This window comes from Choloepus didactylus, chromosome Y (assembly GCF_015220235.1).
Source record: "Choloepus didactylus isolate mChoDid1 chromosome Y, mChoDid1.pri, whole genome shotgun sequence".
In the NCBI taxonomy this organism is placed as follows: Eukaryota; Metazoa; Chordata; class Mammalia; order Pilosa; family Megalonychidae; genus Choloepus; species Choloepus didactylus.
In genome coordinates this window covers 27,415,251-27,703,608 of record NC_051335.1, presented here as the reverse complement: position 1 = coordinate 27,703,608, position 288,358 = coordinate 27,415,251, and the positions used below count along the sequence as shown (strand labels likewise).

Here is a 288,358-nt window from a genome sequence, read left to right as displayed (position 1 = left end):
CTTCTCCTTCCCGGAGCTGACAGCCCCTCCTCCCACAGGACTGAGCCTGGCAGGGAGGGGCGCTGGTCCCCTGGCTGCAAAAACTTACAGATTTTGCTGATCTCAGCAGTTCCACATTTTCATGAGTGTTGTATGAAGTATGCCCAAAGTCAGATTGCTCTGTGATGTCCAGTCCACGCAGTTCCTGGCTTTCTACCTACTTTCCTGGTGGAGTAAGTAAAACATACAGCTTACCAGTCCACCATCTTGCCCCGCCTCCTGTTAATTTCTGATGGATATTGTAGGAACAAGTTCACAGTAATGTTGCTGCATTAGGTAACTTTCTTGGGGTAAAGTAGGAACATGTTGGAAGTTAAGCAGTTATCTTAGGTTAGTTGTCTTTTTCTTACTCCCTTGTTATGGTCTCTTTGAAATGTTCTTTTATTGTATGTTTGTTTTCTTTTTGTTTTTTCATACAGTTGATTTAAAAAAGAAGGGAAAGTCAAAAAAAGAGAGAAAAACAAGGAAAAAAGATGTATTGCCCCCTTGAGGAGCCTGTGGAGAATGCAGGGGTATACGCCTACCCCACCTCAATGGTTGCTAACATGACCACAGACATAGGGGACAGGTGGTTTGATGGTTTGAGTCCTCTACCATAGGTTTTACCCTTGGGAAGATGGTTGCTGCAAAGGAGAGGCTAGTCCTCCCTATGGTTGTGCCTAAGAGTCTCCTCCCGAATGCCTCTTTGTTGCTCAGATGTGGCCCTCTCTCTACCTAAGCCAACTTGAAAGGTGAAATCACTACCCCACCCCCACGTGGGATCAGACACCCAGGGGAGTGAATCTCCCTGGCCACATGGAATATGACTCCCGGGGAGGAATGTAGACCCAGCATTGTGGGATGGAGAACATCTTCTTGACCAAAAGGGGGATGTGAAAGGAAATGAAATAAGCTTTAGTAGCAGAGAGATTCCAAAAGGAGCTGAGAGGTCACTCTGATGGGCACTCTTATGCACACTTTAGACAACCCTTTTTAGGTTCTAAAGAATTGGGGTAGCTGGTGGTAGATACCTGAAACTATCAAACTACAACCCAGAACCCATGAATCTCAAAGACAGTTGTATAGAAATGTAGCTTATGAGGGGTGACAGTGGGATTGGGAAAGCCATAAGGACCACACTCCACTTTGTCTAGTTTATGGACGGATGAGTAGAAAAATAGGGGAAGGAAACAAACAGACAAATGTACCCAGCGTTCTTTTTTACTTCAATTGCTCTTTTTCACTCTAATTATTATTCTTGTTATTTTTGTGTGTGTGCTAATGAAGGTGTCACGGATTGATTTAGGTGATGAATGTACAACTATGTAATGGTACTGTGAACAATCAAAAGTATGATTTGTTTTGTATGACTGCGTGGTATGTGAATATATCTCAATAAAATGAAGATAAAAAAAACTAAATGAAAAATAGAATGGGATGGGGTGTGATTTAGATGTTCCTTTTAACTTTTAGTTTTTATTATTATTTTTATTCTTTCTGGCATAAGAAAAATGTTCAAAAATAGATCAGGGTTTTGAATCCACAACTATATGATGATACTGTGAACAGTTGATTGTACAGCATGGATGCTTGTATGGTATGTGAATGTATCTCAATAAAACTGAATTTAAAAAAAGATGGTGGTGGGATAATTGGTTATCCATATTCAAAAGAATTAAAAAGGCCTGCTATTTCACACCATATACAAAAATTAACTCAGAATGTATCAAAAACCAAAATATAAGAACCAGGATTATAGAACTCCTATAAGAAAATATAGGGAAGCATCTTCAGGATCTTATGTTCAACAATGTTTTCTTAGCCTTTCACCCAAAGCACAAACAGCAAAAGAGTAAATAGATAAATGTGATTTCCACTAAATTAAAATATTTGCCCATGAAAAGAATTTGTCAAGAAAATGAAAAGACAACCTAAACAATGGGAGAAAGTATTTCAAACCACATATCCAATAAAGGTTTCATATCTGCAATACATAAAGAAATCGTACAACTCAACAGTAAAAGGACAAGTAACCCAAGTTTAAAATAGGCAAAAGACATGAACAGATATTTCTCCAATGAGTATACACAAATGACTGAAAAGCACGTGAAAAAGTGCTCAACATCACAATTTGTTAAAGAAATGCTAATGAAAATCCCAATGCTATACCATTTCACACTCTTTAGAATGACTACTATTAAACAACAGAAAATAACAAGTGTTGGAGAAGATGTGGCAAAATAGGAACACTCACCCTTTGCTAGTAAAAGTAACACAGTGTGGCTGCTGTGTAAGTCAGTTTGGCAGTTCCTCCATGTGCTTGTTCAAGATTTCTGTGTACCTCAGGAAAGACTATGTTCTCTTGATCCAATCTGGTGGGTGCAGAATTACTCTGAGTGAGATCTTTGGATTCTTTCCATGGAGGTGTGACCCAACTCACTCAATGTGGGTCTTAATTAGTTCACTAGTGTCCCCTATGAGAGAATAAAATGAAGATATGTTTTGAAGATAGCTCAGAGATACATTTAGAGAGAAAACATGCAGAGACATTTTGGAGACAGTTGTTGAAACCAGATGTTTGGAGATGCTAAGCTAAGAGATGAAGCCCAGATTTTGCCCTGGAGAAGCTAGGTAAGAACCTACAGTTGTCTAAGGAGAAAGCCACTAGAATCAGAAGCTGAAAGGTACAAACCTCGTAGCAAAGGACTAGCAGATGTCAGCCATGTGCCTTCCCAGCTGACAGGGTTCCAGATACCATTGACCTTTTCCTAAGAAAAGGTATTTATCCCTTAATGCATTAATTTGGACATTTTCATGGCCTTAGAACTGTAAATTTGTGAACTAATAAACCAAATGCATTTCTGGTATATTGCATTAACAACACCTTTAGCAAACCAGAACAGATTTTGGACCAGAAGTGGGGTGCTGCTGAGTTTGCAAATACCAAACATGTTGGAATGGCTTTTTAAATGAGTAAGGAGAAGATTCTGGTAGAATCATGAAGTGTTTCATAGAAAAGGCCTAGATTGCTTTGAAGAGACTGTTGGTAGACATATGAACTCTAAAGATACTTCCAATGAAGACTTAGAAATGATGAATGTGCCACTGCAAACTGGAAGAAAGGTGATCCTTGTTTTAAAGTGGCAGAGAATTTGTAAAAAATTGAGTTGTGGTGTCTGATGGAAAGCAGAATTTGAAAAGGATAAACTGGGATACTTAGCTGAAGAGATTTCCAAACTAAATGTGGAAAATGCAGCCTGGCTTCTTGCATATTATAATACAACATGAGAGGAAAAAGACTAGCTGAGAACTGAACTTTTGGGTACAAAGAAAAAAGAAACTGTTGGTCTGGAAAATTCTGGGCTTCCAGAAAGTGAGACCCCAGGGGATACTTACCCATGTGAGGATTTAACCAAATGTGGAACCAGTCAGCCATTTCTGTACCAGTCAGGATTGGTGATGGAGTTATCCAGAAAGAGTTTTTGGGAAGTCCTATTGTCTGATGGTGTTGACCCCTGCAGATTCATAACAAGCCCACATATTTTTAGTGAGATCTGTATAAACAGAACCACTGTCAGTCTGGAATAAAAGGGACAGAAAAGGGACAGATTGGGGAGAGTCTGGCCACCACCCCAACTGTTCAAAGATGAGGGAGTCTGGGCCCTGGAGATGGCATAGAGTCCAGGTGCTGCCCTGATGCTTGAGGAGGGTGTGGCCAAGAATAATGTGGTCTCCCCAGTGCATGGATATGTTGGAGCAATCTTCCCAGCATTTGAAGAGAATAAGGCTGCTGCATAGGTGGTGGGACTTATGCCATGTTAGGACTGCCACTCTCTCAAGTCTTGAGGATAAAACATCATTCTATAAATGACTATCAGACATTGAAATCTAATGGAGTTTGTCCTGCATGTTTTAGGAAATGTTTCAGTCTGGTGACTCCTGTTTTCCTTCCAATTTCTCCCTATTGCAATGGGAATGCTTATTGCATGACTGCTTCTCCTTTGTATATTGGAAGCAGATACTTGTTCTAAATTTCACAGGTTTAAAGCCAGAGGAGAATTTTGCCTTGGGAGAAAACATACCCATAAATGATTTTGATAAGACTTTGCAGTTATCCATTGTTACTGAAATTATTTAAGCTTTTGTGATATTGTGATGGAATGAATGTAGTTTGCATTTGGAAAGAACATGTCTTTCTGGGGTCCAGAGGGTGGAATGCATTGGTTTGAGACTGTTGTGAACCCCAGGAAACACTATGTCCTTTTGATCCACTCTAGTAGGTTCAGACTTACTGTGGGTGAGATCTTTCAATTAGGTTTTTCCCATGGAGATGTGATGCACCCAATTGTGGATGAAACCTTTGATTAGTTATTTCCATTCAGGTGCAACCCCACCCATTCAAGGTGAGTCTTAATTAGTTCACTGGCACCCTCTATGAGAGGATAAAAGACAGAGCCATTTTGAAGAGAGCTCAGAGAAACACTTAGAAAGTGCACAGAGACATTTTGGAGATAGCCATTGAAACCATACATTTGGAGATGCTAAGCTAAGAGATGAAGTGCAGAGTTTGCCCTGGAGAAGCTAAGTGAGAACCAATAGATGCTTAAGGAGAAAGATACTGGAATCAGAACCTGAAAGCACTGAACCCCAAAGCAAAGATCAGCAGATGCCAGCCACATATCTTCCTAGTTGACAGAGGTGTTCCAGGCACTATTGGTGTTTCCCTCAGAGAAGGTATCTGCCTCTTGATGCCTTAATTTCAACACTTGTATGGCCTTAGAGCTGTAAATTTGTGAGCTAATAAACCCCCATTGTAAAAGCCAACCCATTTCTGGTATATTGAATTAACAACAGCTTTAGCAAACCAGAACACTCAAGAACCTAACTATAGAAATACAACATGACCCAGCAATCACGCTACTAGTCATATACCCAGAAGAGTTAAAAGCAGTGACTTGAAAAGATATTTTCAAACTGATATTCACAGTGGCATTATTCACAATTGTCAGAAAATGGAAGCAAACCAAGTGTCCATCAAATGAAGAATGGATAAACAAAATGTGTTATATACATATAATGGAATATTATTTAGCCACAAAAAGTAATGAAGTCCTGGGGGGGAAATGGTGGCATAGGGATGTGTGGAATTTAGTTAATCCTCTAGAAAATCTAGTAAATAGTCAGGAACAACTAGTAAATAGTCTGGAACAACTGTTTAGGGGACATCCATGACCAGACACATATCATACACCAGTCTGAAATGGGTGGAATGGCTGAGATTGCAGTATAGAACTGTAAGTAAATCTCCCCCACAGGCACAGCAAGCTGAGTTGGAACACATCCCTGTAGGAAGAAAGTTATCTCTGCTGGGAGAAAGAAAGGTACTCAATCACACACCAATTGTGGTTTTAATTAACAAATTTGGACTACTGGATACAAGCTATGAGTATACATAAACGCAGAGCAAGCAAGAAAGGAAACCTGAGGTGTCTTCCAGCAGTGAGGAGACAGGGCTGAAAGAAAAAAATAATAAATAAATAAAAGCAAAGTCTTTAGGAGTCAGCTGAGCTCAGAGAACTACTGGAAAAAAGGCTGTGTCCCAAGAAAAGTGGCACATAGGACCAGGTACAAACTCCAGCTCTTGACTGGCAAAATAGAGAGTCTGGGAACTGGATCTGAAGGGAGGATTTCTTTCTTTTTTCTTTCTTTCTCTCTATTTAAGTAGCTAATTAGAGAAAGCCTCAGGAGTTTTCAACTGTCAGTGCTGACCCAGGCTAGGGTGGAGTTGGGATGGTCAGGGAGACAAAGGAGGAAGTTGGGTGAAGGAGATGATTCCCTAAGGGTCTTATCTTCCCCAAGAGGGGTGCAGGGCCCAGCTCAGGTGGCTGCCCTCCATTGAAGAATTCAGGCCCCAGGGTCTGGGGATATAAAAGAAAAACAGGGGCAGCTTGGGCTTGGCTTCAGACTCACTCTTGGTCCCTGGCAGGAATGGGGTCTGCTGAGGGTTGAAGGAACTGCACCTCTTTATGCTGTTGGGGAGCTGCAGGCTGAAGGGTGAAGCATGATGTGGTGAGCAATCACAACACTGGCAGCCTCAAAGGAGGGTTTGGTGGTCTACTGGGTCTCATCCTCAGGGAGGCTTGATTCTGATTCCACCCTCCTCCTGAGACCTGGGACCATCTGATCTGGGGAAATCTGATCAGGGTGATCATAGCCAGATGCCTAGAAAACAAAAAATATGAGTCACACTGGGAAGAAGGAAGATGTGGCCCAGTTGGAGGAACAAAGTCAAACTTCAAGTGAGATACAGGAGTTGAAACAACTATTAAACATGTTCAAACAAACACACTAAATGAATTCAAAAATCAAGCCTGCAAGTTGAGGGAAGATGTGGCAAGAGATAAAGGATATAAAGAAGACATTGGGTGAACCTGGGGCAAAAATGAAAGTCTGGAAAAACAATTGGCAGAAACTATGAAAATGAAAGGCTCAATAGAATAGATGAAGAGTACAGTGGAGATGTGAGACAGTAAATTTGAGGAGATAGACAAAAGGATTCATAAGCTAGGGGGTGGGACATCTGAAATCCTACACACAGAACAACAGATGGGGAAGAAGAGAAAAATATGAGCAGGGTCTTAGAGAATTGAATGACAACATGAAGTGCAAAAATATCCATACCATGGGTGTCCCAGAAGGAGGGAGGGAAAGGGGGCAGAGAGAATAATAGAGGAAATAATCACAGAAAATTTCCAACCTCTTACAAAAGACATAATATTACAGATCCAAGAAGTGCAGCATGCCCCAAACAGAATAGACTGAATAGACCTGCTCCAAGACACTTAATAATCAGATTGTTAAGTGTCAAAGACAAAGAGACAATTCTGAAAGCAGCAAGAGAAAAGTGATCCATCACATTCAAGGGAAGCTTGGTAAGATTTGTGCAGATTTCTCAGGAGAAACCATGAATGTGTGAAGGCAGTGGTATGATATATTTAAGATACTGAAAAGTAGTTATTTTAGGTTATTTGTTTTCTTAATCCTTTGATTTGTTTTGTTTGAAATATGTTTTTGTTTGTTTGTTTTAATTTTCAAAGTTAAAAAATTTTTAAAAAGATACTGAAAGAAAAAAACTGCCAACCAAGAATTCTATATCTGGCAAAACTGTCCTTCAAAGTTAGGGAGAGTTTAAAATATTTTCAGGCACACAAACAGTGAGATAGATGGTGAACAAGAGACCTGCTCTATAAGAAATACTAAAGGAAGCACTACAGGCAGATAGGAAAAGACAGGAGAGAGGAGTTCGGAGAAGACTGTAGACGTGAAGACTAGCAGTAAAGGTAAAAAAGAGAGAGAAAAAAATAAAAATAAAATATACTATGACATATGAAATAAAAAAGCCAAATGGTAGACAGTAAACATTACATTGAGTGAAATCAGCCAGAAACAAAAGGACAAATGCTGTATGGTCTTACTAATATGAACTAACATGGATAAGTGAATTTTGAGAGTTAAAGTTGAGAACACAGATTATCAGGAGATAGAAAGAGGCTAGAGATCAGAGGTTTGATGCTGAAGGAGTACAAAAGGTAACAGGATTGATTTTATAAGCCCAGAAATTGATAGCAAAATACCATGTGATGGTAGCACCATATTGTAAGTATTCTGAATAAAGATGAGTGTGAGTATGATTGAAAGAGGAAGCTAGGGTCATGTATGTCACAAGAAGGAAAGAAAGAAGAAAAGAAAAGAGTATATAACTTAGCAAATCCTAGAATGATAAATGATGGTGATTAAATATACAAGTAGAATGTTTTTACATAAGGGAAAGCAAATGCATATCAACATTGCAAGGTGGGGAAAATTGGATGGTACAGGGGAAAAATACAATCAATCCATACTAGAGTTTATAGCTAACAGTAACATTGTAAGATACTTCCATTAATTGTAACAAAGGCAATAGAGCAAAGCTAAATGTCTAAAGAGGAGACTCTAAGGGGGTGATATGCTATTCCTGGTGTTGTTGTTTTCTGACTCTGTCATTGTTTTTATTTTACTTTTATCTTCTATCTTTTATTTTTTATTCTTTTTTTCTCCTTTACCTCTTTCTTTATGGAAGAGATGGAAATGTCCCATTTAGATTGTGGTTGTGAATGCATAACTATGTGATTATACCAGGAATCTCTGTTTACTTAGGATGGATTGAATGGTGTGTGAATAAAGCTGTTTTAAAAATCAACAGAGAGAAGAACCTAAGATGACAGCTAGGTGAGACAGGGCAAAAAACACCTCTGTGAAAAATACTAGATAAAAGACAGAAGGTGACCTGGAACACCAGTTCCAGTGACGCACCAGCTGGACAAGGTCTGCTAAATCCACAGGGACCATGCACTTGGTGAAACCAGGGGTCTGCATTTGGAAACAACTGAATGAGCTGCTGAATGTCCGGTGGCTGTTCTTCAGTGTGGGGAAACAATGGGTTGGTGTTTGAAGGCATACAAGTTCTTTTTTTAAAAAACCCAAAAGCAGCTGCAGATATGGCAGCGAGAACCACACAGTGAAGCATGGCAGGAAAGGGCTGTGCAAACACCTCATTATCTGGCATGGAAGATAGCCTTCTGTACACCCACTTCTAAGTATCTTGGAGCAAAGAAGATAGAGGTTAGACAAAAGGGGAAAAAACATGCCTCTTGCAGCCATCTTCACAGTGGGCTGGGAACATTCCTGCCTGGTGCAGGCACCACAGGCCAGAGATGCACCAAGGGACCCAGTGTGACAGAAAGTGTTTCCACAAAAGCACATGCCACAATATTGGGCATGGACAATAGCCTTTAGTGCACCCACAGCTAATTGTCCTGGACCTGGGAAGGTGGAGCTGTGCGAAAAGGGGGAAATTAACACGCCCCATTCAGCCACCCATGGAGCAAGCTCAGAATGCCCCTGCATGGCCTGGTGGCCCAGAACTTCCCTTGAGGGATGGCATGCATGATATGTCTGCTAAGTTTCTCTATCTCTCTCTCTTTTCTGTTTTCTTTGTTTCTTTGTTTCTTTGTTTCTTCTGCATGGCCTGGTGGCCCAGAACTTCCCTTGAGGGAGTCAGAAAGGCATGACTGGGAAGAGGGACCCACTCAGGAATCCCAAGGACCATATGCCAATAACAAGAAATTGAGGGTCAGAGACAGAGACAATCTGTGGTGAGACTGAAATGAAGGTGTAGATTCTAGAAAAAGCCTTAAATCTCCAGGAACACCTGGGAGGTTGTATTATTAAAGCTGCTCTGCCTCCCTAACCACTCAGACATGTGCCCCACATTCAGGGTGGACAGCACCAACAACACACCCAAACTTGGTGCACCAATTGAACCCCACAAGAATCAGAACCCACACACCACAAAGACAAAGTTGGGGAGAATGGACTTGAGGGGAATAGGTGATTCACAGATGCCATCTGCTAGTTAGTTAGGGAAAGTGTACACCACCAAGCTGTAGATCTGACAACTAGAGACTGGTGTTTGAATAATCCTTCATATCCTAAAAGAACCCTATCAAGTAAAGCAGATGCCAAGAGGCCAAAAACAATAGAAAATTTTAAAGCATATGATAAAACCAGATGATATGGATAACTCAAACCCAAACACCCAAATCAAAAGATCAGAGGAGACACAGTACTCGGAGCAATTAAGCAAAGAACTAAAGACAAACAATGAGAGTATGGCACAGGATATAAAGGACATGAAGAAGAGCATGGCACAGGATATAAAGGACATGAAAAAGACCCTAGAAGAGCATGAAGAAGAAATTGCAAGAGTAAATTGAAAAATAGAAGAACTTATAGAAATAAAAGAAACTGTTGACCAAATTAAAAAGAGTCTGGATACTCACAGTACAAGACTACAGGAAACTGAACAATGACTCAGCAACCTCGAGAAACACAGAATGGAAAATGAAAGAAAAGAAAGAATGGAGAAAAAATTGAAAAAATCAGAATGGATCTCAGGGATATGATAGATAAAATAAAATGTCCAACTTTAAGACTCATTGGTGTCCCAGAAGGGGAAGATAGGGGTAAAGGTCTAGAAAGACTATTCAAAGAAATTGTTGGGGAAAACTTCCCAAACTTTCTACACAATATAAATACACAAAGCATAAATGCCCAGCGAACTCCAAATAGAATAAATCCAAATAAACTCACTCCAAGACATAGTCTAATCAGACTGTCAATTACTGAGGAGAAGGAGCAAATTCTGAAAGCAGAAAGAGAATGACAATTCACCACATACAAAGGAAACAACATAAGACTAAGCGGTGACTACTCAGTGGCCACCATGGAGGTGAGAAGGCAGTGACATGACATATTTAAAATTCTGAGAGAAAAATTTCCAACCAAGAATACTTTATCCAGCAAAACTCTCCTTCAAATTTGAGGGAGAGCTTAAATTTTTCACAGACAAACAAATGCTGAGAGATTTTGCTAATAAAAGACCTGCCCTACTTCAGATACTGAAGGGAGCCCAACTGACAGAGAAACAAAGAAAACAGAAAAGAGAGAGAGATAGAGAAACTTAGCAGACATATAAAGAACATTACATCCCAAATCACCAGGATACACATTCTTCTCTAGTGATCACAGAATTTTCTCCAGAATAGACCATAGGCTGGGGTGTAAAACAAGCCTCAAATAAATTGAATTTACGCAAAGCACATTCTCTGACTACAATGGAATACAAATAGAAGTCAGTAACCATCAGAGACTTAGAAAATTCACAAACACCTGGAGGTTAAAAATGAGGGGGAGATGAAAACATTCCCAGATAATCAAAAGCTGAGGGACTTCTTCACCAGTAGATCAGTCCTATAAGAAATGCTAAAGGGAATTCTGTAGGCTGAAAGGAAAGGACATTTAACAATTGACTGAAACCACATGAAGAAATAAAGATTTCCAGTAAAGATCACATGGTAAATATAAATACCAACACTATTTTATTTTTGATTTGTAACTCCACTATTTACTTCCTACATGATCTAAAACACACAAAGTGCAATGATAAATCAGTGGTTTTGGATTCAATAAAAAATATGTAATTTTTGACAAGAGCTATGTAATGGTGGGGGAATGGAGGAGTATAGGAACATAGTTTATGTGTCCTACTGAAGTTAAGTTGGTATCAAAGAAAAGAAGATTGTTGTAGATTTAAGATGTTAAATTTAATCCCCATGGTAAACACAAAGTAAGTATGAGGGACTAAGATCATAAAGATGAAAAGTAGATTATGGGTTATGAGAAGTGCAGGAAGGGGCATTGGGGAGTTAATAAGAAATGAATGTAGGGTTTCCATTTGGGGTGAAGGGAAATTTCTAGTAATGGATGGTGGGACGGTGATGGCATTGCAACATTGTGAATGTGATTAATCCCATTAACGGAATGCTTGGGAGGGGTTGGAATGGGAAGATTTATGCTGTATATATGGTTCCACAATAGAAAAAAAGATAGTCTAAATAGATAATGATAATTAAATGTCAAGGATGATCCTGGATGGGATCTGAGAATGGAGGCGAGGAGGCTCAAAGGGACACAGTTGGGATATAAGAAAAAAATGAAATATAGAATGTAAGCTTTATATCAATGTTAAATTTCTTGAACTTCTTAACTACACTTAATGTGATTACATAAATGAATATTCTTGTTCATGGGAAATGTATATGTGAATTATATTGTTTGTTCAAGGATGTGTGCAGCTTGCTGTCATGTGTTCAGGAGACAGAGCAATAGATGATGGATGATAGGGAGGGAGGGAGGGAAAGAAATAAATGGTAGTGACAGGATGTTAAAGTTGGTAGATCTGGGGTATTGGTGAAGGGGGTTGGGGTATGCTGGAGTTCTGTCTATGGGGTTTGCATTGTTCTTGCAACTGTTCCTGTAAGTTTGAACTTATGTCAAAATAAAATTCAACAACAAAAAAATAAACAGACGGATGTAGGTGCTACAGAATATGTGGAGAAAGGTATGTACATATTCCCTGTTGGTGGGGAAGTAGAATGGTCCAGCTAACACAAGAAGGAATGAAGTTGTGAGGTGAATGAACACTGAGGACAGTATGTTGAGTGAAATAAACCAGAATTGAAAAGACAAACTTTATAATGCCTTACTAGTGTGGACTAACTATAATGTGCAAACTTTGAGAATTGAATCTGAGAGCATAGGCTATCAGGGGAAGGTTATTGAAAAGGTTCCTAGATTGTAAGCTCTTACAGTAGTCACATCTACTCATTAGTTGTTGCAGTTATTTCTAAATTCTGAGATACTGAACTGTTTCTGTATAACCTGCTTGGTTCCTGGACCTTCAGGTAGCCGTGTGACACCTAGACAGCCAGAATTTGGCAGTTATGATATCAGCACTACCCCATAAAGCAACTGCTAATGAAACTGAAAAAGTGATCAGGCTTCAATTAGAGACATGTACAAAAAATACTTGGTTATAACTAAGGTAAATCAGACTAAACGGTAAAGGATGATATTGACTGTGTTTTAATATTTATACTTCTATGTGAGACCAAAGGAAGAGATGCTTATTTAGCACAAAATCTGTTTTCTGAAGCACACTATATAATTTCACTTTTGTGGTTAGTTTATTCAAACATAATTACATGGAACCTTGAATAGAGGATGAGATCCAGTTGGTTTTTACAGGATAGTGTGAAGCCCTAATTCATTCCAGAGTAATATGGGCAAAGAATAAAAGTATTTGCAAAGCTCCCTTGAAGAACTAGGGAAAAATGTGGAAATATTAAACTTCCCCATCTGGGGAATTCCTGATATTCTCGCAGGCCTTGTGGACTGCCAGTTCATTAGGCCAAGCCCTCAATCTTGGGGACTGCCCTTGTGAAGCTTGTTACTGCAAATGAGAGGCTAAGCCTACCTATAATTTTGCTTGAGAATCACCCACAGAGAACATCTTTTGTTGCTCAGATGTGGTCTTTCTCTCTAAAACAACTCTGCATTTTAACTCACTGCCCTCCCCCTTGCATGGGACATGACTCCCAGGAATATGGATCTCCCTGGCAACATGGGGCATGGCTCCCAGTGATGAGCCTGGACCAGGCTTCATGGGCTTGAGGAAGTTTTCTGGACCAAAAGGGGGAAGAGAAATTAAACAAACTAAAATTTCAGTGGCTGAGAGATTTCAAATGGAGTTGAGAGGTCATTCTGGAGGTTATTCTTATGCATTTTATAGAAATCTCTTTTTAGTTTTTAGTGTATTAGAAAAGCCAGAAGGAAATCCTGAAACTGTTTAACTGCCATCCAGTATCCTTGATTCTCGAAGATGACTGAATGTCTGTGTGACTTGTGCAGTGTGGCCATGTGATTATGGAGCTTGTGGCTCATGTTCCCTTTGTCCAGTTTGCGGGTGGGTGAATTGAGGGATAGGGACAAAAAGCGAGTGAGTGATAGGTGGAGGAGGGGTGTGGGATTTTTTTGGTGTTCTTTTTTACTGTTATTTTAATTTTTATTCTTGCTTTTGTTATTATTTTATTGGAGTGGTGAAAGTGTTCAAGGGATGATTGTTGTGATGAATGCACAACTATGTGATGACACTGTGGATGATCATACACTTTGGAGGACTGTGTGGTGTGTGGCTGTGTCTCAATAGAATTACATTTAAAATATTCAATTCCATCACTTACCAACTGTGTGACTTAAACCCTCTTTGCCTTATTTCTTCTTCTGCAAAATGGAGATAAAATGGGCATACCTCAAAATAAGGTAATGAAGTCTTGATAAATGTTACAAAATGGGTGACCCTTGAAGACATTATGCTGAGTGAAATAAGCCAGATGCAAAGGAGAAATAATGTATGATCTCACTGATATGAATTAATTTGAATAAGCAAACTTGTAGCATTAGAATCTAGAACATTAGTGACCAGCGGATGTGGCTGGGTTGTGAGTAGACCATAAGGAGACAATGCTTAATTTGTAATGAATTTCTATTTATGTTGATTGTGAAGTTTTGCATATGGATGGTAGTCATGGTAGTACATTCCTGTGAGTGTAATTAACAGCACTGAATTATATACGGGAATGAGGTTAAAGAGTAAATGTTAGGTTGTAATACAGTACTAGAATAAAAATGAAAAGATAAAACATAGGACTCTGTGCAACACAGTGAACCTTATTGTAAATAATGGACTCTAGTTAATAGTACAATTATAAAATTATAACAAATGTATGACACTAATACAATGTGTTTATATAGGATGGTACATAGGAAAAAATACACCTAATATAAACTGTGAACTACAGTTAATAGAACAATTTTAATATTCTTTCATCAATTGTAACAAAGGTATCACACTAATGAAAAGTGTCAATAATAGGTGGTATATGGGAACACTGCAATTTTTACATAATTTTTCTGTAAATATACAACTTTTTAATAAAAATAAGGTCAAAAATAAATAAATAGATGATTAACATAAATGCACCTAACAAGAGAGCAACAAAATGTATGAGGGTATAAATGACAAAATTGTAGGAAAATAATTCTACAAAATGTTAAAGACTTCAATAGCCCATTTTCGATAAGATGGAAATTAATTAAGGAAATAGAGGACTAGAAAAAACCATAAATCAATAAGACATAACATATACTGAACCCTCCACTAACAAAAGTGGAATACTCTTTCTTACCAAGTGCATTTACCTGGAACACATTTATCTACACTTATTTATCCAGAATATGTCATGTGATAGGCTACAAACCAAGTCTTAATAAATTTTAATAGATTGAAATCATACAAAATAATTTTTCTAATTTCATTTGAATGAAACTAGAAATCAAAAAAGAAAACTCACAAATATGTGGAAATAAAACAAAATCTGTTAAACAACCAGTGAGTCAAAGAAGAAATGACAATGGAAATTAGAAAATACTTTTGAGATGAATGAAAACTGAAACACAAAATAACAAAATTTATGGATGAAGTGAAAACAGTGCTTAAGGAGAAATTTATAGCTGTAAATGCCTACATTACAAAAGAAGAAAGATCTCAAATCAGTAACTTAGCTGTGCACATTAAGGAACTAGTAAAAGAAGAACAATTTAAACACAAAGCTTGCAGGAGAGTGAACCTAGCATTAAAGCAAAAATAAATGTAATAGGAAATAGAAAAAACAATAGAGGAAATCAATGAAACTAAAAGATAATTCTAGGTAAAGTTCAACAAAATTGACAAAACTTTAGCTAGGCTAAAAAGGGAAAAAGGAAGAATCAAATTACTAAAATAAAAATTGTGTAGGCATTACTACTGGCTTTACAGAAATAAAAAGAATTATAAGAGAATAATATGACAACCGTATGCCAACACTTTGGATAATTGAACTGAAATGTACAAATTTCCAAGTGCAATAAGAAGTAGAAAATTTAAATAGACATAACAAGATGGGAGATTGTATCAGTAATAAAAAAAAAAACTTCCAACAAAAAAAAAATCCCAGGGCCAAATGATTTCACTTATGAATTCTAACAAACATTTAAAGAAGAGTTAATGTCAATTTTTCTCAAACTCTTCCAAAATATTAAAGAGTACAGAATATTACTTAACTCACTCTATATGGCCAGTTTTATCCCAATACTGAAACCAAGCAAGCAATTACAGGAAAAGAAAGTTACAGACCACAATCTTCCATAAATATCAAAGTGAAAATCTTTTAAAAAGCAGCCAGTTGGGAATCCTATATTTTATGCATGATTATTTTGTAAACCACAACTTCCCTAATACAGAAAAAAAATAAAGTAAAGTAAAAATTACTTGAGATAATTCTTAAAAAAAAAAAAAAAGGAAACCAAAATTAGCAGCATATTAAAAGGATTATACACCATGAGCAAGTGTGATTCATCCCAGGAATGCAAAGGTGATTTAACATAAGAAAATCAATCAAAGTAACACAGCACATTGATAAAAAGAAGGGAAATGCTGTGATCACATTAATTGATACAGAAAAAGCATTTGACAAAATACAACACAATTTCATAATAGAAACATGGAATAGACAATAAACTAAGAATAGAAGGGAACTTCTTCAAAATGATAAACCCATATATGAAAACCACACCTTGAACATTATTGTCAATGGTGAAAGACTGAAGGCTCTTCCCCTAAGATTAGGGGCAAGACAAGAAGCCTTGGGCCCCCTCCACTCCATAGTGATTTCATGTAGCCGCCTACTTGACCAGGGCAAACATTAAAATCATCAGACCTTCCCAGTGGAGGAAAAAATGTTAACAAAGCATTGAAACTCCCTCCCATGATAACTGTTGATAACAGAGCTCCACAACCTTGTGTCACAAGACCCTGCCAAACTCTGTTCTCACATCCCCTTTTTCCTAACCCTTATATATATACCACTCACTGGCATCCCCTGCTTGCTTTTCCATAGTGCTAACTTTCCATTTTTCCTGGCCTACTGCCACTGTGGAACTGTCCGGCGCTTTCTCCGCCTCGCCTCGAGTCCTCGGTCGGCTGGCGATGGGGACCAGAGAGATAAGGGGAGAGAGGGTGCGGACAATGTCTTACCCGACGCACTCGTGATCACTCTGGACTCGCAGCAGTGAAGCATGTAGGCTTTTAATGGAACTAGGCAATCATCCTCTTTACAGGTTCCGCCCGGGGCAAGACGCCTCGGGGGAGAACAACCTCGATGCGGCCGTCAGGCGCGGCTCCTTGTGGGCTGTCTCCCCGAGGCTAGCCCGGGTAATCTCTTATATACAATAGTCACAACCAATAAGCTGGCACTACGTAAGCGTGTACAATAGGCTAGCAGCAACCGCTGCCTCATGCGTCATATGCGGAAGCAGGATGTGAGCGCCATCTTGGCTCACTCGATGGGAGGGGTGTACTCTAGAGCAGGCTGCAGCGTGTCCACTAGGCCTTAACCCGGAAAGCGGCTCTCCACATGGAACCATATCTCCTGTAAGTAAGTCTTATTAAACTCATGTCTGACTCCATGCCTGGTGTGTTCTTGGTCCTAGGTCTAAGCTAGATTATAACAATTGCAGGGATCAAAGGTTTGCTGGCCATAGCAGGCATGGGTTTTATAGGAAAGGAGAATCCACTGAGGGGATTCCCAAATTGTCCCATATACACAGAGAGGGGTGGCTGTCTTCCAGGATGAATGGGGACCACAGAGAGTGTGGGGATGCCTTGAAAACTCTGGCAGAGTTGCTAAGTGTTTTGCAACAGATAACATGCCATTTAGAAGAGAAAGTAAAACTAGGGAGAGATATGAACCTTGTCCAGGCTGAAATGAAGGACTCTCCAAATGCTTGCTTGCTCCAAGTGGACAATCAGCTAGAGACTCTGGCATGCAGATATGCATGAGTCAAAGGCCATAAGTTGCCTCAGGTTCAAGTCCAGAGAATTTTATCTATTCCAGGATAGGACCCCAAACTGTGGGACCCCATAGACTCCTCCTCCTCTGAAGAGGAAGGGGAGGAAGAATGGGAACATTTTAACTGAAATTTTAAAATATTAGAAAGATTTAATTATGAGCCTATGAGAAAAATGCTTATTTCCAGAACACAATCTGGCCTTGATATGGCTTAAAATAAGGAGAGAAATGTCTCTTTGGAAAGAATACAGTATTATAATTAGAATTGTTCTGAAAAATGGTAGAAATGGGATGAAATGATGTATATTCAATCTTATATTTGCCACACTCAAAAGTATTTCTGTGTTTCTGTTTCTTGTGACTAACTTTCTATTTGGGTCTTGTCTGCCTGTTCAATGTATTGTTGTCTTGCTCTGCTTGTTTAATGTTTATTCTCATACTTACAGATGGTAATATAAGAAAGGGTTAAGTTTAGCTTTCACATAAACATAACATGGTATAGGGAAATTGGAGGCTCAGTGACAGAACTGGCTTAAACAGGCTCTGTGGTAAAGGGAAGGAGAGAGAGAAAGCCATGACATAAGCCTAGAATCAGTGTCAGCTCCTTATATGGGAAAATTAACCAGGTTTACTGGAATGCAAAGGGATATGGGGTATAATCAAAGGCAGGAACTCTTGGCAGGAAATTTAAACTAGTTAACTCTCTCTGATAGGCTGTACAATTCAAAATCTCAAAGGTGGGCTAGTTAGCTCTCTCAGGTAGGTTGTAACCTCTGGAGTACCCAGCCAATGGGGAAACAGGGAGGGATATGTGTATTAGGTGTAGGATATAACTATTTCCATGTCCTTTTCTTTGGTGTACCTGTCTTGTTTCTTTGGTGGTACAGCTGCTCTTGCAGGATTGTGAATAAATTCTTTTCTCCTCCACAACTGAGTGAGCATTTATTCTCTTTCAGGTACCAATTCATTTCCAACAACCTGGGGGTTTGTCCAGGATCTGAAGCATGGAGGGGGGACCCCTGGGTTGGAATAAGGGAAAGTGAGCCCCACCATTTGAGTTGTTGCAGAGTCTGTCATTGGGGGTCCACCTCTGACTGTTGGTGAGACCTGAGACCAGACATGTGGATCTACCAGTTGTGGATGAGAAAAGTGGAAAAGGGAAAGCCTGCCTCCTGTCAACCAGGAAACCTCTGTGCATGGACTAGGGTAAGAAAAGAGGACTACTAAGTATTACCTTGGTGTAAAGGGGTAAAGGGATTCAATGGGGTGATGTTCCCTTACTCTCTTTCCTTCAAGAGTTTTTGGAAATGGAAAATTCTGTGTATCCATTTTGTAATGTGCCAATTCTTTCCACAAAAATTCATGGCTGGTCAGGAATTCTTATGAGTCCGAGGCTGATTTTGTATTATTGAAGAGCAACATACTGTGTGAAATGAGTGCGGGGTCCCAATTTGTGGTTCCCTTCTCCTGCAAGGGAAAGGACCAGAGACAGATGAGGCAAAATGAACTGAGAGAAAGGAGCCCAGACAAGACCCAGAATGGGGAATAGAGGCAGTGGGCCAGCTGAGGAGGAAGGAAATGAAGTACCTTTAGGGTCCCTTGGGGATATCCCTCCAGATAGTCTGTTAGGTAGAATGTTAAAACATTGGACCAATAGTGATTAGAACAAGGGAAAGGATGAAAAGAAAATGATTAAATACTGTTGTTACATTTGGACCAAAGGAAGCATTTTGCTGTCCAATGTATTCTGGCCAAAATACAGGGTAGATGAGGATTACCTCTGTGCTGACCTTGTACTTTATGTTAATGAGAAGAAACCCTTTTCTAAGGAGAAGTCTATGCCATGTGCTGGCTAAAGAACAAAAAAACTTCCATATGCCCTATGAAACATAAAACTCCAGATTTGGAAGCTGAGTCAGTGGAATCTAAACCCTGGGACACCTTATTAAGCCTTCCTCCTCCCTGCATTTCCCTCCTCTCCCAGGGCAGGAATTGTTAAGCTCTGAGGGTCCAATGAAGTCCACACAGCTTTTAGGGGAACCAGAAGGCCCATCAGCACTAACTGCCCCACCAGATACAACCCATCAATTTTGTGGAAAGAATTGGCACATTGCAAAAAGAATAAACAGAATTTTCCATTTCCAAAAACTCTTGAAGGAAAGAGAGTAAGGGAACATCATCCCATTGAGTCCCTTTACCCCTTGAAGGAGGTGGCTATGGGGCCAAAATAAGTTGGGTATGTAAATGCCCCATTAATGAGTACAGGAATAAGGAATTTTAAAAAGGAGATGAAATCATTAATGGGGGACCTAATGAGTCTTGCTGAGCAACTAGATCAATTCCTAGGCCCTAGCCTATATACCTGGTCCAAACTTATATCTACATTATACATCCTCTTTTACAAGAGAGGAGAGAGGAATGGTGAGAGGGGTGGCTATGAAAGAATGGGAAAGACAACAACTGCCAGGACAAAGGGTGATGGCAGTAGAGCAAAAATTTACAAGTACTGACCCTAATTGAGATAATAACAATCAGGAGGATAGGGAACAAATGAAGGATCTCAGAGATCTCATTATGCAGGGGATAAAATTGGCTGTACTCATGTCTCAAAACTTGACTAAGGCTTTTGAGGTGAATCAGGAGAAAGATGAATCTCCCTCTGTTTATCTGCAAACATTGAGAAATCAACTGAGGAACTATTCACGTATTGACCCCCATGACCCTGTGGCACAGGGAATGTTAAAAATCATCTATGTGAAGGGGTCTTGGCCTGATATTCAGACAAAGATCCAGAAAATGGATGGATGGATAAGCCACTGGGGGAGTTATTAAGAGATTCTTAGAAAGTATTTGTAAGAAGGGAGGAAGAAAAGCAAAAACAATAAGCTAAAGTCATGGTGAGTGCTGTCGGCCACATAGGCAAGAAAAGATTAGAAGCAGGGAATGGAGGAAGCAGAGAGAGTTGAGATAAGGGAGCAGGCCAAGCTAACTTAAATAAATGAGAAAGGAGAATGCAGAGCTCCACAGGGTGTTATCACTGTGGAAAACCTGGCCATTTTAAAAGAGAGTGCCCAAACTTACAGAAGGAGGGTCCAGTCATATCCCTAATGAATTTTGAGGATCAGAGGTGTCAAATGCTCCTCATCTCAGAAGACCACTGAGAACCTTTAGCAAATTTAAAGGTGTGCCATATCAAGAGGAAATTACATTCATGGAAGATATCAGAGCATCTCAATCCTCTGTAAATCATATTCCAAAGGGGGCCAGGCCCTCTGGCAGTTCCTTCACCATCTCAGGGGCAAAAGGGGAGGGAATTAAATTTCCCATCCTTTAGCCTACAAACATTTGTTGGGAAGATAATCAAATTAAGTCTCCCAGAAGCTGGGAGTAATTTATTGGGAAGAGACCTAATAATACCTATGGGGCTGGATTTGGAAGTGAGGAATGGACAAATTGAAGTTGTTCTAGCCCTGATCACTGAATAAGATGAAAAGAATATTAAGGAGGAAGTATGTGTAAAAGAAGTAAATGGGGATTGTAAGCTCCCCCAATTAAAATTAAATTAAAGAAGGAAGAGGAGGTCATGTGCTGAAAACAATATCCTATTCCCCTTAAAGGAAGAGAAGGACTCCAAACCATCATTGAGGGTCTCCTTAGAGATGGACTCTTACAGACCTGTATGTCTCCTTTTAACACTCCCATTCTTCCCATCCAGAAACTGGATGGTAGCTGGAGAATGGGCAGGACCTAAGGGCCATCAATCAAATTGTCCAGGTTTGACACACTGTTGTTCCTAATCCTTAAACTCTCCTGAGTAAAATCCCCTACCATCATAAGTGGTTTAGTGTAGTATATTTAAAAGATGCCTTGGGTGTGATTGTAAAGAACTTGTGGATCACACCCCCTTTATCTAGTGTATGGATGAGTAGAAAAATGGGGATAAAAACTAAAGGACAAATGGGACAGGATGGGGGGATGATTTGGGTGTGCTTTTTTCACTTTTATTTTTTATTCTTGTTCTGGTTCTTTCTGATGTAAGGAAAATGTTCAGAGGTAGATTGTGGTGATGAACGCATAACTATTTTATCATATTGTGGACAGTGGATTGTATACCATGGATGATTGTATGGTGTGTGAATGTATTTCAATGAAACTGAATTTAATTAAAAAAAAAAGAAGCCAATAGGGAAATGACTGAAAATAAATAAATAAATAAATAAATAGCCCAAGCCTGCCTTATTAAAAAAAAAAAAAATGCCTTGGGGCCTGCCGTCTTCATCCAGAAAGTAGAGACCTGAACACCTTTGTGTGGGAAGATCCCTTCAATGAGCAAAAGCAGAAATACAGATGGGCAGTCTTGCCTCAGGGTTTTACAGAGTCCCCCAATCTCTTTGGCCTACCCACCTCGATGGTTGCTAACATGACCACAGACATAGGAGACTGGTTGTTTGATGGGTTGAGCCCTCTACCACAGGATTTACCCTTGGAAAGACTGTTGCTGCAAAGGAGAGACTAGGCCTCCCTATGGTTGTGCCTAAGAGCCTCCTCCTGAATGCCTCTTTGTTGCTCAGATGTGGCCCTCTCTCTCTGTCTAAGCCAACTTGAAAGGTGAAATCACTGCCCTCCCCACTACATGGGATCAGACACCCAGGGGAGTGAATCTCCCTGGCAACGTGGTATATGTCTCCCGGGGAGGAATGTAGACCCAGCATCATGGGATGGAAAACATCTTCTTGACCAAAAGGGGGATGTGAAAGGAAATGCAATAAGCTTCAGTGGCAGATTGATTCCAAAAGGAGCTGAGAGGTCACTCTGGTGGGCGCTCTTATGCACAATTTAAACAACTCTTTTTAGGTTCTAATGAATTGGGGTAGCTGGTGGTAGATACCTGAAACTATCAAACTACAACCCAGAACCCATGAATCTCAAAGACAATTGTATAAAAATGTAGCTTATGAGGGGTGACAATGGGATTGGGAAAGCCATAAGGACCACACTCTCCTTTGTCTAGTTTATGGATGCATGAGTAGAAAAATAGGGGAAGGAAACAAAGAAACGAACAGACAAGGGTGTCCAGTGTTCATTTTCACTTTAATTGCTCTTTTTCACTTTGATTATTATTCTTGTTTTGTGTGTGTGTGTGCTAATGAAGGTGTCAGGGATTGATTTAGGTGACAAATGTACAACTATGTAATGGTACTATGAACAATTGAATGTACAATTTGTTTTGTATGACTGCATGGTATATGAATATATCTCAATAAAATGAAGATTAAAAAAAAGGAAGAGTACTGGAGAAATTTCCAATCCTGTCTGAGATCACCGTTCTGCAATATGTAGATGATCTATTAATATTGGGTAAAGAAAGGCAAGCTGTGGTTCTAGCTACAAAGAATCTACTGAACTTTTTAGGGGATCAAGGATTAAGGTTACTGAAAAGTAAACTGCAATTTGTAGTGAGGAAAATTAAGTACCTAGGCCACCTCATCAGTGAAAGAAAATGAAAAATTCATCCAGAAAGGATTCAGACCATAGTCAAGTTGCCTCTGCCTTGAAAAAAAAAAGGGAACTAAGGAAATTCCAGGGATTGGTAGGGTACTATAGATTGTGGATAGATTCTTTTGCATCTTGAACTAAAGGGCTATACCAAAAATTACTAGAGGGAGAGCCTGACAATTTAGAATGGGAGGAAGTGGAAATGGAGGCTTTAAAGGAGCTCAAGCAGGCACTGTTGCAAGCTCCTGTTCTAGCACTTCATTCCATCAAGAACCCATTTCATCTGTTTGTTACAGGAGATAAGGGAATGGCTTTAGGGTCCTAACCCAAATCTGGGAGGCCAAAGAAGGTCCGTAGCTTTCCTTTCAATAATTTTACACCCAGTCTGTAGGGGTGGCAAGAGTATGTTCAAGCCATTGCAGCAACAGCCCTTTTCATAGAAGAAAGCAGGAAGGTGACATTTGGAGGGGCATTAGTAGTTAGCACCCCTCATCAAGTTAGAACTATTCTGTCTCAAAGGGCAGGGAGATGGCTGACTGATTTCTGAATCATGAAATAGGAGGCAATCCAAATGGAAAAAGATGATTTGGTCTTGATAACACATCATAGACTAAACCCGGCCTCCTTCTTATGGAAGGGGCCTGAACAAGTGGAGATCCCTAAGCATGACTGTTTAGAAATAATTGAATATCAGACCTGAGTCAGGTCTGACCTAAGGAACCTTCCCCTGCAGTTGGGGGAAAGATTGTTTTATAGACAGATCCTCTAGGGTGCTAGAAGGAATAAGGCACAATGGCTATGCAGTTGTAGTTGTGAAGTGCAAGAAGCTAACCAAATGCCCAATACATGGCCAGCTCAAACTTTTGAGTTATATGCACTAAATCAAGCCCTCAATTTATTAGAGGGAAAGGATGGTACAGTCTACAATGACTCTAAGTATACCTTTGGAGTAGTCCACACCTTTGGAAAGATCTGGGAAGAAAGATTAATTAACAGCAAAGGAAAAGAACTGGTTCATGGGGAATTGGTGAAACAAGTATTAACCAATCTACTCTTACCTAGAGAAATATCAGTGGTGCATATAAACAAACACCAGAAGAGCCATACTTTTGAGGTAAGTATTAACCAATCTACTCTTACCTAGAGAAATATCAGTGGTGCATATAAACAAACACCAGAAGAGCCATACTTTTATAAGGCAATAGCTTAGCTGACAAGAAGGCTTAGGAGACCTCTCTCTGTTTCCCTTTAAAATTAATGGTTCTGATATCCTCTATCCCCAAAGAGTCTGAGGTCCCTACATTCTCTGCAAAAGAAGTAAAGGATCTGGAACAGTTAGGAGTGACATTAAATGATCAAGGGAAATGGTTCTCCCAGATGGCAGACAAATGTTAAATAAACAAGTAATGAGGGAGGTATCAGCAGTCTTACACCAGGGGAGTCATTGGGGGATACAAGCCATTTGTGATTTAGTACTTAGGCAATTTGGATGTGTAGGATTTTATACAGTTTCTAAACAAATATGTGAATGTGCATAATTTGTCAAAAGATTAATAAGAAGATCTTGAGAAATCAGGTAAAAAGGGGAAGATAGCCAGGCCTCAGACCATTCCAGAGCATTCAGGTTGATTACACTGAAATGCCCCCAATAGGTCATTTAAAGTATATTTTGGTGATTGTAGACCATCTCACTGGATGGGTGGAAGCCTACTGTCTATCCTCATCCACAGAACTGAGAACCTCTAAAGTTATCCTTGTACAAATCATTCCCCATTATGGGTTAGTGGAAAATATAGACTCTGATAATGGTAGCCACTTTAACTCTCATGTGTTTCAGAACATTCTGGGAAGCCTGGGTGTCAGTTGGGACTTCCACATTCCCTGGCATCTCCCATCCTCTGGGAGGGTGGAAAAAATGAATCAAACCTTAAAGAAACATCTTTCTAAATTAGTTTTGTAAATAAATTTACCCTGGATGAAGTGCCTACCTTTAGCCATGCTAAGAATCAGGACCACCCCTAGAAAAGAACTGGGAATTTCCCCTTATGAAATGCTTTTTGGTTTGCCTTTTCCCAAGAGAACTGGGGAACTCACCTCCTTAGTCATGAAGGATCTTTTCCTTAAAAATTATATACTGGCCTTGTCTTCTATTTTATCATCTCTCAGCCACCAAGGATTGCTGGCCCAGATCCCACCTCTTGAATTTCCTGTCTATCAACATCAGCCCAGCAGCTGGATCCTAATCAAGTTGTGGAGAGAATCCAATCTTCAACCAATCTGAGAGGGACACAATCAAGTCTTGCTGATGACTGAGATGGCAGTCTGAACAGCAGAAAGAGGCTGGCCTCATTACACATGAGTAAAGGAACCAGTGCCTGAGCTAATAATAAGTAACCAGCAACTCAACCTGAATCCTTGAGACTGACTCCCACCTCAGATTCCCTAAGGATCACTCTAAAAAGACAATAGTTGAAAGAGCATACTAAGAAAGGAGGAGTGGCTGGATTGAATCCCGTGTTTCCATTGTGCTCTGTGTATACCTTCATGATGAAATTGCTTGTATTGATCAAAATATTCCATATTCAAGGTGTAACAGGTTCCACTAAACTAGTTATAAGCACGGTCAAAGACTTTGAGTCCCAAACTGTACAGTTTGATGCTTGTCAAGTAATTGTGGAAATCTAGAACATCAGTGACAACTGAGGGAGGAACATAAGTATTTATGTGGGCAGATTGTCCAGATAGAGAGCAGTACTTTTGGGCAGTGAACATTTGGGAATATAACTTAAGAGTCACCTGACCCCTGTTACCAACAAGTTAACTGACAGTATGGGATGGGGGTCAATGCCATGGATATAGACCCCCTAGGATTGTCTTGTATCAAAGTCCTCCCCTCCCCACCCAACACATTTCCAACAACACCCTCTCCAACTAACTTGTCAGTAATACCTAAGGAAACTTGGCTGGAGTCCAACTCTCCAGTTCAAAATGACCCCAAGGTCATTAGAGTACTTGAGGCCAGAGACTTAAAGCAGACCATAGAAATAGACAGGTTATGGAAATACAAATGCCTGGGTAGAATGGGTCAAATATACTGTCCAGGGTATAAACAAAAGTGACAGTTATGCCTGTGCAACAGGCCAAACCACTGCTCAGATTGTGCCCTTCCCCTTGGGTATGAAAAGCATGAAAAGGAGTTTAAGTGTATGATATTCCTCTTTCAAAAAGCTACTCCTGGTGAAAGTTGTAGTATGTTGTCCTCCCTTTTCCCTCCAGTTCAGAAGAAAGTGTCAAGGCCACACCAGCTCCTCAACTTGGTCCTGGAAACCACTCGGCTTCTCTCTCCAGATGGGATGAAGGGCTCCAGGATCTTGTAACCATGACCTTGTGTACACGAGTGTGGAATATGAGTAAGGATGGGACTGGCAACCTCTCCCACTTAGCTATACCCCAAGCAGACCTCTGAAGGTACTGCCCATTCTACCCAGAACATTTGTATTTCTGGCCAACACTACCTGAAAAGTAGGGAAGAACCTGCATTCTGGTTCAATTGGCTATCCCATTCACCCTGGAATTTGAAAGTAAAGAGAAAGTACCTACCCAAGGCAAAAGACATAAAAGAAATGCACCTTTGATAAGTGAATTCATTTAGATAATATAGGGGTTGCTCGCACAGTCCCAGATTATAATCAGCAAAGATTTATCAACTATACTAGGGATGCCATTAAGGGAAGAGCAGGACAGTCAGATACCACTAATCAAATGGCATGGGAAAATAGAATGGCCCTAGATATGATGTTAGCTGAAAAGGGAGGTGTTCTAGTTTGCTAATGCTGGCAGAATACAAAACACCAGAGATGGATTGTGTTTTATAAAAGGGGTTTATTTGGTTACACAGTTACAGTCTTAAGGCCATAAAATGTCCAAGGTAACACATAGGCAATCAGGTACCTTTGCTGGAGGATAGCCAATGGTGTCCGGAAAACCTCTGTTAGCTGGGAAGACACGTGGCTGGCATCTGCTCTGGAGTTCTGGTTTCAAAATGGCTTTCTCCCAGGACGTTCCTCTCTAGGCTGCCGTTCCTCAAAACTGTCACTCTTAGTTGCACTTGGGGTATTTGTCCTCTGTTAGCTTCTCCAGAACAAGAGTCTGCTTTCAATGGCTGTCTTCAGCCTCTCCTTCATCTGCAGCTACTCTCTCTTCTCAGCTCCTGTGCATCCTTCAAAGTGTCCCTCTTGGCTGTAGCTCCTCTTCAAAATGTTACTCACAGCTGCAGTGAGTTCCTTCTGTTTGTCAGCCCATTTATATGGCTCCACTGATCAAGACCCACCCCAAATGGGTGGAGCAACACCTCCATGGAAATTATCCAATCAGAGTCATCACCCACAGCTGGATTGGGTGCATCTCCACAAAAACATTCAAAGAATTACAATGTAGTCAACACTGATAATGTCTGCCCACACAAGATTACATCAAAGATAATGGTGTTTGGGGGACGCAATACATTCAAACTGACACAGGAGGTATCTGTGTTATGATTGGGGTAAGTTGTTGCATGTTCATCCCCAATAATACAGTGCCTGATGGAACTATCACCAAGGCTTTACAAGGCTCAACAGCTTTATCTCAGAAACTAGCAAAAAATTCTGGCAGTAACAACCCACTCATGGGGAGGTTGGAAAATTAGTTCAGGAAATGGAAAGGAATTGCAACATCTGTTTTAACTTCCCTTATCATTTCAGCTGGAGTGCTCACAGCAGTTGGTTGTTACATCATCCTGTGAGCCCAGGGGTTAGTTCAGAGACTCATTGAAACCACCCTACCTAAGAATATCAGCCAATCTATAGCACCCTCAAAGAGAAAGATCCCTATGATGAGGAAAGTGAAAAAGCTCTTACCAGATTTTAGAAACTAGAATGTGAAAACTAAAAAGAGTTAAAAAGAAAGAAGAGGGACTCTGTAAGAAAGGGTTAAGTTTAGCTTTCACATAAAGGCAATATGGAATAGGGAAAATGGAGACTTGGTGGCAGAACTGACTTAAACATGCTCTGTGGTAAAGGGAAGGAGAGAGAGAAAGCCATGATGTAAGCCTAGAATCAGTGCCACCTCCTTAAATAGGAAAAATAACCAGAGTTACTGGAATGTAAAGGAATATGGGTTATAATCAAAGGCAGGAACTCTTGGCAGGAAATTTAAACTAGTTAACTCTCTCTGATAGGCTGTACTATTCTAAATCTCAAAGGCAGGCTAGTTAGGTCTCTTGGATAGGCTGTAGCCTCTGGACTACCTAGCCACTGGGGAAACAGGGGAGGGATGTGTGTATTAGGTGTAGAATATAATTATTGCCATGTTCTTTTGTTGGGCATGCCATGTTTCTTTGGTGGTGTGCACACTGTTGCAAGATCGTGAATAAATTCTTTTCTCCTCCACAACTGAGTGAGCATTTATTCTCTTTCAGGTACCACTTCATTTCCAACAGTAATAACAAATTAGCAAAAATTCTTAAAGAGCTTTATTTAAATTGCTTAAAAATAAATAAGTGCCTATATATATATATTAGTACCCCTGGAATGCAAAAAGAAAAAAAAGAAAAGAAAAGCACCCTCTTTGCAGCAGGGTTCAAAGCTTTAGTTCTGTAATTACTGTAAGCAAACCTGGGCTCTGAAAAGAAACTGCACCTGGAGTTTCCCTAAGGCAGCAGAAGGCTGACAGAGGGCTGCCTCTGGAAAGGGTAAAGACTTTTCCCAATTGTCCAAATCATAGCTTTAAGTGAAATAGATCTAATAATTGGAAATAATTAAAAGTAGGACAGAGAAATTCTCAAATCCAACCACCCTGATTTAAAACTTTTATATTCAAGTTCAACAAGATAAGCCTCTTTTTTTCTGTGTCACCTATCCTTGCCCCCAAGGCCTAAGCACCTAAGGCAGTTATGGGGGAAGGGCTGGGTGCAGAAAATGGGAGAGGTGTAGTTTAAACAAGGTAACAGCATTGTATGCCACAGTCCCAAACATTGCCGGTTTATTACAAAATTATTACCCTATTTTGTCAATATTATTTTGTATTGTAGCTTGCTAACTTTTTTTTAGTATCTCCCTAGGAAAATCAAGCCAGGCTGCATAAGCCTTCTCCTGAGGAGGCCAACAATGGACTTGTACTGTACTCCCCCAAGGCTATGTTCATAGCCTGACTATGTGCCATGTTCTCATGGCAAAGGACTTGGCTAAGTGGAAAAGTCCCACAAGTGTAACTCTATCTCACTAACCAGTAACTCTCTTTTAGCTGAAATGTTTCCCTGACCCACAAATGCCAAAAAAACTAATGGCTTTCTTGGGGTGGTTGGGGTATTGGATACCTTCAGCCCAAATGTTAAAACCTTTGTATGTTTTGCCTAGGAAAGTCTATCTCTGGGAATGGAACACCTCCCAGTAGGCTTCATTTAAGAAGGCAAAAAAGATAATAACAGGCACAAGCACTGGGGGTGTAGATCCAGACCTGCCCTGTGAATTGGAGGTAGCCAGCAATAATATTGGCTTGGGTGGGGTCTGTGGCAGAGGCACCATTCTAAACAATTGCCTCTTGGCTTTGATCACCATTATGGAAATGGGCAGAACTGAGATGCAACCCCTTTAAAAAAAACAATTGTGTGCTGTATAGAATGCCTTTTAGTAAGTGGAGTGACTGATGCAAAGATGCCCAGTCACCTTAAAAATGGCCCTCCCTATTCAGGAGTGGATTACTGACACAGATTCTAAGCCATTGTCATGGCCAAAGTGGCTTTTGCAGCAGAAGGACTAAAAAAAGCACTGGACATGTTCTGAGACATGAGCTTTTGTTTGGGGGCTTAACTACAGGGTGGGAAGTCAAGTTACACTGCCCTGAATTCAGGAGCTGTTCTGAGTGATGGCATGTTTGAGCTCAATGTGAAGATACTCCACAAAAGCAGGGGGTACCAGGGAATGGTTTATAAGGGTTAAGATAAAGAAGCATGGGAGTGGGGGTCTTGTGAACATAGGGAAGGATTGATTGTAGTCAACAGGGAAGAGAGGAGGATTATAGGTTACCTTGCAGATAATAGTATCTCAGGGAGTTTCAGGGAGGAGGTAAACTATACATTATATTCAATGCCAGAAGCATGATCCTCCAAGGTGAGTAAGTGTGGGAACCCTGGGCCCCCAAGTGTCTTGAAGACAGCACACAGCAGTTTGCTTGACCTGGGACAGTGAATGTTTGAACTATTCTTGTAAAATCAGGACTCCATGCTAAATGTAATCTATAACTACCTCCTCCCTGAGACTCCCTGAGATACTTTTATTTACAAGGTATTCTATAATCATCCCCTCCTCCCTGTTGATTACAATCAACCCCTCACTACATTGCAAGCCCACCTTATGCTCTCATACCCATTGAAATGTTAAGCCCTTATAACCAGTTTATCCAGCCCCTACAAAGTGCAGAGTATTTTCATGTTGAGCTCTGAACTCACCACCATTCAGAGCAGCTCCTGAATCCACTCAGAAAAGCTCCTGAATTGTCCTAATCAAGAATATCAGCAGAATAATCTATACCCCCTTAAGGAGAAAGATCCCTCTGATGAGGAATGTGAAAAAGCTCTTAGCAGATTTGAGAAACTAGAATGTGAAAACTAAAAAGAGTTTAAAAAGAAAGAGGAGAGAATCTGTAAGAAAGGGTTAAGTTTAGCTTTCACATAAAGGCAACATGGAATAGGGAAAATGGTGGCAGGACTGGCTTAAACAGGCTCTATGGTAAAGGGAAGGTGAGAGAAAAAGCCATGATGTAAGCCTAGAATCAGTGCCAGCTCCTTATATGGGAAAAATAACCAAGGTTACTGGACTGTAAAGGGTTGTGGGGTATAATCAAAGGTGGGAACTCTCAGCAGGAAATTTAAACTAGTTAACTCTCTCTGATAGGCTGTACAATTCAAAATCTCAAAGGCAGGCTAGTTAGCTCTCTCTCATAGGCTGTAACCTCTGGAATACCCAGCCAATGGGGAAACAGGGAGGGACCTGTGTATTAGGAGTACTATATAACTATCGCCATGTTCTTTTTCTGGCATGCCTGCCTTGTGTCTGGCTATGTATCCATTCTTGCAAGATTATGAATAAATTCTTTTCTCCTCCATCACCAAGTGAGCATTTATTCTCTTACAAGTATCATTTTGTTTCCAATAGGAAGATGTAAATATATAGGAAAACCTCTTGTGTTTATGGATTGCAAGATACATTGTTAAAATAACAATACTACTGAAGTGATAGTAAATTCAATTCAATACCCATCAAACACCAATGGTCTTGAAGATTGTGGAAGACAGAAGAATAGAATGCTCCAGAAATCAATCCCTGCAACATAACAAATATTGAACTGTCAGGAATTGTCTGAGTCAACTATTTTGAAAGTCTGGAGACTTAGTGGAGTACTGTGTAGCAATCAAAGAAGAACTATAAGAAGAGGCTGGTAAATTGTGGTAAATACTGGTGAATTTCATCCTCCCCCAATTCTGCAGCTACCATCCACCATACCCCTGCCTCATGGCAGGCAGCAGTGGGGCTGCATCCCAGGCTCTTCCCTGCAGCTTGCTGGTGTCACGGTGGAATATAAATATGTAGCCATCCAAACTCTATAGATGTGAAGTCTGACTACTTATCACCACTTTTGAAGGGCTACTTCAGATTGCTGAGGGCCATCCCTGAGTGCTGCCATTGTTCCAAAACCCTACAGGCAAAAGCACCAGAGTACTCACAAAGACCGCACTCCTCCTCTTATCTACTGAAAACAAAGGGTTGCAGTAATGGAGCAAGAGTTGAATCAAGAAAATACAGCCTTAAAAGCAATAGGAACTTCAGGAGACCTTGCTGCCCCTTCTGCCACCCCTCCAAAGTATGGTAAAAGCCAGCCTTTGAACCCATTATGGGTCCCTGAACCTATTCCAGGGGGAGCAGAATAACTGCTATGCTTACATGTGGTGCCTGTATGTTAATCTAACTGGAAGAAGTCTGAAAGACTGAATCGGGAAATGTATGGGGATCACCCTCCCAGAATTGGTCTTGGAAGCAGAGAAGCACCTTGCAGTCTGCTAAAGTAATGTAAGAAACAATTAAGTTAAAGAAGCCTGGGGCAAAGGACTACCTGTATCAAGCCATTCAATAGAGCACCCAGCAGGTATTGAAAATCTATTTCAAATGGAGTAGAGGGGGCATTCTAATTCCTATAAAGCATAAACAAGAGAATTCCTAAGGCCAAGAACAAGACCAAGCCAAGGAAATGGAGGCTTAATGTTTACATCCAGGCTAGGATAAGACAGACAGTATCCTGACCTTTGCATTTGCCTCAGGCTAATATTATTGACAAGAGGGCTAAACTCTGAAGGAGCCCACCAGCCAAAGCTGAGTCAATTTGCAAAGATAGTGAAAGACACTTTTTCCTTTCGTTTGTTTTTTTTTTGTGTGTGTGAGCTCAGGCACTCAAGGAAACTTCTGTCATATCATTAGCTTAAGAAGCAGACAAGGCAGGGACTAAATCACTGAGGCAATACCTTAAAATATTCAAGTGTAAAATGTGCAAATAAAAAATATCAAATGACAAAGAAACAGGAAATAATGGCCTATCCAAAGGAACAAGATAAAAATTCAGAAACCATCAATGAACAAGACCAGACATTGGACATACTAGACAAAGACTTTGAAAAATGGCCCTCAATATGTTCAAGGAGAGAAAGGAAAACATGGTGAAAAAATAAAGGATATGAAGAAAACAAGTGAATGAACAGCATGAAAATCTCAATAAATGGAGAAATTTTAAAAAGAAACCAAATAGAATCACTAGAGTTGAAAAACACAATAAAAGAAATGAAAAAATCCATACAGGGTTTCAACAGCAAATTGGAGCTGGCAAAAGAAAGAATCAGTGATCTCAAAGACAAGACAGTTTAAATGATTTTGCTAGGGAGCAGAAAGAAAAGAAAAATAAGAAAATGAACAAAGCCTAAGAGACTTATGGGACACCATCAAGCATATCAATATACAAATTATTGGAGTCACAGAAGGAGAAGAAAAATAGAAATAGGTAGAAGGAATATTCAAAGAGATTATGGTGGAAAACCACAAATTTAATGAAAGACATGAATATGTATATTCAGAAAGCCCAACAAACCCCCAAGGAGAATAAACTCAATGAAAACCATGCCCACACATGTCCAATGCCAAGGATAGGAGAGATTTCTGAAAGCTGCAAAAGGAAAAGAAATAGTTACAAACAAGTTAGTCCCAATAAGAGTAAGTGTTGATTTCTCATCAGAAATCATGGAACAAGGAGGCAGTAATACAAAATATTTAAAGTTCTAAAAGAAAGCAATTGTGAAGCAATAATTTCACATTCAACGAGAATTTCATTTAAAAATGAAACAGAGATTAAAATGTTCCCAGAAAGAGAAAGCTGAGGGAGTTCATCACAACTTTTCTCCACCTGCCCTACAAGCAATACTAAAGTATGTTTTCTGGAACAAAGCAGCATGAAGGAATAAAGAACTCTGGTAAAAGTGAACATGTGGGTAACCATAAATGCTAGTATTATTGTATTATACTTTATCATATGTAACTCCACTTCTTATCTCTTACAGGTTCTGAAATGCAAAGACAAAAGTTACGAAAAATCAATGATTCTGGACATAGAATGTATAAAATATAACTTGTAAAATTACAATAAAAAGGCAGAGGGAAGGAGAAGTACAGGAATGGTGTATGTGTATGCTATTGAAGTGAATTTGGAATCAAATAAAATATGATTGTTACAGATTTAAGATATCAAATTTTAACCCCATGGTAACCACAAAGAAAATATATGAAAACACATATTCAGGAAGAAATGATTTATAGATTCAACCCAATCCCAACCAAACTTCTAACAGCCTACTTTGCAGAAATGGAAAAGCAAATTATCAAATTTATTTGGAATGATAAGGGGCCCAAAACAGCCAAAAAAATATTTTGAAAAAGAAGAATGAAGTTGGGGGACTCACACTTCCTGATTTTAAAGCATATTACAAAGTTACAATGGTCAAAACAGCATGGTATTTCTATAAGGATAGATATATTAACCAATGTAATTGAATTGAGAGTTCTGAAATAGACCCTTATATCTATGGTCAATTGATTTTTGACAAGGCCGCCAAGCCCACTCAACAGGGAAAGAATAATGTCTGCAACAAATGGTGCTGGGAGAATTGGATATCCATAAACAAAAGAATGAAAAAGGACCACATATCTCATACTATATACAAAAACTAAGCCAAAATGGATCAAAGACCTAAGTATAAGAACCAAGAACATAAAACTCCTGGAAGAAAATGTATGGAAGCAGATTCAGGATATTGTGTTAGGCAATGGTTTCTTAGACTTTACACCCAAAACTCAAGCAAGAAAAGAGAAAAATAGATAAATGAGACCTCCTCAAATTAAGAACTTTTGCTCAAAAGTGCATCCAGGCTTTGTCATGAAAGTGAAGAGTCAACCCATTTAATGGGAGAAAATATTTGGAAACCACATATCTGATAAGGTTTTCATATCTAGAATATATAAAGAAATCCTACAACTTAACATTAAAAAGACAAACTCAAACAACCCAATTTAAAAGTGAACAAAAGACTTGAGTAGACCTTTTTCCAAAGAGGATATACAAATGACTAAAAAGCACATGAAAAGATGCTCAACAACACTAGCTATTAGGGAAATGCAAACCAAATCACAATAAGATACCATTTCACACCCACAAGAATGGTCACTATTAAAAAACAGAAAAATACAAGTGTTGGAGAGAATGTGGAGAAATAAGAACATGTATACATTGATGGTAGGAATGTAAAATGGTGCAGCCACTGTGGGACACAGTTTGATGGTTCCTCAGGAACCTAAGTATAGAATTACAATATGATCTAGAAACCCCACTACGAGTTTTATACCCAGAAGAGTTAAAAGCAGGGACTTGAATAGATATTTGCCCAGTGATGTTCATAGCGGCATTATTCACATTTTCCAAAAGATGGAAGCAACCCAAGTGTTCAGCAAGCATTGAATGGATAAACAAAATATGGTATATACATACAATGGTATATCATTCAACCATAAAAAGGAGTGAAGTACTGACACGTATGACATGGATGAACCTTGAGGACATTATGCTGAGTAAAAAGAGGCAGATACCAAAGGACAAATATTGTATTATCTCACTGATAAGAACTAATTTTAATGAGCAAACTCACAGAATTAGAATCTAGAGTCTAGAATATAAGTTATTAGGGGATAGATTGGGGTTAGAGAATGGGAAGTTGATGCATAATCTATACAGAATTTCTATTTAGGTTTGTTCTAGTTTGCTAATGCTGGCAGAATGCAAAACACTAGAGATGGATTAGCTTTTATAAAAGGAGGTTTATTTGGTTACAGAGTTACAGTCTTAAGGCCACAAAGTGTCCAAGGTAACACATCAGCAACTGGTTGTCTTCACTGGAGGATGGCCAATGGTGTCCAGAAAACCTCTGTTAGCTGGGAAGACACATGGCTGGCGTATGCTCCAAAGTTCTGGTTTCCAAATGGCTTTCTCCCAGGATGTTCCTTTCTAGGCTGTAGTTTCTCAAAAATGTCACTCTTAGTTGCACTTGGGGTATTTGTCCTCTCTTAGCTTCTCTGGAGCTAAAGTCTGCTTTCAATGGCCATCTTCAAACTCTCTCTCATCTGCAGCTCCTGTGCTTTCTTCAAACTGTCCCTCTTGGCTGTAGCAGCTTGCTCCTTCTGTGTGATCTTATATAGTGCCCCAGTAATTTAATTCAGACCCACCCTGAATGGGTGAGCTAACACCTCCATGGAAATTGTCCAATCAGAGTTATCACCCACAGTTGGGTGGGGTGCATCTCCATGGAAACACTCAAAGAATTACAATCTAATTAACGCTGATAAGTCTGCCTGCATAAGATTACATCAAAGATAATGGCATTTGGGGGACATAATACATTCAAACTGGCACAAGGTTGATTGTAAACGTTTGGAAATGAGTTGTGATGATGGTAGCACATTATTGTGACTGTAATTAACAGCACTGAATTATATAGGTGAATGTGGTTAAATGGGGAAACTTTAAGTCATATATGCTACTAGAATAAAAATTAAAAGATAAAACAGGACTGTGACACAGTGAACACTATTGTAAATGAAGGACTTTAGTAGTTAATGGTACAAGTATAATAATGTTCTTTCCTGAATTATAACAAATATATGACACTGACACAAGGTGTTAATAATAGCATTGTTTTTGGTTTGCTGAAGCTGCTGGAATGCAATATACAAGAAATGGATTGACTCATAAAGGGGATTTATTAGGTTACAAATTTACAGTTCTAAGGCCATAAAGTGTCCAAACTAAGGCATCAACAAAGAGGATACCTTCACTGAAGAAAAGCTTATGGTGTCTGGAACACCTCTGCAAACTGGGAATGCACATGTCTGGCATTGCTGGTCCTTTGCTCCTGGGATGCATTACTTTCAGCTTCTGATTCCAGTGGCTTTCTCCTTAAGCATCTGTGGGTTCTCACATAGCTTCTCTGGGACAAACTCATTTGTTAGCTTAGCATCTGCAAACATCTTGCTGTGTCTCCAAGCTTTCTGGGTTTGTGTCAGCTCTGAGCTCTGTCTTTCTCCCTGAGCTCTCTTAAGGACTCCAGTAAACTAATTAAGACTCACCTTGAATGAGCAGGCTCATATGTCCGTGGAAATAATCTAATCAAAAGGTCCCACCCACAATTGGGTGGGTCACATCTCCATGGAAACAGCCTAATAAAAATATCCCACCCAAAAGAGTGGATTAAAAGAACACAGTCTTTTATGGGATACATAACAGATTCAAACCAGCATAATGGTAGTATATGAGAAGAAAAAATACCTAATGTAAACTATGAATGATAGTTAATAGTACTAGTTTAATAATCTTTCAATTGTAACAAAGGTAACTGCTGTTTAAAATAGCACAATTACAAACAGTTCTATCATGAATTTAACAAATGCTCCACACCAAGGCAAGATGTCAGTGGTGCAGTGGTATATGGGAATCTTGTGTTTTATGTATGATTGTTCTGTAAACACAAAACTTCTCTAATAAAAATACTTTTAAAAACCAACCACTATATCTATAATATCTAAAAGAGGATCTGAAAATACTTTGGAACAGATGATCTTTCTGGGGTATCACTTAATCACATTACCAAGAGGCTATCAGGGCAGTCTTTTGCCCTCAATTTTAACCAAGTAAGGTTCTGCTAACATTTGTGTAATAAACCTGGACTGAATGTCTACTTGATCCAATTTCTGAAATCAAGGAGGGTATAGTTTAGTTAAGGGACTCCAAGATAATATTTCTTATCACCTGCTATTCACTGTTATTATCCTTAGCACCAGGAACAGAGGGTTCTCAAAAAATATTAATTGAATGAATAGCAAGAAATTCTTTTTGTGAGAAGAAAACCAGTGATTGGATAGCTTTTATTCAGATGGCTGGTCAAGGTATTTTTGCATAGACTGGCCAGAATCCTATCATTCCATCTTTGTTTTAGGTAGAAATTCAGCAGGTCTTCCCAAAGTTACTTCTTATGCACCTTGATTGTGAGGCCATATTTCAACTTGCCCCATATAGAGCAAATGAGGTAGAATGTTGAAGGAGACAGACCTGTATTATACAGGTGCATGTATTTTAGGACTTCATTTTGGGTATTCCTGCCTCACCATATTATATGAAGTATGGCTTATAGAGGACAATGAGGAAATTACTGAAGAAGTTGGAAGTACCAACAGTGAAAATCCAAATTAACTGTCACTTGAAAGTTTCAATAAAATCCTCAATAAACTTTGATATGAAGAAAAAAAAAGAAGAGGAAAAGAAAAAAACACAACAAAGAAAAATCCAGGACCACATGGCTTCACAGTGGAATGCTCCCAGACAATTCAATAAGACAACTCAAATTATGCTCGAATCTTAGAAAAATTTGAATAGGAGGGAACACTCCCTAATTCATTCTACAAGGCCAACATCACACTCATACCAAAGACAGTTAAAGATACCACAAGAAAAGAATACTACAGTGCAAAATCTCTCATGCAAATAGATGCAAAAGTCGTCAACAAAACACTAACAAACAAAATTCAATAGCATATTAAAAGAATCATAAACCATGATCAACTGGGTTTTATCCCTGGTATACAAGATTGGATCAACATTTAAAAATCAATAATAATACATCACATTAACAAAATGGAGAAAAACATGTGATCATCTCAATTGATGCATAAAAGGCATTTGGAAAAAATCCATCACCCCTTCTTCATAAAAACACTTGGATCCCTAGAAAGAGAAGGGGAATTCCTTATCATGATTAAAGTATGCAAAGCCCTCAGCTAACATCCTACTTAAAAATGAAAGACTGAAAGCTTTCCTTCTAAGATCAGGAACAAGGCAAGGATGTCACTGTTACCACTGTTATTTATCACTGTACTGGAAGTTCTTGCCAGATCAATTAGACAAGAAAAAGAAATAAAGGGTATCCAAATTGGAAAGAAAGAAGTAAAACTTTCCCTATTTGCTGATGAGAAAACCCTATATACAGAAAACACTGAATGAACCACAACAAAGCTTCTACACCTAATAAATGAATTCAATAAAGTGGCAGAGTATGAAATCAACACCCGCAAATCTGTAGTGTCTCTATACACAAGCAACAAGCAATCAGAAGAAATCAGGAAAATATAATTCCATTCAGAATAGCAACTAAAAGAATCAAATATCTAGGAATAAATCTAATCAAGGATGTAAAGGATTTGTACACAGAAAAATTAAAAAATATTGCTAAAAGAATTCCAAAGGACCTAAATACAAGAATGGCATTGCAAGTTCATGGACTGGAAGACTAAATATTGTTAAGATGGCAATCATACCCAAAACAAATCATAGATTCAATGCAATTCCAAACAAACATCCAACAGCATTGTGGGGACCCAAGCCCAAGGCCACCTCCCCTCCATAGTGATTTCATGTAGCCATCTACTTTACCAGGACAACGGTTAAAAGTCATGGGACAGGGAAGTCTCATGACTTTTAACAGGGGAGGAAAAAATGTAAACAAAGCACTGAAACTCTCCTCCCCTGATCACTGTTGATAACAAGTTCCCATACCCTAGTGTCACAAGACCATGCCAAAACTCTTCTCTCACCTCTCTTGTCCTAATCCTTATAAACTATCCCCTGGCATCCCCTGCTCTTGTGAAACCCTAACTTCCATCTTTCCCAGCTATTGCTGCTGTGGAACAAATCTCCTATAAATAAGTCCTACTAAACTCATGTCTAAATCCATGCCTGGCTTGTTCTTCAGTCTGGGGGCTAAACTGAGTTATAACAATTGGTGGCCCAGCCAGGACTGAAAAGCCAACAGCCATAGTGTGCATGAATTCTAGGAAGGTATAATTCATGGGGAGAACCTCAAATTGACCTGTGTCATCCATGTAGGGAGGGGTGGCTGTCCTCCTGGATGAATGGGGATTGCCATGAGACTATAGGGACACCCTGAAAACTCTGGTGGGGTTGCTAAGTGTTTTGCAACAGATAGCAGGACAAATAGATTTGAGTAAGAAGAAAAGGGACCATCAAATAGTGGCAGCCATGGCATGGCCTCTGTTTGGAGCCTTGTGGATGGTGCCAAGGCAGAACAAGTGGCAAACACTGCTGCACATTGTTTAAAAGAGAAAGTAAAATTAGAAAGAGAAATGTGCCTTGTCCAGGTGGAAATGAAGGACTCTGTCTGATTGCCTGCTCCAAGTGGACAATCAGGTAGAGACTGGCATACAGATATGCCTAAAGGCCATAAGTTGCCTTGGGCTTGAGTCCAGAGAATTTTAGCTACTCCAGGATAGGACCCAAAGTGTGGGACCCCATACAGTCTGCCTCAGAAGAGGAAGAATGGGAACATTTTGGCTGAATTAAAAAAAAATTGGAAAGATTTTAGTTATGAGCTTATGAGAAGAAAGTTTATCTCTATTAACACAATCTGGCCTCAATATGATTTAAAATCAGGAGAGAAATGGCTCTATGGAAAGAACACTGTGTTATAATTAGAATTGTTCGGAGAAAGGGTAGAAATGGGATGAAATGGTGTATATACAATCCTGTATTTGCCCCTCTCAAAAGTATTTCTGGGTTTCTGTTTCTTGTGACTAACTTTCTATTTGTGTCCTGTCTGCCTGTTCAATGTATATTCTTATACCTCTGAATAGTAATAACAAATTAACAAAAATTCTTAAAGGGCTCTATTTGAATTGCTTTAAAATAAATGTGTGTGTACACACACACACACACACACACACACACACACACACACACACACTCCTGGAGTTCCCCCCCCCAAAAAAAAAGAAAAAGATAAAGAAAAAGAAACCTCTTTGCAGCAGCGTACAAAGCCTTTGTTCTGTAATTACTGCAAACAAACCTGAACATTAAAAGGAAACCACCCCTGGAATTTCCCTAAGGCAGCAGAGGCTGACAGAAGACTGCCTCTGGAAAAGGCAAAGACCTTTCCAATTGTCCAGATCATAGCTTTAAGTGAAATAGATTTAATAATTGGAAATAATTAAAAGAATAGCATAGAAACTTCCAAATCCCACCTCTCTGATTTAAAACTTTTAAATTCAAGTCCAACAAGATAAGGCTTTTTCTTTCTGTTTTGCCTATCCCTGCCCCCAAGGCCTAAGAACCTAAGGCAACTATGAGGGAAGGGCTTGGTGCAGAAAGATGAGGGAGGTGTAGTTTAAACAAGGTAACACCACCATTGTATGCTGCAGTCCAAAATCTTGCTAGTTTATTACAAGAAATTAGTAATCAATTGTGTCAGTATCATTTTGTATTGGATATTGCTAATGCTTTTTCTTTAGTATCTCCCTAGGAAAATCAAGCCAGGCTGCATAAGCCTTCTTTGGGGAGGGAAACAAGGGACTTTTACTGTGCTTCCCCAAAGCTATGTATGTAGCTTGACTATCTACCATGTTCTCTTGGCAAAGGACTTGGCTAAGTGGAAAAGTTCAAGTGTAACTTTATTTAACTAACCAGTAACTCTCTTTAGGTGTAATGTTTCCCTACCCTGCAAATGCCAAACCAACTAATGGCTTTCTTGGGATTGTTGGAGTATTGGTGAACTTTGTTCCTCAGCCCAAATGTTAAAATCCCTGTATGTCTTGATTAGAAAAAGCTATTGTCATGGTCCAGGAGCATTTTTGTAGCCAAAGGACTAAAGAAAGCACCAGACACATTCTGAGACATGAGCTTTTATTATAGGGCTTACCTACTGGGTGAGGAAGGCAAGCCAAGTTGCCCTGAAATCAGGAGCATCTCTGAATGGATTCAGGAACTGCTCTGAATGGCAGCCAGTTCAGAGCAAAACTTGGAAATAGTCTGCCCTTTGGGGGGCTGAATAAGCTGCTTATAAGGGCTTGACATTCCAATGGGTATGAGAGCATAAGGCAGGAAGCAGGGGATGTGCAATGTAGAGAGGGGTTGATTGTAATCAACAGGGAGGAGGGGAGGATTATAGAGGTAATAGTATCTCAGGGAATTTCAGGGAGGAGCTAGTTTCAGGTATAGATTACAGTTAGCATCTGATATTACAAGGAGAATAGGTCAAACCTCAACTGTCCTAGGTCACGCAAGCTGCTATGTGCAATGTTCAAGGCCCTTGGTGAATGCCCTGTGCCTGGGGTTCCCACATTCCACCCCCATGCAGCAATTTGCATTGACCATAGGACAGACATTGCATCCATAATCCACAATACAGTGAACAGCAGAGTACATATAAACCACTACATGTGGACAGTAATCCTATTAACAAATGGCACCATGGCCAAGTTGAAGAATTGAACCATTTGGACAAAGGATTATCAGGCAAATGTTACTTAAATTACCAGAATAATTTTGGAAACCATTTTCAAGCATTCTACAGCATACAATCACCACTAAAATTAAAACTTGTTAGAATAATGCTAAATACAACACTTTAGTGAATGCATTATTGAAGCAGTAATACACAATTTTTTAACAAGAATTAATAGCACATGTATGAACAACACATAAGCTGAGTTTTCAGCAGTGGATAGAAGAGTTCCAGGTGGGGGTTTTTTTTTTTTTTTAATGTCCTACTTTCTGTCCCTGCGGGAAGCCCTTTGGGGTCAGATCTACAGTTAGTTTGGGGTTGCAAAGTTATACATACAGTGCCCTGGGGAATGGGGGCCCCAGATGGTGAATACAAATACTCTTTGACACATTACCCCATGGGCTTAGGATTCTCAACCAGCTTGGCTGCATGGGCCAGAACCAGAGCCAATTAACCTTATTTTACCCACTTTCTAGTGTTTGTGGCACAAGCAAGAGCAGATTATTTTCCCCACCTTGCTGTGGTTTGAAGGCAGCTGGCCTCTCTTATTTTAATTTGCAAGGCTTGCATGGGCTCCACATTGCCATTTCCACAGGAGTGGGAGCCGCTACTTTGGGTCCGGAGTTAATGCTGGTACAGTCATTGAATCCATTGTTTTAAGGAGTTTCTATTATCCTTTAAGTGTTCCTTTAAAAGGTCATTCATTCTTTCAATTAACCCAGTTGCTGTGGGATTATAGGGCGAGTGAAAAGTCCAAAGGACATTATGTTCTGTAGCCCATGACTGAGTTAACTGCCAGGTGAAGGCAACCCCCATCACTGTCCATGTGTGTGGGGACCCCAGAAAAGGCACTTAATTTTTTTTTAAGCTGTGTATTGTAGCTCGCTAGTTGACCTTGACCCCTGGAAAGACCAGCAGCTGTCCTGTAGCTGTATCTACAGTGGTGAAGGTATATTTTGCCCCTTTGGACAGAGGAAGGGGGCCAATATAGTCTACTTGCCACAAGGTGAGAGGAATCTGGTCTCAGCCATTGGGTCCAAATAGGTGAGAAAGTATTCTGGGCCATCGCAGAGAGCAGGACAGGCTAGCATCCTCTACTCCTTTTAACTCTTGTTGAGCGACAGGCAGCTGAAGCTGCTGGACCAGCTTCCATGGGGTCTGGTACCCTTGGTGCTTGGTTTTCTGATGCAGCCATTCAGTTGCCTCATGCATCATTGCTGTTAGGTTGTGGAATTTCACTAGGGCATCCGCTTCCGCATTACCTGGCAATGAGTTAACATTATGGGCAGAAATAGGGAAAGCAGTTATCTTACATTTCTGGCAGGCCATCCAGATGTCCTCCCACAGTTCCTTCCCCCATAGGGGGCAGTCAACCACCATCCATTGCTCCTGCTTCTATCTGGCCATCCATACTGTTAGGACTCGATATATGGCCCAATTATCTGGGCAGTCAAGGTGTCTCCTGGTTCATGGACAATTACCATCCATACCACCTGCAGCTCAGCACACTGGCTGCTTTGAGAAGTTCCAGTCTCCCACCAGATGATGTCAGTACTTGGCTAGACAGTCATGGCCATCCAGGTAGCATATCTCCAATGTGCCAATCCATCAGTATACCATGCAGAGTCAGGTATACTCCTTTGTCCATCAGTGATGGGCATGGGAGGAGCCACCTCAGGAGGATAAACAGGAGGCAGGGCATGCTGCTCTTCCACATGGCAGACCGGTCCTAAAATTTCATGCATCTCTGCACTCACAGGGCTATTGTTAAAATTTTGGCACTGTAGGACACAGGTTTTCCATTTTGTCAGTGTGCTTAGCTGAGAACTCCCCCAATGGGGCTTATTTATAATCACCTGTGTACACCCCTGTATGAGCATGGCCACTGGGCACCTTTGAGTTAAACCTTCCATTTATAACAGAGAATTATAAGCTGCAGACAATTGTTTTTCCAATGGGCTATATCTGAGTTCTGTGCCCTTCCAAAGTTGGGACCAGAATCTAACAGTTACACATTTTGCCTATTGCCTTTGACACAAATCCCACCCAAAGCCAATATTGGCACTGGCCACATCCAATTCACAGGATATATCAGTGTCCACCCCCCCTTAAAGCCCATGCTTGTGCTTTTAGAAACACAGCCTGCCATGGAAAATCCCATTCCCATGCTTTTATTTATCTAATTAGGGTGTACAAGTTTTAAAATTTTTAAATAGAATATAAACAGTTTCCAATAACCTAATAAACCAAAAAAAAAAAAAAAAGCTATTAATTGTTTAGGAGTTAGCAGTATAGAATAACTTTGTATTTTAACAACAGCTAAAGGAATAACTTTAGTTTTACCCAACCAGACAATAACCAAGAACTTGATAGAATGTCCAGGCTCTTGTAATTCGCTTTGGTTTATTGCCCATCCTCGATTTTCAAGGTGGGTCACCACTGTGCTAGTGGCAATTTCTAGTTCTGGAAAAGAATTGCTGGTTAGCATGGTACCATCATTATAGTGAAACATAGTGGTGTCCTTTTCTTTAAATCTTGTGCTACCAGTCCATGGCAGATGGTGGGACTGTGAAGGTGTCCTTGTGGAAGCACAGGAAATGTCCATTGTTGGTTTTCCCACATGAAGTTGGATGCAGTCTGGCTGGAGGGATCTAAAATACTAAAATAAGCTTCAACAAGGTTTAACACAAAGTGAAACTGGCTTAATTGAGTACTCATATCCTGCAACAAGATAGCTATATTTGACACAGCTGCAAACAAAGAAGTTATTAAATTAAGTTCAATATAATTAATAGTCATTTGCCAGGTACTATTAGTTTCTTCCATTGGCCAGACAGGAATATTAAATGACCCTGGTAATTTATACTGATATATTGCCACAGCACATCTAGGGAAAGGCAACTTTTGTTGGACCAGAGAATGCACATGCTTACTTTCCTCAGTTTTAATTTCCCAGTCAGACAGGAGCTCACCATCTTTCGATGAGAAATCAACAGGGTCCCATACTTAAGGGTATGCCTAACTTGCCCTTTGGGCAGCTTATGCCCTTTTACTCTAGCTTACTGGCATGCCAGTATTTCTAAACTTTTATCCAGAGCATCTTTCAATTTGGCTTGGGTCAATTGCATATCCCTTTCTAACGTCAATTCTTCTTCTAAGTGGCAGACTGCTACATCAGCTGTTAAACCCTTTTTTGTAGCTGCACACACAGCCTCCAAGAATGGCCAGACTACTGCTGCAGCAGTCTGGCAGCTTTCCTTGTTCTCAGAAAATCCTCCCAGTCCTGTGGCCTGTAGCAGGAGGGCTATTAGTCCAGCTGAGGAGTCATACACATCTCCATACTCCCTCAGCAGACCCCATTCATCTAGGAGGGTAGCCACCTCTTCCCACATAAGTGTTGCAAGTCACCCTGGTGTCCCACCCAGGGCTTCCCCTTTCCCGTCCCCAAGTTCTTATCAGTGGCTGCGATTTCTCTAGTCTCCAGGCTGGCACACCATTTGTCATGTCCCAAGAGGGCTTTTATAGCCAAAGGACTAAAGAAAGCACCAGACACATTCTGAGACATGAGCTTTTATTATAGGGCTTACCTACAAGGTGGGGGATTTGAGCCACATTGCCCTGAAACCAGGAGCTTCTCTGAATGTGTTGGGGACGATTAAGGTAGCATGTATAAAATCCACCCTCAGCGATGCCGGAGATATGCAACATGACAGCTAGGGCTGATGCAATAGCGGCTTAAGTTGCCCTCAGCCTTCTACGGAAGTGATAGCCATTCGCGCCTAAGATTTGCGCCTAGAGTGCTAGCTTTACTACCTGCCTTCTACCCCAGCAACAGTAGCCACCAATCCTGTGCTAGCCTTACATCTGCCATCCGCCCTAGCAACAGCAGCAGCCAATCCTAGACTGCCACCCGCCTTTGCAGCCACCAATCCTAGGCCGCCACCCGTTCGTACTAGCCACTCCCTCTACCTTAGAGTATATATACCCTGCCTCTTCAATAAAGTTTTGCAGCTTGATCAGAAACCTGTCTTGCTGTCGTTCCTCGCGTCTCTTGTCCCATACCATTCCTCCCTCACAGGATTTGGAGCTTCCGTTGAACGTCCCGCCGGCCGGGACATGAATGGATTCAGGAACTGCTCTGAATGGCAGGCACTTCAGAACACAACATGGAAATAGTCTGCCATGTGGGGGGCTGAATAAGCTGCTTATAAGGGCTTCACATTCCAATGGGTATGAGAGCATAAGGCAGGGAGCAGGGGATGTGCAATGTAGGGAGGGGTTGATTGTAATTAACAGGGAGGAGGGGAGGATTATAGAGGTAATAGTATCTCAGGGAATTTCAGGGAGGAGCTAGTTTCAGGTATAGATTACAGTTAGCATCTGATATTACAAGGAGAATAGGTCAAACCTCAACTGTCCTAGGTCATGCAAGCTGCTGTGTGCAATCTTCAAGGCCCTTGGTGAATGCTCTGTGCCTAGGGTTCTCACAGCTATCCTCACTTCCAATAAGCTGTGTTTAAGAAGGCAAAAATGGCAATAACAGAAGCACAAGCACTGTGGGGCATAGATCCAGACTTGCCCTGTGAATTGGATAGAGCCAGCAAAATGACTTTGGGTTGGATCTGTGGCAGAGGCAACATTCTAAATGAATCCCCTTTGGCTTTGATCACACTTATGGAAAGGGGAAGATACAGCTCCCTAAAAAAGGTAATTGTGTGCTGCATATAATGCCTTATTGCAAGTGGAGGGACTGATGCAAAGATGCCGAGTTACCTTAAAAACGGCCATCCCTATTCAGGGGTGGATTACTGGCACAGCTTCTAAGCAATGTTCTGGCAGTGCCCAGCTGAGCACACTGGCCAGGTGGAGAGTCTACCTGCTACAGCACAGCATTTTCAATACCAGCCCTCTGAATGCAGAATTGCATGAGATTCTTGGACCAGTGTTCTATATAGAGGATTCAACAGCTAAAGTTGCTGCACCAGATGTTGCTGTGGAAATGACAAGTATTGTGCAAAGACATTGGATGCCTGCCAATGACAAAAAGTAACTGTTACCAGCAGTTAGTGGACATCACTAAAGGGTGCCTTTCATGCTCCCTGTGTCAACCACATAGGCTACCACACCAGATGGCACACATGGACTACATCAGTGCCCTTCTATTGAGGTAGGCTTTTACTGCCTTGGACATGGCTACAGGACTTTTCTTAGCTTTCTCAGTGGGGAAGGCAAACCAGCAGGGCACCATCAGCTGTTTGGAAACATGGCGTGCACTCAGTATGGCATACTTACACAAATAGGCAGTGAACAGGGGACCCCTTTCACTGAACAAATGACCCAAGCTTGGGCTCTGGACTATAAAATCTCTACAACAAAAAGGTTTTATCAGGGACCAACCTGCCTGAACTCCTCAGGGAGAGCTGCAGTCTCAGCTCCTATTGAAGTGCTAATGGTGGGACAAATGCAAGCATTGAGAATCCAAGTTAAAGGGCCAGCCACTTTATAGCCTAAGTGGGAAGCAGTAATAGTTTGTTGTTGCCTGTGCCTCAGACCATACAAAATGGGGAAAACAAGGTCAATTCGCCTTGCTGCTGGCCTAGGCAGCTGCATTGGTTAGGAATCTTAAGTCCCTGGGAAATAGGAGTTACCCCAAATATTGTAATAAGCTGGGGCCTCCAATTCCCATGGGAGCTTTATGCATGACAATGTGTCTGTCTGGTAACTTGTTATCAACCAATATATCTCTAGCATGTAATTACCACTTATTGTTCCCCACAAACATCTTTTCTTTTCAACTAGCAAACACCTTCCTACAGTGGCCTTCAGTAACTCATGCCCATAATCAAACCCAATGTTGGGTTTGCATAGACTTGCCACCTTTAGGTGCTAGTGGTCTTTCTTGCATTTTGACCCCTGTGAATTGGACGGCATGGAATATCCTGCTGGCCTGGCAGAATTCAGCAATTATCAGTAAGCCCCTTGTCTAAATGTTTCATTCCCTTTCTTGGCTATGGTGGCATCTCTTTGTGAATTTATCTCTGTGGGGAGGGGATTCCTAGTGTTCTGTTGTCTATGGATGCAATGTCTTTCCTATGGTCAATGTGATCTGCCATGTGGGGGTGGATTGTGGGGACCCAGGGCCCAGGCCCCCTCCCCTCCATAGTGATATCATGTAGCTGCCTACTTGACCAGGACAGATGTTAAAAATCATCAGATCTCCCCAGGGGAGGAAAAATGTATTGTAAATAAAGCATTGAAACTCCCTGTCCCTGATCACTGTTGATAACAAATATCCACACCCCTGTGCCACAAGACCCTGCTGAAACTCGGTTCTCACACCCTCGTTGTCCTAACTCTTAAAAACCACCCCCTGGCACTCCCTGCTTTTGCAGACCACTAACTTCCCTCTTTCCCAGCCTGCCACTACTGTGGAACAAATCATCTCCTGTAAGTAAGTCCTATTATATTCCTAACTCTGTGCCTGGCATGTTCTTCAGTCTGGGTGCTAAGCTGGGTTGTAACAAGTATTCTTTGCCTAAATGGAAAAGTAAAAATCAAATTTATGTGGAAGGGTAAGGGGCTCTTAAAAGCAATAGCCAACTTGAAAAAGGAGAATAAATTTGGAGAACTCATATTTCCTGATATTAAAACTTACTACAAAGCCACAGTAACCAAAACACCTGGTGCTGGCACAAGGACAGACATATAGACCAATGGAATAGAATTGAGAGTTCAGAAGTCAACCCTCACATTTATGGCCAACTGATTTTTTACAAGGGGACAAAGAATACTCAATTGGAAAAGAACAGTCTTTTCAAAAAATGGTGCTGGGAAAACTGGATTTCCATTTGCAACAAAAAGAAGGAATAACCCTACCTTACACCTTATATAAAAATCAACTCGCAACTGATCAAAGAACTAAATATAAGAGCCAGAACAATAAAACTGCTAGATGAAAACATAGGGAAGCATCTTCAGGACCTTATTTTAGGCAATGGTTCTTGAATTTTACAAAGCACAATCAATAAAAGAAAAAGTAGACAAATGAGATCACATCAAAATTAAAATCTTTTTCACAACAGAGGACTTTATCATGAAAATAAAATGACAACCTACACAATAGAAGAAAATTTTTAGGAACCACATATCTGATAAAGGTTTAATGTCCAGAATATAAAGAAATCTCTCAACATAACAAAAATGCAAACAACCCAATTAAAAAATGGGCAAAAGACTTGAATAGACCTCTTTCCAAAGAAGATATACAAATGGACAGAAATCACATGAAAAGATGCTCAACATCATTAGCCATCAGAGAAATGCATTTCAAAACCAAAATGGGAAACTATCTCACATCCATTAGAGTAGCTATTATTTTAAAAATGGAAAATAAGTGTTGGAGAGGATGTGGAGAAACAGGAGTACTCTTTCTTTGTTTCTGACAATGTAAAATGGTGCAGCCACTGTGGAAGACAGTTGGGTGGTTCTTCAGAAATCAAAGTATAGTACTACCATATGATCTGTCAATCCCACTACTAAGTATATGCTCAAAAGAACTGAAAGCATGACTCAAATAGTTATTTACACACTGTGATGGTTGGGTTTATGTGTCAACTTTAGCCAGGTGATTGTGGCCAGTTTTCTGGTCAAGCAAACACTGGCCTGTCTGCAAGGATATTTCATAGCTGGTTAATAATTTAGAAGGCTGGTTTATTAAATCATCAGTCAATTGATTGCATCGGTGGCTGATTACATCTAAGATCAACTAAGGGAGTGACATACAAAGAAAGAATACTATCAGTTGGAATTAATCCAATCAGTTGAAGACTTTTAAGAGAGAAGAGAGAGAACTTTTACTTCTTCTTCAGCCAGCAAGCCTCTCCTGGGGAGTTCATTGAAGACCTTCATCAGAGTTGCCATCTCATGGCCTGCCTTACAGAATTTGGACTCATGCATCTCCACAGTTGTGTGAGTCACTTTTGTAAATCTCATATTTATAGATATCTCCTGTTGGTTCTGTTTCCATAGAGAACCCTGACTAATACACACACCAATGTTCATAGAAGCATTATTCACAATTGCCAGAACAAAAGGAACCCAATTGTCCATCAACCAATGAATGCATAAATAAAATGTGGTATATACATAAAATGGAATAGCATTAAGCTTTAAAGAGGAATGAAGTCCTGATACATGCAACAACAATGATGAACCTTGAAGACATCAGGTTGAGTGAAATAGGCCAGATACAGAAGGACAAATATTATATGACCTCACTGATTTGAAATATTTAGAATAACTGAACTTATACATTAAGAATCTAGAAAATAGGTTACCACAGGATGGGGTGGAGATAGGCAATGGGTATTAAGGCTTAAAATGCACAGGGTTCAACAGAATCAACTAATAAAAGGACAAATCCCACTTGCTTGGATCTCTGGAGGATGATAGAGACTGAAGGACTCCACAAACACTGATTTGAAGAAAAAGAAAAGTAATCACAAAAATCAGGTAGGAGATTGTCATCTCGGGCACACAATCCAGACCCCCCTCACTCCATCCCATGTAATTAAGGGTTGCACAGAGGCAGTACAGCCCAGGTCCCTACTGCCACAGATGCAGACTATAGAGCCACTAACAGCAGCTAGGTAGAACTCCACACATATCCAGGTACAGGGACCCAAGTCTTCAGAGACCCAAGAAGGAACACAAGCAGTTGATGACTGCCATGTATAATAGAGTATCCAGGGGAGTGAAACAGAGAGAAAGACTATGGCATAATTGTTGGCAAGAGTGCACACACTCAATCCAGTTTCTGTTTACTGGATGACCTAAATGCAAAAAGGAACTTCCTAGATTGATCCACCTTTCTTGATTGACTACATGTGGGTTCCAGGGCTGGATACCCTAACAGGAAATAAAACAGGTAAAAAATCCTCAAAGGAAAAAAAAGGGGGAGAAGGTGAATTGCTGTAAGACAGGACAGGCCTCAGAACTGAAGAGTGTAAGGAAATGGGGGCAGTGAGTGAGGAAGAGAATTCAAACAAATAACAGGATCCGGGGAGAAATTTCCACAAAAAACCCAAACAGAACAGATCAAGATTCCCAGAGAAGGAACAGAGGAAAGAGGTGGAAGTGAAACAATTGCACAAAAAATACAATCCTAAAAATTGCACCACATATCCAGGGCAAGAATCAAATGAAGAAGAGCTGAGAAAATCTGAACAGTGAAAACACACGCTTCTCTAAAAGTCCAGAATAAGTTGGACCAAGCATCAAAGAAGAGCCTTACACAAAGCCAATCAACAATAAAACCCTAGATAAGAAGGAGAAACAGACCTTTAGCGTTAACTCAGCAAGATAGGCAAATGCCTAGACATCAGCAAACACTTACAAGCCACACTGAGAAACAAGAAGATATTGCTCAGTCAAGGGAAGAAATTAAAACTTCAGAGGAGACTCAGAAATTGGAACAACTTATCAAAAACATTCAAGCAAATCTCCTAAATTAATTCAAGGAGATGATGGAAAATATGAATAAATAAATAAAGGATATTAAGAAGACAATGTGTGAGCATAAAGAAGAATTTGAAAGTATAAAAAGAAAAATAGAAATTATAGCAATGAAAGGCACAATAGTAGAGATTAAAAATACACTACAGGCATTCAACAGCAGATTTGAATAGGCAGAAGAAAGAAGCAGTGAACTAGAAGACAAGACAAGTAAAATCTGTATAGCCAGATGAACAAATAGAGAAGAGAACAGAAAAAAATTGAACTGTGTCTTAGAGATTTGAGGGACTGCATGAAATACACTAACATATGTGTCATGGGTGTCCCAGAAGGAGAAAAGAAGGGAAAGGGCACAAAGAATATTTGAGGAAATGGCTGAAATTTTCCCAATTCTTATGAAAGACATAAATGTACATGTTCAAGAAACACAACATACTCTAAACAAACTAAACCCTAATGGATCTACTCAGAGACACATACTGATCAGAATGTCAAATGCCAAAGACAAAGAGAGAATTCTTAGAGCAGCAAGAGAAAAGCGATTTGCCACATACAAGGGATCCTCAATAAGACTTAATGTCTATTTCTCATCAGAAACCATAGAGGCAAGATGGCAGTGGTATGATATAATTAAGGTACTGAAAGAGAAAAACTGCCAGCCCCAAATTCTTTAATTGGCAAAACTTTCCTTCAACAATGAGGGACAGTTTGAATATTCACAGGTAAACAGACACTGAGAGAGTTGTGAACAAAAGACTTGCCCTAGAAGAAGAATTAAAGGGAGTTCTGCAGTTTCAAAGCAAAAATGTGAGAGAGCGTCTTGGAGTAGTGTGAATAAATGAAGATCACTGTTAAGGGTAACTGATAGCAGATGTTCAAAATATAAAGTTGCAAAGTGGGACAAAAGCAACATAAAGAGGGGAAACAGAAGGATATGGGAGCAGAGATAATGTATACTACTGAAACTAAGTTGGTATCTTTTCAAATTAGTAGGTTATAGAGTAGGTTGTGTAATACAAACCTCAGGGTAACTACAAAGAATGTATTTTGAAAATATATAGAAATAGAAATGAAGAACAGATTGGTCAGATACATCACAAGGTGTTAATAATAGAATGATACATGGGAACTCTGTTTTATGTATTTTTGCCAGATATTTCTGTAAACCTACAACTTCTCTCATAAAAATCATTAATTAAAAAATTGTTTGCATTTCCATGTACTAACAATGTGCAATCCAAAATAAATTAACGAACCCCATTCCATTCACAACAATATCAGAAAGTATTAAACACTCAAATAAATTTAACAAAAGAATTGCAAATATTGTACACTGAAAACTACAAAATGTTGTTGAAAGAAATTAAAGAAGATCTAAATAAAGGGAGAGATGTCCCATGTTCATGGATCCAAAGAAACATTGTTATAATGGCAATAGTTCCCAAATTGATCGAAAAAGCAATGCCAATCAAATTTTCAGCTAGGTTTTTTGAGGAAATTAATGAGATGATACTAAAATTTATATGTATATAAAGACTCAGAATAGCCAAAATTATATTTTAAAAGAACAAATTTAGTGGATTTACATTTCCTGAATTCAAAACCTTCTACAAGCTACAGTATTGAAGACAGTTTGCAACTGGAATGAGGATAGACATGGAATAGAATTTAAAGTCCAGAAATAAACCCATACATTTATGGTCATCTGACTTTCAACAAAGGTACGAATGCAATTCAATGCAGAAAGAACAAATCAAATCATGCTGGGACAATTTGATAGCCACATGCAAAAATATGAATTTAGACCCTTACTTCATACCATACACAATAATTAACTTATATGGATAACAGACTTAAGTGGAAGAGTTAAAATTATAAAACTCTTAGAAGAATACATAAGGACAAGTTTAACACATCAGACAGAATGATACACCTCCTGCTTTCTTCATTCACTACTTACTTTACTATTCTCAATGATTGCTTCAGGATCATTTGGAAATCATGGTGTTTCCTGTGTTTGCTGACACTGGATAAACAAAACATGTTTTTCTCAACTTTCCCAACACCACATTCCCCTATAGTTCAGTAAAACAAATTACCGTTGGAATCAAGTATGACTTTTCAGCATGATGCATATGCAGGGAAACAGATGTGCGGATTTGATTATACCATGAGTTTCTTTATGTGCAGCACTTCGGTGAGCTGTTTTTTCCTTTTGACATCTGACTCTCAGGGACCTCCTCCAATTTTTTAGAATTTCCCTTTCCCCCTCCATCCTTGCCATCCCTAATAGGCATCATTTCTTCACTCTTACCATGGTTCCAACACCTCATTTGCACTTGTCACAAGTCTACCCCCTACTCCTTTCCCTCTTTCTTTCAAATAAACTAGACTAGACTAACCTGAAGACTAGACTAATCCTGACTGGTGAAAAGGAGAAGCCATCATTTAATTATTAATCAGTGAAATACTTCCCTCTAACATTGACCTTGGTGATATATGTAGATAATTTGTTTGGAAATTTTTAATGTTGTCTATGCTTTTTTTGCTTCTTGACAGAGAACTTGTGCAGAATGTTGAATTTGACCTTATGTCTAAGATTTTTCACTCCCTTAATTGGCATACGACAAATTATTTACTGACACTTAAGTAAAGCCAAGTTACATCACATGTCTTGCCAGAAGGCTGCTGTGAAATATTTTGATTCCCATCTTTTATTACGTCTGGCTAGCAGATAAAAGTTCTCTATACTACAGAAAGCTAGGTTTTGTTACTTATTGCTAGTGTTACAACTTACTTTCAAAGTTCCTGAAAAATCAAGCTTTTAAATACAATGGGAATTTTTCACTTTAATAACCCAAACTCCTTGATAATGGTGATGACTTGAACAGTGCATCTTAAGGAACTGATTTCTTCCTCCCTCTTATAACCTAACTATACTGTTTATATTGCTATACTTATACCATAATCCTCATCCTAAATTAAAGTTTGACTATGTCTATCTCACCAGTCTCACCATCTAATTGGAATGCAGCTGTAGCACAGAAGAAAGATCAGTGAAGCTGGCACTAGAATAACTGGATTGCAGTATTTGTTCTGTTACTTAGTAACTGTGTGACTTTGCTGTCTCAATGATTCCTGAATTATGACATGGATTTTTCCACTGCTGTCAAGTATGCAACATTTAGGGACATTGTATGGAAACCCAAAATATGTGATTGCTACAACATTTTAGTGAGTGTGCAGCAAATAGAATATTTGAATTGGAAAGTTTTGGACAAAAGTCACCATAAACCTGAATGAATTACTTAAACTTCCTAAGACTCGGTTTTCTCATGTGTAAAATAGATATATACTTACCTCACAGGACTGTTTAAGGGTTAACTGAAATACTGTATGTGAAAGAGTCTAGCTCCGTGCCAGGAAAATGGATATTAATTGACGTTTCCTTGGGTTGGAATGCTTACTCCACCACCTCCATTCTTCCCTCTCAAAAAAACTCCAAAACACAAACATGCATATTCTGCTTCATCTATCAAGAAACAGCCCAAAACGCACTACTCTACAAAGCTTTTCCTAACAAATTTAGGCAGTACAGCCCTTTGGTTAAGAGTACTAGGCTTTTGAAATCAGAAGAGACTCCCAAGTTTAAAACCACGTCTGCCACTTATTAGCTCCATGACCTTAGGCAAGTTATTAAATCTCTCTGCATCTAGATTTCCCACCTGTAAAAAGAGGTCACCACGGCACATACCACACACGGTTGTGGAGGATTAAATGAGATACACACATAAAGCACTTAGTACAGTCCTTGCGATTTGGTAAATCCTCCATGAATGTTACATGGTAGGAGTGGAAGTAGTAATAGAAAGTTTCCTCTTTGGTAAAATGTTAACAAAAATGCTTACCCTGTCTCCCAGGACTGTGGCAAAGTTCTGATACAAAAGTCTTTCAAACTGTAATGCTTAACAATTGTGAGATATTTCGGGCAAAATTCTAATCTCACTTTTATAAAATATGCATTAATTAATAGGGAAAAAAACACAAATTACGTCCCCCAGATACAAGTACTAGAAGCCCAGAGTGCACTATTAAGATCAGCACCCGCAGACCGGACCTCGGTAATTCCCTGGAGTCCACCTCTAACGCCCCCCTCCCCTTGGAGCCGCGCAACCGTACGCTGAATTTGCTCCTCTCTCCCACGTTCCCTCGACTCCAACTCCCCCACCTTCGACTCCAACTCCCCCCTTCCCCCGGTCTCCCCCAGCACGCAGGCGCGTCTTCTCAAATCCTGTCCCTAACCCCTTCCTCTTTGTCGTCTTTTTGTTCCCTCTCCTCTTCCAGCGACTAAGCAGGTTCAAATTCTCTGGAGGGTGGCAGCGATCGCAAGGTCACGTGATGAGCATGCTGCTGCCCAACATGGCGGAGTTCGACACTATCTCGGAACTGGAAGAAGAGGAGGAGGAGGAAGAAGAAGCGGCAACGTCGTCGTCTTCGTCGCCGTTGTCGTCAGTTTCGGGGCCCGACCACGACGATGAAGATGATGAGGAGGAGGAGGAAGAGGAGGAGGAGGAGGAAGAACGGGCGCCGCCCCGCCTCGGGTAGTGAGCGAGGGTCATCTGCGTCGATATGCCCCCGACCCTGTATTGGTTCGGGGCGCCGGCCACATCACTGTGTAAGTGAGAGGGGGCCGTGGGGGTTGAAAAGGCTGAGATTTTGCGACAGAGGAATGAGAAGGTTATTGAGAGGCCTGTGGAGTGGGGGAGGGTAGACTCAGGCTACAGTTAGAAAAGGACACCTGGTCTAAATGGAGAATCCTAAGGGATAGGTGGAACGGAAGTGAGGCGAATATTAAGTTTGACACACAACGCCGGGTAAAGGTGCAGAGAGAGTGTAGGACAGGGAAGTTAGGGGTTGGGAGCCAGTGGGATTGGAGTAAGGGTGAGTCTCCTTTCTTCTGTGTATTCTGGCAAGAGAATTGTCTTTAAACTGCAGGATGTACCAGTGATTCTGTGCTGCTGAGATTGGTGTATAGTGGAACAGTGTTGTGGCATGTGACAAGACCTAGGCTTGGATTCTTTAACACAGAAAACATGATATATGTTCTGAATAAGATGATAGTATATCCATCCACCCACATATTCATCCATCCATTCTTCCTATCTGTTCCTTGCCTGAATGAATGCAATAATCCTTTCTCTCCTTGATCACTCCTCATTCTGACATTATTTAAATATTAGAGGTTCACTTTGAGAGGCAGCTATGGAAAGCAGAGTCAGGGCTCTTGGATACAGGTCCCAGCTTTGCTTCTTGTTGGCTCTGTGACCTTGTTCAGGCTACTTCTCCATCTGTAAAATGAGGGTTTTGGAACAGATGGTTTCTAAGGCCCTTCCAGCACTGAGATAATTCTAAGGTATCTCCAGGGGATTTTGCAGGCACAAATATCAAGTAAGCAAACATTTAATAGTTATGAAAATTAGTCCTTCAGGAGCTGAGGATGAGTTCTTGAAAACATATCCAGAGTCATTTTTTGAAAAATTCAAATTTTAAATCACATTTGAGAAAATAAAAGGAGAGACTTCATAACAGTAATTGCAAAGCAAAAGAAAATATTTTAAGGGTTCTCTGAGCTTTAAAGGGTGCTTCCTCATTTATATGTGCTTGTACTTGGAAATTTGAGTATTCTACCATATTCATCCTCTCAATTATGCTGTCTTTTACTGCATTTTCAAAATAGACCTTTTTTCTATCAAGTCATGCTGCCTCTGATTTTAATAATGGTTCACCTAGTCCCTTTGACTTTCAATTGAGTTCATATTATATGAAATTATAATATGCCCCACCTCCCCCCACCATGTTAACTTTTAACATGTGGAGGATTTTGATTGTAATATACTTTTGTGATTTTTGCACAAAATGTATTCATGAAAATTTTGGAATTGTGGAAGAAAGCATTTTTAGGCCAACTCTTTGATTAGGCAATTTAAACAGTTTTTCTTGGTCCAAAAATTTTGCAAATAGTCTACACTGTTCATATGCCAGCTTACTGTTCTGATGCCATTACTTTCTGTCACTAGGGAGACAGTTTATTACTTGATCTAATGATTCTGGCACTAGAAGTTACTTTCATTGCAGATTATTCCACAAGACTAAACAGAAAAGTTTCCTTATTACAGTCCGTAATTTTATACTCTAACATTTCACACACCCCCTTCATTATTTTCTAAAATTGAGACAACAGAGGAGGAGCAAGAAAACAGAATTTAAGTTCCCTGAAAGTTAATTGTAGTTCCATTCTACTCTCCATACAGCCATGGTGAAGTATTTAATCAATCTGTTTTCTTCATTAAAGAAAGTACTGACATTTACCATGCCTAGGCCCCTGTGATAGGCATAAGGTCCTTCTCAGCTTAAAAATTCTGGAATTGAGAGAGTGAGTAGTAGTGCTGGTTTTAACTGTTGGTATTGACTTTGAAGCCAAAAGATGAAAAGCAGCAAACCAGTACTGGGACTGCTGACCAGTGTATATAGTTTGGAAACTTACTTAGTTGTATTGTACACATTCTCTCACCTAGAAAGCACATTTGATATGCAGTGTCTGGGATTTGAAAAAAGATCAAGTGTTTAGAAGAAAGTTTTACTGGATCTGAGAAAATGGTCTTCCTTTGGTAAAGCCTTCCTTGGATCAGGTGAAATAAGATTCTTAGGAAAAGTGTAATCTTATTCTGTGACATCTAAAATTTCATCTTGTATTTAATTTTTTTCTGGCATGGTAGTTGTTAAGAGTTGCTCTAAACAGTATGCCTTATCTGAATGAAATATTTCTTATTCTCACCCAACACTTAAATTTTTTTTTATTCTCTGTGCAGTCTTCTATCCTATAGAGGTCTTTGTTTCTTCCAAAGTTTAAAATTAGAGTGCCATCCTCTCAAACTTGGTGTATGTTAAGCCCAATATTTTTCCCTCCCCACATTGGCTATGCTTTCCAATTGCCTGTGCTTTCTAATTGCATCATTTCTGACCCCGGTACCATCATTCTAATCACCCAGGGTAATATTTAGTATCCTTGAGTCATTTGAACTCTTCCTTCTTTTTTTTTATTAAGTTCAGTTTTATTGAAATACATTCACACACCATACAATCATCCATAGTATACAATCCACTGTCCACAGTATGATAACATAGTTATGCGTTCATCACCACAATCTGTCTCTGAACATTTTCCTTACATCAGAAAGAACCAGAACAAGAATAAAAAATAAAAGTGAAAAAAGAACACCCAAATTTGGGTGTTCTTTTTTATGGTTCATATTTTTTTTATCCATTCTGCCAATCTGTGTCTTTTAATTGGGGAGTTTAATCCATTTACATTCAGCATTATTACTTTGAAGGCATTTCTTGAATCAGCCATCCTATCCTTTGGTTTATGTTTTTCAGATATATTTTTCCCCTTCTCTCTTAATGCCCTTAAATGTACCCATACTATATCTCTTTTGTACTGAACCTTTCTCCGCATCTCTCTCTCCTTTCTTTGTTTCTCTGTTGGTAGGGCTCCCTTTACTACCTCAAGTAGGGCAAGACTCTTGTTAGCAAATTCTCTCAGCATTTGTTTGACTGTGAAAAATGTAACCTCTCCCTCGAATTTGAAGGAGAGCTTTGCTGAGTAAAGAATTCTTGGTTGGAAATGTTCGTCTCTCAGAATTTTAAAAATGTCATGCTGCTGCCTTCTCGCCTCCATGGTGGCTGTTGAATAGTCACTACTTCATCTTATTCTGTTTCCTTTATAAATGGTAAATTGCTTTTCTCCTGCTGCTTTCAGAACTTGCTCCTTCCCTTCAGTATTTGACAGTCTGATCAGAATATGTCTCAGAGTGGGTTTATTTGGATTTATTCTATTTGGAGTTCGCTGGGCATTTATAATGTGTGTAATTATGTTGTTTAGAAAGTTTGGGAAGTTTTCCTCAACAATTTCTTTGAATACTCTTCCGAGACCTCTAACCTTCTCTTCCCCTCCTGGAACACCAATGATTCTTATATTTAGACATTTTATATTGATCTGTCATATCCCTGAGTTCCATTTCAATTTCTTCAATTTTTTCCCCATTCTTTCTTTTCTTCTTTCATTTTCTATTCTGTCATCCTTGAGGTCACTGATTGGCTGTTCAGCTTCCTCTAGTCTTGTACTATAAGTATCCAGAATTGCTTTAATTTGGTCAACAGTTTATTTTATTTCCATAAAATCGTCTCTTTTTGTAATTTACTCTTGCAGTTTCTTCTTTATGCTCTTCTACGTTCTTCTTTATGTCCTTTATATCCTGTGCCATGCTCTCATTGTTTGTCTATAGTTCTTTGATGAATTGCTCCAAGTACTGTGTCTCGTCTGATCTTTTGGTTTGGGTGTTTGGGTTTGGGGTATCCATATTGTCTGGTTTTTTCATATGCTTTAAATTTTTCCCTTGTTTTTGGCCTGTTGGCATTTGCTTCACTTGTTAGGGTTCTTTTAGGATATGTAGACTGATTCAAACTCTTATCTCTAATTTGTCAGATCTACAGCTTGGTGGAGTACACTTTCTCTAACCAGCAGGTATCATCTGTGAGCCACCTATTCCCCTCAAGCCAGTTCTCCCCAACTTTGTCTTATTGGTGAGTGGGGGCCTGAGTCTTTTGGAGGTCAATTGTTGCACCAAGTTTGTGTGTGTAGTTGGTCCTGCCCACCCTGAATGTGGGGCGTGTCTCTCAGCGGTTAGGGAGGGAGGGCGGCTTTAATAATCAGATCTCCCAGATTTTCTTGGAGATTTAAAGTTGTTACATTAGTCTAATCCTTCAGTTCAGTCTCACCACAGTTTGTCTCTGCTGTTGACCCACAAGTCCTTGATATTGGCATATGGTGCCTGTAACTTGGTCCCTCTTCCAAGCTGTGCCCTTCTATGGCCTCTGCTGGAGGAACACTTTGCTACATCACAGGTGAGCGCCATCCCCCAAGGGAAGTTCTGGGCTGCAGTGCCGTGTACGGGCTTCCCAGCTTGCTGAAAGGATGACTGAATGGGGGATGTTAATTTCCCCCTTTTCATAGAGCTCTGCCTTCCCAGCTCCAGAACAGTTAGCTGCTTGTGCATGAAAGGCTATCGTCTATGCCGGATACTGTTCCATGTGCACGTGTTGCTGGAAACACTTCCCATCACACTGGATTGTTTGGGGCAACTCTGGGCTGAGGCGCTGTCTATGGGTGGGAGCGTTTGCAGCCTGCGGGAAGATGGCTGTAAGGGGATGCCCCCCTTTTATTGGGAAGTTATGGTGTTTGGTGAATTTCCTCAGCCACTAGACTTATTGCTTTGTCCCTCAGAGCTATCTTAGCTCTGCTCTTGCCTGGGCTCAAATTGCAAGTCTTTGAGGCTTTTTATAAAGGGCTTCTTAGAATAATTGTTTTAGAAAAAGAGAAAAAGATTTAAAAAATAGAAAAAGAAGGGCCCTCCTTGCAGATCTAATGTGCTATTGAAATGCCAAGAGACAAGGAGTTTAGGGCCATTAAGGAACAATCAAGAAAATAGAGAAATGGGCTCTTCAGACAAGGGACCTTGACCTCTGGATTTGCATATGCACCTGATTCCGTTTGAGCTCTGCCCTTTTCCCTTTTATGTTCGCTGGGAATCCAAAAAGTCTCTGTTTTTCTTTTTGGGTTTTTTTGCTGTTTTTGCTAGCCCTATCTCTTCTCCACCAGGCTGACTGCTCCCAGATTCTCTGGTTTTTTGTCTGAGTCTATCTATGTTTGGAATTTTTGATCAGCAGTCTGAGTTTTCAATCAGAGCTGCAACTGTAGTTCTCCCTCCTGGTTCCCAGCACTGATGGCCCCTCCTCCCACCGGACTGAGCCTGGCATGGAGGGGCACGGGTCCCCAGGCCATGAGAACTTACAGATTTTGCTGATCTCAGCTGCTCCACATGTTTTTGAGTGTTGTATGAAGTACGTCCAAAGTCAAATTGCTGTGTGGTGTCTGGTCCATGCAGTTCCCAGCTTTCTACCTACTGCCCTGGAGGAGTAACTGAAACCTACACTTCATCACTCTGCCATCTTTCCTGCCCTCACACCCTTTACTTTTAATTTTTTTCATCTGTACATGTACTCACTTTGTTGTTGTTGTTTTCTTTTTAATTTTTATTGGGATTGTTCAGATAGCATACAATTATCCAAAGATCCAGAGTGTACAATCACTTGCCCCTGGGTACCCTCATACAGCTGTGCATCCATCACCACACTTAATTTTTGTTCAATTTTTAGAAACTTTTTGTTACTCCAGACAAGAAATAAAGTGAAAGATGAAAAAAGAAAAGGAAACTCGCATCCTCCCGTATCCCTAAACAATCCCCCTCAATTGTTGACTCGTAGTGTTGGTATAGTACATTTGTTACTGTTTATGAAAAAATGGTGAAATACTACTAACTGTAGTGTATAGTTTGCAATAGGTATATATTTCTTCCCTATATGCCCCTCTATTGTTAACTTCTAGTTGTGTTGTCATACATTTGTTCTGGTTCATGGAAGAGATTTCTAGTATTTGTACAGTTGATCATGGACATTGCCCACCATAGGATTCAGTTTTATACGTTCCCATCTTTTGACCTCCAACTTTCCTTCTGGTGACACATATGTCTGAGCTTCCCCTTTCCACCTCATTCACACACCATTCAGCACTGTTAGTTATTCTCACATCTTGCTACCAACATGTCTGTTCATTTCCAAACATTTAAGTTCATCCTAGTTAAACATTCTGCTCACACTAAGCAACTGCTCCCCATTCTTAAGCCTCGTCCTGTATCTTGGTACCTTATATTTCATGTCTATGAGTTTACATATTATAATTAGTTCCTATCAGTGAGACCCTGCACTAATTGTCCTTATGTGTCTGGCTTATTTCACTCAGTATATTACCCTCGAGGTTTTGTCATCAACCCATTTTTTTTTAATATGGGTTTGTTCACTCACCATACATTCCATCCTAAGTAAATAATGGATGGTTCTCTGTATGGTCATATATTTATGTGCTCACCACCTTCACCACTATCTATATAAGGGCATCTGCATTTCTTCCGCAAGGCAGGAGAGAGAGTCAAAAAAGGTAGAGTGGCAAAAAAAAAAAAAGGAAAAAAAATGACAGCTAGGAAGAAGCAAAAGGAAAAATAACCTTAAATCAAAGTAAAGAATCAGACAATACCACCAATGTCAAGTGTCTAACATGCCTCCCCTATCCCCCCCTTATCTGCATTTACCTTGGTATATCACCTTTGTTACATTAAAGGAAGCATAATACAATGATTCTATTAGTTACAGTATCTAGTTTATGTTGATTGCATCCCTCCCCCAATGCCTCCCCATTTTTAACCCCTTGCAAGGTTGACATTTGCTTGTTCTCTCTCGTAAAAGAACATATTTGTACATTTTATCACATTTGTTGAATACTCTAGATTTCACCAAGTTATACAGTTCCAGTCTTTATCTTTCCTCCTTTCTTCTGGTGTCTCACATGCTCCCCACCTGCCTCTCTCAACCATATTCATAGTTATCTTTGTTCAGTGTACTTACGTTGTTGTGCTACCATCTCCCAAAATTGTGTTCCAAACCACACACTCCTGTCTTCTATCAGTCTGTAGTGCTCCCTTTAGTATTTCGTGTAGGGTGGGTGTCTTGTTCACAAAGTCTCTCATTGTCTGTTTGTCAGAGAATATTTTGAGCTCTCCCTCATATTTTAAGGACAGCTTTGGTGGATATAGGATTCTTGGTTGGTGGTTTTTCTCTTCCAGTATCTTAAATATATCACACCACTTCCTTCTTGCCTCCATGGTTTCTGCTGAGAGATCCGCACATAGTCTTATTAAGCTTCCTTTGTATGTAATGGATCGATTTTTTCTTGCTGCTTTCAGGATTCTCCCTTTGTCTTTGACATTTGATAATCTGATTATTAAGTGTCTTGGCGTAGGCCTATTCAGATCTCTTCTGTTTGGCGTATGCTGTGCTTCTTGTATCTGTAATTTTATGTCTTTCATAAGAGATGGGAAACTTTCATTAATTATTTCCTCTATTATTGCTTCTGCACCTTTTCCCTTCTCTTCTCCTTCTGGGACACCAATGATACGTACATTATTGTACTTTGTTTCATCTTTAAGTTCCCGGAGACGTTGCTCATATTTTTTCATTCTTTTCTCCATCTGCTCCTTTACATGTAGGCTTAAAGGTGTTTTGTTTTCCAGTTCCTGAGTATTTTCTTCTGCCTCTTGACATCTGCTGTTGTATGTTTCCATTGTGTCTTTCATCTCTTGTGTTGTGCCTTTCATTTCCCTAGATTCTACTGGTGGTTTTTTTGAACTTTCGATTTCTGCCTTACATATGCCCAGTGTTTTCTTTACAGCTTCTATCTCTTTTGCAATATCTTCTTTAAACTTTTTGAATTGATTTAGCATTAGTTGTTTAAATTCCTGTATCTCAGTTGAAGTGTGCCATAACTTTGACTGGGCCATAACTTTGTTTTTCTTAGTGTAGGTTGTAATTTTCTGTTGTCTAGGCATGGTTTCCTTGGTTATCCAAATTAGGTTTCCCCAGACGAGAACAGGCTCAGGTCCCAGAGGGAAGAAATATTCAGTATCTGGTTTCTCTGCAGGTGTGTCTTAGAAAATTGCTCCACCCTGTGATGCCTCAGGTCACTGTGCTTTTCTGCCCAGCAGGTGATGCTTGTTAGCCTATAATTCTTGACTGGTATGAGGAGGTATGGCAGTGTTCCCCCAGGCTCTGGGGTCTGGTTGTGAATGGAAAGGGCCCCACCCCTTTCCTCTTAGAGAAGATAGACCCCCTAGGGGGAGGTCATTAGCATTTCAGTGGTCTCTCTTTCTCTGCTTGTGCTGTCTCCACCCTTCTCTGAGTCAAGCCCTGGAAACTGAAAATGACTGGGGCTTTCTCCACTGAGCCAAAAAAGAAACAGATAGTCCCCTTCAGACCTAGTCCAAGGCGACCCTCTGGCTTGCCAGGGTCAGTTGTCACCCAAAGCCTCAGTTGGGGATTCGTACCTGTAGTGAGCAGTCCACACTCGCTGCTTAAAACCCCAGTTGGAGCTCAGCTGAGCTATATTCGCTTTCTGGGAGAAAGCTTCTCTCTGGCACCACAAGGCTTTGTAGCTCGGGCTGTGGGGAAGGGGTCTCCCGATTTGGATCCGCAGTTCTTACTTACAGATTTTATGCTGTGATCTCGGGCATTCCTCCCAATTCAGGTTGGTGTATGATGAGTGGACAGTCTTGTTTGTCCCCCCGCAGTTATTCTGGATTATTTACTAGTTGTTTCTGTTTTTTTTTTTTCAGTTGTTCCAGTGGGACTACTTAGCTTCCACTTCTCTCTATACCACCATCTTGCCCAGACTCGTGTACTCACTTTTAAATAAAAATTTAGATTGTAATTATAGCCAATTAAAGTTCTTAAAAGGATGGATTTAATGGTTTTATAATTTGCATGACTTTAATTGTTTCAAAATTTGTTGTGTTTAAAGATGCTTCAGTGATTCTGTATGCACAACATATAGAGAATTGATACTAATTTTACACTACAGATTAAAGGTTAATGTATAAATATATTTTACCTTATTTTAACTTTCATTTGGTTTATCTATGTTTTACTAGGGTAAAAGAAGTTGAATATTCCTATTTTGAGAAGTAGCCTGGTAGTTCTTTTCTTTTACACAATTTTATTGAGATATATTCACATATCATACGATCATCCAAAGTGTACAGTCAGTTCACAGTATCATCCTACAGTTGTACATTCATCACCACAATCAGTTTTTTTCCACAGAGTTCATATTAATGGTATGTACATTCTCTCTCTTTTTGTGTCTGGCTTATTTCACTCAGCATTATGTCTTCAAGGTCCATTAATTTTGTCATATGTTTCATGACCTCATTCCTTCTTACTGCCACATAGTATTCTGTCACGTGTATATACCACATTCGGTTTATCCACTCATCTGTTGAAGGACATTTGGCTTGTTTCCATTTCTTGGCAATTGTGAATAATGCAGCTGTGGGCATGGGTGTGCAAATATCTGTTTGTGTCACTGCTTTCATATCTTTTGGGTATATATTGAAAAGTGAAATTGCTGGATCGAAGGGTAACTCGATATCTAGTTTTCTCAGGAACCACCAGATTGTCCTCCAAAGTGGCTGTACCATCATACAGTCCCACCAACAATGAATAAGAGTTCCAATTTCTTCACATTCTCTCCAACATTTGTAATTTCCTATTTGTTTAATGGCGGCCATTCTAGTTGGTGTGAGATGATAATCTCATTGTGGTCTTAATTTTCACCTCCCTAATAACTAGAGAAGATGAAAATTTTTTTCATGTGTTTTTTAGCCATTTGTATTTCCTCTTCAGTGAAAGGTCCCTTCATATCTTTTGTCCATTTTGTAATTGTCCTTCACAGACATCCCAGAAAGGGGCTGCAGTGCTGCAGCTTCCCCTTTCAGGTGGTACCTGCATAGCATGCAGAACAATCTGTAAACCAGGCCTGAGTTCTCTCTTCCTCAGTCGGCTGATTGTAAGGAACACCCAAAGAGGCCAGAGCTCTGCGTTGGGAAAGAGAAGGTAATCAGGCTGAAGTGTGGGCCATAGGGATTTGGGCTACTTCCTCATGTAGCTTACTTGTGCCTTTAGTACCTGCTCAAGCCCTATCTCCTATATGCCATTTCCATTTTATGATGGACTGCTGCTGTGCATGCCCAAACTTATGACTCAGTGGGTCAGACAACACCCAGTTCATGATAGGTAACTCAGGTCTCATGGTAATTTGGTGACCCATGGTTAAATGTTCTGTCTCTACTAAGGCCCTATAGCAGGCTGTGCCAGTTTGGATGTATTATGTCCCCCTAAATGCCATTATCTCTGATACAGTCTTTTGGGGGCAGACATATTCATGTTGATTAGATTGGAGTTCTTTGAGTGTTTCCTTGGAATGTGACTCATCAACTGTGAGTGAAACATTTGATTGGATAATTTCCATGGTGGTTGTTACCGGACCCATTCAGGGTGGGTGTTAAATGAATCACTGAAGTTATATAAAGGAGTTCACAGACAGGGACCTCAGGGCAGCTAAGAGTGACATTTTGAAGAGGAGATGTAGCTAAGAGAGGACAAAACGCCCCAAGAGCAACAATTTGGAGAATGCCATTTTGAAATGCAACCTGGGAGCAAACACACTAGCCACATTCCTTCCCAGCTAACAGAGGTTTTCCTGCTGCCAATTGCCTTTCTCCAGTGAAGGTACCCTTTGTTGATGCCTTCCCTTGGACACTTTATGGACTTAAGACTATAACTTTGTAACCAAATTAACCCCCTTTATAAAAGCCAATCCATTTCTGTTATTTTGCTTCATGGCAGCATTGGCAAACTGGAACACAGGCCAAAAGGTGTTTCTCAAATGGAGAGTAGTTATCTGCAGAGGATGGTAAGGGTTGACTCCAAAATCCTAAGGGCCTGTGTTGTGAGTGATTCTCCTACAGGAGCCTGCCAAAGGCTCAAAGCAGTATCTCTGTTTAACACTGACACTTCCAGCACCACTGGATCAGCTAGATCATATGGTCCTAGTGGCAGAGCAACATGCACAGCAGCCTGGACCTGTCACAATACCTCATCTTGTTCCAGTCCTCACTCAAAACTAGAAGTTTTCTGGACACTTGTTAAATGGGCCTGAGTAACATACCCAAATGAGGAATATATTCTTTTAAAAAATCCAAGAGGCCAACTAGGCATTGTGCCTCTTTTTGTTTCTAGTTGCAGCCAGGTGTAGCAGCTTATCCTTCACCTTTGAAGGGATATCTTGATATGCCCCACATGACTGGGCACCTTGAAATTTTAATGAAATGGAAGGCCCCTGTATTTTTGTAGGATTTATCTCCCATCCTCTGATATGCAAATGCCTTACCAACAAATCCAGAATAGATGCTACATTTTGCTCACTAGGTCCAATCCATATGATATCATCAATATAATGGACCAGTGTTGTCTTGTGGGATGGAGAAATGTACAAGATTCCTGCAGAAAATAATTATGACATAGGACTGGAGAGTTGATATACCTTTGTGGTAGAACAGTGATGGTATACTGCCAGCCTTGTCAGCTGAATGCAAACTGTTTCTGGTGGTCCTTACTAACAGCTGTTGAGAAAAAAGCATTTGCCAGCTCAGTAGCTGCATACCAGGTACCAGGGGAAGTATTGATTTGCTCAAGCAGTGATACCACATCTGGAACAGCAACTGCAATTGAAGTCAGCACCTGGTTAAGGTTACGATAATCCACGGTCATCCTCCAAGACCCATCTGTTTTCTGCGCAGGCCAAATAGGAGAATTGAATGGGGTTGTGGTGGGAATCACCATCCCTGTGTCCTTCATGTTCTTAAGAGTGGCATTAATCTCTGCAATCCCTCCAAGAATCCAGTATTGTTTCTGGTTTACTATTTTGCTAGGCAGGCAAATCTAGTGGCTTCCAGTTGGGCTTTCCTACCATAATAACCCTCACTCCATGAGTCAGGGAACCAATGTGGGGATTATCCCAGTTGCTGAGTATGTCTGTTCCAATTATGAATTCTGGAACTAGGGAAGTATCCAGAGTGGTTCCACAGACCAACTGGGCCTACTGTGAGATGTACCTGAGGTAAAACATTGATCACCTGACCTCCATAAGCCCCTACTCTAACTGGTGGACCAGAGTGATGTTTTGGGTCTCCTGGAATTAATGTCACTTCTGAGCCAGTGTCTAACTATCCCCGAAATATCTGATCATCTTCTTTTCCCCAATGCACAGTTACCCTGGTAAGAGGCCATTGGTCTCCCTGGGGAAGGCTCGAAGGAAGATTAACAGTATTAATTATTGGCAGTGTAACAGGGACCTTCCCCAAGGGTACCCAGCCTTCCCCTCATCCAAGGGTATCTGGGTCTGTAAACTGTCTCAAGTTTGGGAATTGATTAAGGGGCTGTGACTTTCTGTTTTTGTAATTCAAGTTTGACTTTTGTTCGCTTGACATAAAATTCTAATGCTTATACAGATCAAACAAAAGTTTAGTAGCCTGCCTATCTATTTTACTTCTAGGTTCTCAGTGATCTACCAGCCAATGTCATAAGTCTCTGCAAGTCAGATGATTTTGACTGCTGCTTTGAGCTGGTTTTCCATTATGGTAGCCACGCCCAGCTTGTCTTTGATGATTAACTGTTGCCACATGGCTTCTGCCAGGGTGGGATCTGATTATCCCCATTGTGTTTAAGGATTCCAGCTCAGTGAGAGCAGTTCCCACAGTAATATCTGACCTACAGAGAAGGGTGACTATAGAGCTCTTCAGGGATGAAGGAGATACTCTCAAAAATTTATTCCTCACAGTCCTGGTAAAAGATTTGTCCTCTGGACATTCTAGGGCTGTGGGAGCAGGTCTTTCATGATAAATCCACTCTAACCTTCCAATCTCTCCAGGCCTTTGAATCCCCTCCTCTACATTATACCAGGGGAGTTGTGCCATTTCAACCTCAGGTAATGTCAGCCACCTTTTGATCCATGTTTCAGCCAACCACCCAAACAGTTAACACTCTTTCTAACTCCTTGAGCTACAACATTAAATACAGAATCTCTCCTTAATGGGCCTATGTCAATAAATTCAGCCTGATCCAACTTTTCTTCCACCATTATCTCACACCCTTAACTTCCATTCCCACACATATTCCCCCAATTTATGCACATATAAATTGGAAAACTCATGCAGATCCGTTACAGTGTAGTGTACTTCCTCATGGGTCACACTTTGTACCCCTCCCTTCGGGGCCTGTTGGGACTTTAGTCTAACTAGAGGTATTGAAGAAAAGAGTGGGGGTAGGGTGGGTCATGAAAAGGATTCGTATCCCTCAAGCAAATTACCTCAGGACATTCTATTGCCGATTCATCTTGTGAAAGAGGATTAATCTCTCCAGAGGAGGACAGGTACTTCCTCAGGGGAGGTGTTTACAGGTTTAGCAGGCACTGAAGTGTTAATCTTTTTAGCTGGAAGTTGGCTGGCAGGCTCCTCGGGGTAGCCTGAAGTCAGGAAGCTGTTTTCTCAAAGAAGGCTGGAGGTTGGGTCATTACCTCTTTAGGGAAAACTGGAGGTGGGGGGATTGTTTCCTCAGGGCAGACCATTCCAGGTATATGTTGCAAAGACCCAGCAGAATCCAGAGTTCCAGTGTCTTCACTGCCATAATTATCAATCCATGTGTGTGCATCCCAAGTTTCAGGATCCCATTCTTTTTTTTAAATTCAGTTTTACTGAGATATATTCGCATACCATATAATCATCCATGGTGTACAATCAACTGATCACAGTACCATCATATACTTGTGCATTCATCTCCCCAGTCTATTTTTGAACATTTTCCTTATACCAGAAAGAATCAGAATAAGAATAAAAAATTAAAATTAAAGAAAAACACCCAAATCATCCCCCCATCCCACCCTATTTTTCATTTAGTTTTTGTCTCCATTTATCTACTCATCCATCCATACACTGGATACAGGGAGTGTGATTCACAAGGTTTTCACAATCACACTGTCACCCCTTGTAATCTACATTGTACAATTGTCTTCAGGAGTGAAGGCTGAGGCAGGGCAAGATGGCAGAGTGGTGAGGTGTATGTTTTAGTTACTCCTCCAGGGAAGTAGGTAGAAAGCCAGGTACTGCTTGGACCGGACACTACAGAGCACTGTGACTTTCAGCATACTTCATACAACACTCACAAACACTTGGAACTGCTGAGATCAGCGAAATCTGTAAGTTTTCACAGCCAGGGGACCTGCGCCCCTCCCTGCCAGGCTCAATCCCATGGGAGGAGGGGCTGTCAGTGCTGGGAACAAAGAGGGAGAACTGCAGTTGCAGCCCTTATTGGAAACTCATTCTACTGATCCAAACTCCAGTCATAGATAGACTGAGACCAGACACCGGAGAATCTGGAAGCAGCCAGCCCGGTGGAGAGGAGATAGGGATAGCAAAAACAGCAAGAAAAACCCCAAAAATAAAAGCAGAGGCTTTTTGGAGTTCTGGTGAACATAGAAAGGGGAAGGTCAGCGCTCAGACAGAGTCAGGCTCATATGCAAATCCAGAAGAAAAACTGGTTTCTCTGCCTCCGGGACCTTTCCTTAATGGCCCTAATTGCTTTGTCTCTTAGCATTTCAATAACCCATTAGATCTGCAATGAGGGTCTTTTTTTTTGTCTTTTTCTCTTTTTCTAGAACAATTACTCTAAGAAGCCCAATACAAAAACCCTCAAAGACTTGCAATTTGGGCAGGTCAAGATGAGAGCAGAACTAAGAGAGCTCTGAGACAAAAGGCAATAATCCAGTGGCTGAGAAAATTCACTTAACACCACAACTTCCCAAGAAAAGGGGGGCATCCTCTCACAGCCATCATCCTGGTGGACAGGGAACACTCCTGCCCATCACCAGCCCCATAGCTCAGAGCTGCCCCAGACAACTCAGTGTGATGGAAGTGCTTCCAATAACACATGCACACACCACAAAATTGGGTGTGGACATTAGCCTTCCCTCCACCCTCGGCTGGTTGTCCCAGAGTTGGGAAGGCAGAGCAGTGTGAATTAACACACCCAATTCAGCCATCCTTTCAGCAGACTGGGAGCCTCCCTACACAGCCCTGCAGCGCAGAACCACCCTGGGGGGACGGCACTCACCTGTGACATAGCACAGTCATCTCTCAGCAGAGGACCTGGGGGTGCATGGCCTGGAAGAGGGACCTGCTCGCAAGTCCCAGGGGCCATATGCCAATACCAAGGACTTGTGAGTCAGAGGCAGAGACAAACTGTGGCAATACTGAACTGAAGGATTAGACCATTGCAGCAGCTTTAAAAATCCAGGAACACCAGGGAGATTTGATTGTTAGAGCCGCCCCACCCCCCGACCACCCAGACACACGCCCCATATTCAGGGTGGGCAACACCAGCTACACATGCAAGCTTGGTACACCAATTGGACCCCACAAGACTCACTTCCCCACTCACCACAAAGACAAAGTGGAGGAGAACTGGCTTGAGGGGAATAGGTGGCTCGCGGATACCACCTGCAGGTTAAAGTGTACTCCACGAAGCTGTAGATCTGACAAATTAGAGATAAGGATTTCAGTTGGTCTACAAATCCTAAAAGAACCGTATCAAGTTAAGAGTCAGGGCTACTGGGTTGGAGTTTGGTAGTTTCAGGTATTTACTTCTAGCTATTCTAATGCATTAAAACCTAAAAAGAGTTATCTAGATAGTGCATAAGAATGTCCACCAGAGTGACTGCTTGACTCCATTTGAAATCTCCCAGCCACTGAAGCTTTACTTCATTTCATTTTATATCCCCCTTTTGGTCAAGAAGATGTTCTCAATCCCATGATGCCAGGTCCAGATTCATCCCCGGAGCTCTGAGTTACAGGTGGCACACAGATACCCAGCGTTCCAGAGACCAATCAGGTTATACACCAAGGAGGATCCCATTCTTTTCCTATCCCGTTCTTTACTTTAACAGCAGACACCCGTGCAAGGCTGAGATTTTAATTTACATTGTAAATCTGCTACTTGCACAATGAGGCTCTGGGTCTGGTTTTCAGAAATCTCAAGTTTGTGGCCACAGGAAATAGGCTTTTCTTGCAGGGAACACATAGAAACCTTTACATCTGTCACATGGCATGTAAGTTTCAAATTTAAACCTTAAGCTTGACCCTTTCCCTTATAACTTTATCCAGCATATCTAAAAGCAACCAGCCAACATCATCGAACCTCTTAACTCCAGAAAACTCTGTTAAGGTGTCAAAAACACTGTCACTCAGAGCCTTGCTTCATAAGAGAGTATGATTAGGAGAATGAAATTGTGATATTTTGCATATCTCCATTGCCAACTGAAGCCATGGCCTGTCAGTTCCATATTGATTATTGGAATTGGAGTCGTTAGTGCCTTTGAATCTAATCAGAGTACAAAACCAATTTTAAAAGCCCATTTTAAGATTTTGTTTCTCAAGAGCCACTGCCAGTACCACACTGTACTATTTAGGGTTCTCTAGGGAAACAGAACCAATGAAAGATACCTGTAAATATAAGATTTTTTTAAAGTATCTCATGCAGCTGTGGGGATGCATGAGTCCAAATTCTGGAGGGCAGAATAGACAAGTCCAAATTCCATTGATCAGGCAGCAAACTGGCTTCTCTGATGAAGGTTTTTGATGAATTCCTCAGGCAATTCTGGCTAGCCGAAGAAGTGAAGGTCCTCTCTCTCCCTTAAAAGCCTTCAACTGATTGGATTAAATCCAGCTCATTGGATTCTCTCATTGCAGAAGACATGTGCTTCGTTGATGTAATCAGTCACAGGTACAGTCAATTGATGATTTAATAAACCAGTTTTCTGAGTTTACTAACCAGCCACAAATGTCTTTGCAGTACCAGGCCAATGCTTGCTTGTCCAGACACCTGGATACCATTACCTGGCCAGGTTGACACATGAACCTCACCATCACACCATCCAATTTTTAACACCTTGCAATGTTGAAATTCATTTGTTCTCCCTCATTTAAAAACATTCTTTTATTTGTACATTGAATCACCATCATTGACCACTCTAGGGTTTGCTGTTATACAATCCCTTTATCTCCTATCTTTCCTTCTGTCATCATACATGCACCTATCCTTCCTCCTTCAATTGTACTCATCTTTGTTGAGAGTACTTACAGTATTGTGCTGCCATCACACAGTATTAAGCTATCCATTCCATTTCTGGATCTATACAGAGTCCTGTTGAACCTTCTGTACTACTTCAGCATCAATGCCTGATCTCTAACCTCTTTCTATCTCCTGATAACCTGTCATCTCAACTCTCAAATTTCACTCATCAATATTAGCTCGTATTAGTGAGACCATACTGTATCCGTCTTTTTATTTCTCACTAATTTCACTGAATTTAATGTCTACTGTTTACTATTTTTTTCTTGTGGATTTTATATGTCACATCTTATTTTTTTTCTCTTTTACCTTTACTGATATTCTTCATTTCTACATTCTTCTCCAGAACTCTATCTCCTTGCTTTTCCTATCTGCCTGTAGTGCTCCTTTTAGCATTTCTTGTAGAGCACTTCTGTTGTTCACAAACCCTCTCAGTGTCTGTTTGTCTGAAAATATTTTAAATTCTCCCTCATTTTTGAAGGACATTTTTCCAGATACAGAATTTCTGGTTGGCAGTTTTTCTCTTTCAGTATCTTAAATATATCATTCCATTGCCTTCTCACCTCCATAGTTTCTACTGAGAAAGCTGCCCATAGTCTTATCATGCTTCCTCTGTGTGTGATAGATCGCTTTTATCTTGCTGCTTTCAGAATTCTCTCTTTGTCTTTCACATTTGATAGTCTGATTATTAAGTGTCTTATAGTCAATTTGGATCTATTCTGTTTGGGGTACACTGAGCTTCTTGGATCTGCAATTTTATGTCTTTCATAAGAAATGGAAAATTTTCAGTGATTATTTCCTCCATTATTCTTTCCCCTTCTCTTCCCCTTCTGGCACACCCATGACATACATATTCATGCACTTCATGTTGTCATTCAGTTCCTCGACACCCTGCTTATATTTTCCCTTTCTTTTCCTTATCTGTTCTTTTGTGTGTAGGATTTCAGATGTACTGTCCTCCAATTCATGAATCCTTTCTTCTGCCTCTTCAAATCTGCTGTTGTATGTCTCCATTGTGTTTATCTTCTATTTTTTATTTCATTCCCATATGTTCTGCCGATTGTTTTTTCAAGCTTTCGAGTTCTTCTTTATGTTTCCCCAGTGTCTTATTTTTATCCTTCTTTTCTTTTGCCATATCTTCTCTCAACTCATTGATTTGATTTTTGGATTGATTTAGCATACTCGTTTGAAGATCTTTAATCAGTTTCAACTCATATCTCATTTGAAGTGGAAGTTTGTTCCTTTGGGCCTTATCTTCATTTTTCTTAGTGTGGTTCATAACTTTTTCTTGTCTGGGCATCTGGTTTCCTTGATTACCCCAGTCAGATTCTCCAAGACTAGACAGGCTCTCTTCTCAGAAGGGTGTAAACTGTATCAGGTTTTCCTGAGGATGAGAGCTAGTAGGTTGTCGGACTTTACTGTGTGGCCTGTAGAGTCTTATGCTTTTCCTGTCCTGCCCAGCAAGTGGTGCTCGTCAGCCTGCAGCTTCCCACCAGCATAAAGAAGTGTGGTGCCTTTAATTCTCAGTGGACCCTGTCCCAGTCAGAAACTGAGGGTGTCAGAACCCAATCTTAAAATGGTTTCTGTTCTCCACCACCATCCCAGGACCTGGTGTCTGAGTCCTCTGAGGGAGGGCAGCCACTTGATCTGGGCCCCACCCCCTCTTTTCTTAGGGAAAAGAATCCCTTTAGGTAATTATCTCCTATACTTGAGTTTCTCTTTTGACTCTCTGTCTTACTTCCATCCTTGCCTGGGTCAGTGCTCACAATTGGAAATGCCTGAGGCACTTTCTCTAATTAGCTACTTAGAATGAGAGAAAAAAATAAAAAGAAAGAAGTCCCTTTGCAGAGCCAGTCCCTAGCCCTCCAGTTCACCAGCTAAGAACCAGAGTTGGCACCCCATTCTCTGGCCCCTTTTCTTGGGACACAGCCCTTTTCCATTATTCTGAGGTCAGACTCCAAAAGCCTTTGTTTTTGTTTATTTATGTATTTTTTTCCATCAGCCTTGCCTCCTCTCTATGGGGTGAAACCTCTGGGTTCCTTTCCTGCTTGCTCTGGGTTTATCTGTGTTCATAGGTTGTATTCAGTAATCCAAATTTGTTAATTAGAACTGCAGTTGGAGCTTGGTTGAGCTACATTCCCATGCTCCCAGCTGGGACTGCTTCTTTTTCCCACATGGTCCAAATCAGCCTGCCATGCCACTGGGGAATGGGTAGCACCTCCGCAGTTTGGGGAGTTTTACTTACAGTTTGATGCTGTGGTCTCAGCCATTCCACCCATTCCAGTCTGGTGTACAATGTTCTCCATTCACAGAAGTCCCCGTAACATTTGTTTCAGATTATTTACTAGTTGTTCCTGGCTATTTGCTAGTTGTTCTAGGGGACTAACTAAATTCCACACTTCCCTATGCAGCCATCTTGCCCCACCTCCCCCGGTTCTTTGCTTTTAAAAAGAGCATTTTCATTTGCTCTTTAAAGAACTGAAGAATTTAGAGTTTCCATTCAAAATGTAATCGATTATCCATTTGTTTATACTGTACTATGTAGCAAAGTTGTAGAGTATTAATAATTGCTTAATTAAAATGCTTGCTTCTGGTGAGACTCCATGCAGGCAGAGAGCTTCTCTTTTCTTGTTTTTTCCTCCAACTATAAGAGAGACTTTTCTTTCTCCATATCCAGTAAGAGGCATGATTCACAGACTTCTGTTTTTAAAGCATTCATGTCAGGAGGTTCTTTCTAAAGTTAGGAATAGAAAATGAAGATGATTATTCTCATTTCATAAGTGGGAAACTGAAACTTGGAAAAATTAAATGATTTTACCTAGAATTTTTCATAGCTAATGAGTAACTGAAATCCAGATCTCTTGATTTATTGTCTAATGTGTTTTCCTCCTTAATAGTAACATAATTATTAGTTTGTGTTTTCTAATTTGAATTATAAGGCATGGTTGTCTGGATTTGTTTCTATATTTAACCTGGAAATTTTTTCATTTCTTTGGGATTCTTTTTACTCAGTGATTGTCTTTAGGTCGTGTTGCTGCCAATCTGGAAGGATAATGAAATTAGTTTACTTTCTCCATGTAAACAATGTTATAAGCTTTACATTTTCACAACTATAGTTGTTTAATATTAGGAAGAAAATCAAATTTATAGATTAAGCAATTACCCTTATTGGGTGGTGTTCTAGTTTGCTAATGCTACCAGACTGCAAAACACCAAAAATGGATTGGCTTTTATAAAGGGGGGTTATTTGGTTACAGAGTTTCAGTTTTAAGGCCACAAAGTGACCAAGGTAAGTCATCAGCAATTGGGTACCTTCACTGGAGGGTGGCCAATGGTGTCCGGAAAACCTCTGTTAGCTGGGAAGACACATGGCTGGCATCTACTCCAGAGTTCTGCTTTCAAAATGGCTTTCTCCCAGGATATTCCTCTCTAGGGTGCAGTTCTTCAAAAATGTCACTCTTAGTTGCTCTTGGGGTGTTTTTCCTCTCTTAGCTTCTCTGGAGCAAAAGTCTACTTTCAAGGGCCATCTTCAAACTGCCTCTCATCTGCAGCTCATCTCTCAGCTCCTGTGCATTCTTGAAGTGTCCCTCTTGTGTAGCAAGCTCACTCCTTCTGGTTGAGTTTATATTAGAGCCCTAGTAAACTAATCAAGGCCCATGCTAAATGGGTAAGGCCACACCTCCATGGAAACTATCCAATCAGAGTTCGATGGGGTGCATCTCCATTTAACACTCAAAGAATTAGAATCTAATCAACATTTATACGTCTGCCCACACAAGATTACACCAAAGATGATGGCATTTTGGGGGATATAATACATTCAAACTAGCACATTCCACCCCCTGGACCCCAAAATGACATGATCTTTCCATATACAATATACATTCATCCCATCACAATGTCACAAAAACTTACATCATTTCAGTAACAATAGGTAAGTACAAGATACCGTCAAAATCAATTACAGGCATGGTTTGTCCTAAAGCAAAATTCCCCTCTGTGCCTGGACCTGTGAAACTTAGAAGAAGTTATCTACTTCTGATATACAAAGTGGGGACAGTCATAGGGTAAACATTCCCGTTTCCATAAGGAGAAACTGAAAGGAAAGCAGGGTTTAAGGGACCAAAACAGTTCCTAAAACCCACAGGGCAAACTCTATTGGATTTCAAAGTCTGAGAGTCATTTATAGAATGGTGTTTTATCCTTGGGGCTTGAGAGAGTGGGAGTCTAACCCTTCCTAAGGGCCTTTGTTGCAGCCCTTTTCTCTCCAGATGCTGGGGTGAGTGCTCCAACATATCCACACATTGGGGAGACCACCTTCTTGGCTCCACCTTCCTCAAACATTGGGGCAGCACCCGGATTCTCTTCCACCTCCGGGGCACATGCTTAACCCTTTCAGAACAGTGGTGTGGCAGCCAGGCTCTCCCCAGTCCCCTGGGAATGTGCTCCACCCTCTTTGGGACCTGGGATGGCAGAACTCTTCCTGAGCATCAAGGTGGAAAGCCCACCCTTGACCTCCGAGGTAAACTTACCCTTTCCATGCGTGTGGGCCACTCTGCTCTCCCAGCCCAAGACCTCTTGACTCTAGACCTCAGTCTCCATGGCTCTGTCTTTGAAGAAATTTGTCCTTCAGTTTGTTCTTTGTCTGTCTCCTCCAGTCCAGACCGGCAGTGGCTCTGTCTATAAAGATCTCACAAAAATTCTGTTGGTTTCACATGAACCATATAGGGGTCAAAGCCGTCAAGGACAATAGGACTTTTCACTGATCCTTTCTGGACAACTCCACCTCCAATCTTGACTTGTACTAAAAAGGTGGCTGGGTTCCATGTTTGGTTAAATCCTCACGTGGGACTGTAGTTTCTGAAGTTCTACCCCCTGGAAGGCCAGAGTTTTTCAGGCCATCAGTTTCTGGTTTCTTTGAAACCAAGTGTTCGGTTCTCAGCTTATTTCTCTCTGCTTGCATTTTCCTGTAAGCTGCAAGGAGAAACCATGCTATATCCACAACTTTTAGTTTTGAAAACTCATCAACCAAGTATCCCAGCTTATCACTATCAAATTCTTCCTTCCCTGTGACACCAGGACTCAACGTTGCCAAATTCTTTGCCACTTTAAAATAAGGATCGCCTTTCTTCCAGTTCTCAACAACATGTTCATCATTTCTGCTCAAGGTCTTATCAGAAGTATCTTTAGAGTCCATGTTTCTACTAACAGTCTCTTCAAAGCAATTTGGGCCTTTTCTATTGAGCTCTTCACAACTCTTCCAGAATCTTCCCCTTATCCATTTAAAAAGCCATTCAAACATGTTTGGTATTTGCAAACTCAGCAGCACCAGCACCCCACTTCTGAATTATGAAAACCTATTCTAGTTTGCTAATGTTGCCAGACTGCAAAACACCAGAAATGGATTGACTTTTATAAATAGGGTTTATTTGGTTACAAAATTACAGTCTTAAGGTCATAAAGTGTCCAAGGTAACTCATCAACAATTGTGTACCTTCACTGGAGGATGGCCAATGATGTCCAGAAAACCTCTGTTAGCTGGGAAGGCATATGGCTGGCATCTGCTCCAGAGTTCTGCTTTCAAGATGGCTTTCTCCCAGGATGTTCCTCTCTAGGCTGCAGTTCCTTAAAAATGTCACTCTTTGTTGCTCTTGGGGCGTTTTTCCTCTCTTAGCTTCTCTGGAGCTAAAGTCTGCTTTCAATGGCCCTCTTCAAGCTGTCTCTCATCTGCAGCTCCTCTCTCAGCTCCTGTGAATTCTTCAAAGTGTCCCTCTTGGCTGTAGCAAGCTCATTCCTTCTGTCTGAGCTTATATAGTTCTCTAGTAACCTAATCAAGGCCCATGCTAAATGGGCAGGGCCACACCTCCCTGGAAACTATCCAATCAGAGTTATCACCTACAGTTGGGTGGGTCACATCTCTATGGAAACACTCAAAGGATTACGATCTAATCAGCATCAGTACATCTGCCACACAAGATTACACCAAAGATGATGGCATTTTGGGGGACATAATACATTCAAACCGGCGCAGGTGGCATGAACAATTCTGATAAAACTTATATAATTACTTATTGTTTTAACGATAATCATGCTGAATTCTGTGGTCATCTATAACAGTTGCCAATAGGTATGTTTTATAGTGTTGATTCTGAAATATCTCTATTTAAAAATAGAGAAAATGTAATAAATTGATTCCTTTAGTAAAATTTTATTTGGAATAGCTGTAAAACCCTTACTTTTGATTCAAAAGTGCTAAAGATTTTTATTTTATAGCAATTTATTTTCCCTAACAAGTTCATAATTTTTTATTTTACAGCCAGGCACTGGAAGTTTTTCACATACATGTTACAGTCTGACAGCTTTTTAAGTGAAAGGAAATCATATTTGTGGTCCAGCAATGTTATTTAGCTAAGAGAAAACTATTTTTAGTATACTTTTGAATTGGATAACCTTCCACCAGAATTTTTTCTAACTATGCCTGTCATGCTCATGCCCTTGAACTGAATTCATCCTTGTTTATAGAGAGGCATAAGCAGCCACTTCCGGGGATGGAGGTAGTACTTAGAAATACTAAATACTAAATTTGCCTATTTAAGGACCTTTCACATTTCAAAATTCACATCAGTAATAGGTCCCTTAGCATTGTTTTTTTTATATATTCTTACACCTGAGTTTAGTTTGCAGACAACCTTTTCTTATATATATCCAAATGAATTTCAAATTACACTTATCTCAAAGTACACAGAAATTACTTACGTTCTCCTATAAATGCAACAGTGATAACAGCATATTGTTTAAGGACTTCAACAAAACAGAATTCTCCTTTTCCAGCTTTTTAAACTACTTTTTCCCATCTAACCCAATATGTAATATTTGACATTTGAGTTATATATGCATGTAAAACAGACACATTTGTCAAAGTGAGCATAAGACAAAACAGCATACTGTGTACTTTCTGGATATAAATTTTCAGAGGCAAGGTAGTCCAAATAGGCGCAAAAAACTGACTTCCTCATGAAACAAACTACATAAACAAAAATCAAGAATAATGCTAAAGATTTATTCCATACCATAAATCATTTTCTTTCCTATCCTTCTAACATATAACTGTGCACTCTGGGTATATGTGAAATCAAAATACTTGCAATCAAGGTTATGAACCCCTATGACTAGGGATTTCTAATTCAGTAAAGGCCATGGGGTAAAAAGAGAGAGAGTATAGGTGAATAGATGAACTTGTCCATCAAGTTTATACATATGGACTTAATGAAGAGGTAGATTATTTAAAAGTCTCAATGGGGCTTCACAAAAGGGAGGTGGGGGTGGGGAACAGGCCCCACCTAAGGCTGCTGCAAGCACCGGCATGGACGCTGCAAGCACCGGCAGGGACGTGGCGGGCCAAACTGCTGGCATGCAGGCCATGGAGTGGCTGACCTGGGTGCATCCATGACCCAGGACAAAGGCCACTCCTTTGGTCCAGCCCAAACTCCAGGAGGCCAGAGGTGCTATTGTACAGGGAGAAAAAGTATGTACGATGTTAAATCTTAATGGGTCCAAGGACAAAGTAAGAGGGGCAGAACCGTTATGAAGGCCAGGTGGGCGCCTGGAGTTGGTGGAAGCAAGGTGCGTGGCTGCATTTCTGGCCAGGGGACATGTAGGGCGGGATGCGTGTCTGCTGCTAACAGATGTTGCTGCCCTGTGGGCCACCTTGGCGGTCATGAAGTTTCCGGCCAAGATCGTGGACAGTGCCTGTCTGAGCCACTTCACACGAGTCACTAACATGGTGCTGAAACTTGCCAAAACCTGTATCCTTCCCATCAGGCCGGATAAGCTGAACTTCATCCTTTCAGACAGGGTGGCTAATGGAGGGTTGAGCATGTGGTGTGAACTGGAACAGGAGAACTTCAGTGAATTTCAAATGGAAGGTGTCTTTGCAGAAAATAATGAAATTTATTTAGAGTCAACATCGGAAAACTTATCTTGAGCCTTGAAAACTGCCCAGAATGCCAGAAAGTTGAAAATCAGGCTGAACAATAAACTCTTTCAATCCCTCACAGTCGCTGCAGAACTGCTGTCTCTATCAAGCGCTAGTCGCATTGTGACACATGACATCCCCGTAAAGGTTATTCTGAGGAAACTGTGGAAGGATTTACAAGAACATACAATCCCTAACTCTGATGTTAGTATTTATTTATCAGTGTTGAAGACTGTGAAGAGTGTTGTGGAGAAAATGAAAACCATCAGCAATGACCTTATTATTGAAGCAAACAAATGGAGAACTGAACCTGAAAATAGAAACTGAATTAGTGTGTGTTACAACTCATTTTAAAGATCTTGGAAATCTTCCATTAGCGTCTGAAAATGCCTCTCAAGATAGAAACCCAGAACAAATGGCTGAGGTGCAGATAGATATTAGGAAGCTCTTACAATTTCTTGCTGGACAAGTAAATCCTACAAAGGCCATGTCCAATATTGTGAGTAACAGGATTGTCCTTTTTGATTTGCTTCATGAAGATGTTTCCCTCCAGCATTTCATTCTGGCATTGTCATAGCACCACCTTACCAGATTTGGAAGCTTGAAGACCTTGGCTTTAGTGGGAAGAAACAGTAGGTTCATGTGTTCTAATTTATTTGTCTGTTTCCTCTGAGTAGCACAAATCATATATACCTTACTTATTTCTTCCTTTTATATAGTTTAACCAGAAATTGAATTACTGAAACACAGTTGGATCAACAGAATTACCTTTTTTTCCTCATGTGTGTTGTTTTGCTTTTAAGACATTGAAAAAAATCTAGGCCTTTTTTTTTTTTTTTGCATTTTTGAACAACATTTTATTGGGACATATTCACATGCCAGATAATCATCTGAAGTGTACAATCAGTGGTTCGTGGTATCATCATATAGTTGTGCATTCAACACCACTATCAATTTTTGAACATTTTCATTACTCTAAAAAAAAAGAATAAAAATAAAAAAGAACACCAAAACATCCCATAACCCTTATTCCCCACTATTTATTTATTTTTTGTCTTTATTTTCTTACTCATCAGTCAGTTGCATTTTGATAAATGGATATAACTTTATAACTTGAATTGGTAGAGATGGAGAAACGGAATGGGGTACCAAAAAAAAAAAAAAAGCTTTCCAGGTCTTGGGAATAGAATAAGCCAGGGTAGGCAAACTTTTTCTGTACAAAGGGCCTAATCACAAGTATTTTAGACATGTAGTCTCTGTTATATATCGTCCTTCTCTGTTTTTTGTTTTTGTTTTTTGTTTTTACAGTGCTTTAAAAATATAAAAACTGTTAGCTCACAGGGCTTATTGAAACATGCCAGGGTCAGATTTGAATGGGGGCCTTAGTTTGCCAAAGGCAAATGCACCAGGGGTGAAGGTGAAGGGCATACCTACATGGTGAACAACAGGAGGAAAGGCAGGCTGAGGCAGAGCTGTGGGAAACTGAATGTTAGTAGGCCTTCTTTATGCAGACTTTAAATTTCAGTTTCTCATTGGTGAAATTGTGCAAATCTTATGTGTTTAGAACTGGCAAGGTAATCAGAATTGGTACGAGTCTGTGAAACATGGTCCAGCAACTCAACATGTTGTAGTAGATGGTTTTGTTTCTGACAGTGTATCCACTCCCCTTGCCCTGATCCCATGATAAGGATGGCCCTGCCCGTGGACATATTTTCTTAGTCTGGGATCACTGTCCTGCTGCTCCTTGGTTTCACCCTGGGACCAGCTTTGGTCTTACATTATTATTCCTTATAATTCTTGTTTTTTGTATGTATTGGATCTGTCATTCTGGAAAAAAACAGCAACATATTTTTCTTTCAAGACACTGCTTAGCATAAAAAAAAAAGCAAAACTTCTAAGCTAGCATCTGCATTAATGATGAACCGTATTTCTGTTTTTTTATGAAAGCTGGTTCAGGTACTGATAAATATGATTTCTCTTTCTGCCTCAAGCATGTTCTACCTTATTTTCTATGACAGTTAAATCTTATATGTCCATAAAGTTGAGCCTCTTAAACATTATTTTAGCTTCTTATTACAGAGGTGAGATTTAAAAGGAAAGCAGTTGGTTGAGATAAGATACAGAAATGGGATCAGCAAAAATGAAAAATTCTTTTATGGCTTGTTCATCCTATTTGGTAAAACTAATGACTGTTCCAGTCTTTAATATTAGTTTAAATGGGGTGTAATATTTCATTAAACTAACATTTTAAAATGAAATAAAAAGTCTGAAAGAGCTCAGCTATTGACTTGGGCCCTTTGTGAAGTTTCAACTGCTTGGTTTTTTTTTTTTTTTCTTTTTTTTATTCATTTTATTGAGATATATTCACATACCATGCAGTCATACAAAACAAAGCATACATTCAGTTGTTTACAGTACCATTATATAGTTGTGCATTCATCACCAAAATTATTGTTTGACATTTTCACCACCACACACACAAGAACAATAAGAATAAAAATTAAAGTGAAAAAGAACAATTAAAGAAAAAAGAACACTGGGTGCCCTTTTTTTTTCTTCCCCCATTTTTCTACTCGTGCATCCATAAACTAGACAAACGGGAGTGTGGTCCACACAGCTTTCCCAATCACATTGTCACCCCTCATAAGCTACATTTTTATACAATCGTCTTCAAGATTCATGGGTTCTGGGTTGTAGTCTGATAGTTTCAGGTATTTACTGCTAGCTATTCCAATTCATTAGAACCTAAAACGGTTGTCTACATTGTGTGTAAGAATGCCCACCAGAGTGACCTCTCAGCTCCTTTTGGAATCTCTCTGCTACTGAAGCTTTCACATCCCCGTTTTGGTCAAGAAGATGTTCTCCATCCCATGATGCCAGGTCTAGATTCCTCCCCAGGAGTCATATTCCACGTTGCCAGGGAGATTCACTCCCTGGGGTGTCAGATCCCACGTAGGGGGGAGGGCAGTGATTTCACCTTTCAAGTTGGCTTAGCTAGAGAGACAGGGCCACATCTGAGCAAGAAAGAGGCATTCGGGAGGGGGCTGTTAGGCACAATTATAGGGAGGACTAGCCTCTCCTTTGTAGCAACAGTCTTCCCAAAGGCAAGTCCCATGGTAGAGGGCTCAGCCCATCAAACCACCAGTCCCCTATGTCTGTGAACACATCAGCAACCATCAAAATGGGGAAGCCCAATACCCCTGCATACTCCATCAGCTCCTCAAGGGGGCTCTGCATATTTTTTTCCTTATTTTTTTTTTTTAAATCAACTGTATGAAAAAAATAAAATAAAATAAATAAATAAAAATACAATAAAAGAACATTTCAAAGAGACCATAACAAGGGAGTAACAAAAAGACAACTAACCTAAGATAACTGCTTTACTTCCAACATGTTCCTACTCTACCCCAAGAAAGTAACCTAATATAGCAACATTACTGTGAACTTGTTCCTACCATACCCATCAGAAATTAACAGACTGTAGTCATTCCTGGGCATTCCCAGAACATAAAATTTACCCACGATAGCTTATCTGTTCTTCTTGGATTATCGTTCCCCCTTCCTTAATTGCCCTCTATCACTGGTTCCCCTACATTCTACATTATAAACCATTTGTTTTACATTTTTCAAAGTTCACATTAGTGGTAGCATATAATATTTCTCTTTTTGTGCCTGGCTTATTTCGCTCAGCATTATCATCTTCAGGGTTCATCCATGTTGTCATATGTTTCACGACATCGTTCCTTCTTAGAGCTGTGTAGTATTCCATCGCGTATAAATACCAAATTTTATTTATCCACTCATATGTTGAAAGACATTTGGATTGTTTCCATCTCTTGGCAATTGTGAATAATGCTGCTGTGAACATTGGCGTGCAGATATCTGTTCATGTCACTGCTTTCAGATCTTCCGGGTATATACCGAGAAGTGCAGTTGCTGGATTGAAGGGTAACTCTATATCTATCTAGTTTTCTAAGGAACTGCCAGACTGACTTCCAGAGTGGCTGAACCATTATACAGTCCCACCAACAATGAATAAGAGTTCCAATTTCTCCACATCCTCTCCAGCATTTGTAGTTTCCTGTTTCTTTAATGGCAGCCGTTCTAATTGGTGTGAGATGGTATCTCATTGTGGTCTTAATTTGCATCTAATAGCTAGTGAAGCTGAACATTTTTTGATGTGTTTCTTGGCCATTTGTATTTCCTCTTCAGACAGCTGTCTTTTCATATCTTTTGCCCATTTTATAATTGGGCTATCTGTACTATTGACATTGAGTTGTAGGATTTCTTTATACATGCAAGATATCAGTCTTTTGTCAGATACATGGTTTCCAAAAATCTTTTCCCATTGAGTTGGCTGCCTCTTCACCTTTTTGACAAATTCCCTTGAGGTACAGAAACTTCTAAGCTTGAGGAGTTCCCATTTGTCTATTTTTTCTTTTGTTGCTTGTGCTTTGGGTGTAAAGTCTAGGAAGTGGCCACCTAATACAAGGTCTTGAAGATGTTTTCCTACATTATCTTCTAGGAGTTTTATGGTACTGTCTTTTATATTGAGATCTTTGCTCCACTTTGAGTTAATTTTTGTGTGGGGTGTGAGGTAGGGGTCCTCTTTCATTCTTTTGAATATGGGTATCCAACTCTCCCAGCCCCATTTGTTGAAAAGACTGTTATGTCCCCGTTCAGTGGCTTTGGGGACCTTATCAAAGATCAATGAGCTGTAGATCTGGGGATCTATCTACAAATTCTCACTTTGATTTCATTGATCAATATGTCTCTCTTTGTGCCAGTACCATGCTGTTTTGACAACTGTGGTTTATAGTAAGCTTCAAAGTCAGGAGTGTTAGTCCTCCACTTCATTTTTCTTTTTTAGAGTGTCTTTAGCAATTCAAGGCATCTTCCCTTTCCAAATACATTTGATAACTAGCTTTTCCAAGTCTGCAAAGTAGGTTGTTGGAATTTTGATTGGGATTGCATTGAATCTGTAGATGAGTTTGGGTAGAATTGACATCTTAATGACATTTAGCCTTCCTGTCTGTGAACATGGAATATTTTTCCATCTTTTTAGGTCCATTTCTATTTCTTTTACTAGAGTTATGTAGTTCTCTTTGTATAGGTCTTTTACGTCTTTGGTTAAGTTATTCCTAGGTACTTGATTTTTTTAGTTGCTATTAAAAATGGTATTTTCTTGAGTGTCTCTTCAATTTGTTCATTTCTAGCATATAGAAACATTGCTGACTTACATGCATTAATCTTGTATCCCGCTACTTTGCTAAATTTGTTTATTGTCTCTAGTAGCTGTATCATCGATTTCCCAGCATTTTCCAGATATAAGATCATATCATCTGCAAACAATGAGTTTTACTTCTTCATTTCCAATTTGGATGCATTTTATTTCTTTGTCTTGCTAGACTGCCCTGGCTAGCACTTCCAGCACAATGTTGAATAACAGTGGTGACAGTGGGCATCCTTGTCTTGTTCCTGATCTTAGAGGGAAGGCTTTCAGTCTCTCAGCATTGAGTACTATGCTGGCTGTGGATTTTTCATATATGCTCTTTATCATATTGAGGAAGTTTCCTTCAATTCCTACGTTTTGAAGTGTTTTTATCAAAAAGGGATGTTGGATTTTGTCGAATGGTTTTTCAGCATCTATTGAGATGATCATTTGATTTTTCTCTTTTGTTTTGTTAATGTGTTATAATACATTGATTTTCTTATGTTGAACCATCCTTGCATGCCTGCAATGACCCCCACTTGGTCATGGTGTATGATTTTTTTAATGTGTCTTTGGATTTGATTTGCAAGTATTTTTTTGAGAATTTTTGCATGTATATTCATTGGGGAGATCGGCCTGTAGTTTTCCTTTTTTGTAGCATCGTTGCCTGGTTTTGGTATTAGATTGATGTTAGCTTCATAAAATGAGTTAGGTAGTACTCCATTTTCTTCAATGTTTTGAAAGAGTTTAAGTAAGATTGGTGTCAGTTCTTTTTGGAAAATTTGGTAGAATTCCCCTATGAAGCCATCTGGCCCTGGGCATTTATTTTCGGAAGCTTTTTGATGACTGCTTTGATCTCTTTACTTGTGATTGGTTGGTTTTGTCTTCTGTTTCTTCTCTGGTCAGTCTAAGTTGTTCATATGTTTCCAGGAAATTGTCCATTTCCTCTACATTATCCAGTTTGTTGACATACAGTTGTCAGCTGCTTATTAAATGTATTAGAATGCTAGCCATCCTTGGATTAGTATGTTAAGGTTAAACACTGGAAAGAAATAATTGTTATAAAACACACAAAAAGCATTTAATTTTGTAGTTCTACTATTTTGTTTGTTCCACTGGTTTTGTTATTGGGATAAGATAAGCGGTCCAGTTTGTTTAAGAACATTTAATGTACCCTATAAACTGTCTGAATCAAAGATTTTTATTAAGTCTTCTGCCAAACACAACATTGATTTCTGTCTACAATTCTTTTTAAGATAAAAATCAGTAAGTCAATTTAAAAAAAAATGTGGCCTTGAGATATGGAGCATTACACTTTTAACACACTAAATGAAAAACCTAGAACATCACTGTTAAGATGTTAATCATTGTTAGCCTTCAGCAATGAATGGATGCAGCTTTAGTGTGACTTCTCTAAATATGCTTTGCAGCATCTAACACACTGCTGGTATACAGTCTCAAAGTCAGAGTCATTCCCATAATAGGGATCCTCAGTAATAAGTTGTTTTTATGGATTGTAGCGCCCACGTAGTTCAGTTTGTGCTTTGCAGTTTTTAACTTCACTGCCTTTTCTATTCAGATCTCTCAGATTGCTCTCATCCATACATAGTATATAATCAAATGTGGCAAAGTCTTCTTTGGTAATATACCAGGCCATGTGATTCATAGGAATATCATGCTTCTTCATGCAGTTTTGCCCTCAATAATCAGGAGGGTTTCCTATCTCATAAGTGGATGTTGCAGCACTGTCTATCCTCCAATTATCTGAAATATTTTGGTCAGTTACAAGTTTTTTGAAAACTGCTTCTGCAATGGGTGATCGACAAATGTTACTCAAACATACAAACAGCACTGACTTGGGCAGCTGCACTGCCATCTTCTCGGGAGCAAAGAGACAGCATTGTCTTTTATTAGTGTAGTTTTCCCTTGCAGAAAATGTAAAGTGTTAAATTTGGTATGTTGAAATTTGCCAGGGAGAAAATTTTTTGAGAGGTGCCTTTTAAAAAGTAATCCAGGAATATTACTTTCAATTCCATTTCCTCTGGTAGTATTTGAATTTTTAGTGTTTTATGCTTCTTGTCTGACCTTTTAGTCATGATAACTTGAGACTAAATATCTTGCCTTAGTAATGAGTAATGACAATAATTGGTAAGAAAACTGCCTGATAGATGTCATTTACCATTGATATTATTGTTGTTATTTCATTTTTGTCATTTCAGAAAGTCGTTTTTGAAAATCAGGCTAAGTTCTGTGAACATAAAGTTATATTGTTTTGCTTTTTAATGTCATCCAAGACTGTGTTTCATCCATATTTATGGAGGAAGGTGGGGCAGAAATATATTTAGATATTTGTAAATGCTTAAAGTATTCCTATTAATTAATAAGACAAGTGTTTTCCTTAGGTGTAGAGATAATTTGTGACACGCTGCCCACAAACTGTTAAAGAGAATGCTCTTGTTGCAGGTAGCCCTGGAAGAATTTAAGACCAGCATTGGCCGAGTGAATGCATATTTAAAAAAAGCTCTCCCAGTTAATGTGAAATGGCTGCTGTGTGGTTGCCTCTGCTGCTGTTGCACACTGGGTTGCAGCCTGTGGCCTGTTGTTTGTCTCAACAAAGGAGTAAGTAACCATTTATTGTATAATAACAGTAAATGGTTTATTGAGCACTTGCTATGTGCCAAGAACAATTTCCAAGTATTTTATATGATGTATTTAATTTGTCCAACCATTATCAATTCCATCACTCTTTATCACTTAATAGAGGTTCCCATCATTTTTTTTTAATTTTGAAATAAATTCAAAGTTATATGAACAGTTGCGAAAACAGTACTATCCCCATACACAGAATTCCATCATACCCTGACTCCCCTCCCCCGATAGCTCAATCCACCAACTTTAACATGCTGTCACATCACTATTTCTTTCCTTCCCTCCCTATCTGTCATCCATCATCTATTGCTCTGTCTTCTGAACATATGAGAGTTAGCAGCACACATCCTTGAACATACACTGTAATTCACATATACACTTCCCATGAACAAGAACATTCTTTTATGCAATCACATTAAGTGCAGCTAAGAAGTACAGTAGAATCAACAATGATACAAAGCTTACATTCTATATTTCCTTTTCCTTATGTCTCAACTGTGTCCCTTTGAGCCACCTGTCCTCTATCCTCCAGTCCCATCCAAGTTCATCCTTAGCATTCAGTTGTCATCTAGTTAGACTGTCTTTTGTTTTTTTCAGTTGTGGAAACATATATACAGCCTAAATCTTCCCATTCCACCCCCTCCCTTGCCTTTCATTAGTGGGATTAATCATGTTTGGAATGTTGTAATGCTCTTTCCCACCATGCATTACTAGAAATTTCCCTTCACCTCCAACAGCAACCCTACACTCATTTCTTAACTCCCCATTGCCCCTTCCCCCATTTCTCTTAACCCAAACTCTACATTTCATCTTTATGGTTATATTCTCTGAAAATTTCTTTGTGTTTACTGTGGGGCTTAAAATTAACCTCTTAAATCCATACCAATCTTGTTTTTCTTTGATACCACCTTCACTTCAATAGGACACATAAACTATTTCCTATACTCCTCCATTCCCCCACCTTTATATAGTTGTCTACAATTACATATTTTACATTGAGTTCAAAACCACTGATTTGTCCTTAGAGTTTGTGTATTTTATATCATATAGGAAGTAAATATTGGAATTACAGTTCAAAAATTATTGACTTCTATTTGTATTCCATTGTGATTGGAGAATGTGCTTTGAATATATTCAATTTTTTTTTTAATTTCTTGAGGTTTGTTTTATGTCCCAGCTTATGGTTCCTTCTGGAGAAAGATCTGTGATGACTAGAGAAAAATGAGTGTCCTGGTGCTTTGGGATGTAAGGTACTATATATGTCTGTTAAAATTCTCTCTCTCTTTCTCCTTTCCCTGTCTCTCTGCCGGCAGGGCTCCCCTCAGAATCTGAAGTAGGGCAGATCTTTCATCGGCGAAGTCTCTCAGCATTTGAAGGAGAGTTTTGCTGGATAAAGTATTCTTGGTTGGAAATTTTTCTCTCTCAGAATTTTAAATATGTCATGCCACTGACTTCTCACCTGCATGGTGGCCACTGAGTAGTCACTACTTAGCCTTATGTTGTTTCCTTTGTATGTGGTGAATTGCTTTTGTCTTTCTGCTTTCAGAACTTGCTCCTTCTCTTCAGTATTTGACAGTCTGATCAGAATATGTCTTGCAGTGGGTTTATTTCAATTTATTCTATTTGGAGTTCGCTGGGCATTTATGCTTTGTGTATTTGTATTGTGTAGAAGGTTGGGGAAGTTTTCCCCAAGAAATTCTTTGAATACTCTTCCTAGCCCTCTACGCTTCTCTTCCCCTTCTGGGACACCAATGAGTCTTAAGTGTGGATGTTTTATTTTATCTATCATATCCCTGAGATCCATTTCGATGTTTTCGATTTTTTTCTCCATTCTTTCTTTTGTTCTTTCATTTTCTGTTCTGTGGGATTCTAGGACACTGAGATGTTGTTCAGCTTCCTCTCGTCTTGTATTGTGAATATCCAGAGTCTTTTTAATTTGGCCAACAGTTTCTTTTATTTCCATAAGATCTTCTATTTTTCTATTTACTCTTGCAATGTCTTCTTTATGCTCTTCTAGGGTCTTCTTTATGTCACGTATATCCTGGGCCATGGTCTTCTTGATGTCCTTTAAATCCTTTGCCATGTTTTTGTTCCTCAATTGTAGTTCTTTGATTAATTTTGCGAGGTACAGTGTATCTTCTGATATTTTCATTTGTTTGTTTGGTGTTGGATTCTGCATATCTTCTGGTTTTATCATATGCATTAAGATTTTCTGTTGTTTTGGCCTCTTGGCATTTGTTTTGCTTGATAGGGTTCTTTCAAGTTGTAAAGAAAAAGGGTTATCGATCTCATTTTTCAGGAACACAGTTTGGTGACGTAGACTTTCTCTAACCAGCAGACGGCATCTGTGAGTCACCTATATCCCTCAAGTCAGTACTCAACCTTGTTCCCGCTTTGTGTGGGGAAATGATTCTTGTGGGTTCAGTTGGAGAACTCAGTTTGGGTGTGTTGCTGGAGCTGTCTGCCCTGAATGTGGAGCGTGTGTATGGGTGGCCAGGGAGGAAGGGCAGTTTTAATGTTCAAATTCCCCAGGATCCCCGAGATTCAAGGCTGCCACAAGAGTCTAAGCCTTCATTTCAGTTCAGCCCCAGACCCTCTCTCTCGCTGATCCAGAAACCACCAGACTTGGCCTAGTATCCCTGGGTTCTCTGAGCGGATCCCCCTTCCCAGCTGCGCTCCTCCAGGAGCTCAGCCAAGGGAATGCCATACTACGTCACCAGTGCACGCCATCCCTCAAGGGAAGCCCTTGGCCGCTGGTACGTGCGGCAGTACACTTTCAGCCTGAGGCAAAAATGGCTGAATGGGGTGTCTCAGCCCCCTCCTCCTCACACAGTTCCTCCTTCCCAGCTCTGGGACAACTGGCGGGGCTCTGGGCTGTGGGCACGGCCCCGGGCAGGAGTTTATCCAGCCCTCCTGGGGGCCAGCTGCTAGCTGCGGGGTTTCTTTCTGCTTCCGGATCTCCCCTCCTTTCCCCTGGACCCAAGGGTATCTGCTGTGGGCTATCTTCCTGGCCAGACACCGAGAGGCCGGCCCAGCCCCCTGTTGCTGTGTTTTACTGTGTGGTTCCCACAATCACAGCTGGAGCCGCTCCTGGGTCCCCCCCCCTTTTTTTCTTTAAAAGAACCAGCTGGTCTCCAAACGCTGAATCCTGGCTTCCCCAGCCTGCTGCACAGCTGCGGGTCTTCCAGCCAGCTTAATCACTCATTTCAGAATGCCGACTCCCGGTTTCACCAAGTATACGGCCCCTCTGGAGCTAGGAGCCCTCGTCCAGCTGGTGCATCATTGCAACCAGTATTCTAGGTCACTTTCTGATTTTTAGCTAGTGTTTTTCACAGAGGCGTTTTTTTTTCGCCCTGTCTCAGCTAGCCGCCATTGTAGTTTCCTCTCCTCCCATCATTTTAAGCAAATACAATGTAAGAGGAGTACTTAAGTAAATATAAATATAAGTGGGATACTTATTCATTTTACAAAACCTAAAGCTGTGATATAAGGTATTTCCAGGTGTGGTTGTATGGGACAGCTTCTTGTGATCCAAAAAAAGGCAGAAGGGAGAGTAACTTTCAAAGTCAGGGTGAAAATCTTGAATATGTGACAGTACTAGTTATGTCTTGAATTTAAGACTACTGTCTAAAAATCTACTATCTTAATCTCTTCTTTAAATGTACAATTTACTGTTTGGATTTTTTTTCCCAGTGAGAAGATATTTTTAGAACTTTTAATGCAGGCAGTGAGGAAAATTAATTCATTTTATCTTAAGTTCTTTTCCCTGTACCACACTGATGATTTCGTATAAACTTTTAAATAATAATTAACCCACTGAAAACTATATCACCTTGTGGAGGAATAATTAATGGCGCAATTATTTCATAAAGGGCAAAAACTATTCCCAAGAAGTACTCCTTGTTTTTCCTCTCCATTCTTCTCCTACCCTTCTTAATGTCTACTTCAAAAAGATAAATAATAAAATAGCCGTAAACCTGTGACTTTTAGAATGGAAAAGTTAAGCGTTTTATCGATTCCTTTGGTAATTTCCAGCAGGTCAGAACTTTGCTTTAAATAGAGCTAAGTTTATTGTTCGTCAGAGCATGTACAATATTCCCAAATAGCTTTCTATAGGTTAAAAATAACAGACAGGATAAATTTGTTTTCTTAATTGTCAGATGTCACTTTTTTTCCAAAATATTCAAGAAACATGATGTATACAACCTACTCTCAAATGTTCAGAAAATTGGCAGGAAGGAAGAAGGAAGGGAGGGAGGGAGGGCAGACAAGCAGGCAAACATGAAATGTCACAAATGTTAAAATAAGCTGATTTGATTATCTTGGAGATGGATATGTTGGAGTTCTCTGTGTGGGTGTTATATTACTTTTGCAATGGTCCTGTGAGATTGAAATTATTTCAAAATAAAAACTGTAAAGAAAAGTTAAAATCAATAACTCCTTTACCTATTCTCATTATTTTTAAAGCCTCAGTGTGTATGAATTCATGATTTAGATTGTCATGCAATACAGCCGATCTCAATTAAGGACAGATTTGTTTTTGGTTTTAATGTTGTCTACGATTTATTTTTCTTGTTGATGACATATTTCCTCTTTACCTATTTATAAATACCTCTACCAGAAAGTCTGAAATAGCAATTTTTTCAGTCATTTGATTTTGCTGTTAGTACTTCTGATAGAATATTTGATGGAAAACAAGATTAATACTGGTGCTGTAATCTCTCCTTATTATCCCCCATTACTTTTGGTAATTAAGAGTTTATACTGAGATGAACCCAGTGCAGACATCAAGTCACACTCTGACCAGCATTCGGCACGAGATCACTCAGTTTGGCAAATCAACCCAGGAAGAGCTTTCAGTCTTTAAGTGTCCCCCAGTTGTCAGTAGAGATCCCAGTGATAAAAGTCAGCAGTCTGAATCCTCAAGGCTGAATCTCTGAGAAATCTTGCTAAATATGGCTTTAGATCTCAGAACCTCCTTTCATTGTGACCTATCCAGGAATGATCCTGGGTCAGACAATATAGAGTGTGAACCCACCCAAGGACCTGGTGTCCAGAAGGGAGAGGGGACCTCTAAGTTTCAGGGCCTTAGCTCAGCTTTATCAGACCAACAATGGCTCATTTGCAAGGCAGGAAATAAAAAGACTCTGTAAAGTATTCACTTGTGGCCACAGCCAGAAAAACATCACAAGGAAGAAATTATTTCTCAATTGGTCCTGGAACAGCTTGTGATGAATGGACACTGCAGAAACAAGTCCACCTTGATAGAGAAATGGGATGCAAGTGGAAGAAACCTGGAGAAACTCATGAAAGATCTCACTGATGATTGCATGAAGTCACCTGGCCTTGTCCACATCCACATACAGGGACAGCTAGCCCTCTTCTTGGAGAATATGCCCTTAAGAAAAGTCATTTTTCATCTCATGGAATAAATACCAGCAGGAACCCCAAGAAAAGAGAGCCTGAGAACACCCTTCCAGGGTCCGCAAGATATTTCCCTTCAAACAGGACAAGGAGATGAATATATATATAGACAGCAGCAACATTTCTGTGAAAATCAGTCAAGTAAATGACAGTATTACTAGCTGAGGCAATCAAGTACCTTCCCTAGTTGTTATTCAGGAAGAGAACAGCCATAAGCCTGAAGAGGGGAGTGTGTGCAGAACTCTGGAAGAGCAGGGCTTGGTTCCTCCAGATTCCAGGAAGAATCCCTAGGAGGACCCTCTTATCAAGATGCCCCTATGGAGGTGGGACCACAGTTTCTCCCCAGGCTGGACAAGCCACCCCTGAGCCTGTCTCTACTGACGAAAGCAATGATGGAACATCCAGGTGTGGGGTAAACCAAGAGAGAGTCCATGGTTCTCCCAAATCATACAGATGTGAGGACTGTCCCAGGATCTTTAGGTATCTCTCTCAGTTATATGCCCACCAGAGAAGACACAGGAATTAGAGACCATTTGTTTGTGCTGAGTGTCACAAAGGTTTCTTCTAGTCATCAGACCTACATGTGCACCAAAAGACTCTTGCAATGGAGAAGGCTTTCAAGTGCAGCACATGTGAAAAGTCCTTCAGCCACAAAACCAACTTGTGGGCTCATGAGAGAATCCACACCAGAGAGAAGCCCTACATGTGTTCCCTTTGCCAGAGAAGCTACCACCAGCCATCCACGTACCACCAATGTGTGCAGACCCACCAGAAAATTAATCTCAAAAGTGATTCTGCCACACCAGAAGCTTCCTCAGCTACTGTCCCCACATAAGATATATTTTATAATTATCTGATATGCCTAATATTTCCTGCAAAATGGTAATTATTTTAGTTGGGAGATCAGATATAGATTGGTTGCTTGGAAAGAATTATTCTGTGTGCCACCTTCCTTTATTATGTGATGCCCTTATTCAATGATTAAATTTTCTTGAGGAAAACTTCAGATAGAAAAAGAAATAAAAGGAAGCAAACAAAAAAAGTTTATACTGAATTTGAGATATCGTCTGTCAAGTAAAAATTTCATTAGTACAGAAGTTGTAAACTGTCATCCCATGAGCCAAATCCAGCCCACTCTGTATTTAAACATTTGAATCAATTGTTAGCATTTAAAAATTGGGATATTTAAAATAAAATTTGAGATGTCCAGCCTCTCCTGAAAAATCTAAAGGTCTGGTAGTAGTGGATCCACATACCCATATGCCAGCAATTGGCTTTAGCTGAATGGTGGCTGCTTCCTTTTGATAGGACATGCAGTCTCTAATTCAGCACAGAACCATCCAGCCCATTTCATCTGTTTGCATTACATGCCTTGCCCTTAGCTCCTGAATCTGTGCATGCCATATTCTTAATACTATTCTAGACAATGAATCACTAAGCAAGAGCTAGTAACCTTGTGCAAATTACTTTTTTTTTTTTGGAACCTCAGTTTCCTTACCTATAATATCTGGATGATACTACTTGGTGTTTTAGTTTTCTGGCTGCCAAAGCAAATTCCATGCAATGGGTTGACTTTAAGCAATGGGAATTTATTGGCTCACAATTTTGAGGCTAGGAGAAGTACAAAATCAAAGCCGCATCAAGGCAGTTCTTTCTCCCAGAAGACTGTGGTGTTCTGGGGCAGGCTATCGGCAATCCTTTGTCTTTGACTTTTCTGTCACATGGCAATGCACATGGCAGCCTCTCCTGGCTTCTCTCTTCTCTTCTGGGTTCCGTTGATGTTCAGTTTCTGGCTTCTCCCTCTGGCTATTTTTCTCTGCCAGACTTTGTTTTTCACTTTTACAAAAATTATTTTATCGCATAATGACTAGGTATTTTTATGAGGTGATGTGTACACCCAATTCACAACATTCTGCTTAAGGGAGACCAGGATCAATTCCGTAATCACTCCAAGAACCAACCAATTAATATTCAGCATTAATAGTCATTAAGATCAAACTTCCTGTATTAGAATAAATAAAGTTGATCTTTTGCCCGCATTTGACAGTTTCCTTTGAAACAAACTGTACCTTTAAAGATACATTGTAATTCTTGTACCTTTGTTTCAAAAGGCATCAGGTGTTTATTACTTACCTTTGAAAACATCCATAAGAATCTGGGCTGGTCTCCCACTTGTACTACATTAACTACCAGACTAACATTTCCAATAGATTTTGAATTATAAGAATTGTTTTCAGTTTTATTGAAAAAAAAATCATTGCACTTCAGATGAATAAAGAAAAAAAATACATAAAATTAGGTTTGGAGGATTCACCAAAATTCAACCGACATTATCTTAATTCATAGGAATATTTAATTCAGTCATTAGAAAAGTAACAAAAGGAAAAGAGACATTTTACCTTTAAATTCACTTTAAACAATAAATTATCACAATAATTTAAAAGAAGGTTGTTAGTAAGTAGAATCCAGAAAGTTCTTGAGTTAATGACAAGGCAAGGGATTTGCCTGATACATACTCATTTTTGGGATACAGACTGTATACATAATGCCACAAATTATTTTTCTGCGATATTAAGAGTAAACAGCCTATATTAGCAAAAGGTCAAATGAAAAAAATAAGTTAGAATTTAAAAACCAGTAAAACATTTATTCATCTCACTTTTTCAGTCTATGCTCAGTTCATTCACAATATTCTTTTTGACAATCAGTGAAATTCATTATATACCAAAAATTACACGTATTTATGTACAAATAAATTTATTTTCCCAGGAAGAGCTAATCTTTTTGTAAGAAGATTTCCCACATAGTCACAGTACATAACATCACAGAAAACCCACATTTAGCTTAAATGTCTCTGAATTGTTGCATTACAAGATGGTAGTTCAGTGTGCATGATAATTTGATTCAGTTTTTCCCGAATGTTTTCCAGAGTTGTTGATACAAATAGTGTGTTCTGTTGTCCATCTTCCTCTATAAAGAGTGTGCAAATTTAATGCCTTTAAAGTATTCCTGCAATTTTTAGATAAAGGAAAAATCTCTTCAGTACAATTACTGCTGGGAATTGAAACAAGTGCTGTTTTCCTTTTTCTGATTGGTTATTTATATTTCCAAAATTAGTCTGTTCATTCAGTGTGTAAGACTGGATTAAGTGCTTCTTTTTTTTCAAATTAGGTTGAAACTCCAATAGATCTGTACAGTCAAAACTTTGTGATTTAGCATCATGTTATGAAATAGTTAAGTATTTCACATCTTCAGCTGCCTCTCTAGAAATCACAGGTGGTGATCTTTTAGATTTGAGTGGAAGTCTGGATCCATCATGTGGAAACCAAGGAATAAATCTTGATAGCAGATGAGTAGGAAAGCCTTGAATTGCTTTTTATGCAATTTTTGACAGTTTTGGGGTTGCTCTCATACGATCAATAATGTAATATTACTTCTGTGGTCATTCTACAGTAATCCAATTACTCTTAATGAAGAGAAAATTTCTTAGCTGAGTTCCTCAAACCTAGAATGTGGTTTATAATTACAAGACTGTCTCTCTTTCCAAATCAGAGGGAAACAGGGCCTAAAATGGAAGTATTGCAAAGGATAACGTATGGTGGAGATGGCCTGTCCACAGAAGGTCTGCCTGACTTTTTTTTTTTTTTTGGTAGGGACATTCCAATAAAACTTTTTTTTTTTAATTAAATTCAGTTTTATTGAAATACATTCACACACCATACAATCATTCATGGTATACAATCCACTGTCCACAGTATGATAACATAGTTATGCGTTCATCACCACAGTCTATCTCTGAACATTTTCCTTACATCAGAAAGAACCAGAACAATAATAAAAATAAGAGTGAAAAAGAACACCCAAATCATCCCCCCATCCCACCCCATTTGTCCTTTAGTTTTTATCCCCATTTTTCTTCTCATCCATACACTAGATAAAGGGGGTGTGACCCACAAGGTCTTCACAATCACACTGTCACCCCTTGTAATCTACATTATTATATAATTGTCTTCAGGAGTCCAGACTCCTGGGTTGGAGTTTGGTAGTTTCAGGTATTTACTTCTAGCTATTCCAGTACATTAAAACCTGAGAGGTGTTATCTATATAGTGCATAAGAATGTCCACCAGAGTGACCTCTCAACTCCATTTGAAATCTCTCAGCCACTGAAACTATTTTGTCTCATTTTGCATCGCTCTTTTGGTCAAGAAGATAGTCCCAGTCCCACGATGCTGGGTCCACATTCATCCCCGGGAGTCATATTCTGCATTGCCAGGGAGATTTACACCCCTGGGGGTCGGGTCCCACATAGTGGGAGGGCAGCGAGTTCACCTGTCGAGATGGCTCAGTTAGAGAGAAGGAGGGCCACATCTGAGCAACAAAGAGGTAATCAGGGGGAGACTCTTAGGCACCATTACATGCAAGTTTAGACTCTCTTTTGTGGTAACGAGCTTCATAAGGGCAAGTCCCATGATCGAGGGCTCAGCACATCAAACTGCCAGTCCCAATGTTTGTGACATCAACACCAGCCCAGGTGAGGATGTCCAACACATCTGCACCTTCCCCCAGATCCTTGGGGCTGGGGAGGGAGAGGCTGTAAATATATTTTTTATTATCTGTCAAAATTGCTCTGGGATGTGTCACTATTTCACTCCAGCCTATACTAACCTACCGTATCTCACTTCCTATTCAGAGTTCCATGCAATTGTGGTGTTTAAACAAATTGACTGTAGAGTTGTACCATTTAGAAAATTTAGATCCTGTACCAAATAGATATCTCTTCCCTTGGTCTCACATGGAAGTTGAAGTTTTAAAACACAATCAGTTTCAACCTTTACCCTTTGGCCTGGCTTGCCCTGGTCTTAACCAGACCTGCTTCATTCATATCACTAATTGAAGTCTGGGCTATTTTTCAGCTTTTTTTTTTTTTTTTGACAGTGGCTGTATGCAGTAATATTGATATTCATATCTGCCAAGCTCTAGCTCTGAGTTTCAGGTGTCTCAGAGATATGCATTGTTCCAGAGACCAATCAGGTTATACGCTAGGGGATCAGCATCTCAAAGTTTAGAGATAGGCATTACAATTCAGGGATAGAGTTAACTGCTGTAAGAGCTTACAATCTAGGGACTGTTACAATTATTATGTCCACATTAGGCTATGTTCTAAGATTCAATTCTGAGTTTACACATTGTAGTTAGTCCATATTGGTGAGGCATCATCCCTCTCACCATGTTTTCTCCAACACTTTTACTCCTATATATATTTTTTCCTTCAATTTTATAGAGTTATATTCACATACCATACATTGATCCACAGTGTACAATCAGTTGTTCATGGTATCATCATAAGTTGTACATTTATCACCACAATCAGCACTTGAACATACTGATTACTACAAGAAAATTGCTTTTTTTTTAGCAATAAGAAAAAAATGATAAAAAGAAAAATAACATGTCATACAATACAATATACTAGTAAGGACAGCAAATAACACCGCTACCAAGAATCCCATATTCTTCCCCTATATCCCCCTCTCATATACATTTAGCATTGGCATATTGCCTTTGTTACATTTAATGGAGGTATATTACAATGTTGCTGTTGACCATAGACTCCAGTTTGCTTTGATTATGTTTTTTCCTGAATACCATCCCCTTTTCAAATTTCTGCATGGTTGACATTCATTTGCTTTCCCACATGCAAAAATATTTTTATATTTGTATATTTAGTAACAGTCATTGGCCACTCCAGTTTTTGCCACATTATACAGTCCCAGTCTTTATCATCTATCTTTACCTCTGGTGTCATGCATTCTCCTATCCCACCTCTTTCAGCTTTACTCACAGACATCTTTGTTCAGTGTACTTACAATACTGTGCTACCATCACACAGTATTATGCTATCTATTTCTGGATCTATGCAATCAATCCGAAACATTCTGTAGTCCTTCAGCATCAAATGGCTGATCTCTGCCCTCTTTCTATTTCCTGGTCACTTGTGTTGTCAGCTTTTAACTTCCAAAGTTTGTTCATTAATGTCTGTTCATATTAGTGAGACCATGCAGAATCTGTCCTTTTGTTTCTGGCTAACTTCACTCAACATGTCCTCAAGGTTCATCCACATTATTACATGATCCATGTCTTTGTTCTGTCTTACAGCTGCATAATCTTCCATCATATGTATGTACCACAGTTTGTTTATCCACTCGTCCTTTGATGGACATTTGAGCTGTTTCCATCTCTTGGCAATTGTGAATAATGCTGCAATAAACATCGGTTTACAAATGTCTGTTTGTGTCTTAAGTTTCAGTTCCTCTGAGTATATACCTAGCAATGGAATAGCTGGGTTATATGGCAAATATATATTTAGCTTCCTGAGGAACATCCATACTGTCTTCCAGAGTGGTTGCACCATTCTACATTCCCACCAACAATGAATAAGTGTGCTTCTCTCTCCACATCCTCCTCCAGCACTTGTCATTTTCTGTTTTTTTGGATAATGGCCATTCTGGTAGGTGTGAGATGATATCTCATTGTGGTTTTGATTTGCGTTTCCTTAATAGCCAGTGAAGCTGAGCATTTTTTTCATATGCTTTTGAGCCATTTGTATTTCCTCTTTAGAAAATGTCTGTTCATGTCTTTTGCCCATTTTTTAATTGGATTGTTTGTCTTTCTGTTATTGAGATGCAGGATTCCTTTATATATTCGGGATATTAAACCCTTATCTGATATGTGGTTTCCAAATATCATCTCCCATTGTGTAGGTTGCCTTTTGACTTTTGTGACAAAGTCCTGTGATGTACAAAAGTGTTTAATTTTGAGGAGATCCTGTTTGTGTATTTGTTCTTTGGTTGCTGTGCCTTGGGTGTGAGGTCTAAGAAACCACCTCCTATCACAAGATCTTTAAGATATTGCCCTACATTTTCTTCTAAGAGTTTTATGGTCTTGGTGCTAATGTTTAGGTCTTTGATCCACTTTGAGTTAATTTTGGTATAAGATGTGAGATGGACATCCTCTTTCATTCTTTTGAAGAACTGGATATCCAGTTCTTCAAACACCATTTATTGAACAGGCTGCTCTTTCCCAGTTGCTTTGGCTTCACTGCCTTATCAAAGATCAGTTGTCCGTAGATGCGAGGGTCTACTTCTGAACACTCAATTCGATTCCATCCATCAGTATATCTGTCCTTATGCCAGTACCATGCTGTTTTGAGCACTGTAGCTTTGTAATATGCTTCAAAGTCAGGTAGTGTGAGACCTCCCACTTCATTCCTCTTTCTCAAGATATTTTTGGCCATTCGGGGCACCTTACCCTTCCAAATAAATTTAGTTATTGGTTTTTCTATTTCTGTGAAGTAAGTTGTTGGGATTTGAATTGGTATTGCATTGAATCTGTAAATCAATTTAGGTAAAATTGCCATCTTAACTGTATTTAGTCTTCCAATCCATGAACATGGTATGTTCTTCCATGTTTTCAGGTCTTGTTCAATTTCTTTTAGCAGTTTCTTATAGTTTTCTATGTAAAGGTCTTTTGTGTCCTTGGTTAAGTTTATTCCTAAATACTTATTCTTTTGGTTGCTATTGTAAATGGGATTTTTTTCTTGATTTCCTCCTCTTGTTGCACATTACTTGTGTATGAGAAACACTACAGATTTTTGCATGTTGATCTTGTAGCCTGCTACTTTGCTGTATTCATTGACTAGTTCTAGTAGCTTTGCTGTAGATTTTTCTGGATTTCCTACATATAGAATCATGTCATCTGCAAATAGTGAAAGTTTTACTTCTTCCTCTCCAATTTGGATGCCTTTTATTTCTTTTTCTTGCCTAATTGCTCTAGCTAGAACTTCCAGAACAATGTTGAATAACAGTGGTGATAGTTGGGCATCCCTGTCTTGTTTCCTGATCTTAGAGGAAAAGCTTTCAGTCTCTCCCCATTGAGTGTGATATTAGCTGTGGGTTTTTCATATATTGCCTTTATCATATTGAAAAGTTCCCTTCTATTCCTATCCTTGAAGTGTTTTCATCAGGAAAGGATGTTGAATTTTGTCAAATGCCTTTTCTGCATCAATCGAGATGATCATGTGGTTCTTCTGCTTTGAGTTATTGATGTGGTGTATTACATTAATTGATTCTCTTGTGTTGAACCAGTCTTGCATACCTGAAATAAATCCCACCTGGTCATGGTGTATAATTCTTTTAATGTGCTGCTGGATTCGATTTGCGAGTATTTTGTTGAGGATTTCTGCATCTATATTCATTAAAATTTGGTCTATAATTTTCTTTTTTTGTAGTATCTTTGGTTTTTGTATTAGGGTGATGTTGGCTTCATAGAAAGAGTTAGGTAGCTTTCCCTCTTCTTCAAGTTTTTTGAAGAGTTTGAGCAGGATTGGTACTAATTCGTTCTTGAATGCTTGGTAGAATTCACATATGAAACCATCTGGTCCTGGGCTTTTCCTTTTTGGGAGCTTTTTGATGACTGACTCAATCTCTTTACTTGTGATTGGTTTGTTGAGGTCATCTACTACTTCTTGAATTAATGTTGGTTGTTTATGCTTTTCTAGGAAGTTGTCCATTTCATCTAAGTTGTCTAGTTTATTAGCATATAGTTGCTCATAGTATCTTCTCATTATCTCCTTAGTTTCTTCAGGGTTGGTAGTTATATTTCCTTTCCCATTTCTGATTGCATTTATTTGCATCTGCTCTCTCTCTTTTTTTTGTTAGCCTAGCCAGTGGTCCATCGATTTTATTGATTTTCTCAAAGAACCAATTTCTGGTTTTGTTGATTCTCTCTATTGTTTTCCTGTTCTCACTTGCATTTATTTCTGCTCTAATCTTTGTTATTTCTTCCCTTCTGCTTGCTTTGGGGTTAATTTTGCTGTTCTTTGTCTAATTCCTCCAGGTGAGCAGTTAACTCTTCAATTTTTGCTCTCTCTTCTCTTTTAATATAGGCATTTAGGGCAATAAATTTCCCTCTCAGCACCACCTTTGCTGCTTCCCATAAGTTTTGATAAGTCGTGTTTTCATTTGTCATTTGCCTCGAGGTATTTACTAATTTCTCTTGTAATTTCTTCCTTTACCCACTGGTTTTCTAAGAGGGTGTTGTTTAGCCTCCATATGTTTGTGAATTTTATGACCTTCTGCCTTTTATTTATTTCCAACTTCATTCCATTGTGGTCTGAGAAAGTGTTTTGTATAATATCAATATTTTTAAATTTGTTGAGACTTGCTTTGTGACCGAACATGGGATCTATCCTAGAGAATGTTCCATGAGCACTGGAGAAAAAAGTGTATCCTGCTGTTGTTGGATGTAGTGTTCTATAAATGTCTGTCAAGTCTAGTTCATTTATCATACAATTCAACATCTCTGTTTCTTTAGTGATCCTCTGTCTAGATGTTCTATCCATTGATGAGAGTGGTGTATTGAAGTCTCCAACTATTATTGTAGAGGTATCTATTTCTTTCAGTGATCGTAGTGTTTGCCTCATGAATTTTGGGGCATTCTGGCTTGGTGCATAAATATTTATGATTGTTATGTTTTCTTGATGAATTTACCCTTTTATTAATATATAGTGTCCTTCTTTGTCTCTTTTAATTGTTTCGCTTTTGAAGTCTAACTTGTCTGATATTAATATAGCTACTCCCGCTTTTTTCTGGTTGTTGTTTGCATGAAATATGTTTTTCCAACCTTTCTCTTTCAGCCTATTTTTGTCCTTGTGTCTAAGGTGAGTTTCTTGTAGATAGCATATAGATGGGTCCTGTTTTTTAATCCATTCTGCCAGTCTGTGTCTTTTTATTGGGGAGTTTAATCCATTTACGTTTAGTGTTATTACTGTAAGGGCAGTACTTTCTACTACCATTTTGGTTTTTGGAATTTATATGTCATATCTTATTTTTTTCCTCTCCTTTTACCTTTCCTGATAATCTTCATTCTGCACTCTTCTCCAACTCTCTCTCTCCTGTCTTTTCCTATCAGCCTGTAGCACTCCCTTTAGTATTTCTTGTAGTGCCAGTCTCTTATTCACAAACTCTCTCAGTGTCTGTTTGTCTGAAAATGTTTTAATCTCTCCCTCATTTTTGAAGAAAAGTGTTGCTGAATATAGAATTCTTGGTTGGCAGTTTTTCTCTTTCAGTATCTTAAATATATCATGCCACTGTCTTCTTGCCTCCATGGTTTCTGCAGAGAAATCTGTACATAGTCTTATCGACTTTTCCTTGTATGTGATTGATCACTTTTCTCTTGCTGCTTTCAGAATCCTCTTTTTGTCTTTGACATTGGACAATCTGACCAGTAAGTCTCTTGGAGTAGGTCTACTGTGGTCTGTTCTATTTGGGGTACATTGTACTTCTTGAATCTCTAATTTTCTGTGTTTTATAAGAGTTGGGAAATTTTCAGTGACTATGTCTTCTATTACTCTTTCTGCCCCTTTTCCCCTCTCTTCTCCTTCTGGGATACCCATAACACGTATATTTGTGTGTTTCATGTTGTCACTCAGGTCCCTAAGACCGTGCTCATATTTTTCCATTTTTTTCACCATCTGTTCTTTTGTGTGTATGAATTCGAATGACCTGTCTTTCAGTTCACTGATCCTTTCTTCTGCCTGTTCAAATCTACTGTTGTGTCCCTCCATTGTGTTTTTCATCTCCTCCATTGTGGCCTTCATTCCCATGAGTTCTGCCATTTGTTTTTTTAAGTTTATGAATTCTTCTTTATGGTCAGCCAGTGTCTTCTTTATATCCTTCAGCTCTTTTGCTATATCTTCCTTCATTTCATCGAATTTATTTAGCATTAGTTGTCTCCACTCCTGTGTCTCAGCTGAGGTATTAGTTTGTTCCTTTGGCTGGTCCATGTTTTCGTGTTTCCTGGTATGGCTTGTTATCTTAAGTAGTCTAGGCATCTGATTTTCTTGATTAGTTTATTTTGGACCTTGTTTTCTATCTTTTACCTAGTGGTGTTCTTGTTGGTTGGCTTTGTTCTCTGTCCTCTGTTATTCATTTCAACTTATTATAGACCTCTAACTTAGGTTCTATTTAGTTGATCAGAATTTTTCCCCTCTTGTTTTTTCTGTTTCTTGCTCTGCCTCTACATAACCTTTTTGTGAGTGGGTCTCCTCAGATATGGTCGACCCTAGTCAGATTTTCCCAGTCTAGTGAGGCCCAGGTCTCATTGGGAGGGTATGGAGTTTTCCTGAGAATGAGACCCTCCTATGAAGCCTTTAGAATTGGTGCTTTTCCTCTCCTGTCCAGCAGGTGGCACTTGCCAGCCTGCAGCTCCCCCACAAGTGTAAGGAGGTATGGAGACTTTAGTTCTCCTGGTGACTCTGATCCTGTCGGGGGCGTGGCTACCTGAAGCTGGAATCTAAATTCCAGCCCCTGAGGTCTGAGTTCCCAGAAGGAGGACTGCCAGTTGAGCTGGACCTCCCTCCACTCTCCCAATCCTCAGAACTCCAGTTGTCTCTCAGGGGCACTATTCCCTTCTCCCCTCTCCTCTTTGGGGCCTCTCCAGGTAGATTCCTTGGTCAGCCTGAGTTGCCAATTAAAGACGGGGGTGGAGACCTTCAGTAGTGAATACGGAACTCAAAGACGCTGTGGGTACTCTGTCTCCCCCCAAGCCCAGCCTAGTCCCTCAACCTGGGCTTTCCGATAGAAAATAACCACATATATTACTTTTAGATTAAAAAATATATATAGAAAAGAAAAACAAGAAAAACAAAAAAGAAAAAAAAAGAGTCTCTTTTAAAAGTGTTTCCCCAGCCTGGAAGTTCTGTCAGTGTCAGAATAGAGCATTTAAAGATATGCTTTGGGCTATTGTCTGATAATTACTCTCCAACAGCTTCAGTTCCACCCCTGCTGGGGTCTATTGAAATGCAAAAAGTTAAGGGATCAGTGAGAAGCCAGAAGCGACAAAATGTAGGGGAAAAAAAATGGCTTTTTTGGAGTCTGGGAATGGGTGCCCGCTTTTACGTGCCCCCACTTCTCGGAGCCCAGCCCTTCTTTAGCACCCCAGCTCCCAAAATTAGTTAATTAATTTGTTAATTAATTCTGCAGTTGAGGCTGGGTTGAGCCTCCCTTCTTGCCCTCAACAGATTGCTGTTTTTTGCCCCCCCCCCCCCTTCAGGGAGCAGGCAGCAAGACATTCTGTGAGGTCTGGGTGGGGAGGGGTGCCAGACCCCTGGTCTGGGGAACTTACAATGTTTGCTGCGATCTCAGCTTTTCCTCCAATTCCAAACTTGCGTCCAATGTGTGACTGGTTACTGGAGACCCCAAAAACACTGTTTCATATAGTTCTTGGGTAATTGCCAGCTGCTCTAGGGGAGAGACGAAATTCTGCTCCTCACCACTCCGCCATCTTCAGTCTGTCTGACTTTTACTCTGCTAATACAGGACTCCAGTAATCCATATTGAACCCCAACCTGATTCATTTTGGCCACACCTTAACCAAAATAACATCTTGAAGAGATCTTACTTACAATGTTTCCACACACATAGGAATGGATTAAGTTTAGAATATGTTTTCCTGGGGTCCAGTGCTCCAAGCCACTATACTTTATAAGGTGGTTGTAATGATTTTAAGTCACCTTACTGCTTTTTTTGTCTATTTGGAGAAATAAAAAGTAAAACACAACAGTTAAAGAATTTTTCTGCCTTCACTACTGATTTTTAATCTGTAACATATATTGTATAGACCATAATTCTTTAGTCAAAAGGAAGATTAGCAGTCACATAGCCCAAATCTCTTATTTTACGAATGTGGAAAACGAGGTCAAGAGAGGTGAAGTGATTTTTCCAGGGCCACACCATAAATGACACAACCAGAAAAAAAATCCAGTATTTTGTTTGTTATTTTTATTTTTGTTTTTGTGACATTGTATTCTCTTGACTACATCATGTTTCTTAGGTCTAATTTCCTGTTTGTGAGAGAAGAGACAACATTAGAATAAGTGATATGATAAACAATTGGCCCTCAGTTTTAATTCTCTAGTAGGAGTCTGCAAACATTTTCTTACAGGATCAGATAGTATTTAAACTTTGTGGGTCAGATGGCCTCTGTTCTGCCATTGTAGTATGAAAGCAACCACAGACAATACATGAACAAATGACTACTGCTGCATTCCAATAAAACTTTATTTATTAAAAAAAAAAGGTGGCATGCCAGATTTGTCTTGTAGTTTGCCATATTGCTCTAATCAGGGTGGATATCCAGCTTTATGGAAGCCATGTCTCTATTTTTCTCAAAAGAAAATGGAGATAATGTGATTACTCGCTCCTATGTTGCAAGGTTACTATATAATTTACAACTAATGATTGTAAAATATTTCCAAGAAAAAAACTTCTATGTAAACAATCTGCCTTATAAACTTTTTAATGAGTATAATTCATGGACTTTTTTTTTAGCAACTAGGTGACAGAAATATATATCAGGGTGTCCTGAGCTCCACCTATTCTATCTTGGCTCTGGAAGAATTCCAAAACTATGTTTTATAAAGTGAGCTTTGCTCTTACCCATTTTTTACAGCTACCACTGAAACAATTGTGATATTATAGGCAATTTTCAGGCCTAGAACCATCCTTAAATTTGAAATTATTTTACCTTCTATTTCCCCTTACCTTTTTTGCTTAAGATGTTGTCAAATTGAGAAGACTATTCAGAGAAAGAACTATTCTTTATCAGTCTCTCACCATGAATAAGACATTATTTTAGGAGATAGAAGTTATTTAACCAGTTCACTGTCTTGTTTGATTACATCTTTTGTACCTAATTATAAAAAGAAGGAAAATGTATGTGATAGGAACCAAAGTCCTAACTATAATAATGCCACATAGAAAAGAAAATTGTCCTTGAAAGGAGAGACAAATAGATTGAGGCAAAATACGTGCAATTGCTGTATAATTTATGCCTTTTATTGATGATGTTCACAAAATATATTCTGTGCTCTGGGCAGAGAGAGCATTTTGTAAACCTAGTGCATAGATTATTTGGTCACAGCCTGCCTTTTGAAGTTTTCTTTTTTCAATTTCAAACTTTTTATTTTAAAATACTTTCAAACTCATAAGACAGTTACAAAAATAATACAAACCCTATATAGAGAATTCCATCATACCCCCTCCCCCCCAGGTACCCAGATCCACCAAATTTAACGTTTTGCCACCTTCACCATATCATTCTATCCGTCCATCCGTTTGTCTATCCATCCGTCTATTTATCAATCCATTTTCTAAACACTAGAGTGTAGGTTGTATATATCATAATCTTTGAACACTGAACACTTAAGTATTGCCATGTACATTTCCTAAGAACAGGGATATTCACTTATATATGCACCTTAAGTACAGTTATCAAGTTCAAGAAATTTAACATTGATATAAAGCAAGCTTGTAGTCTATAATCCAGTTTTTTCATATGTCCCAATATGAAAATTTTTTAATGTCCTTTTGAGTCCTCTCTTGTCTCTTGTTAGATACCATCCAGGATCACATATTGTATTTAATTGTCATTGTCTCTTTTGTTGCTTTCTTTTTTTATTGTTGGGACATATATACGGCATAAACTTTCCCATCAAAATCACTCCTAAGCATACAATTCAGTGGGATTAATCACATCCATTATGTTGTGATACCCTCACCAACTTCCATCACTAAAACTTTCCCTTCGTCCCAAACAGAAACCATACACGCATTTTCATTAATTCCCCATTCCCCCTGCCCACTGCCCTTAGCAACCAGTACTCTAAGTTCTGTCTCTCTCAGCTCTCGTGTGTTCCAGTAGATTCTTTGTAGTTACCATGGGGCTTTAATTTAACATCCTAAATCTGTAACAGTCTTATTTGCTTTAATACCAACTTACTTCAATAGGATACAAAAAACATGTCCATCCCTCCACCTTATTTTAGTTCTTGTCTCAAATTACGTTTATACATTGAGTCAAAACCACTTTATTTATTGCTACATTTTATGCATGTGCCTTTAGATTCTGTAGGAAGTAAAAAGTGGAGTTACAAACCAAAAATATAGTAGTACTGGCATTTATATATACCCCTGCCATACCTTTACCAGAGATCTTTATTTCGTCATGTGGCTTCAATCTATTATCTATTGTCCTTTCCTTTCAACCTACAGAACTCTCTTAAGCATCTCTGGTAGGGCTGATTGAGTGATGATGAACTCCCTCAGCTTCTGTTTATCTGGGAATCTGTTTATCTCCCTCATTTTTGTGTTCTTTATCTGTTCCTCTGACTATATTTTCAAATGTCCTGTCCCCTAGTTCACTGATACTTTTTTCTGCCTGTTCAAGTCTGCCATTGTATGCCTCTCATGTATTTTTAATCTCTATTATTGTCCCTTTCATCCACATAATTTCTATGTTTCTTTTTATTCTTTCAAATTCTTATTTATGCTCACACATTTGTCTTCTTAATATCCTTTATCTCTTTGTGCATATTTTCCTTCATCTTCTTGAATTGATTTAGGAGATTTGTTTGAACTTCTTTGGTTAGTTGTTGCAAATTCTGTGTCTCCTCTGAAGTTTTAATTTGTTCCCTTGACCAAACCATATCTTATTTCTTAGTATGGCTTGTAATTTTAACTGATGTCTCGGCGTCTGATTATCTTGATGAGTTAATTCTGAAGATCTGTTTCTCCCTCTTTTCTAGGGTTTTATTATTGATTGGCTTTGTGTTAAGGCTCTCCTTTGATGCTTCATCCAACTTATTCTGGACCTTTGGAGGAGCCTGTGTTTAATTGTTCACATTTTCTCAGCTCTTCTTGATCTAGTTCTTGCCCTGGATATACAGTATGATTTTTGAGACTGCACTTTCTGTGCAGTTGATTCACTTCCAGGAGAAAGCTTCCTTTCCTGTTCCTTTTCTGGGAATCTTCATCTGTTCTGTTTGTTTTTGTACAGAATTTTCTCTCCAGGTCTTATGATTTGTTTAAATTCTCTCCCTCACTCAGTGCTCCCTTTTCCTTACACTTTTCAGTTATGGGACCCATCTTTTCTTATAGCAGTTCAGTCCCCTCCCCCTTTTTTTCTATGAGGTTTTTCTGCACCTGGTTTCTTCCCCATTATTGCTTCCCACCCTGGGGAGCCAGATGGGATCAATCCAGAGAGGCGGGTCAATCCAGAAAAGTCTGTTTTGCCTTTAGGTGGTCCAGCCAACAGAAACTGGATTGAATGCATGCACTTCTTCCCAACAGTTCTGCTATTGTCTCTCTTTTTTCTCCCTGGGGGCCCTTTTGGATGAATCATATAGCATGACTCAGAGGCTTGTGTTCTGCCATGGGTCTTTGGACGTGGGTCCCTGTGCCTGGATATGTATGGGGTTCTAACTTGCTCTCAGTGGCCCTATAGTCTGTATCTACGGTAGGAGAAACCCTGACTGTGCTGCCTCTGCATGACTCCTAAAGTCTACGGGACTGAGTGAGGGGGAGGGGTATGGACTGGCAGGCCCATGACAGAAATTTCCTACCTGTTCTTGGAGATTATTTTTCTTTTTCTTTGATTCAGCATTTATGGAGTCCTTCTCCAGTCTCTATCATCCTCCAGAGTTCTAAACAAGTGAGACTTGTCATTTTATTATCTGATTCTGAGGGGAGATAGTTCCAGGGGATGATTTCTGTCATCATGTTGATGCTGTCACTCCAGTGTCCCTCATTTCTTTTTAAATTCAGTTTTATTGAGATATATTCACATACCATACAATCATCCAAGGTGTACAATCAACTATTCACAGTACCATCATATAGTTGTGCATTCATCACCCCAAACTCCTTTTGAACATTTTCCTTACACCAGAAAGAATCAGAATAAGAATAAAAAATAAAAGTAAAAAAGAACACCCAAATCATCCCCACCATCCCACCCTATTTTTCATTTAGTTTTTGTCCCCATTTTTCTACTAATCCATCATACACTGGATAGAGGGAGCGTAATCCATAAGGTTTTCACAATCACACCATCACCCCTTGTAATCTACATTGTTACACAATCGTCTTCAAGAGTCAAGGCTACTGGGTTGGAGTTTGGCAGTTTCAGGTATTTACTTCTAGCTGTTCTAATACATTAAAAACTTAAAAGGGTTATCTATATAGTATATAAGAGTGCCCACCAGAGTGACCTCTCTACTCCATTAGAAATTTCTCAGCCACTGAAGCTTTATTTTGTTTTATTTTGCATCCCCCTTTTGGTCAAGAAGATGTTCTCAATCCCACGATGCCGGGTCCAGATTCATACCTGGGAGTCATATGCTGCATTGCCAGGGAGATTTACACCCCTGGGAGTCAGGTCCCATGTAAGGGGGAGGGCAGTGAGATCACCTGCCAAGGTGGCTTAGTTAGAGAAAGAGGGCCATGTCTGAGCAACAAAGAGGCACTCAGGGAGAGACTCTTAGGCAAAATTATAAGCAGGTTTAGCCTCTCCTTTGCAGTAACAAGCTTCATAGGGACAAGCCCCAAGACAGAGGGCTCAGCATATCACGCCATCAGTCCCCAGTGTTTGTGAGGCTATCAGCAACAATCCAGGCGAGGAAGTCCAACGCCTCCACATCCTCGCCCAGCTCCTCGGGGGGCCCTGAATATATATTTTATTCTCTGCCCAAATTACTTTGGAATGTGTTGCCATTTCACTCTAACCTACACAGACCTACCATATCTCATTTCCTATTCAAAGTTCCATGTAATTGTGGTGTTTGAACAGACTGACTGTAGAAGTTATATTGTTTAGAAAATATAGAACCTACACCAAATATCTCTTCCCTTGATCTCACATGGAAGTTGAAGTTCTAACACACAGTCAGTTTCAACCTTTACCCTTTGCTCTAGTCTTAAACAGATCTAGTCTTAAACAGATCTGCTTCATTCTTATCTCTAATTGAAGTCTGGGCTCTTTTTCAGCTTTTTTTTTTTTTTAACAGTTGCTGTATGCATTAATACTGACATTCTTATCTGCCAAGCTCTAGCTCTGAGTTTCAGGTGTAACACAGATACCCAATATTCCAGAGACCAATCGGGTTATACACAAAGGGATCAACATCTCAGAGTTTGCAGATAGCCATTAGAATTCAGGAATAGATTTGACTGCCGTAAGAGCTTACAATCTAGGGACTATTACAATAATCATTTCCATGTTAGACTGTGCTCCAAGATTCAATTCTGTGTTGACACATTGTACATAGTCCGTATTCGTGAGGCATTATGTTTGCCTTTGTTTCTGGCGTACTTCACTCAAAATGCTGTCTACAGGATCCATTCACCTCATTACGTGTCTCACAGCTTCACTCCTTCTTGTAGTTGCTCAGTATTCCACTGTATGCATACACCACAGTTCACCATTCTGTTCCTCAGTCAGTGTTCCCTTAGGCCACCTCCACCCACTACAAATCATGAATACTGCCTCCATAAACAACAATGTGCAAATGTCCATTCATGTCTCTGCTCTCAGATCTTCAAGTACATACCCCATAATGAGGTTGCAGGAACTTATGGCCCCCACATACTTAGCTTCTTGTGGAACCACCACACTGACCTCCAGAATGGCTACACCATTCTGCCTCCTCATCAACAGTAAATAGCTACATCCCTCTCTCCATGTTTTCTCCAGCACTTTTACCCCTATTTATATTTTTTCCTACAATTTTATAGAGATATATTCACATAACAGACATCTACAATATACAGTCATTTGTTCATGGTATCATCATATAGTTGTACATTTATCACCACAGTCAGCACTTGAACATATTGATTACTATGAAAAAGTTTTTTTTTTTTGGGGGGGGAATAATAGAAAAGATAATAAAAAGAAAAATAAAATGTCATGCAATACAATATAATAGTAAGGACAGAAAACACCACCACTACCAAGAATCCCATATCCCTCCCTTATATGCCCTTCTTATACACATTTAACTTTGATATATTGCCTTTGTTACATTTAATGGAAGCATATTACAATGTTAATGTTGACTATAGACTCTGGTTTGCTTTGATTATGTTTTTTCCCAAATATCCCTTTTTCAACACGCTGCATGGTTGACATTCATTTGTTCTCCCACAAGTGAGATCATTTATAGTAATAGTAATTGGCCTCTCCAGTTTTTGCCAAGTAATGCAGTCACAATCTTCATCATCTATCTTTGCCTCTGGTGTCATACATTCCCCTATCCCACCTTTTTCACCTTTACTCACAGACATCTTTGTTCTGTGTACTTACAATATTGTGCTACCATCACACAGTATTATGCTATCTGTTTCTGGATCTATACAGTCAATCCTGCTGAACATTCTGTAGTCCTCCAGTATCAAATGCCTGATCTCTACCCTCTTTCTATCTCCTCGTAGCCTATGTTATCAGCTTTTAACTTTCAAAGTTTGCTCATTAATGTTAGCTCATATTAGTAAGACCATACAGTATTTGTCCTTTTGTTTCTGGCTAACTTCATTCAACATAACGTCCTCAGGGTTCATCCACATTATTATATGTTCCATGTCTTTGTTCTGTCTTACAGCTGCATAAAATTCCATCATGTGTGTATACCAAAGTTTGTTTATCCACTCATCTGTTGATGGACATTTGGGCTCCTTCCGTCTCTTGGCAATTGTGAATAAGGCCACAATAAACATTGGTTTACAAATGTCTGTGTCTTAAGTTTCAGTTCCTCTGAGTATATACCTAGCAATGGAATAGCTGGGTCATATGTCAAATCTATACTTAGCTTCCTGAGGAACCTCCACACTGTCTTCCAGAGTGGTTGCACCATTCTACATTCCCACCAGCAATGAATAAGTGTGCCTCTTTCTCCACATGCTCTTCAGCACTTGTAATTTTCTGTTTTTTGGGTAATGGCCATTCTGGTAGGTGTAAGATGGTATCTCATTTTGGTTTCGATTTGCACTGCCCTAATAGCCAGTGAAGTTGAGAATTTTGTCATATGTTTTTGAGCCATTTGTATTTCCTCTTCAGAAAAGTGTCTGTCCATGTCTTTTGCCCATTTTTTAATTGGGCTGTTTGTCTTTCTGTTGTTGAGTTGTAGGATTGCTTTATATATTTGCAATCTTAAAGCGTTATCTGATATGTGGTTTCCAAATATTGTCGCCCATAGTTTTGGTTGCCTTTTTACTTTTTTAACAAAGTCCTTTGATGTACAAAAGTGTGTGATTTTGAGGAGATCCCATTTGTCTATTCTTTGGTTGCTTGCACTTTGGGTGTAAGGTCTAGGAAACCACAGGGTCTTTAAGATATTGCCCTACATTTTCTTTTTTTTTTTAATTTTTTAAAGTTTATTTATCAAAAAGTTAAAACAAGCAACAAAAGACATACATTTCAAACAAAACAAAGCAAAGGATTAAGAAAAACAGAAAACCTAAAATAACTACTTTGCTTCCAACGTGATCCTACCATACCCCAAGAAAATTAATAAACCCTATCCAAACAAAGGGATAAGAAAAACAAATAATATACTGAAGGACAATTTGCTTTTTTCCAAGTTTCTGCTGTTACAAATGATGGCACAGTGAACTCCCTGGGTTGAAAGTGGGTACATTGCAAATTTCAGTAAATACTGTATAAATGCCCTCCACTTCCCCAGAGGGTTCATGACCTTTTCCTCCACCTAATAAAAATATAACAATCTTTTACACTTTTACCAAACTGATAGACCAAATGTTATTATTTTTTTTTAAATAAATCCAAAACTATAGGAGCAGTTGCAAAAACAATACTAACCCCATACACAGAATTCCATCATACCCTGACCCCCCTCCCCTGATAGCCCAATCCACCAACTTTAACATGCTGTCACATCGCTATTTCTTTCCCTCCCTCCCTCCCTATCCTATTATCCATCATCTATTGCTCTGTCCTCTGAACATATGAGAGCTAGCTGCACACATCCTTGAACATACACTATAATTCACATATACACTTCCAATGAACAAGAACATTCTTTTATGTAATCCCATTAAGCGCAACTAAGAAGTACAAGAGATTCAACAATGATACAAAGCTTACATTCTATATTTCCTTTACCTTATGTCTCAACTGTGTCCCTTTGAGCCACCTGTCCTCTATCCTCCAATCCCATCCAACTTCATCCTTGGCATTCAGTCGTCATCTATTTAGACTGCCTTTTTTTTTTTTTCCATTGTGGAAACATATATACAGCCTAAATCTTCCCATTCCACCCCCTCCCTAGCCTTCCATTAGTGGGATTAATCACCTTTAGAATGTTGTAATGCTCTTTCCCACCATCCATTACTAGAAATTTCCCTTCACCTCCAACAGCAACCCTACACTCATTTCTTAACTCTCCATTGCCCCTTCCCCCATTTCTCTTAACCCAAACTCTACATTTCATCTCTATGGTTATATTCTCTGATAATTTCTTTGTGTTTACTGTGGGGCTTAAAATTAACCTCTTAAATCCATATCAATCTTGTTTTTCTTTGATACCACCTTCGCTTCAATAGGACACATAAACTATGTTCCTATACTCCTCCATTCCTCCACCTTTATATAGTTGTCTAAAATTACATATTTTACATTGAGTTTAAAACCACTGATTTGTCATTAGAGTTTGTGTATTTTATATCATGTAGGAAGTAAATAGTGGAGTTACAGTTCAACAATTATTGACTTCTGTTTGTATTCCATTGTGGTTGGAGAATGTGCTTTGAGTATATTCAATTTTTTTTTTTAATTTCTTGAGGCTTGTTTTATGTCCCAGCTTATGGTCCCTTCTGGAGAAAGATCTGTGATCACTAGAGAAAAATGAGTGTCCTGGTGCTTTGGGATGTAAGGTACTATATATGTCTGTTAAAATTCTCTATATCTCTTTCTCCTTTCTTTATTTCTCTGTTGGTAGGGCTGCCTTTAGAATCTGAAGTAGGGCAGGTCTTTTATTGGCAAAGTCTCTCAGCATTTGTTTGTCTGTGAAAAATTTAAGCTCTCCCTCAAATTTGAAGGAGAGTTTTGCTGGATAAAATATTCTTGGTTGGAAATTTTTCTCTCTCAGAATTTTAAATATGTCATGCCACTGCCTTCTCATCTCCGTGGTGGCCGCTGAGTAGTCACAACTTAGTCTTATGTTGTTTCCTTTGTATGTGGTGAATTGCTATTCTCTTGCTGCTTTCAGAACTTGCTCCTTCTCTTCAGTATTTGACAGTCTGATCAGAATATGTCTTGGGGTGGGTTTATTTGGATTTATTCTATTTGGAGTTCGCTAGGCATTTATGCTTTGTGTATTTATATTGTGTAGAAGGTTGGGGAAGTTTTCCCCAAGAATTTCTTTGAGTACTCTTTCTAGACCTTTACCCTTCTCTTCCCCTTCTGGGATACCAATGAGTCTTAATTTGGATGTTTTATTTTATCTATCATATCCCTGAGATCCATTTCGATTTTTTCGATTTTTTTCTCCATTCTTTCTTTTGTTCTTTCATTTTCTGTTCTTTGGACTTCTAGGACACTGAGATGTTGTTCGGCTTCCTCTAGTCTTGTATTGTGAATATCCAGAGTCTTTTTAATTTGGCCAACAGTTTCTTTTATTTCCATAAGATCTTCTATTTTTTATTTACTCTTGCAATGTCTTCTTTATGCTCTTCTAGGGTCTTCTTTATGTCGCTTATATCCTGGGCCATGGTCTTTTTGATGTCCTTGAAATCCTTTGCCATGTTTTCATTCCTCGATTGTAGTTCTTTGATTAATTCTGCGAGGTATCTTGTCTCTTCTGAAAACTTGATTTGTTTGTTTGGAGTTGGATTCTCCATATCGTCTGGATTTATCATATGCATTGAGATTTTCTGTTGTTTTTGGCCTCTTGGCATTTGCTGTGCTCAACATGGTTCTTTCAAGTTGTAAAAAAAAAAATACCTATCTAATTTTTCAGAAACACAGTTTGGTGGCATACACTTTCTCTAACTAACCAGCAGATGGCATTGGCGAGTCACCTATACCCCTCAAGTCAGTTCTTCCCAACTGTGTCTCTGTGGCGTGTGGGGAAATGATTTTTGTGGGGTTCAGCTGATGAACTCTGGGTTTGTTGTTGGAGTTGACTGCCTTGAATGTGGGGCGTGTGTCCCGGTGGCTAGGGAGGCAGGGCGGCTTTAATATTCAAACCTCCCAGGTGTTCCCGGAGATTCAAGGCTGTTGCAAGAGTCTAAGCCTTCATTTCAGTTTTGCCCCAGCTTTTCTCTGTCACTGACCCACAAACCACCGGCATTGACGTAGCGTCCCTGGGTTTTCTGAGTGGGCCCCCCTTCTCAGCTGTGATTTTCCAGGACCTCTGCTGAGGGAAGGCTGTGCTATGTCACTAGTGCACATCATCCCTGAAGGGAAGCCCCGGGCCGCCAGGCCGTGCAGGGGCACTCCCAGCCTGATGCAAAGATTAGCCTATAATTCTTGCCTGGTGTAAGTTCTGAATGGAAGGCAGGTAGCAGAGCTGGGCCCCACCCCTTTCCTCTTAGAGTAGATAGGTGCCCTAGGGGGAGGTCATTAGCATTTCAATGGTCTCTCTCTGCCTGTGCCACACCCTTGTCTGGGTCACAGAGCTGGGAACTAAAAATGGCCGAGGCTTTCTCCACTGAGTCGAAAGGGGAACAGAGCTAGTCCGAGGCAACCCTCCGGCTCTCCAAGGTCAGTCATCACCCAAAGCCTCTGTCTACTTGTTAGGGCTTCATACCTTTTAGTGAGCAGTTCACACTTGCTAATTAAAACCCCAGTTGGAGCTCAGCTGAGCTATATTTGCTTGCTGGGAGAAAGCTTCTTTCTGGCACCACGAGGCTATGTAGCTCGGGCTGTGGGGGGAGGGGTCTCCAGATTTGGATCCGCAGTTCTTACTTACAGATTTTATGCTGTGATCTCGGGCATTCCTCCCAATTCAGGTTGGTGTATGATGAGTGGACGGTCACATCTGTCCCCCTGCAGTTATTCCAGATTATTTACTAGTTGTTTCTGGTTTTTTTTAGTTGTTCCAGGGGGACTACTTAGCTGCCACTCCTCTCTATGCCGCCATCTTAGATCCCTCCCCTACATTTTCTTTTAAGAGTCATATGGTCTTAGTGATAACTTTTAGGTCTTGGATCCATTTCAAGTTAATTTTTGTATAAGGTGTGAGATAGGCGTCCTCTTTCATTATTTTGCAAATGGATATCCAGTTCTCCAAACACCATTTATTGAAGAGGCCGCTCTGTCCCAGTTGCTTTGGCTTGACTGCCTTATCAAAGATCAGTTATCTGTAGATGCGAGGGTCTATTTCTGAACACTCAATTTGACTCCATTGGTCAGTATATCTGTCATTATGCCAGTACCATGCTGTTTTGAGCACTGTAGCTTTGTAATATGCTTGAAAGTCAGGTAATGTGAGACCTCCCACTTTGTTCTCTTCCTCAAGATATTTTTGGCTCTCCAGGGTACCTTGCCCTTCCGAATAAATTTAGTTATTGGTTTTTCTATTTCTGCAAAGTAACTTTTGGGGATTTTAATTGGTATTGCATTGAATCTATAAATCAGTTTAGATTTAATTATATTTAGTCTTCCAGTCCATGAACACGGTATGTTCTTCCTTTTTTTTTTAATGTCCTGTTCGATTTCCTTTAGCAGTTTCTTGTAGTTTTCTTTGTATAGGTCTTTTATAGCCTTCGTTAAGTTTATTTCTAAATACTTGATTCTTTTCGTTGCTATTGTAAATGGAATCTTTTTTATTTCTTCCTCTTTTTGCACATTACTTGTGTATAAGAACACTAGAGATTTTTGCATGTTGATATTGTAGCCTGCCACTTTGCTGTATTCATTGATTAGCTCTAAGAGCTTTGCTGTAGATTTTTCTGGATTTTCTACATATAGAATCCTGTCATCTGCAAATAGTAAATGTTCTACTTCTTCCTCTCCAATTTGGATGCCTTTTATTTCTTTTTCTTGCCTAACTACTCTAGCTAGAACTTCCAGCACAATGTTCAATAACAGTGGTGACAGTGGGCATCCCTGTCTTGTTCCTGATCTTAGAGGGAAACCTTTTAGTCCTCTCCATTGAATACAATGTTAGCTGTGGGTTTTTCATATATTGCATTTATTATATTGAGAAAATTCCCTTCTATTCCTATCCTTTGAAGTTTTACCATCAAGAAAGGATGTTGAATTTTGTCAAATGCCTTTTCTGCATCGATCAAGATGATAATGTGGTTCTTTTGCTTTGATTTATTGATGTGGTGTATTACATTAATTCATTTTCTTGTGTTGAACCAGCCTTGCATACCTGAAATAAACTCCACTTGGTCGTGGTGTATAATTCTTTTAATGTACTGCTGGATTTGATTTGCAATTATTTTGTTGAGGATTTTTGCATCTATTATAGTAGTATATAGTAGTCCATTTCATGTAAGTTGTCTATAATGTTCTTTTTTTTTCGTAGTATCTTTGTCTGATTTTGGTATTAGGGTGATGTTGGCTTCATAGAATGATTTAGGTAGCTTTCCTCTTCTTCAGTTTTTTTGAAGAGATTGAGCTGGATTGGTATTAATTCTTTCTTGAATGCCTGGTACAATTCACATGTGAAGCCATCTGGTCCTGGGCTGCTCTTTTTTTGGGAGCTTTTAGATGATTGACTCAATCTCTTTGCTTGTGACTGGATTGTTGAGGTTGTCTTTCTTCTCGGGTCAATGTTGGTTGTTTATGCTTTTCTAGGAAGTAGTCCATTTCATGTAAGTTGTCCAGTTTGTTAGCATATATTTGCTCATAGTATCTTCTCATTACCTCCTTTATTTCTGCAGGATCAGTAGTTATGTTTCCTTTTCCATTTCTCTCTCTCTCTCTCTCTCTCTCTCTCTCTCTCTCTCTCTCTCTCTCTCTCTCTCTGTCTCTCTCTCTCTCTCTCCCTCCCTCTCCTCTTTTTATTAGCCATCAATTTTGTTGATTTTCTCTAAGAACCGGCTTCTGGTTTTGTTGATTCTCTCTATTGTTTTCCTGTTCTCAAGTTCATTTATTTCTGCTCTAATCTTTGTTATTTCTTTCCTTCTGTTTGCTTTCTGGTTTATTTGCTGGTCTTTCTCTAGTTCCTCCAGGTGGACAGTTAATTCCTCAATTTTTGCTCTCTTCTCTTTTTTAGTATAAGAATTTAGGGCAATAAATTTTCCTCTCAGCACCACCTTTGCTGCATTCCATAAGTTTTGATATGTTGTGTTTTCATTGTCATTTGCCTCGAGATATTTACTGAGTTCTCTTGTAATTTCTTCCTTTACCCACTGGTTTTCTAAGAGTGTGTTTTTAGTCTCCATGTATTTGTGAATTTTACAGTCTTCTGCCTGTTATTTATTTCCAACTTCATTCCATTATGATCTGAGATAGTGTTTTTTATAATATCAATATTTTTAAATTTGTTGAGACTTCCTTTGTGACCCAGCATGTTGTCGATCCTAGAGAATGTTCCATGACCACTTGAGAAAAACATTTATCCTGTTGTTATGGGGTATAGTGTTCTATAAATGTATGTCAAGTCTAGTTCATTTATCATACAATTCAACATCTCCATTTCCTTGTTGATCCTCTGTCTATATGTTCTATCCATTGATGAGAGGTGTGTACTGAAGTCTCCAACTATTATTGTGGAGTTATCTACACTTCTCCTTTCAGTTTTCTCAGTGTTTGCCTCATGAATTTTGGGGCAGTCTGGCTTGCTGCATAAAGATTTATGGTTTTTCTGTTTTCTTGATGAATTGACATTTTTATTAATATATAATGTCCTCTGTCTCTTTTAATTGTTTCACTTTTGAAATCTATTTTGTCTGATACTAATGTAGCTACTCCTGCTTTTTTCTGGTTGCTGTTTGCATGAAATATGTTTTTCCAACCTTTCTCTTTCAGCCTATTTTTGTCCTTGTGTCTAAGGTGAGTTTCTTGTAGACAGCATAGATATGGGTCCTGTTTTTTAATATATTCTGCCAGTCTGTGACTTTTTATTGGGGAGTTTAATCCATTAGCATTTAGTATTATTACTGTAAGGGCAGTAGTTTCTTGTATCATTATGTCTTTTGGATTTTATATGTCATGTCTTATTTTTTCCTCTCTTTTTACCCTTCCTGATAATCTTCATTTCTACACTCTTCTCCAAACCTCTTTCTCCTGTCTTTTCCTATCGGTCTGTAGCACACCCTTTAGTATTTCTTGTACTGCTGGTCTCTTATTCACAAACTCTCTCAGTGTCTGTCTGTCTGAAAATATTTTAATCTCTCCCTCATTTTTGAAGGACAGTTTTGCCGGATATAGAATTCTTGATGGCAGTTCTTCTCTTTCAATATCTTAAATATATCATACCACTGTCTTCTTGCCTCCATGGTTTCTGCAAAGAAATCTGTACATGGTCTTATCTAGCTTCCCTTGTATGTTATGGTTTGCTTTTCTCTTGGTACTTTCAGAATTCTGTCTTTGTCTTTGACATTGGACAATCTCATCAGTGTCTTGGAGTAGGTCTATTGGGGTCTAGTCTGTTTGGAGCCACTGTACTTCTTGAATCTCTAATTTTCTGTCTTTTGTAAGAGTTGGGAAATTTTCAGTGATTATTTCTTGTATTCTTTCTGCCCCTTTTCCCCTGTTTTCTCCCTATGGGACACCCATAACACGTATATTTCTGCATTTCATGTTGTCAGTGAGCTCCTTAAAAGCCTGCTCATATTTTTCCTTTCTTTTCACCATCTGTTCTTCCATGTGTGTGAATTCAGATGTCTGGTCTTCCAATTCACTTATCCTTTCTTCTGCCTGTTCAAATATACTGTTGTATACCTCCATTGTCTTTTTCATTTCTTCCATTATGGCCTTCATCCCCATAACTTCTACCATTTGCTTTTTTTTTTTTTGATGGAATTTTTTTTTTATTTTGAAATAAATTCAAAGTTATAGGAACAGTTACAAAAACAATACTAACCCCATACACAGAATTCCATCATACCCTGACCCCCCTCCCCTGATTGCCCAATCCACCAACTTTAACATGCTGTCACATCGCTATTTCTTTCCCTCCCTCCCTCCCTGTCATCCATCATCTATTGCTCTGTCTTCTGAACATATGAGAGCTAGCTGCTCACACCCTTGAACAAACATTATAATTCACATATACACTTCCCATGAATAAGAACATTCTTTTATGCAATCCCATTAAGCGCAACTAAGAAGTACAAGAGATTCAACAATGATACAAAGCTTACATTCTATATTTCCTTTTCCTTATGTCTCAACTGTAACCCTTTGAGCCTCCTGTCCTCCATCCTCCAAACCCATCCAGGTTCATCCTTGGCATTCAATTGTCATCTATTTAGACTGTCTTTTTTTTTTCAATTGTGGAAACATATATACAGCCTAAATCTTCCCATTCCACCCCCTCCCTAGCCTTTCATTAGTGGGATTAATCACCTTTAGAATGTTGTAATGCTCTTTCCCACCATCCATTACTAGAAATTTCCCTTCACCTCAGACAGCAACCCTACACTCCTTTCTTAACTCCCCATTGCCCCTTCACCCATTTCTCTTAACCCATACTCTACTTTTCATCTCTATGGTTATATTCTCTGATAATTTCTTTGTGTTTGCTGTGGGGCTTAAAATTAACCTCTCAAATCCATAACAATCTTGTTTTTCTTTGATACCACCTTCATTTCAATAGGACACATAAACTATGTTCCTATACTCCTCCATTCCCCCACCTTTATATAGTTGTCTAAAATTACATATTTCATGTTGAGTTCAAAACCACTGATTTGTCATTAGAGTTTGTGTATTTTATATCATGTAGAAAGTAAATAGTGGGGTTACAGTTCAAAAACTGACTTCTATTTGTATTCCGTTGTGTTTGGAGAATGTGCTTTGAGTATATTCAATTTTTTTTTTTTTAATTTCTTGAGGCTTGTTTTATGTCCCAGCTTATGGTCCCTTCAGAAGAAAGGTCCGTGATAACTAGAGAAAAATGAGTGTCCTGGTGATTTGGGATGTAAGGTACTATATATGTCTGTTAAAATTCTCTATATCTCTTTCTCCTTTCTTTGTTTCTCTGTTGGTAGGGCTCCCTATAGAATCTGAAGTAGGGCAGGTCTTTTATTGGCAAAGTCTCTCAGCATTTGTTTGTCTGTGAAAAATTTAAGCTCTCCCTCAAATTTGAAGGAGAGTTTTGCTGGATAAAATATTCTTGGTTGGAAATTTTTCTCTCTCAGAATTTTAAATATGTCATGCCACTGCCTTCTCATCTCCATGGTGGCCGCTGAGTAGTCACAACTTAGTCTTATGTTGTTTCCTTTGTATGTGGTGAATTGCTAGTCTGTTGCTGCTTTCAGAACTTGCTCCTTCTCTTCAGTATTTGAGAGTCTGATCAGAATATGTCTCGGAGTGGGTTTATTTGGATTTATTCTATTTGGAGTTTGCTGGGCATGTATGCTTTATTTATATTGTGTAGAAGGTTGGGGAAGTCTTCCCCAACAATTTCTTTGAATACTCTTTCTAGACCTTTACCCTTCTCTTCCCCTTCTGGGACACCAATGAGTCTTAAGTTTGGACGTTTTATTTTATCTATTGTATCCCTGAGATCCGTTTTGATTTTTTCGATTTTTTCTCCTTTCTTTCTTTTGTTCTTTCATTTTCTGTTCTGTGGACTTCTAGGACACTGAGACGTTGTTCAACTTCTTCTGATCTTGTATTGTGAATATCCAGAGTCTTTTTAATTTGGCCAACAGTTCCTTTTATTTCCATAAGATCTTCTATTTTTTATTTACTCTTGCAATGTCTTCTTTATGCTCTTCTAGGGTCTTCTTTATGTCACTTATATCCTGGGCCATAGTCTTCTTGATGTCCTTTAAATCCTTTGCCATGTTTTCATTCCTCGATTGTAGTTCTTTGATTAATTCTGCCAAGTACTGAGTCTCTTCTGATATCTTGATTTGTGTGTTTCGAGTTGGATTCTCCATATCATCTGGTTTTATCATATGCATTAAGATTTTCTGTTGTTTTTGGCCTCTTGGCATTTGTTTTGCTTGATAGGGTTCTTTCAAGTTGTAAAAAAAAAAAGATATCAATCTAATTTTTCAGAAACACAGTTTGGTGATGTACACTTTGTCTAACTAACCAACAGATGGCGTCTGTGAGTCACCTGTACCCCTCAAGTCATTTCTCAACCTTGTTCCCACGGTGTGTTGGGAAATGATTCTTGTGGGGTTCATTTGGAGAACTCAGTTTGGGTGTGTTACTAGAGCCGTCCGCCCTGAATGTGGGGCATGTGTATGGGTGGCCAGGGAGGAAGGGCAGCTTTAATATTCAAATTCCCCAGGTTCTTGGAGATTCAAGGGCGCCTCAAGAGTCTAAGCCTTCATTTCAGTTCAGCTCCAGACCCTCTCTCTTGCTGTCCCACAAACCACCAGACTTGGCGTAGCGTCCCTGGGTCCTTCGAGCGGGTCTCCCCTCCTAGCCGTGGTCCTCCAGGAGCTCTGCTGAGGGAATGCCATGCTACTTCAGAAGTGCTCGCCGTCCCTCAAGGGAAGCCCCGGGCCACCGGGCTGTGCAGCGGTGCTCTCAGCCTGAAGCAAAGATGGCCGAATGGGGTGTCTCAACCCCCGCTTCCTCGCACAGTTCCTCCTTCCCAGCTCCGGGACAACTGGCAGGGCTCTGGGCTGTGGGCATGGCCCCAGGCAGGAGTTTTTCCAGCCCTCCGGGGAGCCAGCTACAAGCCGTGGTGTTTCTTTCTGCTTCCAGCTCTCCCCTCCATTCCTCTGGCCCCGAGGGTATCTGCAGCGGAGTATCCTCCGGTCCAGACACTGAAAGGCCGGCCCAGCCCCCTCTTGCTGTGTTTTACTGCATGGTTCCCACTCCCACAACTGCAGCCGCTCCTGGGTTTTTCCCTTTTATTTTTTTAAGAGCCAGTCGGTCTCCAAATGCCAAGCCCTGACTTCCCCACAATGCTGTTCAGCTGTGGGTCTTCCAGCCAGCTTACTCACTCGTTTCAGAATGCAGACTCCCGGTTTCACCAAGTATACAGCCCCTGTGATATTAGCAGACCTCGTCCAGCTGGCGCATCGCTGTAACTGGTGCTCTGGGTCACTTTCTGGTTTTTATGTAGTGTTTTTCATGGAGGTGTTTTTTTGCCCTGTCTCACCTAGCCGCCATCTTAGTTTTTCTCTGCCATTTGCTTTTTCACATTTATGAATTTTTCCTTATTGTCATCCAGTGTCCTCCTTGCTATGTCTTCCCTCAGTTCATTGACTTGATTTTTGAATTGATTTAGATCTGTTTGAATATCTCCAATTAGTTCTTCCTTCAGTTCATTCAGTTGATTTAGCAATAATTGCTTCAACTCCTGTGTTTTGGTTGAACTATTAGTTTGTTCCTTTGGCTTGTCGATATTTTTGTGTTTCCTAGTATGTCTCATTATCTAAAGCTGTCTAGTCGTCTGACTTTCTTGATTAGTTTATTCTGGAGCTTGTTTTCATTCTTCTATACAGGGTTTTCTTGTTGGTTGGCTTTGTTCTCTCACCTTTGGTGTTCATTTCAGCTTATTCTAGACCTTTAAGTTACATTCTGTTTAGTTGATCAGAGTTTTTCACCTCTTTTTTTCCTGTTTCTTGCCCTGCCTCTGTGTAGCCTTTTTATGTGATTGTCTCCTCTTACGTGGTCAACTGCAGTCAGGTTTTCCTATTCCAGAGAGGCCCTGGTCTCAGGAGGAGGGTATGGAGTCTGCTTGAGAATGAGACCCTCCTGTGAGGCCTTTAGACTCTGTGCTTCTCCTATGCTGTCCAGCAGGTGGCACTTGCAAGCCCACTGTTCCCCCACCAGTGTAAAGAGGGGTGCAGCCTTTAGTTCCCCCAGTGACCCTGACCCTGTCCAGGGATGTCTGACTGAAGCTGTTTTCTGAATTCCATCCCCTGGAATCTGAGTTCCCAAAAGGAGGGCTACCAGTGGAGCTTGACCACACTCCCCTTTTCTTGGGAAGTTATGGCATTTGGTGAATTTTCTCCACCACTAGACTTATTGGTGTGTCTCTCAGAGCTATCTTAGCTGTGCTCTTGCGTGGGCCCAATTTGCAAGTCTTTGAGGCTATCTGTAATGGGCTTTAGAAAAAGAGAAAAAGATTTAAAAAAGAAAAAATAAAAGTAGGGCCCAGTATGGACTATTTACAGTCCTTGCAGATCTAATGGGCTATTGAAATGCTAAAAGACCAGGAGTTGAAGGCGATTAAGGAACCATCAAGAAAGGAGAGAAACAGGCTGTTCAGGCAAGGGCCCTTGACCCCTGGATTTGCATATGTGCCTGATTCTGTTTGAGCCCCACCCTTCTCAGTATTATGTTCACCCAGACCCCGAAAATTCTATTTTTACTTTGTTTTCTGTTTTGTTGTTTTGTTTTGTTTTTGCTCTTTTTGCTAGCCCTATCTCCTCCCCACTGGGCTGACTGCTCCCAGATTCTCTGGTATCTGTTCACAGTTTATCTATGGTTATAGTTTTTGTTTCAGGGTCTGAGTTTTGTAATCAGTGGTGCAACTGCAGTTCTCCCTTGTGGTTCCCAGCAAGGATGGCCCCTCCTCCCACAGGATTGTGCCTGGCAGGGAGGGGCGTGGGCACCCTGGCCTTGAGATCTTACAGATTTCACTGATCTCAGCTGTTCCACACATTTGTGAGTGTTGTATAACATATGTCCAACCTAAAATACCTCTGCGGTATCTGGTCCATGCAGTTTCTGGCTTTCTACCAACTGTCCTGGAGGAGTAACTAAAACCCACACCTCACCACTCTACCATCTTCAAAAGCAGTCTCTCCCTCATTTTTTTTTAATTTTTATTTTGAGATAAATTCAAACCTATAGGACAGTTGCAAATACAATACAAACCCCATACCGAGAACTCCAATACCCCCCTTACCCCCAGATATCCGTGTCTACCAATTTTACATTTTGCTACCTTTGCAGTACCTTTCTCTTTCCTTCCTCCATTCCTTCCTTCCTTCCTTCCTTCCTTGCTTCCTTCCTTCCTTGTTTCCTTCCTTTCTTTCTTCCTTCCTTCCTCTCTACCTCCTTCCCTCCCTCCCCCTTCTTTCTTTCAACTATATCTATTATCTTTCTATCAATATCAATCTACCCATTTATCATCTTCTGAACTATTGAGAGCAGGTTGCATATATCATACTCCTTCAACTCATAGCACTTCCATGTACATTTCCTATGAACAAGGATATTCACTTATGTCATTAACTGCAGTTAATTAAGAAAATTAATATGGATATAAAGCTTAAACTCTATATTTCAATTTTTCCTTATGCCCCCTTTGAGCTTTTCTCCTCCATTCTTCGATCCACTCCAGTATCATATATTGCATTGATTGTCATTAACTGTTAATTAACTCTTTTTTTTTTAAATTAAGTATATCAAAAAAATTTTTTTTAAAAAAATAAACAATAAAAAAAATTTCAAACAAACCATAACAAGGGAGTAAGAAAAAGACAACTAACCTAAAATAACTACTTTACTTCCAACATGTTCCTACTCTACCCCAAGAAAATAACCTAATATAGCAACATTTCTGTGAACTTGTTCCTACCATACCCATCAGAAATTAACAGACCATAGTCATTCCTGGGCATTCCCAGAATGTTAAATTTACCCATGACAGCTTATCTGTTCTTATTGGGTTATCATTCCCCCTTCATTAATTGCTCTCTATCACTAGTTCCGCTATATTCTACATTATAAACCATTTATTTTAGCAGTGTGTTGTTTAACCTCCAGGTGTTCGTGTATTTTCTAAGTCTGATAATTATTGACTTCTAATTGTATTCCATTGTGGTCAGAGAATGTGCTTTCAATAATTTCAATTTTTTTTAATTTATTGAGGCTTGTTTTATGTCCCAGCATATGGTCTATTTTGGAGATAGTTACATGATCACTAGAGAAGAATGTTTATCCTGGTGATTTGGGATGTGATGTTCTATATATGTCTGTGAAATCAAATTCATGTATCAGATTATTTATGTTTTCAATTTCCTTATTGGTCTTCTGTCTGGTTGATCTATCTATAGGACAGCGTGATGTGTTGAAGTCTCTCACAATTATTGTAGAAACATCCATTGCTTCCTTTAGTTTTGCCAGTGTTTGTCTCATATATCTTGTGCCACCTTGATTGGGTGCATAAGCATTTAAGATTGTTATTTCTTCTTGTTGAATTGCCCCTTTTATTAGTATGTAGTGGCCTTGTTTGTCTCTCATAATATCCTTGCATTTAAAGTCTATTTTATCTGAGATTAATATTGCTACTCCTGCTTTCTTTTGGCTGTAGCTTGCATGAAATATTTTTTCCATCCTTTCACTTTAAATTTCTTTGTGTCCCTGTATCTAAGATGAGTCTCTTGTATGCAACATATTGATGGTTCATATTTTTTGATCCATTCTGCCAATCTATATCTTTTAATTTGGGAGTTTAATCCATTTACATTCAACGTTATTACTGTGAAGGCATTTCTCGGATCAGCCATCCTATCCTTTGGTTGATGTTTGTCAGATATATTTTTTCTCTCTCTCTCTTAATGTCCTTTAATGAACCAATACTGAATCTCTTTGTACTGAACCTTTCTCCATATCTCTCTCTCCTTTCTTTGTTTCTCTGTCTGTAGGGCTCCTTTAGTATCTGAAGTAGGGCAGGGCTTTTATTAGCAAAATCTCTCAGCATTTGTTTCTGAAAAATTTAAGCTCTCCCTCAAATTTGAAGGAGAGCTTTGCTGGGTAAGGTATTCTTGGTTGGAAATTTTTTTCTCAGAATTTTAAATATGTCATGCCACTTCCTTCTCGCCTCCATGTTGGGCACTGAGTAGTCACTACTTAGTCTTATGTTGTTTCCTTTGTATGTGGTGAATTTCTTTTCTCTTGCTGTTCTCAGAACTTGTTCCTTCTCTTTAGTATTTGACAGTCTGATCAGAATATGTCTTGGTGTGAGTTTATTTGGATTTATTTAATTTGGAGTTCGCTGGACATTTATGCTTTGTGTATTTATATTGTGTAGGAAGTTTGGGAAGTTTTCCCCAACAATTTCTTTGAATATACTTTCTAGACCTTTACTCTTCTCTTCCCCTTCTTGGACACCAGAGGGTCTTATATTTGGATGTTTTATTTTATGTATCATATCTCTGAGGTCCATTCCGATTTTTTCCATTTTTTCCCTATTCTTTCTTTTGGTCTTTCATTTTCCGTTCTGTGGTCCTTGAGGTCACTGATTCATTGTTCAGCTTCCACTAGTCTTGTACTATGACTATCCAGAATTTTTTTAATTCGGTCAAGAGTTTCTTTTATTTCCATAAGATCATCTGTTTTTTTATTTACTCTTGAAATTTCTTCTTTATACTCTTCTAGGGTCTTCTTCATATCCTTTATATCCTGTGCCATGCTCTTCTTCATTTCCTTTATATCCTATGCCATGGTCTCATTGTTTGTCTTTAGTTCTTTAATTGCTCCAAGTACTGTGTCTCCTCTGATGTTTTGATCTGGGTGTTTGGGTTTGGGTTATCCATATCATCTGGTTTTATCATATGCTTTAAAATTTTCTGTTGTTTTTGGTCTCTGGGCATTTGCTTTAGTTGATAGGGTTCTTTTTGCATATGTAGGATTATTCAAAGATGAATCTCTAATTTGTCAGATCTATAGCTTGGTGGTATACACGTTTTCTAACTAATCAGCAGATGGCATCCGCAAGTCACCTATTCCCCTCAAGTCAGTTCTCCCCAACTTTGTCTTTGTGGTGTGGGGGTCTGATTCTTGTGGGGTCCAATTGGTGTACCAAGTTTGGGTGTGTTGTTGGTGCTGTCCGCCCTGAATTTGGGGCGTGTGTCTGAGCGGTTAGGGAGGGAGGGCAGCTTTAATAATCAAACCTCCCAGGTGTTCCTGGAGATTTAAGGCTGTTCCGAGTCTAAACCTTCATTTCAGTCTCGCCACAGATTGTCTCTGCAGCTGACCCACAAGTTTTTAGTATTGACGTGTGGTCCCTGAGATTTCTGACTGGGTCCCTCTTCAAAGCCATACCTTTCTAGGGCCTCTGGTGAGGGAAGGCTGTGCTATGTCACAAGTGCACGCTGTCCCTCAAGGGAAGTTCTGGGCCACCGGCCATGTAGTTGCATTCCCAGCCTGCTGTAATGATGGCTGTATGGGACATGTTAATTTCCCCCTTTTCTCACAGCTCTGCCTTCCCTGCTCCAGGACAATTAGCTGCGGGTGTGCGAAAGGCTATTGTCCACCCCTGATATTGTGGCTTGTGCACGTGTTGCTGGAAACACTTCCTGTCACACTGGGATTTTTGGCACTGCTCTGGGCTGTGGCTCTGGTTCCAGGCAGGAGCGTTCCCAGCCCACCAGGAAGATGGCTGGAAGGGTGTAGTTTTTTCCCCTTTTGGCTAACCTCTGCCTTCCTTGCTCTGAGACAATTAACAGCGGGTACGCGAAAGGCTATCTTCATTGCCAGATATTGAGGCATTCGCATAGCCCATTCCTGCTGCGCTTCACTGTGCGGTTCTCACAGCCATATCTGCAGCCGCTTTTGGGTTTTTTTAAAAAAGAACTAGTCTTCCTCCAAACGCCAACCCTCGGTTTCTCCACACCGCAGCATGGCTGCCAGATATGCAGCAACTTACTTGTTTCAGAACACAGATTCCCGGTTTCACCAAGTGCACGGTCCCTGTGGATTTAGCATACCTTTTCCATCTGGTGCATCACTGGAACTGATGTTGTGGGTCACTTTCTGGCTTTTGTCTAGTATTTTTCACGGAAGTGTTTTTTTGCCCTGTCTCTCCTAGCTGCCAGTTTAGGTTCTCTCTCTCCCTCGTTTTTGAAAGACAGTTTTGCTTGATACAGAATTCTTGGTTGGCAGGTTTTTTTTTTAATTTCAAACCTTAAATATGTCATCCCACTGCTTTTTTGCCTCCATGTTTTCAAATGAGAAACTAGTACTTAATTTTATTGAAGCTCCCTTGTATGTGACTTGTTCTGTTTTATATCTTTCAGTATTATCTATCTTTGGCATACACCAGTTTGATTATGATATGCTGTGGCATGGGTCTATTTGGGTTTATCCTATTTGGAATTTGTTTAGCATCTTGAATGTGTACATTCATGTCCTTCATTAAATTTAGGAAGTTTTTGGCCATTATTCCTTTGTATATTCTCCCTGCCCCTTTCTCTCTTCTCCTTCTGGGACTTCCAAAATGTGTATATTGGTACACTTGATGGTGTCTCACAGGTTCCTCAGGCTCTATTTGCTTTTCTTAATTCTTTCTGCTCCTCACACTGGGTGATTTCAATTGTCTTATCCTCAGTTTCACTGATTCTTTCTCCTACCAGCTCCAATCTGCTGTTGAATCCCTCTATCCAGCTATTGTTATGATAGTGTTATCCTTAAATGCCAGGAGCTAACAACAAAATAAAAGAAGGAAAAAAAGACACCTTTCCTAGTCTGCACATTGACCTATGCAAGTGCTTTCCTTCAAAGTTTATCCATAAAGTGAATTTAGAGACTATCTCCAGACCAATGTGTATGGACATGTGCATGTGGCTCTAGGAATGCCCCTATTTACAGATACAAATGTCCCTCTTACCCAGGATACAGTTTCCTCACAGTTCTATACACTGCACTGTATTCCTACAGCCGACAATCCCTTGTCCCAGGCAGCCACTTGACTGCTCTTCCACAGCTTTCCATAGGATAGCTCTCTGAGCTGCTTCTATACACAGAATAAGTTCTGGGATGGTGAGTCCCTCAGGCCACCACCAGACAGACAGATTGTTCTAGACATACATGCTTTCAGTATGTCCATGAAGGTTACTCTGCTCCCTCTGGAACTGGGACCAGAGATATTTACTATGAGTACAGTCTGCCTCTGCACAGAGCTGATGAGGGGTGAGGGAGGGGTCTGCCAGGGTGCCATTAGTTCCTCCCACTTTTGAGTAGGCTTTTTCTTGATGTGGCACTTGCCCTGTTACTGCAGTCTTTTAAGTTGTTTCTGGAGCTTTGAGAAAGATGTTTCTGTCAGTTCTTGTTGTTTGTTCAAAGATTCTGTTGGGGGAAGAGCCCTGAAACATCTCATTCCATTATCTTGATTAGGTAGGTGCAGCCTGCCTTTTTCATACCCTTTTGGGGCCTTTTTATTTGTGTTGAACCTGAGTCGTTTTGCTATAGCCGTATATAAGACAATGAAGATATTTATTACATATAAATAGTAAAGGCTGATGAGTTTGGTTCCTTTGTGTTTTGTCATCTTTACTGGGTACCAACTGTACTGCTTGTAGGATTTTTTCTGCTCTACAAAAATGCAGTGATTGGCATTGAAATAACTTTGATATTTGTCCTGTCATTTTGAGAGTCACCCATCTGTTTAGAAATAAAACAACTATTTTATTGAGAAATAATTTACACAGTATAATATTCATTCGTATTAAGAAGACAGTTCAATTGTTTACAGAGTTGTTCAACCATTACCACAATCTAATTTTAGAACATTTTCATCACTCTAAAAAGACACCATTTACAGTCACTCCTCATTTCCCCCCAATCCTCCAAGCCCTAGGCAGCCACTAGTTTATTTTCTGTCTCCCTGTATTTGCCTTTTTCTATATTTCATATAAGTGGAATCATAGTATATGTGTTCTCTCATGTCTAGTTTTTTCACTAAGCATGTTTTTATCATGTTAAAATACACGTAACATAAAGTTTATAATTTTAATCATTTTAAGCTGTACTGTTCAGTGGCATTAAATACATTGACAGTGTTGTGTAACCATCACCACTATCTGGTTCCAGAACTTTTTCATCAACCCAATGGAAACCATACATATTAAGTGGTCACTCTCCACTTCCCCTCCCCACAGTCCCTAGCAGCCATCATTCAGTTTTCTAGCTCTATGGATTTCTCTATTCCAGATATTTCATATAAATGGAACCATACAGTGTATGGTCATTTGCACCTGACTTCTTTCACTTAGCATAAAGTTTTCATTAGCATATGATATATGTTATATTATATATTGGTACTTTATTCCTTTTTATGGCTGAATAATATTCTATTGTATGAATATGCCAAATTTTGTTTATTCATCATTTGGTGGATATTTCCATCTTTTGGCTATTAAGAATAGTGTTGCCAAGAACATTCATGTACAATTTTTTAAACAATGTTTTCAACTCTTTTAGATATATGCCTAGGGGTGAAATTAAGTCATATGGAAATTCTATGCTTAACTTTTTGAAGAAAACCAAACTGTTTTCTACAGTGGCTGCCCCATTTTACATTTCCACCAGCAATGTATGAAGGTTCCAATTTTCTCCACATCCTCGCCAAAACTTGTAACTTTCAGTCTTTGATTATGGCCATCCTGGTGGGTGTAAAGTGGAATCTCTTTGTGGTTTTGATTTTCATTTCCCCAGTGACTAATGATGTTGAGCATCATTTCACGTGTGTGTTGACCATATGTATGCCTTCTTTGGAGAAATGTATATTCAAGTTCTTTGCCCATTTTAATTGGGTTTTTGTATTTTTGTAGTTAAATTGTAAGAGTTCTTTATATTTTCTCTACATCCTTATTACATATATGATTTGGAAATATATTATTCTGTTCTGTGGATTGTATTTTTGCTCTCTTGGATAGTGCTATTTGATGCATAAAAGTTTTCAATTTTGTTGAAGTCCAATTGATCTATTATTTTCTTTTGTTGCTTGTGCTTTGGGTGTTATATCTAGGAATCAATTGCCAAACCCAAGGTCATGAAGATTTACACCTATGTTTTCTTCTAAGAGTTTTATAGTTTTAGCTCTTATATTTAGATCTTTGATCCATTTTGAGTTAATTTTTTTATATAGTATGAGGTAAGGGTCCAACTTCATTCGTTTGCAAGTGGACATCCAGTTGTCCCAGCACCATTTGTGGAAGAGAATTTCTTTCTCCATTTAATGTTCTTGTTAACCTTGTCAAAAATCAAATGGCTATGGAAGTAAGGATTTATTTCTGGACTTTCAATTCTGTTCCTTTGGTTTATATGTCTGCTCTTATGCCAGTACCACACTGTTTTCATTATTGTACTGAGTTTTGAAGTAGGGAATGGTGTTTGTTCTTATTTTTCAACATTGCTTTGGTATTCAGGCCCCATGTAATTCCATATGAATTTTAGGATCTGCTTTTCCATTTCTGAAAAAAAAAAGTCCATTGTTATTTTGATTGGAATTATATTGAGTCTGTAGATCATTTGGGGGAATATTGCCATCATAGCAATATTGAGTCTTCCAATCCATGAGCCCAGAAATGTCTTTACATTTATTTTAGTCTTCTTTAATTTCTTTCAGCAGTGTTTTATAGTTTCAGTGTGTGTGTCTTGCACCACCTTAAATTTATTCTTAAGTATTTTATTCTTTTGATGCTATGGTAAGTGAAATTGTTTTCTTAATTTCCTTTTTGGATTGCTCATTGCTTCTATGTAGGAATAAAACTGATTTGTGTGTATTGATCTTCTATCCTGCCACTGTATTGAATTCATTTATTAGCTCTAATGGTTTTACTGAGGATTCTTTTTCTGTAGAAGATCGTGTCTTCTCTGAATGGAGGTAGTTTTACTTCTTCCTTTATAATTTGGATTTATTTTATGTCTTTTACTTTCTTAATTGTACCAGCTAGAACATTCAATACATAAACAATATAGTACAGTGTTGAATAGCAGTGGCAGAATTGGGCATCCATGTCTTGTTCCTGATCTGTGGGTGAGAGCTTTCCATCTTTAACCATTGAGTATGATAATAGTTCTGGATTTTTTGTAGATGCCTTATATCAGGGTGAGTATGTTCTCTTCTATTCCTATTTGGTTGAGTGTTTTTATTGTGAAGAGTGTTGGATTTTGTCAAATGCTTTATTTACATCATTTGGGATGATCGTGCATTTTTTTTCCTTCATTCATTTAATGGAGTGTATTACATTGATCTTTGTGTTTTGAACCACTCTTGCATTCATGGGATAAATCCCATTTGGTCACAGTTTATAATCCTTTTAAAATGATGCTATATATGGTATCCTAATATTTTTTTTAATTTTTTTTTGAGATTGTTCATACACCATACAATCATCCAAAGATCCAAAGAGCACAATCAGTTGCCCACAGTACCATCACACAGCTGTGCATCCATGACAATTATTTTTTTTTCAATTTTTAGAGCATTTTCATTGCTCCAGAAAAGAAATAAAGACAAAAAAGAAAACTTGAATACTCCTATACCCCTAACCACCTCCCCTCCATTATTAACTCATAGTATTGGTATAGTACATTTGTTATTGTTGATGAAAGAATGTTAAAATACTACTAGCTGCAGGACATAGTTTGCAATAGGTATATTTTCCCTATATACCCCTCTATTATTAACTTGTAGTTATAGTGTCATACATTTGTTCTAGTTCATGAAAGAAATTTCTAATATTTGTACAGGTAATCACAGACATTGTCCACTACAAGATTCACTGTTTTATACATTCTCATATTTTAACCTCCAACTTTCCTTCTGGTGATATACACGACTCTAAGCTTCCCCTTTCCACCACATTCACAACCATTCAGCAATGTTAGTTATTCTCACAATAATGTGCTACCATCACCTCTGTCCATTTCCAAGTGCTTAAGTTCAACCTAATTAAACATTCTGCTCATAATAAGCAACTGCTCCCCATTCTTTAGCCTCTTTCTATATCCTGGTAACTTATATTTCATGTCTATGAATTTATGTATTATAATTAGTTCCTATCAGTGAGACCATACAATATTTGTCCTTATGTGTCTGACTTATTTCACTCAGTATAGTGCCCTCAAGATTATTTCATCAACCTTTTTTTAAGATGGTTTTGTTCGCCCACTATATGTTCTGTCCTAAGTAAACAATCAATGGTTCCCTGTATAATCACATATTTATGCATTCACCACCATCACCACTGTCTATATAAGGACATCTCCATTTCCTCCACAAAGAAGGAGGAAGAGTCAAAGAAGGTAGAGACAAAAGAAAAAGAAAGAAAGAAAGCTAAAAAGCAACAAAAGGAAAGGTAGAATTAAACTAAAGTACAATAAAAGAGTCAGGCAACATCACCAATGCTGAGTCCCATACCCCTCCCTTATGTCCCCCTCTTATAGGCATTTAGCTTTGGTATATTGCCTTTGTTACATTAAAGGAAGCGTAGTACAATGTTTCTGTTAACTATAGTTTCTAGTTTGCATTGATTGTATTTTTCCCTGATACCACCCCATTTTTAACATGTTGCAAGTTGACATTGATTTGTTCTCCCTCATGGAAAAACATATTTGTACATTTTATCACAATTGTTGAGCACTCTAGGTTTCACTGAGTTATAGAGTTCCAGTTTTTGTCTTTCCTCTTTCTTTCTGGTGTCTCACATGCTCTTAACCTTCCTCTTTCAACCATACTCAGAGTCATCTTTGTTTAGTGTACTTACATTGTTGTGGTACCATCACCCAAAATTGTGTTTCAAACCTCTCAGTCCTGTCTTTTCCTGTCTGTCTGTAGTGCTCCCTTTAGTATTGCCTGTAGAGCAGGTATCTTGTTCACACTCTCATTGTCTGTTTGTCAGAGAATATCTTAAACTCTCCATCATATTTGAAGGACTGTTTTGCTGGATATAGGTTCCCATGGTTGGCGGTTTTTCTCTTCCAGTAACTTAACTTATCACACCACTTCTGTACCAGTTTGTGTACATATTGTGCCCCCAGAAAGAGCCATGTTCTTTGATGCAGTCTTGTGGGGGCAGGTGTATTAGTGTTAAGTTGGAACCTTTGGATTAGGTTGTTTCCATAGAGATGTGACCCACTGAACTGTAGATGATAACTGATTAGATAATTTCCATGGAGGCATTACCCTGCCCATTCAGCATGGGCCTTGATTAGATTACTAGAGCCCTATATAAGAGCTCAGACAGAAGGAACTCGCTGCTGAAGCTCAGAGACACATTTTGAAGATGGCCGTTGGAAGCTGACACTGACATTTTGGAGAATGTATTCTGAAATGTAACCTGGGAGCAAGCAAATGCCAGCCACATGCCTTCCAAGCTAACAGAGGTTTTCTGGATGCCAGTAGCCTTTCTCCAGCAAAGGTACCTGATTGTTGATGTCTTACCTTGGACACTTTATGGCCTTAAGACTGTAGCTGTGTAACCAAATCGACCCCCTTTATAAAAGCCAATCCATCTCTGGTATTTTGCTTAATGGCAGCATTAGCAAACTGGAACAGATTTTGGTACCAGGAGTGGGGTGCTGCTGAGTTTGCAAATACCAAACATGTTGGAATGGCTTTTTAAGTGTATAAGGGGAAGATTCTGGAAGAATTGTGAGACGCTTGATAGAAAAGGCCTAGACTTCTTTGAAGAGACTGTTGGGAAATTTTCATTGATTATTTCCTCTATTATTGTTTCTGCCCCTTTTCCCTTCTCCTTCTGGGACACCCATGACATGTACATTCATGCACTTCATGTTGCCATTCCATTCCCTGAGATGTTGCTTATATTTTTCCATTCTTTTCCCTATCTGTTTTGTGTGTAGGATTTCAGGTGTCTTGTTCTCCAATTCCTGAGTGTTTTCCTCTGCCTCTTGAGATCTACTGCTGTATGTCTCCATTGTGTTTTTCATCTCTTTTATTGTGCCTTTCATTTCCATAGATTCTGCCAGTTTTTTTAAACTTTTGATTTTAACCTTATGTTCACCCACTGTTTTCTTTATATCATTCATCTCTTACCATATCTTCCCTTAACTCACTGATTTGGTTTTTGAATTGATTTAGCATATTTGCTTGAAGATCTTTAATTAATTGTTTCAACTCCTGTATCTCAGTTGAAGTGTAGGTTTCTCCCTTTGAGTGGGCCATATCTTTGTTTTTCCTAATATGACTCATAATTTTTTGTTTTCTAAGCATCTGGTTTCCTTGATTACCCCAATCAGATTTTCTCAGACCAGACAGGCCCAGGTCTCAAGAGGAAAGTTTAATCAGTATCAAGTTTCCCTGAGGAGCAAGTTCCTTTCCTGTGCAGCAGTTGGCACTTGTCAGCCTACAGCTCCCTACTGTTGTAAAGAGATGCTTTCCCTTTAGTTCTTAGTAGACCCTGTCCTGGCCAGTGATGAGGGTGTCAGAGGCCAAGCTTTAGTTGTTTCTGTGTTGTGTTCCCCCCATCCCAGGCCCTGGGGTCTGAATTGTCAATGGATGGCAGCCGCTTGGGCTGGGCCCCACCCCCCTTAGGGAAGATGCACTCTTTAGGAAGTTATCTTCTACACTTGAATTTATCCTTTGTCTCTCTTAGTTAATTTCACCCTTGCCTGGGTCAGGGCTGAAAAGTGAAAATGCCTGAGGCTTTCTCTAATGAGCTGCTTAGAATGAGAGAAAAAAGAAAAGGAAAAAGAGCAAGAGCCCCTTTTCAGAGCCATTTCCCAGCCCCCAAGTTTTGCAGGTCAACCAGTGTTGGTACCCAGTTCTCTGTGCCCCTGTTTTTGGGACAGACATTTTCCAGTATTCTGAGCTCAGCCTTCTCCCAAAGCCTCTTTTTTTTATTTATTTATGTATTTTTCTTCCATCAGCTGTGCCTCCTCTCTGCCGGGAGGAACCTCAAATCCCTTTCTTATTTCCTCCAGGATTATCTATGCTTGTAGCTATATTCAATAGTCTAAATTTGTTAACTAAAACCACAGTTGTAGCTTGGTTGAGTTACTTGCCCTTGCTGCAGGTAACCAGGTACTTTATTCCAGAGGGAAGTATTTCAGCTCAGCCTGCCATGCTGGTAGGGGAGGGGTGCTGGATCTGCAGTTTGGGGAGCTTTACTTACAGTTTATGCTGTGATCTCAGCCATTCCACCCATTCCAGGCTGTTGTACAATGCATGTCCAGTCACAGATATTCCCCATATTATATACTAGTTGTTTTTGGGTATTAGTTGCTCTAGAGGACTAACCAAATTCCACCCCTCTCTATGCCACCATCTTCTCCTTCTGTTTTTGATTTCTATTTTCATTCTCTTTTGGCTAGAGAAGATACTTTGTATGATTTCAATTGTGCTAACTTTACTGATTCTTGTTTTGTGGCCTAAAATATGATCTATCCTGGAAAATATTCCACGTGCACTTGATAAGATATGTATTCTGTGCTTGTTTGGTGTGCGTGCTGTTTATGTCTTTTAGGTCTAGTTGATTTATTGTGTTGCTCATATCCCCTATTTTCTTATTGATCTATTTTTTCAAAAGTTGTTGAAATTCATGTATTGAAGTCTCTATTATTACAGAACTCTGTCTCCCTTCAATTCCGTCAATATTTGCTTTATATATTTGGGGTTTTGTTGTTGGCTACAAACGTGTATAACCATTATATCTTCCTCATGGATGGAACCTTTAATCAATATATAATTTTCTTATTTGTCTTATAACATTTTTTGTCCAAAAGTATATTTTGTCTGATACTCATACAGCTACTCCAGCTCTCTTTTATTTACTGTTTGTATGGAATATCTTCTCCTATCCTTTGACTTTCAACCTCCTTGTGTCTTTGGATCTAAATTTATATCTATATAGACAGTGTATAGATGGATCATTTTTAATCCATTTGACAAATCTCTGCCTTTTAAATGAGCATTTAATCCATTAAAATTAGTTTTAATTAAGGGCTTACATTTGCAGTTTGGCTTTTTGTTTTCTATAAGTCATATCTTTTTTTTTTATCTCAATGCCTCCATTACTGCCTTCTTTTGTGTTTAATTAGTGGTTTTTTTGTTTTGTTTTGTTTTTTTGCATTATAGCTTGTTGATTCCCTTCTCATTTCTTTTTCTGTGTATTTTTTAGTTATTTTCCTAATGGCTAGACTTAGGATTATAATTAACATCTTGAACTTATAACAACCTAGTTTAAATTAATAACAATTTAGCTTCAATAGTATATGCAAAAATCTGTTCCTATACATCTCTATCTCTTGACCTTTATGTTGTTATTGTCACAAATTACATCTTTTTACATTGTATGCTCATTAACAGATTTATAATTATTGTTTTATACACTTGTCTTTTAAATCACCTAAGAAAATGAGGAGTTACAAATTAAAAATATAGTAATATTGGCTTTTGTATTATATATATACTTACCTTTACCAGTGTTCTTTATTTCATCATGTGGCTTTGAGTTACTGTCTAGTGACCTTTTATTATGGCTTGAAGACTCTCTTTAACATTTCTTTAAATCAGGTCTAATAGCAATGAATTCCCTTAGCCCTTGTTTATCTGGGAATATCTTAATTTCTCCTCCATTTTGGAAGAATAGTTTTGCTGGATATAGAATTCTTGGCTAATAGGGTTGTTGTTTTTTAGCACTTTAAATGTTACCACTCTTCCTTCTAGCCACCATGGTTTCTGATAAGGAATTGAATGTTAATCTTATTGAGGAGCTCATGGCAAGTCACTTCTCTCTGTCTGCTTTTAAGCATCTCTCTTTGTATTTTACTTTCCACACTTTTATTGTAATGTATGTGGACATGGATCTCTTTGAGGTTATCCTGCTTACAATTCATTGAGATTCTTAGATGTGTAGTTTCATGTCTTTTACCAAATTTTGGGATTTTCAACCATTATTTCTTCGAATATTCTTCTGCCACTCTCTCTGTCCTCATTCTGATACTCCTATTATGCATATTTTGGTATAGTTGATGGTGTCCCATAGGTCTCTTAGACTCTGTTCATTTTTCTTCATTCTTTTTTCTTTCTGCTCCTCCAGCTGTATAATCTCAATTGACCTATTTTGAAGTTCTCTGATTCTTTTTCCTGCTCAAATCTGGTGTTGGTCCCTTTTTGTGAAATTTTTATTTCAGTTATTTTAGTTTTAAGCTCCATAATTTCTATTTGGTTCTTTCATGTAATTCTACCTCTTCATTGATACACTCTATTTGGTGAGACATTGTTCTTTTGGTTTCATTTAGTTGTTTGTCTATTGTTTCCTTTAGCTCTGTGAGCATATTTAAGATAGTTAATATAAAGTCTTTGTCTAGAAGTCCAATGTCTGTGTTTCCTCTAGACAGTTACTGTTAATTTCTTTATTCTCCTGTGAATGGGCTATATTTTCTTGTTTCATTACATGCCTTGTAATTATGTATTGAAAGGTGGACATTTTGAATAAGATAGTGTGGTAACTCTGGAAATCAGATTCTCCCAATTCTCCAGGATTTCTTGTTGCTTGCTATAGGTTGTGATTTCTTTTGTTTGTTCAGTGGCTTCTCTAAATTATTTGTTGTTGTTGAGACCGTATTCTGTGTCATGCATGGTCTCTGAAGTCTGTTCTTTTAGTTTAATGTGCAGCTAGTGGTTTGTCTGAGGGTGAGACCCTGAAAACCTTCCCAGAACTTCTTGTAACCCCTGTTGCCACGCCCCTTCTTCTCCAGAAAGCTATTGTCATAGTGTGAGGACAGGATGGCCTTGGGCTTTGAGGCCCGAGATGGGGTCAGGGCTAAGGCCAAGTTGGGCCAAGGTCTTTAGCCAGGTTTATTCCTCCAATGTGTGCCCCAGCTGGACTAGGAAGCAGAGAAAGAAGTTGGAGGGAAATTTCCTCTCCTCTGTTAGGCTGTCAGATACCTGGGGGCTCCATCTCCTGCTGGCCCTGGCAGGGGCTGGGCCCGGGCAGGTCCAGGGATCCAAGGAAATCCAGGGTTTTCTGGTCTCCAGGAGATGTCAGGGAGACCCCACTAGAAGAACAGAATGGAAGGACCTAATGGAGAGTATGTGATGTGGAGGCTGGTGCATAGGCAGAGGCATGGAAATAATAAAGGAGGGAATGTGATGCCAGAGTGTTGAGGGGAAGTGACAGGAGATGAGGGCACAGTAAGAGTCAGAGGTAGAATATGAAGGCCTTAAGTGCCCAGTTAGCCTGCCTGAATGTTAGGAATAATCTTTTCTATTTCTACCAAAATATCTTGCTGGGATTTTGATAGGAATTGCACTAAACTTGTATACCAACTTGGGGGAGAATTTAAATCTTAACTACGTTGAGTGTTCCAGTCCTTGGACATGGTGTTTCTCTTTGTTTATTCAAATTTTGATTTCTTTTATCACTGTTGTGTACTTTTCGGTATAAATTCTGTATTGGTCAGGGTTCTCAATGGAGAATATATGTAAATATATGTAAATATTGTAGAATTTTGTAAGAATTGTCTCATGTGACTGTGGGGATGTGCAAGTCCAAATTCCATAGAGCAGGTTGCAAGCTGGGGACTCTGATGAAGGTTTCTGATGAATTCCCCAGGAGAAGCTGGCTGGCTGAATTAGAGTTGGAAATACTCTCTTCTGACTGCTAAAATCATCACTTCTCCTTTTAAAGCCTTCAAGTGATTGGATGAGACTTCTCTCCTCAGTTCAAGGTAGATGTAATCAGCCATAGATGCAGTCAACTTACTGATGATATAAGTTCGTGAATTGTCCTCATGCTGACAATCAGGCCAGTGCTTGCTTGACCAAACAACTAGAAACCAAAACCTGGCCAAGTTGACACATGAACTTAACAATCACAGTCTACCCCTTGTCAACTTGGCAGCCATACATATCTCTTTAAACCATACTTCTCTAAATAAAAAGAATAACAGTCATGTTTTTGCCTAACAATATTCAACTCTCCTGCATAAAACCAGAAACACACCGACTCTTCCCAGAATAGGGTGCAAATTCTTGGGTAATATTCACTCTTAAACTTGATATCCTATAGCTTAAATACTATGACATGAAGTTAATAAAACTTATATGATAAAGAGATAAGATATGGAAGAAAACAAGAAATTTGCTTTATGTACATATACAAATATTCTCATAACAAAACAAGGAAGAAATATCATAATCCTTACAGCCCTCGTTTCTGTAACTGATCTTGTGGTCATAGCTCATATTTATTTGTATATTTGAGCCTTTTTTCCACTACCCATTCCATATCCCCTTTACCCTCAGCAAGCACTTCAGCTGGCCATGGTTCTTTGACCAAACCTTGATTCCTTAAGTTTCTGTGCCATTGGGTTGCTGCAGTTTTCCATTGACAGAGCATGGTAGTACTAAGAGACACCCTAGGGGATCTCCTGTATTCCAGGCAAACTCTTCTTTACCTCCATTGTGTAGTTGCAGTGCTATTTCGCCTTGATAGGTAGTATCAATCACCCCAACCAGTACAGTAATTCCCTTCTTTGCCTGCTGATTCAGAGGCATGAGAAATCCAAAATGGGTGAGGTAACAGTCTTAGCTTCCAGTTCAGTGGAATCATTGTGTCTCCTGGTGGAAGCTCTCCTCCTTTTGGAACTAAGACCAGTAGACCAGCAGAGTTTAAGTTTGCAGGGACAGGAAGCAAACATTTTTCTAGTAGATCACTCCCATTTCCATCCCTTCATTCTTGGACCCATGAATCCTGGCTATGGCCAAAACAGCACCATAGCGTGGATGCTGATTTTGAACGTACACAGCCTCCTGGAGAACATTTCCCTAGCCCTGCAAAGCATTGCCACTCAGTTGGCACCATAATTGAGTCTTCAAAAGGCCATGCCACTGTTCTATCAATCCAGCTGCTTCAGGATGATGGGGAACATGGCGAGACCAGTGAATTCCATGAGCGTGTGCCCATTCCCACACTTCATTGGCTGTGAGGTGGGTCCCTTGATCAGAATTAATGCTGTGTAGAATACCATGACAGTTGATAAGGCATACTGTAAGTCCATGGATGGTAGTTTTGGCAGAATCATTGCACGTAGGGAGGGCAAACATATCCAGAGCATGTATCTATTCCAGTTACAACAAAACACTGCCCCTTCCATGATGGAAGTGGTCCATTGTAACCATCACAAAGTCCTGTACATGTTTTTTGTATATTTACACTTGTTTATTTTTTGTTTTTGAGCCTTATAAACAGCATTGTATTTTTAATTTTGGTTTTCACATGTTCATTGCTAGTATATAGAAATACAATTGATTTTTGCATGTGGATATTGTATCTTATGACCTTGCCAAACTATTTATTAGTTCTAGGAGCTTTTTTGTAGATTCCTTGGGATTTTCTACTTAGGCCATCATATCATCTGCAAATAGGGCCATTTATAGTTATTTATTTCCAATCTGTATGCCTTTTATTTTCTTATGTTGGCTTACTACACTGACTAGAGCTTATAGAATTTAGTTGTATAAGAGTGATAAGAGTAGACATCCTTGCCTTGTTCCCAGTCAGAGAGAGAACATTCAGTCTTTCACCATTAAGAATGATGTTAGCTGTAGGCTTTTCATAGATACTTTTTATTAGTTTGAGGAAGTTCCTTTCTGTTCCTAGTTTCTGAGGGTTTTTATCAGGAGTTGGTGTTGGATTTTGACCACTGTTTTTTCTGCGTCTATTGAGATGATCATTTAGTTTTGTTGTTTATTCTAATAATGTATTATATCAATTTATTTTCATATTCCTGGGGTGAATACCAATTGGTCAGGATATATAATCCTTTTTTATGTTTCATACATTCAGTTTGCTAGTATTTTGTTAAGAATGTTTGTGTTTATATTCATGAAGGATATTGAAATACCATTTTTTCTTGTGATGTCTCTGTCTGGCTTGGTATTAAAGTAATAATGTTCTCATAGAATGAGTTGGGAAATGTTCCCTCCTCCATTTTCTGGAAGAAATTGTGAAAGATTGGTGTTATTTCTTCTTTAAATATTTCGTAGAATTAGTCATAGAAGACATCTGGGCCCAGACTTTTCTTTGTGCAAAGATTTTAAATTGCTAACTCAATCTAAAGTCACCCATCTAATTTTGTCTGGAAAAATGCAATTAAGTACAATGGCCCTAGTGTATACTAAAAATGTTTAGCTGCATTGTTGCTAATCTGATTCATTGACTCTAAATGAACCAAGATGACTGCTTATTTAGGATTTTGTTGCCATTGATTGTTAACTTGCATAGTTAAACAGATAGAATAGTTTCTTGGGTTGAGGCTTTGGAAGTCATTTCAGGTATGTATTTTCTGGTTTGTAAATCATTTCAGTACAATCCTCATCACTCTCCATTCAGAGTTAACAATGCCTACCACCCTTGTTTATCAAAAACTATAGGACTCTTCCATGAGAACTGGAAATGCGTAATACACTTTTGCGTGTATATGTGTGTTTTTAATTCAATTTTACTGAGATATTTTCACATCCCATACAGTCATCCATGGTGTACAATTGTTCACAGTACCATTATATAGTTGTGCATTCATCACCACAATTTTTTTATTGTTGAATATAACATATACATAAAAGTGATAACTTTCCAAGTGCAGTTTAACAAGTAGTTAGCAAATTTCAAAAAATATATTTTTTTTTTCAAAGACAGAGTTTATTGCTGTGGATGAAGCAGGAGATCAGATGACCTATCCATTGAAAAATTTGTCTCCCTGAGTCTAAGGAGTTCAGGGTTTTAATAGATTCAAAAAGGGGGGGCAGGGGATGGAATTGATACCATTACAATAGTAAGTATACACAGGACTGAGACTAGACCATAATAACCGTAACAATAGTAAACATCAAAAAATATAGGTTACAGTTCCACAATTTCAGTTATTTCATTATGAAATATAACATATATATACAAAGGTAATATCTTTCAAAGTATGATTTAACAAGTAGATGTATAGGAAATTTCCAAAGTTGTTATGAGTTATAGTACCATGGTTTCAGTTATTTCCTTATTGTGAAATATATAAACAAAAAGGTATAGCTTTCAAATTACAATTTAACAAGTAGCTATAGAACAAATTTCAAAGGATGCTACATGCTACAATTCCACCATTTCAGTTCTTTCATTCTAGCTATGCTAGTACCCTAGCAACTAAGAAAAAGAAAATTATATAAAGATTCAGTATTCATGATCCTTTCTTAAACTCTATCTTGTCTGTTGCTACCCCTTCCTCTAGTTTAATCCCTTTCCCAGTCTTCAGGGATGTCTAGGAAGTGACCACCCTAACATGTTTATGTTAAAAAGGGGTGTCAACTTTATGAGCAAAGGGGACATATCTGGTTGACATTCTTTTTTTTTTTTCCTTTGAATATACTTTATTTTTTTTAATTTTATTTTGAAATAAATTCAAACTTACAGGAACAGTTGCAAAAACAATATAAATCCCATACACAGAACTCCAGCATACCCCGACCCCCCTTCCCTGATACCCCAATCCACCAACTTTAACATCCTGTCACTCCACCATTTCTTTCTTTCCCTCCCTCTCTCCCTCCCTCCCTGTCATCCATCATCTACTGCTCTGTCTTCTGAACATATGAGAGCAAGCTGCATCCATCCTTGAACAAACAGTATAATTCACCTGTACATTTCCCATGAACAAGAACATTCTCTTATGCAATAACATTAAGCGCAGCTAAGAAGTTCAAGAAATTCAACATTGATACAAAACTTACATTCTATATTTCCTTTTCTTTTCTTATGTCCCAACTGTGTCCCTTTGAGCCTCCTCTCCTCCATCCTCAGATTCCATCCAAGATCATCCTTGGCATTTAATTGTCATTATCTATTTAGACTGTCTTTTTTTTTTCCATTGTGGAAACTTATATATACAGCCTAAATCTTCCCATTCTAACCCTTCCCTAGCATTCCTTTAGTGGGATTAATCACATTCAGAATGTTGCAATGCCATCACCTTCCCACCATCCATTACTAGAAATTTCCCTTCACCCCAAACAGAAACCCTACACTCATTTCTTAACTCCCAATTGCCCCTTCCCCCATTTCTCATAACCCATACTCTACTTTTCATCTCTATGGTCATATTCTCTGATACTTTCTTTGTGTTTACCATGGGGCTTAAATTTAACATCTTAAATCTATAACAATCTTGTTTTTCTTTGATACCAACTTAACTTCAATAGGGCACATAAACTATGTTCCTATACTCCTCCATTCCCCTACCTTTATGTAGTTCTTGTCAAAAATTACATATTTTACATTGAGTCCAAAACCGCTGATTTATCATCATAGTTTATGTATTTTAGATCCTGTAGGAAGTAAATAGTGGAGTTACAAATCAAAAATACAGTAGTATTGGTATTTATATTTACCATGTGATCTTTACTGGAAATCTTTATTTCTTCATGTGACTTCAGTCAATTGTTTAGTGTCCCTTCCTTTCAGCCTGCACAATTCCCTTTAGCATTTCTTATAGGACTGATCTACTGGTGATGAAGTCCCTCAGCTTTTGATTATCTGGGAATGTTTTCATCTCCCCCTCATTTTTTTTCAATTGCTTTTTTTAATGCAATTTTATTGAGATATGATCACATAACATACAGTCATTCCAAGCGTACAATCAGTTGTTCACCGTTTCGTCATATAGTTGTGCATTCATCACCACAATCAATCTTTGAACATTTTCATTACTCAAAAAAATAAAATTAAAATTAAAATAGAAAAGAACATTCAAAATATCCCATTCCCTTTCTCCCCCCATTGTGCATTTACTTTTTTTTTGAAATAAAAGAAAATATTTTTCATTAATGAATAATTCAAGTGACATAATTTTACCATTACAATCAGTTGCCCCTGGGTACCCTCATACAGCTGTGCATCCATCCCTACACTTAATTTCTGTTCAATTTTTAGAAAGTTTTCATTACTCCAGACAAGAAATAAAGTGAAAGATGAAAAAAGAAAAAAAGAAAAGGAAACTCTAATCCTCCCCTATCCCCAACAAACCCCCCTCAATTGTTGACTCATAGTGTTGGTATAGTACATTTGTTACTGTCCATGAAAAAATGCTGAAATACTACTAACTGCAGTATACAGTCTGCAATAGGTATATATTTTCTCCCTATATACCCCTCTATTATTAACTTCCAATTGTATTGTTGTACATTTATTCTGGTTCATGGAAGCGATTTCCAATATTTGCACAATCATGGACACTGCCCACCACAGGATTCAGTTTTATACATTTCCATCTTTTGATCTCCAACCTTCCCTCTGGTGACATATATGACCCTGAGCTTCCCCCTTCCACCTCACTCACATGCCATTCGGCACTGTTAGTCATTCTCACATCTTGCTACCGACACGTCTGTTCATTTCCAAACATCCAAGTTCATCCTAGTTGAACATTCCGCTCATACTAAGCAACTGCTCCATTCTTAAGCCTCGTCCTATATCCTGGTATGTTATATTTCATGTCTATGAGTTTACATATTATAATTAGTTCCTATCAGTGAGACCCTGCAATAATTGTCCTTATGTGTCTGGCTTATTTCACTCAGTATATTGCCCTCAAGGTTTTGTCATCAACCCATTTTTTTTTCTTTTAATATGGTTTTGTTCACTCACCATACATTCCATCCTAAGTAAATAATCGATGGTTCTCTGTATGGTCATATATTTATGTGTTCACCACCTTCACCACTATCTATATAAGGGCATCTACATTTCTTTCACAAGGCAGGAGGGAGAGTCAAAGAAGGTAGAGAGGCAAAAGAAAGAGGAAAAAAAATGACAGCTAAGAAGCAGCAAAAGGAAAAATAACCTCAAATCAAAGCAGAGCAAAGAATCAGACAACACCACCAATGTCAAGTGTCCATGTCTCCCCTATACCCCCCTCTTATCTACATTTACCTTGGTATATCACCTTGTCAGATCAAAGGAAGCATAACACAATGATTCTTTTAGTTACAGTCTCTAGTTTATGTTGATCGCATCCCTCCCCCAAAGCCTCCCCACCTCTAACACCCTGCAAGGTTCCCATTTGCCCATTCTGCTTCATAAAAGAACATATTTGTACATCTTATCACAACCGTTGAACACTCTAGATTTCACCAAGTTACACAGTCCCAGTCTTTATCTTTCCTCCTTTCTGGTGTCTCACATGCTCCCAACCTTCCTCTCCCAACCGTATTTATGGTTATCTTTGTTCAGTGTACTTACATTGTTGTGCCACCATCTCCCAAAATTGTGTTCCAAACCATGCACTCCTGTCTTCTATCACCCTGTAGTGCTCCCTTTAGTATTTCCTGTAGGGCAGGTGTCTTGTTCACAAAGTCTCTCATTGTCTGTTTGTTGGAAAATATTTTGAGCTCTCCCTCATATTTGAAGAACAGCTTTGCTGGATATAGGATTCTTGGTTGGCGGTTTTTCTCTTTCAGTATCCCAAATATATCACACCACTTCCTTCTTGCCTTCATGGTTTCTGCTGAAAGATCTGCACATAGTCTTATTAAGCTTCCTTTGTATGTGATGGATTTCTTTTCTCTTGCTGCTTCCAGGATTCTCTCTTTGTCTTTGACCTTTGGTAATCTGATTTTTAAGTGTCTTGGCGTAGGCCTATTCAGATCTATTCTGTTTGGAGTATGCTGTGCTTCTTGGATCTGTAATTTTATGTCTTTCATAAGAGATGGGAAATTTTCATTAATTATTTCCTCTATTATTGCTTCTGCCCCTTTTCCCTTCTCTTCTCCTTCTGGGACAACAATGATACGTACATTATTGAACTTTGTTTCATCCTTGAGTTCCTGGAGACGTTGCTCATATTTTTTCATTCTTTTCTCCATCTGCTCCTTTGCATGTAGGCTTTCAGGTGTTTTGTTCTCCAGTTCCTGAGTGTTTTCTTCTGCCTCTTGAGATCTGCTGTTGTATGTTTCCATTGTGTCTTTCATCTCTTGTGTTGTGCCTTTCATTTCCATAGATTCTGCTAGTTGTTTTTTTTGAACCTTTGATTTCTGCCTTATATATGCCCAGTGTTTTCTTTACAGCCTCTATCTCTTTTGCAATATCTTCTCTAAACTTTTTGAATTGATTTAGCATTAGTTGTCTAAATTCCTGTATCTCAGTTGAAGTGTACATTTGTTCCTTTGACTGGGCCATAACTTTGTTCCTCTTAGTGTAGGTTGTAATCCTCTGTTGTCTAGGCATGGTTTCCTTGGTTATCCACATCAGGCTTTCCAAGACCAGAACAGGCTCAGGTCCCAGAGGGAAGAAATATTCAGTATCTGGTTTCCCTGAGGGTGTGTCTTAGAAAATTGCTCCACCCTGTGATGCCTCAGGTCACTGTGCTTTTCTGTCCAGCAGGTGGCTCCTGTCAGCCTATAATTCTTGACTGGTGTGAGGAGGTATGGCTGTGTTCCCCCAGGCTCTGGGGTCTGGTTCTGAATGGAAAGGGCCCCACCCCTTTCCTCTTAGAGAAGATAGACCCCCTAGGGGGAGGTCATTAGCATTTCAATGGTCTCTCTCTCTGCTTGTGCTATCCCCACCCTTCTCTGAGTCACAGTCCTGGGAACTGGAAATGACAGAGGCTTTCTCCACTGAGCCAAAAAAGAAACAGATAGTCCCCTTCAGACCCAGTCCAAGTGACCCTCTGGCTCTCCAAGGTCACTCATCACCCAAAGCCTCTGTCTGTTTTTTGGGGATGCGTACCTGTAGTGAGCAGTTCACACTCGCTACTTAAAACCCCGGTTGGAGCTCAGCTGAGCTATATTCGCTTGCTGGGAGAGAGCTTCTCTCTGGCACCACGAGGCTTTGCAGCTCAGGCTATGGGGGAGGGGGTCTCATGACTTGGATCCGCAGGTTTTACTTACAGATTTTATGCTGTGATCTTGGGCATTCCTCCCAATTCAGTTTGGTGTATGATGAGTGGACGGTCTCGTTTGTCCTCCCGCAGTTATTCTGGATTATTTACTAGTTGTTTCTGGTTTTTTTAGTTGTTCCAGGGGGACTACTTAGCTTCCACTCCTCTCTATGCCACCATCTTCCCTCCTCCCTCCTTCAATTGCTTTTTGTTTTTTCTTTGTAGTTTCCTGAGTAAAAATAGAAGTTTAAACACATTAAGATGACTAGTAAAGCTATTTACCATCCTAAATTCACATTCTCTCCTTTTGGTCAAGCTCCCCCTCATTTTTAACCTCCAGGTGTTTGTGAATTATCTAAGTCTCTGATGGTTATTGACTTCTATTTGTATTCCATTGTGGTCAGAGAATGTGCTTTGAATAAATTCAATTTTTTTAATTTACTGAGGCTTGTTTTATATTTCCCAGCATATGGTCTATTCTGGAGAAAGATCCGTGATCACTATAGAAGAATGTGTGCCCTGGTGATTTGGGATGTAATATTCTATATATGTCTGTTAAATTTCTCTATATCTCTCTTTCTTTTCTTTGTTTCTCTGTTGGTAGGGCTCTCTTTAGTATCTGAAGTAGGGCAAGTCTTTTATTAGCAATATCTCTGAGCATTTGTTTGTGAAAAATTTAAGCTCTCCCTCAAATTTGAAGGAGAGTTTTGCTGGATGAAGTATTCTTGCTTGGAAATAAAATTTTCTTTCTCAGAATTTTAAATATGTCATGCCACGGCCTTCTCACCTCCATGGTGGCCACTGAGTAGTCACTACTGAGTCTTATGTTGTTTCCTTTGCATGTGGTGAATTGCTTTTCTATTGCTGCTTTCAGAACTTGCTCCTTCTCTTCAGTATCTGACAGTCTGATCAGAATATGTCTTGGAGTGGGTTTATTTGGATTTATTCTATTTGGAGTTCACTGGGTGTCCTAGTTTGCTCATGCTGCAGAATGCAAAACACCAGAGATGGATAGGCCTTTATAAAACGGGGATTTATTTCACTACACAATTACAGTCTTAAGGCCACAAAGCGTCCAAGGCAACACATCAGCAACCGGGCACCTTCACCGGAGGATGGCCAATGGCATCTGGAAAACCTCTGCTAGCTGGGAAGGCAGCTGGCGTCTGCTCCAAAGCTCCGGCCTCAAAACGGCTTTCTCCCAGGATGCTCCTCTCTAGCAAGCTTGCTTCTCTTCAAAACATCACTCCCAGCTGCACTCTCTTTTCTCCCCCCAAGTTAGCTCATTTATATAGCTCCACCGATCAAGGCCCACCCCGAATGGGCGGGGCCACGCCTCCATGGGAACATCTCATCAGAATCATCTCCCACAGCTGGGTGGGGCACACTCCAAGCAAATCCAACCAGCACCAAAACTTCTGCCCCACACAAGACCACAAAGATAATGGCATTTGGGGGACACAATACACTCAAACCGGCACATTCCACCCCCTGGAACCCAAAATGACATTATCTTTCCAAATACAAAATACATTCATTCCATCACAATCCTCATGTTGGGCTGTAGCTTCTGGGATTCCACCCCCTGGAAGCCTGTAATTTTCCAAGCCATCAACTTCTGGTTTCTTTGAACCCAAGAGTTCAGTTCTAAGTTTATCTCTCACTGCTCGCATTTTACTATAAGCTGCAAGGAGAAGCCAGGATATGTCCTCCACACGTAGTCTGGAGATCTCCTCAGCTAAGTATTCCAGGTTGTTGCTTCCAGATTCTTCCTTCCATCTCACACCAGGACTCAATTTTGCCAAATTTTCTGCCACTTTAAAACAAGGATCACCTTTCTTCCAGTTTGCAACAACACATTCATCATTTCTGTTCAAGTCCTCATCAGAAGTATCTTTAGAGTCCATATTTCCACAAACAGTCTCTTTAAAGCAGTTTTGGCCTTTTCTATCAAGCTCCTCACAACTCTTCCAGAAATTCCCCCTTATCCATTTAAAAAGCCGTTCCAACATGTTTGGTATTTGCAAACTCAGCAGCAAAAGCACCCCACTTCTCCGGTACCAAAATCTGTCCTAGTTTGCTCATGCTGCAGAATGCAAAACACCAGAGATGGATAGGCCTTTATAAAACGGGGGTTTATTTCACTACACAGTTACAGTCTTAAGGCCACAAAGCGTCCAAGGCAACACATCAGCAACCGGGCACCTTCACCGGAGGATGGCCAATGGCATCTGTAAAACCTCTGCTAGCTGGGAAGGCAGCTGGCATCTGCTCCAAAGCTCCGGCCTCAAAACGGCTTTCTCCCAGGACGCTCCTCTCTAGCAAGCTTGCTTCTCTTCAAAACATCACTCCCAGCTGCACTCTCTTTTCTCCCCCCAAGTTAGCTCATTTATATAGCTCCACCGATCAAGGCCCACCCCGAATGGGCGGGGCCACGCCTCCATGGGAACATCTCATCAGAATCATCTCCCACAGCTGGGTGGGGCACACTCCAAGCAAATCCAACCAGCACCAAAACTTCTGCCCCACACAAGACCACAAAGATAATGGCATTTGGGGGACACAATACACTCAAACCGGCACACTGGGCATTTATGCTTTGTGTATTTATATTGTGTAGAAGGTTTGGGAAGTTTTCTCCAACAATTTTTTTGAATACTCTTTCTCGACCTTTACCCTTCTCTTCCCCTTCTGGGACACCAATGAGTCTTAAATTTGGATGTTTTATTTTATCTATCATATCCCTGAGATCCATTTGGACTTTTTTTATTTTTTCCCCATTCTTTCTTTTGTTCTTTCATTTTCCAGTCTGTGGCCTTTGAGGTCACTGATTTGTTTTTCAGCTTCCTCTAGTCTTGTACTATGAGTATGCAGAATCTTTTTAATTTGGTCAAGAGTTTCTTTTATTTCCATAAGATCATCTAGTTTTTTTATTTACTCTTGCAATTTCTTCTTTATCCTCTTCTAGGGTCTTCTTCATGTCCTTTATATCCTGTGCCATGCTCTTCTTCATGTCCTTTATATCCTGTGCCATGCTCTCCTTGTTTGGCTTTAGTTCTTTGATTAATTGCTCCAAGTACTGTGTCTCCTCTGAACTTTTGATTTGGGTGTTTGGGTTTGAGTTCTCCATATCACCTGGTTTTGTCATACGCTTTAAAATTTTCTGTTGTTTTTGGCCTCTGGGCATTTGCTTTACTTGATAGGGTTCTTTCAGGATATGAAAAACACCAATCTCTAATTTGTCAGATCTATAGCTTGGTGGCATACACTGTAACTAACCAGCAGATGGTGTCCACGAGTCACGTATTCCCCTCAAGTCAGTTCTCCCCAACTTTGTCTTTGTGGTGTGTGGGGATCTGATTCTTGTGGGGTTCATTTGGTGCACCAAGTTTGGGTGTGTTGTTGGTGCTGTTCGCCCTGAATGTGGGGCACGTGTCTGAGCAGTTTGGGATGCAGGGCAGCTTTAATAATCAAACCTCCTAGGTGTTCCTGGAGATTTAAGGCTGCTTTAAGAGTCTAAACCTTCATTTCAGTCCTGCCACAGATTGTCTCTGCCGCTGACCCACAAGTCCTTGGTATTGGCGTAGGGTCCCTGGGATTTCCAAGCCGGTCCCCCTTCCCAGCCGTGCTCTTCCAGAACCTCTGCTGAGGGAAGGCTGTGCCACTCACAAGTGTGCACCGGCCCTTCAGGGAAGCTCTGGGTGGCCGGGCCATGCAGGGGCATTCCCAGCCTGCTGTTAAAAATGGCTGAATGGGGCATGTTAATATCCCCCTTTTCACACAGCTCCACCTTCCCAGCTCCAGGACAGTTAGCTGTGGGTGCACTAAAGGCCACTGTCCATGGCCGATATTGTGGCGTGTGCGTGTGTTGCAAGAAACACTCCCCATCACACTGGGACCCTTGGCGCAGCTCTGAGCTGTGGCTCCGTCCCCAGGCAGGAGCGTCCCCAGCCTTCTGGGAAGATGGCCTCAAGAGGCATGGTTTCTTTTTCCTTTTGGCTCCCCTCTGCCCTCCTGGCTCTGAGACAATTAGCAGCGGGTGCAGGAAGGGCTATCTTCCATGCCATATATTGAGGCGTTCACAAGGCCCACTCCTGATGTGCTTCACTGCGTGGTTCTCGCCGCCGCCTATCCACAGCCGCTCCCGGTTTTTTTTTTTTTTTTTTTTAAAGAACTAGTCCATCTCAAATGCGAACCCACGGTTTCGCCACACCGCAGCACGGCCACTGGACTTTTAGCCAGCTCACTCACTCGTTTCAGAATGCAGACTCCTGGTTTCACCAAGTGCATGGTCCCTGTGGATTTAGCAGAACTTGTCCGGGTGGTGCATTGCTGGGAACTGGTGTTCTGGGTCACTTACTGGCTTTTATCTAGTATTTTTCACAGAGGTGTTTTTTTGCCCTGTCTCACCTAGCCACCATCTTAGGTTCTCCCCTGGTTGATATTCTTGAAGAGGCTATTGCCTCTGGGTTTTGGGACTTAGCTCGCATAGGAGCACTCTAAAGGATGTAAGTCTCTGAAGAATAAGCTTAGTGAGTGAAAATTTTATCAAGCCCCAGATAGGGATCCAGGTATTCTTCAAGGTTTTGGGGACTACTGTTGACTTGGGCTTATCATACTGTGGTCATTTGGCATATCTAGGTGGAGCTTGCATAGTAGTAACCTCCAGGACAGCTTCTTGACTCTATTTGAACTCTCTTAGCCACTAAAACCTTATTTGTTGCCTTTCTTTTCCCCTTTTTGATCAAAAAGGCACTCTCAGTCCCTCGATGCCAGGGTCAGGCTCATTCTTGGAATCCATGTCCCATGTTGCCAGGAAGGCTTATTCATCTTGGGGGTACTGTCCCACATTGGGGGGAGGGTGATGAATTTATTTGCAGATTAGGCTTAGAGAGAGAAAGTCCATATTTGAGCAACAAAAGAGGTTCTCTGGAAGTGACCCCTAGACATAATTATAGGTAGGTTTGGCCTCCCCTTTATAAATGTAAATGTCACCTAAACAAGCCTCAATGTTGAGGGCTTGACTTATAAAGCAGGGGGTTCCTAAGTTCATATAGCATATGTTATATCCATGGTGATCCATCCATATCTCACATTATCATCATTTAGCTGTACAATCCTCATCACTCTCCATTTTAAACAATTCCCATGACCCAAAACATCTTGTAGCTCCTGTCAGCCCTAAATTATTTGTCCCTAGTAATTGTGTAATACTAGTATGGTATTCCTATTAATTACAGTCCCTAGTACGCAATATGTAGATTTTTCCGATATATGCTTCTGCTATCAACTCCCTGTACTAGTGTCATACCTTAGAAGTATATCATGCAAGCACCTATCTATATTTGTGGTGCTCATCTGTGGGAAGCATTTCTTAAAACAACCCCTTTCAAACCTATTCACCTTCAGTATAGCTCTGATATTCATAATCCCATTAACAAACAGTTGTCACCCCTATTCATTACCATACCTTTGAATTCAACATCATTAACATATCTGATCATATTAGATTATCATTCCCCCTCACCAGCTGCTGTCTATCACTAGTCCCCAATATTCTACATTATAAGACATTGATTTTACATTGTTCAAATAGTTCATAGAAATGGTAACATACAATATCTCTCTTTTTGTGTCTGACTTATTTCACTCAGAATTATATCTTCAGGGTTCATCCATGTTACCATATATTTCAGGACCTTGTTGCCTCTTACTGCTGCATAATATTCTATCATGTGTATAGACCAAATTGTGTTTATCCACTTGTCTGTTGAAGGACACTTGGATTGTTTCCATCTCTTGGCAATTGTGAACAATTGCTATGAACATTGGTGTACAAATGTATGTTCATGTCCCTGCTTTCAAATCTTCTGTGTATATATCAAAAAGTAGAATTGCCGGATCACAAGGTAAGTATCAATATCTAGTTTTCTGAGAAACTGCCAAGCTGTCTTCCAGAGTGGCTTTTCCATTATACAGTACCACAAGCAATGAATAATGAATAATGAATAATGAATAATTTCTCCATATCCTCTCCAGCATTTGTAGTTTACTGTTTGTTTGATGGTGGCCATTCTTATTGGTGTGAGATGATATCTCATTGTGGTCTTGAGTTGCATCTCCTTAATAGCTAGTGAAAATGAACATTTTTTTCATGTGTTTTTTAGCCATTTGTATTTCCTCCTCAGGGAAATGTCTTTTCATATCTTTTACCCATTTTATAATTGGGCTGTTTGTACCATTGTTGTTGAGTTGTATGATTTCTTTTTATATGCAAGATATCAGTCTCTTATCAGTTACATGGTTTCCAAAAATTTTCTCCTATTGCAGTGGCTGCCTCTTCACCTTTTTGACAAATTCCTTTGAAGTACAAAAGCTTTTAATTTTGAGGAGTTCCCATTTATCTATTTTTTCTTTCATTACTTGTGTTTTAGATGTAAGGTCTAAGAAGTGAACTCCTAATACAAGGTCTTGAAGATGTTTCCCTACATTATTTTCTAGTAGTTTTATGGTATTGTCTCTAATACTAAGGTCTTTGATTGATTTTGAGTTAATTTTTGTATAGAGTGTGAAGTAGGAGTCCTCTTTCATTCTTTTTGTTATGGCTATTGTGCCAGTTTGAATGTATTACGTCCCCCAAAATGCCATTAACTTTGATGCAGTCTTGGGTGGGCAGGAAACGTATTGGTGTTGATTGGGTTGGAGACTTTTGATTGGATGTTTCCGTGCAGATGTGATCACTCAACTGTGGACAAGATCTTTCACTGGGTAATTTCCATGGTGTTGTGGCCCCACCCATTCAGCATGGACCTTGATTAGTTTACTGGAGCACTATATAAGCTCAGACAGAAGGAGAGAGCTTGCTACAGCCAAGAGGGACACGTTGAAGAATGCACAGGAGCTGAGAGAGAAACTGCAGTTTACAGAGACATTTTGGAGATGGCCTTTGAAAGCAGACTTTTGCTCCAGAGAAGCTAAGAGAGGATAAATACCCCAAGAGCAACTGGGAGTGATGTTTTGGAGAGCTGAAGCCTAGAGAGGAATGTCCTGGGAGAAAGCCATTTTGAACCCAGAACTTGGAGCAGATGCCAGCCATGTGCCTTCCCAGCTAACAGGTTTTCCGGACACCACTGGCCATCCTCCAGTGAAGGTACCTGATTGTTGATGCATTACCTTGGACACTTTATGGCTTTAAGACTGTAACTGTGTAACCAAATAAACCCCCTTTTATAAAAGCCAATCCATTTCTGGTATTTTGCATTCTGGCAGCATTAGCAAACTAGAACAGCTATCCAGTTCTCCCAACTCCATTTGTTTAAGAGACTGTTCTGTCCCAGTTCAGTGGATTTGGGGGCCTTATCAAAAATCAGTTGACCATATATCTTGAGGTCTATTTCTGAACTCTCAATTCAATTCGCATTGATCAATATGTCTATCTTTATGCCAGTACCATGCTGTTTTGACCACTGTAGCTTTATAGTAGGCTTCAAAGTCTGGAAGAGTAAGTCTCGCCACTTCATTCTTCTTTTTTAAGATGTTTTTGGCAATTCAAGGTCCCTTTCCCTTCCAAATAAATTTGATACCTAGCTTTTCCAAGTCTGCAGAGTAGGTTGTTGGAATTTTGATTGCAATTGCATTGAATCGGTAGATCAGTTTGCATAGAATTGACATATTAGCAATGTTTAGTCTTCCTATCCATGAGCATAGAATATTTTTCCACCTATTTAGGTCCCTTTATTATTTCTTTTAGTAAAATTTTGTAGTTTTCTGTAGAGAGGTCCTTTGCATCCTTGCTTAAGTTTATTCCTAGGTACTTGATTTTTTTAGTTGCTATTGTAAATTTTTTTTATTGCCTCTTCAGTTAGCTCATTATTAGTAAATAGAAACATTACCAACTTATGTGCATTAATCTTTTTTTTTAATATTCATTTTATTGAGATATATTCACATACCACACAGTCATATAAAACAAATCATACATTCGATTGTTCACAGTACTGTTACATAGTTGTACATTCATCACCAAAATCAATCCCCAACACCCTCATTACCACACGATGTGCATTAATCTTATATTCCACCACTCTGCTGAATTTATTAGCTCAAGTAGCTTTGTGGTTGATTTCTAAGGGTTTTCCAAATGTCAGATCATATCATCTGCAAATAATGACAGGTTTTACTTCTTCCTTTCCACTTTGGATGCCTTTTATTTCTTTGTGTTGCCAGATTGCTCTGGCTAGAACTTCTAGCACAATGTTGAATAATAGTGGTGATAGCAGGCATCTTTGTTTCTTCCCGATCTTAGGGGGAAGGCTTTCAGCCTCTCACAATTGACTATTATGCTGGCTGTGGGTTTTTATATATGCTCTTTATCATATTGAGGAAGATTCTTTCAATTCCTACCCTTTTTAATGCAATTTTATTGAGATATAATCACATAACATACAGTCATTCAAAGTGTACAATCAGTTCTTCACTGTATCATCATATAGTTGTGCTCTCATCACCACAATCAAACTTTGAACATTTTCATTACTCCAAAGAATAAAATAAAAATTAAAATAAAAAGGAACATGCAAAACATCCCTTTCCCCTCCTCCCCTCATTGTTCATTTACTTTCTTTAAAATACAGTTTCATTGAGATATAGTCATACACACTACAGTCATCCACAGTGTATAATTTATTCATAGCACCATCACACAGTTGTGTGATCATCACCAGAATCAATTTTTGAACCTTTTCCTTACTCCAAAATAAAAATAAAAGCAAAAAAGAACACCTAAGTCTTTCCATCCCATCCAACCCACCCTATTCTTCATCTAATTTTTGTCCCCGTTTTTTCACTCATCTGTCCATATTCTGGATAAAGGGAATGCGAGCCACAAGGTTTTCAGTCACACAGTCACACTATGCAATCTGCATAGTTATAAAATCATCTTTTAAGAATCAAGGTCACTGGATTGCAGCTCAGAAGCCCCAGATATTTCCCTCTAGCCATTCCAACACACCAAAGACTAAAAGGTGACATATATATATATATGTATATATATCACATATATCACATAAGAGTACCCTCCAGTGACCCCTTGACTCCATTTGAAATCTCAGCTATGAGAACTTTATTTTGTTTCCTGTCTCCTTCTCCTTCTCATCAAGAAGATCCTCTCAATCCCTCAGTGCTGGGTCCAGGCTCATTTCCAGGAGTCATTTCCCACATCGCCAGGGTGATTCACACCCCTGGGAGTCACGTCCCACATAGGGGGGAGGGTAGTGAGTTCACCTGCCGAGTGGGCATAGAGAGAGGGAGCCACATCTAAGCAGCAAAGAAGCTCTCTGTGGGGAACTCGGAGGCACAATTATAAGTGGGCTTAGCCTCTCCCGTTCTGCAACTAGCCTCACAGGGGAAGGCCCTGAGATCGGAGCTTGGCCCACTAAAGTGGCAGTCCTCAGTGATTGTGGGAAAATCAGCAATAACCCAAGTGGGAAAGTCCAACACTTCCATGTTTCTCCCCAGCTCCTCAGGCAGCCCCACAAATATACATATACACTCTGTCCATATCACTGTGGCATGTGTCAGGATTTCACCCCAGCCTGTACAAATGCACCAAATTCCACTTCCCATTCACTATTCCCTGCACCTATGGTACAAGTTAAATTATCTAGTGTGCTGCAGAAAATATAGACCCTGCACCAGATAAACATCTCATACCTTGGTCTCGCACAAAAGTTGCAGTTTTGAAACCCAGTCAATATCGTCCTTTACCCTTGGGCCTGATTTGCCTTAGTCCTAACTGTATCCTCTTCATTCATATCTCTAATTAAAGTCTGAATTCTTTTTCAGCTCTTTCACCAGTTGCCATATGGGGTAATACTGACATTCATAGCTGCCAGGTTCTAGCTCTGAGTCTCATATGTCACACAAATAACCCAAATTCCAGAGACCAACTAGGTTATACACAAGGAGCTCAGCATCTTAGGGTTTAGAGATAACCATTACAACTCAGGAATAGATGTGACTGCTGTAAGAGCTTACAATCTAGAGACCATTATAATAAGCATTTTCCTGATAACCTGTGCTCTAAGATTCAGTTCTCAGTGTTTACACATTGTAGTCAGTCCATATTAGTGAGGCATTATAATGTTTTTCCTCTCATTTCTGGCGTTCTTCACTCATAATGCTGTACTCAAGATCCATTCACCTAGTTTTGTGTCTCACAGCTTCATTACTTCTCGTAGTGGTTCAATTTTCTATTGTATTCATACACTACAGTTGATTCTCTTCATCAGTCAATGTACTTTTAGGCCACCTCCATCTATTTCAAATAGTGAATACTACCACCATATATACTGGTGCGTAAATGTCCATTCGTATCCCTGCTCTCCCATCTTCCAAGTATATGCCCCATACTGAGGGTGCAGGACACTGAAACCCCCCCATACCTAGCTTCTTGTGGGACTACCATCCTGTCCTCCAGATAGGCTACACCATTCTACCCCCCCCCAACAGTGAATATATACATCTCTCTCTCCAAGTTCTCTAAATCACTTGTATCCCTCTGCTTATTTTTTCCCCTGCAATTTTATAGGGGTATTTTCCATACAATCATCCACAGTGTACAATCGTTTACAGTATCATATGTTGTTCATCACCACAGTTAGCACTTACACATGTTCATTACTCAAGAAAAAAATTTAAACAAAAGAATAATAAAAAGGATAAAAGTAAAAGTAAAAATAAAATAAAATACAGCAATGAGGTCAGTCAACAACACCACTACCAAGAATCCAGTACCCCTCCCCTACACCCCTCCCTCCCAGACATTCAGCTTTGGTATATTGCCCCTTTCATATTTGATGGGAGCATACTACAATGTTTTTGTTAACCCCAGACTTCAGTTGCATTCGTTATATTCTTTCCTCCAGTATCCTCCCATTTTCAACAACCCACAAGGTTACCATTCATCTGTACTCCCCCATGTAAAAACATTTTTACATTTGTGTATTTAGTCACCATCACTGACGACTCTAGGTTTCACCAAGCTACACATTCCCTGTCTCTATCATCCATCCTTCCCTCTGGTATAACACATGCTCCCAGCCCTCCTCCCTCAAACCTACTCACAGACATCCTTGGTCAGTGCACCTACAATACTGAGCTACCATCACACAGCAGTGCACTCTCCATTTCTAGAGCTACACAGTCAATCCTGTTGAACATTCTATAATACTTCAGCATGAAGTGCCTGATCTCTAACAACTTTGTATCCCCTGATAACCTGTGCTCTCAGTTTTAACTCTCAAAGTTTGTTCCTTAATGTTAGTTCATATTAGTGAGACCATACAGTATTTGTCCTTTTGTTTCTGGCTAACTCAGCTCAACATAACATCCTCAAGATTCATCCATGTTATTATATGTTCCATGACTTTGTTCTGTATTACAGCTGTGTAATATTCCATTGTGTGTATATACCACATTTTGTTTATCCACTCGTCCATTGATAGACATCTTGGCTATTTCCGTCTCTTGGCAATTGTGAATAATGCCACTATAAACATTGGTTTACAAGTGTCTGTTCATGTCTTAGCTCTCACTTCCTCTGGGTATATACCTAGTAATGGAATTGCTGGATCATATGGCAATTCTATACTTAGCTTCCTGAGGAACTGCCATACTGTCTTCCAGAGTGACTGCACCCTTCTACATTCCCACCAACAGTGAATAAGTGTGCCTCTTTTTCCACCTCCTCTCCAGTGCTTGTAATTTACTGTTTTTTGGATAAAGGCCATTCTTGTAGGTGTGAGATGATATCTCATTGTGGTTTTGATTTGCATTTCCCTGATGGCCAGTGAAATTGAACATCTTTCCATGTTTTTGAGCCATTTGTATTTCCTCTTCAGAAAAGTGTCTTTTTTTTTGCCCATTTTTAAATTGGGTTGTTTGTCTTTCTCTTGTTGAATTGTAGAGTTTCTTTATGTATTCTGGATATTAAACCCTTATCTGATATGTGGTTTCTGAAAATTGTCTCCCATTGCGTTAGCCTGCCTTTTTATTTTTCTGACAAAGTCCTTTGATGTACAAAAGTGTTTAATTGTGAGGAGATCCCATTTATCTATTTCTTCTTTGATTGCTCATGCTTTGGGTGTGAGGCCTAGGAAGCCACCTCCTATCACTAGATCCTTAATTATTTTCTTGCATTTTCTTCTAAAAGTCTTGTGTTCTTAATACTAATGTTTAGATGCTTAATCCATTTTGAGTTAATGTGTCAGAAAGGAGTCCTTGTTCATTCTTTTGGATATGGATATCCAGTTTTCCAAACACCATTTATGGAAGAGGCAGCTTTGTCCCAGTTGTTTTGGCTTCACTGCCTCATCAAAGATCAAATATCCGTGTTCTATTTCTGAACACTCAGTTTGATTCCATTGGTCAGTATATCTATCTTTATGCAAGTACCAAGCTGTTTTGACCACTATTGCCCTTAGTATGCTTCAGTCAGGTAGTGAGGGACCTCCCACTTCCTTCCTCTTTCATAAGATATTTTTGGCTATTTGGGGCACCTTGCCCTTCCAAATAAATTTTGTTCCTGGTTTTTCTATTCCTGTAAAGTAAGTCTGTGGGATTTTAATTGGTATTGAATCTATAATAAATCAGTTTAGGTAGAATTGGCAACTATGTTTAGTCTTCCAATCCATGAGCATGGTATGTTCTTCCATTTTTTTAGGTTCTGTTCGATTTCTTTTAGCATTTTCTTATAGTTGACTCTGTATAGCTCTTTTGTGGCCTTGGTTAAGTTTATTCCTAAATACTTGATTCTTTTGGTTGCTATTGTAAATGGAACTTTTTCTTGATTTCCTTCTCTTATTGCACATTACTTGTGAATAGGAACAATACTGAATTTTGAGTGTTGATCTTGTAGTTTGCCACTTTGCTGTATTCATTGACTAGTTCTAGTAGCTTTGCTGTAGATGTTTCTGGATTTTCTACATATAGAATCATGTCATCTGCAAACAGTGAAAGTTTTACTTCTTCCTCTCCAATTTGGATGCCTTTTCTTTCTTGCCTAATTGCTCTAGCTAGAACTTCCAGCACAATGATGAAACAGTGGTGACAGTGGGCATCCCTATCTTGTTCCTGATCTTAAAGGGAAAGCTTTCAGTCTTTCCCCATTGAATATGATGTTAGCTGTGGGTTTTTCATATATTGCCTTTATCATATTGAGAAAATTTCCTCCTACTCCTATCCTTTGAAGTGTTTTCATCAAGAAAGGATGTTGAATTTTGTCAAATGCCTTTTCTGCATCGATCAAGATGATCGTGTGTTTCTTTTGTTTTGATTTATTGATGTGGTATATTACATCCAAACTGGCACACCAGGTATAGGATTCTTGTTGGCAGTTTTTCTCTTTCAGTATCTTAAATATATCATACCACTGCCTTCTCACCTCCATGGCTTCTGTGGAGAAATCTGTACATAGTCTTTTCAAGCTTCCCTTTTATGTGATGAATCAGTTTTTCCCTGCTGATTTCAGAATTCTCTGTCTTTGATATTGGATGGTCTCATCATTAAGTGTCAGAGTAGTTCTGTTGGGATCTATTCTGTTTGGGGTATGCTGCACATCTTGGATTTGTAATTTTATTTATTTCATTAGACTTGGGAAATTTTCAATGATTATTCCTTCTATTATTCTTTTTTTTAATTCATATTTATTGAGATATATTCACATACAATGCAGTCATACAAAACAAAGCATACATTCAGTTGTTTACTGTACCATTATATAGTTGTGCATTCAACACCAAAATTAATTTTTGACATTTTCATTACCACACACACAAAAATAATAAGAATAAAAATTAAAGTGAAAAAGAACAATTAAAGTAAAAAAGAACACTGGGTGCCTTTTTTTTCTTCCCCCATTTTTCTACTCATCCATCCATAAGTGACACAAAGGGGAGTATGGTCCATATGGCTTTCCCAATCCCATTGTCACCCCTCATAAGCTACATTTTTGTACAATCATCTTCAAGATTCATGGGTTCTGGGTGGTACTTTGATAGTTTCAGGTATTTATTGCTAGCTATTCCAATTCATTGGAACCTAAAGAGGGATGTCTATATTGTGCATAAGAGTGCCCACCAGAGTGACCTCTCGGCTCCTTTTGGAATCTCTCTGCCACTGAAGCTTATTTCATTTCCTTTCACATCCCCCTTTTGGTCAAGAAGATGTTCTCTATCCCACAATGCCTGGTCTAGATTCCTCCCTGGGAGTCATATTCCACGTTGCCAGGGAGATTCACTCCCCTGGGTGTCAGATCCCACTTAAGAGGGAGGGCAGTGATTTCACTTTTCAAGTTGGCTTAGCTAGAGAGAGAGGGCCACATCTGAGCAACAAAGAAGCATTTGGGAGGAGGTGCTTAGGCACAATTATAGGGAGGCCTAGCCTCTCCTTTGCAGCAACAGTCTTCCCAAGGGCAAGTCCTGTGGTAGAGGGCTCAATCCATCAAACCACCAGTACCCTATGTCTGTGAGCACATTAGCAACCATTGAGGTGGGGGAGCCCAACACTCCTGCATTCTCCACCAGCTCCTCAAGAGGGCTCTGCATATTTTTTTCATTTTTTTAGTTAACTCTTTTTTTTAAATCAACTATATCAAAAAAATTTTTAAAAATACACTAGAAAAAACATTTCAAGCAAACTATAACAAGGGAGTCCAACATGTTCTTACTCTACCCCAAGAAAATAACCTAACATAGCAACATTTCTGTGAACTTGTTCCTACCATACCCATCAGAAATTAACAAACCATAGTCATTCCTGGGCATTCCCAGAACATTAAATTTACCCACTATAGGTTATCTGTTCTTATTGGGTTATTGTTCCCCCTTCATTAATTGCTCTCTATCACTAGTTCCCCTACATTCTACATTATAAACCATTTATTTTAGGAGTGTGACTCCAGGTGTTTGTGAATTTTCTAGGTCTCTGATGGTTATTGACTTCTAATTGTATTCCTTTGTGGTCAGAGAATGTGCTTTTAATAATTTCAATTTTCTTAAATTTATTGAGGCTTGTTTTATGTCCCAGCATATGGTCTATTCTGGAGACAGTTACATGATCACTAGAGAAGAATGTGTATCCTGGTGATTTGGGATGTAATGTTCTATATATGTCTGTTAAATCAAATTCATTTAACAGATTGTTTAGGTTTTCAATTTCCTTATTGGTCTTCTGTCTGGTTGATCTATCTATAGGAGAGAGTGATGTGTTGAAGTCTCCCACAATTATTGTGGAAACATCCATTGCTTCCTTTAGTTTTGCCAGTGTTTGTCTCATATATTTTGTGGCACCATGATTGGGTGCATAAACATTTATGATTGTTATTTCTTCTTGTTGAATTGCCCCTTTTATTAGTATGTAGTGGCCTTCTTTGTCTCTCATAACATCCTTGCATTTAAATTCTATTTTATCTGAAATTAATATTGCTACACCTGCTTTCTTTTGGCTGTAGCTTGCATGAAATATTTTTTCCATCCTTTCACTTTAAATTTCTTTGTGTCCCTGTGTCTAAGATGAGTGTCTTGTACGCAACATATTGATGGTTCATATTTTTTATCCATATTGCCAATCTATATCTTTTAATTGGGTAGTTTAATCCATTTACATTCAACGTTATTACTGTGAAGGCATTTCTTGAATCGGCCATCCTATCCTTTGATTTATGTTTGTCAGATATATTTTTAACTCTCTCTTTTATTGTCCTTAAATGAACCAATATTGAATCTCTTTAATACTGAACCTTTCTCCGTATCTCTCTCTCCTTTCTTTGTTTCTCTGTCAGTAGGGCTCCCTTTAGTATCTGAAGTAGGGCAGGTCTTTTATTAGTGAAACCTCTCAGCATTTGTTTGTCTGTGAAAAATTTAAGCTCTCCCTCAAATTTGAAGGAGAGCTTTGCTGCCTAAAGTATTCTTGGTTGGAAATTTTTCTCTCTCAGAATTTTAAATATGTCATGCCACTGCCTTCTCACCTCCATGGTGGGTGCTGAGTAGACACTACTTAGTCTTATGTTTCCTTTGTATGTGGTGAATTGCTTTTCTCTTGCTGCTTTCAGAACTTGCTCCTTCTCTTCAGTATTTGACAATCTGATCAGAATATGTCTTGAAGCAGGGTTTATTTGGATTTATTCTATTTGGAGTTCGCTGGGCATTTATACTTTGTGTATTTATATTGTGTATCAGGTTTGGGAAGTTTTCCCAACAGTTTGTTTGAATACTCTTTCTAGACCTTTACCCTTCTCATCCCCTTCTGAGACACCAATGAGTTTTATATTTGGACATTTTATTTTATCTGTCATGTCCCTGAGGTCCACTTTGATTTTTTTGATTTTTTTCCCCATTCTTTCTTTTGTTCTTTCATTTTCCAGTCTGTGGCCCTCAAGGTCACTGATTTGTTGTTCAGCTTCCTCTAGTCTTGTACTATGAGTATCCAGAATCTTTTTAATTTGGTCAAGAGTTTCTTTTATTTCCATAAGGTCATCTATTTTTTTATTTACTCTTACAATTTCTTCTGTATGCTATTCTACGGTCTTCTTCATGTCCTTTATATCCTGTGCTCTGCTCGTTTTCATGTCCTTTGTATCCTGTGCCATGCTCTCATTGTTTGTCTTTAGTTCTTTGATTAATTGCTCCAAGTAGTGTCTCCGCTGATCTTTTGATTTGGGTGTTTGGGTTTGGGTTATCCATATTGTCTGGTTTTATCATATGCTTTAAATTTTTCTGTTGTTTTTGGCCTCTTGGCATTTGCTTTACTTGATAGGGTTCTTTTAGGAGATGAAGGATTATTCAAACTCTAATCTCTAATTTGTCAGATCTACAGCTTCGTGGCGTACACTTTCTCTAACCAGCAGAAGGTGTCTGCGAGTCATCTATTCCCCTCAAGTCAGTTCTCCCCAATTTTGTCTTTGTGGTGTGTGGGGATCTGATTCTTGTGGAGTCCAATTGGTGCACCAAGTTTGGATGTGTTGTTGGTGCTGTTCGCCCTGAATGTGGGGCATGTGTCTGAGCAGTTAGGGAGGGAGGGCGGCTTTAATAATCAAACCTCCCAGGTGTTCCTAGAGATTTAAGGCTGTTGCAAGAGTCTAAACCTTCATTTCAGTCTTGCCACAGATTGTCTCTGCCGCTGACCCACAAGTCCTTGGTATTGGCGTATGGTCCCTGGGATTTCCCAGTGGGTCTGTCTTCCAAGCTATGCCCTTCTAGGGCCTCTGCTGAGGGAAGGCTGTGCTACATCACAAGTGTGCACCATCCCTCAAGGGAAGTTCTTGGCCGCCGGGCCCTGTAGGTGAGTTCCCAGCCTGCTGTAAGGATGGCTGTATGGCGCATGTTAATTTCCCCCTTTTCACACAGCTCCATCTTCCCAGCTCCGGGACAATTAGTTGTGGGTGCGTGAAGGGCTGTTGTCCACGTCTGATATTGTGCAGCTCTGGACTGTGGCGCCGGCACTGGGCAGGAGCGTTCCCAGCCCACTGGGAAGATGGCTGCAAGGGGCGTGGTTATTTTCCCCTTTTGGCTCACCTCTGCCTTCCTTGCTCTGAGACAGTTAGCAGCAGGTGCATGAAAGCCTATCTTCCATGCCAGATACTGAGGCATACACACAGCCTGTTCCTGTCACACTTCACTATGTGGTTCTCTCTGCCATATCTGCAGCCACTTTTGGGTTTTTTAAAAAAGAACAAGTCCACCTCCATACACCAACCCATGGTTTCCCCGCACCACAGCATGGCTGCCGGATATTCAGCAGGCTTACTCACTCGTTTCAGAACGCAGACTCCTGGTTTCACCAAGTGCATGGTCCCTGTGGATTTAGCAGACCTTGTCCAGCTGGTGCATCGCTCAAACTGGTGTTCTGGGTCACTTTGTGGCTTTTATCTAGTATTTTCCATGTAGGTGTTTTTTTTGCCCTGTCTCTCCTAGCTGCCATCTTAGATTCTCCCCTTCTATTATTTCTGCCCCCTTTCCCTTCTCTTCTCCTTCTGGGACACCCATAACACATATATTTATGCATTTCACATTGTCATTCAGTTCCCTAAGACCCTGCTCCTATTTTTCCATTCTTTTCCCTATCTGTTCTTTTATGTGTAGGCTTTCAGATGTTTTGTCTTCTAGTTCACTTATCCTTTCTTCTGCTTCTTCAAATCGGTGGTTGTAAGTCTCCATTGTGTTTTTCATCTCTTCTGTTGAGCCTTTTGTTCCTACAAGTTCTGCCTTTTGCGTTTTCATACTTTCAAGTTCCTCCTTATGTTTGCCCAATGTCTTTTTTTATATCTTTCATCTCTTTTGCCATGTCTTCCCTCAGTTCGTTGGATTGATTTTGACTTCATTTTTGAGTTGATTTAGGAGATCTGTTTGGTTTTTAATTAGTTGTTTCAATTCCTATATCTCAGTTGAAGTGTTAGTTTGTTCCTTTGGCTGGTCCATATTTTTGTGTTTTCTAGTGTGGCTTGTTATCTTAAGGTGTCTAGGCATCTGGTTTTCTTGATTAATTTATTCTGGAGCTTGTTTTCACTCTTTCACATAGGGTTATCTTGTTGGTTGGCTTTGTTTTCTATGTGTCCTTTCACATTCAGTTCAACTTATCCTAGACCTCTACTGTAACTTCTGTTTAGTTGATCAGAATTTTTCACCTCTTGTTCTGATTCTTGCTCTGCCTCTCTGTAACCTTTTTGTGAGAGAGTCTCCTCAGATATGATCAACCCCAATCAGATTTTCCAGTCCAAACAGGCCCAAGTCTCTGGACAAGGGTATGGTATTCCCCTGAGAATAAGAATCTGCATGTTGTCAGACCCTCCTGTGAAGCCTTTAGACTCTGTGCTTTTCCTATCCTGTCCACCAAGTGGTGCTTGTCAACCTGCAGCTACCCACCAGTGTAAAGAGGTGTCACACATTCCTGACCTTGTCCCTGTTGGGTGTGTGGCTGACTCAGGCTGGTTTCTGTTTTCCAGCCCCTGGGCACTGGTTCTCTGGAGGAGGGCTGGTTGCTTGAGCTAGGCCCCACCCTCCCCTTTTGTTAGGGAAGTTATTCCCTTTAGGGAATTGTCTCCCCCACTGGACTCATTGCTTTGTCTCTCTGAGCTATCTTAGCTCCACTCTTGCCTGGGTCCTGTTCCAATTGCAAATCTTTGAGGCTTTCTGTAATGGGCTGCTTAGAATAGTTATTGAAAAAAAAAAAAAAGAAAGAAAAAGAAAAAGGCCTTTCCCCAGCCCCCAAGCTTTAACCTTCCCAGTGTAAACTATTTAAAGATAAGCCCTTTAGGCTCTTATCTCTTCCTCCTGAATAGTTGCTCTGAAACAACTTTAATTCTGCCCTTCCAAGGGGGCCGGGTTGAAACAGGAGCTCTGATGGGCCATTGAAATGCAAAAAGATAAGGAGTCACAGAACAAGAGAAGAGGAAACAAGAAGCTGGAAAAACCAGCTTTTCAGAGAAGGGCCCCAGCCTCTTGGATTTATATATGTGCCCTTCTCCTTATTCTGAGCACCCCCGACTCCAGAAGTCTCTTTTTTTTATTCTACCATTTTTGCTAGCCCTGTCTCCTCTCTGACAGGCTGATTGCTCCCAGATTCTCTATTGTCTGGTCTCAGTTTATCTATGGTTGGAGCTTTTATTCAGCAGTCTGAGTTTGTGAATTCATCAACTGGGGCTGGGTTGAGCCTCCCTCCCAGTTCCCAGCTCAGACTGCTTCCTCCCCCCTTGGGAAACCAGCTACAAGACAGTCTGCTCTGCCTGGCAGGGAGGTGCATCAGCCCCCTGGCCAGGGAAACTTACAGGTTTCATTGCAATCTCAGCTGCTCCACCTGTTCCAGACTGTTGTACAATGCGTGACTGATCACAGATATCCCTGAGGTGACTGTTCCACACAGTTCTTGGCTTTCTACCAGCTTCCCCAGAGGAGTAACTAAAAGCCACATCTCACCACTCCGCCATCTTGCCCCATACTCCAATTCCTACCTTTTGAAGTGTTTTTATCAAAAAGGGATGTTGAATTTTGTCAAATGCTTTTTCAGCATCTGGCGAGATGATCGTTTGATATTTCCCATTTGATTTGTTAATGTGTTGGATTACATTAATTGATTTTCTTATGTAAATGACCCTTGCATGCCTGGAATGAATGCTGCTTGGTCATGGTGTGTTAATTCTTTTAATGTGCCTTTGGATTCGATTTGCAAGTATTTTGTTTAGGATTTTTGCATCTATATTCATCAGGAAGATTGACCTGTAGTTTTCCTTTTTTGTAGCATCTTTATCCGATTTTGGTATCAGAGTGATATTGGCTTCATAAAATGAATTAGGTAATGTTCCTTGTTCTAGTTTGCTAAAGCTGCCTGAATGCAAAACACCAGAAATGGATTGGCTTTTTTAAAAGGGGGTTTATGTGGTTACACAGTTACAGTCTTAAGGCCATAAAGTATCCAAGATAACACATCAGCAATCAGGTACCTTCACTGGAGGATGGCCAATGGTGTCCGGAAAACCTCTGTTAGCTGGGAAGGCACATGGCTAGCATCTTCCCCAGAGTTCTGGGTTCAAAATGGCTTTCTCACAGAATGTACCTCTCTAGGCTTCAGCTTCTCTCCACAGTGTCACTCTCAGTTGGTCTTGGGGCATTTGTCCTCTCTTAGCTTCTCTGGAGCAAAAGTCTGCTTTCAAAGACCATCTCCAAAATGTCTCTTTAAATTGCAGTTCCTCTCTCAGCTCCTGTGCATTCTTCAAAGTGTCCCTCTTGGCTGTAGCAAGCTCGCTCCTGTCGGGTGTTATACAGTGCTCCAGTGAACTAATTCAGACCCACCCTGAATGGGCGGGGTCACACCTCCATGGAAACTATCCAATCAGAGTCATCACTCACAGTTGGGTGAGTTGCATCTCCATGGAAACACTCAAAGAATTACAATCTAATCAACACTAATACATCTGCCCACACAAGACTACATCAAACATAATGGCATTTTGGGGGACATAACACATTCAAACTGGCACATTCTGCCCCCTGGACCCCAAAATGACATGATATTTCCATATACAGTATACATTCATCCCATCAAAATATCACAAAAACTTAAATCATTTCAGTAACAATAGTTAAGTACAAGATCCCATCAAAATCAGTTACAAGCATGGTCTGTCCGAAAGCAAAACTATCCTCTGGCTCTGTACCTGTGAAACTTAGAACAAGTTATCTGCTTCCAGTATACAAAGGAGGGACAATCATAGGGTAAACATTCCCATTGCCATAAGGAGAAATTGAAAGGAAAACAGGGTTTAAGGGACCAAAACAATTCCTAAAACCTGCAGGGCAAATTCCATTAGATTTCAAAGTCTGAGAGTCGTTTATCCTTGGGGCTTGACAGAACGGGAGTCTAACCCTTCCTAAGGGCCTTTGCAGCAGCACTTTCCTCTCCAATCACTGCGGTAAGTGCTCCAACATATCCACACACTGGGGAGACCACCTTCTTGGCCCCACCCTCCTCAAACTTTGGGGCAGTTCCAGGATTCTCTTCCATCTCCAGGGCACATGCTCAACTCCTTCAGAACAGTGGGGTGGCAGCCAGGCTTTCCCCAGTCCCCTGGGAAAGTGCTCCACCCTCTTTGAGGCCTGAGGTGGCAACACCTTTCCTGAACATCAAGGTGGAAGGCCCACCCTCAACCTCCGGGCCAAACTCACCCTTTACAGGTGTGTGGGCCACTCCGCTCTCCCAGCCTGAGACCTCTTGACTCCAGACCTCAACCTCCATGACTCTTTGAAGAAATTTTTCCATCAATTTGTTCCTTGTCTGTCTCCTCCATTCCTGATCAGCAGCGTCTCTGTCTGTAAAGAGCTCACAAAAATTCTGTTGGCTTTTCATGAAGCACACAGGGGTCAAAGCCTTCAGACAATAGGACTTTCCACAAATCCTTTCTGCTTAACTCCTTCTCCAATCTTGGCTTGTACTGAAATGGCATCTGGGTTCCAAGTTTGGTTACATCCTCACGTTGGGCTGTAGCTTCTGGGGTTTCACCCCCTGGAAGCCCAGAGTTTTTCAGGCCATCAATTTCTGGTTTTTTTGAAACCAAGGGTTCAGTTCTATCTTTCTCTCTCTATGCTCGCATTTTACTATAAGCTGCAAGGAGAAGTCATGCCATATCCACAACTTTTAGTTTTGAAATCTCATCAGCCAAATATCCCAGCTCGTCACTTTCAAATTCTGTCTTCCATCTGACACCAGGATTCAATTTTGCCAAATTCTCTGCCACTTTAAATCAAGGATCACCTTTCTTTCAGTTGTCAATGACACATTCATCATTTCTGCTCAAGGCCTCATCGAAAGTATCTTTAGAGTCCACATTTCCACAGTCTCTTCAAAGCAGGTTAGGCCTTCTCTATTGAGCTCCTCACAGTTTTTCCAGAATCTTCCCCTTATCCATTTAAAAAGGCACCCCAACATATTTGGTATTTGCAAACACAGCAGTACCAGCACCCCACTTCTCTGGTACCAAAATCTGTTCTAGTTTGCTAAAGCTGCCTGATTGCAAAACATCAGAAATGGATTGGCTTTTATAAAAGGGGGGTTATTTGGTTACACAGTTACAGTCTTAAGGCCATAAAGTGTCCAAGGTAAAGCATCAACAATCAGTTACCTTCACTGGAGGATGGCCAATGGTGTCTGGAAAACCTGTGTTAGCTGGGAAGGCACATGGCTGGCATCTTTTCCGGAGTTCTGGTTTCAAAATGGGTTTCTCACACTACGTTCCTCTCCAGGAACTTCTCTCCAAAATGTCACTCTCAGTTGCTCTTGGGGCATTTGTCCTCTCTTAGCTTCTCCGGAGCAAAAGTCTGCTCTTTGCTCCTGTGCATTCTCCAAGTGTCCCTCTTGGCTGTAGCAAGCTCGCTCCTTCTGTCTGAAGTTATATAGTGCTCCAGTGAACTAATTCAGACCCACCCTGAATGGGCAGGGTCACACCTCCATGGAAACTTCTCAATCGGAGTCATCACCCACAGTTGGGTGAGTCGCATCTCCATGGAAACACTCAAAGAATTACAATCTAATCAACGCTAATACGTCTGCCCACACAAGACTACATCAAAGATAATGGCATTTGGGGGGACATAACACATTCAAACTGGCACATTCCTTTTTCTTCAATTTTTTGAAAGAGTTTGAACAGGAATGGTGTCAATGTCAATTCTTTTTGGAAAATTTGCAAAAATTTCCCTGTGAAGCCATCTGTCCCTGGGCTTTTTATTTGTAGGTAGATTTTTGTTGACTTATTGGATCTCTTTGCTTGTGACTGGTTTGTTGAGATCTTCTGTTTCTTCTTGGGTCAGTCTTTGTTGTTCATGTGTTTCCAGAAGTTGTCCATTTCCTCTAAATTTTCTAGCTTGTCATATGGTTGGTCATAGTATCCTCATGATTTTTTTTTATTTCTTTGGAATCTGTAGTAATTATCTTCCTTCTCATTTCTGATTCTATTTATTTGGGCCTCCCTTCTTATTGACTTTGTCAGTCTAGCTAAAGGTCTGTCAATCTTGTTGATCTTCTCAAAGAACCAACTTTTGGTTTTATTTATTCTATTGTTTTTTTGTTCTCCAGCTCATTTATTTCTGCTTTAATCTTTGTTATTTCTTTTAGTCTACTTGCTTTACAGTTAGTTTGCTGATCATTCTCTAGCCTCTTCAGTTCAGTTAGGTCTTTAGTTTTAGCTCTTTCTTAATTTTTGATATATGTACTTAGAGATATAAATTTCCCTCTCAGCACTACCTTCACTGCATCATACGGGTTTTGATATGTTGTGTTCTTGTTTTCATTCATCTCTAGATGTTTACCAATTTCTCTTGCAATTTCTTCTTTTACCTGTTGGTTGTTTAGGAGTGTGTTGTTTAACCTCCATATATTTGCAAAAGATCTGGTTCTTTGGTGGTTGTTGATTTCTAGTTGCATTCCATTGTGGTCAGAGAATGTGCTTTCAATAATTTCAATCTTTTTAAATTTATTAAGACTTGTTTTGTGCCCCAATGTATGATCTATCCTGAAAAATGTTCCATGGGCACCTGGAAAATGTTCCATGGGCACTAAAGTAGAATGTATATCCTGGTATTTTGGGATGTAATGATCTATATATGTCTGTTAAGTCTAATTCATTTCTCATATTGTTTAGGTTCTCAGTTTCCTTATTGGTCCTCTGTTTAGTTCTGTCTATAAAAGAGAGTGATGTATTGAAGTCTCCCACTATTATTGTAGATGTATCTTTTGCTCCCTTCAGTTTAGCCAATGTTTGTCTCATGTAGTTTGGAGCTCCTTGAGTGGGTGTATAAACATCTGTAGTTGTTACTTCTTGGTGAATTATCCCTTTTATTAATATATAGTGCCCTTCTTTGTCTCTTATGACATCTTTGCATTTGAAATCTATTTTGTCTGATATTACTATAGCTACCCCACCTTTCTTTTGATTGCAGTTTCCATAGAATATTTCATTTTATCCTTTCACTTTCAGTCTCTTTTGTGTCGCAGGGTCTGAGTCTCTTGTAAACAGCATATCGATGGGTCATATTTTTTAATCCATTCTACCAGTCTGTATGTTTTAATTGGAGAGTTAATCCATTCATATTCAAAGTTATTACTGTGAAGGGAGTTCTTGAACCAGCCATTTTACCCTTTGATTTTTGGTTATTGGATCTATTTTTTTCCTGCTCTCCTTTTTTCCTTTAAGTTTCCCTTATTAATAACTCCTCATTTTGGTGCTCTTCTCCAGACCTCTCTCCTTTTTTTCTCAGCTGATCGAACTCCCTTTAGTAGTTCTTGCGGGCAGGTCTCTTTTTAACAAATTCTCTAGCATTTGTTTGTCTGTGAAAATTTTAAACTCTCCCTCAATTTTGAAGCAGAGCTTTGCCGGATAAAGAATTCTTGGCTAGCCATTTTTTTTTTCTCTTTCAGAATCTTAAATATGTCATATCACTGCCTTCTCACCTCCATGGTGCCCGCTGAGTAATCAGTACTTAGTCTTATGTTGTTTCCCTTGTATGTGGTGAATCCTTCTCTCTTGCTGCTTTCAGAACTTTCTCCTCTTCAGCATTTGACAATCTAATCAGTGTATGTCTTGGAGTTGGTTTATTTGGATTTATTCTATTTGGAGTTCATTGGGCATCTTTGATTTGCGTATTTATATCATTTGGAAGGTTTGGGAAGTTTTCCTCAACTATGTCTTGAAACACTCTTCCTAGCCCTTTACCCTTCTCTTTCTGGGACACCAGTGATTCTTATATTTGTTCACTTCATGTTGTCCATCATTTCTCTGAGATCCATTTCAATTTTTTCCCATTTGTTCTTTTGGGGTCTCACATTCAATTACTCTGTCCAAGTTGACGTATCCTTTCTTCTTCCTCTTCAAGTCTGCTATTGTGTTTCTCTAGTATATTTTTAACTTAAGCCACAGTTTCTTTTATTTCCATAAGGTCTGCTATTTTTTTATTTGCTCTTTCAAATTCTTCTTTATGCTCTTGTAGAGTCTTCATGATTTCCTTTATGTCTTTATCCATCTCATTGAAATTGTTTTCAAGATTTGATTGTACTTCTTTCGTTAATTGCTCCAAATTTTGTGTCTCTTGTGGCTTTTTAATGTGTGTGTTTGGTTTATCCATATCTTCTAGATCCTTCAAGTGCTTTATAATTTTCTGCTGGCTTTGGGGCATTTGCTTGTCTTGATAGGATTATTTTGGAAGTGCAGAATTATTTGAGCATTTATATATAATTTGGTTTGCTGGACTGCAGTTTCCCAATTATACCAGCAGGTGGTGCTCTTGAGGCACAGCTTGGTGGAGAGCAGTTTCCTTAACCTACCAGCAGGTGGCACTCTCAAGTAGGTCTTCCTGGAACTTCTCTTGTGCAGTGGGCCGAGTGCAAACTGGGTTGGGAACCAATCAGTGCACTGGATTTCCATATGCCATAGGGAATGCCTGTCCTGGGGCTGCAGTGCAGGCCCTAAGCAGGTAGGCAGAGTCTGATCAAGAGCACCCTGCAGACTGAGTGTGGGCCCTGCCTGCCGGTTTTCTGCCTGCCTTGCACCTGGGGTGTGGGAAGGGCTCCTGATTGCTGATATGATGCCTCTCCCCTCTCTGCTTCTCACCGTTGCACCCTCCCCTGACTTCCATGGGGGGAGAGCAGTCACTGCCCACCAGGTTCCCTCATGGGAGCTCCCCGCTGACTGGAGGATCACCCTCCAGCAAACTGTCAAAGTAGGTGTGCAGGAGTGGAGAGCTGCTGCTCACTCCCTTGCCTGCAATGGTTTTGCTGTTTCAGGCCTGGGGGAGTGGGGGGTCCGTAGGCAGAACAAACTCACTGCCTCCAACCACCGTCTCTTCTCCAGTTTTTGTCGGTGTCCCCTCCACATACTGTGGAGGACCCTCTATGGCCAGTCACACCCTCAAAACACAGTCCCTGTTGTCCTCCAACCGCTTTCTAGTTAGTTTCATGGAGAAGGAGAAACTCGTTTTGCCTCACCTACTCTGCCATCTTCCTGGAAGCTACCACAATCAATTTTTGAACACTTTCTTTACCACACACAAAAGAGAATGAAAACAAAATTAAAGCAAAAAAGAACACCCAAAAACCACATACCCCCCATCCCTGCCTATTATTAATTTACTTTTTGTTCTCATTTTTCTACTCATCTGTCCATACACTGCATGAAGGGATTTTGAGCCATGACATTTTCACAATCACAAGGTCACACCATGTAAGCTATATAGTTACATAATTGTCTTCAAGAATCAAGGTTACTGGGTTACAGTACATGTTTCAAGTATTTCCTTCTAGCTATTCCAATACACTAAAAACTAAAAAGGGACATCTATATAATGCATAAAAATAACTTTCAGAATGACCTCCAACTTTATTTGAGATCTCTCAACCACTGAAACTTTATTTTGTTTCATTTGTCTTCCCCCTTTTGGCCCAAGAAGTCTCAATCCCATGATGCCAGGGCTAAGCTCATCCCTGCATGTCATGCCCCACATTGCCAGGGAGATTTACATCTCTGGGAGTCATGTCCTATGTACGGGGGAGGGCAATGAGTTTACCTGCAGAGTTGAATTAGAGAGGCTACATCTGAGCAACAAAAGAGTTTCTCTGGGGGTGACTCTTTAGCAAAATTTTAAGTAGGCTTAGCCTCTCCTTCGTAGTAACAAACTTCATAAGGGCAAGCCCCAAGATCAAGGGCTTGGTCTTCTAAATTGGTAGCCCTCCATGCTTGTGAGAATATCATTAATTCCCCAGGTGGGGAAATTTAATATTTCTACAGTTTCCCCTAGACCCTCAAAGGGCCTTACAAATACATCTTTATTCTCTGCCCAAATTACTCTGGGATGTATTGGGGCTTCACACTAGCCTGTACAAACCAGATTTCACTCCCTATTCAACGTTCCATGTAATTAAGTTGTTTGAATAAACTGACCATACAAGTTAAATTGTATAGTGTGTTACAAAAAAATATAGATTTTGCACCTAATAAACATTTCTTCCTTTGGTCTCACACAGAAGATAAAGTTTTAAGACACTGTCACTATCTTCCCTTACCCATTAGTCTGATTTACCTTAGTTCTAACCAAGTCCATTTCATTCATAGCTCTTTTTTCAGACTCTTTTAACAATTGCTATATGGGGTAATGCTGACATTCATAGCTACCGGACTCTGGCTCTGAGTCTCAGGTGTCACACAGACATCTGAATTTCCAGGAACTGACCAGATTATGCACAAAGAGCTCAGCATCTCAGAATTTAGAAATAACCATTACAACTCAGGAATAGATGTAACTGCTGTAAGAGCTTACAATCTAGGAACCTTTACAATAAGCCTTTCCCCTGTTAACCTGTGCTATCATACTCAATTCTCAGAGTTTGCACATTATGGTTAGCTCATATTAGTGAGGCATTATAATGTTTTTCCATTTCTGGTTGATTTCAGTCAACATACTGTCCTCAAAGTGCATTCCCCTCACAACTTCACTCCTTTTTGTAGCAGCTCAGTGTTCCATTGTATGTATATACCACACTTTGCCATTCTGTTCATCTTTCGATGTACCCTTAGGACACCTCCATCCACTGCAAATTGTGAATACTGACACTATAAACCCCACTGTGCAAATGTCCATATGTGTCCGTCTTTTCAGTTCTTCCAAGTATATACCCAACGACCAACTTGCAGGACCATATGGCAGCTCCATGCTTAGCTTCCTTTGGAACCACCACACTGCCCTCCAGATGGGCTGCACCATTCAACTTCCCCACCAACGGTGATTAGGTACATCCCTTTCTTCACATTTTCTCCAGCACCTGTATCCCTCTGTATATTTTTAGATGGTATTATTCAGGTACCATACATTCCATCTTAAGTGAACAATCAGTGATTCCCTGTATAATCACATAGTTGTGCACTCACCACCACTATCTATATAAAGACATTTACATCTCTTCCACAAAGAAAGAAGAAGAGGCAAAAGAAGTAAAAAAAGAAAAAGGAAAAAATGACAGCTAAAAAGCAAGAAAAGAAAAAATAAAATTAAAATAAAATACAATTAAAAAGTTAGACAACATCACCAATGCTAAGAATCCCATACCCCTGCTTTGTATCTCTCTCTTATAGACATTTAGCCTTGGTATATTGCCTTTGCTACAATTAATGGGGGCATATTATAATGTTTCTGTTAACTATAGACTCTAGTTTGCATTGATTGTATTTTTCCCCAATGCCACCCCATTTTTAACACCTTGCAAAGTTGGCATCATTTGTTCTACCTCATGTAAAAACATATTTGTACATTTAATTACAATCATTGAGCACGCTAGGTTTCACTAAGTTATACAGTCCCAATCTTTATCTTCTATGTTTCCTTCTGGTATACTACGTGCCCCTAACCTTCCTCTTTCAACCATACTCACAGTCATTTTTGTTTAGTGTACTTACATTATTGTGCTACTATCATCCAATATTGTGCTCCAACCCTCTCTCTCCTGTCTTTTCCTATCTGTCTTTATTGCTCCCTTTAGTATTTCCTGTAGAGCAGGTATCTTTTCATAAACTCTCAGTGTCTGTCTGAGAATATTTTAAACTCTCCCTCTTTTTTGAAGGACAGTTTTGCTCGCAGCTTTTCTCTTTCCATATTTTAAATATATCACACCCTTGTCTTCTTGCCTCCATGGTTTCTACTGAGAAAACCACATAGAGTCTTATCGAGTTTCTGTTGTATGTGATGGATTGCTTTTCTTGCTGCTTTCAGAATTCTTTCTTTGTCTTTGACATTTGATAATCTGATTATTAAGTCTCTTGGCATAGGTTTCTTTGGATCTCTTCTGTTTGGGGTACACTGCACTTCTTGGACCTATAATTATATGTCTTTCATAAGAGATAGAAATTTTCAGTTATTATTTAGTCCATTATTGTTTCTGCCCCTTTTCCCTTCTCCTTTCCTTCTGGGACACCCATGACATGTATATTCATTTGCTTCATGTTGTCATTCAGTTCCCTGAGACACTGTTCATATATTTACTTTCTTTTCCTGATCTGTTCTCTTTTTTTGTAGGATTTCAGATGTCCTGTCCTGCAGTTCATGAATCCTTTCTTCTTCCTCTTCAAATCTACTGTTTTATATCTTCATTTTGTTTTTCATCTCTTTCATTCCCATAAGTTCCATCAGTTGTGTTTTCAAATTTTCGAGTTCTTTCTTATGTTCTCCAGTGTCTTTATATCCTTCATCTCTTTTGCCATATCTTCTGTCAACTAGTTTATTTGATTTTTGATTTCATTTAGCATATTTGTTTGAGGATCTTTTATTAGTTGTTTCATCTCCTGTATCTCATTTGAAGTGTAAGTTTGTTCCTTTGACTGGGCCATATCTTCATATTTTCCTAATGTGACTCATAATTTTTTGTTTCCTAGGCATCTGGTTTCCTTGACTACCCCAATCAGGTTTTTCCAGACCAGACAGGCCCTGGTCTCAGGAGGGTGTAATCAGTTTCACTTTTCCCTGGGGATGAGACCCAGCAGGTTGTCAGACTTCCTAATCATCTTTTAGTTTAATGTTTTCAAAGTTACTGCTAAATTTTAAAATCCCTACAAAATACATGCCTTCTAAAAGGAAAAATTCAGCCTATTTCCTCCTGTTTATTACAGTGCTGTTTCTCTGATTTATATTTTCCTTCTCAATTCAAGTTTTCTCACTGGTTCTTTTTAGCATGTTCTTTTCAGTGGAAATTCTGATTTTTTTTTGTCCTACTTTATTCATCCAATGGACCTTAATGGACTACTACATTCCAGTTGTTGCACTAGAAACTCGGATGGGAAAACTTTCTGTGAGGAATCAGTTTAACTTCTCCTATTAAATGTTTATTGAAAAAGTAATCCTGTGAAAAGATAACTGCAAATCTAAATTAGGTCCTTAAATGGACTACTGTTTCAAGTTGCAGTATTGATAAGATTTTGCAGAGTCCAGCAATTGGATTCATGGTAGAGTAAATTGTAAAGATTTCATTTTGGGAAGCATTTACTATCTTTTTATGACTGTATTAAAACCACCCAAATATATTGCTCCTCTTTGGGCAGCTTCTGTCAATTACATTGCCTTTTTCTGATTTTTAGTAGAAAAACAAGAGGAGAAAATAATGGGATCTTACAAGTAAGCAGAAAAATATAGATACACACAGTTTACAAAGCTCTTCAACTCACCTTGTAACTAAGTCTTGATCCTTTCTCTTAGACCAGAAGATCAATTCAGAAGTTATTAGAATGGGAAAATAACAGATTGTATCACAAGGTAAGAAAGCTTAAGTAAATAAGTGCCTCATTCATATATTTGAATTACTAAATTTAAAAAATAAGTACATTACGTGAGAATTTTGCAGGCCAGTAAAGGAATGGATTAAAGAACTAATACTCAATTTTGAATAATATTCTTTGCAAGGTATCTTAAATGCTATGTTTTGTATCTTATACTTAATTCCTGGATTATTTTCAGTGATTTATTCACATGTGTAGGCTGTTATTAGTTAAATTGATATCAAAATACTTAACAAACTGTACTTTCTTAGCTTGCTTTGCACTGGAAGTTGACTAAAAGGAAATGTGAAACTAGCAATATGATGGAGTATGTAAGTATGCAGTTGTTTTAATTATATTTTTGGAGTTGATCTTAAGTGTAGCATTGTGCTCTGTGTATCAATTGTCAGAACATCTTTCTACCTTTAATCTCTTCACCCTGAACGTTTCAGTTGGAACTTAGAGATTTCTATCTTCTTGAGATTTGTAGCCAACATAAAATATCTTGGAAACTAGCAATTATTTAGATCTTAAAAAAAGTCTCAACTAGTATGATCAGATGAAAAACTTTGCATCACCTTAATATTTTTTTAACATAGGTGCAATTGATAGCATATGGTTATGGGAACAACTGTTGTCAAACAAAATGTGTCAAAATATAATCTTGTCAAAACTTTTGTAAAATAGGAATTGACTTCTGTTTTCTGGGTTCATATTCCTAGCTTTTCTTTTCCTGACTGACATTACTGTGAATGAAGAAACTAGAAGTTCTAATTTTTTTTTTACTGAAAACTATGTGATCTTAGTCATAAAACATAGATTCAGATATGTCAAATGTGATAAAGTTAGCATCAACACTCAAAAGAATATTAAGCTTCAAGTTGCTGTCATGTAGTGTATATTTAATAACAAAGCATTCCATTTGCATTTCATAATGATTATTGTAATCTCTCTCTCCACTTTATATAGTTTTGGGAAAAAGTGCAAATGACCACAAATCTAAAATCTACTACAGACATCACTCAAAAATATTTTAGGTTTTTATTATTACATTTCCAAACCTTTCTGTCATTAAAATGTTTTAGTCCATTTGAACGCTTCATTATAAAAGATAGTAATACTCAAGTAATATCAGCTACTTTAATTGAAAAATAAATAATTATAATACAATGTATCTTTTCTAACCTGTATAACACAATGTAATCCCTTCTACTGTGCTAAAATAAACACTAGAGGGATACATGATAATGTAATAGGGTTTGCTTTTATGAACCTAAACAAATACTTACTGTAAATCAGGCAATAAAAACTATCAGCTATATTAAGTGGTTATGTTTGCTAGTTTAATTTGCCAATCTAAAAAAACTTGTAGTAAGTTCTTTATATAATTCTATTTAATATATTTGACTGACTTTATTGTTTTGTATCAAAATGTCCTGTGAAAAGTGATTATAGACATTCTGAGTTATACAAAAATGATATTAAATCAAAATTATTTTGTCAATATATTCTTGTTTGTTTTTATTTTTCAGGTAATACTAATAGAATTCTTACCAAAATATCCCATATTCCGACCTGACTGAGGAATTTTATTCAATCACTTCTGTGTTACCTGTCATTTCCCACCCTTAGTGCCTTGTAGATGATTTTGGAATGAAGATGGTCTCCTTTGCTGTGTTCAAATCATTCTTTATAATGGTAGAATATTCTCTTTTATTTGTGTTTGTTTAAGAAGAAACTTTGCACATCTTTTTTATGTTAAATAAGGCTTGTATTTTGCGCTTTCACTTTTTACACACATCATATATATACACACATGCATATATACATACATATATATGTGCGTATATATGTGTGTGTGTGTATAAAATTTGCCACTAAAGATAAAACATCAGTGCTGGTGTTCAAAGAAAAACTTGTTTTGAGCATGCTGCCTTATAATTTTCACACCCACTGTTTCTAAATATGCAGCATTTTCCAGTCTGTTTATGCTCTGTAATCCCTTCCTGTACACATTTAAATAAGCTTTGGTAGCTTTTAGAAATGGTTTTACTCTAATCTGCTTTTAAAGGACATGCAATTAATAGCACTGGTTTTGTCCTGCACTTTGCTAAATTATCACTTATGTTAGTGGATAAAGTATTTAATCATCTAAAGACTTGTAAATATTGTCTCTTTGCATAATGTAAAATGTGGTATGCTATCGTTTACAAAATGTAATTTTACTCTTACTGTATTGTCAACAATTGTGCATAGATTTTAATATGAATGAAGTTTGCAAGCATCCTTTTGAATGTATAGATCGTTAACATGCCATTTATGGCAAAGCCATAATAAGTGTGTTAAAAATTTCAGGTGTAGGGCAGGATTGCCCCTGTAACAAGTGGATTAAAATTGAAGTCATTGTTCCAGATATTCTGCATTGCCCCTGAAACCAAGAACCTTATTTTTTGAACCTTTTTTTTTTTTTCGTTTAATTCAATAATTCCCATTCTGTCCACCACTCCCACCCCCAAAGGAATTCCTTTGGCATCTGACACATCTCAGCTCCACAGTCATTCACTTCTTCCCTTTATGTATCCTCTCCCTCTTTTGAAAATACACACAGCTATGCCCTTTAAAGAATGTTTTAAACTTCAGATGTCTTCGGAGATTCTAAACCCCCGTGAAAGCTACTCCTAACACTTTCTGGAGATCTGATACTGTACTTTGGGAAAGCGATTGCACCTAAAGAATATAGAGTGGCTGATTGGTAGTTGATAAAATATTCTAAATTATCTTTTTGAGGATCTTTTTTAAACATATGGGTATTATTAATGAGGAAAGACAAGTGTTTAGACAAAAGGGTTAGTTTATAAATTTACCACACATGTAGCCTTTTCACTGGTATTTCTCATTACAGTTAAGAAGAGGGAGAGCACCACGCTCTAACTCTACTAGAATTTAAAATTTTAACATAATGAAAGTTTTATATCATGTCAATTCAACTACAAATGTATGCCTGTATGTAGGCATTTGTAATTCATAGTGCTAAAAATAGATTAAAAGTATCTGGGACTGAATAATATTTTATCTGCCACCTTATTCTTAATGCTTTTAATAAACATTTTAGACAAATATTCATCCCAGTGAAGAGAATAATCCTTTCTTCATACAAAGTCAAGCCCTTTTAAGCTACTTTTAAGATTTATGCCTAATTTGAAATCCACAGTCCTTGACCAGTTAATAAAGAGGGGAAAAGGAGATACTATTTGATACATGATTGTAATTGCACAAAAACTTTTCCACCTCCCTCTGTACAGCCTCATTACCCTCATGCCACCCAGCCACCCACAATCTCTATCTTTTAATATATTGTGTATGCCTGCAAATATGTTTCTGCCTGCTGCAAAATTGAAGTTGTATTTCTATTGGGAAGGTGGAAACCTCTGAAAAGGTATACCAAATGTCTTGTTTTACAGCTAAGGTCAGGGAAAAATTGTTATCTGTAGTTTCTGTTCCAGCTGCTTCAAACTGTGACATTTTAATACCAAAATTGGTTTCCAGCATAATACAAAATTTCTAATTATCACTGATAGAATAATTGCTTTTAAATGTCAACCCTTAAAATCTCATTTTTTTTCTGTAAACTTAGAATTTGGCCCTGTCATGGTCATAGTAACTTTTTCTACCATGTATAAATCATGCTTGATTTTGCTCAAAGAACTCCAGGAAGTAGTGAATTGTTTCCATGAAACAAATATTGAGACAGGATTAGAATGTTTCTGGAGGTGAGAGTATGATTCAAGTAAGAGTAATATTTGTCATAAAAACCATTTACCAGCATGTGTAAACTTAATTTTAAAAACTACCCTAATCACTCTTAAATATGATTTTATTGTTCATTATGCTAGTTGACTCATTTTATTTTCTATAACTACCCAGAAAATACCCAATTTTCTTTTTCTCTCTCTTACGTGGCTGCTATTTCAAACTGTTTTCCCTTGGAGGGGCCTAATTAGCAGTTGGGTATTTTGGAATATTTGGTGGTTTGTTTTCTTTTAAATGAAACTGGCAGCAGTGAATACTGAAATGACAGAGCATGTTATGGTAATTAATTCTACTTCCATCAAGCTTTTTCTTTAATCATCAGTATAGAACATTCTTGAATTTTTCAATTATGTTAGTAAAATATTTTTGTGAAGGTTGTTTTTAGATTGAAGGAAGTAGTTTTGAAATTCTTTGTCACATAATTTTCTTTTAAGAAACCTGCTGCTGTAGTTTCCAGAGAAAATAACATGTATTTGCCAAAGTACATAAATCTCACAAGGCTTGCAGATTACAAGTCAAAACTGTTCTTTCTCTAACTTTCCTCACCTCTTATTTGTGCATAAAATGGAATAAGCCCTACACCATTTCATCTTCACCCTTACAGTGGGGGTTTGGGCCATAATGAATACAGACTTGTGCCACTTCATCTTCATTCCATTCTGGGTCTCACTTCTTTATAATTGATGTATGAATGCTTCTCATTTGGTCCAAGATTCTGATCTAATACATTGATCCATCTGGTAATTTTTAAGCTTGTCCAGAAGCCTAATAGCATGTGTAGTATTATTAATATCAAATACAGGCAAGTGTTATTTACAGATTTATTAGCTCCATTCCAGACATATTCTCTACTCTCTGTTCCCTCCGATCCCTGTGTTGACTTAGGAAAGAGCCCATTGTCATCAAACCTTAGTAGTAGATGGAAAAGTGCCTTGTCTGTTTTTAACAATGATAACATATTAAGCTTAAGGAAGCAGAGTGAATGAATTGGTAGATCATTAGATTAAAAATCACCCTTTTCAAATAGGTATATGAATAGTTCAGAAGCACATTATATTTTTATTATTTAAAGTCCATTTCCTTATTTTCCCCCAATCATGTGATATATTGTCAAAATGCTTTAGAACTTTCAGCCATAATTTCAGCAGTATAATTCTAATGCTGGTAAACATGTAAACATGTAATTGAGCATAGTTCTGGAAGGACAAAGTCTCTGAAACCCTTCCAAACATCACATATTTATTGCACATTCTATTCATACTATTATGACCTGTAAACACTAATGTCAGAGCAGTTAATCCAATTGTATTAATATTTATTTTAACACTATACCATTTTAAATTAAATTTATGCTTGCTTGTTCATAATTTAAGTAAAGTTCAATAACATTTATTAGCCTATGAACAAATAGGGTTTTTCCCAAATGTATGAGAGCTTTAAAAAAAAGTCATTGCCATTTTAATTTTGTTTACAAATGAACTGCCACTTAAAAAAATCAAACCTCACTACTTGAACATAAAGTCCCCAAACAATATTTCATTAGGATTTACTATGTTGACCTAGGAGAATATAGAAATTGTGCACGACTGATTAATTGGAGCCATTTCCCATAATGGAAATACTTTTTGCTAATTTGATTATAAGTTGCTTAGATTCATTTAAATTAGGTCCTCTTATGCCTATACAAGTCTGCTTTTAAAAAAAAACTGTTTTGCAACAGTTCTCAAATTGTTCAGGTTCCTTTAAATGGTGAACTTCTGGGAACTTCCCCACAAAAAAGGAATAGAGTTTATTAATAACTTTTCATGTATTATTACATGGATTAAATATAATTGAAAGATATATATATATATATATATTAACCTTATCTTGCCCCAAACCTTATCTCGCCCCAAATTTCCCTTCCCTGAATCTGAGCCAGCCTTTTTGTTTTGATGATGCTAACCTGAGAATATGTCCCATTTTCTGTGCACTGTCAAATTCACAAAATATGAGGAAATGATCTAATATGGTAGACTTCAGGCAAGTCACAAACTATACAAGTCTCATTCTCTTCATTTGTAAAATCATGGGTTTGAACCTAGAGCTAGGCAGAAAACATTTGTGATTCAAGGAATGGTTAGAAAATTATTACTCTGAATGGTTATTCAGATCTACTACTCTTGGTGGACACTTTCACAGTGCCTTGCACTTAGGAAAAAAGTTTGATATTTGCCTACTGGCTGCTAGCTGATATGTGTTTGTATCACAGAGACTCAAAGAACCTGAGGCCTGCTAGACCTCAGCCAGTCCAAGGTGATAAAAGAATGAATGTAGTTTCCCTGGGAACTGGAAACTAAGGGCTGTGAGTTTTGCATATATGGAACTTGACTACGCAGCTATAACTGGTATCAAGGCAAGAATTATAACCGTGACAACAAGGGGTGTATGAGAAGACCATTTTGACATTTATGTGCTAAGAGTTTCATATCCTATCCAGCATCTGCTTCAGTGTCTTATCAAGTCACGCACTCTCAAAAAGGTCTATTGGAAAAAATTGATACTGTTAGATAAAAAGGAAATTGGTATGGTATTCAAACCCAAATCATTTCTTGTTTAATTCTCAGCTCTGCTGCTTGATTCCTCTGTACCTCATGTCCCCATCATTGAAGTGGGGACAATAATCTGGACCTACCTCACAGGGGAATTGAGGATATCTTTCATATATTAGTGTGCTTTTGAAGTTGACTGAAAGATATACTGAATATCATAATTGTGTAATTTCTGAATAGATTCCTTTAAATCCATGTTGTTGTCTTTTTCATTCAAACCCTTCAGAATGAATTCTGCAGTTGAACTATATTTTCAGTAGCAAATTTTGCTGTTAATCCCCTATGTGTTCAACATGGGCAGTTGTGTTATGTTAATACTTGAGTTAGGGAAGAAAACCTGGTGGATGTAAACGAGTAGTTACCACTTTGGGGCAGGTGAAGATAGCAACTGCGGCACCTTTGAGTCTTTTCAATATCTCAAAAAGTGAACTAGAAATCATATACTTACCCATAATATTCCTGCTGCACAAGCCAACTAAGACATTGAATTTCCTTGCATAGTGCTTATATTTTTTTCAATTTTGTCTGTTAACAATGGTTATCACTTATTGATCAGAAGTTGTGACTGGCAGTTTTGCCTTTGATAAATAAAAAAAAAATCAAGAAATCTTATCATTACATGCAATTTGGTAAGTAAAGTACTTGAAAAACATGGGAGGGGTAATAATAAAGGAGCCTTATGGTTAACATGTTTGGTGCCACCATTATAAAGGAACTGAGACTATTTGACCATCTCTACAGATTGGCTTACCCTGTTCCTGAGTAATAGAATGTTTGATGCTAGAGAGAATGTGTGTGTTTGTGTGTGTGTGTGTGTGTGTGTGTGTGTTGGCTAGATTGGGCTATATTACATCAGATTAGAATTTGCCTTCAATTTTTTCTGTTTCAGGATATAACTGAGTTTATTTGGGTGTGTATATAGTAAATCATACATATACACACATAGGATTGAAATGTGAAAAGCATTATAATGTCATGTTCTAGAATTGGGCTAAATATCAATGTTGAGTCTCTCAAAAGTAGTTCTGTATATAAACTCAACATGATGAGTAATGGCAATAATTTCTCAAATGTTCTTTTTTATTCCTTCTTATCTTGTTGTTCTTATCCTATATTGGCTTAGTTGTTTTGATTTTCCATTTTTTCTAGTTAGCAAATACTGTTTAAACATTTTATTAATGCCTGTACTTGGAAACAAGTTATAAATTTCTGAAATTATATGATCTACAAGCTAGTTTACCATCTTTGAACTAACCACAGACAAATTTGAGTCTCAGCTGCAAGAACAGGAAATCCAGGTAGCTAGAAAGCAGGCATTGATCAAAACATCTGGTTGAAAAGCCTAGTATTTACGTTTTTTGACAGAGTATTCCTGTTGGGACAGTTTTTCCAGAAGAGAATAGTGGATATGTCCATCCAAACCAAGAACTTTCATACATCTGTATTGTTACGTAGCCTGTGGAATGAATTCATTTTTCTCTTGAGTCCAGGAGTGACTCACCTGGAAGAATTCAACCTATATACAGCTGTGCCAAAATGAAGGATACCTGCCTCTCTGAAACTTTCACTGCTGCTTTTGTTGTTGTTCACTTGTCAGATATAAAATTTATCTCAGGATGCAAAATTAAAATAAAGTGCAAATCTATGTTAATGAATTGTACTGTGTGTTCTTCAGTGCTTCTTCTTTCCTTCTCTTCCCTATATTTTCATTATTATAAGGTAAATACTTGAGGCTTCCTTTTAAAAATTGTATTTTACATATTGCCTCTCTCCACATTTGCTAGTGTTATCTCTGGCCCTGTAAGTTATTCATGTTATATATTGGCTTTTGGCTTTGTGGGACTTTCTTGTGTCCAATGTTTGTCATTTGGCTAAGTAGGAAGTTGTTTCTAAATGATTTTGCAATCAACCTTGCATACCTACTTGTGAACTACAAAATTAAAAATAAAGTACAAGTAGCTGTGTGAGTTCCACCTTACTAAGCATATATATGTATTTTTTACATATTTATATCATTTTATTAGGAATAATTCCAAATGGGTTATGAAGAAACTTATTCATTGAGTTTGTGGAGTTTCCCAAAAACTCTTAATGAAGTTATGTTCACCAATAAACAACAAAACATCAGCAGAACTGTCATATACTGGACAAAGAGTCAGGTTGATACCAAAAGCAACATACAACATAGAAAAGAGGAAGACAACCTGCTGAGTATTTAAAACCATCTCAATATGATCTGTTTGCAACTAGCACAGAACTAATTAGCTATCAGTTCCAAACCATACCAAGGTAAGTTTGGCTGATGGAAGCCAGCAGTCAATAATGGGAGAACAAAAAAAGCTTCAGTGCAAGAGATCTGAATAGTGTTTTGAAGCATTTTCCTGGATGACACAAGCAATATTAGAAAATCTTTTTGTTAAGGGAAAGAAATAAATAGAAATGGAATGCTACATTTTTAAATCAGCAGACTGTCCCAGGAATGATAAAGGTATCAAAGTAGCATGGGGTTACTTTAAAACATCATTTCTTGTGGGCTCAAAACCTAAAAGCATATATTTTTAATGCAAGGACTTATTGAAATGTAAAGCTACTTGACAAAAGTTTTTATGCCTTATCAGCAGATTGTGTAAGAAATTCAAGTGTTAACATCCTCTACTTAAGTTACTGCTCAGCTTACTAAACATGCAATAACATTAGATTTTTTAAAACATGCCAATTTTTTTTTGCAAATTAGCACAAACAGCAAAACACAACATAAGAAAAACTTTAATGTTTCCCAGTATCTTTGGTAATCGAACTGGAAATTTTGGAACTTCTAATTTCAAAATGTTAAATCAGAGATGACACATGTAAATCTACAAAGAAGTTACATAATGTTTTGTTTTAAAATTATTTTTTGAAACTTTATGGATGGGGAAAAATCTGTACTTTTCATTGATAACATTTTGGATATGAAGTAGGATATATTATGTGGGAAATGCTTTTAAAGGCATTTAAAGCCACATGACTTTAACTCAGCCATTAAGTAATATTTAACATTTCATAGGGTGCTTCATTTATCCAATTGTAAGAAATTCTTTGGGGGATAGAATTTTAATTATCCAATTGTAGTTACTAGAAAATCTGAGTTGTAATCCTTGTTCTGTCACTAAACTCCCTTAGTGACCTCTAGCACAAATTAGGACACTGTGAGCCTTATGTTGTCCACCCTCCACAAAATAGGGGGTTGAGCTAGATCAGGGTTGCAAACTAAGCCATATCCCAACTGTAGACATGTATGTTTGACCTGAATTTTTTCACGCATTTTGAATTGTTTGCCAGCACTTAAAATTAAGAGAGTTCACACAGAAACCCAGATTTCTACCTTCTCTTCTAAAAACCCCTATCAACAATCAGCTATGAGCTGAGTAGCAGCCATGGTCACCACTATTCCCTCCAGACCATAGTGGCTGCATAAATGTTTGTTGGGGGTGGGGGGGGGGGGGAGAGTGCATTTTCTTTTGTGGATAGGACGTGTTTTCTTACAAATGACCTACTTCATTCATTGATGTTCCCCAATGATTACTGAGCACTTATTTTCATGATCTCTGAGCTAAATGATCTCTAAGGTGTCATCTAATTCTGGCATCCTGGGTTTCCATGAGATGATTCTGTAACATTGGTGTATTTGGAATCATCAAGCCTTGTGTATGATGAATGGATTGTGTTTATGAAACAGGTCAGTCTTCCAAATAGTATATTTACCATCAAAGACTCCTCCTACTGAAGAATAGACATAATCAAGGAGGACCAGCACATTACTTTAGAATTCGTCTTTACTTCATACACTTTCAAAGCAAGGTTTGCCCAGCCACCCAAAGGTAGTATTGCCAAAGATGATAACATAATAGGAACCCTTGGTGAGAAGCTATAAAACCAACTCTGTGGGAATTTTTGTTTCTTTTAATTCAATTTTATTGAGGTATTCATATACCATACAATCATCCACAGTGTACAGTTGTTCACAGTATCATTATATAGTTGTGCACTCATCACAATTTTTGAGCATCATTACCAAACAAAAAAAGAATAAGAATTAAAATTAAATATATATACCCAAAATATCCCACATTCCCCATCCCTCTCTAATATTCGTTTACTTTTGTCCTCATTTTTCTATTCATCTGTCCATACACCATATGAAGGGAGTGGGAGCCACAAAGTTTTCACAATCTCACAATCACACACACAGTGTAAGCTATATAGTTATACAGTCATCTTCAATAATGAAGGCTACTGGGTTGAAGTTCGACAGTTTCAGGTATTTCCCTCCAGCTATTCCAATATAATAAAAACTAAAAAGGGATATCTAAATAATGCATAAGAATAACCTCTAGAATGACCTCTAGACTCTATTTTCAGCTACTGAAATTTTGTTTCATTTCTCTTCCCCCTTTTGGTCCAAGAAGGCTTTCTCAGTCCCATGATGTCAGAGCCAAACCCATCCCCATGAGTCATATCCCATGTTGCCAGGGAGACCTACAGCCCTGGGAGTCATGTCCCACATAGGGGGAGTGCAGTGATTTTACCTGCAGAGTTGGCCTAGAGAGAGAGGACACATCTGAGCAACAAAAAGAGGTTCTCTGGGGGTGACTCTTAGGCACAATTTAAGTAGGCTTAGCCTCTTCTTTGCAACGACAAACTTCATAAGGGCAAGCCCCAAGATTGAGGGCTTTGCCTTCCAAATTGGTAGTCCCCAATGCTTGTGAGAATGTCATTAATTCCTCAGGCGGGGAAATTCAACATTTCCATATTTTCCCCCATACATTTTTATTCTCTGTCCAAATTACTCTGGGATGTATTGGGGCTTCACACTAACCTGTACAAACCAACTAGATTTCACTCCCTATTCAAAATTCCATATAATTATTTTGTTTGTATAAACTGACCATACAAGTTAAATCATATAGTATGTTACAAGCAATATATAATTTGCACCTATTAAACATCTCTTCCTTTGGTCTCACACACAAGTCCAAGTTTTCAAAGTATCATCCTTTACCCTTTAGCCTGATTTACCTCAGTCCAAACCAAGTCCATTTCATTCATATCTCTGATTGAAGTCTGATCTCTTTCTTCAGACTCCTTAACATTTGCTATATGGGGTAATGCTGACATTCATAGCTGTCAGACTCTGGCTCTGAGTCTCAGGTGTCACACAGATACCCAAAGTTCTAGGGACAAAGAAGTTATACACGAAGAGCTCAGCATCTCAGAATTAGAAATAACCATTACAACTCAGGAATAGATGTAACTGCTGTAAGAGCTTACAATTTAGGAACCTTTACAGTAAGCCTTCCCCTGATAACCTATGCTCTCAGGCTCAGGTCTCAGAGTTTGCACATTATAGTTAGTCCATATTAGTGAGGCCTTATAATGTTTTTCTTTTCATTTCTGCTTCTCTGTGCTCCTTTCCTTGGGACATAGCCATCTCCAAAAGCCTCTGTAATTTTACCAATCAGCTCCACCTCCTCTCCACCAGGAGTGACCTCAGGGTACTTTCATGCTTGTTACGGGTTTATCTGTGCTGGTAGCTTGTATTCAGTAGTCCAAATTTGTTAATTAAAATGGCAGTTGGAGCTTGGTTGAGCTATATTCCCTTGTTCCCAGCAGGGACTGCTGCTTTCTCCCACAGCGAAGTTTTGCAGCTCAGCTTGCTGTGCCAGTTGGGGACGGGTGCGGGCTACAGCTTGCAGAGCATTACTTACAGTTTTTATGCTGCAGTCTCATCAATTCCACCCATTCCAGGCTGGTGTATGGTGTCTGAATAGTCGTGGATGTCCCCAACAGTTGTTTCAGACTATTTACTAGTTGTTCCTGGGGCTATTTTCTAGTTGCTCTAGAGGACTAACTAAATTACACACCTCTCTATGCTGCCATCTTCCCCATCCCTACTCAGTGTTTTTTTTTTTTTTTAATTTAGGTAGAACTGTTTACCTACTATTGTTTTTATTTTCTCACACTACATTTAACACAATCTATATTAACCTAAAAGAAAATATAGAGACCTGTTTAAAAAATAGATTAAACTCAATATGTTTAGACACCACAGCAAAATTAACTTAGTTTTTACTTTAACAGGACTTTAATGAGGGTCTAATGGATGAGAAGAAATTACCTTTAAGAGAAGTTTTTTTATTATAAAAATACTTGCTTATATTAGAAAATTAAGGAAATAGAAATTAGTATAAAGAAGAAAATAAAATCTCCCATAATCACATCTGTTAATATTTTAGTCTTTACATTGCATTAGAGTTTTTATGTATTTGTGTGTAGTATAATTTTTAAAGTAAGTTTTAATTTTATGATATATTGTACAATTCTTTTTTATACTTTATCAAAAATTAAAAAAATTCAAACAAAACAAAGGAAAAAGAAAAACAACCTAAAATAACTAAATTGTTTCCAACATGATCCTACCATACCCCAAGAAAATTAACAAACCGTAATCATTCCTGAACATTGCCATATCATTAAGATTACTCTAAATAGCTTATCTGTTCTTATTAGATTATAGTTCCCCCTTCACTAGTTGCTGTCTGTCTCTAGGTCCCCTTTTATTCTGCAATATAAAAAATTTATTTTACATTCTTCACAGAGTTTGCATTAGTGGTAATATTCAATATCTCTCTTTTTGTGTCTAGCTTATTTCACTCAATATTATGTCTTCAAGGTTCATCCATGTTGTCATAAGTTTCACAGCCTCATTCCTTCTTACTGCCGCATAGTATTCCATCATGTGTGTATACCACATTTTGTGTATCCACTCATCTGTTGAAGGACATTTGGATTATTTCCATCTCTTGGTAATTGTGAATAATGCTGCTGTGAACATCAGTGTGCAAATATCTGTTAATATCAATGCTTTCTGATCTGGGTATATACCAAGACATGAAATTGCTAGATATATAGTTTTCTAAGGAACTGCCAGACTATTCTCCAGAGTGGCTGAACTACTTTACAGTCCCACCAGCAAGGAATAAGAGTTCCAGTTTTTCCACATTCTCTCCAACATTTGTAGTTTCCTGTTTGTTTAATGGCAGCCATTCTAATTGGTGTGAGATGATATCTCATTGTAGTCTTAATTTGCATCTCCCTAATAGCTAGTGAAGATAAACATTTTAATGTGTTTTCTTAACCATTTGTATTTTTTTTTGTAGAAATGTGTTTATGTTCTTACATAGTGATAGATGTATAAAAAGGTGATATTAAAAACAAATATGTTCCCCTGGCTTAAATAAAATGTAAAACTTCCTCTTTTCTGCAGTCCAGATCATTTTGGCAGCTCTGCTCCACCTGCTCATTCAGAAATGCAAGACTTTTTCCTCCTTTGGCTCCACCATCTCCTCTGTTGTCATGTAAACAGCTGGGTTGTCACCACTTCAATCTTTGGCTAGTGGGAAGGGGAAAATGAGCTTGGAGATCCAGAGCCAAGCGTGTCAGTAATAACTTCCTCTCTTATTCCAGTGATAGGTAAAATGGCCACAGCTAACAGCAAGGTAGTGACTTTTGGAATACTCTTAGCATTTCGCTCATTCCTGTTATTTGGCAAAAACTCAGGTCTGTGATATTGGCAGGCTCTAAACACTGAAGCAGTAGTGCTTCACTCCTTTCCAAAGAATATCTTGCATTCTGGAGCAGTGCTAAGGCAGATTGCCCACACTTCTTCTCTAGCTCTTTGGTGATCCTTTGGAGGTAGCAGATTTGTTCAGAGACCCTGACTTCATTCTCCTTCAGTTTATTCATGTTTTCTCTTCCCAAATTGTTTAGTCTCTGTAGTGTCTCCTGGAATTCCTCCTCTAGGTCTCTGGAAAACCCAATCAGTTGATTCAGACGAGCTTCTCTTACATCCAGGTTGGATACACATCCTCATGGTCTCAAGAGGTTTATCTCATTCTCTTCATTCAACAACCGGAATCTTATCCTGAATCATCACCATTCTTTCTTGCTCATCAGCCAATATCTTTTTAGCTACTTCAAGTTTCTCCTTCAATGTGTTCAATATTTCCTGGAATAGCTTCTTCTTTCTTTGTAATCCTAAGTTATTTCCTTTAGGGAACAACGGAGACTGAAGGGCTTTTATCTGTTCAGTTGTTTCCTCAGCCTTTCTCCTCTCGCTCTTGCTCTTGCTCTCTCCATCAGGTAAGCAACTGTAAAGGGATTTAAATCTTATCCATATAGTAAGTCTAGGACTGTGGTCAGCAAACTTCAGTGAGCCTTAGCATCACGTGAGTTCATTAAAACACTCTGTATTTCTTCTTCATACAAATGTCTTTTCATAACTTTTGCCCATTTTATATAATTGTGCTGTTTGTACTATTGTAATTAAGTTGCAGGATTTCTTCATATATGCAAGATATCAGTCTTTTATCAGATACGTGGATTCCAAATATTTATTCCCATTGAGTTGGCTGCCTCTTCACCTTTTGATAAATTCCTTTGAGGTACAGAAGCTTTTAATTTTGAGGAGTTCCCATTTATCCATTTTTTTTTTCTTTCATTGCTTGTGCTTTGGGTGTAAGGTCTAAGACGCGAACTCCTAATACAAGGTCTTCAAGATGTTTCCCCACATTATCTTTTAGGGGTTTTGTGGTACTGTCTCTTGTACTGAGGTCTTTGATCCACTTTGAATTAATTTTCATGTGGGGTATGAGGTAGGAGTCCTCTTTTGTTCTTTTGGATATGGTTATCCAGTTCTTCCAGCCCCATTTGTCGAACAGATGGTTATGTACTAGTTCAGAGGGTTTGGGGGCCTTATTAAAGATCAGTCAACCATAGATCTGGGGGTCTATTTCCAAATTCTCGATTAGATTACATTGATCAGTAATTCTATCTTTGTGCCAATAACATGCTGTTTTGACTACTGTGACTTTATAGTAAGCTTCAAAGTCAGGAAGTGTAAGACCTCCCACTTCGTATTTCTTTTGTAGAATGTTTTTAGAAATTTGAGGCATATTTCCCTTCCAAATAAATTTGATAACTTGTTTTTCCAAATCTGCTAACTAGGTTGTTGGTATTTTGATTGGAATTGCACTGCATCTGTAGATGAGTTTGGGTAGAATTGACATCTTAATGACATTTAGCCTTCCTATCCATGAACACGCACTATTTTTGCATCTTTTTAGTTCCCCTTCTATTCTTCTAGTAAAGTTATGTAATTTTTTATGCATAGGTCTTTTACATCTTTGGTTAATTTTATTCCTAAGTACTTCATTTATTTAGTTGCTATTGAGTTGGAATCCTTTTCATTAGTGTCTCTTCAGTTAGGTCATTTCTAGTGTACAGGAGCATTACTGATTTATGTGCATTAATCTTATATCCTGTTACTTTGCTAAATTTGTTTATTAACTCAAGTAGCTATGTCACTGATTTATCAGAGTTTTCCAAATATAAGATCATATCATTTGCCAATAATGACAGTTTCAATTCTTCATTTCCAATTTGGATGTGTTTTATTTCTTTGCCTTGCCAAATTGCTCTGGTTAGCACTTCTACAATAATGTTGAATAACAGTGGTGACAGCAGGCATCCTTGTCTCTTTCCTGTTCTTAGAGGGAAGGATTTCAGTTTCTCACCATTGAGTACTATGCTGGCATGTATTTTTCATATATGCCCTTTATTATATTGAGGAAATTCCTTCAATTCCTACCTCTTGAAGTGTTTTTATCCAAAAAGGATACTGGATTTTGTTGAATGCTTTTTCAGCATCTATTGAGATGATCTCAATAGATCAAAAATCTCTTTTTGATTTTTCCCTTTTGATTTGTTAATGTGTTGTATTATGTTGACTGATTTTCCTATGTTGAACCATCTTTGCATTCCCAGAATGAACCCCACTTGATCATGGTGTATGATTTTTTTAATGCATCTTGGGATTCAATTTGCAAGTATTTTGTTGAGAATTTTTGCATCTATTTTCATGAGGGAGATTGGCCTGTAGTTTCCCTTTCTTGTAGCATCTTTATCTGGTTTTGGTATTAGAGTGATGTTAACTTCATAAAATGTTAGGTAGTGTTCCATTTTCTTCAATTTTTTTCAAAATATTTAAGAAAGATTGGTGTCAGTTCTTTTTTGGAAAGTTTGGTAGAATTCACCTGTGAGGTCATCTGGCCCAGGGCTTTTATTTGTGGGAAGCCTTTTGATGACTGATTGGATCTCTTTGCTTATGACTGGTTTGTTGAGGTCTTCTATTTCTTCTCTGGTCCATCTAGGTTGTTCATCTGTTTCCAGGAAATTTTCCATTTCCTCTACATTATCTAGTTTGTCGGTGTACAGTTGTTCATAGTATTCTCTTATGATTTTTAAAATTTTGGGGGGATCTGCAGTAATGTACCCTCTCTCATTTGTTATTTTGTTTATTTGGGTATTCTCTCTTTTTGATTTTGTCGATCCAGCTAAGATCTTTTCAATATTGCTGATCTTCTCAAAGAATCAACTTTTGGTTTTATTTATTCTCTCTATTGTTTTTTGTTGTTGTTGTTGTTCCCAATATCATTTATTTCTCCTTCAATCCTTGCTATTTGTTTTCTTCTACTTGGTTTAAGATTAGTTTGCTGTTCGTTTCCTAGCTTCTTCAGTTGTTCCATTAGTTCTTTGGTTTTAGCTCTTTCTTCCTTTTTAATGTGTGCATTTAAAGCCATAAATTTTCCCCTCAGTACCACCTTTTCTGCATCCCATAAATTTTGCTATGTTGTGTTCTCATTTTCATTCATCTCTAGATATTTAGCAATTTCTCTTGCAATTTCATCTTAACCCACTGATTATTTAGGTGTGTGTTGTTTAACATCCAGATATTTGTGAATGTTCTAGATCTTTAATGGTTAATTTCTAGTTGTATTCCATTGTGATGAGAGAATGTGCTTTTAATAATTTCTATCTTTTTAAATTTGTTGAGGCTGGTTTTATGCCCCAGCATATTATCTGTCCTGGAGAATGTTCCATAAGCACTAGACAAAAATGTGTATCCTAGTGATTTGAGATGTAATGTTCTATATATGTCTGTTATGTCAAATTCATTTATCACATTGTTATGTTTTTCAATTTCCTTATTGGTCCTATGTCTGATTGATCTAACTATAGGAGAGAGTGATGTATTGAAGTCTCCCATGATTATTGTGGAAACATCCATTGCTTCCTTCAGTTTTGCCAATGTTTGTCTCATGTGCTTTGGGTCATGTTGATTGGGTGCATAGACATTTATGATTGTTATTTCTTCTTGTTGAATTGTCCCTTTTTTAGTATATAGTGTCCTTCTTTGTCTCTTATGACATTCTTGCTTTTAACATCTATTTTATCTGAGATTAATATTGCTCCCCCTGCTTTCTTTTGGCTGTAGCTTGCATGGAATATTTTTTCCATCCTTTCATTTTCAATTTCTTTGTGTTTCTGGATCTAAGATGAGCCTCTTATAAGCAACATACTGATGGTTCATATTTTTAATCTATTCTGCCAATCAGTATCTTTTAATTGGGGAGTTTAACCCATTCACATTCAATATTATTACTGTGAAGGCAATTCTTGAATCAGCCATCATATCTTTTGGTTTTTATTTGTGAGATGTATTTTTTCCTCTCTCTATTTCTTTTAAGGTACCCTTACTAAAGCTCTTCAGTTCTGTGCCCTTCTCCAGACCTCTCTTTCCTTTTTTTTTTCCTCAGCTGGTAGAGCTCCCTTTAGTAATTTCTTGTGGGGCCAATCTCTTCTTGGCAGATTCTTTCAGCCTTTTTTTTGTCTGTGAAAATTTTAAGCTCTCCCTCTAATTTGAAGCAGAGCTTTGCTGGATGAAGAATTCTTGATTGGCAATTTTTCCCTTTCAGAATTTTAAATATGTCATACCACTGCCCTCTAGCATCCATGGTGGCTGCTGAGTATTCACTGCTTAGTCTTATGTTGTTTCCTTTGTATGTGGTGAATTGCTTCTCTCTTGCTGGTTTCAGAACTTCCTCCTTCTCTTCAGTATTTGACAGTCTGATCAGAATATGTCTCTGAGTTGGTTTATTTGGATTTATTCTATTTGAAGTTCATTGGACATCTATGATTTGCATATTTATGTCATTTAGGGTTGGGAATTTTTCCCCAACAATGTCTTTGAATACTCTTCCTAGCCCTTTGCTCTTCATTTCCTCTTCCAGAATGCTGATGATTCTTATATTTGTGCACTTCATGTTGTCCATCATTTCCCTGAGATCTACTTCAAACTTTTTGGATTTTTTCACCATTTGTTCTTTTGTGCTTTCACTTTCTGTCATGCTGTCTTTGAGTTTGGTAATTCTTTCCTCTACCTCTTCAAATCTGGTCTTATGTGACTCAAGAATCTTTTTAATTTGATCAATGGAATCTTTTATTTCCATAAGACCCCCTATTTTTTTATTTACTCTTGAAAATTATTCCTTATGCTCTTCTGGGGTCTTCTTCTTATCCTTTATATCCTGAGCCATGGTGATGATGTTGGTGAGTACTTCTTTGACTAATTGCTCCAAATTCTGTGTCTCCTTTGGCTTTTTAACTTGGGCATTTGGATTATCCATATCTTCTGGTTTCTTCATACACATTATAATTTTCTGTTGGTTTTGTCCTCTTGGCACTTGCTTATCTTGATAGGATTCTTTTAGGATATGTAGGCTTTTTTGAACACTTATCTATAATTTGACAGAGCTACAGCTTGGTGGAGTGCCCTTTCCCTGAGCTATCAGCAGGTAGCACTCCTGAGCCACCTCTTACCCTCAATCCAGTTCTCCCCAACTTCGTGTATGTACTAAGTGGGTGTCCAATCCATGTGGAAGTCCTATCAGTGCACCAATTTTCAGTGTGCAGTGGGGACTGCCAGCCCTGTGGGTGGTGGTTATGCCCTATGTGGTTTGACAGGGAGACCTCTTCAGGACATAGTGATCCCAGCCTTTCCCAGGACTGTAGGTCACGTACCCTGGGGCTGCAGATGTGTGCATCTTCCCCTCCAGTTCAAATGCCTCACAGTCCCTCTCTGCAGAGTGCCCATGGGTCCCTGGGATTGAGGGAGGTTCCTGGCACTTCTGTGTGACACCCCTGCCTCTAGGCTGTGCACACCATGGGCTCCCATGAAGGAAGAATGTATGCCATCACAAGCCCACTGAATCCCAAATTCCCCCAAGGAGGCTTTCAGCCATGGAACTGTGCAGTGGGGTCTCCCAGCCAGCTGCAGTGATGGCTGCATGGGGCATGGAGAGCTACCCACTTCTGCTCTCCTCTGTCTGCTGCAATGACCTGTCCCTGGCCAAGGGTTGTTGGCCACTGGTCTGCTCATCTGTAGCTCAGCTGTCCATTCCTCCTGAGGCTTTCTGGGCCAGACCCTCACACACTCATCTATAGGCCAGCTCCCCACTCCCCAGTGGCTTTCCAGGGCAAATACTTCCCCACTTGTCTGCAGCTTGGCTACCCATTCCTCTGGCAGCTTTCCAGGCTGGACACTTACTCACTTGTCTGTGGCTCAGCTCCCCACTCCCTGGTGGCTTGCCATGGTGAGCATTCACCCACTCATCTGCAGCTCAGCTGCCCATTCCCCTCATGGCTTTCTGGGCTGAGCACTCACTCACTTGCCTGCCTACTGATATTTCTTCTCTTTCTTCAATTCAGCCTTTGCAGAGTCTTCTCCAGTCTCTATCCTCCTCTAGAGTTTCAAACAATTCAGAATTGTCCTTTTTTGTTGACTCTCTGTAGAGAAGTTTTCAATAGCTGTTTACATCACCATGCTGATGATGTCCCCAATCTGTATACTGCTTTTTATACTTAACATATCAATATGTACTCTTTGAAAGTAAATTATGGTTATATAGCAGTACATTGTGTGGATATACCATAATTTAATCATTTCCACATTGTTCCTTATGTAGTCTGTTTTCAGTGTATTGCTATTATAAATAATGTCTTTATGAACATCCTTATGCATAAATATTTACATGAATCTGATCATTTCCCTAGGATAGTCTTATAAATTGATTATTGGGTGAAAATGTATGAACTCTATATGGCTCTGATATATATTGCAAAATTGCTTTGGGATAGACATGGGAGATATGACACCCAGGACCTATTCAAATATTTCTGTCTTCCTCTGGTTAGATCATGTTCCAGTTTGCTAATGCTGCCATTAAGCAAAATACCAGAAATGGATTGGCTTTTATAAAGGTGGTTTATTTGGTTACAAAGTTACAGTCTTAAGGCCATTAAGTGTCCAAGGTAAGGCATCAACAATAGGGTACCGTCACTGGAGAAAAGCCATTGGCATCTGGAAAGCCTCTGTTAACTTGGAAGGCATGTGACTGGCATCTGCTTGCTCCCAGGTTGCATTTCAAAATGGCATTCTCCAAAATGTCAGTGTCAGCTTTCAATGGCCATCTTCAAAATGTGTCCCTGAGCTGCAGCTCTGAGTTCCTTCTGTTTGTCAGCTGTTTCATATGTCTCCAGTGATTTGATTAAGACACACCCTGAATGGGTGGGGTAACACCTCCATGGAAATTATCCAATCAAAGGTCTTGCCCAGTTGATTAAGTCACATCTCCATGGAAACACTCAATCAAAGATTCCAGTGTAATCAACACTAATACACCTGCCACCACAAAATTGCATTAAAGATAATGGCATTTGTGGAGACATAATACATCCAAACTGGGACAGGGAAAATTAAAGAGAAGGACTTAACAGAGATGCACTACCTAGAGTGCTAATTGGGGTAAAATGCTGGCAAAAATTGTGGAGGCTTAAACTGATTCTCCAACTGAGGTCACATGGAGCACCATCCATCCCCAGCCCTCCAGAGCTATCCCTAAAAGTCAGTGATTGGTATCTGATCCCTTGAAGGAAGCCACCAGCTTTCCAGTTCTATGATTTACAGATCTCTAATAGCCCAATAGAAAATATCAACAAATAAAATTTGTGTCCATCTGTAACTAGTCCCATCTCACCCTTCTGCAGTCAGATAGGAACACAAGCTGCCAACTCTCCTTTCCCAACCTCAACCTCATGTCAATGGCCTTGTCTTCTCATTACTTCCCTTGATTGATTTTAAGCTAAATTTCACCTGTAAAAATCCATGCATGAAACCCTTCCTTACATAATTTTTGCCATATTCTGGGTCCTTATAGGATTACTTCTCACTCCCCCAAGATGGCTTCCCATTCTGGGGAGGCAGCCTTGGTACAGAGTAAGGAGCACTGGATTTAGTAGATCTGGCTGTGCATTTCCTGCATGCCATTTCCCTCTCTGGGCAATTTTGGGCAAGTTGTTTAACTCTTTTAACCCTTGGTTTCCCCTTTTGTAAAATAAGAATAATTACACATATGTGACAGAATTGTTAGGACTAAGTAGGGTAATGTGTGAAAAGGCTGGAAAGATATCAAGTATTATTATTTCTCATAAAGAATAGTCATAGAATCTATAACTTCTGATAGGTAAAAAAAAATCTAATTCCTTTGTCAGTATTGTCTACTACTGCAAAGATAGAAGTAGCAGGCCCTTCTTAGCTTCTTTTACGTTAAGAGCACTCCTCAGGTTCTTTTGGCATTCTTTATACACCCATCATGTGCATTGCCACCTGCCATGTCTACAGGACATATGATCCCTACCTTTTGGTAACTAACTTCTAAAGTGGCACAGTTAATTAACACATTCTTTCATTTGGTCATTTAATATTTAGTGAGCACTTCCTATGTGCCAGGCACTACAGTAAGCATTTTTTCTATACAATTTTGGTTCTCCAAAGCCTATGTTCTTAACCATTATGCTATTCTGACATCATATACTGCCTATGAGTATGTACATATGCACACACACAATACAATATAGTTGAGTATATAACAAACATATTTCCTGAGATCAGCTTTGCATTCTAGTTTCAGTGTGTGATTTTTTAAAAAATGTTTTAAGCAGTTTGGACTAGAATTCTTTGGTAGGAGGTGGAAGGAGGAGTGAAGCCAATCAACAAGCAGAACCATGAGAAAGCTGAAAGTCTGGTTCTCATTTATCTTGTCTGAGAAAGCCTCCTGAAAAACAAATTGTTGAAGGGTTTTCAGAGATGAAAGGTGGGGAGAACTCAGATGTTTAGTGGCATAAATGTTTATCAGAATAGAGGGCAGAGGAGATCAAAGAAGCCCTGCACATGCTTTCAAAACTGAAATTTCCTGTGATTAGTGAACCAAGATAGAAAGAGACTGAAACAGCAGGGGCATTTAGTGATGAATTACAAAAAAAGACTACATACGTTTGTATGTTGGGGACATTTCAGGGTCTCTTTCTCCTCCAGGCAAATATTTGTGATGACTAGAACAGGGAAAATTCAATAAATAAACCTTTCATCTGCATACCCTTAACATCCACATTTGGAGGGAAATCCATGTGTATTCTGAACCCCATTCTCCATATCTCTAATGTGAGCCTGACACTTGAAGAACTTATGAGTGATCAGTTAAAACATTGTGTTATAAAATATTTAATTCCATTTGTCTTTCTGCTTGGTTTTCATTTGTCTCTGTCTCAACCTTAGCTTTTTTCATCTCTTTCTCAACCTTTTGTTTGCTCAAAGCACTGGAAACAATCAACAAGTATTTGCTGGCAAATGGGAAAGGGAACTCTACTGTCCACCCACTGAGTTCATTTGAGCCATCTTAGTGTTGGATTGGTCTCCAAAACTAATTGAATTTTGGTGTATTACAGGAACCAAGTCAGAATTAATTCTCAATGGGAGGAAAGTATACCTAATTAAAAGATACCAGAATGCTATGCCATAAAATTAAGAGAAATGGTTTGATGACTCAGAGCAGGCCCATGCTGGGTCAAAAACTACCATGAAAAATAGAGCAAGGGTATGAGGTAAATTTTTGAGGTGATAAAAATGTTCTAAATTTGACTGTGGTGGTGGTTGTGAATATACTAAAAACCATTGAATTGTACACTTGAAAAGAGTGAATTATATGGCATGTGAATTATATTTCAATAATGCTATTTTTAAAAAAAGATATAGCAACTAAAGGATTGGATGCTGTTAGACCTGAATAACTCAATGAGTGTTGCCCAAAGACTAGCCTCCATTCCCTCTTCAGATGAGCAATAGCAGACAAAGAAAATTCTTGCTCATATTGTTTGTCTAATAGAAAAAAATGATCATGGAATTTGGCTTGTAAAGAGGCTTCATGACTTGGGCAATATTCTCTCTTGGGACAATTATTTATAAGTTTTGAAAATGAATAGTTCCTCAATACATGCCACAACATATGATCTACTTTCAAGTCTCTCTCTGTTTTCCAGGGATACAATAGATCTTTACCACTCTCTAGCCTGTTGGGCTACCACAGACTTAAAGCAGAACTAAAGATAAGGATAAGAAGGAATCATAGTCCAGTGAATAGAAAAAGAAAGAATAGGTGGTCCTTGGAGACTGCTGTGAGGTTTTGTACCTGAGGTTGAGAAAAAATGATTTTGTGGAAAGGGCACTGTACTTGAAAACAGACTGTTCAGATTCAAATTCCAAGTTATCTCTTACTAGCTTGGAAACATCTATAAAATGGGGAGCATATAATCACCGTTGACTCAAAAGGCTATTGGGAGGATCAAATAAGATCATGGATGTGGAAGGGATTTAAAAACTATAAAGTGAAGAAGGATGTTGCTGTTTTCCAGAGCATATTCACACATAATGACTACAAGGGCATAGCAGGAAAAGGAGGGATTCTGCCCCTCAGGGGTGCTGTAGGTAGTGGATCTTACAGCTATCAGCCCCTCATTTATCCTCTTGGGATATTCCAAGTTTCTGTAGAGCTCAGTGGCATATAATACTAAAGATTACTAATTAATTTACAATTCCATTTGCTTTTTTCCTCCAAATATAGGCTCTTAGAGAGGCCTTGATTCCTTTCTTCCTTTTAAATGTTTTCAACTGACTTCCAAAAAATTGAATATAATTTTAAGCATTGTTTCATTTTATGCATTGTTTCCTCATATTCATGTAGCATTGCCCTGATGTTTTGTGCACCAGTTTTGATAGTGCAGCCCAAACACTCTCCTGATTAGATCTCCCTGTGACCAATAATGGCACATAATTTAGAGATTGCTGGCTAGAGTTGAGGGGGTGTCTGTGATCATAGAATAAGGGGGGCCTGTAGGATCTAAACTCTTTGGCTTGGCCCCATGAGCATGATGCTCTAATTAACTCTTAATTTTGCATTTAATTTTAACCTTCCAGGAACAATATGATAGAATGACATTAACTGTTAGATATGAAAAAGATCTTTGAGGTCATCTAAAAAAGAGGAAGCAGAGTCCCAGAGCAGAAACAGACTTGTTTTTAATGGCAGAGTTGGAACTTAAGCTAAGGTTGAATGATTTTCACTCCAATATTTCTGATTTTATTTTCTATGGATTACCTTTGAGTTAGTAAGAACAGGACAACCTCCTGTCTCTCCCCCATGTATAATAAATGTTCTCTGAATTAGAAAAATGATTCAAGGAGCATGGTGCCCACAGTCAAATAACTTAGAAATATCAGAGAGCCATCAAAGTGTGGGCCTATAAAATTAACTTTTCACTATCATTTTCTTCCCCTTTCCATTACGTTTTTGTTTTTCAAGAAAGCAGGCAGAAAATTTATTGAGTACACATGCAGAATGGTAGGATTCAGACACTCTCACATGATGATAGAGGCAAGAAGCAGGAGGCCCCAGCACTGTGGGGCAGTCTGCTTTTATAGATTTTTGTTACCTTTGTAATTTTTATTAACTATTTTACTACCCTCCCCTTCTCCCTCCTTTGTGGATGCTTGATGGTAGATGACTCATTCAGGTGGGGTCCATTGGACCCCAGATGTTATTTCTTGCTGTTCTTCTCAGAGATGTCTTTCTTCTTGTGACCTGACCACTTTTTGGAATTTGCCATTTGCTCAGTCAACCACAGCCCTAATTCCAATCCCCAACTTCCCCCTCAGAGTTCCAGCTCCCCTTAATCTTAAAGGAATTTGGGCAGATGGTCTGTAGCTGCTTCAAGCTATTAGTGGCTCACAAGCCCTACTTGGGGGAGCATAAAAGTCTCTGGCTATGCTATTAAGGGTGGCTGGATGAGTGTGGAGAATGGGAGTATAACCTCTGGTAAGAAGAAGTTTGTTGTGAAAGGTTTCTAATTTGGAAGAAACAAACTGGATGAGAAATTGTATATATATTCTGAACAGAAGTAGGAGCAAGATGGAGCTTAGGGTGTTTTTTAGAGTTTTCAGGTACACTGTTGGTTGGGGCTTGGCATACTCTGGCAGGTTGCAATATTTGGCTGAAATTTGCATACTAACTTCTAGAATGACTTCTTGACTTTTTTTGAAATTTCTTAGCCACTAAAATTTATTTCCTTTTTTTTTTTGGTCAACTAATTCTATGATGCAAGGGCCAGGCTTATCTTTGAGAGTCGTGTCTCATGTTGCTAGGGGGACTTATACCCCTGGAAGTCATGTATGATGTGGGGGGGGGGGTAGTGAGTTTATTAGTAGAGTTTGCTTAGAGAGTGACTACATCTGAGAAACAAAAGAGGTTTTATGGGGGGCTCTAAAGCATTAATTATAAGTGGGTTTAGCTTTGCCATTACAGAGATAAGTTTTGTAAGGGCAAACCTCAAAATCAAGGGCTCAGCTTTTTAAATTGGGATCCCCTATTCTTAAGAGAATAGCAAGAATTCCCCAGGTGGGGAAGCTTAATAGTTTTACATTTTTATATAGTCTTTTAAGGAACTTTGCAAATATTTTAATTTTCTGATTAAGGTTTTATTTTTTTCCTAGGTTCCATGTCAAATAAAGCTGAATTAAGTTGTTTAAATAAACTGCTACAGAAAATTTAAATTTTGGAAGCTTTAGAGCAGAGTATTATAACTGACAAGTAACTTTGGTTGATTTTATGATCATTCATTTTCTAAGAATAATTAAAACCATGACTAACAACATCTAACATCATACAGATCAGTATCAGGATATAACATGGACAGTGAAAACATTGTCAAGTTTTTAGGAATTTTATATAATCTCTAAATATATAAATAACATTTCACCCATGCAAATTTATCTAACAGAATGTTCTGGTTTGCTAATGCTGCTGTTTTGCAAAACACCAGAAATAGATCGGCTTTCATAAAGGGGGGTTATTTGGTTACAAAGTTACAGTCTTAAGGCCATTAAGTGTCCAAGGTAAAGCATAAACAATAGGGTAACTTCACTGGAGAAAGGCCATTGGCATCTGGAAAACCTCTGTTAGCTGTGAAGGCATGTGGCTGGTGTCTGCTTGCTCCCAGGTTGCATTTAAAAATGGTGTTCTCCAAAATATCAGTGTCAGCTTCCAACAGCCATCTTCAAAATGTGTCTCTCAACTGCAGCTAGCTGTGAGCTCCTGTCTGAGCTTTTATAGGGCTTCAGTGAATTAATCAAGGCCTATGCTGAATGAGTGGGGCCACACCTCCATGTAAATATCTAATCAGAGTTATCACCTACAGTTGGGTGGGTCACATCTCCATGGAAACAACCTAATCCAAAGGTTCCAACCTAATCAATACTAATACGTCTGCCTCCACAAGACTGCATCAAAGATAATGGTGTTGTGGGGGACATAATACATCCAAACTGGCACATTTCACCCCCTGGACCCCCAAATGACATGATCTTTCTATATGCAAAGTGCATTCTTCCCATCACAATATCACAAAAACTTAAATCATTTCAGTAACAATAGGTAAGTACAAGATCCCATCAAAATCAGTTACAGGGATGGTCTGTCCTAAGGCATAATTCCCCTCTAGCTGTGAGCCTGTAAAATTTAGAACAAGTTATCTGATTCTAATATACAATGGAGGGGCAGTCATAAAATAAACATTCCCATTACCATAAGGAGAAATCAAAGGAAAACAGGGTTTATGGGACCAAAACAATTCCTAAAACCCTCAGGGCAAACTCCATTAGATTTCAAATTCTGAGAGTCATTTATCACATGACATTTTGTCCTTGGGGCTTGGGAGAGTGGTTGTGCCACCCTTTCCAAGGGCTTATGCAGCAGCCTCTTTCTCTCCAAATGCTGGAGTAAGTGCTCCAACATATCCATGCATTGGGGAAACCACCTTCTTGGCCCCATCCTCCTCAAACATCAGGGTGCCACCCAGATTCTGCCTCTCTGGGACAAAGGCTCTCCCCTCTCCAAACAGTGGGGTGGTGGCCAGGCTCTCCCCAATCCCCAGGGAATGTGCACCACCCTCTCTGTGGCCTGGGGTGGTAGCACTCTTCCTGAGCATCTAGGCAGAAGGCACACCCTCCTTCTTAGCTTATTACAGTTAACCTTTCCATGTGCATGGGCCATTCTGATCTCCCTGCCTGAGACCTCTTGACTTCAGACCTCAACCACCATGGCTCTGTCTTTGAAGAAACTTTTCCTTCAATTTGTTCCTTCTGTGTCCCATTCAGTCCAGACTAGCAATGGTTCTTTCTATACAAAACATGCAAAAATTCTGTAGGTTTGGCATGCAGTTTACAGGGGACAAAACCATCAGAAAATAGGACTCTCCACAAATGTTTTCTGGATAACTCCATCTCCAATCCTGGATTGTACTGAAATGGTGGTCAGTTTCCATATTTGGTCAAATCCTCATGTGGGACTGTAGCCTCTGGGGCTCACTTTCTGGAAGCCCAGAATTGTCCAAACTATCAACTTCTGGAATTCTTTGTGCCCAAGAGTTCATATCTCAGCTTATCTCTGTCCTGTCACATTTTACCATAATCTTCAAGTAGAAGCTAGGTTATAGCCTCTGCAGGTAGTCTGCAGATCTCCTCAGCTAAGTATACCAGCTTGTTGCTTTCAAATTCTGCCTTCCATCCAACACCAGGACATAATTTTGCCAAATTCTCTGCCACTTTAAAACAAGGATCAACTTTCTTCCATTTGGCAATGACATATTCATCTTTTCTGCTCAAGGCCTCAAAAGTAAGTGGATTCAGTGTCAATTAAGAAATTAGTCACCTTACTTGCCATGTCAAGTGTCACTTGAGGCTCCTCTAGGTTGAAGGTCAGATGTGAAGTCAGCAGAGCCATAAGTGGCCTCAAGTACCCTCAGTACTCTTCACTTGCTGTGAGCAGGACTCTGGGGGGCTGTCCTACACCCCCTTCAGGAGACAGTGCAGTCCCTGAGCCCAATGCTCATGTTGGTGGCACCTGGAGCAAGGCCCCAGTGGGTCCCAAGTTTGAGGGTTTTCTTAAGTTTTCTGGCACTCTCTCTGCCTGTGGCCCTTTGACCCACAGTTGAAGCAAGGCCCTTGAGGTTGGAGCCACAATTTGAGTGACCTTGAGTAGACAGGGCACTTTTTTTTTTTTTTTTGAGTGTTCATTACCTTTTTTTTTTTTTATCCACATTTTATTGAGATATGTTCACATACCACGCAGTCATACAAAACAAATCGTACTTTCGATTGTTTACAGTACCATTACATAGTTGTACATTCATCACCTAAATCAATCCCTGACACCTTCATTAGCACACACACAAAAATAACAAGAATAATAATTAGAGTGAAAAAGAGCAATTGAAGTAAAAAAGAACACTGGGTACCTTTGTCTGTTTGTTTCCTTCCCCTATTTTTCTACTCATCCATCCATAAACTAGACAAAGTGGAGTGTGGTCCTTATGGCTTTCCCAATCCCATTGTCACCCCTCATAAGCTACATTTTTATACAACTGTCTTCGAGATTCATGGGTTCTGGGTTGTAGTTTGATAGTTTCAGGTATCCACCACCAGCTACCCCAATTCTTTGGAACCTAAAAAGGGTTGTCTAAAGTGTGCGTAAGAGTGCCCACCAGAGTGACCTCTCAGCTCCTTTTGGAATCTCTCTGCTACTGAAGCTTATTTCATTTCCTTTCACATCCCCCTTTTGGTCAAGAAGATGTTCTCCGTCCCACGATGCCGGGTCTACATTCCTCCCCGGGAGTCATATTCCACATTGCCAGGGAGATTCACTCCCCTGGGTGTCTGATCCCACGTAGGGGGGAGGGCAGTGATTTCACCTTTCAAGTTGGCTTAGCCAGAGAGAGAGGGCCACATCTGAGCAACAAAGAGGCATTTGGGAGGAGGCTCTTAGGCACAACCATAGGGAGGCCTAGCCTCTCCTTTGCAGCAACCGTCTTCCCAAGGGTAAAACCTATGGTAGAGGGCTCAACCCATCAAACCACCAGGCCCCTATGTCTGTGGTCATGTTAGCAACCATTGGGGTGGGGTAGGCGAATACTCCTGCATTTTCCACAGGCTCCTCAAGGGGGCACTACATCTTTTTTTTTCCTTGTTTTTCTTTTTTTTTTTTTTTTAACTTTCCCTTCTTTTTTAAATCAACTGTATGAAAAAAAAGTTAAAAAGAAAACGAACATACAATAAAAGAACATTTCAAAGAGACCATAACAAGGGAGTAAGAAAAAGACAACTAACCAAAGATAACTGCTTAACTTCCAACATGTTCCTACTTTACCCCAAGAAAGTTACATAATATAGCAACATTTCTGTGAACTTGTTCCTACTATATTCATCAGAAATTAACAGACCATAGTCATTCCTGGGCATCCCCAGAACGTTAAATAGCTTATCTGTTCTTCTTGGATTATTGTTCCCCCTTCCTTAATTGCTCTCTATTGCTAGTTCCCCTACATTCTACATTATAAACCATTTGTTTTACATTTTTCAAAGTTCACATTAGTGGTAGCATATAATATTTCTCTTTTTGTGCCTGGCTTATTTCGCTCAGCATTATGTCTTCAAGGTTCATCCATGTTGTCATATGTTTCACGAGATCGTTCCTTCTTACTGCCGCGTAGTATTCCATGGTGTGTATATACCACATTTTATTTATCCACTCATCTGTTGAAGGACATTTGGGTTGTTTCCATCTCTTGGCAATTGTGAATAATGCTGCTATGAACATTGGCGTGCAGATATCTGTTCGTGTCACTGCTTTCCGACCTTCCGGGTATATACCGAGAAGTGCAATCGCTGGATCGAATGGTAACTGTATGTCTAGTTTTCTAAGGAACTGCCAGACTGACTTCCAGAGTGGCTGAACCATTATACAGTCCCACCAACAATGAATAAGAGTTCCAATTTCTCCACATCCCCTCCAGCATTTGTAGTTTCCTGTTTGTTTAATGGCAGCCATTCTAACCGGTGTTAGATGGTATCTCATTGTGGTCTTAATTTGTGTCTCTCTAATAGCTAGTGAAGCTGAACATTTTTTCATGTGTTTCTTGGCCATTTGTATTTCCTCTTCAGAGAACTGTCTTTTCATATCTTTTGCCCATTTTATAATTGGGCTGTCTGTACTATTGTCATTGAGTTGTAGGATTTCTTTATATATGCAAGATATCAGTCTTTTGTCAGATACATGATTTCCAAAAATTTTTTCCCATTGAGTTGGCTGCCTCTTTACCTTTTTGAGAAATTCCTTTGAGGTGCAGAAACTTCTAAGCTTGAGGAGTTCCCATTTATCTATTTTCTCTTTTGTTGCTTGTGCTTTGGGTGTAAAGTCTAGGAAGTGGCCGCCTAGTACAAGGTCTTGAAGATGTTTTCCTACATTATCTTCTAGGAGTTTTATGGTACTTTCTTTTATATTGAGATCTTTGGTCCATTTTGAGTTAATTTTTGTGTAGGGTGTGAGGTAGGGGTCCTCTTTCATTCTTTTCGATATGGATATCCAACTCTCCCAGCCCCATTTGTTGAAAAGACCATTATGGCTCAGTTCAGTGACTTTTGGGGCCTTATCAAAGATCAGTCGGCCATAGATCTGAGGGTCTATCTATGAATTCTCAATTTGATTCCATTGATCTATATGTCTATCTTTGTGCCAGTACCATGCTGTTTTGGCAACTGTGGCTTTATAATAAGCTTCAAAGTCAGGGAGTGTAAGTCCTCCCACTTCGTTTTTTTTTTTTAGAGTGTCTTTAGCAATTCGAGGCATCTTCCCTTTCCAAATAAATTTGATAACTAGCTTTTCCAAGTCTGCAAAGTAGGTTGTTGGAATTTTGATTGGGATTGCATTGAATCTGTAGATGAGTTTGGGTAGAATGGACATCTTAATGACATTTAGCCTTCCTATCCATGAACATGGAATATTTTTCCATCTTTTAAGGTCCCCTTCTATTTCTTTTAGTAGAGTTATGTAGTTTTCTTTGTATAGGTCTTTTACATCTTTGGTTAAGTTTATTCCTAGGTACTTGATTTTTTTAGTTGCTATTGAAAATGGTATCTTTTTCTTGAGTGTCTCTTCAGTTTGTTCATTTCTAGCATATAGAAACTTTACTGACTTATGTGCATTAATCTTGTATCCCGCTACTTTGCTAAATTTGTTTATTAGCTCTAGTAGCTGTATCATCGATTTCTCAGGGTTTTCTAGATATAAGATCATATCATCTGCAAACAATGACAGTTTTACTTCTTCTTTTCCAATTTGGATGCCTTTTATTTCTTTGTCTTGCCGGATTGCCCTGGCTAGCACTTCCAGCACAATGTTGAAAAACAGTGGTGACAGCGGGCATCCTTGTCTTGTTCCTGATCTTAGAGGGAAGGCTTTCAGTCTCTCACCATTGAGTACTATGCTGGCTGTGGGTTTTTCATATATGCTCTTTATCATGTTGAGGAAGTTTCCTTCAATTCCTACCTTTTCAAGTGTTTTTATCAAAAAGGGATGTTGGATTTTGTCAAGTGCTTTTTCAGCATCTATTGAGATGATCAATTGATTTTTCCCTTTTGACTTGTTAATGTGTTGTAATACATTGATTGATTTTCTTATGTTGAACCATCCTTGCATGCCTGGAATGAACCCCACTTGGTCAGGGTGTATGATTTTTTTAATGTGTCTTTGGATTCGATTTGCAAGTATTTTGTTGAGGATTTTTGCATCTATATTCATTAGGGAGATTGGCCGGTAGTTTTCCTTTTTTGTAGCATCTTTGCCTGGTTTTGGTATTAGATTGATGTTAGCTTCATAAAATGAGTTAGGTAGTGTTCCCTTTTCTTCAATGTTTTGAAAGAGTTTGAGTAAGATTGGTGTCAGTTCTTTCTGGAAAGTTTGGTAGAATTCCCCTGTGAAGCCATCTGGCACTGGGCATTTATTTGTGGGAAGATTTTTGATGACTGATTGGATCTCTTTGCTTGTGATGGGTTGGTTGAGGTCTTCTATTTCTTCTCTGGTCAGTCTAGGTTGTTCATATGTTTCCAGGAAATTGTCCATTTCCTCTACATTATCCAGTTTGTTGCCATACAGTTGTTCATAATATCCTCTTATAATTTTTTAAATTTCTTCAGGATCTGCAGTTATGTCACCTTTTTCATTCATTATTTTGTTTATATGGGTCTTCTCTCTTTTTGATTTTGTCAGTCTAGCTAGGGGCTTGTCAATCTTGTTGATCTTCTCAAAGAACCAACTTTTGGTGATATTTATCCTCTCTATTGTTTTTTTGTTCTCTATGTCATTTATTTCTGCTTTAATCCTTGTTATTTCTTTTCTTGTACTTGGTTTAGGATTGGTTTGCTGTTCATTTTCTAGCTTCTTCAGTTGATCCATTAGTTCTTTGATTTTGGCTCTTTCTTCCTTTTTAATATATGCGTTTAGTGCTATAAATTTCCCCCTTAGCACTGCTTTTGCTGCATCCCATAGGTTTTGGTATGTTGTGTTCTCATTTTCATTCGTCTCTATATATTTAGCAATTTCTCTTGCTATTTCTTCTTTAACCCACTGATTGTTTAGGAGTGTGTTGTTTAACCTCCAGGTATTTGTGAATTTTCTAAGTCTCTGATGGTTATTGACTTCTAATTGTATTCCATTGTGGTCAGAGAATGTGCTTTGAATAATTTCAATCTTTTTAAATTTATTGAGGCTTGTTTTATGTCCCAGCATATGATCTATTCTGGAGAAAGTTCCGTGAGCACTAGAAAAGTATGTGTATCCTGGTGATTTGGGATGTAATGTCCTGTATATGTCTGTTAAGTCTAATTCATTTATCAGATTGTTTAGGTTTTCAGTTTCCTTATTGGTCTTCTGTCTGGTTGATCTATCTATAGGAGAGAGTGATGTGTTGAAGTCTCCCACAATTATTGTGGAAACATCAATTGCTTCCTTTAGTTTTGCCAGTGTTTCTCTCATGTATTTTGTGGCACCTTGATTGGGTGCATAGACATTTACAATTGTTATTTCTTCTTGCTGAATTGCCCCTTTTATTAGTATGTAGTGGCCTTCTTTGTCTCTCAAAACATCCCTGCATTTGAAGTCTATTTTATCTGAGATTAATATTGCTACACCTGCTTTCTTTTGGCTGTAGCTTGCATGAAATATTTTTTTCCATCCTTTCACTTTCAGTTTCTTTGTGTCCCTGTGTCTAAGATGAATCTCTTGTATGCAACATATTGATGGGTCATTTTTTTTGATCCATTCTGCGAATCTATATCTTTTAATTGGGGAGTTTAATCCATTTACATTCAACGTTATAACCGTGAAGGCATTTCTTGAATCAGCCATCTCATCCTTTGGTTTATGTTTGTCATATTTTTCCCCTCTGTCTATTAATATCCTTTATTGTACCCATACCGAATCTCTTTAGTACTGAACCTTTCTCCAAGTCTCTCTGTTCTTTCTTTGTTTCTCTGTCTGTAGAGCTCCCTTTAGTATCTCCAGTAGGGCAGGTCTCTTGTTAGCAAATTCTCTCAGCATTTGTTTGTCTGTGAAAAATTTAAGCTCTCCCTCAAATTTGAAGGAGAGCTTTGCTGGATAAAGTATTCTTGGCTGGAAATTTTTCTCACTCAGAATTTTAAATATATCGTGCCACTGCCTTCTCGCCTCCATGGTGGCTGCTGAGTAGTCAGTACTTAGTCTTATGCTGTTTCCTTTGTATGTGGTGAATTGCTTTTCTCTTGCTGCTTTCAGAACTTGCTCCTTCTCTTCTGTGTTTGACAGTGTGATCAGTATATGTCTCGGAGTGGGTTTATTTGGATTTATTCTATTTGGAGTTCGCTGAGCATTTATGATTTCTGTATTTATGTTGTTTAGAAGATTTAGGAAGTTTTCCCCAACAATTTCTTTGAATACTCTTCCTAGACCTTTACCCTTTTCTTCCCCTTCTGGGACACCAATGAGTCTTATATTCGTACGTTTCATATTATCTATCATATCCCTGAGGTCCATTTCGATTTTTTCAATTTTTTTCCCCATTCTTTCTTTTATGCTTTCATTTTCCATTCTGTCATCTTCCAGGTCACTGATTCGTTGTTCAACTTCCTCTAGTCTTGTACTATGAGTGTCCAGAATCTTTTTAATTTGGTCAACAGTTTCTTTAATTTCCATAAGATCATCCATTTTTTTATTTAGTCTTGCAATGTCTTCTTTATGCTCTTGTAGGGTCTTCTTGATTTCCTTTGTATCCCGTACTATGGTCTCATTGTTCATCTTTAGTTCTTTGAGTAGCTGCTCTAGGTGCTGTGTCTCTTCTGATCTTTTGTTTTGGGTGCTTGGGCTTGGGTTATCCATATCGTCTGGTTTTTTCATATGCTTTATAATTTTCTGTTGTTTTTGGCCTCGTGGCATTTGCTGAACTTGATAGGGTTCTTTTAGGATTTGTAGACCAATTGAAGTCCTTATCTCTAATTTATCAGATCTACAGCTTCGTGGAGTACACTTTCTCTAACTAACCAGCAGGTGGCATCCACGAGCCACCTGTTCTCCACAAGCCAGTTCTCCCCTGCTTAGCCTTTTTGGTAAGTGGGGGAGTGAGTCTTGTGGGGTCCAATTGGTGTACCAAGCTTGCGTGTGTAGTTGGTGTTGCCTGCCCTGTATATGGGGCGTGTTTCTGGGCAGTCAGGGAGGGGGGAGTGGCCCTAACAATCAAATCTCCCTGGTGATCCTAGAGTTTTAAAGCTGCTGCAATAGTCTAATCCTTCAGTTCAGTCCTGCCACAGTTTGTCTCTGCCACTGACCCACAAGTCCTTGGTATTGGCCTATGGCTCCTGAGACTTGCAAGTGGGCCCCTCTTCCAGGCTGTGCACCCCGGGTCTTCTGTTGAGGGATGACTGTGCTATGTCACAGGTGAGTGCCATCCCCCCAGGGCGGTTCTGGGCTGCTGGGCTGTGTAGGGAGGCTCACAGTCTGCTGAAATGATGGCTGAATGGGGCTTTGTTAATTCATACTGCTCCACCTTCCCAACTCTGGGACAATCAGCTAAGGTTGTAGGGAAGGCTAATGTCCACGCCCAGTTTTGTGGTGTGTGCCTGTTATTTGAAGCACTTCTGTCACACTGGGTTGTGTGGGGCAGCTCTGGGCTATGGGGCTGGCGATGGGCAGGAGTGTTTCCTGTCCACCAGGATGATGGCTGTGAGCGGACACCCCACTTTTCTTGGGAAGTTGTGGTGTTTAGTGAATTTTCTCAGCCACTGGATTATTGCCTTTTGTCTCAGAGCTCTGTTAGTTCTGCTCTTGACTTGACCTGCCCAAATTGCAAGTCTTTGAAGCTTTCTGTATTGGGCTTCTTAGAGTAATTGTTTTAGAAAAAGAAAAAAGGATTAAAAAAAAAAAAAAAAAAGGGCCCTCCTCAGAGATCTAATGGGTTATTGAAATGCTAAGAGACAAAGCAACCAGGGCCATTAAGGAAAGGTCCACAGGGCAGAGAGATCAGCTTTTCTTCGGGATTTGCATATGCGCCTCAGGGCCTAAGCTCTGCCCTTCCCCTTTCTATTTTCACCAGTACTCCAAAAATCCTCCACTTCTATTTTGGAGTTTTTCATGTTGTTTTTTTTTCTATGCCTGTCTCCTCTCTGCTGGGCTGGCTGCTCTCAGATTCTCTGGTGTCTGGTCTCAGTCTGGTTGGAGTTTGGATCAGTAGAATGAGTTTCCGATAAGGGCTGCCACTGCAGTTCTCCCTTCTCCTTCCCGGAGCTGACAGCCCCTCCTCCCATGGGACTGAGCCTGGCAGGGAGGGGCGCGGGTCCCCTGGCCACAAAAACTTACAGATTTCGCTGATCTCAGCAGTTCCACGTTTTCATGAGTGTTGTATGAAGTATGTCCAAAGTCAGATTGCTCTGTGGTGTCCAGTCCACGCAGTTCCTGGCTTTCTACCTACTTTCCTGGAGGAGTAACTAAAACATACAGCTCACCAGTCCGCCATCTTGCCTAAGACGACAGGGCACTTTTAACAATAAGTTAAGTTAACTGCAATAAGCTTGAGCCTGTTCTCTGGTTTTTTCTTACCCCTCTTTGCCTTCTCCTCCTCCTCAGTCTTGTCTCAACTGTTAAAGACATAAAAGGAGGTTTGTAACAAGTCATTACTGGGAGTTTGTGGGCCCACAGAGAGCTTTTCAGCTTTCTCCAAGTATCAGGGGCAGACTGGCTGATGAAATGAGTGCCCAGCAAAATCTTCATTAGTATACTTTTTTATGGCTTCCACTAACTTCCCTTGTAAAAAGGCCAGGTTTTCCTCTTTCTCCTGAATGAGCTCCTTTAGCTAATTGCAGTTAACCATCTTGGTGGTACATTTTTCAAGTCTTCTATCAAACAAATTTTAAAATGGGGTCAACAAGAACTTCTCCTCTAAAGGAAATTTAGACAAGGGCATAACACAAGTTATAAGTCCCTCTCAGGTCCTTGTCTTGGTTGAGAGCTATAAGCATCTGGTCATAGGGAATTTCCTACTACTTTCCCTGTCTTTTACAGACTGCAGGATGGTATTGTAATTGAGAGTTCCACTGGAGGGCTATGCTTCCCTATCTTTTAGCTTATGTTGACACTTGGTATTTCCCATTTTCTCTGGAAATTAAATAGAGGATACTCACTAGCACCAGTATGACTGGCATCCCAACACATGTCTGAACTGGGATTTTCCCTCTCCACCAGCCCGGTGTACTGGGAACATGGGGAGTAAAGTTGGTGGGTGTCCCTGGGATACATTTCCTGAGAGATGTCTGGACATATGCTTCTGGGAGTTTCCTTGGCTTTGCTTGGAAGAATTCCAGGACAATGCTCTTGAGCAGTAAGGAGCCTGAACTCATACAGCACCTTTCCAGAGGGTCCCAAGCACAGGTCAGGGTCTTGAACCCTATCTTTGACTGGAAGAATTCCAGAACAATTACTCTTGAGGAGTTGGGTACTCAAGCCCCATAAATCAGGGACTCAAACCCCATCTAGCCTCACCACTGGCCCAATGCCTTGGGAACACAGGGAGTAAAGTCACTGGGCATCCCCAGAACATTCCTCCTTGGGAGATGTCTAGACCTATGCTCCCAAAGTAGGGGCCCACCCAACCTGAGAGAATTCTAGGACAATGCTCCCAGGAAAACTTTTGTACTCTAGTTTACTGTTTCCTGAATGCTAAAAAGAGAGCATGCTCTAGAAGAAGGGAAGCTTTATATTTGGCCACAATGGGTCTCAACAAAGCCTAAATGATTAAGGCTTTGGGGATGGGGAGACACTCCCATCAGAAAGTACTCAATTCCCATGGGCATAGACCAGCAGTGACTCCCTAGAATGTCAAAGACAGCACCTTATTTGGTGCAAGAATCTTTAACCCATAATCCTGTGTTACAAAATATAGAATGTCTAAGAAGACATTGAAAGCCAGAGGAGAAAGATGGAGACTCTCATATGGAGGCAGGGACATGACTTCTGTCAAAGAGGTGAAAAGAGGGCAAGATTCAGCAGGAGGAATGGTCTGGGTGCCCAGAGGGGAGGAAAGGAGAGAGTGTGGGGAAGTCTTGGAGAGCCAAAGAGAGAGAGAGAGAGATGGGGGGACTTGAGTTGACTGCCATCAGACTCCTGCATGACACAGGATAAGTCCCCAGTCTGGTCTCAAGGGAAGCATCACCCACTGCTCTGAGTCTCCTTGGATCTGCACAGTGTGGAGCTGGGCTCCTACCACCTCTGAGGAGGGAGCCAGAGAACTCAGAGTAGACTGAGATTATGTCCTGGGAGAGCTGGATCAGTGTCCCCAGATTCCTAGAGATGCAGAGTTGCATGAGAACATAGGAGAGGGTAACAATGAGTCAAGTGAGAAGAAAAGCAAAAGCACATGGCTAAGCCTCCTGGGTCATAGCCATGACTTACCAGTTCAGACAGTCAGAGAGAAGTGTCTCCCAGCTCACTCACCAAAATATGTTGCTGGATTAGGGTTTTTGAGTTCTTGGCCATACTGCAAGAAAGAATTCAGCATAGGTCAAGCAAGCAGGCATAAAATTTGAGTGCACAAGCAGAGAGGGAGCATGCATATAATTTCACAAGATGATAGAGGCAAGAAGCCTCCATTATGTTTAACAATATTATGTATAAACAATATTCTTATTTTTCATTAGAGAACTTGTGAGTTTAGAGAACAATTGTGCATAAAATACAGGACTTTTATTTACCACACTATTATTAACAGCTTGCATTGGTATGGTACATTTGTTAAATTGATAAAGCATAGTTTTATAATTGTACTTGTAACTATATAGACCACAGTTTACATTAGGGCTCGCTGTTTGTGCTAGGAAGTGTTCTGGTTTGCTAATGCAGCCATTAGGCAAAATACCAGAAATGGATTGGCTTTTATAAAGGGGTTTATTTGGTTACAAAGTTACAGCCTTAAGGCTATAAAGTGTCCAAGGTAATGAATCAACAATAGGGTACCTTCACTGAGTGATGACCAATGGCATCTGGAAAACCTTTGTTAGCTGAAAGGCACATGGCTGGCATCTGCTCTGGAGATCTGATTGTTCTGGTTTCAAAATGGTTTTCTCCCAGGATGTTTTTCTCTAGCCATCTGGGGGTGTTCTCTTAGTTTCTCCCAGGCAAACTCTGGACTAGTGAAAGTCTACTTTCGGTGGCCATCTTCAAAATATCTGTTGGCTGCAGCTCACTGAGCTCCTTCTGTCTGAGCTTTTATAGGGCTCCAATAAACTAATCAAGACCCACACTGAATGGGTGGGGCCACACCTCCATGGAAACATCCAATCAAGAGGTCACACCCTAATCAAAAAGAATAATCTATCTGCCCCAAGATTGCATCAAAGAATATGGCACTTTCTGGGGGGACATAATATGTACAAACTGGCACAGGAAATTTCATGCATTTTTTTAAAAAAATTATTCTATTATATACATGAAATCTAACATTTCGCCTTTTAACTACATTCAGATATATATTTCAGTGCTGTTAATTACATTCACAATGTTATACTACCATTATCACCATTCATTATTCAAATATTTCCATGTTCCAAATCAGAATCTGGACATTTTAAGCCTTAAATCCCTATTCCTATCCTCACCCTGTCTCCAGGTGTGCTATATTCTAGATTCTGAGTCTATACATTTGCTTATTCTAGTTATTTCATATCAGTGGGATCATATAATATTTGTCCTTTTGTATCTGGCTTATTTCATGCAACAAGATGTCTTCAAGGTTAATCCATGTTGCCATATGTATCACAACTTCATTCCTTTTTACAGCTGAATAATGTTCTGTTATATGTATATGCCACATTTTGTTTATCCACTCATTGGTTGATGGACACTTGCTTTGCTTCCATGTTTTGGCAATTGTTAATAATGCTGATATGAATATCAGTGTGAAAATATCTGTTCAAGTCCCTGATTTCAATACTTTGGGCTAAATACCTAGAAATGGGATTGCCACATCATTTAGTAATTCTATTCTTAATTTTCTGAGGAACCAGCAAACTGTGCTCCACAGCAGCTGCACAATTTTACATTGCCACCAGCAAGGAATAAACATTCCTATTACTCTGCATCCTCTTCAACACTTGTTATTTTCTGTTTGCTTTTTTGTTTTTTAATGTGATTTTATAGAGATATATTCACATGCCATACAGTCATCCAAAGTGTACAATTAGTTGTTCACAGTATCAACATATAGTTGTGCATGCATCACAATCTTCAAACATTTTCATTATTCCAAAAAATAAGAATAAAAGTTAAAGTAAAAAGAACATCTAAAACATCCCATACCCCACCTCACCCCCTATTGTGCATTTACTTTTTTTAAATACAGTTTTATTGAGATATATTCACACACCCTACAATCATCCATGGTGTGCAATTATTCACGGCACCATCATACAGTTGTGTGTTCATCACCAGAATCAATTTTTGAAACTTTTCCTTACTCCAATAAAAAAATTAAAATAAAAGCAAAAATGAACCCCCAAAACATTCCATCCCCTCCATCTCTCCCTATTCTTCATCTAATTTTTCCCCATTTTTCCACTCACCTGTCCATACACTGGATAAAGGGAGTGTGAGCCACAAAGTTTTCATAACCACATAATCACACTCTGCAAGCTTCCTGGTTATACAATAATCTTCAAGAATCAAGGTCACTGGGTTACAGTTTGATAGCTTCAGGTGTTTCCCTCTAGCCATTCCAATACAATAAAAACTAAAAAGAGATATCTATATAGTGCATAAGAATACCCTCCCAGAGTGACCTCTCGACTATATTTGAAATCTCTCAGCCACTGAAACTTTATTTTGTTTCATTTCTCTTCCTCCTTTTGGTCCAAGAAGATTTTATTAATCCCATGATGCTGGGTCCACAGTCATCTGCAGGAGTCATTTTGACATTGCCAGGAGGATTCACACCCTTGGGAGTCATGTCCCATGTAGGGGGAGGGCAGTGAGTTCACCTGCTTAGTGGGCTTAGATGTGGGGGTCCACATCTGAGCAGCAAAGAGGCTCTCTGTGAGAGATTCTTAGGCACAGTTATAATAGGCTTAGCCTCTCTTTGCAGCAACAAGCCTCACAAGGGAAAGCCCCCAGATCGAGGGCTCTGGCCACCAAATTGGCAGTCCTCAATGTTTGTGAGGATGTCAGCTATAACCCAGGTGGGGAAGTCCAACATTTCCTCATTTCTCCCTGGTTCATGGGGGTGTGTGTGTGCACAAATACACTTTTACTCTCTGCCCAAATCACTCTGAAATGCATCAGGATTTCACCCCAACCTGTAGAGACACAAAATTGCACACCCTGTTCAAAGTTCCATGTACCTATGGGGTTCAAACAAACTGATCATACACGTTAAATTATCTAATGTCCTACAGAAAATATAGATCCTGCACCAAATAAATATCTCCTCCCTTGGGCTCACACAAAAGTTGTAGTTTTGAAACCTAGTCAGCATCATCCTTTACCCTTTGGCTTGATTTGCCTTAGTCCTAACAAGATCTGCTTCATTCATATCTCTAATGGAAGTCTGAACTCATTTGCAATTCTTCCAATAGTTGCCATATGAGATAATACTGACATTCATAGCTGCCGAGCTCTAGCTACAAGTCTCAGGTGTCCCTCAGGTACCTAAAGTTCCAAAGATTGACCATATTATACACAAGGAGCTCAGCATCTTAGAATTTATAGATAACCATTACAACTCAGGAATAGATGTGACTGCTGTAAGAGCTTACAATCTAAGGACCATTAAAATAAGCATTTCCCTGATAAGCTGTGCTCTAAGATTCAATTCTTAGAGTTCACACATTATAGTTAGTTCATATTAGTGAGGCATGATAATGTATGTTCTCTTGTTTCTGGCATACTTCACTTAAAATGCTTTACTCAAGACCCATTCACCTAGTTGCGTGTCTCACAGCTTCATTCCTTCTTGTAGCCACTCAACATTCTATTGTATGCATACACCACAGTTCACCATTCTGTTCGTCAGTTGATGTAACCTTAGGCCACCTTCATCCATTGCAAATCATGAATACTGCTGCCATAAACACTATTGTGCAAATGTCCATTCATGTGCTTGCTTTCAGATCTTCCAAGCATATACCCCATAATGAGGTTGCAGGACGCTATGGCATCCACATACCTAGCTTCTTGTGGAACTACCACACTGTCTTCCAGATAGGCTACACCATTCCACTTCCCCACCAACAGTGAATACATACATCCCTCTCCCCAAGTTCTGTCCAGCAATTGTATCCCTCTGTTTAAATTTTTCCCTGCAATTTTATAAGGAAATATTTACATACCATACAATCATCCATAGTGCACAGTCAATTGTTTACAGTATCATAAGATAGTTGTGATTGTGATCATCAGCACAATCAACACTTACAAGTGTTCATTACCCAAAAATGAATTAAAACAAAAGAATAATAAAAAAGATAAAATAAAAATAAAAATAAAATACAGCAATAAGGTCAGACAACAACACCGCTACCAAGAATCCCATACCCCTCTCTTACATTCCCCCCACCACAGGCATTTAGCTTTGGTATAATGCCTTTGTTACACTTAACAGGAGCATATTGCAATGTTACACTAAACCCTAGACTCTAGTTACATTGATAATATTTTTCCCCAATGCCATCCCTTTTTTAACACCATGCAAGGTTAACATTCATTTGTTCTCCCACATGGAAAAACATTTTTACATTTGTACATTTAGTCACCATCACTGACCAATCCAGGTTTCACTAAGTTACAGAGTCCCAGTCATTATTATCAATCCTTCCCTCTGGTGTCATGCATGCCCCAAGTGTTCCTCTTGCAAATTTACTCACAGACATCTTTGGTCAGTGTACCTACTCTACTGTGCTACCATCACACAGCACTAAGCTATCCATTTATGGATCTACATAATCAATCCTCTTGAGCATTCTATAATCCTTCAGCATGAAATGCCTCATCTCTACCTTCTTTCTATCTCCTGATAACCTGTGTTCTCAGCTTTAAATCTCAGTTTGTCCATTAGTGTTAGTTCATATAAGTGAGACTATACAGTATTTGTCCTTTTGTTTCTGGCTAACTTAGCTCAACATAGTGTCCTCAAGGTTAATGCACATGTTCTGTGACTCTGTTCTGTCTTACAGCTGTGTAATATTCCACATATTTCATTGTGTGTGTATACCAGATTTTTGTCCACTTGTCCTTTGATGGACATTTGGACTGTTTCCATCTCTTGGCAATCATGAATAATGTCACTATAAACATCGGTTTACAAATGTCCATTTCTGTCTTAGCTTTCAGTTCCTTTGAGTATATACCTAGAAATGGAATTGCTGGATCATATGGCAATTCTATGCTAAGCTTCCTGAGGAAACACCACAATGTCTTCCAGAGTGGTTGCACCATTCTACATTTCCACCAGCAATGAATAAGTGTGCCTCTTTCTCCATATCCTCTCCAGCACTTGTAATTTTCCGTTTTTTGGATAATGGCTATTCTGGTAGGTGTGAGATGATAATCATGGTTTTGATTTGCATTTCCCTGATAGCCAGTGAAATTGAGCATCTTTTCATGTTTTTTTGAGCCATTTGTATTTCCTCTACAGAAAACTGTCTATCCATGTCTTTTGCCCATTTTTTAATTGGATTGTTTGTCTTTCTCTTGTTGAGCTGTAGGATCTCTTTATATATTCTGGATATTAAAACATTATCTGATATTTGTTTTCCAAATATTGTCTATCATTGTGTAGGCTGCCTTTTTACTTTTCTGACAAAGTTCCTTGATGAACAAAAGTGTTTAACTTTGAGGAGATACCATTTATCTATTTCTTCTGCAATAGATTGTGCTTTGGGTTTAAGGTCTAGAAACCAACTACCATCCCTAGATCTTTAAGATATTTCCCTACATTTTCTTCTAAAAGTCTTATGGTCTTAGCACTAATGTTTAGGTCCTTGATCCGTTTTGAGTTAATTTTTGTATAAGGTGTGAGATAGGAGTCCTCTTTCATTCTTTTGGATATGGATATCAAGTTCTCCAAACACCATTTATTGAAGAGGCTGCTCTGTCTAATTTGCTTTGGCTTGGCTGCCTTATCAAAGATCAATGGTCCATAGATGAGTGTCTATTTCTGAACACTCAATTTGATTCCAGTTGTTGGTGTATCTATCTTTACACCAGCAACATGCTCTTTTAACCACTGTTGCTTTGTAGTATGCTTCAAAGACAGGTAGTGTGTGGCCTCACAGCTTGCTCTTTTTCTCAAGATATTTTTGGCTATTCAGGGCACCCTGCCCTTCCAAATAAATTTGCTTACTGGTTTTTCTATTTCTGCAAAGTAAGTTGCTGGGATTTTAATTGGTTTGCATTGAATCTATAAATCAATTTAGGTAGAATTGACTTCTTAAATATATTTAGTCTTTCAATCCATGAACATGGTATGTTTATTAGCATATAGTTGCTCATAGTATCTTCTCATTATCTCCTTTATTTCTGCAGGGTCAGTATTTATGTCCCCTTTCCCATTTCTGATTGTGTTTATTTCCATCCTCTCTCTCTCTCTTTTTTGGTTTATTAGCCTAGCTAAGGGTCCATTGATTTTATTGATTTCTCAAGGAACCAACTTCTGGTTTTTTGGATTCTCTCTATTGTTTTCCTGATCTCAATTTGATTTATTTATACTTTACTTTTTGTTACTTCTTTCCTTTTGTTTGCTTTGGGGTTGGTTTGCTGTTTTTCCTTTTGTTTCTCCAGGTGAACAGTTAATTCCTCAATTTTTGATCTTTCTTCTCTTTTAACACAGGCATTTAGGGTGAGAAATTTCCCTCTCAGCACTGCCTTTGCTGCATCTTATAAGTATTTTTATTTTTTTATTATTTATTTTTTAAATTTAATTTTCTTGAGATTGTTCACATATGATACAACTATACAAAGATCCAAAGTGCACAATCAATTGCCTATGGTACCATCATACAGTTTAGCATCCATCACCACAATTATTTTTTTCAATTTTTAAAACATTTTCATTACTCCAGAGATAAAATAAAGACAAAAAAAAACTCAAATCCTCCCATACTCCTAACCACCCCCCCTCCATTATTGACTCATAGTATTGGTATAGTACATTAGTTACTGTTGATGAAAGAATGTTAAAATACTACTAACTGTAGTACATACTTTGCAATAGGTATATTTTTCCATATAAACCCCTCTATTGTTAACTTCTAGTTGTAGGGTCATACATTTGTTGTAGCTCTTGAAAGAGATTTCTAATATTTGTACAGTTAATCACAGACATTGTCCACCACAAGATTCACTGTTTTATACATTCCCATCTTTTAACCTCCAACTTTCCTTCTGATGACATATGTGACTCTAAGCTTCCCCTTTCCATCACAAACACACACCATTCAGCAGTTAGTTATTCTCACAATAATGTGCTACCATCACCTCCGTCCATTTCCAAACACTTAAGTTCAACCTAGTTGAACATTCTGCTCATAATGAGCAATCACTCCTCATTCTTTAGTCTTATATATCCTGGTAGCATATTTCATGTCTATGAGTTTACATACCATAATTAGTTCATATCAGCGAGACCATTCAATATTTGTCCTTATGTGTCTGACTTATTTCACTCAATATAGTGCCCTCAAGTTTTCTTCATCAATCCATTTTTTAAAGACAGTTTTGTTCACCCACCATACTTTCTGTCCTAAGCAATCAATGGTTCCATGTATAGACACATATTTATGCATTCACCACCATCACCACTATCCATATAAGGACATTTCTATTTCTTCCACAAAGAGGGAGGAAGAGACAAAGAAGGTAGAGAGACAAGAGAAAAAGAAAAAGAAAGAAAAAAGGTAGCTAAAAAGCAACAAGAGGAAAAATAGAATTAAACTAAAGTACAGTAAAGAGAAAACATCACCAATGCTGATTGTCCCATACCCCTCCCTTATGTTCCCCTCTTATAGGCATTTGGCTTTGGTATATTGCCTTTGTTGTGTTAAAGGAAGCATAATACAATGTTTCCATTAACTATAGTCTCTATTTTGCATTGATTGTATTTTCCCCAATAACACCCCATTTTTAATACTATTCAAGGTTGACATTCATTTGTTCTCCCTCATGTAAAAATATATTTGTACATTTTATCACAATTGTTGAGCACTCTAGGTTTCACTGAGTTATACAGTCCCAGTCTTTATCTTTCCTGTTTCCTTCTGGTGTCCCACATGCTCCTAAATTTCCTCTTTCAATGATACTCACAGTCATCTTTGTTCAGCATACTTACATTGCTGTGCTACCATCACCCAAAATTGTGTTCCAAACCTCTCACTCCTGTCTTTTCCTATCTGTCTGTAGTGCTCCCTTTAGTATTTCCTGTAGCAAAGGTATCTTGTTCAAAAGCTCTCTCATTGTCTGTTTGTTGGAGAATATTTTAAACTCTCCTTCATATTTGAAGGACAGTTTTGCTGGATATAGGATTCTTGGTTGGCAGTTTTTCTCTTTCAGTTTCTTAAATATATCACACCACTTCCTTCTTGCCTCAATGGTTTCTACTGAGAAATCCTCACATAATCTTATCAAGCTTCCTTTGTATGTGATGGATCAATTTTCTCTTGCTCCTTTCAGGATTCTCTTTTGTCTTTAATGTTTGATAATAAGATTATTAAGTGTCTTGGTGTAGGTCTATTCAGATCTATTCTGGTTGGGGAGTGCTGTACTTCTTGGATCTGTAATTTTATGTCTTTCATAAGAGATGAGAATTTTTCATTGATTATTTCCTCTATTATAGCTTCTGCCCCATTTCCCTTCTCATCTCCTTCTGGGACACTGATGACATGTACATTCATGCACTTCATGTTCTCATTCAATTCCCTGAGATGTTGCTCATATTTTTCCATTCTTTTCCCTGTCTGTTCTTTTGTGTGTAGGATTTCAGGTGTCATGTTCTCCTGTTCCTGAGTGTTTTCTTCTGCCTCTTGAGACTGCTGTTGTATGTCTCCACTGTGTTTTTCATCTTTGTGTTGTGCCTTTCATTTCCATAGATTCTGCCAGTTGTTTTTTCAAACTTTTGGTTTCAACCTTATTTTCACCCAGTGTTTTTTATAGCCTTCATCTCTTTTGCCATATCTTCCCTGAACTCGTTGATTTGGTTTTTTATTTGATTTAGCATATTTCTTTGAAAATCTTTAATAGATTGTTTCATTAAAGTGAAACAGTGTCTCAACTGTATCTTGATTGAAGTGTAAGTGTTTTCCTTTGACTGGGCCATATCTCCACTTTTCCCTGTGTAGTTTGTAGTCCTCTGTTGTCTAGCCATCTGGCTTCCCTGTTTACCCCAATCAGATTTTCACAGACCAGATCAGGTTCAGATCTCAGAATGGGGTTTTATTCAGTTTCAAGTCTCCCTTCAGGTGTGTCTTAGAGATTGACAGACTTTCCTGTGAGGTCTCTAGTTACTGTGCTTTTCCTAACATGCTTAGCTGATGGCACTTGTCAGCCTGTTGCTCCTGACTGGTGTAAGGAGGTGTGGTCCCTTTAGTTTCTGTTTGGCCTGTTTTCCCCCAGGCTCTGGGGTATGGTTCTGAAGTGAAGACCAGTAGTAGAGCTGAGCCCCACCTCTTTACTCTTAGGGAAGATACATGCCCTAGGGAGTTATCATCTACATTTGAATAGCTTCTTTGTGTCTCTGGCTCTGTTATCGCCATCCCTGTCTGTGTCAGAGCACTGCCAACTGAAAATGGATGAGGCTCTCTCCACTGAGTGGCTCAGGTTGAGAGAGAGAAAAAGGGACAGAAAGCCCCCTTTCAGAGCCAGTCTATGGCCCTCCAGTTTCACTTGTTGGCCAGAGGTAACACTTGGTCTTCTGGGCTCTCCCTCTCAGGACAGAGAATTCTTCTGATTCTTTAAGATCAGTCATCACTAAAAGCCTCTGTCTGCTTGTTAGAGGTTTGTATCTTGTATTCAACAGTCCAACTTTGTTAATTAAATCCCCAGTTGGAGTTGGGCTGAGCTATATTTGCTTGCTCAGAGATTGCTGCTTTCTACCACAGTGAGGTTTTGCAGCTCAGCCTGCCATGGGGTGAGAGGGCTCTCAGCATGGTTCTACAGTTTTTACATACCAATTTTATGCTGCAATCTCAGGAATTCATCCCAATCCAGGTTGGTGTATGATGTGTGGACAGTCATGGTTGTCCCCAAGAAGTTATTCCAATTTATTTACTAGTTGTTCCTGGTTTTTTATTAGTTGTTCCAGGGTACTAAATTCAACTCCTCTCTATGTTGCCATCTAGCTCCTCCCAACAGTCTATTCTTATAGCTTATATCCCCATCAGTTTGGATATGTTGTGTTTTCATTGTCATTTTCCTCAAAGTATTTACTAACTTCACTTGTAATTTCTTCCTTTACCCACTTGTAGTCTGAGTATGTTGTTTAGTCTCCATTTATTTGTGAATTTTCTGACCTTCTGCCTGTTATTGATTTCCAACTTCATTCCATTATGATCCCAGAAAGTGTTTTGTATAACATCAATATTTTTAAATTTGTTAAGACTTGCTTTGTGACCCAACATGTGGTCTATCCTAGGGAATGATCCAGGAGCACTTGAGAAAATGTGTATCCTGCTGTTTTGGGGTGTAGCATTCTAATTCATTTATCATACAATTCAATATTTCTGTTTCCTTATTGATCCTCTGTCCAGGTGTTCTATTCATTGAAGAGAGTGGTGTATTGAAGACTCCAACTATTTTTGTAGAGGTACCTAACTCTCCCTTCAGTGTTGTCAATGCTTACCTCATGTATTTTGGGGAATTCTGGCTCAGTGCATAAATATTTATGATTGTTATGTTTTCTTGATGAATTGACCCTTTTATTAATATATAGTGTCTTTCTTTGTCTCGGCTTATTGTTTTACATTTGAAGGCCAATTTGTCTGATATTAATATAGCTACTCCTACTTTTTTTCTGGTTGTTCTTTGCCTGGAATACCTTTTTCAAGCCTTTCATTTTCAGCCTATTTCTGTCTTTGTGTCTAAAGTGAGTTTTTTTCAGACAACATATAGATGGGTACTGTGTTTTAATCCATTCTGCCAGTCTATGTGTTTTTATTGGGGAGCTTAATCCATTAACAAAATTCTGAAAGCAGCAAGAAAAAAGTGATTCATTACATACAAGGGAAGCTCAATAAGACTTTGTACAGATTTAGTGTTTTTATTGTAAGGGCAGTACTTCTACCATTTTTTTCTTTTGGATTTTATATGTCATATCTTTTTTTCTCTCTCTCTCCTTTTACCCTTCCTGATAGTCTTCATTTCTACATTCTTCTCCAAACTTCTCTCTCCTGTCTTTTCCTATCATCCTGTAGCATTCCCTTTAGTATTTCTTGTAGCACAGGTCTCTTATTCACAAATTTTCTCAGTGCCTGTTTGTATGAAAATATTTTTATATCTCCCTCATTTTTGAAGGACAATTTTACCAGATATAGAATTCTTTGTTGGCAGTTTTTATGTATCAGTATCTTAAAATATATCATACCACTGCCTTCTTGCCTTCACGGTTTCAGTGGAGAAATCTGTACATAGTCTTATCAAGCTTCCCTTGTATGTAATGAATCACTTTTTCTTGCTGCTTTCAGAATTTTCTGTTTGTCATTGACGTTAGACAATCTGATCACTAAGTGTCTTGGAGTAGGTCTATTTCGATCTATTCTCTTTGGGATATGCTGCACTTCCTGAATATCTAATTTTGTGTCTTTCATAAGAGTTGGGAAATTTTCAGTAATTATTTCTTCTATTATTCTTTCTGCCCCTTTCCCCTTCTCCTTCTGGGACACCCATAACACATTCATGCATTTCATGTTGTCATTCAGTTCCCTAAGACCCTGCTCATGTTTTTCCATTCTTTTCCCTATCTGTTGTTTTGTGTGTTTGCTTTTAATGTCCTGTCTTCCAGTTCACTGATCCTTTCTTCTGTCTCTTCAAATCTACTGTTGTGTGTCTCCATTGTGTTTTTCATCTTGTGTATTGTGCCCTCATTCCCATAAGTTCTGCCATTTGTTTTTTCAAGCTTACAAATTCTTCTTTATGGTCATCCAGTGTCTTCTTTATATCCTTCATCTCTTTTGCCACATTTTCCTTTAGCTCACTGATTTGATTTAGGAGATTTGTTTGAACATCTTTAATTAGTTGTTTCAATTCCTGTATCTCAGTTGAAGTGTTAGTTTTTTCCTTTTTCTGGTTCATATTTTCACATTTCCTAGCATGGCTCATTATTTTTAGCTCTCTAGGCATCTGATTTTCTTGATTAATTTATTCTGGAACTCATTTTCACACTTTTACCTAGTGTTTTCTTGTTGGTTGGCTTTGTTCTCTATCTGTTCTTCAGGCTTCAGTTCAACTTATTCCAGACCTCTACTTAGCTTCTGTTTAGATGATCAGAATTTTTCACCTCTTGTTTTTCTGGTTATTGCTCTGCATCTATGGAACCTTTATGTGAGAAGTTCTCCCCAGATATGATTGACCCCAATCAGATTTTCCCAGTCAAGATAGGCCCAGGTCTCAGGAGGAGGTTATGGAGATTCCCTGATAATGAGAAACTGCAGGTTGTCAGATCCTCCTGTGAAGCCTCTAGACTCTGTGTTTTTCCTATCCTTTCCAGCAGGTGGTGCTTGTCAGCCTGCAGCTCCCCACATGTGTAAAGAGTTGCCATAGGTGCCTTTAATTCTTCACTGATCTTGTCCCTTCTGGGGGCATGGCTGACTCAAGCTTGTTTCTGTTTTCCATCCTGTGGGCTCTGAGTTCTTTGAAGGAGGTCTGCCACTTGACCTGGGCCCCTCACTCCCCTTTCCTTGAAAAAATTTTGCCCTTTAGGGAATTGTCTTGCACACTATACTCATTGCTTTGTCTCTTAGAGCTATCTTAGCTCCACTTTTGCCTGGGTCCAGCAGCCAATTGCAAACATTTGAGGCTTTCTGTACTGAGCTACTTAGAATAGTTATTTCAAAAAAAAAAAAAAAAAGAAAAAGAAAAAGAAATCCCTTTTCAAGGCTTTTCCCCAGCACCCAAATTTTGTCAGTCATAGTATAGACTATTTAAAGATACACCCTTTAGGATATTACCTCTTTCACCTGAATAGTTACTCTGAGACTACTTTAATTCTGCCCTTGCCTGCAGTGCTGAAGCAGGAGCTCTGATGGTCTATTGAAAAGCAAAAAGATAAAGAGTTGGAGAGCAAGAAAAGAAAAAAATGCTTTTCAGAGCCAGACTCCAGCTACCCTGGTTTGCAGATGGGGGTTGGTACCCATTTCTATGTGCCCCTTTTTCTTGGAGCCCAGCCCTTTTCCAGTATCTTGAACACCTCCAACTCCAAAAGTCTTTGTGTTTTGTTTTGTATGTTTGCTGTTTTTGTTAGTCCTTCCTCCTCTCTGCTGGACTGATTGTTCCCAGGTTCTTCTGTGCCTGCTCTCACTTATCTGTATTTGGAACTTTTATTCAGCAGTCCAAGTTTGTTAATTAATTCTGCAATTGGGGCCAGGTTGAGCCCACCTTCCTTGCTCCCAGCAGAGTTTGTTTCTTTTTCTCTTGGGGTACCAGCTCCAAGACAGTCTGCCATGCCTGGGGGGAGGGGCCCCAGCACCTTGGCCAGGGAATCTTACAGGTTTCTCTGTGATCTCAACCATTCCACCTGTTCCAGACTGTTGTACAATGCATGCCTGGTCAGACATCTCCGAAATGGCTGTTCCATACAGTTCCTGGCTATTTACCAGCTGCATAGAGGAGTAACTATATTCCACACCTCACCACTCTTCCATCTTGCCCTACCTCCTGTTTTTTTTTTTAATAGTAACTATTCTAGTGGATGTGAAATGGTATCTCATTGTGGTTCTGATATGCATTTTGCTGATGGCTAATGATCTTGTGCATCTTTGCCTGTGCTTATTAGCCATTTGTATATCTTCAGAGAGATTTCTATTCATGTGTTTAATCCATTTTTAAATTAGGTTGCTTGCTTTTTTTTGCTAAGTTGAAGGATTTCTTTATACGTTCTGGATATTGTCTTTATTGTATATGTTGTTTCCAAATATTTTCTCCCATCTTGTAGGTTGTTTTACTTTCATGATAAAGCCCTTTGAGGCACAAAAGTTTTTAAATTTGATGAGGGACCATTTATGTATTTTTTCTTTGATTGCTTGTGCTTTTGTGTAAAGTCTAAGAAACCATTGCTTAACACAAGATCCTGAAAATGCTTCCGTATGTTTTCTTCTAGGAGTTTGATAGCTCTGACCCTTATATTTAGGTCTTTGATCCATTTTGAGTTGATTTTTGAATAAGGTGTGAGGTAGGCATCCTCCATCTTTTTCTTGCAAATGGAGATCCAGTTATCCAAGCACCATTTGTTGAAGAGAGTTTTCTTCCCCAATTGAGTGGTTTGGGCCACCTTGTCAAAAATCAGTTGGCCATAAAAATGAGGGTTGATTTCTGAGCTCTTAATTCAAATCCATTTTTCTATATGTCTGTCCTTGTGCCAGTACCTGCCTGCTTTGATTACTGTAGCTTTGTAATAAGTTTTAAAATGAGGAAATGTAAGTCCTCTAACTTCATTCTCCTTTTTAAAGATACCTTTACCTATTCAAGGTCTCTTGCCTTTGCATATAAATTTGATGATTCATTTTTCCATTTATGCAAAGAATGTTGTTGGAAATTTTATTGAGATTGAATTGAATCTATTAATTGCTTTGGGTAAGATTGACATCTTACTGATATTTAGTCTTCCAATTCATGAACATGGAGTGTCCTTCCATTTATTTATGTTTTCTTTTATTTCTTTTAGCAATGTTTTGTAGTTTTCTGTGTACAAATCCTTTACATCCTTGGTTAGATTTATTCCTAAATATTTGATTCTTTTAGTTGCTATTGTGAATGGATTTTTTTCTTGATTTCTTCTTATGATTGTTCATTGCTTGTGTAGATAAACACTACTGATTGGGGGTGTTGATTTTGTATCCTGCCACTTTGCTGAATTAACTTATTGGCTCTAGGAGTTTTTTACGGACTTTTCAGGATTTTCTGTTTATAGGATCAGGTCATCTGCAAATAGGGAAGGTTTTACATCCTCCTTTTGAATTTGGATGCCTTTTATTTCTTTTTCTTGCCTGACTGTTCTGGCTAGAACTTCCAGTATAATGTTGAATAATAGTCATGACCATGAGCATCCTTGCCTTCTTCCTGACTTAGAGGGAATGTTTTCAGTTTTTCACCATTAATTACAATGTGAGCTGTGGGTTTTTAATACATGTCCTTTATCATGTTGAGGAAATTTCCTTCTACTGCTAGTGTTCTGTGTGTTTTTATCAAGAAGAGGCACTGTATTTTGTCAAATGTCTTTACTGCAGCAATTGAGATGATCATGTGGTTTGTCCTTTCACTTTCTTTAATGTGGTGTATTACAAGAATTGATTTTCTTATCTTGAACCAACCTTGCATATCAGGGATAAATCCCACTTGATCATGATTTATAATTCTTTTGAAGTGTTGTCTTCATTTTGCTAGTATTTTGTTGAAGGTTTTTACATCTATACTAATTAGAGGTATCAGCCTGTAGTTTTCTTTCCCTGTGGTATCTTTAGCTGGCTTTGGTATGAGGGTGATGCTGACCTCATTGAAAGAAGTGAGTGGTCCCTCCTCTTCAATTTTTGGAAGACTTTCAGCAGAATTGGAGTTAAACTTCTTGGAATGTTTGATAGAATTCCTGGGCTTTTCATTGTTGGGAGGTTTTTGATGACAGATGACAGATTCAATCACCTTACTAGAAATTACTTTCTAAATATCTCATTCTTCTTGGGACAATGTAGCAGTTTTGTGTTTCTGAGAATTTGTCCATTTCATCTATATTACCTAATTCATTGGCATGCAGTTGTTCATATTATACACTTATGGTCCTTTTTCTTTTCAGCTTTTCATTTCTGATTTTTGTTATTTGTATGCTATCTCTTTTTTCTTTCTCAGTCTAGCTAAGGTTTGTCAATTTTATCGGACTTTTCAAAGAACCAACTTTGATTTTGTTGATTAACTCTATTGCTGGTTTTTTGTTTTCTATTTCATTTATCTCTACTCTAATGTTTGTTATTTCCTTCCTTGTGCTCACTTTGGGTTTAGTTTGCTTTTCTTTTTCTAGTTCTTCCAGTTTTGTGGTTATGTTGCTGGATTTGGGTGCCTATCTTCTTGGACATGCTGCAAGAAAGAATTCAAGAACACAGCACCATTTGTGTAAGCAGGTAGAACGTTTTATTAAGAATGCATGTGGGAGGCAGGCAAGATAGTGGCATAGGGAGATGTGGAATTTAGTTGCTCCTCTAGAACAGCTAGTAAACAGACAGGAACATCTAGTATGAAACAACTAGTATGCAAACACATTTCTCTGAGGAGGAAATACAGATGGCTAAAAAACGCATGAAAAAATGTTCATCTTCACTAGCTATTTGGGAGATGCAAATTAAGACCACAAAGAGATATCATCTCACACCAATTAGAATGTCTGCCATTAAACAAACAGGAAACTACAAATGCTGTAGAGGATGTGGAGAAATTGAAACTCTTATTCATTGTTGGTGTGACTGTATAATGGTTCAGCCACTCAGGAAGACTGTCTGGCAGTTCCTTAGAAAACTAGATATTGAGCTACACTTTGATCCAGCAGTTTCATTTCTCAGTATATACCCAGAAGATCTGACAGCAGTGTCACAAACAGATATTTGCACACCGATGTTCATAGTGGCATTATTCACAATTGCCAAGAAATGGAAACAATCCAAATGACTTTCACCAGCTGAGTGATAAAAAAAATTGTCATATATACACACAATGGAATACTTTGCAGCAGTAAGAAGGAATGTGGTCATGAAACATATGACAACATGGATGAACTTTGAAGAAATAATGCTGAATGAAATAAATGAGACAGAAAAAGAGAGATATTGTGTTACCATTAATGTGAACTCTATCAAAAATGTAAAATAAATGTTTTATATTGTAGAATGTAGGGGACATAGAGATGGACAGCAACTAGTGAAGGGGGAATGATAATCTGATAAGAACAGGTAAGCTAATGAGGGTAATCTTCAATGTTATGGGAATGCTCTGGAATGTTTATGGTTTGCAAACTTTCTTCAGTATGGTAGGATCATGTTGGAAGCAATGTACTTATTTTAGGTCATTTTTTTTTCTTATTCCTTTGTTTTGTTAGGGTTTGTTAATTTTATTGGGGTATGGTAGGGACATGTGGAAGCAATACAGTTATTTTAGGTTATTTGTTTTTCTTAATCCTTTGTTTTGTTTTATTTGAATTGCTTTTTTTAATTTTTTGATAAAGAAAAAAGTTATTGCATTAAAAATTAGCTTCAGTGTAGTTATTTTAGGTTATTTGGTTTTTCTTATACTTTTGATTATGGTTTGTTAATTTTCTTGGGGTATGGTAGGAGCTTGTTGGAAGCAAAGTAGTTATTTTAGGTTATTTGTTTTTCTTAATCCTTTGCTTTGTTTTGTTTGAAATGTTATGGGTTTTTTTTTAATTTTTTGATAAATAAAGTTGAAAAGAAGCAACTGACAACATATGTGAGGATTTATTTCTAGGATTTCAATTCTATTCCATTGGTCTATATGTCCATACATCTGCCTGTGTCACAGTATTTTGATACCTGTAGCTTTTGTGGTAACTTTTGAAATCTAGAAGTGTGAGTCTTCTAACTTTGTTCTTTCTTTTCAATATTGTTTTGACTTTTCTGGATCCCTTGAAATTCTATATGAATTTTCAAGTGAGTTTTCCATTTCTGCAAACATGACATTGGAATTTTTATATGTATTGCATTGAATCTGTGTATTGCTTTGGATGGTATTCCCATCTTAACAATATTAAGTCTTCCAGTCTATGAACATGGGATCTCTACCCATTTATTTGGGTTTCCTTAATTTCTTTTAGCAATGTTTTGTTGTTTTTTGGTGTATAGATTGTGTACCTCCTTGGTTAAGTTTATTCCTAAGTATTTCATTCTTTTTGATGCTTTTATAAATGGAATTGTTATCCCAATTTCATTTTTCATTTTTCATTGCTAGTGTGCAGAAATATAAATCATTTTTGTTTGTTGACTGTGTATCCTGAAATTTTGTTGAATGTGTTTCCTAGCTCTAACAACTTTTGTTTGGTTCTTTTATTATTTTCTAGGTGTAAGATTTTATCATCTGCAAATAGAGATCATTTTATTTCTTCCTTTCCAATTTGGATACCTTTTTATTTCTTTTATTTACCTTATTGCTCTGGCTAGAACTACCAATATTATGTTGAATACAGGTGGTGAAATCAGGCATTTTTTTTTGTTGCTCCTGATCATAGGGGAAAACTTTTACTTTTTCACTATTAAGTACACTGTTAGCTGTGGGTTTTCATATATGGACTTTATAATTTTGAGGTGGTTACCTTCTAGTCCTAGATTATTGTTTTTTTTTTTTGTCATGAAAATGTGTTGATTTGTCAAATATTTTCTTTCTCAATCAATTGAGATCATGAGTTTCATTACCTTCCTTCTATTAATGTGGTGTATAACATTGAATTTCTTGTATTGAACTCCCTTACATTCCTGGGATAGATTCCACCTGGTCATGGTATATAATCCTTTTAATACATTTCTGAATTAGGTTTGCTAGTATTTTGTTGGGGTATTTTGCATCTATATTCATAAGGGCTACTGGTTTGTACTTTTCTTGTAGTATTCATCTGGGTTCAATATCAGATCTGATAGAATCAGTTAGAGTATATTCCTTCTCTTCTTTTTTTTTATGGATTTTGAGAAAAAACGGGTGTCAATTCTCACTTAAATATTTGGTAGAATTCACCAGTGAAGCCATCTTATCCTGGGTTTTCCTTTTTGTAGAAGTTTTTGAGCACTGATTTGATTTCCTTACTTGTTACAAGCCTATACAAATTTTCTATTTCTTCTTGAATCAGTTTTGGCAGTTTGTATATTAATAGGAATTTGTCCATTTCATCTAGTTTATCCAGTTTCTGGCATACAGTTGTTCATAGTATTTTCCTGTAAACTTTCCTATTTGTGTTAAGTCAGTACTTATGACTTTTATTCTGGTTTTAGTAATTTGAATCTTCACTGTTTTCCTTAGTCATTTCAGCCAAAGGCTTGTCAATTTTGTTGGTCTTTTCAAATAACCAACTTTTCATTTTATCAATTTTCTCTGTTGTCCTTTTATTCTGTGTTTCATTTATCTCCACTCAAATCTTTATTATTTCCTTCCTTCTGATAGCTCTGGGTTTAGTTTGCTCTGCTTTTCCTAGATCCTTAAGGTATACAGATAGATTATTGATTTGAAATCTTTCTTATGAATGTATGCATTTAGAGCTATAAATTTTCCTCTGAGCACTGTTTTGATAGATTATTGATTTGAAATTTTTCTTTTTTTATGTATGCATTTATAGCTATAAATTTCCCTCTAAGCACTGTTTTCATTGCATCCCATAAGTTTTGGTATTTTGTGTTTTTGTTTTCATTCATCTCAAGGTATTTTCTAATTGCCCACATGATTTTTCCTTTGATCCACTGGTTGTTTACAAGTATGTGGTTTAATTTCCACATATTTGAGAGTTTTCTCATCTTCCTTCTGTTATTGATTCAAGGTGTATTCTATTATGATTGGAAAAGATACTTTGTATGATTTCAATCCTTTAACATTTTTGAAACTCATTTGGAGGCCTAACATATGGTCTATCCTGAAGAATTTCCCATGTGCACTTGAGAAGAATGTGTATTATGTTGTCTCTGGTTGGAGTGTTCTGTGTATGTCTAAAGGTTTAATTGGTTCAAAATGTTGAGTCCTCTATTTCATTATTGATCTTCTGTCTAGATTCTCTAGATTATCCTTTTCTGAAAGTGGGGCATTAATGTGTCCTACTGTTATTGTAGAACTGTGTACTTCTCTCTTCAATTCTGTCAATTTTGCTTCATATATTTTGCATCTCTATTGTTAAATGTGCATATATATTTATAATTATTATATCTTCCTAATGGATTGACCTTTAGATAAATGTATAATGTAATGTCTTTTTTGTCTCATGTAATATCTTTTGCCTTAAAATCTCTTGTCTTATAATAATACAGCCAAGCTAACTCTCTTTTTGTTACTATATGCATAGAATATCTTTTTCCTTCCTTTTACTTTCAAATGCATTGTGTTTTAACAACCTTATTGAGAAATAATTTATATACCATACAATTCACCCATCTGAAGTGTACAATCAATGGTTCTTAGTATATTAACAAAGTAGTGTAAACATAGCCACAATCAATTTTACAACATTTCAACACCCTAAAAAGAAGCCTATACACATTAGAGGTTACTTCCTAATTTCTCCCCAGCCCTCCAGGCCTAGGAAACCACCAATCTACTTTCTGTCTCTATGGAATTTCCTACTCTGGACATTTCATATAAATGGAGTCGTACAGTCTTTTTGACTGGCTTCTTTCACTTGGCATAATGTTTTGGTTTTTTGTGTGTGTGACTTAAGGTGGAAATTTATTTTTACAACTGTAATGAGAAGAAAACAACCAAAGGAAAAACTTTAAAGAGCAACAGGTAATAAGATATTTCAGACACCTTGTTTAGTTAAAAATTTACATCTGCTTGCTCAAAAGCCACAAAAGGAGCTTTCTGGCTTACAGCTTGTATTTTTAAATTTTATCAAAAATATTAAAATGATGTTTTTCTCCAGAGTGATCTCTTAAGAATTAGATCACAGATCCCAACAAGATTTCTAGAAACATCTAGTTAGACAATTGAGTTTCTTTGCTAGAACTTCCCTACTTTTCTTACAAAAACATGTTCGAAGTCTAGGAGAGCAGCAACCAGACACCCAACATCTACCTCTATAATGCTTATTGGGGAGATAGAAATAAACACTATAATTTGCCCTTGTTCCCATTTGCTGTTCCTATTTCATTGTGAATATTCAAGATGTAGATGGCAAATCCTGTAAAGGTAGCCTGAGGGCAAAGAAGATGAAAAGGGTCCAAAAAATTTAACCTCTCTGAAGTAAAACAATTATCAGGGTGCATAAGAACAGTATAAAAAGCCAATCCTTCAATCACTAAAACCATCTTTATAAAGATGGGGTTATGCCATTATCTCTTTTCAAAAATAGTAGGGAGACATTTAATTTCCTATTGACCCACAAAACCCACCTGATCTACACTCTCCATAGCAGAAGAATCTTCAATCAAGTCATGAAACAGAACTTATCACTTGTAATCATTATTTGGAAACTTCTGGATTGATAGAATCTCTCGAAGTCTTTGTCACCAGCCAGTTGTGGGACCTTTGAAAAGACACCATCTCCAGACCTCAGTTCCAAAAAGTCTAGAATTCTAGAGAATTCATGATCATTTATACTTCAATGATAACATACATATCTTAAAATTATTTTTCCTTTGTATAAACACTATAATTTTTCTTTGATTCCTGGAATTCCTGATTGTCTATAATTACCTTGGCTCTTGGTAATGTATTCTCTCATCCTTCATCAAAAAAATGAAGTAAGCTAAAGTTATTTCTGTTTTACAAATTAACAGCTGTAATAAAAAATCCTGGCAATAGTACAAATAAGAATAGTGACAAAGAAAAGGTCATTGACAAGTTTATGCCATCATTTACATCATTTATAGCTAGGTAGATACCCTCAAAATATTTGTCACAAGATCTTCAACACCTTCCACAATTGGGTGATCACAGCTATGACAGCAATAGGACTGAAGTCACACACTTGAAAAAATATTATAAATTGTATCTATGTTGATTTATGTGCCTCCCTTGCTAATGATGTTGAAAGCATATCAAAGCACAACATCAAGTTAATGGGCCCAAAGAAACAGCTACCAGAGACCAGGGCTGGAGAGAAACCATGGTGGTAAATGCCAGTCCCAAATGAAGTAGCATAGATTGTTATGCTACCTCCCTAATCAAGGTCAAAGGTGCAACAGTAACAAGCCAACAAACATCACACATCTAACAATCCTGAAGCCTGAAGGACAGTAGTACTTTCCAGAAGGCAGCAGTTTACTTAGGCTTTACATTAAAAGCATTTTCATTACAACTCACATGCCTCCTATCAAATTTTTAACAGAAATTCACAATTGCCTTAAACCATTTCTGAACAATTAATCTCTTAGTATTCCGAAGAAACCTTAGACATGTGGCAGAGTATTGGTCTAACGTGCAAGAATCAATATTTCATTTATAAAACATGAAAATACCACATCACAGAGTTGTGCAAAAATCAAATGCCATAAAGGTCATTAACATGTCAGAAATTTTAAAGAGCTTGAGAAACATACAATATTAAAAGTGTTGCCTAAGCTTAAAACATTCTGTTCTAGTTTGCTAATGCTGCAGACTGCAAAACACCAGAGATGGATTGGCTTTTATAAAAAGGGGGTTTATTTGGCTACACAGTTACAGTCTTAAGGCCATAAAGTGTCCAAGGTAACACATCAGTAATTGGGTACCTTCACTGCAGGATGGCCAATGGCATCCAGAAACCCTCTCTTAGCTGGGAAGGCACGTGGCTGGCATCTGCTCCAAAGTTCTGGGTTCAAAATGGCTTTCTCCCAGGACATTCCTCTCTAGCAAGCTTGCTCCTCTTCAAAACGTCACTCACAGCTGCACTCTGTTCCTTCTCTTTGAGACAGCTCATTTATATGGCTCCACTGATCAAGGCCCACCCTGAATGGGTGGGGCCACGCCTCCATGGAAATATCCCATCAGTTATCATCTACAGTTGGGTGGGGCACATCTCCATGCAAACAACCTAATCCAAACGTTCCAATTTAATCCCCACTATTATGTCTGCCCCACAAGATTGCATCAAAGAATATGGCTTTTTCTGGGGGACATAATACATTCAAACCGGCACATTCCACCCCCTGGACCCCAGGAAAACATATTGTTTCCAAATACAAAATACATTCATCCCACAATACCACAGAAACTTAAATCATTTTGGTAACAATAGTTAAGTACAAGATCCCATCAAAATCAAATATAGGCGTGGTCAGTCCTAAGGCATACTTTTCCTTTAGCTTTGGATCTGTGGACTTAGAACAAGTTATGTGCTCCCAATATACAAAGGAGGGACATTCATAGGGTAAACATTTCCATTGCCATAAGGAGAAACAGTAAGGAAAACAGGGTTAACAGGACCAAAACAGTTCCTAAAACCTGCAGGACAAACTCCATTAGATTTCAAAGTCTGACAGTCATTAACAGAACAACATTGCATCCTTGGGGCTTGAGAGAGTGGGAGTCTAACCCTTCCTAAGGGCCTTTGTGGCAGCCCTTTCCTCTCCAAACACTTGGGTGAGTGCTCCAACATATCCACACACTGGGGAGACCACCTTCTCAGCCCCACCCTCCTCAAACATCGGGGCAGCTCCCGGATTCCCTTCCATCTCCAGGGCACATGCTCAACCCCTTGAGAACAGTGTGGTGGCAGCCAGGCTCTCCCCAATTCCCTGGGAATGTGTTCCACCCTCTTTGGGACCTCAGGTGGCAAAACTCTTCCAGAGCATCTAGGTGGAATGCCCACCCTCGACCTCCAGGGCAAACTCACCCTTTCCATGCATGTGGGCTGCTCCACTCTCCCAGCCCAAGGCCTCTTGACTCCAGACCTCAACCTCCATGGCTCTGTCTTTGAAAAAATTTTTCCTTCAGTTTGTTCTTTGTCTGTCTTCTCCAGTCCAGACTGGCAATGGCTCTGTCTGTAAAGATCTCGCAAAAATTCTGTTGGCTTTGCATGAAGCATGCAGGGGTCAAAGCCATCAGACAATAGGACTTTCCACAAATCCTTTCTGGATAATTCCATCTCCAATCTTGGCTTGTACTGAAATGGTGGCTGGGTTCCATGTTTGGTAACATCCTCACATTGGGCTGTAGCTTCTGGGATTCCACCCCCTGGAAGCTCATAATTTTCCAAGCCATCAGCTTCTGGTTCTTAGAACCCAAGAGTTCAGTTCTAAGTTGATCTCTCTCTGCTCGCATTTTACTATAAGCTGCAAGAAGAAGCCAGGGTACATCCTCCACATGTAGTCTGGAGATCTCCTCAGCTAAGTATTCCAGGTTGTCACTTTCAAATTCTTCCTTCCATCTGACACCAGGACTCAATTTTACCAAATTCTCTGCCACTTTAAAACAAGGATCACCTTTCTTCCAGTTTACAACAACACATTCATCATTTCTGCTCAAGTCCTCATCAGAAGTATCTTTAGAGTCCATATTTCCATAAACAGTCTCTTTAAAGCAGTTTAGGCCTTTTCTATCAAGCTCCTCACAATTCTTCCAGAAACTCCCCATTATCCATTTTAAAAGCCATTCCAACACGTTTGGTATTTGAAAACTCAGCAGCAAATGCGCCCCACTTCTCTGGTACCAAAATCTGTTCTAGTTTGCTAATGCTGCAGAATACAAAACACCAGAGATGGATTGGATTTTATAAAAAGGGGGTTTATTTGGCTACACAGTTACAGTCTTAAGGCCATAAAGTGTCCAAGGTAACACATCAGTAATTGGGTACCTTCACTGCAGGATGGCCAATGGTGTCCGGAAACCCTCTGTTAGCTGGGAAGGCACGTGGCTGGCATCTGCTCCAAAGTTCTGGGTTCAAAATAGCTTTCTCCAAGGACATTCCTCTCTAGCAAGCTTGCTCCTCTTCAAAACGTCACTCACAGCTGCACTCCGTTCCTTCTCTTTGAGACAGCTCATTTATATGGCTCCACTGATCAAGGCCCACCCTGAATGGGTGGGGCCACGCCTCCATGGAAATATCCCATCAGTTATCATCTACAGTTGGGTGGGGCGCATCTCCATGCAAACAACCTAATCCAAACATTCCAACTTAATCCCCACTATTATGTCTGCCCCACAAGATTGCATCAAAGAATATGGCTTTTTCTGGGGAACATAATATATTCAAACCCGCACAATTCCATTCTATTCTTTTTTCAAATTCAATTCTACTGAGATATATTCGCATACCACACAGTCATACAAAGTGTACATTCAGTTGTTCACAGTACCATTATATAGTTGTGCATTCATCACCAAAATTAATTTTTGAATATTTTCATTACCACAAACACAAAAATAATAAGAATAAAAATTAAAGTAAAAAAAAAACAATTAAAGTAAAAAAGAGCACTGGATGCTGTTTTCTTTGGCCCCATTTTTCTACTCATCCATGCATACACTGGACAAAGGGGCGTGTGGTCCATATCACCTCTCATAAGCTACATTTTTATACAATCATTTTCAAGATTCAAGGGTTCTGGGTTGTAGTTTGATAGTTTCAGGTATTTACTGCTAGCTATTCCAATTCATTAGAACCTAAAAAGGGTTGACTATATTATGCATAAGAGTGCCACCAGAGTGACCTCTCAGCAACATTTGGAATCTCTCTGCCACTGAAGCTTATTACATTTCATTTCACATGCCCCTTTTGGTCAAGAAGATGACCTCCATCTAACAGTCCCAGGTCTAGATTTCCCCCAGGAGTCATATTCCACATTGCCAGGGAGGTTTACACTCCTGGGTGTCAGATCCCATGTACGGGGAAGGGCAGTGATTTCACCTGCCAAGTTGGCTTAGCTCGAGAGAGAGGGCCACATATGAGCAAGAAAGAGGTATTCAGGAGGAGATTCTTAGGCAAAATTATAGGCAGGCCTATCCTCTCCTTTGCAGCAACAGTCTTCCCAAGGGCAAGTCCCATGGTACAGAGCTCAGTCCATCAAACCACCAGTCCCCTATGTCTGCGAGCACATCAGCCGCCATCGAGGTAGGGAAGCCCAACACCCCTGCATTCTCCACCAGCTCCTCAGGGGGGTTCTGCATATTTTTTTCATTGTTTTGATTTTTTTAATTAACTCTTTTTAAATTAACTATTAACTATATAAAAAATTTAAAAAAATACAATAAAAAAAACATTTCAAACAAACCATAAAAAGGGAGTAAGAAAAAGACAAGTAACCTAAAGTAACTACTTTACTTCCAACATGTTCTTACTCTACCCCAAGAAAATAACCTAATACAGCAACATATCTGTGAACTTGTCTCTACCATACCCACTGGAAATTAAGAAACCAGAGTAATTCCTGGGCATTCCAAGAACATTAAATTTACCCACAATAGCTTATCTGTTCTTATTGGGTTATTGTTCCCCCTTCATTAATTGCTCTTTATTGATAGTTCCCCTACATTCTACATTAAAAACAATTTATTTTACACTTTTCAATGTTCAAATTAGTGATAGCATATAATATTTCTATTTTTGTGCCTGGCTTATTTTGCTCAGCATTATATCTTCAAGGTTCATCCATGTTGTCATATGTTTCACCTCATTGTTCCTGCTTACTGCCACATAGTATTCCATCATGTGTATATACCACATTTTATTTATCCACTCATCTGCTGAAGAGCATTTGGGTTGTTTTCATCTCTTGACAATTGTGAATAATGCTGCTATGAACACAGGCATGCAGATATCTGTTCATGTCACTGCTTTCAGATCTGCTGGGTATATACTGAGAAGTGCAATTGCTGGATTGAAGGGTAACTATCTAGTTTTCTAAGGAAGTGCCAGACTGACTTCAGAGTGGCTGAACCATCATAAAGTCCCACCAACAATGAATAAGAGTTCCAATTTCTCCACATCCTTTCCAGCATTTGTAGTTTCCTGTTTAATGACAGCCATTCTAATTGGTGTGAGATGGTATCTCATTGTGGTCTTAATCTGCATCTCTCTAATAGCTATTGAATCCGAACATTTTTTGATGTGTTTCTTGGCCATATGTATTTCCTATTCAGAGAACTGTCTTTTCATATCTTTTTCCCATTTTATACTTGGGCTGTCTGTACTATCATCATTGAGTTGTAGGATTTCTTTATATATGCAAGATATCAGTCTTTTGTCAGATACATGGTTTCCAAAAATTTTTTCCCATTGAGTTGGCTGCCTCTTCACATTTTTGACAAATTCCTTTGAGATGCAGAAACTTCTAAGCTTGAGGAGTTCCCATTTACCTATCTTTTCTTTTGTTGCTTGTGCTTTGGGTGCAAGGTCTTGGAGGTGGCTGCCTAATACAAGGTCTTGAAGATGTTTCCCTACATATCTTCTAGGAGTTTTATGGTGCTTACTTTTATATTGAGATCTTTGATCCACTTTGAGTTAATATTTGTGTAGGGTGTGAGATAGGGGTCCCCTTTCATTCTTTTGGATATGGATATCCAACTCTCCCAGCCCGTTGTTGAAAAGACTGTTATTTCCAAGTTCAGTGGCTTTGGGGGCATTATCAAAGATCAGTCAGCCATAGATCTGGGTGTCTATCTCTGCATTCTCAATTCAATTCCATTGATCAATATGTCTATCTTTGTGCCAGTACAATGCTGTTTTGATTACTGTGGCTATATAATAAGCTTCAAACTCAGGGAGTGTAAGTCTTCCCACATCATTTTTCTTTTTTAGTGTATTTTTAACAATTCAAGGCATCTTCCCTTTCCAAATAAATATGATAACTAGCTTTTCCAGTTCTGCAAAGTCTGGAATTTTGATTGGGATTGTATTGAATCTGTAGATCAGTTTGGGTAGAATTGACATCTTAATGACATTTAGCCTTCCTATCCATGAACACGGAATATTTTTCCATCTTTTAAGGTCCCCTTCTATTTCTTTTAGTAGAGTTATGTAGTTTTCTTTGTATAGGTCTTTTACATCTTTGGTTAAGTTTATTCCTAGGTACTTGATTTTTTTATTTGCTATTGAAAATGGTATCTTTTTCTTGAGTGTCTCTTCACTTTGTTCATTTCTAGCATATAGAAACATTACTGACTTATGTGCATTAATTTTGTATCTTGCTACTTTGCTAAATTTGTTTATTAGCTCTAGTAGCTGTATCATTGATTTCTCAGGGTTTTCCAGATATATGATCATATCATCTGCAAATAATGACAGTTTCACTTCTTCCTTTCCAATTTGGATGCCGTTTATTTCTTTGTCTTGCCAGATTGCCCTTCATAGCACTTCTAACACAATGATGAATAACAGTGGTGACAGCAGGCATCCTTGTCTCTTTCCTGATCTTACAGAGAAGGCTTTCAGTCTCTCACCATTGAGTACTATGCAGTCTGTGGGTTTTTAATATATGCTCTTTATCATATTGAAGAAGTCTCCTTCAATTCCTAGCTTTTGAAGTGTTCTTATCAAGAGGGGTTGTTGGATTTTGTTGAATGCTTTTTCAGCATCTATAGAGATGATCATTAGATATTTCTTTTTTGATTTGTTAATGTGTTGTAATTCTTTGATTGATTTTCATATGTCAAACCATCCTTGCATGCCTGGAATGTACCCCACTTGGTCATGGTGTATGATTTTTTTAATGTGTCTTTGGACTCAATTCGCAAGTATTTTGTTGAGAATTTTTGCATCTATATTCATTAGGGAGATTGGCCTGTAGTTTTTCTTTTTTGTACCCTCTTTGCCTGGTTTTGGTATTAGATTGATGTTAGCTTCATAAAATGTGTTAGATCATGTTCCATTTTCTTTGATGTTTTGAAAGAGTTTAAGTAAGACTGGTATCCGTTCTTCTTGGAAATTTGGTAGAACTCCCCTGTGAAGCCATCTGGTCCTGGGCATTTATTTGTGGGTAGTTTTCTGATGACTGATTGGATCTCTTTGCTTGTGATTGGTTGGTTGAGGTCTTCTATTTCTTCTCTGGTCAGTCTAGGTTGTTCATATGTTTCCAGAAAATTGTCCATTTCCTCTACATTATCCAGTTTGTTAGCATACAGTTGTTCATGGTATTCTCATACTTTTTTTTAAATTTCTACAGCTCTGCAGTAATGTCAACTTTTTCATTCATTATTTTGTTCATATTTGTCTTCTTTCTTTTTGATTTTGTCAGACTAGCTAGGGGCTTGTCAATCTTGTTGATCTTCTCAAAGAACCAACTTTTGGTGTTATTTACTCTCTGTACTGTTTCTTTGTTCTCTATGTCATTTATTTCTGCTTTAATCCTTGTTATTTCTTTTCTTCTACTAGGTTTAGGATTGGTTTATGTTCATTTTCTAGCTTCTTCAGTTGCTCCATTAGTTCTTTGATTTTACCTCTTTCTTCCTTTTTGATGTAGGTGCTTAGTGCTGTAAATTTTCCCCTCAGTACCACTTTTGCTGCATTCTATTGGTTTTGATATGTTTTGTTCACATTTTCATTCATCTCTATATTCTTAGCAATTTCTATTGCTATTTCTTATTTAACTCACTGATTGTTAAGGAGTGTGTTGCTTAACCATCGGTTATTTGTGAATTTTGTAAGTCTGTGGTGTTTATTGTCCTCTAATTTTATTCCATTGTGGTCAGAGAATGTGCTTTGAAAACTTTCAATTTTTTAAAATTTTTGAGGCTTCTTTTATGTCCCAGCATATGATCTATTCTGAAGAAAGTTCCATGAGCACTAGAGAAAAATGTCTATCCTGATGATTTCAGATGTAATATTCTATATATATCTGTTAAATCAAATTCATTTATCAGATTGCTTAGGTTTTCAGTTTCCTTATTGGTCTTCATTCTGGTTGATCTATCTATAGGAGAGAGTGATGTGTTGAAGTCTTCCACAATTATTGTGGAAACATCAGTTCCTTCCTTTAGTTTTGCCAGTGTTTGTCTCATGTATTTTGTGGCACCATGATTGGGTGCATAAACATTTCTGATTGTTATTTCTTCTTGTTGAATTGCCCCTTTTATTAGTATGTAGTGGCCTTCTTTGTCTCACATAGCATCCTTGCATTTAAAGTCTATTTTATCTGAGATAAATATTGCTACTCCTGCTTTCTTTTGGCTGTAGCTTGCATGAAATATTTTTTCCATCCTTTCACTTTCTGTTTCTTTGTGTCCCCATGTCTAAGATGAGTCTCTTGTATGCAAAATATTGATGCTTCATATTTTTTGATCCATTCTGCCAATCTATGTCTTTTAATTGTGAAGTTTAATCCACTTACATTCAACTTTATTACTGTGAAGGCATTTCTTGAATCAGCCATCCTATCCTTTGGTTTATGTTTTCAGGTATATTTTTTCCTTCTCTCTCTTAATGTCCTTTAATGTACCTGTACTGAGTCCCTTTAGTACTGAACCTTTCTCCATATCTCTCTCTTTCTTTTTTCTCTCTCAGTAGGGTTCCCTTTAGTATCTCAAGTAGGGCAGGTTTCTTGTTAGCAAATTCTCTCAGCATTTGTTTGTCTGTGAAAAACTTAACTTGCCATCAAATTTGAAGTAGAGCTTTGCTGGATAATGAATTCTTGGTTGGCAATTTTTGTCTCTCAGAATTTTAAATATGTCATGCCACTGCCTTCTCACCTCCATAGTGGCAGCTGGTTAGTCATTACTTAGTCTTATGCTGTTTCCTTTGTAAATGGTAAATTGCTTTTCTCTTGCTGCTTTCAGGCTTTCAGAACTTGCTTCTTCTCTTTAGTATTTGGCAGTCTGATCAGAATATGTCTTGGAGTGGGTTTATTTGGATTTATTCTATTTGCAGTTCGCTGGGCATTGATGATATGTGTATTTATGTTCTGTAGAAGTTTGGGGAAGTTTTCTCCAACAATGACTTTGAATACTCTTCCTAAACCTTTATCCTTCTCTTCCCCTTCTGGAACACCAGTGACTCATATATTTGGACATTTTATATTATCTGTCATATCCCTGAGGTCTATTTTGATTTTTTTGATTTTTTCCCATTCTTTCTTTTGTTCTTTCATTTTCCATTCTGTCATCCTTGAGGTCACTCTTTCACTGTTCAGCTTCCTCTAGTCTAGTTCTATGAGTATCCAGAATCTTTTTAATTTGGTCAACAGTTTCTTTTATTTCCATAAGATAATCTATTTTTTTATTTACTCTTGCAATTTATTCTTTATGCTCTTCTAGGGTCTACTTCATGTCCTTTACATCCTGTGCCATGCTCTTGTTGTTTGTCTTCAGTTCTTTGTTTAATTACTCCAAGTACTGTGTCTCCTCTGATCTTTTGATTTGGGTGTTTGTGTTTGGTTATCCATATCATCTGTTTTTTTCATAGACTTTAAATTTTTCTGTTGTTTATGGCTTCTTGGCATTTGCTTAAGTTGATAGGGTTCTTTTTGGATATTTAGGCTGATTCAAACACTTATCTCTAATTTTTCAGATCTACAGCTTGGTGGAGTACAGTTTCTCTAACTAACCAGCAGGTGGTATCCTTGAGCCACCTATTTCCCTCAAGCCAGTTCTCCCCAACTTTATCTTTGTGGGAGTGGGGGTCTGAGTCTTGTGAGGGTTCAATTGGTGCAACAAGTTTGCATGTGTATTTGTTGCTGCCCACCCTGAATGTTTGGCATGTGTCTGAGTGGTTGGGGAGGGAGGGCAGCTTTAATAATAAAATCTCCCAGGTGTTCCTGGAGATTTAAAGCTGTTGCAATTGTCTAATCCTTCAGTTCAGTCTCACCACTGTTTGTCTCTACCACTGACCCACAAATCCTTTGTATTGGCATATGGTCCCAGGACTTGTGAATTGATCCCTCTTCCAAGTCATGCCCTCCTTGGCCTCTGCTGTGGGAAGACTGTGCTACATCACAGGTGAGTGCTGTCCCCCACATGAAGTTCTGTGTCACAGGGCCTTGTAGGAGTGTTCCTAGCCTGCTGAAAGGATGGCTGAATGGGGCATGTTAATTTCCCCCTTTTCACACAGCTCTGCCCTCCCAGCTCTGTTACAATTAGCTGCAGTTATGTGAAAGGCTATCATCCATGCCACATATTGTGGCATGTGTGTGTGTGTTGCTGGAAACACTTCCCATTGCGCTGGGTTGTTTGGTGCAGCTCTGGGATGTGGCACTGGTGCCAGAAGAAGAGTTCCCAGCCCACCAGGAAGATGGCTGCAAGGGGATGCTCCCCTTTTCTTGGGAATTTATGGTGTTTAGTGAATATTCTCAGCCACTAGACTTGTTGCTTTGTCCCTCAGAGGTCTCTTAACTCTGCTCTTCCTGGGCCCAAATCACAAGTCTTTGCATCTTTCTGTAATGGGCTTCTTAGAGTAATTGTTTTAGAAAAATAGAAAAAGATTTAAACAAAAAGAAAAGGAAAGAAAAAGAAAAAGAAAAAGAAGGGCCCTCCTTGGAGATCTAATGGGCTATTGAAATGCTAAGGGACCACAAGTTTAGGGCCACTAAGGAACAATCAGGAAAGCAGAGAAACCAGCTCTTCAGACAAGGGTCCTCACCCTCTGGATTTGCATATGTGCCTGATTCTGTTTGAGCACTGCCATTCTTGGTTTTATGTTCATGGGAACTCAAAAATGTCTCTGTTTTTATTTTTATTTTTATTTTTTTTGCTGTTTTTGCCAGCCCTATCTCCTCTCTGCTGGGCTGACTACTCCCAGATTCTCTGGTGTCTGGTCTCAGTCTATCTATGTTTGGAATATTTGATCAGCAGTCTGACTTTTCAATCAGAGCTGCAACTGTAGTTCTCCCTCCTGGTTCCCAGCACTGATGACCCCTCCTCTCATGGGACTGAGCCTGGCAGGGAGGGCACAGGTTCCCTGACCACAAGAACTTACAGATTTTGCTGGTCTCAGCTGTTCCATGTGTTCATGAGTGTTGTATGAAGTATGCCCAAAGTCAAATTGCTCTGTGGTGTCCAGTCCTCACAGTTCCTGGCTTTCTACCTACTGCTATGGAAGAGTAACTGAAACCCACACCTCATCACTCTGCCATCTTGCCCTGCCTCCTCTGGCATAATGTTTTCAAGTTTTATCCATATTGTAGCATGTATCCATACTTCATTTCTCTCTATTTAAATTTGTTGTAAAGTAATCTTTGAAAAGCTTGTTTAAAAGCATAACAAGTTTTTCCATCTAGAATGTCCTATCCCCCCAAAATAATGAATAAATCTGTGTTAAATTCCTTTTCCTATTTATATATAAATATTTATTAATAATTGTTATTAGAGAAGATGTAGGTTTAAAGAAATATCATACATAAAATATATACACTACAGAGTTCCCATAAACCATCCTGTTATTAACACCTTGCATTAGTGAGGTATATTTGTTATTCATTAAAGAACATTTTATGATCTTACTATTAATTATAATCCATAATTTAGTATAGGGTTCATTGTGCTGTACAGTCCTGATTTTTCTTTTAATTTTTATTCATTAACATATATATGACCCAAAATTTCACATTATAACCACATTCATATATATAATTCAGTGCTGTTCATTACATTCACAATGTTGTACTACCATCACCATTGTTGATTGCCAAAACTTTACAATCAATCCCAATAGAAATTTGGGACAATGTAAGCATTAACTCACCATTTTCTACCAACAACCCAACTCCTAGTAACCTTTATTTCAGATTCTGACTCTATGAGTTTGCTTATTCTAATTGTTTCAAATCAGTGATATCATACAATGTTTGTCCTTTTGTGTTTGACTTATGTCACTCAATATGATGTCTTTGGGGTTCATCCATGTTGTCTCGTGAATCAGAACTTCCAGTTTTAATATGGAATAATATTCCATAGTATTTATATACTACATTTTATTTATCCATCCATTGGCTGATGGACATTTGGCTTGTTTCCACCTCTTGGTAATTATGAATAATGCTGTAATGAACATCAGTAAAAAAATATTTGTTCAAGTCCCTGCTTTCAATTCTTTTGGGTATATACCTGGTAGTTGTACTGCAGTGCATATGGTAATTCTATACCTAGCTTTTTGTGGAAGTACCAAACAGTCTTACACAGTGGTTGCACCATTTTACATTGCCACCGGCAAAGAATGATATTCTCTATTCCTTGACATCCTCTCCAAAATGTGTAATTTTCTGTTTTTTTAATAGTAGCCATCTTAGTGAGTGTGAAATGATATCTCGTGATTTTTTTTTATTAAATTCAGTTTTATTGAAATACATTCACATACCATACAATCATCCATGGTATACAATCCACTGTCCACAGTATGATAACATAGTTATGCATTCATCACCACAATCTATCTCTGAACATTTTCCTTACATCAGAAAGAACCAGAACAAGAATAAAAAAATAAAATTGAAAAAAGAACACCCAAATCATCCCCCCCATCCCACCCCATTTGTCCTTTAGTTTTTATCCCCATTTTTCTACTCATCCATACACTAGATAAAGGGGGTGTGATCCACAAGGTCTTTACAATCACACTGTCACCCCTTGTAATCTACATTATTATATAATTGTCTTCAGGAGTCCAGACTTCTGGGTTGGAGTTTGGTAGTTTGAGGTATTTACTTCTAGCTATTCCAATACATTAAAACCTAAGAGGTGTTATCTATATAGTGCATAAGAATGTCCACCAGAGTGACCTCTCGACTCCATTTGGAATCTCTCAGCCACTGAAACTATTTCGTCTCATTTTGCATCCCCCTTTTGGTCAAGAAGATACTCTCAGTCCCACGATGCTGGGTCCACATTCATCCCCGGGAGTCATATTCTGCATTGCCAGGGAGATTTACACCCCTGGGAGTCGGGTCCCACGTAGGGGGGAGGGCAGTGAGTTCAACTGTTGAGATCGCTCAGTTAGAGAGAGGGCCACATCTGAGCAACAAAGAGGTACTCAGGGGGAGACTCTTAGGCACAACTACATGCAAGTTTAGACTCTCCTTTGTGGTAACGAGCTTCATAAGGGCAAGTCCCATGATCGAGGGCTCAGCACATCAAACCACCAGTCCCAATGTTTGTGACAACATCAACACCAGTCCAGGTGAGGATGTCCAACACAACCACACCTTCCCCCAGATCCTCGGGGCTGGGGAGGGGGAGGCTGTAAATATATTTTTTATTATCTGCCCAAATTACTCTGGGATGTGTCACTATTTCACTCCAGCCTATACTAACCTACCGTATCTCACTTCCTATTCAAAGTTCCATGCAATTGTGGTGTTTGAACAAATCGACTGTAGAGTTGTACCGTTTAGAAAATTTAGATCCTGTACCAAATAGATATCTCTTCCCTTGGTCTCACATGGAAGTTGAAGTTTTAAAACACAATCAGTTTCAACCTTTACCCTTTGGCTTGGCTTGCCCTGGTTCATTGTGATTTTGATTTGCATGTCCTAATAGGTAATGATGTTAAGCACCTTTCCATGTGCTTTTTAGTCATTTGTATATTCTCTTTGGAAAAACATCTATTCAAATCTTTTGCCTATTTTTTAATTGGGTTGTTCATCTTTTTATTGTTGAGATGTAAGATTTCCTTTTATATTCTGTATATTAAACCCTTATTGGATATGTGGTTTCCAAATATTTTCTCCCATTAGTAGGTTGTCTTTTCACTTTCATGAGAAAGTCCTTAGATGCACAAAAGTTTTCAATTTTGAGGAGGAAGTTCTCATTAATCTATTTTTCTCTTTTCTTGCTTGTACTTTGGGTGTAGAGTCTAAGAAACCATTGCCTGACACAAAATGCTGAAGATACTCCCCTACATTTACTTTGAGAAGCTGTATAGTTCTAATTCTCATATATAGAACTTTGATCAATTTTGAGCTAATTTTTGTATATGGTGTGAGATAGGGGTCTTCCTTGATTCTTTTGCATATGGAAATCCAGTTCTTTGAGTACAATTTGTTGAAGGTACTATTCTTTTTCAATTGAATGGACATGGTAGCCTTATCAAAATTCAATTGGACAAAAGAGCCAGTGTCCCAGTCCTGATGTGGACTGAGGAGTCTGGGCCCAGAGCAGATCCTCCCTCTTCCTGTTCCTTCTGCAGATCCTTCCTACCCTACACCTTCCCTGTTGATTGTACTGAGGAGTCCACTTCACTCAATCAGGTCACTGGCATTGAGGAATCTCATCCCAGTCTCAGGAGTTCAGCCAGATGGGACTGGAGGGGGTATACCCTCCAGTGGACATCTGAACCCACATTTTCCAACCCATGATGACTCAGAACACCCAGGAAACATCTTGGTGTTTACTTCTCCAGACCTTGGTGTTGCTTCCATTGTGAAGATCAAGCTCTGTCCCCATGGGACCCACCAGGGAGGTGCTGTGGCTCTAGGTTATGTCAGCACTCCACATGCTTATCTGGTTGTGAGTGGAAGCCCAGAGGAAAATAGTTGTCAGCTGAGCTATTGACAATGCAGCCAATGGAGTTAGTGAACTTGAAAGGTGTAGTTATAGATTTCACCCAGGAACAGTGGGCTTTGCTGGACACATCTCAGAGAAAGCTGTTCAGAGACATAATTCTATAGAATATCAGTTATCTGGTCTCAGCAGGATATTCAATCTTCAAATCAGATGTACTTTCCCACTTAAAGCAACAAAAGGAACCATGGAGAGAAGAAATTGGATTTTTCCAGTCTTAGAATTCAGGCGGGGAAAGTGGTATTTAAAAAAATAGAAATGCTATCCATGCAACATAACTGCATGAAAGTCACATCTACCATCATGTCATTGAGGCAGAATTCTCATATTAAAAAGAATGGCATATGTAATGAATTGCCAGAACACTTTACTCCCAATCCAAAGTGACCCAACAGGAGTTAACTCACAATGGAAGGAAAACCTACTTCAGCAATCTTGTTGGAAGAGCCCTCAGTGGTTGGTCATCTGTTAATAAACAAAAGCAAATATGCACTAGGAATAAATCATATGAATTTCATCTAATTGGTAATTCCTTTATTGAAAGCTCTGGATTTACACATTACAATGGAACTCACACTAGAGGGAAACCATATGAATACCATCTCTGTGGGAAAGCCTTCACTGTATATTCTGCCAAGAGACAACAAGAGAGAACTCACATTGGAGAGAAACAATATGAATGTCACCTATGTGGCAAAGCCATCACTCTCTCTTCTAACCTGAGACAACATGAGCTAATTCATGCTGGAGAGAAACCATATGAATGCTATCTATGTGGGAAAGTCTTTGCTCATTGTTCTAACCTGACAGAACATAAGAGAACTCACACTGAAGAGAAACCATCTATTTGGTAAAGGCTGCACTCAGTTTTCTTCCAGGCAACAACATGAGAATTCTCATACTGGAGAGAAACCATATGAATGTCATCTGTGTTGGAAAGCCTTTACTCAATGTTCTGCCCTGAGACAAGATGAGAAAATTCACAATGGAGAGTGAACTTATGAATGTCACCTTTGTGGGAAAGACTTCACTGATTATTCTGCCTTTAGGAAACAAGAGAGAACTCACACTTGAGAGATACCATAAGGATATCATCTATGTGGGGGAAACCTTAGTTTATTGCTGTACTTGTAGACAACATGACAGAAACCAAACTGGAGAGAAACTGCATGAATGCCATATATGTGAAAGGCTTCAGTCAGTATTCTGATCTTTGATGACATAAGAGAACTCATACTAAAAATGTTTTGTATATGGATGAGATATCAGCTCTTGAGTGAACCTTTGAACATGTTAGAAATCTCACATGCTGGAAAAAAAACACTGTAATCAATCTGGTAGGGCTTTCAGTCATCCTGACCACTGCACCAATCTAAGTGAAATTATACTGGACAGGATTTATGTAGATGTCACCTATGTATAAAAGCATTTAGTAGACAGTCATACAACAAGAGAGAAATCATAATATGCATGTAATGAAAGTGGAAGTTTCTACAGCCACTGCTGCACATTGTAGAGAGACAAGTTTTTACCAGAGGATGAAGCCCCTGGAGATCTTACTCATGACAAATCATGCCTGCTGAGGTTCTTATTCATGAAAAATCACACAAAATCACTTGTTCATACTGCAACATTTGTAGGGCAAGTGTGAATTCACACTGTACAAAACTCATTGGTGGGCTGCCATTAAACAAACAGGAAATTACAAATGCTGGAGAGGATGTGGACAAATTGGAACTCTTATTCACCACTCCTGGGAATGTGTAACGGTACAGTCACTGTAGGAGACAGTTTGGCAGTTCCTCAGAAAGCTAAATATTGAGTTACCCTATGATCTGGCAGTTCCATTTCTCAGATATACCTGGAAGATCTGAAAGCAGTGACACAAAAAGACATTTTCACACTGATGTTCATAGCAGCACTGTTCACAATTGCCAAAAGATGGAAACAATCCAAGTGTCCTTCAACAAATGAGTGGATAAACCAAATATGGAATATTACATATGCTGGAATACTATGCAGCAGTAAGAAGGAATGAGGTCCTGAAACATGTGACAACATGGATGAAAGTTGAAGACATAATGCTGAATGAAATAAGCCAAACACAAAAGAAAAGATATTGTATGTTATCACTAACATGAACTCCCTGAAAAATGTAAAATCAATGTCTTACAATGTGGAATATAAGGACCTAGAGATAGACAGAAGCTAGAGAAGGAATAATTACCTAATATGTGCAAACCTGTTAACTAGTGTGTCAGTTTGAATGTATTATGTCCCCCAGAAAAAACTATATTCTTTGATGTAATCTTGTGGGGCAGACATATCAGTGGGGATTAAGTTGAAATGTTTGGAGTAGGTTGTTTCAATGGAAATGTGCCCCACCCAACTGTGGGTGATGACTCTGATTGGATAATTTCTATGGAGGTGTTTCCCCACCCATTCAGGGTGGACCTAAATTAAATCACTGGAGCCATATAAATGAGCTGACAAACAGAAGGAACTCAGTACAGCTGATAGTGACATTTTGAAGAGGAGCTACTGCCAAGATGGACACTTTGAAGAATGCACTAGAACTGAGAGAGTACCTTCAGCTTATAGAGACATTTTAGAGATGGCCTTTGAAAGCAGACTTTTGCTCTGGAGAAGCTAAGAGAGGACAAACTCCGCAAGAGCAAATAAGAGTGACACTTTTGAGGAGCTGAGGCTTAGAGAGGAACGTCCTGGGAGAAAGCCATTTGAAACCAGAACTTGGAGCAGATGCTGGCCAAGTGCCTTCTCAGCTAACAGAGGTTTTCCAGACACCATTGGCCATCTTCCACTAAAGGTACATGATTGTTGATGCATTAACTTGGACACTTTATGGCCTTAAGTCTGTAACTGTGTAACCAAATAAACCCCCTTTTATAAAAGCCAATACATTTCTGGTGTTTTGCATTCCAGCAGCATTAGCAAGCTAGAACAACAATGGACAAGAGTGATGACAGTTCATTAGTGGGATTATAAGTATCAGTGCTGCATTGAAGGTGAACATGACTGAAAGTGGTTGTTTAAAATCATGCATCCCACAGATTAGCACTGCAAATACAGATAAGTGCTTGCATGATCTACTTCTAAGGTATGACACTGGTACAAAGAATTAACAACAGAGTGGTATATGGGAAAAACTACCCATTTCGTACTATGGACTATATTTAATAGGAATACTTTTTTAGTACCACACTAATACTTAGGACAAGTAGGAGCTGATAAGAGCTGTGGAGTGTTTGGGGCTGTAATAATTGTTTAAAATTGAGAGTGATGATAATTGTACAACTAAGTGAAGACAATGTGAGACACTGATTATTTATCTTGGGCAGAATATATGCTATGTGAAATTAAGAACCCCTTACTTAATAAGTTAAGCCCTCAATCTTGATGCTTGTTCTTGTGAAGCTTATGACAGTAAATGGAGGGGAGTGAATCCTGCCTATAATTATGACTGAGTCACCTCTAGAGAAGCTCTTTTGTTGCTCAGATGTGGTCTTTCTCTAAGCCCACCCCTGCAAATAAAGTCTTTACTCTCCCTCTACATAGGACATGACTCCCAGGGGAATGAGTCTCCCTGGCAATGTGGGACATGAGTCCCAAGAATGAGCCTGGCCATGGCACCAAGGGATTGAAATCACCTTCTTGACAAAAAAGGGGCAAAGGTAACAAAATAAGTTTTCAGTGGCTAAGGAATTTCAAATAGAGTTGAGAGGCTATCCTGGAGGTTACTTTTATGCAAGTTTCAGCTAGATATTCTAAATGGCCACAGTGTGTCAAGCCCAAACCAACAATAGTCCTGAATTTACTAATAAACATCTAGTCCCTATACGAGACTCTATAAAAATTTCACTTACTAAGTTTATTTTTCAGAAATTTATTTCCTCCAGATTGTTCTGATGCCAGATAAGTACCAAAACCAGAGGCAACAGCCTCTTCAAGAATATCAACCAGATGCATCCCCCTTCCCCATAAAGTCAACACTCCTTTTCAATGTGAACAGGTCAGGGTGGTCACTGCCCAGGTATCCCTGAAGGTTGAGACAGTAATCAAACAAGAGAGAGAGGTAACAACAGACAAGATAGGAATTAACAAAGGATTATGAATACTGAATTTTTATATAAATATTTTTTAAGTTTCTAGGGTGTTAGAGTTGCTAGAAGGAAATAACTGAATTGGTAGAACAGTAACCCATTACATTCTTTGAAATTTGCTCTATAGCTACATGTTAAGTCACACTTCAAAAGTTATCACTTTTTGTATATATTTCACAATAAGGATATAATTGGAATTGTGGAATTGTAGCCCATAACATTCTTTGAAATTTGCTCTATAACCCCTTGTTAAATTGTACTTTGAAAGTAATCACTTTTCTGTATTTATATTTCACATAAAAAATGAAAAACAATACTAACAACAAAATTCAACTGGCCATACATGTGAGAGTCTATTTCTGAATTTTCAGTTATGTTCCATTGGTCTATATATCACTTCTTGTGTAAATACCATGCTGTTTTAAGCACTGTAGCTTTTTAATAACTTTTAAAATCAGGAAGTGTGAGTACTCCAACCTCATTCTCTTTATTCAGGATGGTTTTGCCTATTCAGGCCCCTTACCCTTTCAAATAAATTTGATTATTGATTTTTCCATATCTACAAAGTAGGCAGTTAGAATCTTGAATGGGATTGCATTGAGTCTATAAAGCATTTTGGGTAGAATTGACATCTTGACAATGTTTAGTCTTCTAACCTATCAGCATGGAATGTCCCTCCATTTATTTAGATCTTTGATTTCTTCTAGCAATGTTTTATAATTTTCCAAGTATAAGTCCTTTACATCCTTGATTAAATTTATTACTTGATATTTGATTCTTTATTTACTATTGTAAATGGAATTTTCTCTTGATTTCCTCATTTGCTCATAAACACTACTGATTTTTGCATATGCACTTGTACTCCATCACTTTGCTTAATTCATTTATTAGCTCTACTAGCTTTGTTGTAGATTTTGGGGGACTTTCTACATATAGAAACACATCAACTACAAATACTGAATGTTTCACAACTCCCTTTCCAATTTGGATGCATTTTGCTTCATTTTTTTACCAAATTTCTCTGGATAGAACTTCCATTGCAATGTTCAATAACAGTGGTGACAGTGGGCATCCTTGTCTTGTTCCAGAACTCAGAGGGAAGATTTCAGACTTTCATCATTGAGTATAATCTTAGCAGTGAGTTTTTTTATATATGCCTTTCATCATGTTGAGGAAATGTCCTTCTATTCATGTTTTTCTAAGTGGTATTGAGAAAGCATGCTGGATTTTGTCAAATACCTTTTATGCATCAACTGAGATGATCACATGTTTCTTTACATTTGTTTCATTAACATAGTAGAATACCTTAATTGATTTTCTTGTGTCAACCCACAATTGCATACCTGGGATAAATCCAACTTGAATGTTGTGCTGATTTGAATCTATGTATGCCAGAACAGCCTATGCTCTTTAAATCTTTCCCTATGGGAGCAGACCATTTATTGAGTGGGACCTTTTGATTAGGTTATTTCAATGGAGCTGTGAACTAGCCCACTTGGGGCAGGTCTTAACCCCTTGGTGGAGGCCTCTACAAAAGGGTAAAAGACAGATGAAACGCAGAGAGCTCAGAGAAACTAAGAGAGAAATGCCCAGAGACATTTAGACACAGCCATTTTATTTTTTATGTTTTTAATTCATTTTTATTTAGATATGTTCACATACCATGCAGTCATACAGAGTGTAAATTCAATTGTTCACAGTGCTGTTATACAGTTGTGCATTCAACACCAAAATTAATTTTTTGAACATTTTCATTACCATACACACAAATGTAATAATAAAAATTAAAGTGAGAAAAATTAAAGTAAAATTAATTAAAAGTAAAAAAAAAGTTTAAAAAAAGAACATTGGATGCCTTTTTTTGCCCTCATTTTTCTACTCATTCATCCATACACTGGACAAAGAGGAGTGTGGTCCATATCGCTCTCCCAATCACATTGTCACCCCTCATAAGCTGCATCTTGATACAACTGTCTTCAAGATTCAAGGGTTCTGGGTTATAATTTGATAGTTTCAGGCATTTACTGCTAGCTATTCCAATTCAATAGAACCTAGAAAGGGTTGTCTATATTGTGCATAAGAGTGCTCATCAGAGTGACCTCTCGGCTCCTTTTGGAGTCTCTCTGCTACTGAAGCTTATTTCATTTCTTTCACGTCCTCCTTTTGGTCAAGAAGATGTTCTCCATCCCACCGTGCTGGGTCTAGATTTCTCCCCAGGAGTCATAATCCATGTTGCCAGGGAGATTCACTCCCCTGGGTGTCAGATCTCACATAGCGGGGAGGGCAGTGATTTCACCTGCCAAGTTGGCTTAGCTAGAGATAGAGGGCCAGACCTGAGGAACAAAGAGGCGTTCAGAAGGAGATTCTTAGGCACAATTATAGGCAGGCCTAGCATCTCCTCTGCAGCAACAGTCTTGCCAAGGGCAAGTCCTGTGGTAGAGGGCTCAGCCCATCAAACCACCAGTCCCCTATGTCTGTAAGCACATCAGCAACCATCAAGGTAGGGCAGGCCAATACCCCTGCATTCTCCACCAGCTCTTCAAGGGGGCTCTGCATACTTTTTTTTCATTGATTTTTTAATTAACTCTTTTATTTAAATTAACTATATCAAAAAAATAAAAAAAACTGCAAAAAAACATTTCAAACAAACAGAACATAACCAGGGAGTAAGAAAAAGACAACTAACCTGAAATAACTACTTTACTTCCAACATGTTCCTACTCTACCCCAAGAAAATAACCTAATATAGCAACATTTCTGTGAACTTGTTCCTACCATAGCCATCAGAAGTTAAAAAACAATAGGCATTTCTGTGCATTCCCAGAAAGTTAAATTTACCAACAATAGCTTATCTCTTCTAATTGGGTTATCATTCCCCCTCCATTAATTGCTCTCTGTCGCTAGCTCCCATGCATTCTACATTATAAACCATATATTTTACTGTTTTCAATGTTCACATTAGTGGTAGAATTTAATATTTCTCCTTTTGTGCCTAGCTTATTTTGCTCAGCATTATGTCCTCAAGGTTTATCCATGTTGTCATATGTTTCACGACATCATTCCTTCTTACAGCCATGTAGTAGCCCATTGGGTGTATGTACCACATTTTATTTACCCACTCATCTGTTGAAGGACATTTGGGTTGTTTCCATCTCTTGGCAATAGTGAATAATGCTGCTATGAACATTGGCATGCAGATATCTGTTCATGTCACCACTTTCAGAACTTCCGGGTATATACAGAGAAGTGCAATCGCTGGATTGAAGGGTAACCCTATATCCAGTTTTCCAAGGAAATGCCAGACTGACTTCAGAGTGGCTGAACCATTATACAGTCCCACCAACAATGAATAAGAGTTCCAATTTCTCCACATCTTCTCCAGCTTTTGTAGTTTCCTGTTTGTTTAATGGCAGCCATTCTAATTGGTGTGAGATGGTATCTCATTGTGGTCTTAATTTGCATCTTTCTAATAGCTAGTGAAGCTGAACATTTTTTCATGTGTTTCTTGACCATTTGTATTTCCTCTTCAGAAAACTGTCTTTTCATATCATTTGCCCATTTTATCATTGGGCTGTCTGTACTATTGTCATTGAGTTGTAGGATTCCTTTATAGATGCAAGATATCATTCTTTTGTCAAATACATGATTTCCAAAAAATTTTCCCACTGAGTTGGCTGCCTCTTCAACTTTCTGACAAATTCCTTTGAGGTACAGAAACTTCTAAGCTTGAGGAGCTCCCATTTATCTATTTTTTATTTTGTTGCTTGTGCTTTGGGTGTAAAGTCTAGGACGTGGCCACCTAATACAAGGGCTTGAAAATGTTTCCCTACATTATCTTCTAGGAGTTTTATGGTACTGTCTTTTACATTGAGATCTTTAATCCATTTTGAGTTAATTTTTGTGTAGGCTGTGAGGTGGGGGTCCTCTTTCATTCTTTTGGATATGGATATCCAACTGTCCCAGCCCCATTTGTTGAAAAGACTGTTATGTACCAATTCAGTGACTTTGGGGGCATTATCAAAGATCACTTGGACAGAGATCTGGGGGTTTATCTCTGAATTCTCAATTTGATTCCATTGATCAATATGTCTATCTTTGTGCCAGTACCATGCTGTTTTGACAACTGTGGCTTTATAATAAGCTTCAATGTCAGGGAGTGTAAGTCCTCTCACTTCGTTTTTCTTTTTTAATGTGTCTTTAGCAATTCGAGGCATCTTCCCTTTCCAAATAAATTTGATTACTAGCTTTCCAAGTCTGCAAAGTAGGTTGTTGGAATTTTGATTGGGATTGCATTGACTCTGCAGATGAGTTTGGGTAGAATTGACATCTTAATGACATTTAGCCTTCCTATCCATGAACATGGAATATTTTTCCATCTTTTAAGGTCCCCTTCTATTTCTTTTAGTAGAGTTATGTAGTTCTCTTTGTATAGGTCTTTTACATCTTTGGTTAAGTTTACTCCTAGGTACTTGATTCTTTTAGTTGCTATTGAAAATGGTAACTTTTTCTTGAGTGTCCCTTCAGTTTGTTCATTTCTAGCATATAGAAAATTTTACTGACTTATGTGCACTAATCTTGTATCCCGCTACTTTGCTAAATTTCTTTATTAGCTCTAGTAGCTGTATCGTCAATTTCTCAGGGTTTTCCAGATATAAGATCATATCATCTGCAAACAATGATAGTTTTACTTCTTCCTTTCCAATTTGGATGCCTTTTATTTCTTTGTCTTGCCGGATTGCCCTGGCTAGCACTTCCAGCACAATGTTGAATAACAGTGGTGATAATGGGCATCCTTGTCTTGCTCCTCATCTTAGACAGAAGGCTTTCAGTCTCTCTCCTTTGAGTACTATGCTGGCTGTGGGTTTTTCATATATGCTCTTTATCATATTGAGGATTCCTACCTTTTGAAGTGTTTTTATCAAAAAGGGATGTTGGATTTTATCGAATGCTTTTTCAGCATCTATTGAGATGATCATTTGATTTTTCACTTTTGATTTGTTAATGTGTTGTAATACATTGATTGATTTTATTATGTTGAACCATTCTTGCATGATAGGAATGAACTCCACTTGGTCATGGGGTATGATTTTTTTAATGTGTCTTTGGATTCAATTTGCAAGTATTTTGTTGAGGATTTTTGCATCTATATTCATTAGGGAGATTGGCCGGTAGTTTTCCTTTTATGTAGCATCTTTGCCTGGTGTTGGTATTAGATTGATGTTAGCTTCATAAAAACAGTTAGGTAGTGTTCCAGTTTCTTTGATGTTTTGAAAGAGTTTGAGTAAGATCGGTGTCAGTTCTTTTTGGAAAATTTGGTAGAATTCCCCTGTGAAGCCATCTGGCCCTGGGCATTTATCTGTGGGAAGACTTTGATGACTGATTGGATCTCTTTGCATGTGATTGGTTGGTTGAGGTCTTCTGTTTCTTCTCTGGTCAGTCTACATTGTTCATATGTTTCCAGGAAATTGTCCGTTTCCTCTAGATTATCCAGTTCATTGGCATACAGTTGTTCATAGTATCCTCTTATAATTTTTTTAATTTCTTTGGAATCTGCAGTAATGTCACCTTTCTCATTCCTTATTTTGTTTATATGGGTCTTCTCTCTTTTTGATTTTGTCAGTCTAGCTAGGGCCTTTGAAATCTTGTTGATCTTCTCAAAGAACCAACTTTTGGTGATATTTATCCTCTCTATTTTTTTTTTTGTTCTCTGTGTCATTTATTTCTGCTTTAATCCTTGATATTTCTTTTCTTCTACTTGGTTTAGGATTGGTTTGCTGTTCATTTCCTAGCTTCTTCAGTTGATCCATTAGTTCTTTGATTTTGGCTCTTTCTTCCTTTTTAATATATGCATTTAGTGCTATAAATTTCCCCCTCAGTACCGCTTTTGCTGCATCCCATAAGTTTTGGTATGTTGTGTTCTCATTTTCATTCACCTCTCTATATTTAGCAATTTCTCTTGCTATTTCTTCTTTAACCTACTGATTGTTTAGAAGCGTGTTGTTTAAACTCCAGGTATTTGTGAATTTTCTGTCTTTGATGGTTATTGACTTCTAATTGTATTCCATTGTCGTCAGAGAATGTGCTTTTAATAATTTCAGTCTTTTTAAATTTATTGAGGCTTGTTTTATGTCCCAGCATATGATCTATTCTGGAGAAAGTTCCATGAGCACTAGAGAAGAATTTGTATCCTGGTGATTTGGGATGTAATGTTCTATATATGTCTGTTAAATCCAATTCATTTATCAGATTGTTTAGGTTTTCAGTTTCCTTATTGGTCTTCTTTCTGGTTAATCTATCTATAAGAGAGAGTGATATGTTGAAGTTTCCCAGAATTATTGTGGAAAAATCCATTGCTTCCTTTAGTTTTGCCAGTGTTTTTCTCACGTATTTTGTGGCACCTTGATTGGGTGCATAAACATTTATGATTGTTATTTCTTCTTGTTGAATTGCCCCTTTTATTAATATGTAGTGGCCTCCTTTGTCACTCATAACATCCTTGCATTTAAGGTCTATTTTATCTGAGATTAACATTGCTACTCCTGCTTTCTTTTGGCTGTAGCTTGCATGAAATATTTTCTTCCATCCTTTCACTTTCAATTTCTTGGTGTCCCTGTGTCTAAGATGAGTCTCTTGTATGCAACATATTGATGGCTCATTTTTTTGAACCATTCTGTGATTCTATATTTTTTAATTGGGGAGTTTAATCCATTTGCAATCAACATTATTATTGTGAAGGCATTTCTTGAATCAGCCATCTTCTCCTTTGGTATATGTTTGTCATATATATTTTTTCCCTCTCTCTATTAATATCCTTTAATGTACCCCTACTGAATCTCTTTAGTACTGAACCTTTCTCCATGTCTCTCTCTCCTTTCTTTGTTTCTCTGTTGGTAGGGCTCCATTTAGTATCTCCAGTAGGGCAGGTCTCTTCTTAGCAAATTCTCTCAGCAATTGTTTTTCTGTGAAAAATTTAAGCTCTCCCTCAAATTCAAAGGAGCACTTTGCTGGATAAAGAATTCTTGGTTGGCGTTTTTTCTTGCTCAGAATATTAAATATGTCATGCCATTGCCTTCTTGCCTCCATGGTGGCTGCTGAGTCATCAATACTTAGTCTTGTGCTGTTTCCTTTGCAGGTGGTGAATTGCTTTCCTCTTGCTGGTTTCAGAACTTGCTCCTTCTCTTCAGTATTTGACAATCTGGTCAGAATATTTCTCAGAGTGTGTTTATTTGGATTTTTTCTATTTGGAGTTCGCTGGGCATTTATGATTTGTCTATTTATGATATTTAGAAGGTTTGAAAAGTTTTCCCCAACAATGTCTTTGAATTCTCTTCCTTGACTTTTACCCTTCTCTTCCCCTTCTGGAACACCAATGAGTCATATTTGGATGTTTTATATTATCTATCATATCCTTGATGTCCATTTCCATTTTTTCAATTTTTTCCCATTATTTCTTGTGTTCTTTCATTTTTGCATTCTGTCATACTTGAGGTCACTGATTCACTGTTCAGCTTCCTCTAGTCTTGTACTATGAGTATTCAGAATCTTTTTAATTTGGTCAACAGTTTCTTTAATTTCCATAAGATCATCTATTTTTTTATTTACTCTTACAATTTCTTCTTTATGCTCTTCTAGGGTCTTCATGATGTCCTTTTATATCCTGTGCCATGCTCTTTTTCATGTCCTTTATATCCTGTGCCATACTCTTGTTGTTCATCTTTAGTTCTTTGATTAATTGCTCCAAGTACTGTGTCTCCTCTGATCTTTTGATTTGGGTGTTTGGTTTTGGGTTTTCCATATTGCATTGTTTTATCATGTGCTTTAAATTTTTCTGTTGTTTTTGACCTCTTCACATTTGCTGAACTTCATAGGGTTTTTTTAGGATATGTTAGATGATTCAAACACTTATCTCCAATTTGTCAGATCTACAGCTTTGTGGAGTACACTTTCTCTTACTGCCCAGCAGCTGGCATCTGCAAGCCACCTAGTCCCCTCAAGCCTGTTCTCCCCAACTTTGTCTTTGTGTTGAGTCGGGGTGTGAGTCATGTGGGGTCCAATTGGTGCACCAATTTTGCATCTGTGTTTGGTGCTTCCTGCCCTGTATGTGGGTCTGATTTTTTAGGGAGGGAGGGTGGCTTTAATAATCAAATCTGCCAGGTGCTCCTGGAGACTTAAAGCTGTTGCAATAGTCTAATCCTTCAGTTCAGTCTTGCCACAGTTTATCTCTGCTGCTGACCCAGAAGTCCCTGGTATTGGCATATGGTCCCTGGGACTTGTGGGTGGGTCCCTCTTCCAAGCTGTGCTCTCCTATGTCCCCTGCTGAAGGAAGACTGTGCTACATCACAGGTGAGCACCATCTCCCAAGGGAAGTTCTGGGCTGCAGGGCTTTGTAGGGGTTTTTCCAGTCTGCTGAAAGGATGGCTGAATGGGACATGTTCATTTCCCCCTTTTCACACAGCACCACCTTCCAGGCTCTGGGACAATTAGCTACAGGTGCACAAAAGGCTGTTTTCCATGCCCTATGTTGTGTTGTGTGTGCATGTTGTTGGAAACACTTCCCATCCCTCTGGGTTGTTTGGGGCAGCTCTGGGCTGTGGCACTGGCAGCAAGCAAGAGCATTCCCAGCCCTCTGGGAAGATGGCTCTAAGGGGACTTCCTCCTTTTCTTGGGGAGTTGTGGCATTTAGTGAATTTTCTCTGCCACTAGACTTATTGCTTTTTCTCTCAGAGCTATCTTAGCTCTGCTCTTGGCTGAGCCCAAAAAGCAAGTCTTTGAGGCTTTCTGTAATGGGCTTCTCAGAGTAATTGTTTTAGAAAAAGAGAAAAAGGTAAAAAAAAAAAAAAAAAGGCCTTCCTTGCAGATCTAATGGGCTATTGAAATGCTAAGAGACAAGGAGTTTAGGGCCATAATGAACAATCAAGAAAGCAGAGAAACTGGCTTTTTGGCTCTTTAGACAAAGGACCTCATCCTCTGGATTTGCATATGAGCCTGACTCTGCCTGAGCCCTGCTCTTCTCCATTTTATGTTCACCAGAACTCCAAAAATTCCCTGTTTTTATTTTTATTTATTTATTTATTTGTTTATTTACTTATTTATTTTTGCTGTTTTTGCTAGCCCTACCTCCTCCCAACTGTGTTGACTGCTCCTGGATTCTCTGGTGTCTAGTCTCAGTCTATCTATTTTTGGAGTTTTGATCAGCAGCCTGAGTTTTCAATCAGAGCCACAACTGCAGTTCTCCATCCTCATTCCCAGCACAGATGGTCCCTCCTCCCACAGGAGTGAGCCTGGCAGGGAAGGGCACATGTCCCCTGGCCATGAGAACATATAGATTTTGCTGATCTCAACTGTTCCATGTGTTCATGAGTGTTGTAAGAAGTATGCCCAAAGTCAAATTGCTCTGCAGTGTTCTGTCCATGCAGTTCCTGGCTTTCTACCTACTTCCCTGGAGGAGTAACTCAAACCTACACTTCACCACTCTGCCATCTCACCCAACCTTCAATCTAGCCATTTTAAAAACAGGGCCCAGGAGAGAAGGATGAGCAGATGCCACCATGTGTCTTCCCATGAGATAGAGGATGACAGCAGCCCTTCCTCACGGAAGGTATCTTCCTCTTGATGACTTAATTTGGACATTTTCATTGCCTTAGATCTATAAATTAGTAATGTAATAAATCCCCATTGAAAAAAGCCAACCCACTTCTGGCATATTGCATTCCAGCATCTTTAGCAAATTGAAACAAGTGTGGTGTATAATTCTTTTGATGTGCTGTTGTATTCCATATGCTGGTACTTTGTTAAAGATTTTTGTGTCTATATCCATAAGAGAAATTGGTCTGGAAATTTCTTTTCTTGTAGTATCATTATCCGGCTTTGGTATTAGGGTTATGTTGGCCTAATAGAATGAGTTAAGTAGTGTTCCCTTGTGTTCAATTTTTTGTAAGCATTTGAGGATATTAATTCTTGGAATGTTTGGTAGAATTCAACCTTTAAGCCATATGGTCCTGGGGTTTTCTCTGTTGAGGTGTTTTTGATGACTGATTCAATTTCTTTGTTATTTATCTTTTGAGATCTTCTATTTCCTCTAGAGTCAGATTAGGTTGTTTGTGTGTTTCTAGGAATTTGTCCATTTCATCAAGGTTGTCTAATTTGTTAGCACACAGTTGTTCATAATATCCTCTTATGATGTTTTTTTTTTCCTGTGGGGTCAGTAGTGATTTTTCCCCTTCTCATTTCTGATTTTATTTATTTGTGTCTGATCACTTTTTGTCATTGTCAGTCTATCTAAATGTTTTTCAAATTTATTGATCTTTTCCAAGGACCAACATTTGTTATTTTTAATGATCTCTGTTGAATTTTACTCACTATTTCATTTACAGCTGCACTAATTCTGTTTATTTCTTCATTCTTCTTGCTTTGTGTTGATTTGGCTCTTCTATTTTTTAAGCTCCAAGTGTGCATTTAGTCTTTTATTTTACCTCACTCTTCTTTTTTAGTGTAAGCAGTTAGGGCTATAAATTTCCTTTTCAGCACTGCATTCACCACATCCCATAAGGTCCAATATGTTCTGTTCTCATTTTCATTTGTTTCAAGGTATTTACTGATCACACTTGCAATTTCTTCTTGGACTCATTGTGGTTGAAGAGTGTGTTTTTTAAACTTTGGTGTATTTGAAGATTTTCCAGTTTTCTGCTGGTTATTAATTTCCAGCTTCATTCCATTATGCTCAAGAGCATGCTTTGTATAATTTCCATCTTTTTACATTTATTTAGACTTGTTTTGTAACACAAGATGTGATCTATCCCAGAGAATGGTACAAGATCACTTGAGAAGAATGTATATCCTGCTCTTTGGGGTGCAAAGTTTGGTGTATGCCTCTTAGGTCTAGCCCATTTATCATATTATTCAAATTCTCTGATTCCTTATTGATCTCTCTAGATATTCTATCTGTTGATGAGATTGGTGTATTGAAATCTCCAAATATTATTCCAGGAGTGTCTATTTCTCCCATCAGTTTTGGCTTATGTATTTTGGGGCACCATGATTAGGTGCATAAACAGTTATGATTATTATTTCTTCCTGGCAGAATGCCCCTTTTATTAACATATATGGTCTTTCTTTGTCTCTTGTAACAGCTTTTGATTTAAAGTCTATGTTTTCCTGATAGTAGCATAGCTACCTCTGCTCCTTTTTGTTTAATATATGCATGGACAGAGCTTCTGAAAGATGGTGATTAGGATAGATAGGGCAAAAAAGCATCTCCATTAAAAATACAAGATAAAAAAAAGTGCTCCAGAACACCAGTTCCAGCAATGCACCAGCTGGACAAGGTCTGCTAAATCCCCAGGGACCATGAACTTGGTGAAACCAAGAGTCTGCATTCTGAAACAAGTGAGTGAGCCTGCTGGAGAACCAACAGCCATGCTGCAGTCTGGGGAAACCAGGGGTTGTTGTTTGGAGTTGGATTAGTTTTAAAAACCAAAAAGAGCCTGTGGATAGGACAGTGAGAACCACATAGTGAAGCATGGTGGGAACTGCATTGCCAGAAACCATGGGCACATCTCAATATCTGGTGTGGATGATAGACTTTCATGTACCCTCTGCTAATTGTCTTGGAGCTAGGAAGACAGAGCTCAGCAAAAAGGGGAAAATAACCATGCCCCATACAGCCATCTTCCTGGTGGGCTAGGAATGCTCCTGCCTGGTGCCACAGCCCAGAGCTGTGGCACACAACGCAGAGTGGCAGGAAATGTTTCCAGCAACACATGACACACCCCAATATCTGGCATGGATGACAGAATTTTGCACACCTACAGCTAATTGTCCCAGAGCTGGGAAGGTGGAGGTGTGTGAAAAGGGGGAAATTAAAATGCCCCCTAAAGCCATCCTTTCAGCAATCTGGGAATGTACCTACATGGACCTGTGGCCCAGAAATTCCCTTGGGAGATGGTTCCTACTTATGACATAGCAGAGTCTTGCCTCAGGAGAGGCCCTAGGAGAGCATGGTGTGGAAGAGGGACCCACTCACCAGTCCCAGGGACCATACACCAATACCAGGGACTTGTGGATCAGTGGCAGAGACAAACTGTGATGAGACTGAACTGAAATTTTAGACTATTGCAACAGCTTTAAATCACCAGGAATACCTAGGAGGTTTGATTATAAAAGCTGCCCTCCCTCCCTAACTGCTGAGACACATGCCCCACATTCAGGGTAGGCAGCACCAACTATGCATGCAAAATTGATGCACCAATAGGACCCCCAAAGACTCAGATCCCACTCACCAAAAAGGCAAAATAGGGGAGAACATGCTTGAGGGCAATAGGGGGCTTGCAAATACCACCTGCTGGTTAGTTAGAGAAAGTGTATGCCACCAAGCTTTAAAACTGACAAATTAGAGATAATTTTTTGAATAAGACTACATATCCTAAAAGAACCCTATCAAGTTAAGCAAATTCCAAGAGGCCAAAAACAACAAAAAATTTAAAACATATGAAGAAACCAGATGATAGAGATAACCCCAACACAAACACCCAAATCAAAAGATCAGAGGAGACAGAGTACCTGGAGCAATTAATCAAAGAACTAAAGACCAACAAAAAGAGCATGGCACAGGATATAAAGGACATGAAGAAGACCCTAGAAGAGTATAAAGAAGAAAATGCAAGAGTAAATAAAAAGAGATCTTATGGAAATAAAAGAAACTGTTGACTAAATTCAAAAGGTTCTGGATACCCACAGTACTAGACTACAGGAAGCTGAACAGTGACTCAGTGACATTGAAGAGGACAGAACAGAAAGTCAAAGAACAAAAGACACAATAGGGGAAAAATTGAAAAAGTTGAAATGGACTTCAAGGATATGATAGATAATATAAAATGTCCAAATATAAGAGTCATTGGTGTTCCAGAAGGGGAAGAGAAGAGTAAAGGTCTAGGAAGAGTATTCAAAGACATTGTCAGGGAAAATTTCCCAAACCTTCTAAACAACATAAATACACAAATCATAACTGCCCAGCAAACTCCAAAAAGAATAAATCCAAATAAACCCACTCTGAGATGTATTCTGATCAGATTCTCAATTACTGAAGAGAAGGAGCAAGTTCTGAAAGCAGCAAGAGAAAAGCAATTCACCACTTACAAAGGAAGCAGCAAAAGACTAAGTAGTGACTACTCAGGACATATTTAAAATCCTGAAAGAGAAAAATTGCCAACCCAGAATTCTTTATCCAGCAAAGCTCTCCTTCAAATTTGATGGAGAACTTAAATTTTTCAGAGAAAAACAAATGCTGAGAGAATTTGTTAACAAGAGACCTGCCCTGCTTGAAATATGAAAAGGAGCCATACCAACAGAGAAACAAAGAAAGGAGAGAGAGAAATGGAGAAAAGTTCACTACTAAAGAGATTCAGTAAGGGTACATTTAAGGACATTAAGAGAGAGAGGGAAAAATATACCTGACAAACAAAAACCAAAGAATAGGATGGCTGATTCAAGAAGTGACTTCACAGTAATAACATTGAATGTAAATGGGTTAAACTCCCCAATTAAAAGATACAGATTGGCAGAATGGATCAAAAATATGAACCATCAATATGTTGCCTACAAGAGACTCATCTTAGACACAGGGACACAAAGAAACTGAAAGTGAAAAGATAGAAAAAAGTATTTCATGCAACCTACAGCCAAAAGAAAGCAGGAGTAGCAATATTAATCTGAGATAAAATAGACTTTAAATGCAGGGATGTTTTGAGAGACAAAGAAGGCCACTACATACTAATAAAAGGGGCAATTCAACAAGAATTAACAATCATAAATGTTTATGCACCCAGTCAAGGTGGCACAAAATACATGAGACAAAAATTGGCAAAACTAAAGGCAGCGATTGATACTTCCACAGTAATTGTGAGAGACTTCAACAAATCACTCTCTCTTATAGATAGATCAACCAGACAGAAGTCCAATAAAGAAACTGAAAACTTAAACAATCTGATGAATTAATTTGAATGAACAGACATATATAGAACATTACATCCCAAATCTCCAGGGTACACATTATTCCCTAGTGCTAATGGAACTTTCTCCAGAATAGATCATATGCTAGGACAGAAAACAAGCCTCAATAAATTTAAAAAAATTGAAATTATTCAAAGCACATTCTCTGACGACAATGGAATACAATTAGAATTCAATACCCATCAGAGACAAAAAATTCACAAACACCTGGAGGTTAAACAACATACTCTTAAAGAATCAGTGGGTTAAAGAAGAAATAGGAAGAGAAATTGCTAAATATATAAAGATGAATGAAAATGAGAACACAACATATCAAAACCTATGGGATGCAGCAAAAGCAGTACTGAGGGGAAAATTTATACATCTAAATTCATACATCAAAAAGGATGAAAGAGGAGTTGAGAGGTCACTCTGGTGGACATTTTTATGCACTATATAGATAACACCTCTTAGGTTTTAATGTATTGGAATAGCTAGAAGTAAATACCTGAAACTACCAAACTCCAACCCAGTAGTCTGGACTCCTGAAGATGATTATATAATAATGTAGATTACAAGGGGTGACAGTGTGATTGTGAAAACCTTGTGGATCACGCCCCCTTTATCTAGTGTATGGATGGATGAGTAGAAAAATGGGGATAAAAACTAAATGACAAATTGGGTGGGATGGGGGGATTGTTTGGGTGTTCGTTTTTCACTTTTGTTTTTTATTCTTATTCTGATTCTTTCTGATGTAAGGAAAATGTTCAGAAATAGATTGTGGTGATGAACACATAACTATATGATCGTACTGTGAACAGTTGATTGTATACCATGGATGATTATATGGTATGTGAATATATTTCAGTAAAACTGAACTTAAAAAAAATAAGAAAAACCAAGGAGGCCCGAGGAAGTGGCACAACATTTTTCAAGGGCTGAAAGAAATGAACTGTCAACCGTGAGTACTGTATTTGACAAAAATATCTTTGTGGCATGAAGAGGAAATAAAGACATTCTCAGGCAAAAAAAAAAAAAAAAAAAGGATGAAAGAGCTAAAATCAAAGAACTAATGGGGCAACTGAGGAAGCTAGAAAATGAACAGCAAACCAATACTAATCCAAGTAGAAGAAAGAAATAACAAGGATTAAAGCAGAAATAAATGACATAGAGAACAAAAAAAAAAAATAGAATAAATAGCACCAAAATTGGTTCTTTGAGAAGATCAAAAAGATTGACAAGGCCCTTGCTAGGCTGACAAAATCAAAAGAGTGAAGATCCAAATGAGCAAAATAAGAAATGAGAGAGGTGACATTACTGTGTATCCTGAAGACATTTAAAAAATTATAGGAGGATACTATGAACAACCATATGCTAGCAAACTGGATAATGTAGAGGAAATAAGCAATTTCCTGGAAACACATGAAAACCTATACTTACCAGAGAAGAAATAGAAGACCTCAACCAACCAAACACAAGCAAACAGATTCAATCACTCATCAGCAAACTTCCCACAAATAAATGCTAAGGGCCAGATGGCTTCTCAGGGGAATTCTACCAAACTTTCCAAAAAATATGGACACCAATCTTACATGAATTCTTTCAAAACATGGAAGAAAATGGAGTACTACCTAACACATTTTGTGAAGCTAACATCACTCTAATACTAAAACCAGGCAAAGATGCTACAAGAAAGGAAAATTACAGGCCAAACTCCCTAATGAACATAGATGCAAAAATTCTCAAAAAAACGTGCAAATTGAATCCAAAGACACATTAAAAAATCATACACCTTGACCAAGTGGTCTTCATTCCAAGCATGCAAGGATTTTTGAACGTAAGAAAATCAGTCAATGTATTACAACACATTAACAAATCAATAGAGAAAAATCAGATGATCACCTCAATAGATGCTAAAAAAGCATTTGACAAAATACAACATCCCTTTTTGATAAAATCCTCAATATGATAAACAGCATATATGAAAAACCCACAGCCAGAATAGTACTCAAAGGTGAGAGACTGAAAGCCTTCCGTCTAAGATCAGGAACAAGACAAGGATGCCTGCTCTCACCACTGTTATTCAACATTGTGCTAGAAGTGTTAGCCAGGGCAATCTGACAAGACAAAGAAATAAAAGGAATCCAAATTGGAAAGGAAGAAGTAAAACTGTCATTATCTGCAGATGATATGATCTTATGTCTGGAAAACCCTGAAAATTTTTGATACAGCTACTAGAGCTAATAAATTTAGGAAAGTAGCAGGATACAAGATTAATGCACATAAGTCAGTGTTCTAGTTTGCTAATGCTGCCAGAAGGCAAAACACCAGAAATGGATTGGCTTTTATAAAGGGGATTCATTTGGTTATGCAGTTACAGTCTTAAGGCCATAAAGTGTCCAAGGTAACACACCAGCAATTGGGTACCTTCACTGGAGGATGGCCAGTGGTGTCTGGAAAACCTCTGTTAGCTGGGAAGACATGTGGCTGGTGTCTGCTACAAAGTTCTGGTTTCAAAACGACTTTCTCCCAGGATGTTCCTCCCTAGGTTGCAGTTCCTCAAAAATGTCACTCTTTGTTGCACTTAGGGTATTGGTCCTCTCTCAGCTTCTCCAGAGCAAGGGTCTGCTTTCAATGGCCATCTTCAAACCAGAGCTCCTCTCTCAGATTCTGGACATTCTTCAGAGTTTCCCTCTTGGCTGTAGCAGCTTGCTCCTGTCTGATCTTATATAGTGCTCCAGTAATTTAATTCAGACCCACCCTGAATGGGCAGGCCAACACCTCCATGGAAATTATCCAGAGTCATCACCCACAGTTGGGTGGGTCGCATCTCCATGGAAACACTCAAAGAATTACAATCTAATTAACACTGACAGGTCTGCCCACACAAGATTACAAGGTGCTTGGGGGACACAATACATTCAAACTGGCACATTCCACCCCCTGGACGCCAAAATGACATTATCTTCCCATATACAAAATACATTCATCCCACAACATCACAGAAACTTAAATCATTTCAGTAACAATAGTTAAGTACAAGATTCCATCAAAATCAGTTATAAGCGTGGTCAGTCCTAAGGCATAATTTTCCTTTAGCCATGGATCTGTGAACTTAGAACAAGTTATGTGCTTCCAATATACAAAGGAGGGACATTCATAGGATAAAGATTCCCATTGCCGTAAGGAGAAAGAGTAAGGAAAACAGGGTTAACAGGCCCAAAACAGTTCCTAAAACTCACAGGGCAAACTCCATTAGATTTCAAAGTCTGAGAGTCATTTACAGAACGATGTGGCATCCTTGGGGCTTGAGAGAGCAGGAGTCTAACCCTTCTTAAGAGACTTTTTGGCAGCCCTTTCCTCTCCAAACACTTGGGTGAGTACTCCAACATATCCACACATTGGGGAGACCACCTTCTCGGCCCCACCCTCCTCAAATATTGGGGCAGCACCCAGATTCCCTTCCATCTCTGGGGCACATGCTCAACCCCTTCAGAACAGTGGGGTGGCAGCCAGGCTCTCCCCAATTCCCAGGGAATGTGCTCCACCCTCTTTGGGGCCTGGGGTGGCAGAACATTTCCTGAGCATTGAAGCAGAAGGCCAGCCCATGACCTCCAGGGCAAACTCACCCTTTCCATGCATGTGGGCTCCTCCGCTCTCTGCCCCAGACCTCTTGACTCCAGATGTCAACCTCCATGGCTCTGTCTTTGAAGAAATTTTTGGCTTGTACTGAAATAGCAGCTGGGTTTTATGTTTGGTTACATCCTCAGGTTGGGCTGTAGCTTCTTGGATTCCACCCCCTGGAATCACATAATTTTCCAAACCACCAGCTTCTGGTTTCTTTGAACCCAAGAGTTCATTTCTCAGCTTATCTCTGTCCTCTCACATTTTGCTATAAGCTGCAAGTAGAAGCCAGGCTACTTTTTCTATATTTTGCTTGGAGATCTCATCAGCTAAATATTCCAGGTTGCTGCTTTCAAATTTTGCCTTCCATCCAGCACCAGGACTCAATTTTGCCAAATTCTCCACCACTTTAAAACAAGGATCACCTTTCTTCCAGTTTGCAACAACATCTTCATCATTTCTGTTCAAGTCCTCGTCAGAAGTATCTTTAGAGTCCATATTTCCACAAACAGTCTCTTCAAAGCAGTTTAGGCCTTTTCTATCAAGTTCCTCACAATTCTTCCAGAATCTTCCCCTTATCCATTTAAAAAGCCACTCCAACATGTTTGGTATTTGCAAACTCAGCAGCAAAAGCACCCCACTCCTGGTACCAGAATCTGTTATAGTTTGCTAATGCTGCTGGAATGCAAAGCACCAGAAATGGATTGGCTTTTATAAAGGGGATTCATTTGGTTACACAGTTACAGTCTTAAGGCCATAAAGTGTCCAAGGTAACACATCAGCAATTAGGTACCTTCACTGAAGGATGGCCAGTGGTGTCCGGAAGACCTCTGTTAGCTGGGAAGGCACGTGGCTGGCATCTGCTCCAAAGTTCTGGTTTCAAAATGGCTTTCTCCCAAGACATTCCTCTCTAGGCTGCAGTTCCTCAAGAATGTCACACTCTTAGTTGCACTTAGGGTATTTGTCCTCTATCAGCTTCTCTGGAGCAAGGGTCTGCTTTCAATGGCCATCTTCAAACTGGAGTTCCTCTCTCAGCTTCTGGGCATTCTTCAGAGTGTCTCTCTTGGCTGTAGCAGCTTGCTCCTGTCTGATCTTATATAGTGCTCCAGTAATTTAATTGAGACCCACCCTGAATGGGTGGACCAACACCTCCATGGAAATTATCCAATCAGGGTCATCACCCACAGTTGGGTGGGGCACATCTCCATGGAAACACTCAAAGAATTACAATCTAATTAACACTGACAGGTCTGCCCACACAAGATTACATCAAAAATAATGGCACTTAGGGGACATAATACATTCAAACTGGCACAGTCAGTAATGTTTCTATATGCTAGAAATGAACAAAGTGAAGAGACATTCAAGAAAAAGATACTGTTTTCAATAGCAACTAAAAAAATCAAGTATCTAGCTATAAACTTAACAAAAGATGTAAAAGACCTATACAAGGAAAAGTACATAACTCTACTAAAAGAAATATAAAGGGAATTTAGAAGATGGAAAAATATTCCATGTTCATGGATAAGAAGGCTAAATTTCATTAAGATGTCAATTCTACCCAAACTCATCCACAGATTCAATGCAGTCCCAATCTAAATTCCAGAAACCTACTTTTCAGACTTGGAAAAGCTAGTTTTCAAATTTATTTGGAAAGGGAAGATGCCTCAAATTGCTAAAAACACTCTAAAAACAAAAAACAAAGTGCGAGGACTTACACTCCCTGACTTTGAAGCCAGAGTTGTCAAAACATCATGGTACTGGCACAAAGACAGACATACTCATCAATGGAATCAAGTTGAGAGTTCAGAGATAGATCCCCAGATCTATGGTCAACTGATATTTGATAAGGCCCCCAAAGCCACTGAACTGGTACTTAACAGTCTTTTAGAAAAATGGGTTTGGGAGATTTGGATATCCATATCCAAAAGAATGAAAGAGGACCCCTACCTCACACCCTACACAAATATTAACTCAAAGTGGATCAAAGACCTCAATATAAAAGATAATACCATAAAACTCCTAGAAGATAATTTAGGGAAATGTCTTCAAGACCTTATATTAGGTGGTCACTTCCTAGTCCTTACATCCAAAGCACAAGCAACAAAAGAAAAAGATAAATGGGAACTCATCAAGCTTAGAAGTTTCTGCAACTCAGAGGAATTTGTCAAAAAGGTGAAGAGGCAGCCAACTCAATGGGAAAAAATTTTGGAACCATGTATCTGACAAAAGACTGATATCTTGCATATATAAAGAAATCCTACAACTCAATGACAATAGTACAGACAGCCCAATTATAAAATGGGCAAAAGATATGAAAAGATGTTCTCTGAAGAGGAAATACAAATGGCCAAAAAAAAAAACACATGAAAAAATGTTCAGCTTCACTAGCTATTAGAGAGATGCAAATTAAGACCACAGCAAGCTACCATCTCACACCAGAGTGGCTGCCATTAAACAAACAGGAAACTACAAATTCTGGAAATGATGTGGAGAAATTGGAACTCTTATTCATTGTTGGTGGGACTGTATGATGTTCAGCCACTCTGGAAGACAGTCTGGCATTTCCTTAGAAACTAGATATTGAGTTACCCTTCTATCCAATGATTTTGCTTCTCATTATATACCCAGAAGATCTGAAAGCAGTGACATAAACAGATATCTGAATGCCAATGTTCATAGCAGCATTATTCACAATTGCCAAGAGATGGAAACAACCCAAATGTCCTTCAGGAGAAGAGTGGATAAATAAATGTGGTATATACATATGATGGAATACTATGTGGCTGTAAGAAGGAATGATGACGTGAAACATATGACAACATGGATGAACCTTGAAGACATAATGCTGAGCTAAATAAACCAGGCACAAAAAGAGAAATATTATATGCTACCACTAATGTGAACATTGAAAAATGTAAAATAAATGGTTTATAATGTAGAATATAGGGGAACTAGCAATAGAGAACAATTAGTGAAGGGGGAATAATAACCTAATAAGAACAGATAAGCTATTGTGGGTAAATTTAACATTCTGAGAATATCCAGGAATGGCTATAGTTTGTTAATTTCTGGTGGGTATGGTAGGAACAAGTTCACAGAAATGTTGTTATCTTGGGTTATCTCTCTTTCCTATTCCTTTGCTGGGTTAAAATCTGTATATTTTCTTGGGGTAGAGTAGGAACATTTTGGAAGTAAAGCTGTTATTTTAGGTTAGTTGTTTTTTTCTTATTCCTTTGTTTTGGTTTGTTTGAAATGTTTTTTATTGTATGTTTTTTTAAATTTTTTGATGTAGTTAATAGTTAATTAAAAATGAAAAAAATTATTTGCATGGACTATCTTTTTCCATCTTTTCTCTTTCAACTTATTTGCTTCTTTGTGTCTAAGGTGTGTGTCTTGTATACACCATACATCTGTATCATGATTTTTTATCCATTCTGCTAATCTATATCTTTTGATAGAGGTGTTTAATCCATTCACATTCAGTGTTATCACTGTAAAGGCAGTACTTCAGCCATTTTTTCCTTTGGTTTTTACATGTCATCTTTTTTTTTTCTCTTTTCCTTTATTGCAACCTTGTTTTCTGTATAATTGACATTTTGTGATAAATCTGATCCCTTTCATTTTTGTTTCTGTGTATATGTTTAATGCAATTTTATTGAAATATATTCACATACTATACAATTATCCAAAGTGTTCAATTTTTCACAGTGTCATAAGATAGTTATGCATTCATCACCACAATCAATTTTTGAATATTTTCATTAGTCCAAAAGTTAAAAATTAAAGTAAATGTAAAAAACAACATGTAGAACATCCCATACACTTCCAGAACCCCTAGTATTCATTTACTTTTTGTCCCCATTTTTCTACTCTTCTGTCCATACACTGGATGAAGGGAGTGTGAGCCATAACATTTTCACAATCATATGGTCACACTCTATAAGCTATAGTTACACAATCACTTCAAGAATCCAGGATGCTGGATTGCAGTTCAACAGTTTAAGGTATTTCCTTCTAGCTATTCTAGTAAACTAAAAACTAAAAAGGTATATCTATATAATGCTTAAGTGTAACTTCCAGAATGGCTTCTTGGCTCCACTTGAACTCTCTCAGACATGGAAACTTTATTTTTATTTATGTATCTTCCCCTTTTGATCCCAGAAGTTTTTCTCAATCCAACAGTGTTGGGCCCAGACTCATTCTCAGAAGTCCCATCTCATGTTGCCAGGGATACCTACAACCCTGGTGTCATGTCCCACACTGGGGGGAAGGCAGCAAGTCCACTTGCCAAGTTGACTTAGAGAGAGAGGCCACATCTGACCAACAAAAGAGGTTCTGTGGGGGTGACTCTTAAGCATAATAATAAGTCAGCTTAGCCTCTCCTTTGCAGTAACAAACTTCATAAGGGGAAGCCCAAAGATCAAGGGCTTGACCTACTAAAATGGTAGTCCACAATGCTTGTGAGAATATCAGCATTTCCCACGTGGGGAAGTTTAATATTTCCACATATTTCCACAGTCCCTCAAGGGAGCCTTATAAATACTTTTTGTTATCTTCCCAGATTACTCTGGGATGTATTGGGGCTTCATGATAACCTGTACAAACTAATGAGATCTCAAAACCTTTTCAAGGTTTCATGTAATTATGGTGTCTGAGTAAATTGACCATACAAGATAAATTATATAATGTGCTACAGAAAATATGGATTTTGCACCAAATGAATATCTCTTCCTTTGGTCCCACACAAAAGCAGAAGTTTTAAAATACCATCAATATCATTCTCTGCCCTTTAGCCTGATTTATCTTTCTCAACCAAGTCCATTTTGTTCATATCTCCAATCAAAATATACTCTCCATTTCAGCCTCATTAAGAGATGCTGCATGGGGCAATGCTAGGACTCACAGTGCCAAACTCTTGCTCTGAGTACCAGGTGCAACACAGTCACCTGAATCTCCAGGGACCAACCAGGTAATGTATGAGCAGCTCAGCATTTCAGAATTTAGAAATAACTGTTATAATTCATGAATAGATATGACAGCTGTAAATGCTTACAATCCAGGAACCTTTACAGTAAGCCTTCCCCTGATAACTCAATTCTCAGAGTTTTCACATTATAGTTAAACCATATTAGTGTTGTGTTATAATGGCTGCCTTTTCATTTCTGGGTTATTTCTCTCAGTATACACTCCTCAAGGTCCATTCATCTAGTTGCCTACCACACAATTTCATTCATTCTTGCCATCACTCAATATTCCATTGTATGTATACACCACAGTTCACCATTCCATTTATCAGCTGATGTACCCTTAGGCTACCTGCATCCATTGCAAATTGTGAATACTGCTGCCACAAACACCAGTGTGCAAATGTCCACTCATGTTCCTGCTATAGGTTCCTCCAAGTATACACCCAATAATGGGGTTGAGGACCATATTGCAACCCTATACTTAGCTTCCTGTGGCACATTCACACTGCCCTCCAGAAGAGTTGTACCAGTCTACTTCCCCACCAACAGTGAATAGTTACATCCCTCTCTCCACCTTTCCTACAGCACTTGTATACCTCTGTTCATTTTGTAAACAGTTTTATTCACATACTATACAATCCATCCTAAGTTAAACAATCAGTGATTGTGGGTATAATCACACAGTTATTCATTCACCATTACAATCTATATAAGGACATTTCCATTTCTTCTGCAAAGAAAGAGGAAGAGGAGAAAAAAACAAAGAATGTAAAAATAAAGGAAAGAAGAAAAAATAAAATAAAATAAAATGAAAGTGTCATAAAACAACAACAGCACCAAGAATCACATATCACTCCCTTATATCCCCCTCTTATAGATATTTAGCTTTGGTATGTTGCCTTTGTAACAATTAGTGGAAGCATCTTGCTGTGTTACTGTTAACTATAGGCTCTAGTTTGCATTAACTGTAATTTTCCCCTATACAATCCAGTTTTTAACACCATGCAATGTTCACATTCATTTGTTATCCCTCATGTAAGAATATTCTTATATTAGTACATTTAACCATCTTCATTGACCACTTTAGGTGTCACTAAGTTATTCAGTCCCATCTTTATCTTCTTTCTTTCTACTGTCATAAATGCCTCTAGCCTTCTTCTTTCACCCATAGTTACACTCATCTTTGTTCAGAGTACTTAAAATATTGGGCTACTGCCTTGGGCAAGATGGCAGCATAGAGAGGAGTGGAAGCTAAGTAGTCCCCCTGGAACAACTAAAAAAACCAGAAACAACTAGTAAATAATCCAGAATAACTGCGGGGGCACAAATGAGACCGTCCACTCATCATACACCAACCTGAATTGGGAGGAATGCCCAAGATCACAGCATAAAATCTGTAAGTAAAACCTGTGGATACAAGTCAACCATAGCCTGAGCTGCAAAGCCTCATGGTGCCAGAGAGAAGCTCTCTACCAGCAAGCAAATATAGCTCAGCTGAGCTCCAACTGGGGTTTTAAGCAGCGAGTGTGAACTGCTCACTACAGGTACGAATCCCCCAAAAAAACAGACAGAGGCTTCAGGTGACAACTGACCTTGGAGAGCTGGAGGGTCACCTTGGACTAGGTCTGAAGGGGACTATCTGTTTCTTTTTTGGCTCAGTGGAGAAAGCCCCAGTCATTTTCATTTTCCAGGGCTGTGACTCAGAGAAGGGTGGAGACAGCACAAGCAGAGAGAGAGACCATTGAAATGCTAATGACCTCCCCCTAGGGGGTCTACCTTCACTAAGAGGAAAGGGGTGGGGCTCTTTCCATTCAGAACCAGACCCCAGAGCCTGGGGGAACACGGGCAAACCTCCTCACACCAGTCAAGAATTATAGGCTAACAGGCATCACCTGCTGGGCAGAAAAGCACAGTGACCTGAGGCATCACAGGGTGGAGCAATTTTCTAAGACACATCCTCAGGGAAACCAGATACTGAATACTTCTTCCCTCTGGGAACTGAGCCTGTTCTGGTCTGGGAAAACCTGATTTGGATAACCAAGGAAACCATGCCTAGACAACAGAAAATTACAACCTACACTAAGAAAAACAAAGTTATGGCCCAGTCAAAGGAACAAATGTACACTTCAACTGAGATACAGGAATTTAAACAACTAATGCTAAATCAATTCAAAAAGTTTAGAGAAGATATTGCAAAAGAGATAGAGGCTGTAAAGAAAACATTGGGCATACATAAGGCAAAAATTGAAAGTTCAAGAAAACAACTAGTAGAATCTATGAAAATGAAAGGCACAACACAAGAGATGAAAGACACAATGGAAACATACAACAGCAGATCTCAAGAGGCAGAAGAAAGCACCTGAAAGCCTACATGCAAAGGAACAGATGGAGAAAAGAATGAAAAAATATGAGCAATATCTCTGGGAAATTAAGGATGAAATAAAGTACAATAATGTACATATCATTGGTGTCCCAGAAGGACAAGAGAAGGGAAAAGGTGCAGAAGCAATAATAGAGGAAATAATTAATGAAAATTTCCCATCTCTTATGAAAGACATAAAATTACAGATCCAAGAAGTGCAGCATACTCCAAACAGAAGAGATCTGAATAGGCCTATGCCAAGACACTTAATAATCAGATTATCAAATGTCAAAGACAAAGAGAGAAGCCTGAAAGCAGCAAGAGAAAAGCTATCCACTACATACAAAGGAAGCTTAATAAGACTATGTGTGAATCTTTCAGCAGAAACCATGGAAGCAAGAAGGAAGTGGTGTCATATATTTAAGATACTGAAAGAGAAAAACCACCAACCAAGAATCCTATATCCAGCAAAGCTGTCCTTCAAATATGAGGGAGAGCTCAAAATATTTTCTGACAAGCAGACAATGAGAGACTTTGTGAACAAGACACCCACCCTACAGGAAATACTAAAGGGAGCACTACAGAGTGATAGAAGACAGGAGTTCATGGTTTGGAACACAATTTGGGGAGATGGTAGCACAACAATGTTAGTACACTGAACAAAGATAACTATGAATACAGTTGAGAGAGGAAGGTTGGGAGCATGTGAGACACCAGAAGAAAGGAGGAAAGATAAAGACCGGGACTGTGTAACTTGGTGAAATCTAGAGTATTCAACAACTGTGATAAAATGTACAAATATGTTCTTTTACGAGGGAGAACAAGCAAATAATCTTGCAAGGTGTTAAAAATGGGGAGGCATTGGAGGAGGGATGCAATCAACATAAACTAGAGACTGTAGCTAATAGAATCATTGTATTATGCTTCCTTTAATGTAACAAAGGTGATATACCAAGGTAAATGCAGATAAGAGGGGGGGATAGGGGAGGCATGTTAGACACTTGACATTGGTGGTATTGTCTGATTCTTTACTCTACTTTGATTTAAGGTTATTTTTCCTTTTGCTGCTTCCTAGCTGTCATTTTTTTTCCTCTTTCTTTTGCCTCTCTACCTTCTTTGACTCTCCCTCCTGCCTTGTGGAAGAAATGTAGATGCCTTATATAGATAGTGGTGAAGGTGGTGAACACATAAATATATGACCATACAGAGAACCATCGATTATTTACTTAGGATGGAATGTACGGTGGGTAAACAAAACCATATAAAAAAATGGGTTGATGACAAAACCTCGAGGGCAATATACTGAGTGAAATGAGCCAGACACATAAGGACAATTATTGCAGGGTCTCACTGATAGGAAATAATTGTAATATGTAAACTCATAGACATGAAATATAAGGTACCAAGATATAGGATGAGGCTTAAGAATGGGGAGTGGTTGCTTAGTGTGAGCAGAATGTTCAACTAGGATGAACTTAAATGTTTGGAAATGAACAGACATGTCGGTAGCAAGATGTGAGAATAACTAACAGTGCCAAGTGGTGCATGAATGAGGTGGAAAGGGGAAGCTCAGAGTCATATATGTCACCAGAAGGAAAGTTGGAGGTCAAAAGATGGGAATGTATAAAACTGAATCTATGGTGGGCAATGTCCATGATCAACTGTACAAATACTAGAAATCTCTTCCATGAACCAGAACAAATGTATGACAATACAATTAGAAGTTAATAATAGAGGGGCATATAAGGAAGAAATATATACCTATTGCAAACTATATACTACAGTTAGTAGTATTTCAACATTTTTTCATAAACAGTAACAAATATACTATACCAATACTATGAGTCAACAATTGACGGGGGGTTGGTTAGGGATAGGGGAGGATACGAGTTTCCTTTTCTTTTTTTCTTTTTTCATCTTTCACTTTATTTCTTGTCTGGAGTAATGAAAAGTTTCTAAAAATTGAACAAAAATTAAGTGTGGTGATGGATGCACAGCTGTATGAGGGTACCCAGGGGCAAAGTGATTGTACATTTTGAATCTTTGGATAATTGTGTGGTATCTGAACAATCCCAATAAAAATTAAAAAGGAGAAAAAAAATATTGGGCTACTATCACACTATTTTGGTATCCATTACTGGATCTATACAATCAATCCTGTTGAACCTTCTGTATTCTTTTAGCATCAGATTCTTGATCTCTACCCTCTTTCTATCTACTGAGAAGATGTGTTCTCAACTTTGACCCTCAAGGTTCACTCATTAATTTAGTTCATATTAATGAGATCATACAGTATTAGTTCTTTTGTTTCTGGGTAATTTCACTCAATGTAATGTCTACTGTCTACCATTTTGTCTTTTGGATTTTAAATATCATATCTTATTTTATTTTTATTTTTCTCTCTCTCTTTATACCCTTACTGATACTCTTCATTTCTACACTCTTCTGCAAACCTATCTCTCATGTATTTTCCTATCTCCCTGTAGTGCACCTTTAATATTTCTTGTAGAGCAGGGATCTTGTTCACAAACTCTATCAGTGTCTGTTTGTCTGAAAATATATTAAATTCTTCCTAATTTTTGAAAGACACTTTTTTCCAGATGTAGAAATCTTGGTTGGCAGGTTTTTTTCTTTCAGTATCTGAAGTATATCAAACCACTGCCTTCTCACCTGCACTCTACTAAGAAATCTGCACATAATTTTACCAAGTTTCCCTTGTATGTAATGGATTGCTTTTCTCTTGCTGCATTCAGAATTCTGTCTTTGTCTTTGACATGTGATAATCTGATTAAGTGTTCTGGAGTAGGTATATTTGTATGTATTCTGTTTAGGGTACACTGCACTTCTTGGATGTGTAGTTTCATGTCTTTCATAAGAGATGGGAAATTTTCTGTGATCATTTCCTCTATTATTGTCTCTGCCCCTTTTCCCTTCTCTTCTCCTTCTGGGACACCCATGACATGTATATTCACGTGCTTCATGTTGTCATTCAATTCCAGAGATGCTGCTCATGTTTTTCCATTCTTTTCCCTATCTGTTCTTTTTGTGCAGGATTTCAGATGTCTTGTCCTCTATTACATGTATCCTTTTTTC

General features: G+C 38.8%; 1 protein-coding gene and 3 pseudogenes across 1 annotated transcript; 2 read left to right on the top strand and 2 right to left on the bottom strand.

The window, feature by feature from the left end:
* Positions 1 to 55,622: 55,622 nt before the first annotated feature.
* On the top strand, positions 55,623 to 188,811 carry LOC119524221 (cysteine-rich hydrophobic domain-containing protein 1-like). The gene is given in 8 exon segments (XM_037822869.1): positions 55,623 to 55,969; positions 55,972 to 56,056; positions 61,975 to 62,015; positions 87,083 to 87,100; positions 88,783 to 88,934; positions 181,734 to 181,790; positions 182,065 to 182,124; positions 183,325 to 188,811. Coding segments are annotated over 8 exon segments (654 nt in total). The 5' UTR covers positions 55,623 to 55,779; the 3' UTR covers positions 183,376 to 188,811.
* LOC119524219 lies at positions 80,846 to 81,680 on the top strand (annotated as a pseudogene).
* LOC119524220 lies at positions 87,715 to 88,191 on the bottom strand (annotated as a pseudogene).
* LOC119523968 lies at positions 97,120 to 97,834 on the bottom strand (annotated as a pseudogene).
* Positions 188,812 to 288,358: the final 99,547 nt, after the last annotated feature.